This window comes from Patella vulgata, chromosome 7, assembly GCF_932274485.2.
Source record: "Patella vulgata chromosome 7, xgPatVulg1.2, whole genome shotgun sequence".
Lineage (NCBI taxonomy): Eukaryota > Metazoa > Mollusca > Gastropoda > Patellidae > Patella > Patella vulgata.
In genome coordinates this window covers 38,854,634-39,142,991 of record NC_065885.2, presented here as the reverse complement: position 1 = coordinate 39,142,991, position 288,358 = coordinate 38,854,634, and the positions used below count along the sequence as shown (strand labels likewise).

Sequence of the window (288,358 nt, the reverse complement as noted above, 5' to 3'; positions counted from 1 at the left end):
GTGGAAATAATATTATTATGCAAATATATATAACATATCTTTTAGTTCAGTACACAACAGCTTTAAAATATAAACTTTAAAATCAAAAATGTACAAACCATCATCAACAGAAATAAATAGTTTGGTCTTTTCTTTCTGCATAGCAAATTATTAAACCACCACCTAAATACAGATATATAACTAACGTGTTTGACAGTTTGTTCCCGTATAACCATTTCTACATTGACATCTACATTCTGTACCACTTGATATTAAATCACCATTTACATCACATGTTAGAGTACATGGAGGGGCTATTAGGTCAAAATTGTTATAAAAAGTATATATAATATATATCTTTGAGTTAAGTACAGCTCCCAGCTTTAAAATATATAATATATCATGGAGTTAAGTACACGCCTACTTTACAACATATAAAATATATTATCTTTGTGTTAAGTACACACCAGTTTTAATATAATATAATAAATGGAAAAAAAATGTCATCCTCGTCAAGTTAAAACTAATATACCATTTTTCTTGCCAGAAGACTATATATATGCACTATAGTTATAGACGAAGATCTCAGAATTCGGCGACTTGATGAATTGAGATGCGACTTATTGAAAAAAAATTGTCCAGTTGGGGTTATTAACATAGGTATTGAAAAAGCTAGGGGTCTAACTACTGAAGCATTAAGAACGCCAAGAGAAAGGTATACCTCTTCTTGTATTGACTTTATTTCGACACACAGTCCTCAAAATAATACGTTTTCATCATATTTATGATACGCAGAATGGTGTACTTTCTAATGGTAATCTTAATAATCAATTCCATAGCATAGATTTAATTAATAGTAAACGTCAACATCCTAGCCTTAAAAAATTAGTTACTAGAGCTAAATTTCAACTTCTAAGTGTCAAAGCCCTCTTTGTAAATGTTGCCAATGATTATTAATATTAAATTCACATTTTCTAATACTAATTATACGTTTAAAATCAGTGATAATATGAATTGTGGTACTAAAAGTTAAATTTGTGTTCTTGTGCGTAACCAATGCAATACATTTTATATAGGTGACTGCGGTATATACTAAACTACGCGCAAGCACCCGAGTACACAGGCAACAGAGTATACAAACTAATCCTATGAAAGTTTCTAAACATTTTAAAAATTTAAATATTAAATTCAGTATTTTCCCTTTTTATAAAGTCAAAATTGACAATATGATCAAAAGACGTAATATGGAATCACATTTTATTGACCAATTCTTACTCGATTTAAATGTTTTATTTGCCCCACCCCACCCTGTTAATATTCTAATAATAATATCTAGACAATTTTTAATATATGTTTTTACACTTTTTACTTCGACACTATATAAAGGAATTTTTAAACCCTGTAATTCATCATTATTATTACCGGTTTATTAGGGTATAAGTTTGATATAAACCCTAATGAAAGGTTAAATTTATAGCCAGATTACATAATTGATCTATGCACATTGTTTTCATCTCATTACTCCTTCATTGTACTATTGTCAGATTATACCAGGAAGACTATGTAAATCAATGTCATATTATGTATTATATACTTCATAACCTTTTGTTGTACGTTACCTGATATTATTTATAATCCATTGCCATGGTTAAATTTTAACTATTTGTATACATTATTAATATCTGAAGATGCCTATATAGACAGTTAGCTCATATGATTTAATATATGTCAGAATGAAGTAAAGTGGTGAATATTTTACCTGGACGTATTTTTGTTTTATTCTTTTATGAATATTTATGTTAAGTACACGCCGGCTTTACAATAAACTTTAAAATCAAAATGTATAAACCATCATCAACAGAAATAAACAGTTTGGTCTTTTCTCTCTGCATAGCAAATTATTAAACCATCACCGAGATACAGATATATAACTAACGTGTTTGACAGTTTGTTCCTGTATAACCATTTCTACATTGACATCTACATTCTGTACCACTTGATATTAAATCACCATTTACATCACATGTTAGAGTACACAGAGGGGCTATTAGGTTACACGTTAAGAAAAAATATTAAACACATTATTTATCAGTATCTTTTATATTTTAATCATACCTGGTTATGCTTCTGTCATATCTGCTTCATGACTTCTTTCCAATGCTGTGACTTTTCTGTCCGACAAACTTTTCGCGGTTAAAGTTTTGAGCTGGATAGATTTTTATATATTATTGTGCCTACTTTTTATAAAACGTAATTATGTTATTGTGACGGTAAATGCGTATTTCATTCATCCCATGTACATAAAAACATTTTTTATGAAGACAAGCCTGGAAATTTAGCTTTTTAATGTGACAGGTCACTTTCTTTTTTTTTTTCAAAAAAAAGAGACACTTATTTAAATGTAAAAAGAAGTGGTTGTTATTTATTTTTATTAGATTATCTTTATGGGAACGTAGAATACAGAATCGGCCATAACTTTTACGTCAAGGATTAGGGATGTGTATAATATAGTGTACATACCAGTTTCACACTGATCACCAGAATAGTCTCCAACACAAGTACATCGACAGTTAACAGAGTCCAAAATACCGCCATTTTGACAATTCAAATTACAGCTACTTCCTATAATTTTGTATTCATTCATTTATTTATTCATTCATTCATTTATACCGCCAGTCGGTGAAAACGTAGGACCTTAAAAACTATTCCATTTATTCATTCATTCATTTATTTGAATGTATTTTTATGTAATCTAAAACAGTTGAGCACGTCAAGATTAAAAATTAGATCTTTTTTGGATCCGACGTTGGAGCATTTTTGGTCTGCTCTGCTGCTTTAGCAGCATCGGTTCTATTTGATGTCTGATCTGAGGCAGTGAAAATATCTAAACGATTATCATTAAAGTTTATATCAGGTCAGTTGAACAGGCAGTGTGGTCTAATTTAAAGTAGACTGTGGATCCATAAAGTCGAAATATCCAATAAGTAATTGATAATATAAAACTTATCTTACCAGCCTGGCATATGTCACACATGTAGGGACACTCAGTGGGGACATTGCTGTATATACCACAATGTGCCTTTTCATAGCCATTGTTACAAAATTGACCATCATTAGCGGGACAATTCACTGTATAAATGAAAATAATTATTATTATTTTTTTTTCCTGTAGAGGTGGGTAGATCTTGAGTTATTTGAAAAGATTGTCAAAAACATATGCAAATTATTAGCTACTGTTAATTTATGATTTTGATAAAACAAAATACTCACGTTCAGAACAGTCACTGCCCTTATAAAGAGTTAAACATGCACATGTACAGGTAGCCAGGTCTATAGTTCCACCATTTAAACAAATTTTTCCACCACAATCTGTTAAATATGTCAACATACATTAGAATCAATATGAATGTATCTCTAATTAGTAGATCTATATATTTTATGATGTTTGTGTTTGTTTATGTTTATCGTTAAAGAGAAGGAACAAGAAGATGATTTAATTAAAACTATATATTCATTTCGTATGTTCGATTGATTAGCCACTCCATGCCCCTTAATCTTGCTCGAAATTGTCACAGAGCAAATGATTTATTAAAAGACCTAAGATTACATCACTATCAGATTACTGACAGTGTGTTTTCGTATCAAGCCCCATGGGCTTTATTAAATCCAAACATTGATATAAGCCCAAGGAATGATGTTAAAAAGAAAGAAAATCCACAACATGAACGAAAAATGGTCAGCTCATGTGAAAATAAAAAAAGGCTACCAGATGGATGTTCCATCTATACAGCAGAAAATATTAAATGCAGTATCTTGAGTGGCTTGTGTCATCCACCTTTCAAAGAGCAGTCATTGTGTGTCAGATTCCCTTAGCAGAATTAAGTTGGCCAGAGCAAATACTTTTAGATCCAAATTAAATAATGATCTGATTGTAAATACTGAGGTCAATCAACCATCGCGCAAATTTTGTGGGCTAATCACAAGACTGAGAAGTGAAGATTTAATAAGCAATCAAAACCATAAACTAGTGAAGTGTGAATTGGGCAACATTTTAACCGTTAATCATGTCGTCACTGCTAGCAATAAATTGGAAGAGAAAAGATCCTGTAAGAAGTTTAATGGAAGGTGCCAAACTTCATTATTCCCCCCAAAATGTAAATACTGACGTCAATCAGCCATCGCGCAAATTTTGTGGGCTAATCACAAGACTGGGAAGTGAAGATTTAATAACCGATCATAACTATAAACTAGTGAAGTGTGAATGAGGCGACATTATGTCGTCACTGCCAGCAATAAATTGGAAGAGAAAAGACTATGTAAGAAGTTTAATGGAAGGTGCCAAACTTCATTATTCCCTCGAAATTGTCAATCTTTTCCCCTTGGAATATGCCATATAAGATTTATGAAGCGATCTCAAAATTCATAGCAGAATAGGGAATTAACTGTTAAATTAAGTCGAAAAAAAGAGCATTGGTCATGGAAAGATAACTGCTTCTGTAGACCAGGTTGGCGGCTAAGCCACCTGGATGCTTTAACAATATCATAATAAATAAACTGACATTAAGGTAGGGAACAACATATCTAGTTACAACGGAAGGAACTAATGTTGTAGGAGAGTATGGCGGTTCAGTCTACTGTATGTTTTAATAATTAATATATTAGGGAATGAATGACAAGGGGAATAGGGACCTGTTAAATTGTTCTGTTCTGTGTTGCTGTTGGCCCTTCTTCTTCTTTTCGGGTAACTTTTATCTGGGAAGGGTCACACACAAGAAAATCTTTAATGGAATGTAAACTATATATGATTTTAAACGCTGCAGTTTTGAACCGTTCTAAAGGACTTTTAGCTATACATGTATGGTATTACTTGGACAAACAGTTTTTAATATGTAAATAATCCACGGGTTCGGCTATGTGGTTTTTATTGCGAAAACTTCGCTTTTCCACATAAAGCAAGCGGGTTGGCTTCCCACGGCTTTTTTTTCATTCCGCAAAAACGACCCCAACCTTTTTATTTTGTGTTTCTATGGAAGACCAAACAGCTCTTTATTCAATGTTCTTAGTCCTTATTTCTTAATTCATAGTCCTTAATTCTTATTTCTTCATTTGTTGTCGTATTTCGACATTCGTACACTAAAATTAACATTTGTATCTTAAAATCAATATTTGTTTTACAAATCAGACATTTGTCATATCAGATTTGTAAAGTGTATTTTTGTTTAATTTAATTTTGTTTTAATATATAGATAAAATTAAATAATCTACATTTAAATTTCATGATAGACACACAACGAAAAACAAATTTCGAACAACAAATTTCCAAATACAAAACTTACAAAACATTTCTCCAAAAACATTCCTTCAATAACATTTCTCCAAAAACATTTGTCGAAATCCATCGAACCGGAATATAATGACGAAATGAACGGAAATCAACCTGGCATACAATAAGTCACCATACAATAATCGGGAATCGAGCAAGCATATACACAACAAGAAAAATCGCTCGATGACCGCGACTCTAGTGAAACCACGTGCGTAGTATGGCTAATCGGGTAGGGGCTTCCAGAAAGAAAATAAATGGAAAGTAGTCTATTTTCACGAATAAGTTTTTGTCTGATAATGACATATTTCTTTTTTCAAACGGAAGCGTGTTTAATCTCTTCTAAATCATGTAATCATGAATTTACCAAGGAATAAGCAATATATTGAAAGAGGGATAAATAAATCAATAAATACTTTCCGCTCATGCATTACACGATAACCCGTATTTTAACTTTTAAATACCCCTCCAAACCCGACCCAACCCGACCATCCACCCCCCCCCCCCTCCATTCAGTTAGTGAAGGGTAAGTATTCTTAGTGAAGGATGAGATAGTGAGGGCTGACTTGATCTAGGCAAGGGATAACACTCTATTATTCACCACGACAACCCAACAACCCGACATCACGACATCACGACACTTTTAACTCGACACTGCGACATTTTCACCCGACACCACGACATTAAGAATGTCGTAATGTCGCGTAAAAATGTCGTATTGTCGCGAAAAATGTCGTGATGTCGGGTTGTCGTGGTGTCGGCCATGAATAGAGTTTAACGTCCACTCGACAAAAACTAGATCATTTCGGGACTAACGTATGGTTTAATTTTATTTCAACAATTCGCTTGCGCGTAGGGTTCTTTAGGAGTGGGAGGAAACCGGAGGACCCGGAGAAAACCCCCTTTTCACTTTTCAAGGCAAGTAAATATAAATGTGCCAGAAAATTATTTATATAATTGAAAAGAACAGTAAACGTGCTTTCTACTGATATGTAGCATGATATCTGGAATTTCGTATTAAGACCCGTAATTTGGTAGTGAGGGCCAGCTTGATTCGCAGTTAGTGAAGGGTAAGTATTCTTAGTGAAGGATGAGATAGTGAGGGCTGACATGATCTCGGCAAGGGACAGCACTCTATTATTCATGGTCGCTTCAACATTAATAAATAAAGTCGACAACCCGACAACACGACAACCCGACATCACGACATCACGACATCACGACATTTTTACGCGACAATACGACATTTTTACGCGACATTACGACATTCTTAATGTCGTGGTGTCGGGTGAAAATGTCGTAGTGTCGGGTTAAAAATGTCGTGATGTCGGGTTGTCGTGGTGTCGGGTTATAATATCGTGATGTCGTGATGCCTGGTTATCGGGTTGTCGCCTTATGAAGGGCGACACCACGACAGCACGACATGATACCAATCAGCCACCATAGTTTTTCGTTGTATGTCTATGATGAAATGTAAATGTAGATTTTTTTGATTTACTAAAATAAATTTTGTCTTTATATTAAAATACCAGCGGCTGCCAGGCAGGATACGCCCACATTTTGCAAGAGATGGATAGAGAACAAGCTAAAAACAAACGGGATTTTTTGTACAATCAGGGACAATAATCCAGAAAGTTATTGGACAGAACTGTGCAAATATCAAAAGGGGCCAAGATCTTTGGGATATAAAGAAATATTTTAACTTTCATCAGAATCGGATAAAAATTGTGACCTCTAGAGGGTCCACAACCTTTGTATTGCATACTTTTACACAATTTGCGTACAAAGAGCGGCCATTTTGTCGGGCAGTTTCATTTCGATTTTTTTTACCGAAATTAGAATTCAACCTTCATTATGGTGGAATGGTGAAATATTTAAACGGTTTTTAAAATCGGAAAAAAAATCGTGACCTCTAGAGAATCTACAGCTAAAAATGCGATTTTTCGAACAATCAGGGGCCATAATGCAGGAAGTTACGTTCGGATATGCGCGATTATCAAAAGGAGCCAAGATCTTAGTGTGTAACGGTGATAATTGACAAGTTTGTTTTAAATCGTATAAAATTTGTGACCTCTAAATTTTGTACAATCAAGGGCCATAATTCAGGAAGTTACGATCTTGGTTCCTGTCGATATTCGTGCATATGCGAGGGGCGGCTACTTTGTCCGTCAGTTTTGGTCCGATATTTACGAAATTCGAACTCAACCAACCTTAGGGTGCAACGGTGATATATTCAAATGGTTTTTGAAATTGGATAAAAATTATGAGCGCTATAGGTCCACAAGCTAAAAACGCGATTTGTCGTACAGTCAAGGGCCATAATTCAGGAAGTTATTGGCGAATATCGAAAGGAACCGAGATCTGTGGGTCATAAACTTACATTTCAAGTTTCATCAAAATCAGAAGAAAATTGTGACCTCTAGAGGGTTCACAACCTTGATATACCATATTTTTACGCTATTTGAGAACGAGGGGTAGCCATTTTGTCTGTCAGTTTTGGTCTGATTTTTACGAAATTCGAACTCTACCAATCTTAGGGTGTAACGGTGATATATTAAAACGGTTTTTTAAATCGGATAAAAATTATGACCGCTATAGGGTCCACAAGCTCAAAACGCGACTTCTCGTACAATCAGGGGCCATAATTCAGGAAGTTACGATCCGATATGCGCGAATATCGAAAGGAACCGAGATGTTTGAGTTATAAACTTACATTTCAAGTTTCATCAAAATCAGAAGAAAATTCTGACCTCTAAAGGGTCCACAACCTTGATATACCATATTTTTACGCCATTTGAGAACGAGAGGCGGCCATTTTGTCTTTCAGTTTTGGTCCGATTTTCATAAAATTTGAACTCAATCATCCTTAGGGTGTAACCGAGATCTTTGGGTTATAAACTTACATTTCAAGTTTCAACAAAATCGGATAAAAACTGTGACCTCTATAGGGTCCACAAGGTAAAAAAGAGATTTTTCATACAATCAGGGGCCATAATCCATAATACATGCCAATATCGAAAAGAACCGAGATCTGAGGGAGATAAACCTATATTTCAAGTATTGTTGTGACCTGTAGAGTGTCCTGTAGAGTGTGGACGGACGGACAACAATATACGTCCACATGAAAATGTGGGCGTATAAAAATCAAATTAAACAAAAATACATTTTACAAATCTGATATAACAAATATCTAATTTGAAAAACAAATAATGATTTTAAGATACAAATGTTAATTTTAGTGTACAAATGTCGAAATACGACAATAAATGAAGAAATAAGAATTAAGGACTATGAACTAAGAACACTGAATAAAGAGCTGGTTGGTCTTCCATATGTTTTTACCCATTTTCTTTTTTTATATATACTCTTCAAAAAAAATAGGGGATATTGAAATGCAAATACCTATGCAGGTTGTGATATGACAAATAGTCATGGACACTTGACATGCTTTAAGAGTAAATTCACAGATGAAGAAGAACTTATCGCCCCAACAGAACCACTGAACTGCGTGTGCGACACGCAATAGCGCCATACACGTAGGAGGGGTTCATTGTCAAATTTGACACTTCAAGAAAGAGTTGATGAAAACTGCCGGTTGCTGGTTTATCCTATCCATGTTTTCTTTCCTATCGGTTCTTGCATAAGATTTACTGTTTGGCGTATCTGTGCTTTAGTGTGTTACGTTTAATTTGATCGGAGACGTCAACGTCAACCGATAACACTGCAAGAATTGGCCGTGGCACTGCAAGAGGAGTGGGTCAGATTGTCCCAAATCGTGATTGGACGGTTGGTTAGGAGAATGCCACGACGAATTGCTGAATGTCTGAGGATTGGTGGAGCAATTACTCATTATTAAGACAAAAATCAAAAACGTCCATTTTCACTTTTGACAGTGTATCTCTTTGCGAGTGAAATGGGGCCGTCAGATAAGCCGCCCATATAAACTGTTTATGTTCATGTGTAGGCAATTGGCCTGTTTTAACATACACTGGTTACCTTTAATAAAACAGCAGTGCATTTCCGCAGTTTTGTATTTTTCTGAATATCCTCTACTTTTTTTAAGAGTATATATTACGCCTTTAAATGTAAATAACTTAATTAAATCAACCTGTCCATAATATCGTATTGCTTGTCTGCGATAACAGCCTGGTTGGAAGCGGACGAAAAATCGCACGAACGAATGAACTTAATCTTGCGATATCACTTCGGTGGAAGCGGACGTTAAATAAAGATATTTAACACACTTAATTTGTTTGCCATTTCAAAATCCAACACTCCTAAGCTTTTGATTGTAAAATTTATCTCAAGGATCATATGTATGGTTTGTATCAATCCTAATTCGTCTTCACGATCCATGTTTGTTTATAATTGTGCATATCGTGCATGAATTATGGGATCTTTTTCGGGAAGGGTCGCAATTCTTTCTTGAATTTAGCTAATTTATGTCCCATTGGCAATGTATAGCAGGAAGTTTGTTTTTATGTGGTTGATTATCCAGAAAAATACCGTCAAATGTGTATAACTGGCCAGACCTTTCGTACGATGAAGATCATAAATTTGGGTGCGTAGCTTGGCACCAAATCATGCCGATTTCCATAGTCCACGGGAATTCGCCGATAAACGATAACGTGGATTAGTAGACATAACGGTGAACTAAGAAGCATAATTTAACAGTTATGTCCTTGAAAGTGCCATTTTACTTGAGTTGTGGGCCAAGTCGCGGCTTAACATCACCCCCCCCCCCCTCCTCCACCACCCCCACCGCCACGCGATCCCTACGTGGAAACAAATCTTAAGACATGTTAGTGATAGTAATATGCATGGCCGAAATATACTCACCACACAGTTTACCACTACTGTCGACGTTATTCGGGCACTGAGCAGCTATACTTCCCGTTTCGTAGGGTTTTGACAATTCATCGAACATTTGTCTGAAAATAATTAAACAGATAATCCTTTTTCTGAATGAATTTAATATCTTCGATTTAACACAATAAATTATCATTTATCTTAATATTTGAACATTTGTCCGAAAATATTGGTAGCCTTTTTAAAAATTAATATCTTTGTTTGACTGCGATTATTCCATGTTGTTTGAATTTATACTAGAGGACCATGTCAAGTGGGTCAATTTTCAGAAATTTTGGAAATCAACCCCCTCGAAAAAATTAGGAAAAATTATGTGTTATTGTACATGTAAAAACTAGAAACTGTGTCAAATTTGTGGTCTGTAGCTTGAAAATTGACTGAAATGCGGGCATTTGAGTTTCATCAGTTACAGAAAAGTTTTCGAAACAAAATATGTATCAATAATTTACTCAAGTTTCTTATTTTGAACTCTTTCTAGTGAAAAGACCCAGATTATAATCCTGATCATTCCAGCCCATAACAATTGTCTCTCACTTCCACTACAATGAATATAAATATCGCAAAATTTATATAAAATGTCAAAGGTCAACGATTGGTTGACAGGACAAATGACCATCATAATGCATTGATGGGGAGAACATGACCTGTAATGTCATTGCTTGAACAGCCAATAGCCATTTAGAAAAATGGCTGATATTTTGTCCAGACTGTTATTCTTTGTAGTGGTATGTTAGTCAATATAGGTTGGGTTAATTCGACTACCTTTATATCAATGACCAGATGTTCACAGACAAGGAGAGTATGGTAGTGATTTCTACTTACGCTTTTGCATAGTCACATACGTAATGGGGTGTACCATTACACATAGCTTTACCACAGCCTATTCTTGCTACATTAGCATTGACAATCTAATAAATAAATAGCAATAAGTAGAAACAATAAAGGTTAAATATCCCATAAATCAAAGATTTACAATAATTATATACATAACTTAGTATACAATTTATTTTATTTATAAATATATTTCTTCTGATTAGAAAAAGACAAAAACGACGTATTGTGCTTTTCAATATTTGGGAATTTCTCGAAATATTAGCTATTTCTTAAAGTCGGTTCGTTTTTATTTCAATTGTCTTAAAAAATATATTTTTCCATGATTGTCAATACCCAAAAGCATGAAAAAATCTATATATAGTTTTCGCCTTCTTTTCTAAAACTAACGTTGCCCTCACATAATGTGATCAACAGTAGAATAACTGAGATACTGAAAGATAAATCACGTGTTCTGCTTCACCTGCGTAAAATGTCCAATTAGACCAATTTCCATAGTTTGCCCATACGAGAAATCTTTTACTTCATCATACCAGCCTTGTACAGCATCTTCAAATGTGGCATAACCGTTGGCAGCGTTCTGTCCTATATGCACACCTGGTAGAGCTGGGGAAATACATAAATGTTTTTGGTAATATTGTTAGGGATAAGAATGAACGGTCGCGAATCTTAACCTTACCTCAACCACACTGTCGACGATTTTGATAATAAATTGTTTGTTGATCATTAAGGGGTGGGGGGTGATATACTTCAATTTTGAAATGCTTAGATTAGGTAAAATATCCGTCGTTAGTAATTACCAAGGCCAGGAAATTCGAATTGTTATCACCAAGCACGATACAAGAATTGTGCCAACAACCTGAACACACGGTGACAAATTAGCTCTAGACTTCAACAGATCATTCTTCCTGTAGACATCTTCAGAATATTAATACTTTAACCTACATGGCACTTCTCTTTTATCCGAGCTGTCTTCGTGAGCTGTGGCACCACTGCCACATTGATTAACCCATTTGGATGCAACCTTGGCTATGTCTTCATCCCAAACCTAAATAGAACATCAAATTAAAATTATATTTAAAATACCGTCATCTGTTAACGTTTCCACCCACATGGTCTTCTAGTATAAATTCAAACAACATGAAATAATCGGAATGGAGTACCTCATTTCCATACACTTTCGAAATTGGAATAAAATTCCGAAATAGCAATGTCGACAACACCCAAATAACAATAATGGGTACAGGGAGAATGAAAAGAAGACTTGTCACTTACGAATTCCTTTCGACAGATTTTATTGCCTATTTTGAATTTTAAGTGGAGTTTATTGAAGTGAACTTGGTGATATTAATCAATATCACATAGGCATTATGTACAAGAGAATTACTATCTTCTGCGTTTGACGATTCACAACAATATCATGCGTCATTATCGACTTGGCGGGTTAGGTGGCCGTATGGTTAACGCATGCGCGTTGCATCATAACGTCTGTCATTGAGTGAAGAGGCGTGGTTTCGATTCCCCCTTTGTACGTGACAAGGAGTAAGGTCGCCTGTCCAGCCTCTCTGGTTTTCCGGTTTCTTCCCACTGCTAAAGATCCCTACGCGCAAGCGAAGTAATGAAATAAAATTGAAACATATGTTAGTCCCGGAATGACCGAGTTTGTGTCGAGTGGACGTTAACCCCCCCGTCTCTCTTTCTCTCTCTCTCTCTCTCTCTCTCTCGACTTACTATTTTCTGCATATTGGTAGCTTGAGGTAAATCTTGAAGTTCTCGAAGATTGTTGTGCATATCAACAATAGACTGTTTCTCAGCTTGGGTTAATGTTACCGGCGTACCAACGTCATCAAGACACATAGAATGTTGGGGGTTGATTTCCGAATATTTAGGATCACATGCCTTTAAAATAAAACGTTAAATACCTTAAATATTATATAATAATTCGGTGTAATCCGAAAATCAAAAATGACGATATTTTGTGGTCTTCAAATGAAAATTCATGACCTGTTACGTAACTTGTAGGGAAAGATACCTTAAATATTATATAATAATTCGGTGTATTCCGAAAATCAAAAATGACGATATTTTGTGGTCTTCAAAAGAAAATACATTACCTGTTACGTAACTTGTAGGGAAAGATAAGTAAAGCTATGTGGTGTAAATACTTACTGCTCGACGATAACGATGCAAGGAAACCCTTCCTAGAACACAATGAGATAATATTTTTAATATATTCAAAATTTTGAGAAAATAATTACAACTGAAATTCGAATATAAATTTCGATTAATTTGCTATTTGGACGGTGTTGTGCAAATGTGTTCTAACCCTCAAATTTCCAAAAATCGTTTTAGTACATGTTTCGATTTAAGAATTCGTGACGATTGATATGCAATATTGTTCTAACTGATATCTATTAATAGAGCAAAGTTATTTATAGATTGTTTAGTAGAACATCATTACAAAATACTCTGGCTCCTTTTGCTTATTAAACAAGTCTGATATAAGTGGGTTAGATCACTGTTATTTCTGAAAATGTATTTTGCATAACAAAGCTATGTGTGGGTTAGATCAGTCTTCTGGTAATTATGTTGATGGTTAGATCTTTCTCTTCACACTGTCCATTTTCGGTTTAGGGTATTGAAACACAATTTTCTTCCCAATGATTCCGATTTTGGTGTTTTAAAATGCGCATTGAAGCGCCAGCAGTGCCTTTTTACTTCTGGTGACTACATGCTGGTAATAGAGAGGTGTACCCCCTTCACACATACACCACAACCTTGCTTTGACTTCAAAAATCAGGCAGATCCCCGATGGAAAAGAATGCGTGTTAACAGCGTACAGAGAGCGGGATAGAACGCCCATGGTGGCACTCTTAGTACGTTGACAAAAATCTCATCAAGCTCCCTTTAGACCAGTCAGATCGTGCTACGCTCTCACGCCTCTATTACGGGCTTCGTATAGTCCCCTTCAGACAAAACAAAGTCCTCGCTATGCCCCCGCCCCAACCCATCCCCTCTCTCCACATCCCGCTCTTCTCTCAGTATATGCTTCGCTTCCACTACATTGTCCCCGCTTTCACTGCCTCTCGATACAATGCTCACAAAGATCTCGCCACGTCCATGCCGCTTTCATACACGATCTGGCAGATTATTTTTTAGGTCGTAGCGAAGTCGTGATTTATGTGTGAAGTTAGGTTATTTTTTAGATCTCCTAATATAAGGCTCAGTATCTGTCCTACAGACCAATGATCCACTAATCACTGTGAAAGCATTGTAACAGCGTATCAATGATGGGGCTGGAGCGTCGTGTTGAGAGCGGTGGAGACGTTGCTGTGCGGCGCAAATTGTGTGTGCCAAGAGAGTAGCGGGGGCATTGTGTACGCATAGTGAGAACATGAAAATGCCTTCTCACTTAAAAGAGTTTTCCCGCATTTCACCACAACCTCACCACACTCTATTTAATTTTTGTGCGAAGGATATCCAAAATTTGAAGCACACTATTCCTGGTGATAGCACACAGTTTTATACTGGCTTTGATTGTGACATAAATTTAAGAAAAGACATTGATAGCTTTAATGGAATCATAGACTTTGAATTGGAGTTTAGTGATGAATAATTAGTTTAATCAATTGTATCATTTTGGGGCAAAATTACGCAAATTAAGATTATTTTGGTTGGAAGTTACGCAAAAATGACCTAATCACATTTCATGCGTTACCATGGTTACTATTCCATATTTCAACTATTATTTTAGTACATTTTAGTCCTATATTGTATTTCATGATGTTAAAGTGACAAAAGTTTTCTGGGACTTTGAATTTTTTTCTTTATTGGAATGGGTTCTATTTTCTATTTTCGGTGTTTTCTCAAAATTTCAAATTTGGGGTTAAATCACATTTGCATAACACCGTCCATTTGTAGGTTCTAAATCTTTATGTTTTTCTATGTTTAAGTACCGTTATATTAATGCATGTATTATTTACAGCATATCATCAATATTCATAAACATACGTGACTTTTATTACATTCCTTGCAATGTAACGCACACCGGTACTCCAGCTATTTAAATAAACCCACCTTGTTTTTCATTCATTATTTAAATATTCTAGAATCAATACCATGCAAGTATATTACATGTATGTAGCATTATGAAAGCGCCTATTAAAAACGCAAATTATGTACTTTATACTGTACTTCGCTGAAAATAATTAATAGGTAGTCTGCTAAGCTCCAAAATGCCATCTTTATTTCTGATAATGCCATATAAAAGAAATTATGTCTCTTTCTTTTTTGGTGTGACCGCTTTCATCTTTTACATTCAGATTTGTGTTATATGTTGCTTTTAAAAACAAGCAATATATTAGGGGTAATAAAGCTGATATTATAAATTGCGAGGATACTAGCATGGTATACAGCAAAATATAAATATAACAATGCAAAACAAACTAAATATAAAATCAAACAAGCATCTAGCAGTTCATAATATAAATCACATACCCTTATCCTCTAACCGGATGCCACAGCCAGTTTTTTCTCGGGCTTCTTAATTTTGTTTTACCATGATAGCAAGGCTCAATGTACTTATCAAAAAAAAGATGGAACCAAGTGACAATTTGGATTCGGCATCCATTTTTAGTAGGAATAAAGGTGTGTGGCTGGGAATTATGCGATTAACTATATTAAATTATATTGTATATATTTCTAAATATAGGTCTTTTTTAATTACCAGGTTGATCAACTGCTTTATTACTTTCTACAGCGTTTCTTCACAAATAACATGTATTGGAAAACGGAATACACGAGTTTCTGGAAAGAGTCGCGACGCGGTATAAAATTATACATATGTATAAATTATTGTGACTCATATGAATATAACAATCTTGATACATAAGGCACACAATCAGTACCCATAGCGAAACCTTCGGGTTGTAGAATTTCTTGAGATTATCTGTGATTACACCACTTCCACAGTTCTGGCGTTCAATAGGACCCTTTTTACACACAAATGGACTGTATGGGTAATTTTGACTTTTGCTTGATCTCCAGATATCTATATTATTACAATGCCCCCAGTTCGTCAGAAAATGTAAGAGAGCCGTCATACGTTATTGAAAGTTTGTCTTTTAAAAAAGGACTGGTTGGGATTCGTACCTTCAATGAAGTTTGAAATTTATGTTCAGATACAAGCCCCCCCCCCCTATTAACTTCTCCCGGGCCCCCCATAAGGTTTATCCGACCCAGCATATATGTATACCGAAAGTTTCCTTGTTTGTATATATAAATAAGCACTTACGATATCTTTGCAGGAAAAAGAGTTCATTTATGTTTGTAAATCGAAAGCATTCAGCTCTGTCCAAAGTAAATGAAAAGAACAGGAGGTGTATAAGCAGCCATAAAGACTTACAACTGGGAGTAAATTTATAATGTTGGATTGACATCGGTAAATATTTTCCTGGCATTTCAACAATTGATTCTTTTCCGGATTTTATTTATGTTTTAATTTTTTTTTTTATATTATAGTTTTTTTTGTAATTTTCGAAGAAAAAGAAGTTGTCGCCACATAATAACACTGGCGAACATACTACGGTACGAGGCGTATGCTTCCGTATTTAATTAAACTAAGGACGTTTTTAGAAACCTGGCCATAATATTATTAAAACCATGAACAAATATTTTTTTTTATTGATAAGTGTTACTTAAAACATTCTTGATATACCATTAAGGGTATATATTTAGTGTCATTTAACTTAATGCCCATCTCATCATATTGGAAAAGATAAGCCGCATTGAGATAATATTGTTCATTAAAATTCTATTCTGTCAATTTTGAATAGCACGTGTGTACATTCACGGCTTCTATATATATAAATAAGATACATGTATATAAATTTTGACCACATATTTGATCGTTTTGAATCTTGACTGCTTTAAGCATCCTGTTTTTATCGTCAGTAGAGGATGCCGAATGTTACGAAATTTTCAATATTCCTCATTATGTATTGTTTAATGGTCGAGAGCGAGACATTAAGTAATATATTGTAACAACATGAGGGCCGTAGGCCCGAATGTTTTTACAATATATTACGCAATGTCGTAAGCTCGAGACCATTAAACATCTTAAAATACTGACACTCCGCACGAGCTTTTACGTCACACTAGTCCAATATCTCACTGGTATGAATAAAGTACTATTGGCAAGTTGCCCGTGCGATTATTTGAAATAATGGTACGCCAACATCAAAGGGTGACGTCACATCTGTATTTTAAATCTGTTTAACTACTGAACGGAATTTATTCATTTTGGGACTGATATTCCCTTTAGAGTTTGCAAGGAATACGCAATCACGCAATGACGTTTAGAGACTTTAAGTGTCAATATATTTATTTATTGTATTCTCTATATATCAACTACGTGTTGGGGCGGGGCGGGGGGGGGGGGCGGAGTGGGGGTCAGATATTATCAGACATTTTTCTGTTACAATAATCCCGCAGGAAGATTCCGTAACGATTGCCACGATTTTGTAAACTTGAAACAGACAAAAATGGTACTAAAGCACACATTAAAGTAATATGAATGTGTGTATATTTATATTCAATTTTTGAAAAAAATGTTGAAATTTCTAATCGATTCTGTTCGGTGAAATACGCAAACAGTTCAAATTGGTCGACACGTTTTTTAAATTATTATTTTGTCGTGAATCAGCCTTTACTAATTAGTCCCACATTGTGTTGTAAGATATGTTTTTATTTGTTCGTTACAAAATGGCACCCGAAGACATAGGGTACAGGACTCGTGTACTAATTATAAAATGTTAATTACGTCTTAAATATTGGATATTAGGATCCTATAGTTTCACGGCAAGATAACAACACCAATATTGATTGAAATTGATCAAAATTGAATTCTAAATCGTGTTTTTAGTTTCGAATATTATGGAAAATATTGAGTTAGAGACTTAGCTCCTTTAAAACTAAGATTTTGAGAAAAGTACTCTTGTGAATTTAACTTTGGACTGGAAATTTTAAACTTAAGTTGTCGGTTTTGACTAGAGTTGATATATTAAAATCAAAATTATATAATTTAAAATAATTCATCAAATAAACTTAAAAAACAACAAAGTTTTAAATCAATTTAGGTCGTTTATTTTTACTGCTTAGCATTCCTTATTTGTTTAACCGTGTTAAATAACAAATACATAAATCAAACATACCTGTTTCAGCAACCGAAAGATTATTGTCTAAGATCACCGACGCAACGAATAATAGACTCAAAGACATGAAGAAAGTCATGTTGATGCTGATGATGGCCAATCTCTCACCACCCGAACTGTAATATACTATAAATTCGGCAGAGATGTATTTATATATTATGTGGGATGCTTCGACCACTTGGCGTCACGTATTTGTGTTTACACAATATCGTCTTCATATATTCCAATAACAATAGGTTAAATGGTTGTTTATCCCTTTACTTAAAGACACGTTCCCAGAAAAAGTATTTACCGGGTGCTTATTTCCAATAAAAGTATGGCAATTTTGGTATATATGGAAAATAGAGACATCCAATCTTACTAGAAAAATACTGGATTCCCTGAAAAACACTCATGGGGCGTATACAGAACAAAAATGTAAGGGTTCCCCTAATTGACAGCCCGACGATTAGGAATATCTGCACGCGTGACGTCAAAGGATGCACGCGGAGATTGACCGCTTGATGTACATGTTGATAAACTTTATGAAGAGTTAGACGTACAACACTTTATGAGATAAAAGAATCAGGGGAAAAGACGCTGGCGGTGTACAATCCGAGAATTTAATTAGGATTCAATATTTGTACTAAATAGTCAGCGATTAAAGACAACATCGTCTTGTGTATGCAATGAATTCTCCTCCGACTTCGCACCCGTTGCTAGGTACCGAGAGAGGTAAAGTCACGTGACACAAACATGACCTCTTTTGATCGATTTTATATAGCAGGGATATTCCTTGGCAATTACAATGTTTTGAGAAGGATTTGAAGTAAAATTATGATAAATTAATCAGTTTGAATATGTTTTTAGTCCAAATATATCATCAAATCACCCAGATTGTACGCGGGAATGTATCTTTAAAAAGGAAGACTCCATGTTTAAGTGGGGGTACAATCTGTAACCCATTCATAGAAAATTTAACATAACAAAGGGCCCATTTCTCAAAAAATCCTAATGAGGCAACCCACCTATTAAGTCAACATATACTTTATTACATCATATATCCTAAATTCATAATCTGCAAGAAAACAAGGTAAACATGATCTTAGAAGAATCCAAATAGTTTTTGATACACTTTAACATACAATACAATCAGTGTTCTTCTAAGGTTATTTCTCCACAACAGTTATCAATGCAAGCGTATAACAGACAGGTTTGATTAAACTTGAGGTAATATTTGATTACGTACGGAATTTTTGTCCATTTGAATGATATCTTTAACAAAATATAAAGACCGAGGTATGTTTGGAAACTTATTAACAGCAGGACTAAAGATACAACGTGAAAGACACTTTGAAGACGTTAAGCTCACATTTTATTTTATCAAATTCACATGAATGGAAGCAACATGAACATCAAGTTTGTACCGAAATGTTTATAGGCTTTGAAGTATGAGATTTGGTCCAACCATGAAACTATTCAAGTGTTTTTCGCACAACTAGTTTCATCATGTATAACAATCGTTGTTAAACTAAATCGGGGAGATTTCGATTTGACAGTTTTTACATATTTTTGAAACAGGTTTCGAAGTCCGTTGGTTCTGTTATGCAAGATCTTTTTCGACGTTCCAAAGTAAAAGTTCGGTGCTAAGACCACCTAAAGATAAGTTCTAAATGTTCCTACTATCAATTAGAACGGGTTTCGCTTTAGTTTTTATATTTTACCTGGCATTTTATTGCTTTTAATCTTCCTAGTGCAAAAATGGAAAATTTTACATTTTGACCTCCGGGGTCACTAAGAACAAAGGTGAATTTGGCAAGTTTACATTTTTATTAAAAGAGTGATTACTTTCGATCATTTTCAGCATATTTTCATGACACGAGAATGGCTGCGCATTCACTTTCAGTACAAGTGACCCCATTTGACCTTTGACCCCGAATATCTCTAAAACACCTCAACGGCGGACTGATTACAACTCAGCACCGTAATCTACGCAAAATTTTACTCTATGAAAGTTGGGTCTGGATTTCTGCCCATTTGATGGACACCCCCGCACTGAGCCTCCGGTCTAATAGTAAGTTTAGGCTAACTGCACCATTTTTTAGTTTAAAAAAACGTGCAACGTTTTTTTTTTTACATGTTCTACGGGTTGAAAATTTTTTTTAGTTAGCGTTATACTGGGTTTGAGAAGTAAGAGATCGCGATGCCTGTTGAATCATTTTTACCAGACATAGCAAGGAATGGACTGAAATCCAAAGAATATATTTGACAATGACTATTCAAAAAATGGTGCGCAAATCTAAACGCTAATTTAGATTATGTTACCCTTTTTAAAATCGGACATCCTTGAATAGCACCCCTTTCTTCAATGGCACAAATCATACGGACAACCACAAACTATAATATCTTGAAAACAACGTGGAGTTTAGACAAATAATGTCGCTGAGTTTATATAGAATTAGTATTTATAAATCCTGAGTTCAGTTGATCCAATTATTCCACTGATAGATAAATTAGAAGAGGAAATTGTTTTAAATTAAAGGAATGTTATGAATAAAGGTCAAGGGGTTGAAGTGGTATTTACATGAATATCTATGATATGATATATACTTTTATAAACAGGATTTTTCTAGCCTTATTTTCTTCTAGCACAGATTATTAAAGCTGATAAAATGGCGCCATTTTCTATAATTTTATCTGGGGATAGATTTTGTAAATTGATTACAAGCGTGGATGATGGGAATGTAACCCCCACCCCTCCACTCCATTCTGTAATATCAGGCATTAGTGATGTTTACAAAAGAGCAGGTGGAATTGACTGGAGAAATACATCCACATCCGGGGACAACCACACGTCCTCGACTTAACACCGTATTTTTTTTTTTTTTTTTTTTCGACACAATGTGACGACCTCGGCGAGGATGGATCATTTCAATGAAGAAAAATGTTGCCATAATGTTTTTAAAACAATATTGAAGGACGAAGTGATAGACATTTATTATTACCTTATGAAAGCTGTATTTATAAAAATCTTAATGGGCCTGACATCAAAAGATATATAATAGACGAGTCATCTTAGATCTAGATCACTGTCAGCAGTAAAAGTCCTCGTAAACAATATCAAGATATATGGCGTAATCTTGGAGGTTTTCAGAATAAAATAGTAACTAAATTAGACCAAAGATGGACCGAAACATTATACAATCTACAAAGAAAATAATCTAAACTCGATCGTTTATTTATCACAATTCTATTTTTCTATTTTCCGAATTTTTCCATTTGTTGACTTTTTGGTCAAGAATCAAAGTAGAAGTGTTTCAATTTACATTTTGTGCGCTACTTATCTCGTTCTTGTTGTTCTTCTCCGGCCCAATTAACCAATTTAAGTAGGTCTACATGAAACTTGAAATACTTGGTCATTTGGCGTCACAATTCCAAGATGGCTCAGATGAAATCAGACTCGGTTTAAAGGAAACTTAATTGATCGAGAAAAGTTTTGTGCTTGAACTTTATGCATGCTTTTAAGCAATAAATTACAAAATGTTTCTCCAGCTTAGGCAGAAAGCGTTTAACCCAACAAAACGTTTGGGAAAAGTTAGAGCAGAACCGTTATTTTTCCGTTGTTCTTCGGAACCTTAAAATAGACAAAAGGGGGTCTAAAAGCACATTAATGTAATATGAATGTGTATAAAGTGATTTTATATTCCAATTTTAAATTTTTTATTGTAATTTCTAATCATGTATGTTCGGTGAAACACGGGAGCAGTCCAAATTTAGCGGCAGTCGATTACGCCTGCTTAGTCCGATCTAAACGTTGGTTTTGTTTGGGTTTTTTTTATTATTATTATTATCTAGTTGTTTGTGAATCAGCCAGTACTAATTACTTCTTAATTGTCTTGCATAATCTGTTTTTCTTTGTTCATTACAAATGGCATTCGAAACCATAGAATACACGACTCGTATGCTGATTTTAAAATGTTCATTTTGTCTTAAATATTAGATACTAGCAGGATACCCGACTTCGCTCGAGGGTCATAACTTCGAAATCGGAAGTGGTAGACTAACGCCACCTGGTCTATGTTACTCCCCGGTCCGAGCTACCCCTATACCCCAAATTTCAGACTCGGGGCAGATCTAGTGTAGCCGCCAACCCCGAACAAACCGGCTTCGCTCGGGGGTCATGACTCCGAAACCGGAAGTGGTAGACTAACGCCACCTGGCCTATGTTACTCCCCGGTCCGAGCTACCCCTATACCCCAAATTTCAGACTCGGGGCAGACCTAGTGTAGCCGCTAACCCCGAACAGACAGACTTCGCTCGGGGGTCATAACTCCGGAAGTGGTAGACTAACGCCACCTGGCCTATGTTACTCCCCGGTCCGAGCTACCCCTATACCCCAAATTTCAGACTCGGGCCAGACCTAGTGTAGCCGCCAACCCCAAACAGACCGGCTTCGCTCGGGGGTCATAACTCCGAAACCGGAAGTGGTAGACTAACGCCACCTGGCCTATGTTACTCCCCGGTCCGAGCTACCCCTGTACCTAGTGTAGCCGCCAACCCCGAACAGACAGACAGACAGACAGACAAACGACAGTCACAAATATATATATAGATCAGAATCCCATTTTTTCACAACAAGATAACAACATCAATATTGATTGAATGGGGCCAATTTTAATTCGTGTTTTTAATTTTCATTTTTATGGAAAATATTAAGTTAGACGTTTAGCTCCTTTAAGGGTGATTCCACCACAGACCGTTGGCAGCAAATAATGAGATGCACAGAATCCTAAAGATATGAATTCATTTGAGGGTCATGACCTAATTATAACAAACAAAAGTTAAATCACAATTGGTTCTGCATTAGCACAGTGACATAACTTAAGCTTTGACAACACTGGTGATACGTGTATATTGTTAGCCAATTATGTTATTCAGCATATTACGATAATAATGACCATCTCATTTTCTTGCCATAAAATTTATTTCCAGACTATTTTCTGGTTTAAACAAATGAGATAACGTACCGAGTATGCACATTACTGCTATTAAAACTTTCATGAATAATAAAACCATGGATAATGGCTAATCTGATCATAAATAACGACGAGGTGATGGAGTACAGACAAAGATCCCTGGGTTTACTTGAGTTTTGGCGGGTTTTTTTTATATCTGTCCGGGAGGGGGGGGGATACTATTAGAACTGCTGTTTTAGCCCATTATCATACACCGATGAATAAATTATACCAGTCCTATATTGGGCATTTTATTTCCTAATAAACATTATTATGCCCAGATCCTTTCCATGTCATGAAATACTTTAACTTTTAAAATTTAACTGATACAATTTTTCTGGTAATTTTTGTTTCCAGCTTACATCAGAAAGCTTGGAGCCGGTCCAATCACTGGCGAGTAACGGTTTCATCCTGTGATAACTTTGACTGATATCGGCATCGTCTACCAAACAGGATTAGGATATCCCGTTTTCTTATGCTGCTCCCCGTGGGCGATTTTATGCAATAAACTTACTTACTTAAACATGCATTATGCAAGAGCAAAATCTGCTTATTACAAGTCTTTCTTTAGGCCTGAAATGTTATCTAAATTATCAATTAGACATTAATTAACTTATTCAGACCATAATAAACTCTCGATGTCAAGGCTAGCCTTCGATGTTGGCTGGATTAGACTCCTATATGCCGCTAACGGCCGTTGATAATTAAATCAGAAAAAGTGGATGATCGAGACTATGCTGTTTATATTAATGATTTTAGTAATGATGACCGAGACTATGCAAAATTTTCACCCGCTTCTTTCTCGGCTCATAGTGGATCAATTTGATTGAAATTTTCAGCAAATTACCTTTACACTATGTAGTTTTTAACTATTATAGCGAGAACTGCCATTTCTTTATCTTATCTCCCATGTTGTATCTTTAAGTATGTTAGCGGTAAAGGGTTGCGCATTAAATTAATGATAATCTCTTGGGTACGCAACATAGGCTATTTCTTTTACTTTGAGATATATTCACTTCTCAACTGAATATATCTCAAAGTAAAAGAAATATGTTGCTTACCCAAGAGATTATCATTAATTTGATGCACACCCCCTAAGAATCGTGTAACATTTGGGAAATGTGAAAATGAAATATAATAAGTAATAATGAAAATAGAACAAAATACGCATTCTAACTGCAATATTAAAGAAAAAAGTCATATAAATTAGCATTTTTACATGTGTAAATAGCCAATTTAACATGTGTTAATAAGAAGTTACATGCATAGAAGTAAGCATGTTAGCATACGCATTACTAGGGAAATTTGCGGCACCCCATTACTACTCTTGTTTTGTCTTGCATTCAGCCACTGCACTCCACGTTTTTCGTGTCATCCGAGTTAAGACTGTCTTACAAGACCCGCGCCATTAAGACAGAGTGCGCAAATTAGTTTTTTCTTTACCCCCCCCCCATCTAAGAATTCGCCCAATTCTCTTCTCTCCTTTGATTGCAATTAAATCTACTCTAGGATAATCTTTTATTATAAGTTGATCTGACAACAGTTATATTAATCCTTAATATGTAAACCCACTGACATGCAATCGTATACATTGGGCTTTTAAAACATGGATAGTATAGAACTTCGGTATTAAATCACAATATCTTTACTTGAAACGCCTGTTAGGATCACAATTTTCCCATGTCCCTTCCACGCTTCTGTACAATCGATATACTAATTTGTTCAAACGGGATAATTAATTCGTTCAAGCGCGATAATTAATTCGTTCAAACGAGATAATTCACTCATTCAAACTATATAATTAATGCGTTCAGGCGTGATAATTAATGCGTTCAAGCGAGATAGTAATTCGTTCCAACGGATTAATATTATTTATTTGTTTGGCACTAATGGGCCTTCGTAGGTTTCAGATGTAACAGAACCTGTTATTTACTGAAATATCTGCTTAAAGGGAACTTTTCATATTTATCGTTAACAGAAAGTAAAGTTATCACAAACATATCAACGCCAAATAACCTGAAATTCGTGTTTGATTGCTGTAAACACTTGTCCCAAACTTTAAGAAATACAAAATACATTACATCTTTTAAAAAAAAGAACCAGTGTGTATCGTGCGTGTGTGTGTGTAGGGGGGGGGGGGTATTCTTTCTGAGTATAACATAGTCTGTATTTCATTGCCATATGTGTACTTAAATAACCCAAAGGAACCCCATAAGGTTATAGGACACCATTTCATTGATATCAGTATCATTATTATAAAGATACAAAATACTCTGTCTTGCTATACATTATTGACGTATCGTGTCGAGATAAGTACATGTACTAGCTTTAAAAAAAACCCTATTTACTTATATAAAGTATTGAATAGCTTCAAATTAGTCGAAGAAAAAATCCATGTTACTCTAATTACACAGTACTGAAAACTGAAATTGAATATATTTACAATGTCTTTTTTATACGTGATGAAGCTGTACTTTTTGTTAGCAAAGTTTAAACACGTTTGAAGTGTCTATATAGTCATCTTGTCTTTCACACCATCAACACCTGTATCTCATTTCCAGCCAGTTATTTCCATTTTTTCACACGATTTGTTATAAAAGTGAAATATTATATCGTGTGGTATATTCAAAAAGGTATGTTGATTAAATAAAAATACAGATCGAAACCGTGTTCATTTGACTACGAACACCTTGGCAGTTGGAATTCGATATAAGAGTAGGCCGTAGTGCCGCTGTCCGGGCAAAATTTCCCTCATAGCACACTGTATGGCGTATGCCCGTCTTCAATAGCCCAGGTTAGGAGCAGAACAGTAGGACGTTAAACCCCATTTCATTTCATTTCATTTTTGACTACGAACAGTTTTCGACGGGGACGTTTAAAAATTGGATTCTTTGTCTGCTGTAAGTTATCATAAATTAATTGTAGTTTAAGTTTCTTGATCTTAAACCACGGGGTCGCGAAAATGGGTCTTTAAATGAGTATCGACAAAAATACAATCAACAGTAAATACATAAAACTGGTGATAAAGACATATAAACTGCGCGTGTGTGTGTGTGACGTGTGGGTGAAGTGGGTGTGGGGTAGGATTGTTGTACAATTATATAATGGCTTTTTATTACCATATTACTCCCCTCTCTCTCTCTCTCTCTGTCTCTCGCTCTCTCTCTCTCTCTCTCTGTTAACCGATTTCGTCCCCTCATGTCAGTGCTACATGACGGAGGGCCTGACATGGAACTACGTCTATTCATTCCTGAGAGACGAAACTTTGAGGTTTCGATGAAACTCGATGAACGCTGCCGACCGAGTAAATTACCCCCCATTGAACATTGCATGGCATATTCCTGTCTTCATTAGCCCGATTGATTCAGAAACATAGAACATTATACCCAATTTTACTCCTCTCGCTCTCTTGCTTGCTTTCGGGACCTATTATAAGAGGGTACCCCTAGGCTATTCATAGGGGGTTAATGCAAACACTTACATCTGTAGTAGTACAAGGATAGTATCTTAAAGCAGCATTTCGTTTTAAGTAGGCTTAGCAGATCAACAATGGGTTTTACCTAAATGCACTGATTATCAAAAGTAAAAAAAAAAGACTGTGGAAGAAATTTAACAAAAAAACAATCTCATACATTTCGACATCCAAATCAAATGTCATTACCTTAAATTTAGATATTAGTAACTGCTGTCTTTCCCGAAGCGCGCGCTGTATCATAAAGTCTGTCATTGAGTCGACTGGCGTGGTTTCGAATCCCTGGTTGTACGTGGCAAGGAGTAGGGTCGCCTGTCCAACCTCGTGGGTTTTCTCCGGGGCCTCCGGTTTCCTCCCACTGCTAAAGACCCCTACGCGCAAGCGAATTATGTAAATAAAAATTAAGCCATATGTTAGTCCCGAAATGACCTAGTTTGTGTCGAGTGGACGTTAAACCCCATTTCTCTCTCTCTCTCTTTCCCGAAGAGAGAGAGAGAGTTAACGTCCAATCGACACAAACTAGGTGATTATGGGACTAAAATGTGGTTTATTCGTTTGCTACTCGGGTTTTAGAGGTGGGAGGAAACCGGGGCACTGGAGAAAACCCACATGGGTTGGACAGGCGACCCTACACCTTGTCACATATAAGCGGTGAATTGAAACCACGCCACTTGACTCAATGACAAACCTAACGATCTAACGTACATGCGTTCAACCATTAGTCCCCCCACACACACATCCCTTATCTTGAAAGGATGTTATGCAGCTGAGTAAGTCGATGTGGACGTTCCGGACAAATGCTACCTATTGCCATGGGGGAGGGGGGATGGCCGAATGGTTAACAAGTGCGTGCTGTATCATAAGGCCTGTCATTGTGTAAACTGGCGTGATTTCGAATCCCCAGTTGTACGTGACAAGGAGAAGGGTCGCCAGTCCAACCTCGTGGGTTTTCTCCGGGTCCTCTGGTTTCCTCCCACTGCTAAAGACCCCTACGCGCAAGCGAATTATTGAGATAAAATTAAACCATATGTTAGTCCCGAAATGACCTAGTTTGTGTCGAGTGGACGTTAAACCCCATCGCGCCTGATCGCGCAGATTAAAATTCGCTAGCGATTTTTACAGTTGATCACGAACGGGCACAGTGCGAGTAAATTGCGTCGATCGTGTGACTCATGTGTAAGTCATTTTGACATCAGTTGATATCAATGATGTCTCCGATTGGCTTATGAAAATGGTTAGCGCGACAATATACGCGGGGGGGGGGGGTCACCTCTTGTTTGCGGTTGTGGTTTCGATCCCCGGTTTGAGCGTATGTGACATGGATATAGGAGCGCCTTCTCAACCTCGTGGGTTTACTCCGGGAACTCCAGTTTCCTACCACAGGAAAGACCCCTGCACGTGCGCTAAGGTAATAAAAATGACAATATAACTTGTCCGCGATATCAACAATATCCGCTGGATGGGCACACAGACGATTTTTCCTAGTTAAAACCTATATCTACCAATATTTCAATTACTAACCCACACTGATCAGCAGTGATATTTCGCTAGGCCTCTACAATCACTGATAAGGATGATCTCGATGCGACTTAATGAGTCCCAAATATTAACTTTTTTCTTCCGTCAAATTAAATTCTAAAACATTTTTTTCATTTATTAGAAAAATAAATAAAGACGTTTGAATTATTTGTAGGTAAAATTAATTTCTTATTTAGTGTAAATGGGTATTAAAATAAGTAAATTCACCATTTAGCCCGAATCAGTAACGTCTTATGTAAACAATGCACGCGCTATTGAGCCAATGATTGACGCCGCATGATGTGACGTCACGTGTCGAAACAGTCATCTGTAACAGAGATATTAGAAGATCTCTGTGAAACAGATTGTTACTAACCCACTTAGGATTGCAATGTTGGTGTTTAAACCTACATTTTCAGGGAATACAATTTGGAGCTGTCGATATAGATCTTTGCATAGCGGAACCTTCAAGATCCAAGATGGCCCCCATACCCTATTTGGAGGAAGTAGTTTCTGTCATAAATGAAAACTAAGGTAGTAGGTTGAATTTGTGGAAAATTTGGCGCATTTGTAAAACATTTGCTCCGTGACGCTATTATTTATTTTAACGTCCACTTAACACTAACCATTTCGGGACTAATTAACCTTTTGCTCCAGGTTCTAAATATCCGTATTTATAAACTCTTTCCTATCGTCTTCAATATAAATAAATTTGACTGTTGATGAATTTAATCCCCACTCTAAACAAACTAGATATTTTGGGGACTAACATGGTACTTATCTATTATAATGATTCACTTGCTTGCAAGGGTCTTTAGCATAGGCATCTGTAAACTTTATATAACATTAAACTGGGGCTAAGTATCATGTCAAAAAGTTAGCGGCATATAACTCGCATGAAACCAATAATTTATCAGCAAATGTCGTATTGGAAAGTGAGAAACAGACAGACATACTAAGGTGGGATTAACCTCCGCGGCCCCAGTATTTCGTCAACTAGTCTATGGTGGCCCATGGTCGCAATAGCGTTTTTGGGGTTATTTTTTGTATTTCATTTAAAATCATAAAAAATAAAAGTAAAAAAAAAGAAACATTTTTTTTTATTTTGTAAAACAAAAGAAAAAAAAAATCTTTTTAAAATTTAAGAAAAAAAAAACTTTTTAAATTAAAAAGAAAAAAAAATCTTTTTAAATTAAAAAGAAAAAAAAAATCTTTTTAAAATTTAAGAAAAAAAAAAATCTTTTTAAAATAAAAAATCTATATAAAAAAAATTAATAAAATATTTAAGCTTAAAAAAAATCTATAAAAAAAATAACATTTTAATTAAAAAAAAAAAAATAAGTGAAATAGAAAAAATCAAAAAAAGAATTCTGCACGTGGCCCATCGTCGTAATAGTGTCTTGATTATCCAGACTCAGTATAAAATCAGCCTACGACAGCTATCATTCGACTCGAGTGACCAGAAATACCTCGTGGCCCATTGTTGCTATAGTGTCTCGATTATCCTATGTGGCATAACTCGAGCGACAAGAAACGAGTTTGTAGTTATCTCCCCTTCCGAAAGGAAAAAGGTAAACAGACATCAACACGTGAAACACAATTTTTCCACCCATGACGTCTATGGACTTGGATATATATGTATTTATACATATGCAAGTCAATAGAAATGTATAATTAATAGACTATAGAAGCCTAGCGTCATTTAGACTAGTTTATCCAGTCTAACTAGAACTAGGCCTACATACATAATGACGTTTGAAGTCATTGACTTTAATGACACCATTCAGCCTACTAGTGCGCAAGGCTTATGTAATGTTTTTAAAACACTTGGTCTCCCTGGGGTCGAATTTCAAAAGTAGTTAACAACTTTGAAACTAATCCTCGAAGTATAGGCCTACTACTACTAAGTAGCCGGGGGGGGGGCGAATGGTTAGCACGTGCGCGCTGTATCATAAAGCCTGTCATATCATAAAGCCCGTCATTGAGTCAACTGGCGTGATTTCGAATCCCCGGTTGTACGTGACAAGGAGTAGGGTGACCTGTCAAACATCGTGGGTCTGTCGTTCAGATTATCCTGTACGTGGGATCTATGAAGAACGTATGGTATAGACTCGAGCGACAAGAAACCAGTCTATAGTTACCTCACATCAAGCCACAAGTAATTTTAACTAAAATCTATTAAAATTAAATTTTAAGTTACAATCGATCTTCGTGAAACGCATAAATTTAAAATTTCACTTTGATTTTAAAATCTATGTTAGTGATTTTAGCTTCAGTTTTTGTGAAACCCCTGCTCTCCCTGAGGTCATCGCTAGTCCCCCGCTGCGACCACAGGAACGGGTAAGAGGTGCGAAAGTGCGATGGCGGACAACATCAATTTCAAAGACAAAATTTAAATAGAGCATGATAGCCTACGTGGACTTCGTCTGGGGCCTGTTTTACTAAGATAAAATTCAAATTTTAGTATTTGATTGGATAATAGATAATATTAGATTTATTTTAGAGCTTAGCTAATCAAAATTGAAGTATCTACAATTATGTTGACGTGAGATAACTACAGACTCGTTTCTTGTCGTTCGAGTTTATACGTTCTTCATAGATCCCACACATAATAATCGAGATACTACTGCAACAATGGGCCACAAAATGTTTCTGGTCGCTCTAGTCTAATGATAGCTGTATACTGGGTCTGGATACACAAGACACTATTGCGACGATGGGCCACGTCGGGAATTATTTTTTATCTTTTCTTTTTCAATTTTTTTTTTTTTCATTTAATTTTTTTTTTAATATTATTTCTTTTTTATTTTTTAAAATATATTTTATTATTTTTTTATATATATATAGAGATTTTTTTTTTCATTTTAAAAAGATTTTTTTTTTTTTTAATTTTTTAAAAAGATTTTTTTTTTAAATTTTAAAAGATTATTTTTTTTTTATTTTGTAAAACAAAACAAAAAAAATGTTTCTTTTTTTTTTACTAATATTTTTATTATTTTAAATGAAATACAAAAAAATAACCAAAAAAACGCTATTGCGACCATGGGCCACCATACTAGTCGCAGTACTCACCAATTCTGATCACTCGTTACATAATCGAATCTATGACGATTATTTGATAATTGGTAGACTCGATTGTCTAACTAATGAGGACTACTACTACTTGTTAGTTGTGTTTTACGTCCGCTTCCACCGAGGTGATATCGCAGACAAACTAATGAGGATTATTGAATTGACCTTTGACTATTACGTCCATTTTCGTAAGCGGGATTATCAAATTCCGGGGCATATAACTAATCTGATACCTCTATTAGTATGTGGACACAACTCACCATTAATTCCAACACTGCTGTAAAATTGAAGAAAGGGGTTTAAATATACATTATATCCCAGGTTTTGATGAATACTCATGATTTTTAGACGGGAGACAATAATATTATAGGCCTGCAGTCAAATTTTCAAGTTTGCCTAGAAACACAATTCCGCTACAAGGTCCTTCCAGCTATACAAACTATACATTTTTGGATAGCTCATAACACCAGGAACACAAATGTTTTCACAAACTGACACAAAATAAGGTATTGGTTAAATTTTGATTTTAACCAAAATGCAGAAAACAAGTGAACATACGCAATATTGGAAATCCAATAACGGTAAGAAAGGGAGTTATCTCCCTTGCTATCTAACGTCTACTAATGTAATAATATTGCTAGAATTTTTGCTCTTGAAATAAGATGCCTTTATATTTCATTAATTAATATCTTTTGGCAAGTTAGTAATTTCAAACATATTCACATATATAGTGTGCACTAAATCAACTTAGTCTGTAATTGACAGTTGACACATAAAAAAGAGTTATTTATCGAAAACATATGTCACTCATTTACCACCAGAATTACACGTGAGTTGAATTATTCTAATTGCATCATTTGATTTAAAGTAACCAATCATTTTGTTAATTACACAAGTTCAGGGCCATGATCACGTGTTATTGTGCATGATATTCATTTACCTTTAAAAGAAACCGAGGAACCCTTAAGTCAGACTTGCATTAGATTCCAGAGATCGAAGGTACATCTGAGTTCCTAGACAGCCGAGAGGCTGGATAGGGTGGAGAAGTGGTTTTAGCTATATAGTATTGTAATTTGTGCTATGCTTGTATACCTGTATTCAGTTATATGCTATATAAAATGTAGAAGCGAACTATGCATTATTATTCCTGGTAAGACAAACGTCTTAAGAATCTGGAAGAAGTAAATACACAACGTGAAGCAGAAGTAAAGACAGCTAGAGACAAATTCTAGACGATCACAAGGCTACAGAAATATGTAGTAAGAAAAGATGCATGGGTCGTATGTAGGATGTGGCGACGGGTTTCCCATAGACGCTCTCCACGACAGACAGAAGGCTCATGGTGCTACATATTTTATTTGGTTGCCGTGACAGTTTCGACCTTTAGGGTAAGCAGAAAATTTGGAAGAAGATTAGAAGAAAAGAGAGTATGCATCACATGTTGGATGTGGGGAGTTCTCCCGTAATATTTCCCACATCTAACCAGTGACTGCATAGCACTGCATAGTCTTACATATTCGATTTGATGCCGTAACGCAGTTTCGACCTTTGGGGTAAGAAGTCACTTTAGAAGAAGAATACATATTTGAAGACGTTAAGAAGAAAACCTGTACAATCCAGCAACAGAAAAATTCTGGTGGAAAAAAAAAATCTGGTGGAGATATTCGAAAAATTGGGTAAATACATTTTGTTTGGAAAATTAAATGTGTTAAATTTGTTTAAAGACCAAATAATATTAATTTTAAGTTAAAATCTGATAAGAAACTAAATATTTAAAATTTAACTGTATAGAGAATAAATTAGAGTCATTCAAAAGTTTAGATTGATAGGTTTATTAAACAAAATAATGTCACTGGCTATAGGTATCTATATTGCCAGGTTAACATGACCTGTAGTAAATTTGAGTAAAATTAAAAGTTAAAGAGAAAGTTTAGGGAGTAGGTTTTTAAAAAAAATGTTTTGATATAACTAAGGAATAATAAGGAAACGGAATAAGGAATAAAGTAAGGAACTAATGTTGTCTCCGGATCGGAGTGAGAACGACGGCAGAGCTAAGGATGAAGTTGTGAGTGATTAACTCTACTTTCCTAGTTGGTCGTGGTTTCTACTGTGATTCGTTAATTTGTGTTTTTTTGTTGTTTCTTATACTATATAATTTTATTGACCTTGATGCCACTAAAATGTTAATAAACGCTTTTGTTATGTCATCTTTAGATTATTGTAATTCATTATTGTATTCTCTTCCTAATTATCTTGTAAGTCAGTTACATTGGCTACCGGTTAATCAACGCATCATTTTCAAAATTAACACAATCACTTTCAACTGTTTAAACGATCCTTTGGCACCATCCTATTTATCCGATTTGATTAAACAATATGTACCTTCTCGTTCCTTACGTTCATCTCATAAAAACCAACTTGTATGCCCAGTACAGAAATCAAAATTTGGTGAGAGAGCTTTTGCGTACGCAGCACCAAAAGAGTGGAACAAATTGCCTCTGGAAGTCCAAAATAGTCCAAACTTAGCTATATTTAAACGACGTTTAAAAACCCTGTTTTTTACCCAAACTTTTAAACAATAATTTAAATGCTTCACTTTCCATTTGTATATTGTAACTATTCCTTTGTATTCTTTTGTTTATTTGTATATACATGTATGCTTGTTTTTGTTTTTTATAATCATATCTACATTGTAAAGCGCCACAGAGCAGTCAGACTGACTGAATGTTCAGCGCTATAGAAAACGATTATTATTATTATTATTATTATTAAGGCCCTTAGTCCAGGCCTTAGAGTTGTTGTAATTTAACTTTTGATTAAAAAGTTAGGTTATGTTAAAAATCCCATATGGTTAATCTAGGGATGTTGGTTATAGTTTTCCTGGGAAAAAACTAAAATTAAAGGCTCGTTAAATTGTGAGATTATCACAAAGTCATCAATACGAGTTTAATAGGAGGTTAAGTTAAGAATATGACACTTTTTAGAAAAGTGGAGGTATACGGTGAATTTTGTCCGTATATAATTTTATGTAATTAAATTTTTGCTTTAGAAACGTAGTATTAACGTTTAATATATATTTTTGCTGCTTTAAGCTGTCGACATGAGATGATTAGAATGTGTAATTTGACATTAGGTCAGATTATTATAAACAATAGGTTCTAACACTGTGTTAAATTTGATGTGTGTAAAAGTCGCGTGACTTCAGTGGTTAGTGAATGAAATTATATGTGTGATTAAAAGCTAGGTGTATATTCTGATTGTCATGATTATATAAATATGGACTGTGTTCTGATTGAATGGAGCGTACGGCCATTTTCTCTCAACATAGTTGTAGATAAATTAAATAAACTGGGCTTTAACGTCCTACTGTAGGATAAAATGGGATGTCATTCAGATAGTGGCCATATCTGTGTGTCATCCTGGCTAATGTAATAATAGAGGGAATGTTTATGTAATAGTGGATAGTGTTTATAAAAAAACGAAATACAAAATTGTAAATGATTAGGTCAAAAAGGTCGCATTACTGACGGTGAAATATAAAATAACAGTGTAGGAATTCTAAAACAGAAATGGAAATTATAAAACATAAACGTAATTCTAAAATTGTCCATTACTCAGTTCAGGTCAAGAGGTCAAACTTAGTTTGAAAATTTCTAATTAAAGGGACACCTCAAAGTTTATTAATACTTAAATAAAGTTTAATTTTAATTACAGTAAGATTTGCTAATACGTTTTCGAAATAATATATTAATATTAATGTTAGACTAATAGCAACATAAAGTTTTAATCATTTAGGAATAGTTAGTTCTTGGTCTGATGGCAATGACATGTTTGATTTACGGATAAAATTGTACAAACCAATCATACTTAGAAGAAAAAAAGAAAGTTTCAACTTGATACTATGGTAGCTGAAACAGACCAATACAAATCCAAGAAGAAGAAATGGTTTATCAGTTTACCAAATTGACATTTCCTGAGACAGAATTTAATGTGAAACCTGAACTTTATAAATATTACGTGATGTGTTATAGTGTTTTGAAATTAGGACACTTGAAGATTTAAAAAAGACAATTTGTGTTTTCTGTGTTTAGGCTTAGTGGATTTTCATAGGATTTTACAGTGATGAACTTTTTGGAGAACTTTTGCATGCAACTTTTGATTTTTGATTATTTGTGTTTTTATTTCATAGTTTTGTTATATAGTATAGTATCATTGATATTTGCCTGTTGTATGAATAATTATAGGGTTTAGCACATAGAAGTTTAAGAGTCTCCTACCTGTTCATTTAGCATAAATCTTGCAAGTGGGGGAGGTGATATATGTTGATTTTCTAGATTTCTGCTACATTTATGAATAGTTATATAATTCTACAGATGTTGGTATGGTTATTGTAAAGGATTCAAGGGATCTTTTACCCAATACCGAGCAAAAAGTCTTAAAGGAAGGGACGAATGTAATAATATTGCTAGAATTTTTGCTCTTGAAATAAGATGCCTTTATATTTCATTAATTAATATCTTTGGCAAGTTAGTAATTTCAAACATATTCACATATATAGTGTGCACTAAATCAACTTAGTCTGTAATTGACAGTTGACACATAAAAAAGAGTTATTTATCGAAAACATATGTCACTCATTTACCACCAGAATTACACGTGAGTGGAATTATTCTAATTGCATCATTTGATTTAAAGTTTCCAATCATTTTGTTAATTACACAAGTTCAGGGCCATGATCACGCGTTATTGTGCATGATATTCATTTACTTTAAAAGAAACCGGGGAACCCTGTAAGTCAGACTTGCATTAGATTCCAGAGATCGAGGGTACATCTGAGTTCCTAGACAGCCGAGAGGCTGGATAGGGTGGAGAAGTGGTTTTAGCTATATAGTAATTTGTGCTATGCTTGTATACCTGTATTCAGTTATATGCTATATAAAATGTAGAAGCGAACTATGCATTATTATTCCTGGTAAGACAAACGTCTTAAGAATCTGGAAGAAGTAAATACACAACGTGAAGCAGAAGTAAAGACAGCTAGAGACAAATTCTAGACGATCACAAGGCTGCAGAAATATGTAGTAAGAAAAGATGCATGGGTCGTATGTAGGATGTGGCGACCGGTTTCCCATAGACGCTCTCCACGACAGACAGAAGGCTCATGGTGCTACACTAATGATAACAGTATTTCAGGTGCGTGGTGACTGCTGATGTTGTATGACGTGCAAGGTCATGTGTGAGCACATAAGCCCAATATTTATATCGTAAATGGGGTCACGAGTGGTGGACGAGTGTTTATCCAGTTCGATGGATTTCGAGAAATGTTTTTGGAGAAATGTTATTGAAAAAATGTTTTTGGAGAAATGTTTTCCAAGATTTGTATTTGGAGATTTGTATTTAGAAATTTGTTGTTCCAGATTTGTTTTTCGTTGTATTTCTTTGATGAAATGTAAATGTAGGCTAATTTTTGATTTTCTAAAATATATTTTATCTTTATATTGAAATACAATTAAAATACATTTTACAAAAATCTGGTATGACAAATGTACGGAAGCTCAAATACGACCTACTTTTTGTTTTTCGATTTCCTATTTCTATTTTTAATTTTTTGTTTTGAAAAATAATTTCTAATTTCTATTTTTAATTTTGTAGAATAATTTTTAATTTTGTAAATTAATTTTTAATTTTGTAAATTAATTTTTAATTTTGTAAATTAATTTTTAATTTTGTAAATTAATTTTTAATTTTGTAAATTAATTTTTAATTTTGTAAATTAATTTTTAATTTTGTAAATTAATTTTTAATTTTGTAAATTAATTTTTAATTTTGAACTTATAATTTTTAATTTTGAACTTATAATTTTTAATTTTGAACTTATAATTTATAATTTTGTATTTTAATTTTCTTTTTGTAAAATAATTTATAATTTTGTTTTTCTCGAGGACCATTCGGCAAACCTCGGCTGATTCCTTGATCATCATCGTGTCATGTTGCTCGCCTGTACGGCGTAGCTTGATATGCCTCTCCACTATACGCCTGAGATTGCGGTACGGTCGTAGGTTTACTGATTATAAACACGTGTCGCTTAACAAAAACAGTTCTTAAAAAGGCGTGTTTAGGAGAAATTACCTTGCATAGTCGCAATGTGTAGCCGAGGTCAAATAAAAGTATAAAATTAGACGAGGTAGGCCGAATACATGTATATAAACGCGTCTGTTATCAACGAAATGGAACACTGAATAAAATAAAATGAAATGAAATGGGGTTTGACGTCCTATTGTTCTGCTGCGATTGAGCTAATGAAGACGGGCATACGCCATAGTGTGCTATGAGGGGAAATTTTGCTTTGGCAGCGGCTCTACGGCCTACTCTTGTATCGAATTTCAACTGCTAAGGGGTCTTTTACCTGCACGCCAATGTGTGGGCTTTGGAGTTTTCGTCGCATCCGAACGGCCCAACAGCTGTCTTTGTTAGGTCCTCCGTTCTGCACCATTTACAAGGGTGGGAGGGGGGCACGCCTGAAAATATCTGCACGCCAATGTGTGGGCCTTCGAGTTTTCGTCGCATCCGATGAACATTCTCGGCCGAAAGTGTCTTACTCGCATAGTCACCGTGGGTACCATGGCGACAGGGAAATGAAGTGTGGTTTAAGTTTAACGTCCTACTGTTCTGCTTCGACTGGACTAATGAAGACGGACATACGCCGTACAGTGTACTGTGAAGGAAATTTTTATCCCGACAGCGACGCTACGGCCTAAACCTATATCGAATTCCAACTGCGAAGAGATCTTTGACGTGCACTCCAATGTGTACACGAGACCTCAACTTTTTGTTCCATCGCAACTACTACCAGTAAGTGAGAGAGAGAGAGAGAGAGAGAGAGAGAGAGATGGGGTTTAACGTCCACTCGACACAAACTAGGTCATTTCGGGACTAACTTACGGTTTAATTTTATTTCAGTAATTCGCTTGCGCGTAGGGGTGTTTTGCAGTGGGAAGAAACCGGAGGACCTGGAGAAAACCCACGAGGCTGGACAAGTTTTAAGTGAACCGGGGCGGTCTGATGGTTCTGAAAACAAATTTACAAAATTAGAAATTATTTTCCAAAATTAGAAATTATTTTCCAAAATTAGAAATTATTTTCCAAAATTAGAAATTATTTTCCAAAATTAGAAATTATTTTACAAAATTAGAAATTATTTTACAAAATTAGAAATTATTTTACAAAATTAAAAATTATTTTACAAAATTAAAAATTATTTTAAAATTATTTTACAAAATTAAAAATTATTTTACAAAATTAAAAATTATTTTACAAAATTAAAAATTAAAAATAAAAAATTGAAAATTTTTGTACAAAATTGAAAATTATTGTACAAAATTGAAAATTATTGTACAAAATTGAAAATTATTGTACAAAATTGAAAATTATTGTACAAAATTGAAAATTATTGTACAAAATAGAAAATTAAAAATAGAAATAGGAACAGAAATAAACAAATGTCTGATTTGTAAAACAAATTGATTTTAAGACACAAATATTGATTTTAAGACACAAATATTGATTTAAGACACAAATGTTAATTGTAAGACACAAATGTTAATTGTAAGACACAAATGTTAATTTTAAGACACAAATGTTAATTTTAGGATAAACATGTGGAAATACGACAACAAATGAAGAAATAAAAATTAAGGACTATGAATTAAGAAATAAGGACTGAGAACACTGAATACAGAGCTGTTTGATCTTCCATACGAAACCACGTACCTGATCCCTTCCACTAAACTATAAACCCACACCCCACATACTAGTCAGGTCAAAATACAGTTTAACCCACAAAAAATTGCAACAAAAGTTTTCTCAACTGATTCTGGCAGGGTTTAGTGTACTTTATAACATACTAAAAGTTTACCAAAGTAGGACCCCCGGAAACGTGGGGGGGGGGGTCAAGATGGCGTCAAAGATGGCCACCGAAACGTCTTAATGATCATAATTATATATCTATCAACTCAAATTTGATGATCTTGGGGTCTATTCCTACGTTTTGGGGAGCAAAGAACTCATTAAGATCATTAAAAATGATGTTGGCCTTCTATGTCAAAAATGGCCGCAAGTCCATTACTATTGACCCAGTTTTGATCATCTTGATGCCTATCGCCAGGTTTTTGGGGGCAAGGAACCATATTAAGACAACTTTGGATGTCACTGAGCTGTTCAATCATTACGAAATTGAATTCATGACCTTCAGCTGTCCACTATCACCTAATGCACAAACACCCCTGTCCATAGAATAAGTTTCCGAGCGTTCAGTTTTGAGTGTCATCTTCCACCTCAGTATCGATCTATTGAGTGTTGTTTGAATTGTCACAATTTTCAGTTTGACAGGGGCCACATACAGCAGTGTAGGGGAATCCATAGCGTCTGCAGCTGCATCGAGAGAACTTGCTCCCCCCCCCCCGAACAGTTGCAATGGATAATTTTCAAGAGTTCGCCAGGCACAGCATTGTTTTGGGTCATAATTGAAATTAACTGATCATTTCCCTGTTTCCATCCCTATTCAGTTAGGTCACTTTCGTTTGCCATTCCCGTCTATGCCATAATTTGAAAGTACACACGTTGGCTATGAAATCTTGTTGCAGGTGATGTTGGGGGAAGCCGCTTAGGAATGACAGATGCTTCAGCAGTTGCCACTTTCTTGGTGAAAGTGATATGGCACAGTGATGATAGCGTATCATTCGATTTGCCACCAAATAGATCAACCATCAGGTCTTTGCCAAGATCTGATCTGTCCTCTTGAGATTTGTTTTGAAGGGTGAATGCACTAGCACTGGACTTCATGACAGGATCAGATTTCACTAATTTCAGGTAGGCGGACTTTTTTCCCCGATGCCTAAAATCCTTGAAGTTGAATCACAGCCTGAGTAGACATGTATAAAGAGCAACTTTCTTTCAACAGATTAATGTTATACACTTTATGTTCTTTTGACTGCTTGTTTGAACGAAAGTAGATGATCTCATTGTCTGTTCTGGAGTAATGAAGAAGCAAGATCAGCAAATCTGTGACAATTCAAACATCACTCAAGAGGTCGATACTGAGGAGGGGGATGACACTCAAAACTGAACGCTCTGAAACTTATTCTTTGATATTGGACAGCTGAAGGTCATGAATTCAATTTCATAATGATTTAACAGCTCAGTGATATCCAAAGTTCTCTTAATGATGTGGTCCTTGTCCCCGAAAACCTGGGGATAGACATCAAGATCATCAAATTTGAGTCAATAATTAAGGAGTTGCGGTCATTTGGAGGTGTTAGCGGCCATTTTTGACAAAATAGGACAACATTATGATCTGAATGTGTTCTTTATCCCCAAAAACCTAAGGAAAGACACCAAGATCATCAAATTTGAGTGTATAGTTCCATAGTTATGATCGTTTTAAGACGTTTCGGTGGCCATTTTTGACGCCACCTTGAAAAAACACTTTACCGATGGCCCTACTTTGGTAAACTTTTAGTATGTTATAAAGTACACTAAACCCTACCAGAATCAGTTGAGAAACCTTTTGTTGCAATTTTTAGGGGGTTGAGGTTGCATTTTCCATATATTGACCTGACTATACCATTTCAATTAGACCCTACAGTATTTTTACTACAGGTAGCTGTAAACGTCCTGTTCAGATATTTCAAGTGTATAATTATGTAATTATATAGATATAAGGCAAAAACTAATTATTTATTGAAGTAAAACAATCATTGAAAATCACAATTACGCACTTTAAATGTCATCAAGGTTAGTCATCATCATCATCGCTGTCACTACATGTATAAAACATCAAATTCGGTCTCTTTAACAGATTTTTTTGTTTCATTTTCACATTGACTACACTTACACAGGTATGTACAAGACAACTTCGGTGCAGTTTCCCCTTGTCAGTGGTACAGGATGGGATGGACTGGAAAGGATAGTGCCCAGTCGTTCAGAAGGGAGGGAAAACAATAGTTTAAACAATCCCATTCGTTTATGAATAAAATCAAACAATACTTGATTCAACAAACTGACTCGGATTGAATAGCAGGTAATGTAGCACCATGGGTCTACTGTCAGACGTGGAGATCGGGTGATCCTAAACTGGTCGCCACATCCTACGTACGACCCATGCATCTTTTCTTACTACATATCTTAGTAGCCCCGTGATCGTCTAGAATTAGTCTCTAGCTGTCTTTGCTTCTGCTTCACGTTGTGTATGTACTTCTCACTGTTTTCTTAAGACGTTTGTCTTACCAGGAATAACAATGCAACAGTTCGTTTTTACATTTTATATATCATTATATATCATTACATATGGTACAATGCATAATAGAATAAAGTCATTCTCTCAAAACTCATTCAGCCTGACTCGTTGGGTGAGTCTGCTGATAGAACCTGCTACATCTTTTCCCTTCTGGAATTAAGTTGCTATCTAGAAACTCAGATGGTAAACTCTCCGGAATCTAATGAAAGTCTGTCTTAAAAGTTTATCATGATTTTTTTTAAAGGACACATGGATATCACGCACAGAAAAGCCTGTTCATGGCTTTGTACCTGTGCAATTTTTGATATGATTAGTTAAATTAAGTCAAATGATGAAATTAGTATATTTCCACTCACGTGTAATCTCGTGGTATTTTATTGACACATGTTTTGGCTCTATAACTCTTTTTATGTGTCAACCTGTCACTTTTTCACTAAGTTGATTTAAGTACAATTCTACATATATGTGAATTTAATAACTTGCCAAAGATATTAATTAATGAAATATCCTGCCATGATTAATTTCAAGAGCAAAAATTATAGCAATATTATTACAGTAAGGGGATATATCAATTCTCTCAAAACAGTATGGCTACTATTATATCAGTAAACCTTTAAAGCTCAGATAAGATTTGAGGCTAAATTTCTAACAAATATTTGAATTGAAACAAAGCATCTATAAATATGTAATTTTCTCACTAAAATAGATATATGACAAAAACTGTAAGGGAGCGGCAATTGCAATGAAGAGAAAAGATGTCAAATGGAGTTTAATGCCTAACTGTTTAGTATCAACCGGGATAATGAAGATGTACATGCGCCATCCGTTATGCTATAGGGGTTATTAATTGGCCCAAACGGCGACGTTACTTTCTACTCTTTATTTCGAATCCGAGCTGTCAAGAGCCCCCTTACGCGAACGTCGACGTTAACGTGGGACCTCCGATTTATAACCCATCCGAATAACTAGACGCTGCCCATGACAGATCCCACCCAACCCCGTCCTCGACCACTGACAAGTGGAAACGACGCTAGAAAATTAGGGGGAACTTTCTAAGCCAGCATGGGGATCAAACTACGGATCACCTGATTAGTGAGCCAGCGCCTTACTCACTGAGCCCTGTCCTGTACCACTGACAAGGGGGAACCACACCGGACCAGGATCAAACCCTGGACCTCCAGGTAAGTGAGCCAATCCCTTACTGAGTCACAGCCTTGCACTGATGACTCTTGCATGGAAAGCAAGAATACTAGTTGCACATATACAATGCACCCCTCCCCCGTACATATACAATGCACCCCCACCCAGAACTATAATGCATAGCGTATGCTTATCTTCATTGTGTGGGTTGATACAGAACAGTATAACATTAAACTCCATTTAATTTCAGTTCACTATTATAATATTGTCACTCCCATTTCAGTATTACTTAGTTTAGGCCATATCTATAGATGCTTTGTTTCAGTTTAAATATTAATTTGTTAGAACTTTAGCCTCAAATCCTATCTGAAAAAGGGTTACAGATATTATAGTAGATATCATTTTTGGGGAGAACTTATATAGACCCTTGTTAAAACTAATTACTGTTGAATTCGCATAAAGGGAGATAACTCCTTATTCCTTGGATCGTAAATCGTATTCCAAAATTCTGTATGTATCCTTGTTCGTAATGTTTCTACAGTTTGGTTTAAATCAAAATTTAACCAATACCATATTCTTTGTCGAGGATGAAGGCATCGAGTGATTTCGCCAATATTTAATTTTATGTCAACTTCACAATTTGTATTATAAATATAGCATTTACTTGACGCCCTGAATCGAGTTTGTGAAAACATTTTGCTTGGAACTCTCGGGATGTGTGTTCCTGGTGTTATAAGCTTTCCCAAAAATGTATAGTTTGATTTGCATGGGGGAAACTGTAGTGTAAAAATTTGGCTTCAGGCCTAATAGAGTTAAGAGGTTGGTTACGTTGAAATATAATGCGGACTGTTGCATGTTTACTTGTATGGTACTCCCAGTCTGTGTATCTCAAGATTTTCGTGGTGAACCTTATACCTGCTTTTGAGCAAGAGGTTGCCATTTGTTGCCCCATCTATGGTAGAAAATGAAAATTTTAGAAAAAAGTAGGGGCAGTCAAAGAGATGAGAATTGGGAAAATAATGGTGGTCTATATCATGTCTGGTGAGACCGGGCTATGACTGATATGCCTTAGTTTTGAAAATATGAAGACTAAATTCTCAGAAAATATGTATAAGATATTTTGACTACAGAAAAACTAAAAAAGCTAAATTTGAAAAAGAAAATATCAAAGTTTGGAGGAAAAGGGTGATTTTACCCCAAATTTCTAAATTTCAGTTTTTATTTCATTTGTAACAGTAATAAAAAAAAATTATTGACAGCAGAGCTATGTTCAAAACAGACTTTTCTTAATTTTGCCATTGTTTTACTCACAACATTATTTATACACAGGAATTTATGACGGTATAAAACAATGATAGACTCATTAAAGGTCACAATGTTCGCCCTGTAGCCATCACATTTTTTTCCATCTATGAAACATTAAATTTTTGCATTTCTTTCGTGTATAGCGAAATTCCAGTCTTTCTAATAATTTTCCCTCCACCATTGTATTAAGAGATGGTATAAACACCTAGCCCCACCCTTTTTTAAATGTGTTGTAATTCTACAGACGAAGATAATTACCATTATTTTTTCATATGTCCAGCCTACTCTGCCCAAAGAACAATTCTCCAAAATAATTTACACCACCTCAAACAGAATGTTACAATTAACCTAATCTTATATGGCAACCCCGAACTTTCAGATGATACCAATTTTAACATACATTAAAGATAGCAAGAGATTTTTACACTTTAACATTTAATATTTTATTTACAATATGCAATACTTTTTATAAATTTCATAATCTAAAATGAAAATGTAATACCCTACGATTAGACTCCAAGAAATGTATATATTTTTGTAACTCACTGTCTATACATGTGTCCACCATTGTCTATTGTAAACATAAGATATAACTGTTTTTATATGTTTGGAGGGAACTTATATAGGCATTTGCCTGTTGTTCAATCCAGTTCAGTTTATTGAATAAATGAAATGAAATGAAATGGGGTTTAACGTCCTACTGTTCTGCTCCTAACCTGGGCTAATGGAGACGGGCATACGCCATACAGTGTGCTATGAGGGAAATTTTGCCCGGGCAGCGGCGCTACGGCCTACTCTTATATCGAATTCCAACAGCCAAGGGATCTTTTACGTGCACGCCAATTTCTACACGGGACCTCGGTTTTTCGTCTCATCCGAATGACTAGACAGCTGTCCTTGTCAGGCCCTCCATCCTGCATCACTGACAAGGGGAAACCACACCGGAAAATCTGAATGAACTTTTTCGGCCAATGCAGGGATCGAACACCCGACCTCCAGGCCAACGAGCCAGCGTCTTACCCACTTAGCCACATGATCCCCCATTATTGAATAAAATATTGTTTAATCTAAAACTATCGTAACGGCATTGATATTTGGACATGGATTCAAATATACGGAAACGTTTGGGTTCTAGAAAATTTAATAGTCCTAACCAATCTTCAGTCGAATCCTTATTCATCAACGTTCATCGGGACAACGGACAAGGTATAGTCGTTCGGATGGGATAAAAAATAAACGAGGTTTCATGTCCGGAACTTTTTTATGTATGGCTCCCCCTTGTCAGTGGTGAAGGACTGGGGGGATAACAAAAACAAGGCCCCGTGTCCGGAATCGAATTGAAGTGGGAGCAACGGTGGCTCAGTGAGTATGACGTTTGCTTTCCAACTTCATCAAAGTTCATCTGGATTTTTCGTGGTGGTTCCCCCTTATCAGTGGTGTAGGACGGAGGAACTGACAAGGCACAACGTATAGTCGTTTGGATGGGATAGAAAAAGAGGTCTCGTGTCCTTAATCGAAATGAAGTGGGGGCTACGGTTTGCTCTCACCAAAGTTTATCGGGGTTTTTCATGCGTGATTCCTCTTGTCAGTGGTGTAGGACGGATGGCCTGGCAAGGGACAACGTATAGTCGTTCGGATGGAATAAAGAAAAAACGAGCTTCCTGGTCCGGAATCGAATAAAGTGGGGGCTACGGTGGCTTATTAAGTAGGACGTTTGCTCTCGAACTTCATCACAGTTCATCGGGTACACATTGGAGTGGGGGGAGGGGGTGTGATCTGTCATTGATTCAGATGGCTCGGTTACGATTCGCCGCTTGAACGTGACAAGGCTTAGGGTCGTCTGTCCAACCGTGTGGGGTTTCTCCGGGTTTCCCCCACTTCTAAAGACCCCTACACACAAGCGAATTATTGAAATAAAATTGTTAATCCCGAAATGACCTGTTTTGTGTCGAGTGTTAAACGATGTGTTCCCACTTAGCCGGCAGACTGTTAATCCTTTGATTGATCTTAAAACTATAGTCTGTTTAAAAGTAGTCACTCAAGAACTGTTCACTAGTGTTCAGCGTTAATGAGCTCTTAATCCCTCTTAATAAAATTTATTAACCAACTAATTAATGACATTTTGAACACAGTTCATGCCGGCGTTATGATTTCAAACATGAATTCAATTCACCATATTAATATAAATAGATGGTCGATCTGTGTAAAAATTATATTTGTTTAAAATGGCAAACGTTCAGGTTAATATTCGCTTTATCTCCAATAATCGAGGTGGCCGATATTTAATACACAATGGTTACAAGTTCAGTATAAAGTCAAGCAGACCAAATGCCGTCCATTGGAAATGTTCTACAAAAACTTGTCCAGCTACTGTAAACACCAAAAATGATGTTAAATGTGTAAATTGTAATGCATTTTTATATGTGTAAATCATTTAATGTTATTTAATAAATATTAAATTTGTTAAAATCAATATATTTTTATATGTGTAATTAAGCTATTTAATGTTATTTAATAAAAGTTAAATTTGTTAAAATCAATACAGTTTTAGTCTTAAAAAAGATATGGACTATAGTTTATAACACCATTGTTCTAGGATTAACTCTGGATTAGCGGCAAAATTTGACATCAAAGCCTGCCGGCTAAGTGGGAACACCCCTGTTAAACCCCATTTATATCTTCCCCGCTCTCTCTCTCACACACACACACTCTCTCTCTCTCTCTCTCTCTCCCTCTCTCATAAGGTCTTTCATTGAGTCAACTGGCGCGGTATCGATTCCTTCTTGTGCGTGACAAGGGTAGGTCGCCTGTCCAACCTCGTGGGTTTTCTTCGAGTCCCCCGCTTTCCTCCTACTGTTAAATACCCTTTAGGTACTTTTTGATTTAGCGTGGCCGTACCTTTGAAACCACGAACTTCGCCTCGAATCCGGATGCTGTAAACTTTGAGGTGCGATAACTCGATAATGCAACATAGAAAGTTCATGAACTTTGGCATGTTAATACTTAGTCCTCTGTCAATGTGGAGATATAAACATCGTCGAGCCACCAAAGCTAGTTTAGAAGAATATGCATGTACGGTGAGCCTGCCCTAATCCCATTTTCTGATATTAATGCGCGTGTGATTATTTACATTTAAATTTCTTTCAGTTAACGTCTTCCAGGGGTCTCAATCATTTTTATGAAATGTGTATGTTGACGTCATTTAACGTCAAAATAAGACGTGATGACGTCATGAGGTTCATTTATAGTAAATTCTGACTTGATATTCTGACTCGCAAGGGTCATGTGTCTATCTGTAATAAATTTATTAGGTGAAGACTCCATATTAAAGGAGTTATGAGACTCGAAAGGTACATTTGGTAGCCATTTTGAATTTATGTAAATTAGGCCCTTTCCAAAGGGAACTTTGGATATGCTGTAGAGGATGATCTAAGGAACACCACAGGGTACCAAGAAACCTTCTGTTACAATATTTCAGGTCAGCTCTTATTTTGATAAGACTATTATATAAATACATTTGTATCTAGTGTGGTCACTTTGGTTTTTTTTTTATTAGTTCAATGGTTTGATTAATCTCTACAGTCACCCTGGTGACGTTTCTTCGACTTAATTCGGCGGTTAACATGTTTGTTTTTCGTACAGAACTATCACTAATGATTCAAACTAAATAATATGTTAAATCCGTTTTGGATTTTTCAAGCATTACACGGACCAAAATTAATATACTGTAAGTTTCGTGTTTTATGTCCATTAGCACAATATCAAAACTTGTCAAATCCCCTCCCATATTTTTCTTGATTAAGACTTACAATTCATCAAGGTGAAAAAACTAAACTGGATGTAGGTAACATATAGGGGAAAGTTTTACATAAAAATGTAGACTGTCGTCTTCGAACTTCAGGGTTATGTTTAGTATATTTCAACTTTAGAATAATCACTTCTGTTTCATACATTTTATTTTATTTAAAAATATATATTACAATATCAAATAAACACGTATCCACATGATTTGTACTTATAAGCATATAAGCGCCACAATTCGACCTTTGCAAAAAAAAAAATCAAACGTACAATCCCAATTTTCGTCTTCGGCCTGCTCATATGCGAAAACTTAGTAAGCAGAAAACTCGACCAAATAGGTCCGACAAGTCCGTAAAATTAGAGAGTTTTAAACCTTACCCTCAAAGATAGAAACTTTCTTGAATTATTGGTCTATCTTTACAACTCCATTAGACAATCGTTATGTTTATTAAAGATGCATTATGTAAGAGCTAAATCTGCTGAAGGTCTTTATTTTGGCTTCAAAGGTTATATAAACTATCATTTAGGCATTTATTCATTCACTCTCTAAAGCATCGGGTGGTGGAGATTTAAACGGATTAAAACACGGTCGCCATTTAATGATTTAATTTAACAAGTACACTTGTTGCGATAAAAAACGGTCCATGCCATATCTTGTCAAAACTTCGAACGGTGATAAGTTCGCTCAGAATAAAGTAACTTAAAAGAAACTTTCAATATATTCATTTAGCATTGTCTATTTTTAAACTATGATAGCAATAACGGCCAGCTCTTTATCTAAAACTTACATAATGCATTTTTAATAATAATCAATTGATTTTGAGTGACAAAACACGTCTAAGTAAAGTATCACCTGATTTAGAAAACTTACTTTTGGGGTTATTTTTATTATAAATACCATATGATCATGTAGAAATTGTACAATGTGTATTTAAAGGAATGTAACATTTATCATCAAATGGCAAGAACACTCCCCATTGAGGGTACTAAAAACTTTAACAAGATAAATATATATATTTACATTAAAACATATAATTAGTGTAGTCTATTAAATGAGAAAACAAATTAAAAGTTTCACACAGCTGAAACCTAAAGTAGCACATTTCCAAGGTGCCAAAAGGGGGGCAACTCTAATCACACTCTTAAAAACTCAAAACGCTGATAATGAAAAGGTTTTTTTTTTAAAAAATATAACTGTTTTGCAATGAACTTTGGGCATTATTCAGTCGTGGGAAATTATATTATATAGATTTGTGTAGCTTTTGTAAGTTGACACTGATTTATAAATCTTGCTGTCTGATTCAGTCAATACGTTGAAGAAAGAAATAAAAACAACCTAAATCTAATACACTTTCAATTATATCACTATGAGAAAAGTAGGCCTACATTAACCTTTAAGATCCTGCTTCTGTTGGTTACCCAATAATACGACTTCTGAAAACTTGAGCACTGACCACCTACAATAAGTACGTAAAGGTACATAATACTATCTTAAAAGATAAAATGAAGAAACACCATTGTTAAAGAAACAAGTTACCAAATAACAGAGATTGGTTTTTGAATCGTTGGTACGTTGATTCGGGTCACCTCGATTATGTCCATGGAAGAAAAGTTTCCGATGATAATTTATTCAAAATGCCAGCACCTTATACCATTGATGTTAACCCATCCAATTTTCTACTTTTTGATTGTATACGAGCCAATTCCAGTTTTATGACAATAAAACATTTTATTTACTACCTTATGTACATATATTACTTTACTGTAAATATTCGAAATGAACCACGTAAGCTCTCGATTCGTCAGTTAGTCTCAAAAGCACCTCACCCACTGATAATCACGTCGGAGTTTGTTAGAAAACCCACTTCATATTTTAAGATCAGTCTTAAAGGTATTGCATAGATTTTTAGGAAGTCTATTTAAAGAAATGATAAACCACACTTCAAACATCAACTGATTCTTCTATAGAATTTAATTTTTGATGTTCTTCTATATCTTTCCATCTAACAGACGAACCATCTTCAATGTCTTCCTCTTCTAAGCGGTTTCGGTTATTATTATAAATCCTGTGTTTCCAAACAGCACACCCCACGATACCCATGAAACCCAGATAACCAAAAGCTATAAAAATGGCCACGATACTGTCAGTTCGTATGGTGGGAATAGTCTTCATATTTACACATTTAAAATGAGAAACAGTTTCATCTATATTAACCGTTATCACTTCAATACAAATACTATAAACTGTATCCGGTTGCAGATGTTTAAACTCAAATTCGTTTACTACATCTCCTAAATTATCAGAGATAAACCGACCGTTCGTGTTCATAGCAATATAACCAACCACTGTTTCTTGGTGAGTACCATTAAAATCATTTTTTAAAAAATTCCACTGAATAGCGATTGATGATGGGGTTGTTTCTAACTGTGATATTGTCATTCTTTCCGTAGCATCAATCACCATTGAAACGGCATTGTTAGGCAACAGCGGGCGTTTGGAGGATGTTTTGATATTGTAGTTTATTTCATCATCTGCCAGACACCCAAGCAGAAACAAAACCATCAGCAAGTTAACATATCCTAATTCAATATCCATTTTATCTGAAATATATAATGAAAACGTAATAGGATCATTAGAAAAGCCAATTTCAACGGCAAACGCCAAACCGTTTTTCCCAATTTTGTTAAAGATACTATATTTTATTATAACTTATACCATTACACCATTCATAATTCATGGTTAGGTCTTAAATTCAGATGCACGATCTGCGACAATATCAAAACCCTCACGACTTTATCAAAATTCTCAAAATTTATTATTCAGAACTGAAGACAGAAACAATTCTGAAGAAATTTTGTCTGTAGTACATAACTTCCCAAAGATTTTGAAAATTCCGTATGAAAACGTGTGAAATATAAATCTTCTGATTGTGGTTTGTACATATGTATAATGGTAGCCAAGGTTTGTTCCATTGCCTAGAAAACGATTGTTTAATGATTCGTCCAAATGGCTTTTCTAGTCTCCTAATTACAATCCGTTCGTTATAAGGAGTACTCTGGCAGTAAAATTGTTGAGTTTTTCTAAACATACAATATCAGAACTGTTGTATTGGATCAAAAAGTGTGCAGTAACTGTTTTTATACGCCCACATTTTTTTGTGGACACTCTACGGGTCACAATTTTTATTCCATTTTGACGAAACTTAAAATATAGGTCAATCCCCCAAAGATCTCGGTTCCTTTCGATGTTGGCATAAATCGGACCATTACTTCATGGATTATGGCCCCATGGTTGTACGAAAAATCACGTTTCTAACTTGTGGACACTCTACAGGTCACAATTTTCATCTGATTTTGATGAAACTTAAAATGCATGTTTATAACCAAAACATCTTGGTTCCTTTCGATATTTGCGCATATCGGATCGTAACTAGAGGTTACAATTATTATCCGACTTAAAATCGGAAAAAAAATTGTTTCCTCTAGAGAATCTGCTAGCTAAAAATGCGATTTTTGAACAATCAGGGGCCATAATCCAGGAAGTTACGTTCGGATATGCGCGATTATCAAAAGGAGCCAAGATCTTAGTGTGTAACGGTGATATATTGACACGATTTTTTAAATAGGTTAAAATTTGTGACCTCTAAATTTTGTACAATCAAGGGCCATAATTCAGGAAGTTACGATCTTGGTTGCTGTCGATATTCGCGCATATCGGATCGTAACTTCCCGAATTGTGGCCCTTGATTGTACGAAAAATCGCTTTTTGTTTAGCTTGTTCTTTATCCACCTCTTGCAAAATATGGGCGTATCTGCCTGGCAGCCGCCGGTAATACTAAAATGTAACACATGTTCTGTAGTTTGCAAACTAAACAAGCCAACAGCGAGGCTGATGTCCCCCGCCACAATCCCAAAATAAATAGATGACACATATTAATTAATAGCACATGTATTTTTGTCAAAAGTATCAAGCAATCAAACTGATTATCAGCTATACACTAAGTTTCATCACTCTCTATCAGATAGAATCAAAGTTATCTTGTCCCAAAGCATCGACCAATGAAATTTCTTAGCTCTGCTTAGTTTTAGCTCGAAATGTTTATCATTGACCTCAGTCAAGACATTCACCTACTTAAAAGCAGAGTTGTTATGTTCCAAAGTCTTGACCAATTAAATTCCTTATCTCTCCTTAGCCTAAGCAGAAAATTCTCATCATCGAACTTAGTCAAGGTAATGATATAATGAATCTATACTCGGAATTTCATCACTCACACTTAATTAAAACCAAAGTTATCGTGCCCCAAAGCATCAACCAATCTGATTTCTTATCTCTGCTTACCGTAAGCAGGCAATGTTTATCATCGAACTACATCAATATGGAGCCCAATCGTTGCCATATTAAGAGAAAATATAATAGGTTAAAATTTACAAATTATCATAGTCAGAATGGTAAAAATGGTCATTTTCGAGATTTTTCACTTGTAAATATCACATAACACAAAATCACTATATTAGTATCAAAACAAACCAAAAAAATCTAGTTATGTTTTTTCACTTTCTACTTTTTCGCCTTTGCAAATTCACTCAAACTTTTTCATCTTTGCATTTTCAACTATCAGAATTTCTCCATTGTAATTTCCACCTGAAAAATTTCTCCAATCGAACGGACAGAAGGCGTGGTTCCGGGTTCAGCCGAAGTTGACGTCATAAGACGTCAGCATTTATCGTCTCGGCTAAAATTACTGCTAAATTGGGTTATTCATAACTCTTAAATTGAGCGATTTGATGATATATTTGGCCTAAAAACATATTCAAACTAATTAATTGATCATAAATTTGCTTCAAATCCTTCTCAAAACATTGTAATTGTCAAGAAATACCCTTGCTATAAAAAAAATCGATTAAAAAAGGTCATGTTTGTGTCACATGACTTACGGGTGCGAAGTCGGTGGAGAAATCGCTGACTATTAGTACAAATATCGAATCCTAATTAAATTCTCAGATTATCCACTGCCCGCGTCTTTTTCCGTGATTTTTATCTCAGCTGGTGTTGTACATCTAACTCTTTATAAAGTTTATCAACATGTACATCAAGCGCTCAATCTCCGTCTTTTTCCGTGATTTTGATCTCGGCTGGCGTTGTACATCTAACTCTTTATAAAGTTTATCAACATGTACATCAAGCGCTCAATCGCCGCGTGCAACCTTTGACGTCACGCGTGCAGATATTCCTAATCGTCGGACTGTCGATTAGGGGAACCCTTACATTTTTGTCCTGTAATACGCTCCATGAGTGTTTTTCGGGGAATCCAGTATTTTTCTAGTAAGATTGAATATCTCTACTTCCCATATAACCACCCAATAAATACTTTTCTGGGAACAAATCTTTAAGAATTGTCCAATTTTATTTATTATTTTTTGGAGAAAAAAAAAACGAAATAAATTCGTTGTCATGTCAAACAACTTTTTGTTTAATGAGTTATATCATCGAATCTTGAGGTTTGCTCATTGTCTTAATAATAGAACGGATGAATCTTTGACAGAACATCGGCATGGATGTGAGCGAATTTCTGTCGTTATATCTGAAATAAGTGAAACTACAAAAGAGGTGCCTGGCTGCCTTAATCAATTAAGAAAAGCTTTACAGTTATTAGACGATGTAATAAATTGCCAACAAGATAATTAGGACATGGTAGAGAGTATCATTTTTCGTCAGGAAGAGTTGATCCACCAAAGTTTTTTATTCTACAAGAACAGTTACAATATTTAGTAGATAAACATCTGTTATTTGTAGAAAATATAAAAAAAAAATAAAATATACCCGATAAGAGGTATGAATTATTGTTTCACAGGGTCGGTGTCCCAGAATATGTCAATTTACCTTTTCAATTGATCATTATAAGGTACGATAGTTGTGATCGCAACACATGCAGCAAGAGTCTACCTGTGCACTGTCAATATTAAAATCTAATGGATTATGTAGTTGTCATTAAAACATGACAGTAAAGACATAAATTATGTGTTCTTTTCACATTAACTGGGAGTTAAATAGTGCGAAACTAGAAACAAAAGTTATATTAATTAAAATACAACTAGAAACAAAAGTTGTATTAAGTAAAATACAAGGTGGGCCTAATTAGGCCTATATATATATACCCCTCCGACAATACTCAAGAGTTAAAAAAAACAAAAACCTATATTATTTACGGTTGGATGGTATCATGTTAGTAATAGTTATTGAATTTTAACCATTAGTATTTTATACTTTTGCAAAGCAGAATTTTTTAAAACAAGTAACCGGTAGCCAGTATATAGGCCTAATAAGTTTTATGTGGTCTTCAAAAAAAATACAGATGTGACATCATCTTTTGACGTTGGCGTACTAGTACTTCAAATAAAGTACACGTCTATGGTACCTAAAATTAAAGATACATTATGGGAGATTCGGTAACGAGTTGGCAGTTCTCGCTATAATAGTTAAAAACTAGATAATGTAAAGGCAATTTGGTGAAAATTTCATTCAAATTGATCCACTATGAACCGAGAACTAAGCGACTGAAATTCCCATAAGCCTCGGTCATCATTACTAAAGTCAGTACGATAAACAGCATAGTCTCGATTATCCAATTAATCGTTTAATAGAGAAGGAAAGTTATGCAGTAAATCGGCTTACAATCCACTAAAGATCGCAGGCTAGCGCTGCCATCTAGAGTTGATTATGGCCTGGATAGGTTAATTAATGTCTAATTAATAGTTTAGATAACATTTCAGGCCTAAAGAAAGACCTGAAATAGGCAGATTTAGCTCTTGTATAATGCATGTTTAATCAATTACCTAAAAATAAGTTATTACGTTAAATATTGTTTTATATAATTAATTAATCACCAGGTGTTTTTATAAGTCAAAATCCGGTAGGCCTACAGCGCAGTAGACGCTTACGGCTGACCGCCGGGTCCATTCACTTGATTTGAGATGCTTATTGTTTGAAATATATGTGTAACCTATATTGTGTATCGTGTCCACGGGTTTGTATTGTGTAGTATTTTATGTGTGATGTGGTCCTCCCGCTCTTACTATTCTCTTAGATAACCGAAGAACTCCAAATGCATCAGTCGCTTATACCAACGTAGATTTATGACGTCGTGTGCCCATAGTCCCTATCAGGGAGCATTAATTTGAGTCCAGACGATAAAAACAGATGAGTTATGACGTCATCTTTGGTCGAACTCGGAAACACGCAACTTTCCTTATATGGTCAGTTAGATTGGAGAAATTGTGATAGTCGAAAATGCAATGGAGAAAATCTGATAGTATAAAATGCAAAGATGAAAAATTTACAGTGAATTTTCAAAGGCGAAAAGTAGAGAGGGAAAAAACATAACTAGATTTTTACATTGTTAATTTTTGTCGAGCAATTTTTGTTTTGATACTAATAGTGGTTTTCATGGTGGTAAATATCCATTAAAATGTTTTAACTGTTATGTAATATTTACGAGTGAAAAATCTCGAAAATGGCCATTTTTATCATTTTGACTATGATAATTTTGCAATTTTAATCATGATATTTTCTCTTAATATGGCAACGATTCGGCTCCATACATCAAGACATTCGCCTAATAAACACCTAATAAACATTCTAGCTCAATTAGAATGAGAGTTCTTGTGTTCCAATAAAATCAAATTGCTTATCGCTCAGCTCGTAAATTGACTGGTAAAACTTTACGTACCAGCTATGTATCAGCAGATTTGTCTAGAGTTAATAGTGTTGCAAAAAGTGACCGACAAGGAAATTATATATTATACACAATTCTACACATCATGTCTAAAATGTAAATGATTTCATAAATAATGACAAATTTTGACAAAAACGGTCTTATAATCACCGACAAGAACTAACAAGATGTTGTTTTGTTTTGTTTTTTTGTCAATTTCAGTTTCTCACATCCTTAATAAATCATTAAATTTTGGATATGATGTGTAGAAAATGCAAATGCATATCTTTCTTCGTCGGTCATTTTTTTCCAATACTTTGGGCGATCTTGGCAAAAGGAACCAAATGACGTATTTCCTTATCGGTGATTAGTCATTATTCGCATATAATCTAACTTTAACATGTACAATGTGTCTGTCTAGTCAACTCACGTCAATTACAGCATTATTTTTTTTACCAGGTGCTAACGACTTTTTAATGTTGATATTATTATGACCAGTTATGTTGTTAAATTTCATTGATTGATTCCACGGCATTTAACGAGTTGTTTGTGGCGCTATTTCAACGTAAAGCATAAATAATACGACACCTCAAAGATATTTGTTAGAATTAACACGTGGTTCTCAACCTTTTTTGCCAGCGGCACACTTTGGAACACACGAATAAATAGCGGCACACCTGGCTAAAAATATATGAAAAATATTCGAATTTTGCACCAAAAAAAACATGGCAAGTCTGACGGCATACAACTGTAGACAGAGACTAGTCATAGACACATAGAATGACTAAAACTAAATAAAGAAAAACACAGCTATGAACTCGGCAGTAAACACCAGTGAACACTCTCGGCCGCGGCACACTGGTTGAAAATCACTGAATTAACAGAATGGGTGTTGGAAACAGAATATTTTGAAATTTTACCAGTCGTGAGTTATACTGATCGATTCAGCACAGACACACATAAAATGGACCGTTATAAAACAACTTGAGCTAAATCTCTATGGTGTAGATTAACATTTGTTGTATGATGTAGATCAACATTTGTTGATTTGATCAGTGATTGGGATGGTTTATGATCTTTACCATAAAAGTTTTAAGATTAAGAGGAAGTCGGCTTGTTTACTAATTTTAGTTTCAGTGTTGACTTAATGTGTCGACAGTGGAACACAAAATCGGTTATATCTCAACACTGTTTTCCAACAAGGACACCACCCAGCACAAAGCACATGAACACATACAATCCAATGAATTTGTTAATTTTATTTTCGTAAATGATATAGGTTTAGCCATTTTATATATGGATTACAATGTACTTAAATCTGGAAGTTAAACATTATTAAAGTAGCTAAGTTTCTAACTCAATATCATCCAAAGTCTTAAACGTTGAAAATACGAATCATTTGTCAATTCAAATCAACATTAATGTTGTGATCTTACCGGGAAAGGGTATACGCTTCTGATATCCAATATTTAAGACAAACTAAACATTTTACCATTGGTACATGAATCGTGTACCACAGTGCGTTTCCGCGTCATTTGTAACAAGTCACCAGAAAGAACGAGGATAGACATATTCCACAACTCATGTCAAACGATGACGCCATATCTTATCTAGAGAGCATGCGCAACAGACTGGAATAACCAGACGCTAGAAATTTCCATTCGGTTGAGACTCGTGCCGTATTTCGCTGGACGTAACTGATTTGAAATTAGAGTCAAAACGGAAACAATTGAATGTAAATCAGTTCATATACAATCAGAATAAATTATTTATGCGTTGCGACCCTTTTGGGACAATTTCTAGGCCCCAAATATTAGCGATTTAGCTCCTTTAAACTTCCCTGACATAAGTGAAAATGTCGATTCCCCGGTTGTACGTGACAAGGAGTATGGTCGCCTGTCCAGCCTCGTGGGTTTTCTCCGAGTCCTCTGGTTTCCTCCCACTGCTAAAGACCCCTACGCGCAATCGAATTATTGAAATAAAATTGAACTATATGTAAGTCCCGAAATGACAGTTTGTGTCGAGTGGACGTTAAACCCCATTTCTCTCTCTATCTCTCTTACCTACATCGATTCGGGTCCTGCCAGTGTTCGCGAATATGCGAATATGTTTGTCGCCTATTTGAAATGTGTTCACTCAATTACCAATACATCATAATGAAAAATTTAAAAGCAGCAATTTAATCATCTATTAAACCAGTCCTATCTCTATATAATGAATAGATATCAAGGTTACGAGAAGGTGAATGGTCTGATGAGAAAAAGACCACAATTTCATTCGTTCAAGCACCCAGAAAACGCCTTAAGTTATAAGTACAATGTAATCGAAGCCCGATTGTTGGGTCCGAAAAGACAACTAACACAAGAAGTTGTGTTGATGGAATATGCGGGTGCCACTTTTTAGCTTTAACACATGAACTAATTTGCATATAATACAGTCATGTGTAATATGTATTGTAAATATTTATTATAATATAATGTAAAACAAATAAATATATATATATTCCTTTAAACTGGAGGCAAGAGATAATTGGGTACAATCGGATTAAACTAACTGTAAGCACACATCTAATCCTACTGTTAGTTTTAATCCCTTAACCCTTGTCCTGCCGTACCCGGATTATTCCGGGATCGGCACGAGCCCTCCATATGCGGCAGCCGCAATATTCCGGGATTACCGGTTGTATTTATTTCCGGGCGTTTTAATAGAGTTAACTCCCATGTTCGATAGGTGGCGTTTCACTAAACGACAGAAGCGCAGTCTGCTCTCATTCTTGTTGCTTTATTTACAACTGTTTCGCTAATTTTCCGAAGATTTGGGGGACGTATGTAATGATACATGTCCAAAAAAAACGTGAAGTTATGTCACGGCTAACTGTCGAGGAATTAGTGTTAAACGTATTATTTAAGGATGAAGGTAGTGAATTCTGTCAGAATTCGATCAAAGTTGTTGACTCAGATTTTTACAGTGTCAGTGCTAAAAATCTGATTTGCAGATTCTGGCAGCTATATCAGTTTTAATAGAGGCACCCAACGTCATGCATGTATTCCCAAAACAATTCAGTTGACGACGTCATATATGACGTCAACAATTCAGCAGCTTAAAGGTTAACACTCAATTTCGCAAGAAGACGTAAGGCGGCTTTACATTTTAGACTTTTGCGGACATTAAAAACTATGGTGGCTAATTGGTATCATAAGGCGACAACCCGACATCAAGATATTTTTGCAGAGTTAATTTTACCAACGCGCAATGTTGCATGTTGCCATTTCATTTTAAATGCGCACGTTTACGTTAAGATATTGTTACTCTGAAGTTTTGTCAACATATTCCATTTATGACCATGCGCTATGTCGATATAAACTACGGCGAAATGGAATATGTTGACAATGCTTCAGAACAGCAATATATTAACGCAAACCTGCGCTTTTAAACCGAAAAGTCAACACACAATATAGTGCGTTGATTCAATTAACTCAGCAAAACTTGTCTTTTTAGGGTCAAAATCGTCTCAACGATCACAATATGTTGACATATTACCTTATTGATATCGCGATATCTTTCGCGTTATTAGCCCCTATACGCTTCCATAACTACACGCTTCCATACTATACGCTTCCATACTTTTTAAGTAAACATATCTGCACACCTGGGCCCTGTTTCTCGAAATCTTAACTAAAGATAAAATCCAAATTTTAGTAGATACTTCAACTTTGATTGGCTAAGCACTAAAATCAATCTAATATTATCTAATCAAATTACTAAAATTTGGATTTTATCTTAGTTAAAATTTCGTGAAACAGGGCCCAGGTGTGCAGATATGTTTAATATATTCTACTTTTTATTCTGGGTACTTACTGCACGTCGTTTTATGTATCTGTACGATGATGTCTGTTAGCGATCGATATGTTTGATAAAAGTGGTAATATTTTGTTAATTGACCATGAATAGCAGAGAATATTTATGACCAATTTACAAGTCAATTTACTGACCTAACTGTGGCGTCTAGGATATTACGAAATCTCCGTATCAAAATGACTACAATGGTGTCTACTTCCGTCTTTAAAAATGAGATACAATTAAACGAAGTCCACAAAAACATGATTTTTAATTTAAAAGAAGGACGGGGCAACTCTTTTCTGCAAATACGCCTTTCTCCCCAAGTCAAGGAATAAATTATTTAACACCACATTGTATTAATAAAGTAGAATGATCCTAACTGAAAAAACAAGTAAATATATGTTGATGGAATGGGTTTGATAATAGAGAAAATTAAAGAGAAAGGGGTAAGGGAGTATGATGTTGTGTCTTACCCTTTGGTAGTTACACTGATTGCGAAACGGTTTAATTATCTCGCTTGCATGTAATAGACTTTAGGTATAAAGAGAATTTCCGTTGTTCAACGCAGCCCCGCAAATAATTTAACAAGCGGTTGCCATGCACGATACGCCCACATTTTGCAAGATATGGACAGATAACAGCCTAAAAAAGGCGATTTGTGTACTATCAGGGGTCATAATCCCGGGAGTTATGCTCTGATTCTAGTATTGACAGGAACCCAGATCTTTCATACAAAAATTGTGATCTCTAGAGGGACCACAAAAAATGCGATTGTTCGTACAATCAGGGGCAATAATCCAGGAAGTTACGGTAGGGTATGCGTGAATATCGAAAGGAAACGAGATCTTCGGATATAAACATTTATTTTAAGTTGCATCAAAATCGGATAAAAATTGTGACATCGGGAGGGTCCACAACCTTGGTATTACATACTTTAACACTATATCCGGAACAGTTTTTTTCATTTTTCACGAAATTTGAACTCAACCATTATGGTGTAACGGTGATATATTTGAAGAGTTTTTAAAATTGAGACCTAAAGAGGGTCCAAAAGCAAAAAAACCTGATTTTGCGTCGTACAATCGGGGGCCATAATTAAGGGAAATTTAGGTCTGATATGCACGAATATCGACAGGAACCGAGATCTTTGGAATATAAACATGTATTTCAAGTTTTATCAAAATCGGATAACAATTGTGACATCTAAAGGGTCCACAACCTTGGTATTACATACTTTTATACTATTGCGTTCGTGGAGTGGCCATTTTGTCCGGCAGTTTCGGGCCGATTTCACAAAATTCAGCCGTCTTCATGGTGTAACGGTGATATGTAAACATTTTTTCAAATCGGATGAAATTGTGACCTCGAGAGGGTCCACCAGCTAAAACGACAATTCTTCGTACAATCAGGGCCAATAATCCAGGAAGTTACGGTCCGCTATGCGCCAATATCGACAGGAACAGAAATCATTGGGTTATAAACATACATTTTAAGTTTCATTAAAATTGGATAAAAAATGTGACCTCTAGACAAGCTAAAAACATGATTTTTCGTACAATCAGGGACCATAATCCATGACGTTACGGTCCGATACATGGCAATATCGAAAGGAACTGAGATCTTTGGGATACAGACCTATATTTCAAGTTTCGTCAAAATCGGATCAAAATTGTGACCTGTAGGGGTGACCAGAAACAATTAATGTGAACGGACGTCCGGACGTTCGGGCGGACAGCGGCGACGACAATATACGTCCACATTAAATGTGGGCTTATAGAAAGAAACTTTTTTCCTTTCTACCTTTTACTACGATACTCTTTCTTGTAATTGATAATCTATAAATGACCGTGAACAACTGACACGATGTTTTAACTACCAAGAATTCTTATGTTTTCAAGGGGGGGGGGGGGGATTTTAGTGGTTAGCACGTACGCGCTGTATCATTAAGTCTGTCATTGAGTCAACTGGCGTGGTTTCGAATCCCTGGTTGTACGTGACAAAGAGTAGGGTCGCCTGTCCAACCTCATGGGTTTTCTCCGGGTCCTCCGGTTCCTCCCACTGCTAAAAACCACTACGCGCAAGCGAATTATGGAAGTAAAATTGAACCATATGTTAGTCCCGAAATGACCTAGTTTGTGTCGAATGGACGTTAAACCCCATTCCCCCCTCTCTCTCTCTCTCTCTCTCTCTCTCTCTTATGTTTTCAATAAGTGATTATAGCCTACTGACCAATCCCATAATTATTATCTTCTGCAGACGTCAATAAAACGACATAATTATAAGCTGGTGTTCAGATTTCAACTTAACCTCAGTACAAAATAATTTATATTATTGCTTTGAAGCGTTCTGTTTGGAATTAAAGCAGCTAGATGTCGGGGGTTCTCCTGAAAGAAATGAATGCCAAAACCGCGTCATCTTCGACACAGGCTCTCGGTTAGCTAAAGGTCGGTGGTAGTTTTATAAGTTCAAATTTATCAACGATGACTTGAATATGTTTGCGTTTTCCTTCGTGGACTTTTATTGTGGGCTTAAGGAACCAAAATTAGAAACACAACTAGAAATTGATCGCTTAATTGCGCTGCAGTATATTTTGATAAAATGTTATACAGCAGACTAACGTAACGAATTCAACTTCTCGGAACATTCTTAAAGGAATTTTCCATAAAAATCGAAATTAAAAACACGATTTAGAACTCAATATTGGTCCAATTCAATCAATAATGATGTTGTTATCTTGCAGGGGGTCACGGTGGCTAAGTGGGTAGGACGCTTGCTCGCTAGCCTGGAGGTCGGGTGTTCGATCCCGGCATTGGCCGAGAAAGTTCATCCAGATTATCCGGCGTGGTTCCCCTTACCAGTGATGCAGGATGGAGGGCCTGACAAGGACAGCTGTCTAGTCTTTCGGATGGGACGAAAACCGAGGTCCCGTGTACACACTGGCGTTGGAGTTCGATATAAGAGTAGGCCATAGTCCACACTGTATGGAGTTTGCCCGTCTTCATTAGCCCAGTTCCGAACAGAACAGTGGGACGTTAAACCCCATTTCATTTCATGTTATCTTGCCCTGAAAATATGGGATCATAATATCTTCCAGTCTGCATACCGAGTAGCACACAGTACAGAAACTGCTCTCAACTGTGTCTTGGAAGCAGCTAAGCTATCTGTTGAATCCAATATTTAAGAACTAACGAACATTTGAAAATCAGTACACGAGTCGACTATATCTATGCTTTCGGGTGCCATTTGTAATGAAAAAAAATCCTACTAGACATTTAGTAATGGCAAATTCGCAAACAACAAAACAATAATCTAGAAAACCTGTAAACGACTGTCGTGCATTTGGTACACCCCACTTACATGTATTTCAATAAACATAACTAATTAGAAATTACAAGAAAAAAAATCAAAATTGAATATAATTCACTTTATGTACATTCATATTACATTAATATGTGCTTTTACGACCTATTTTCATCTATTTTAAGGTTTCAAAGAATACAGCCAAACGCCTATTAAATTAAGAAACACAAGCAATCCTAACATAATATTATTTACCTCATGTTCTCTGATTTCACTCCACAACTAGTAATACTAACCTTCCAAATGACTATTAACAAATGCGATATAATAATCTACGCTAGATTAATTATATAATTATATTATAAACCTAGGGAAATCCTAATATTTTATAATACGATTATTGTTGCTAAATGCCATGGTTCATTTATGATGAATAATAAGATAATATACTGTGATATAGATTAACATATGTGACGACCTGTATACATTAATTAACATGTTACTATTAACTAGGTTACATTAATTAACAAACAATGAAACACTGACCTTACTTTAGATTTATTTCATTAAAATGTAAACTATTGTCATTCACAACACGTTTCCTACTTCAACCATATGCAAGACCAAACAGCTCTTTATTCAATGTTCTTAATTCTTAGTTCTCAATTCATAGTCCTTAATTCTTATTTCTTAATTTGTTGTCGTATTCCGACATTTGTACACTAAAATTCAGATTTGTATCTTAAAATCAATATTTGTTTTACAAATCAGACATTTGTTTTACAAATCAGACATTTGTCATATCAGATTTGTAAAATGTATGTTTGTTTAATTTAATTCTATTTTAATACAAAGATAACATTTATTTTATTAAATCAAAAAAAGAATCTACACTTACATTTTATCACAGAAATACAACGAAAAACAAATCTCGAACAACAAATTTCTAAATACAAATCTCCAAATACAAGTCTTGCAAAACATTTCTCCAAAAACATTTCTTCAATAACATTTCTCCAAAAACATTTCTCGAAATTCATCGAACCGGAACATTATGATGACATGAGCGGAAATCAACCTAGCATACAATAAGTCACCATACAGCAAAGGATAATCGAGCAAAATGAAATGAAAATGAAATGGGGTTTAACGTCCTACTGTTCTGCCCCTAAACTGGGCTAATGAAGACGGGCATACGCCATACAGTGTGCTATGAGAGAAATTTTGCCCTGGCAGCGGCGCTACGGGCTACTCTTATATCGAATTCCATCTGCCAAGGGATCTTTGACGTGCACTCCAATGTGTACACGGGACCTCGGTTTTTCGTCCCATCCGAACGACTAGACAGCTGTCCTTGTCAAGCCCTCCGTCCTGCATCACTGACAAGGGGGAACCACGCCGAAAATCTGGATGAACTTTCTCGGCCAATGCAGGGATCGAACACACGACCTCCAGGCTAGCGAGCCAGCGTCTTACCCACTTAGCCACGTGATCCCCGATAATCGAGCAAACAAGAACTAAGGACTAAGAACACTGAATAAAGAGCTGTTTGGTCTTCCATACAACCATGTGTTATCAAGTTCAAATAAGGCTAGCTTATCCTTAGAGTCGTGGTGTCCATTAGGACACGCTTCAGACTTTACTGCTTTAGATCACGCACAGAAATTGCGATGATAGAATCATGTCAATAGACGAAGGAAATATTCTATTTTTCGTTATCAAAAGAATTCGTCGTTAACTAGATAATATTTAGTCTGTAAATGGCAAAGACCATTAAGTGTCTATAAATTTCTTATGATTCGCTTGAGTTTGATTCAAGGAATACATGCTCAAATCCTGGTAAAGACTAACACAGATATAAATAACACCATTGAGTATTTACCATATTATACCATACAACAGTGGCGGGATAATATTAATACTTCACTACGTATACTAGGATGTATAATATTACCATGCTAAATTGCCATTATCAAATTGCTGAGTCATCTGATTGAAGATGTGCGCGACAAATCACAACCCGGCTCTCACAGATGGTCTAAAATTTGAAAGCACGACATTTTTGTTCTATCATTTAACAAAACAAGAGCACACAAAGTTAAACTGGTGACATGATGTTGGAGCGGGGATCAAGGGAAGGGGGTATTAAAGGAGCTAAGTCTCTAACTCAATATTTCGAATTAGAATTCAATATTGATCAATTTCAATCAATATTAATGTGGTTATCTTGTCGTGAAACTACAGTATCCTAATATCCAATATTTAAGACACAATTAGCATTTTATAACCAGTACACGAGTCGTGTACCCTATGGTTTCGGGTGCCATTTTGTAATAAACAAATAAAAACATATCATACAACACATGTGGAAGTAATTAGTAAAAGTTGATTGAAAAAACGACAAAATAATAATTTAAAAAACGTGTAGAATCGAATCTGAACTGTTCACGTATTTCACCGCAACATAATTGATAAGAAATTACATTAAAAATCACTTTACATACATTCATATTACACTGATACGTGCCTTTAGAACCATTTTTGTCTATTTCAAGGTTAAAATAAACTTTAAGTTATAGTTGTTCGCGATAGACACGGACTCTTCTTTCGTCAATGTAATAAAGTGTTGGTAACGTATACTCACTAATCCGATTACCTAAGAATTTACTAAAATTGAAATGTTTAAAGGTTTTCAGATAAGAGTGATATTTAGAACATACAGTGAACAGTGTGTATTTTTATTTATGTTACCCTGGTTGACTTTAAATTGATATTCATTAAAATCAAATTATTTTTAGATCTTGCTTTGTACAATAGAATGGGCTAAGTACAAAACAAAATGAACTCCTGACAAATACAGAAATTAAATGAATATTTCCTCCTAAATTTTAATATCTTTATAACGGTACACGTATAATGATGTAGGGTTTAACAATTATCATAATCCATGACGTGTGTAAAATAGTATCTGTTATAAAAACGTTTCAAAATAGTCAAAAGAAGTCAAAACATATTTTCTAAACAGTGGTTATTATCTGCGCTGTCCAGAATATAAATGTAAGACATCCTTTTGAAAACATACAGCAAAAAACTTTTAACATTGTACGACCAGGCCAACAAAACCAAAAAAAAATGACTCTAAATTCTTCGAATACAAGTACTAAACAGAGATAATTGTTTATTAATTTGAGAAAATCGTTGCATCCAATTTCTATAGAATATGGAGTCAGGTTTGTTTGGTAAGTGGACGTTTCATGGCTTCACAGAAATATATAGGACTATTGGGAAAGCTATAATATCACACAAAGCGTTTCATGGAGAAGCTATCTTTTTTGTGCCAGAATCAACAAACCATTCCATTAAATAAATCGAATTTATGACTTGTTTCAAGACAGCCCCGATAAAGCTATTGCCTCGCATTGGCTTTGTTGATATAACGCTCTATCTAATTATCAGAAAAGTCCTTGGACTAAACAAAATAATACGCTTAATAAATACATGTACATCTCAATATTATACTGAATTCACTAATGGGTTTATGTGTTGAAAATATTCAAATTGACATTATTCTTTCTGAATTTAGACAAATTCAAATAAATTGTTCAGTGTTTCGTACATTCGTTGTACAACAAAGTACAGTTTGCCCGTCAAGTAGCATTTCCACTTTTGCCAACAAATTTCACCCCTTTCGAAAACACGACCCCAGTCAAATAATGATATAGTAAAAATTTCACAAGAAGCATTTACATGTAATTTGCGATAGTGCGCCCTGGTGCTACATTGCCAGCCAATTAATTCGCATTTCGGCATGTTCCCCTGTTCACGCACTATTTTGTCTTTTTCTGCATTTATAGACTTTAAACTTTTACTGATTTTTCGGATAAGCTTATGTAATATATTTTATTTCATTCTAAAATCAGATCGAACTTTCCGTGTTGTTTTTAAGTTTGGCGAGTTTTGATTTAAAAATGTTAAAACAAAATTGATTTTTCAGTCATGAATGACCGAAATGTCCAAACGTCTTCTCAAAAACTGGATGTATGCCCACTATAAAATCTACTAGTGTAAATGATTGTCACATTGACACTTTCTAGAGATCCATATAAATTATCACCCCCTCCTCCACCTATCCATAGCAACATGCAACTATACCAGGGTCAGATTAATGTTTCATGGGGCCCCTGGTAGAATATATCACTGGGGGAACTTACATGAACAGTGATATGGAGCATATTCCGGCGCATCATCTCTGGTTGCCTAAAGGTAGCTGCAAAAATTGCATACCCTTTTCGTCAAACTCTCTGGTATTTTTGTTTAGATCTGATTTAGTTCCCCTTTAATAATTATATCAGTATCTAAAATGTCACGCATACAAATTAACAGAGTAACATTCGCACATACCACAAGCAATTTCTCCACTCGATAAGATCTTTTCGATCGTTAGTATAATCATGTCTTGAAACGAAATAAATCATTTGATTGTACGAATAAAATGTTAATATGTTTCGGTTAAAGGTTCATTATATCACGGCTTGACGTCTGCTACAACTTTTATTATTATATAAATTACTTAGACAGAACATAAAATATACGTTAAGCTAATCAATAAATAGTTTTAATTATAGTCCTATAGAACTTCATATCACACATACACTATAATTAAAGGTCAATCTTCATTGTAAACCAATATTGCTTGAATCCAAGCCCAGCCCACTTCACCACCAATCTCTAGTAAAGCACTCTTCGCTGTAAATACTATCACTTAATATCTTACTTTCATACTTCCCAGAATCAACCATACCGACAGGTTCTTACTTTGTGCTTGTGATTTAAAGATGCATTATGTAAGTGCTAAATATGTCTATTGCGGGTCTTTTTTCTGTCAAATAAATTATCATTTAGACACTTTCTAACATGACACGCCCATAATTAACTCTCTAGATAATCGAATGGCTAAGATAGTGATTGGCTTAGACAAGGGTTGTCATATCAAGACTGAAAATCGAGACTTCGCCTATTATCGTGGCAATAGCACTTGGTAATTGCGTATTTTTTTAATACTATTTCTTGTCAAAACTTCAAACATTCATATCTTCGCCCAGAATAAAGTAATTTGATCGAGCACCAAATTTAATTATTACCGAGTCAGACTCAGAACAATAACCATTCGGGATTATTTCAGTCACTTTTCTGATTGCGTTTTTGCAAAGGGCAATAAAAATCATATAAAAGTTTATCTGAAAGGTGTATAATGGACATAATCGAAATGCAAATTTCCAAGTCTGACAAAATATATAGGACCCAATAGTTATGTCTTATTTCAGACTGTCAACATATATCAAAATATAAATATCAGGGAAAGATTCTAGCATCTTGGATTAATAAATAACAGACTATCGATATTCCTATTTCATATTTTCTTATCGTTATCAAGTACAGTACTTGATAACGATAAGAGAATACTTGTCGAAACGTCGTGCTATATGTGTATAAACAAGTGATTGTATTCCATATAAATTATCTTGTGTTTTTTAACTTTAAAGAAGATGGGACGTTGTTCCCTAGAATCACGTTCTATTAATTAATCAAAATGTATGGCTTGTTCTATAACCTCGAGAGTTCAGCTTCGCAACTTTCATGGCTAAGGTCATAGTCCCCTCAGTGTTTCGTTTGATTTAGAGCTAATCCCACGAAATACTGCTTTAATGGAAGCAATTAAATTTCTGTTCCAAATTATGACTGGTCAATAGTCTGATTAACAACCAATAGCTAACTGCGTTACAATGTCATTACGCTTTAAACAAAGCTCCAAGTTGGGCCAAATATGTTTACATAACGTTACGTCATGACTCACGATTTTTATTATGTCCAATTAACCAGTGCATAGCAGAATATTGCAGAAAAACTAATTGCGTGCAAACGAGGCTATCAACACGTAAACAATGTAAACAATACTGTATGGAGATGAACAAGACTTTCGCCGTTTTAATACCTTAAATCACTGTAGAAAGTTTTAGGGAAGACCTCAATGGAAGGGTATCGCTGCCAATATTAAATGCTCTGCGACAATGTCGTTTCCATTGATTATATGTAAAAAGGGCAATGTACAAAGTCCTAATACCGATAATGATCAAGTCAAAATACCTCTAAGACATGAGTTAAATGTAAAACGTCAAATGTTAAGTGTTAAATGACAAATGTTTTGTGGGAAAATTCTTTTTTTGACGTGTCTACAATTTACATTTCTTTCATTGCATTTTACGTTTGCACTCTACCACATCCCATTTGTCCTTCACGCTTTCTACATAGCAACTTTCACGCAGCATCAACTTCCATATGCAAATGTAGGATATCACGTGACTCATTAACATATACGGAAACCCGGCACACTATAAACCAGCACACTATAAGGATATTCACCGCACGATTAACAGTAAATCAAGCTGACACACCATAAGAAACTATCTAGACGACCGTGCGTAATCATGAATGTGCCAGGAAATAATTCATAGATTCAAACAGCCAAAGAAACATACCTTCCAGTAATTTATAACACAATAACTGGAATTTCGTATTAATACCCGTATTTTGATATTTTAAACACCCCCACTCTTTCCGGTCTCTCTATAAACATAGTTAAGTACAGCCTAATTAACTTTGATCCATTAAAAAAACAAACAATATACATCTATAAGCATTGTGCCCAACAAATAAATAATATATTTAAAGAGAGGAATGACATTTTTTAGTATGGACATAAGAGAATTTTTGATTAAGCCCCGTATCTTTATTTTAGTTTAGTCTTTAGTCCCCCCCCCCCTCCTTCACTTCAACTTATTTTGTAAAGTTAAGCAAATATGAATGTGCCAGAAAATTATTTGCATATTTGGAAAGAGCAATCAGTGATACGTAACATGGTATCTGGAATTTCGTATTTAGACCAGTATTTTTTACTTGAATACCCCTTTAATAGTGTGATATTTGTTGGATTTTAATTATGAAAATACGATTGTACCCGAAAACTATTTACATATTTACAAACAGAAATGAACGTGCTTTTCACTAATATGTTATATGATACCTGGAATTTCGTATTTGGACATTGCACAGGGATAGATTTGATTGAACGGGAAGAATAGACACACTCCCTCAAAAGCTCAGGTATCAGAAGCCAATCCAGCAATGGCCAGAGAGGGATTTCTCGAGCCATTGCTTCATTAATATGGTTTAAGGTGCGTGTAAGACAACTTGAGGTCATTGTGTGGAAGCTGACAAATGAAAGGGGTATAACACCTAGATTAATATTCTATTTCAAAACTATTCTCTAGGCTCAAATGTTTCATATAGCTTTATTAGCCACGCGTTGTCAGTACATTCAAAGATAAACGTACATCTCATCGAAGTAATATACGATCTCTTCAGTCCCCATCAAATGTTAGTATTACAGATTCTAAAGATAAAGCAGATATACTTAATACTTATTTTAGTTCGATTTCTACTATAAATGATATGGTACAACTTCCAGAATTTCCGCCTCGATGTAATAATACATGTCCGCCAATCAACGTAACCACTAACATAATAAAATCACTTATTAAAAAAATTGAACACTTCGAAAGCAAACGGACCTGGTAATATTAATAATTTATTTTTAAAATCAACTGACCAAAGTATATGTCTCCCACTTAGTACGATATTTAATTTGATTGTAAGTAAGCGTAAGCTCAAGGAATTCCTCTGCACAAAAAAGGTAACCGAACAAACTTAAATAATTATAGGCCAATTTCTCTTTTTAGCAGTGGTCCAAATTTATTTGAAAGTGTTATCTAAAACATATTTTAGACTCTTTGTTAAATAATAATTTAATATATAAATTTAAACCAGAAAGACTTTCGAAATATCACAAAATATTATTGCTGTAATTTGTTTATTATCTAACGCGGTACATATATGATTATACATCTCAATAAGTTTTACTCTTTTATATATCAAAACAATAAATAGATGATAGATAATTATAAATACGTGTACATATTGTATATAGCTGTCTCTACTGTATGTTAAATGTTTGTTTTGCCATCACATATTATATAATATTATATTATTCTATTCCCTGGGAGAATTTTTATAAATTGTCCTAATCCCTTTGTAAATTATTTGCAATAAAATATGTTTAAACCACCGTTATATAATAGGTTATAAATAGGTAAAGAAAAACAGAGAGTATACATGTATAGCAAGTTTTAGCCAAATTACTTCATTCTGAGGTGAAGTTTTGCGTGTTTGAAGTTTTGACAAGATAGTCTCGATTGCCAAGTACTATTATTATGACAATAAACAAAGTCCAGATTATCCATTTTACGATAAATTATTAAATGGCACATGTTTTCTAATCAATTCAATATCTAAGCCATCCGATGGTTGATTAAAGGCTTGTTGTGTAAATAAATGATAATTTATATAACTTATATGGATCCATAAAAAAAAACATTTATAAGCCTATTTCGCTCTTACTTAATGCATCTTTAAGGTAATAGAAAAATATTAGATAATTTAGACTCTGTTACCAAGGGCTAGATCATGGTAACAAATTGAGATTTTGCGGGTTGTTTTAACATTCATTGTACACCGAACCTTATACTAATAACCGACAAATCAAAATGTGATGTGGTTCAATGCCATGCTTTACTATTGGCAAAAAAAACTGGATTTACAATACCACTGATTATATTAACATATAAAAAAATGTAATTATTGTAACACATTCAATTAGATTTGCAATTAATTTTATGGAATGCCTCGGCCATCATAAATAAAGAATTCCCAACGCACTATAGTTATGTTGCTGAATAAATAAATAAGTAAAATTCCTTGCTCTCACTGTTATACGAAATCTTTTGTATCAGAACATATTTAAATATTGCTAATATTATAACAGGTAATAATTACGAATTCTAACTTGCATGTTGTGTCTCGTACAATTTTATTATTTGTATCTGCATTTTTTAGTATGATCTATAATGTGTGAAGTATATAAAACAATTGTCATCGCTTTTCTTTCTACGTAATTGGACCTGATATAAAATAGCAGCAAACAAACACTTCTTTATACATAAGATGATGACAAACGGCCAGCGTACATTTAGGTCAGATTGCATTTAATGATAGATAGTCTACTGCCAATAAGTAGAGGATATAATTGGTTTCTCCAACCAAAGTAAAAAGATAGAATCGATTAAATGGGAGTATAATTCAATATGGGCATCTGTCATGTTCAGATCTGCACTAGAGGTAATTGAAGACATTAAATTGTTTGAGGTTGAAGAATGTTGTGTTGAAATATAGATGTATGAGGCATTGGTTGATTTAGAAAGTTTTCAAATAGCAACGATCTTCGCCAAACCAATGGTTACAGGTTGCTGACGTGCAATCTATCTAAATAAAGTTCAAAATTTCTCTAGATGATAACTATGTGTACCTCTACTCGTCAATTTATTGAAACAAATTTATTTTTCGCAGTCGGGATGGACGCAAATCTAAGATAACAGTGACCTTAACTTAATTATAATCTCTTTGTCCAGCTCCAACTCTTCCCAATATTTGTCTTAGGTTGAACGCTTTCTACGGCATATGTTTTGGCCCAAAGCTTGAGCATGGAAATTTTGGAATAAACAAATTGAAGGTAGCATACTTCGGTATCAAAATCAAAGGAAATGTTTAAGGAGGTAGGGGCTTATAACTAACAGGAATCATCCACCTTAAAAGTCTCTTAAAGATCATAAAGATCCCAAAATCTGTTTTTCAGTTCTGTGGCATCGAAACTGTTTAATGAAATTATTGCGCCTTTGACTAGGTCCACGTTATCTCCTCCTAGAAACCTGTAGGTATTAGTTGATTCAACGTTAATACTGATATTAATATATTATTCTTCATTCTAATAAGCTTCATTATAAAAAGTAAAATCATAATGTTTGGTTAATATTGCTGTAAGACATTAACTTACACAGCTCATTAGCTAATATGTATTGTTGACAGGAAAGGGTGATATATAGCCGTAGAGGATGGTCAGCAAGAAAAACTTACCTGAAGAAAAATCAATCTTTTATTAATTCATACTTTTAACTGAAGCGCAAGGAACTAAGGCATACTCTTAGGACAAGGACGGTGGCTTTGTATCGTATTGTATTATTAAATAAGCCACGTTTAACCATTTCTAAGACAGGCGCTTTCACAGGCTTGGTCATCGGGATGTATAGGTTTTAAACGCGGACTATCCTCTATGGGATTCGTCTGTGAATTTCAGGTACCCAACTGTCTTACGTACAAGATAAATACGCTGGGTTTTGTAGATTCGAATAACAAGATAATCTTTTTTATTAGCTTACCCCTGGGATAATAATGTTGGGGAAAATGGAACACTTCCTCCGGGATTTGTACCGAGGTAAAATGCGTTAAGGGTCATTATAACTATGCCAAAAGAAACATTAAAATTACAGGCTCCATTGATAGTGTATACGAATTGGGAATAGAAAGCAGATAGCTCGACTACAATTACTCATCATGATATGAAAGTGAAGCAACGTCGCTTTAAATGAGACGTCCTAGATTTCAAAGAGGCTTTAAATATCTAAATCGATTCCAAAAGCTAACGACACATTGAGCCATTTGGAAATATAACCAATTTAGGGAACTTCATTCTTAAATTGTATGGAGTAATTGGATAAATGCGACGACTTTTTTTTAGAAATGTTTCCTCGGCAAGTATCTAGGTATTTACACATCGTGGGAACTTATGGTCAACCTCGGGTGGAGACTGAAAGTCTGTGTTTCTTTGAAAAAGCATCGTTAGCTTCACATAGTTGCAAATAGGTATATCGATTTTCATTAGTCCTTCACCCCAAATTAACTAGTTTTATTCACTAACATATCTGGGACGCCTCTTTTAAGGTGTTAAACCTCTAACTCAATATTTTCCATAATATTTCAAATTAAAAACACGATTTATAAAATTCAATACCCATGTTCGTCTATTTTAAGGTTGCAAAGAATAGTCGTACGCCTTTAAAGAATTTAACATGAAAAGTAGTTAGTTGATTAGTTAAAGTAAACAGTCAGCAATATTTCATAATGACTATAAAAACAACAATGGTATGTTATAATCAATAATAAAACCTTTCACTATAACTACTCATACATTTCAATTATATTTTAACAGCAGATGTTTACTACAACCAATGTCTCACATAATCCATATCACAGCTGGTTATCGAGAAAGGGGTCAGCAAAGGAGAAAGGTGGTGAGATAGAAATATGGTCCCATGATGAATATTATGTGATAGTTATACCGATCATTGTGTCCGCCATGGAGATTAGGGACTGACCATATGACTCACAGTATTTCGTTTGATTTATCACAATCTGCCCTGTTGAACTAAGCCATCTTGCTATAGTTGAACTTCTCGCTGCAGTCTACCGAACAATGAAGCAGCTCTTTTCACATTTTGACACAATGAACATTGTTCAATCCAGGACTGCGTTCGTAAAATGTGAATCTAAGAATTGTGGAAGATGACGAGAAATGATATGTAATGTTTAGGATTGCATCAACCACTAGTCTAGATTATCAATTGCAAACACTTTAATCTAAATAAGTGATGGGGTCAACGAGATTTTGCAATCTAATTTAAACATGTCTGGTGTGATAGAAAGTGGCGTCAAATCACGTTCTTTTAATAATGTACAGACCGCAGAAGATCCCGATTTAGTCAAAGTGTTCTTAATTAAAAGAAAAAATTTCTTAGAACAGATATCAGCCCAAATCTACGGCACATTTATAAGAGTTAAAAAAGCCATGTAAAATACAGCGCCAGAGTAATTTAGTGGCACCTGTAATAAGTTCGGTTCTCGACACTATGGAAAATCATCAATTAATTGCAGACACCCATCACTGCGTATATATCTGCATGTTCTACTACACGGGTTCTATCTCTCGCAAAGAGTCATTTTAGAATGTTTCGTGAAAATATCTGTCCTAAAATATGTTCAAATATCTCCTTGATAGAACCTTTAATATTACTTGAGTAAACATGAAAGATTGAGTCATAATATTACTAAGCTACCTTTATTTACATCAATACAATAATTGCCTAACGGTTAAAGCTACTTGGTGGACTTTAATACAGGAAAAGAACACATGACAAATAATCGCGCAAACATTCAATACTGAACAGATAAAGAAAACAAATGGATATGTAAGACTCACAGTTTCTAAAACATGCATCAAAAATGAAATGAAATGAAATGGGGTTTAACGTCCTACTATTCTGCTCCTAAACTGGGCTAATGAAGGCGGGCATACGCCATACAGTGTGCTATAAGGGAAATTTTGCCCGGGCAGCGGCGCTACGGCCTACTCTTATATCAAATTCCAACTGCCAAGGGATCTTTTACGTGCACGTCAATATGTACACGGGACCTCGGTTTTTCGTCCCATCCGATCGACTAGACAGAAAATGCATCAAAGCAATACAACAGGTGAATATTTCGATTAGTGATCGAATATTTAAATATCATTTACCAACAATGCACACACGTACAATAATAAATGTCAGAGTCATTATAACTGATTGGTGTTTTTATTCATAAAAGTACATCAATATTACTGACGGTATATTACTTATTCATTTATCCAATGTAATATTTTTAATTGCCTGATTCTCATTCATATATTGTCAAAAGCAATATGTCTAATTAATAACGCATTCGTTCGGGATTACATTTCAAATTTCACGACACCTTATTCGACCAAGCAGATCTTACATTCAAAAGTTTATGAAGTGCGAGTTGGGTTCGTAAAACCGCTCTTTTAACATTAAATGCCACCATTGCACTAAAAGATACCACACGTTATATATTTTTTTTAAATTAGATTTTAGAAAAGATTAGTTATGTTATATTTATAATAATTACCACGTTACTATGGTATACACGTATACTTTCTTAATATACACAGCTTATATATCATCCATTCTTAACTGAACATGAAATCATGAATTAATGTTTTCTTTTTTCAATATGTTAACATCGCAAACGAATTTTGCCAGGGCGGTAGACTAATCCAATGTAGAATAAAAAAGGCCCACACTCTTTGTATAACACCTAATATAACTTACCAAATTTTTGAAACATAGACTTAAAAGCACAAAATGTACAAAGTACATTCTAAGCTGTTAAATCTACATCAGATGAGATTAGCATACCCTGTCTTTTGCACAACACCTGATATCATACAAAAACTGGCCACAGTGTATGGAGGGATACAACAATTTGTTTTTATCCATCCTCTATTATTCCACATGAAACACCTATTCCATACACAAAACACAAAAATATGGCACAGTTTTGTCAATGTCTAATTCACACTCCACTATATCTAGATATTCATATTTAAAAATTGAATAGAAGTTAATGATAAATTCTACCATTCCTCTTCGCTTATAAACATCAACGTTGACAGATATTATATTTTAATTAAAATACTTACCAAACAGACCGTATTCCAAACACATAAATCATGTTATTCCCAGCGGCAACACATCCTTCAGATATTGAAAGTCTAACACTGAAAACGCTAATGATGCTGAAGCCCAAGCATGGTAGTGTAGCTGTAAGGAAATAGTGAATAACTAAAACTGTTGTGAATTTGGTTGACTGATTGAAGAAAAAAGTGTACGTCCAGAAACGCCAAAAACTTAAGTTTGTTCTAAAATAATGCCATTGAAAGTGAATATGGGCGTATTTGTCATAATATTTATAACCAAGACCTTAATAATTACAATGAATATAGCCATCATATAAAAGTTATCCTTAATTAAGGGAGAGAATCTTGCATATTACCTACGTTCAATCTAAATACAAACTGTCATCTACGGTCCATCTTTACAGATAACATTTAGAACCGATAAATCCAAGCGAAACACTAATTGCCTCGGGCTAATTCTCTAGCAATACTAAATACATGATTATATTGAAAAGAAACGATTTTACTACACACGTATACGGTGACAGGCCACAATTAATGTTCCCTAACAAATGTTAATGTATAAACTTTAGCATCTTACCTCATACAGCCGTCTTGTTAGCAGTCCAATCTCTGACAGTGCAACGTATTCTCATCCTATTCTTCACTAAATTATACTCTATATATGTAAATAGATGGTAATACATATATATGGCACATATCTGTGAATGGTGTCAATTCTCTCAGGTATGCTGTTATCACAACTGTAGATTTTTGACGGCTGTGTGTTTACATATTGTACAGCGAGACATAATATGGATTTTCCTCGCTCTACCAATAGCTCTATTCTGATATGTCGAGTGGACTACTGGTTTTTATCCAACTCTGAATAAAAAGGGTGTTTGAATTTGTTTTCATCAAGAGAATGTATATCATCGTGGACGATTATTTGAACACATGGGAATTGACTGGGACCCAGAGTGGCTCAGCTAGTGGGTGAGACGTGTGTGTGAGGGAGAGAGAGAGAGAGAGAGGGGGGGAGGGGGTTAACGCCTAACCCCGTCCTAGAAAATCGTAAAACTGGTTATGGTCTATGAAATGAAAAGAAATGAAATGGGGTTTAACGTCCTACTGTTCTGCTCCTAAACTGGGCTAATGAAGAGAGACCATCCTAGTTCGTGTATAAAAGTCCTCAATACACCGTCTGTACCAAGCTCGCCCGTATAGTCAGTTCAAACCCGTTTGTAACTAGTTCTACCTCGTTTCCAATACGTCTAACTAGTTGGTAACCCGACCACCCCGTTCAGAGACAGTTCAACATGTCTTCCTCTCGTTCTTAGTGTGTTTGAACGTGCACTTATTGCGTGTGCAATCCCGTCAGCTCTCTAGGGCTATAAAAAAACCAGCGCGTTCTTGCCATTCCCTTGACTGCGACATCACCCTAGGTGGAAGCGGACGTTAAACCCTTAGTAAGAAGAAGTTGCCATTCCCCATCCCCGTTCAACGCCTCAAGAAATTCAAATATAGTACTACAGCTGCTTCCTGTGTTTCATCAGAGAAATGCTAGGACTTCCCGTGGGAAAGCAGCAAGTAATACGGCCCTCAAATGAACAACTCCAGATCAGGCCATAGTTGCTGAGCCTCCTGAGTCTGTCCCAGGACCCGTAGATCTCCACTCTGTCTCAGTAGATGATATGGAGAGCATCAGAAGTCCCTGAATAAAACCAAGACTTACACACATCTCATTCCGGCCGTACTGCTAATTGATGCTTGACCACGTCACGTTGTAACATGTCCCTAGTATCATTTATTTTTTTGTTCCTGATATATCTGAATCAAATCACACTTATTGTTATACGTGCAAAGAAGGGAGAAGGGGGATAAATAAACACACAGTATTGGGCTATTCTTATTTTAAGGGTTTGTCAATAAGAGAGAGAGAGAGAGAGAGAGAGAGAGAGAGAGAGAGAGAGATGAATTTAACGTCCTCTTGACACAAACTATAGCTCATTTCGAGACTAACACATGGTTCAATTATATTTCATTAATTCGCTTGCGCGTAGGGGGTTTAGTAGGGGGTGAAACCGGATAACCCGGGGAAAACCCTCGAGTACGGACAGGCAACCCTACTACTCCTTGTCACGTACGAGCGAGGAATCGAAACCACGCCACATGACTCAATGACAGACCTTATGATGCAATGCGCACGCGTTAATCGTTCAAGCCCCCTCCCCCCAGTTGGAATTCGAAATAAGAGTAGACCATAGCGCCGCTGTCCGAGTAAAATTTCCCCCATAGTACACTGTATGGCACATGCCCGGTTTCATTAGCCCAGTCGGTTCAGAAAAGTAGGACGTTAAACCCCATTTCATTTCATTTCCTTGGATACAGAATTGTACATTTCAGGTTTCTAAGACCGGAAAACATGAATATAAATCATTTTAATAGTAAGTCCAGTTTGCATTTATTACTGAATATAGATAATATCGTAACGAACTGCAATAAATACGTTTCAAGTGATCTGATTGGTTAATAATAAAGGAAAGTCCTTGGATGGGAATGACAAACTTTCGCAGCCGTGGCGTTTACAAAATCCAGAACGTGATCTATGTCAATAACTTTAGAAGTCGATAGACCTCTTCGTCTGCTTCATGTAAAGTTTATAATAACTCTTATCCCCGTTATCTAATCCTATAACTTCCAAGAATTCCCTACGTACAGCCTATAGGGCAGAGGGGGCAAAACGACGTACATTATTACAACAAATGACTTTGAACGTGACAGAAATATTGAAGGGGTAATCCCGATATTGTGTAATATACGTGAGTTTAAACATAACATACGTTTGAATAAACATGAAAATGTAAAAAAAAACGAAAAAAAAAAAAACGTGCATTTACCGTATCTGAAAGTTTCAGCTCTTCAGCTCAAAATATTATGTCTTGGAAATGTTGGTCTAAATTACTTATCTGCCTAACAAGTGTCCTCATAAATAGAACGAAACTATGGTAAGTTAAAGGACGAGGTTATTCAGACACTGATTCAGTCAGCAGATCGAAATTTGTCGCCAATCAAAACAAAACTGAGAATAAACGTTTCTAAGGGTCTTTCAAACATAAATAATCAAATGTTTTTCATTAAAATGTGTTGGCTTATTTCATCTATCAAAGCCGGTAAGAATACTTCATCAAGTGCTGATTAACTTCCTCTTTGCGGGAAGAGAAAACACACACTTGTTTTCCTCAATCTGATCGAAAGGTTGTTATTTTCTGTCTTAAACCAGCTAGGTGTACAATCCCTTATAGGCCGTTGGCAGTGTTCTCTTTATATCTAAATTGCCCGCGAGCTCGACACTGATTATCCGAGAAATAGCTTCCTTATAGCGATACATCCAGGATCATTAAAGTTGTCATCGGGTATATTATATGGTTTCGTTATATAGACTTACGGCTATTATACCACACAACTTGCCAATACATGCAATACCATTATTCATTATTCAGAAGCTATGAACAATTCCTATTATATGAGCCTTTTGATTTTTTAGGTAACTGCAATGACGCCCCATGCCATGCTTCTGTGATTAATTTCTTTATAACCATATTATATAGAGACCGTATGTGCTATTTAACAACCGACTCGTTATTCCTCGGCAACTGTAGGCCTAATTAATTGTTTTACAACCAGTTGGTTTGGTTATAATCAAATCCTGCTTTCCGCAGAGCGCTTCTTGATCTATTTCTGTATCAGCCAACAATCACAATATCATGAAATAAAAGTAATGAAATTAAGCAAAAACCGAAACCTAAATTCATTGGATAGGTTACAATTTTATAGTGAATAAAATGTCTGATCTGATCCCAGAATGTGGTGCTCTGGTGTGATTATCTTAAATTATTTATTTATTTCAATCAATCTATTACAAACGTTCAACGCTTTGTGTATTCTACACGTCGAAATATCAGAGAGAAACAAATCGATAAAGAAACAAAGACGAGCCGTAGCACTGAATTATTGAAATAAACTACTTTAGAGTAAGGAGCATAAAAACCATTTAACGATATATTGACAATTTAACATAAACATGTAGAAGAGATTTTATTTTTAGTCAATTGAGAAGAATTTTCCGTTTCGGTCTTTTTAATTAAAAGTTATGAATGGCTGGAGTGGAAATCGATACTAAATCAATCGACAGGTACAACTTTGTTCATATTCCACACTTGTTTGGCCGAAGCCATTTGCGTGTAAATATCTCAGTTTCTCGAAGCCTTCCTAAATATCAATTATATATTTTAATGCATATAAAACCATTAGGTTCAAAGTAATTTAATTGATTTAAATATGGATGGTCGATACTTTCATTTGACAGCCAGAACAACAAATTACATGTTTTTTATTACAAATTTAAATTGATTTGAATGAGTAATGTGATAATGGAGAGAGATATTGTTGCTGCAAATTGTCATAAAATGGAAGATAAAACAATAGTGTTGGCATTATGTTAATTGAATATAAAAGTTGTGCACTAAATCTAAATTTACTTATGGCAGTCCTTTAATGCGTCTTGAGGATACATGTTTGCTATATTGTACGAATGATAATCAAGATATGCATGCAAAGCGTGGAAATACGCTCACACAGCCGGTGTGCCTTAAAAAGCCATACCGATACACAGAAACCTATTAAAAAATAAATTTGGGCTGTTCACAAAAATTAATAAAAATCTTTGCCTGAACGGTTACGGAGAGCTGAAAATCGATGGGGTCGGTCCTCTCATGATACAATGCTTCACACCAAATTAAAGAAGTTTTCTGAAAGGGGTGTAACCCCGGAACGGAAGGTCGCAGAGCGCTGAATATAGGGTTCGTCATCCCATGAACCCCAATGATTGTCTTCAAACCAAATTTAAGGATTATCCGTTAAAACCTGTTGTCTCGGTCGCGTTAGCAAGGTTTTCTTAAAGGGGGAATAGCTCTAGATCGAAAGGTCGCGGAGTGCTGAAAATCGACAGGGTTTGTCCTTTGTTAATCCCAATGCTTTACACCAAATTTGAATAAAAAAATTGTAGCCCCTATCGCGTTAAAAAGCTAATTATTAGTTTTTATGTCTTTAACATATAATAACAATGACAGTAATGGATTGTTGTAATACTATAGGGTCTATATTATACTGCAGAGGTTACCTAAGTTCTGTAAAAGATGCTCTGGTTAATGTATTGAAGTCGTTAGCTAGTACCAGTGACAACGAGAACCAGGTTAACAAACATGTATCTGGTAGATTAAAATCGCGCTTCGACCTCTAGCTGGCCGGTCACCTCTGGCTTGTGTTTGTTGTTTCGATCCCTGGTGTGAGCGTATGTGGCTTGGAGATAGGGGCGTTTACTCCGGGTACTCCGGTTTCCTCCCGCAGGAAAGATCCCTGCGCGTGCGCTAAGATAATAAAAATGAAAAATAAGACTTGTCTGCGATATCACCTTCGGTGGAAGCAGACGTTAAACACCAAGAACAACAACATACGATTTGGTGTTCGTGACCCAGGATCGACGCTTTGGAAGAAAACAGCAATCAAAAGAAATCTATCTGGTGGACAGATTTAGTGGAAATCTTCAGCAAATGGGTAAACGCATTTTTTTAAAAAATTCAACATGTTTAACCAGACCAATTAATATAAGATAAAAATGAAGTAAGATAGGTGTTTGAAGTTCAACTGTATAGGGAATAAAATACATTAATTATTAAGTTTTGATGGACAGGTTTATAAACAGTGTAAGGATAGAATAAGGAAACTGAATAGGGAATAAAATAAAGAATTAATGATGTCTACGTTCTAAGTAGGAAGAAAGTTCGGAAATGGAAACTTTGCGCAGTTGAAACAAAACTCCATAAGAATTGTTCTTCTTCAGGCATAGATCGTAACTACATATTTCGAAAAGTCTATAGGGAGGTTGAAGACTTGATGTTTGTTTGTACATGAATGTAATGTACCTGTATATGTATTTGTGTTTAGTAGAATTATGTTAAAGTATAAACCTGTGTAAATCGCTAGCAAGCGTGTAGGTTTAGGGTAATGGAAAATGCCCAAGGAAAATTTAGACCCTTTTAAATTCGCGAGATAGCGTGTTGGTCGGTATTAGGTTCAAAATGAAGGTTCAAAGTGAAACAGTTTGTCTTGCAATATATAGCGAGTAGAATTGCAATGGTACCGGTATCCGTTTCCAGATTTTCATTTTGTTTTGTAAAAACAAAATTTATAAAGAAGAATAAGTTCAAAGTATGAGTTAAAAGCGGGAAATCATACCATGGAAAAAAGGAAACTTAAATTTGGATTCGAATGTGCGGTTATATAAGCAGTCGAATAAATTTTGAATTCTCGGACATGCCATGCGTAGTGTATACGTAAAACCATACTTAATGTCAAGGAAAATGTCAAGAACTTATTTGTAAATTGTTCCATGTTATATGTGTTGAAAGTAAGAAATAATAATAGCTCACGGATATGTTGGATTGGTTATTAGAACCATGAATATAATAAAATTTCGTCTTGAAATAAATATTGATCACATTTATTTCAAGACGCAGTTTGATAATTAATTGAAATGCGGTTTTGTTTGAATTCAGAACAGAAATTAATTCACGGAAAACAGTGAAAATGTTAAGATGAGATATCTATATTATTTAGAAACATACGGTACCGCCAATGTCAAATAGGCGGCAAATTGATTAATGAAGTCGGACAGATACACAGAATACGTGTTTCTATATAAGCTTGGAGGGTATACAAAAAGCTGTGTATAGGTTCAATGTTAAAACGGGTATAGTCTTAACGAGAGGAAATAAATGGAATGAGAGTACAGAGTCTGTTTTTGGTAGACGATTTTCTAATGAGTACTAATGAGGTAGAAAACTGTTCACTGTTAACAGGTAATACTAATAGGTAAAATATTAGTAATGCAATGAGTGCTTAGGTTATTAATGACTAAAGCTGTATGTGGGTTGAATGAGGTGCGCGTAAAATAGGATGTCATCAAATAGTGGCCATGTTTGTGTGGCATCCTTGCTAATGTAACACTAAGAAAAAAAAATAGGTAGATTAATGAGACTAGGTCAAAACGTTAAATTACTGATGGTGGGTTGTTAAGGTCACCATGTAATTGTTTTGGCGGAATTATAAAAATAAAGGAAATTATAAAATGGTAAATTAATGAGTTAAGGTCAAAAGGTCAAATGTGATTAACCACTGTTTAGAATTCTGATGATTAAAGAGACACATCAACGTTTATTAATAATTAAATGAAGTTTTAATTGTAATTAAGAGTAAGGGTTAATAATAAGATTCAGAAATAATGTTAGATTAATATTGAAATAAAGTTTTAAAAGAGGAATATATTGATTTTGGTCTGATGACAATGACATGTTTGATTTGAGGATGAATGAATTTGTCCGAACACAAGTCGCCAAAAGAAGTGCTGATTGGAAATTCTTAAAGTCGGGACTTCTAAAGAAACGTTAAAAGTTAAAAGTTAAAAATGAAACTGAACTTTAACAATATTAAGTGTGGTGTAATAATATTTTGAAATTAGGACACATGAGGAATTTAGGAACATTTTAGTTATATTTTTCCGTGTTTAGGTTAAAGTGAAGAAAACGAACAATAGGACATGGCATTTATTTAGAGTTAAGCAACAGTGAAATTACATTGACTTTAAAACAATGTTATTTATTGTGTTATAATGTGAATCAGTGCAATGACATTATTGTAGGACTTGAAATATTTCACGGACAAGTAAAAGTTTATAGTACCTATTATTAGTGATTATTTAAAGATTGTTTGCGACATAGAAGGACAATTTTGAAAGTATTTGTATTGTATTGTGATTTTGTTGTCATTTCGATTATTTAAAGATTGTTCGCGACATGGAATGACAATTCTGAAAGTATTTGTATTGTATTGTGATTTTGTTGTCATTTCGATTTTTTTTATTTACTCATTATTAACATTATTGGTGTTAATGCCTGACATACTTACATCTATAATATAAATCTTATTTACAACAGCGGTAATCAATATTTCAGTATATGAAGAATTTTAATGACCTGTAAATATTTGAGAACTGAATAAGCTCATATCTAATCAAATAATATCGAGGATCATACAAAAAGAACATAGTGTGTCTTGATCTGTTGAGTGTTCGGACATTGACCCACAATCAATAATAACCCCAGCATGTGCCGTTAACAACCCTTATTTACACATTTTTCTATTTTGCTTATTATTATTAAGTCTATTGAAAAACTGTTCTGTTATATAACTTTACTTGCAAAAATGTCAAGATTAAAGACACATTTTGTAACTGAAAAAGCCACCAGGCCACCGAGTCAAACGGCAACACCTATGAATTCGATATTTCATTTATATTTTGTATTCATTTTACCGGGCTAAATTTTATTGCAGATATTTCTTTTGGCCTCAATATGAATTATTAATTAGACATTAATTCACATGATAAGCCCATAATAAACTCTCTAGATTAACGGATGGTTGTGATTTTAAACCGACTGAAACATGGCAGTCATTTAATAATTCAATTGGGCCTTTGTTTGTCATCGTCATGAAAACAGAGACTGCGCTATTCTTCAACTTCCCTCAGAATGAAGTATTTTGACATAAACTTTCATTATTCCTTTTTCATTATCTGTTTTTTTTATCTATTTTAGCGATAACTGTCAGGTCTTTATCTAAATCTTACATAATGGATCTTTAAGGGTAATGTCGTAAATACCGCTAAATAAATTTATTTCATACCGATTATTTAACGCACAATCCACCACAATTAAACCGGGATGGCTGTGAAAAGCGATATAATCGGAAACGGTGTGGAAATTTCCAATTTGTGAAGTGACCAGGAACACACACGCCTCTATCATAATTGTAATGACAAGAAGCGCATAGCGGCATACTGAAGATAGGAAATAATGGACTCCTTTCATTTTCATACAATAAATGACGTTTACAATTAAACTAAATACAAATAATGAGTAGCCTTTAGGGTGCCCACAGGGTTTTAAAACTTAATCAATAATTATCAAAGTTTGAAGTTAGATGGGTTAATGCGTCTCAATTTGACGTCAATGTGTATAACTGTCGCTGTTATAGTATTCTTACGTTTCTAAAATTATGTAAGATACATTATGTAAGATCTAAATCTGCCTACTGCGTGTTTTTTTTCTGGCTTCAAATGTTATATAAATTATTATTTAGACATGTATTAACATAACAAACCTATATTCAACTTTCTTGACTATCGGATGGCTGAAATATTTAGTGCCATTATCTTCGTTAAACATAGCCGCGGTAGCTCAATGGGTAAGACGCTGGCTCATGTCTGGAAAGGACAGCGTCTAGTTGTTCCGATGGAACAAAAAACGGAGGTCCTGTGTACACAGTGGTATGCTGTCCGGGCAAATGTATGTCCCCGAACAATCCGCTTTTGCTTTTGGCGAAACACTGTGGCGCGGTGGGTATGGCACTGGTTCGCTTACCTAGAGGTCGAAAAAATTCTTCTGAATTTTCAAGCGTGGTTTTCCTCGTCTGTGATGTAGGTTGAAGGGACTGATCACGGACGACGTCTCGTCCTCCGGGTGACCCGCAAAAACTAGGTCCCGTGCACGTAAAATTAGCTTTCACAGCAGGCCGGAGCATCGCTGTCTGGACAAAATTTCGCTCATAGCATATGGCATGACGCATGCCCGTTCTTATTAGTTCAGATGGAGCAGAATTAGTGGGACGTTATATACCGTTTAATTTCTAAATCCTTCGCGTGTCAGTAAGTCGCTGGCTCGCTAACCGAGAGGTCGCAGGTTCCACCACGATGTTCCTCGTGATTTCCCCTTCCTGTTGTGCGGGACGGACGGTGGACCTGGCAATACCGAAGGAATCTAGAAGGGGGGGGGGGGGTCTCCCTAATTCATGCCTATTTATAAACATTTAAACGTGCGTGACCTTTGACCTTGCACGTGCGTGACCTTGCACAGGATGATCTGACCTTGAACGTGGGTGACATTGCACTGGATGACCCCTTGCTCATGCGTGACCTAGTTCGAGAGAGGTGCGCGCGCACACGGGAAAGAAAAAGGGGAAGAAGAAGGAAAGAGAGAGAGAGAGAGAGAGAGCATAGGCGTACGAGCCAGGGGGGCAGGGGGGCAGCTGCCCCCCTAACTTTCGGGCAAGCTGCCTTTTCGGGCAGACGGGTAAAGTGACAAAAAAATTTATTTCATCTACTTGGCAAAATAAGGTGACCGAAATCTAATAAAACACTAATTTTAGGGGCTGGAATAGCAGTAAAACGCGTTTGCGGCCGTCAAATATTCCAAAATTTTCTTGGGGGGTCCATACATTGTCAAGGTCAGCTCGGCTTCTTCGCCTCTCGAAGAAAACCGTCTGTAAACCTGAAATTTTTTCGGGCATTTCTAGTTTTGCTTCCCTAACTGTCATCGAGCCCTAATAAAGCACAAATTTTACTTTTATTTTAATTGAATACCACGAATTTGTACTGAGTTGACTATGGATTAAAACATTTTGTCTGAAGCCACTCTACTTTGTGCGACATTTTTCGGGCATCGATTATTATTTGTGAATGCAGCTGCAACAGTCTGATTGGATGGTTGGAATTCAGAATGGGATTTCGGTTACAAAACCATTGGATACTTTTGGAGTTGCTTACACGGGTAAGAATAGCAGAAAACGCATTTGCGGTGGTTAAATTTTCAAAAATTTCTCCGGGAGGGTGAGGCCCCCATACCCCGCGACGATTGATTGGTTGTTTGGAAATCGGGTCAGCCAGGCAGGCTAAATTGGACCAAATTGAAGTTGCTGTATTCACAGGCTGGAATAGCCGGAAAACGTGTTTGCGGCAGTTAAATTTTAAAAATTTTCTCCCAACGGTAAACGATTGATCTTTTGATTGGAATTTGAGCCAGCCATATTAATTAGCCTATATTAGACCGCTTTGAAGTTGCTTTGTCACGGGCTGAAATAGCAGAAAAACATGTTTGCAGCCGTCAAATATTCCAAAATTTTCTTGGGGGGGGGGGGGCGGGGTCCACACAAGGTAAGCTCCGATCCTGCGCCTCTCGAGGAAGACCGCGCCGCTTTCTGTAAACCCGAAATTTTTTCGGGCATTTCGGGTTCCTGCCCCCCTAACTGTCATCGAGCCCGTACGCCTATGAGAGAGAGAGAGAGAGAGAGGGGGAAAGGGGGGGGGCGTGTCCTGAACGACTTTCTTCCATTTTTCTTGACCACTGACGGCGTCGATCGTTGGTGTTGTCTTTCTTGAAAGCAACGAAGGAATTTCTTTGTACGGCCCCTTGGCGCATTATCTCTCGACCTTCGTAATCGCTTTGCTGTTTCTTCTCGTAGTCGGTCATTTCCTTGTTGTTGGGATCCAAGCGGACGGGTTGATTGGCCAAATGATTGTAGATGGGAACCAGATTCCACAAATCATCCAGTTTAGTGCTCAGGACATCCAGGATATGTCTGAGCGATTCGTAGTCGTCACTCTTGATGTGTGTTTCCATTTCGATCGATCCCTTGGCCTCTTCGCCCCTTACACCATTGAAACAATACGAGAGATCGATGCTGTGGTGTTCCCGGCATAGCTTTACTTATTTTATTTCGGTCGAGGGCGACGAAGAATGAATGCGTAAGCCGATCGTATTGTTGTTTCAGTGGTCAGGTAATGTGACCATAGACAGACCCACTTCCTATTCCCGATGATCGACGAGAAGTGGCGGATCCAGGTGTGTGTGATACGTGGAGACTTTGTTGTCGGGATACCACGGCATGGAACTGTCACTAGGGAGCGTGAGGTAAAAGGGTCGGTCGTTGTTCATTATGTTTGGTTTTCAAGGTCGGAAAAGGTCGGAAAGGAAAAGGTAACAGGTAACAGGTAACCCAGGGTACTGGAGAGCAAGGCCGTCCACAACGTGGTCTGCGATTCTTCGGGTTTGAAAGCCAATTGGGACAAGGGAACACCCGCCACGACGTACATTAAAATCACTTGACAGAAAAAGACGATTTCCGCGTGTGGCACACGTTTTCCCAAGAGTGACCAAAATTGTGGGATGTCGCGGATGTGGACGTGGTTTCGTCTTGCAGTAAAGCCAACCGTACGGCCGTACCGATGTCCATTGTTCTCTTTTTCTTTGTGAGGGGGCGTGGGGGTGTTGTCAACACCCATTTGGGTTCCGGACGAACGTCTTTGGGCGCCATGCCGATGGTCCGATGTCGTCTGGCGTTGTAAGCCCGAACCAATTCGTCTAGCACGTCGATGTACCGTTGGGTTTGTCGATGAGTGAAGTATCGCCACATGCGCTCTTTCAATGTCCGTTGAAATCGTTCCACTACACTGGCACTGGTTTCTTTTTTAGGTAAGCTTGCAATTTTCGATTGAGGAATTCGGTGCCTTTGCCCGTTTGAAGCCACTGGGGTTGTCGACTTTGAAAGATTCGACGAAAGGCGTCCACCCCAAACTATCTCCCGTCTTGTTTTTGAGGGGCAACACCCAAGCGTACTTGGAAAACACGTCGATGACGCACAGCAAATACCGGTATCCCTCATTTTATTGGGCCAAGGCGACACATCGCTCACGTTGGCTTGCCACTGATGGCTGATGCCGGCCACCACCGTTGAGGACCGAGAGAATTTCTTTTTCAGTGGTTTGTGCAAGGTGTACGGTCTTTGTTGTTTCAGCTTTGCCTTGACTTTGACCAAGGGCACACTGGTAGCTTTGTGGAGACCAAGGGCTCCACCGAAAGCGGCCGGGTAGGTGTACTCGTAGTAGGGGTATCCGTACTTGAGATTTTTTTCTTTCTCGGGCGTCGCGGTGGAACGGGAATCCGTGCGGGTGGCGTGGACAACACGTTCCATCGTTCTTGATTGCCGATGGCTTCGCGCGGTACGTTCGTGACTTTCAAACTTTGCATCACGCCAAACCATCCCAGTGGAGCCTGAGTATTCTTTCGCCGACGAACCAAATCGTTCACGATGTCGATGGCATTGGTGCCGGGTACGCCATTTCGAACCAATTCCAAATTCTCGTTCCACGACCAAGGTGTTTTTTCCTTTAGGTGTTTCAACAAAAGGCGAGCTCGATGTTGAAAGACTCGGGGGACCGACTCCAGGATGGGTGCCTGCGAGACCACGCCAGCTGTCCCTTCTTCTTCTTTTTGTTCGGGTATTTTCTCGTCCGGCAAGGGAATTAAGAAAGCGTCGCGGGGCATTAGCGGTTCGGGGTCGGGCCATTGCTGATCTTCCAATCCTCTCAGAAATTCGTCCATCTCGGGATCATTTCGTCGTTCTTCTTCCATCTGACACTTCCACATGACGCGGATGGTCTGCATACCGTACTGCTCCTGGAGTCGACGGTGACGTTCCTGGGTCTTCTGGTACAAGTCTCTCATACTGCAAGATGGATCGTAGGGATGTTTATGTTGGACGTCTTGGACGGGTCCCGGAAAACATTTGGGACAATCGTGAAAGGCACACCCGTGAAATTCGTACACTGTGCCCGTGGTCGTGTCTATACCATCCAAACTGTAAGGTCCGACTCTGCATTCACTGCCGTTACGGACGTGTCGAATGTTTGGTAGAGGGGTCTGGTTTCCAAAAGCTGTCATGGTCTGTCGGTGTTGTTCCCATTCCAACCATCGAAGTGCTTTGTTGGGCTGTTGTCGAGGCTGGAAGCGATGCCAGTCTTTATCCGGTTTCGGTTCTTGCATCAGGGCTCGAGGAATGACGACGAGGGCGTCTTTCTTCGGGTAGTGCGTGCGTAGCACCCGACTGCAGACGGAAGACAAGGTCAGGCTTTTCTCAAAGGGATCGATTCCCGTGTCCATGAGGAATATCTCGCGAAACACACCGGCGTAAGACATTTACATCGCTTCGACAGTAGGCGAGAATCTCTTGGCGAAAATCAAAGATGTCGTGACTGTGCTGCTCGTACCACTTGTGAAATTTCTCTCGTTCCGATACACTCATGCCATCTGGATCGTAATCGGTGTCTGGAGGATAGGCGCCCACGTAATCTTCATTCTCCGGTCTGTTGAAGTGGTGAGGGAAATAACCTTTCTTGATTTCTTGCAGGCCGAAGGTCTTGGGCATGTCCCGTAAAAGCATAGGTAAAAAGTTGAGGGAATCGTTAGGGCGCAGGGGTCACTCAGTGCAAGGTCACGGGGTCACGATCACGGGCGAGCTTGGTACATACGTATTGAGGACTATTTATGCACGAACTATGATCGTATTATAGACCATAACCAGTTTTACGATTTTCTAGGACGGAGTAGGTCGTTTTTGAGAACTAGTTTAAACTTGTTTGGTATTTCAGCGCACGTTTTCTTCGGCGATAATATGTAGGTCTAATGCAAGTGTAATGTGGCCGTTTCCATGTAACCGGTTTCTGTCCAAGCGAACATTTGTTACAAATTAAGGTCTAGATAATTTTATTTAGTTGCCTATAGATTTTTTTCAGAAATCTGTATTTTTACAAGGTCTAGGGAATATGGATGAGAGGGATACCACGCTGAAGAAAAAAAACGAATAACTTTCTCGGCAACATGTGATCGAACCTCATTCCCGGGAATTAATGGTGATTTTAGATCCATTTATCTATAACTCGTTCTCCTTGCTGTTTCTCTCTTTTACTGGCTGAGGGAGCTCGAGGTTAGAGGCTAGCCTTCCTAGGTTTTGGTTCATAATCATGATGTAGCCACGATGGCTCGGGGAGTGAGACGCTGGTTCACTAACCAGGGGCTAGCTTCCAGAGAGAAGGCCTACGATCTGGGTGCTTGCAAAGAAAATTCACCTGAATTTTTCAGCGTGGTTTCGCCTTGTCAATGGTGAAGGGCGGGACAGTGTCAAGTCGTTCGGACGGGGCGAAAAATGGAGTTTACACGTAAAAGAACCCATGACAGTTGTAATTCATTGCACACTGTATGGCGTAGTCTAGGCCTATCGTATGTCTGTCTTATCCCAGTTGGAGAAGAAAAGTAGGAGGTTAAACCCCATTTAATTTCATTTATTCATAATCGTGACATTAATGCGAGAGGGGGGTAATCATGTATAAAGACATGTTTATTAAAAACTCCAGGTAGTCAACCACCATCTACTGGCATGAACCTTGCATTGCATTATAACTTATAACTAATATAAGAAGGTCCATGATATAGATAAGACATGTTGGGCTCTTTCTGAGAAAAGGAATAGAATCTAAGGAATGCTTTTTTGTTTTAAAAACTGTTTTATATAGCCCAAGACAAGGTCTGGGTGCAATATTGAAGTCATTGAGAATAGAAGAATAGTGGTCCATTTTGGATTTCCCTTTTATAGATAATAAACTTCGATCGTGGTGGGCCGTTTGACAACCGAGAGCAAAGGGGGCGTAACTCGTACTTTATTGATTAGAGTTATTCCCCTTGGCTGATATTAAGTGGTGTGCGTGCGTGTAGGGGTATATTTTGAATTTTACGGTCTTGAATTCGTGAATTTTGCTTGACATAGACTATGATGACTAATATATTTTCTGTTTGTCGTACTTCTATTATCACAGCATGGAATATTTAAATCATGTTTTCATTGGATTGATACTAAAAAAAAATAATCTGAAAGTAAAAGTAGGCCTCAAGTGAAAGAAAGACTAAAACGTGGGCCCACAAAATTACAAATAAGAAAGATGCATGTATGTATGCATACTTTGCAGTTCTTACCAGACTTTAACGTTACACATTATTTCTTTTAAATAAAGTAATTATGCCGTCGATCTAGCATTATTATTAAATTATACACAGACCTGGTGTAATGTTGATTAGTGAATGAACATTTTCCACTTAAAGTAGCTAAGTCTCTAACAATATTATCCAAATTCTTCAACATTGAAAACACGAATTAATTGTCAATTTAAATCAACATTGATGTTGTGATCTTACTGGGAAAATATGGGTTTCTGATATCCAGTATTCAAGACAAAATAAACATTTTACCATTGGTACACTAATCGTGTACCATAATGTTTTTCAGCGTCATTTGTAACAAGGGACTCGAAAAACAAGGCTAGGCATATTCCACAAGTGATGTCAAATGGTGACGTCATATTCTTATCTGGAGAGCATGCGCAATAAATACTATCAGTGTAGAATGGAATAACAAGATGCTAGAGATTGCCATTCGCTCAAGACTTCTGGCGTATTTCGCTGAATACAACTGATTAATGTAGATCAGTTTATATACATTCATATTACATTATTATATGTGTTGCAACTTGCAACCCATTTGTGTCAATTTCTAGATCTCAAATATTAGCGACTTAGCTCCTTTAAGACTAAGTAGAGATTAACAATTTGATTGGTTGAGATTTTGGGGCACTATTGACTATATAGTTATTAGTACCGGCATTAGTATTCTTTTGATATCCATCACGGTCTTTGGCCAATCCTTATACAGTACTTGACATTTATTCACAGTCAGTTCATGAGACAAAGGTAAGCATTTTTTCCCATCCACTGGAGCCAGGTGTTATGCGCATGCGCTATACTGTTGTCAGAAATTGATGACATCACCCACTATTTGACGTCAGAACCCCTCATACGTCACTCTTTTTCTGACTTACTTGCTATTAATTATTTTTTTTGTGGGTAAATTCATAGTTTTAGATTTTTAAATATTTGCTGTCAAGTATTTTTGTGGGTAAATTCATAGTTTTAGATTTTTAAATGATTGAATTTGAAATAATTATCAAAACCCATTAAGTACGAACTGTTTCTTGTTGTTTTTCTTCTTTTTTTTCTTTTTTTTTGGGGGGGGGGGGCCATTTGTAATTTGAATTTTAAACTTGATTTTCTAATTTTAAAAATTAATTTTCAAAACTATTTCACAATTTTAAAAATTAATTTTCAGAACTATTTCATAATTTTAATATTTAACTTATAATTTCAAACATTCAAGCAGATGTACTCTATAGAATTAATTAATTACAGAATAAAATATTTTTTAAGCTTCTGAGAAAATAAAATTTTGCGTCAATATGAGAAAGAAAGCTAGGGAAGGTACGGAAGGCGTTCTGTTCATTTTCTGAAATGAGTGGGAGACGGAAAAAGGTGTGATTAAATTCATATCACACCGCACCAAAGAAGGAATAGTTTTCCCTTAGTAGCCAGGTCAATATATGGAAAATACCCCCTCAACCCCCCAAAAATTGCAACAAAGGTTTCTTAACTGATTCTGGTAGGATTTAGTGTACTTTATAACATACTAAAAGTTTACCAAAGTTGGACCTCCTGATAAGTGTTTTTTTTTTTTCAAGATGGCGTCAAAGATGGCCACCGAAACGTCTTAATGATCATTGAGTACAACTCAGGTGAACGGTGTTTTACTACCTGTCCCTTGTTATTTAAATAATGATTGAAATAGCATATACTTTAATGATTTGAGATTATTAACTTATATAATTGAATTCAATATATGCATACCAAATGTCTTGCAAGAGTTTGTCACAATCAGTACATTAGTTCACTAGTAAATAATAAAATTAATCTCTGCCATTGTGCATGTCGACTTCACTTCACCATGTCAGAATCAGATGTTGCAATTTTTGGGGGGTTAAACTGTATTTTTACCTGACTATAGGTTATGGAATGGAAAATGTGATTCAATAGCACTTGTGGTAATTATATAATCAAGCTGATCCATATTAATTATTGTGGAGAATCTACACAAAAAAAAAATCATATCCAATTTCTAATTCCTCATGAAAAACCAGTGTAAGTATTAGTAAGCCAGAGGCCTATAATAAAACAGGGAACGGTATGTTATTCTAAATCATAGACCTATTTATATTTTACAAGTGCAATAAGACAGACATTTCTTATTCAAGAAATTCAAAGATTCATTTTATTTAGCTGGTGCATTAAATATATCTATTGCAAATATAATGCTTGTGTAATCTCAATGATAAAATCATGCCTTTCTAGTATTAGGAAAGGTGTAAAAATACATTCAGATCCTGGAGAAAACCCGACAAAATAATAAATTAGATGACCCCTTCCCCCCAAACAGACCGACCTACACCCAAAACACCTCTATTACATATCTTGATCCCTGCATTGGCCGATAAAGTGCGTCGGGATATTCCGAACCCTTGTAATTGGTGCAGTGGGGGGGGGGGGCTTACAAAATACCGAGGTCCCGGATGCGTGCATGTGAAAGAACATGCCGCAATTGGAATTCGATACGAGAGTAGGTCATAGTGCCGCTGCCCGGGCAAAATTTCCCTCATTGCACACTATATGGCATATACCCATCTTTATTAGCTCAGTCGGAGCAGAACAGTAGGACGTTAAACCCCATTTCATTTGTATTACATTTCTAAATGTTATGACAATTTATCTCCATAGTTCATATGTTAAAAAAGACCCCGAAACCCAAGCCCTCATCCCACCCCTACAGTAACTTTGTTTTGCCTTTACTGGCCTAAAGTATCAGACTTTAAAGATACATTATGTAGTTCAAAAATAGATAATGCAAAATGAAGATATTGAAAATTTTATTCGAATTACTTTATTTTAAGTTATCAGTGTTTGTAGTTTTGACAAGATATGTGCATTGCTGGTATAATCGAGCTTTGGCCTCGCTTTCCCATTTTTATACGCCCACATTTTCATGTGGAAGTATATTGTCGTCGCCCCCGTCCGTCCGTCCACAAATGTTTGTGAACACTCTACAGGTCACAATTTTTATCTGATTTCAATGAAACTTGTAAAATATAGGTTTATTACTCTAAGATCTCGGTTCCTTTCAATATTGGCATGTATTTTGGCCGCTGATTGTACTAAAAATCACATTTTTAGCTTGTGAACACTGTATAGGTCACAATTTTTATCTGATTTTGATAAAACTTAAAATGCATGTTTATAACCCACAGATCTCGGTTCCTGTCGATATTCGCGCGTATCGGACCATAACTTCCTGAAATATGGCCCATGATTGTACGAAAAATCGCGTTTTTAATTTGTGAACCCCATAGAGGTCACAATTTTTATCCAATTTACACCCTAAGGATGGTTGAACTCGAATTTCGTAAAAATCGGACCGAAACTGACGGACTAAATGGCCGCCCCTTGTTCGCATATAGCGTCAAAATATTGTGTATCAGGGTTGTGGAGCCTCTGGAGGTGACAATGTTCATCTGATTTTGATGAAACTTGAAATGCATGTTTATAACCCAAATATCTTGGTTACTTTCTATTTTCGTACATATCGAATCGTAACTTCTTGAATTATGGTTCCTGATTGTACGAAAAATCACGTTTTTAGCTTGTGGTCTCTCTAGAGGTCACAATTATTATCCGATTTAAAAAAAAACGTTCGAATATATCACCGTTACACTGTAATTTTGTCTGAGATTGAATTTCATGAAAATTGGACCAAAACTGTCGGACAAAATGGCTGCCCCTCGTAATCAAATAGTGTAAACATCTGGTAAATCAAAGGTGTGGACCCTCTAGAGGCCACAGTTTTGATCCAATTTTGATGAAACTTGAAATGCAAGTTTATAAGCCAAAGATCTCGGTTCCTTTCAATATCCTGAATTATGGCCTCTGATTGTACGAAAAATCACGTTTTTAGCTTGTGGTCCTGAGAAGTCACATTTATTATTCGATTTAAAAAAACGTTCGTATATATCGCTGCTACACCGTAATGATGGATGAGTTCGAATTTCGTGAAAATCGGGCCAAAACTGCCGGACAAAATGGGTGCCCCTCGTACGCAAATAGTGTAAACATTTGGTAAATCAAGGTTGTGGACCCTCTAGAGGTCACAATTTTATCCGATTTCGATGAAACTTGAAATACATGTTTATAACCCAAAGATATTGGTTCCTTTCGATATTCGCGCATATCGGATCGTAACTTCCTGAATTATGGTCCTTGATTGAACAAAAAATCACGTTTTTAGTTTGTGGTCCCTGTAGAGGACATAATTTTTATCCGATTTAAAAAAAAGACGTGTGAATATATCCCCATTACACACTAAGATCTTGATTCTTTTTGATAATCGCGGATACCTGAACTTAACTTCCTGGATTATGGCCCCTGATTGTTCGAAATGAAATGAAATGGGGTTTAACGTCCTACTGTTCTGCTCCTATACTGTGCTAATGAAGACGGGCATATGCCATACAGTGTGCTATGAGGGAAATTTTGCCCGGGCAGCGGCAGTATCGCCTACTCTTATATCTAATTCCAACTGCCAGGGGATCTTTTACGTGCATTCCCATATATACACGGGACCTTGGTTTTTCGTCTCATCCGAAGGACTAGACAGCTGTCCTTGTCAGGCCCTCCATCCTGCATCACTGACAAGGGGGAACCACGCCGGAAAATCTGGATGAACTTTCTCGGCCAATGCAGGGATCGAACACCCGACCTCCAGGCTAGCTAGCCAGCGTCTTACCCACTTAGCCAAGTAATCCCCCTGATTGTTCGAAAAATCGCAATAGGCAGGTTTAGCCCTTGAATAATGCCTGTTTAATTAACAGGTTCTTTGCATTAGTAGGCCTTTAAAAGTCTACTGGAAAATACATATTTATGTCGACATTCAATTTAAAGATACATTCCCGCGTACAAACTGGGTGATTTGATGATATACATGTATTTGGACTAAAAACATATTCAAACTAATTAATTTATTATAATTTTGCTTCAAATCCTTCTCAAAACATTGTAATTGCCAAGGAATACCCTGCTATAAAAATCGATCAAAAGAGGTCCTGTTTTTTATCACGTGACTCACCTCTCTCAGTACCTATAGCAACGGGGGGGCTAGAGATTCATTGTATACACAAGACGATGTTGTCTTTAATCGCTGACTATTATTACAAATATCGAATCCTAATTAAATTCTCGAATTATCCACTGCCCGCGTCTTTTTCCGTGATTTTTAAATCAGAAAGTTTTGTACATGTATGTCTCTAACTCTTCATAAAGTTTATCAACATGTACACCAAGCACTCAATCTTCGCGTGCATCCTTCGACGTCACGCATGCTGGTATTCCTAATCGTTGGGCTGTCGATTAGGGGAACCCTTACACTTTTGTCCTGTATACGCTCCATGAGTGTTTTTCAGGGGATCCAGTATTTTTCTAGTAAGATTGGATATCCTACTTTCCATATATACCAAAATTGCAAAACTTTTATTGGAAATAACCACCCGATAAATACTTTTCTGGGATCCTATCTTTAAATATATTCTGGAAACCCTCAGTTCTGATATGTGCAAAAAGTTCATTCGTATACATTCACTGAAAAATTTTATTATAAAACTCATTTTAAAATTCAAATTTAATTTCGTGGATTATTTATTTATTAAAAAAACTAAAAGTCATACAATAGATAGATCTTTGAAATGAAATAGGAGTTACAAAACACTATGAAAAACTTGGTGTTAGAAGTCCTAAAGCCTTAAGGCAGTAAAGGCCTACAATACAATACATGTCACACAGAACCATTATGTTACATATAATGTATGCAAAGTATTCACTCTTATATAGGTTTAGGGTTAAGATTATTTTTAAAAAGATAAACCAATATTCCCAAATCTGTTTATTGATAGGCCCATTTGTTTGAAATTCAATTTTCATATCTTTAATTATTTCTTTTTCCAAATATACAGCCTACTTTAAATAACAGAACATAAATCATGATGAAAACACATCGAGACAAAAAAAAAATTAAAGGCTCACGTATATGAGATAAGCACACTGTGAGAAGATTTAGGAGCCAATTGTATTTCCCTTGGGGGGGGGAAACATAAATCATTGTGATAACTTTGAATTAGGCGTAAGAAAGGCCTTATCCAAACTAGAGCGTGGCACTGGTATTTTCAAAGTGCCCTTGAAAAAGTTTATGGGTATTAAATTTCAAAACAAGGCATCGCAACAAGGATTCGACAATAATTAACAGTCTATAGTCTATATATGCTAGTTCCAAAAACATCGAAATTAACATCGTTTGATTCTGACCATACGACACCACCCTCCATTGTTATTATTCCTCCGTTAAAAATAACAATTGCGTTCTATACAATCCCAAATACACACTAATAATATATCAGTGATAATTCTCGATATTTTCTTTTACCAAAATATAATAAAAACGACTACTTTCGAGCGAATTAGTTCATCAATGAGCTTTACTCACAACGTAATCCCGCTTTGGCACATGGTATGTGACGTAATACACAATATTTTGAACACGTGATCCAGTAAAACACATAAATTTGAATCATGCGCACACCACCTGGTTGCGGTGGATGGAAAAAAATGCTTTCCTTAGACAAAGAAGGCTATTAAATTTCAAAGGTTTCTAATTATAACTGTCAGATTTATGGCCCTTGATCAATTTGAAAACACTTGCGGTCGCTCTAGAGGCTATATTATTATTATCCGATTGACTCAAAATTTATAATTTTAATTATTTCTGGGATTGTTAGTTTTTATACGCCCACATTGAAATGTGGTCGTATATTGTTGTCGTCTCCGTCCGTCCGTCTAAAGACCAAAGTTAATATCCGATTGATTGACTTTAAATTTATACAAAGTGTTTAAGGTCATGAGACGAAGAATCCTATTGATTTTCAGCGATTTCGGATAATTACTGCCAGAGTTATGGCCCTTGATCACTTTGAAAAATCTTGTGGACGCTCTCTAGAGGCCAAAGTTAATATCTGATTGACTTTAGATTTATACACAGTTTTTAAAGTCATGAGACGAAGAAACCTATTGATTTTCAACGATTTCCGATAATTACTGCCAGAGTTATGGCCCTTGATCACTTCAAAAAATCTCGTGGATGCCCCAGAGGCTAAGGTCATGAGACGAAGAATCTATTTTCAATGATTTCTGATAATGCTGCCAAAGTTATGGCCCTTGACTTCAGATTGATAGACAGAGTTTAAGATCTTGAGACGAACAAGTATATTGATTTTCAATGAATTTTTATGACTTGAGCAGCTAAATCCATGATATTAAAAGTTTTGTATACAAAACGTTAGCATTGGGCAGAACTTTATAAAAACCAAACAAATTCTAATGGTTTTCTGATAATTACTTTATGAGTTGTTGCTCTTAATCAGATTTTAGTATATTATAAATGTTTCATTACCGAAAAAAGTAAAAATATGCGACAACTCTTGTTGACTGCCCGGACGATTTAGCTGCTGTGGGCGTATGTTTCGTTGCCTGGCAACCTACCTTAATGTCTTGTAAATAAATATGTGACTAACCTTGATAGTCCACTTGGATGACATAGCAGTTGTGGGTGGGTTGTTTCGTTGCCTAGCAACCTGCCTTTCCAAAAATCTCTTTTTTCCAGTGAGAAAAGCTGGATGATATACATAGGAAGGGGCTTCAAAAAGAGACAGCAGAATTGAGAAAAGTTATATATTCTTGAGAACTGTGACACAATGTGGGAATTTTTGATACGATTTTTATTTTGTAATGACGTTATTTTGGATAGGATTCGGATGATTACAATTGATTGTAGCTTCTTTTTCTCCTGCAGGAAATGGCTCGGGGACGTGAAAATAGAAGAAATAATGATAAAAATAAAGGAGATGGTTGGGACGGATGGGTAAGAGAAGTGTATTTATATAGCTATAATCTGCCCAATATGAAAATAGTAATTTAGTTACAACCTTGGGAACATGATCTAATGTCACAGTTTTTTCTTTGTGTCATAAATCATTTGAAGAAAACAATACCATCAATTTTCTTTTTTGTTGCATTTTAATCTGATGTTAAATTTCTGATGAATTTATTTGAATGCTGATTTTTTGAAACCATGATGAGTTTGACCTGTTAATATGTTAATCATACAAATTTTAAATAATACTATTATTAATAGCCTTTTTAGGTATATATAAATGATCATATACACACAGACGGCAAGTTTACAAAAGTGCAATGCTTTTTATGTTTCCTGTCTTCTTTATTTCTTTGTTGATATTTATTTGTCAGACACACAACTGTTTCTGCTGATGAGCTTTGACATTGTGTTATTAATTAAATTAAAAGTGGGTGTATACTTTTTCCAACCACTTTTAATTTGAGTTGATGTTAACACAAAAACACAATGAAGACAAAATAAACACATTGTTCTGTTTCAAAAATAGATAGTGTACGTATGGATTTTATGGATAAAATGTTCACTTATAAAACAGTTTTTGTGATTATTCAGGTACTGTTAGTTTTTATTGATTGTTTTGTAGGGTGGTTACATGAAAGCCAAACAACAAAAGTTACAAGAGCAGTATGTTAAAGATGGTATTTCATCTAATATATTTAAAGGTGTATCCATTTATGTCAATGGATATACAAGTAAGATTTTAAAATTTCATTTCTTTATATAGGTTGTACAGGTCACCTATCTCTTTCACCACGTATATTCACCATCATACTCTCAAATTTATAACAGACTTTAGACTCACCTAATTAGCATAAATACTACCATTGACCTGCATTTAGAGAAATGTACTTTTCATTTTACTTCTTGTAGATCACTAAAATTCTTTGTGAGTGGCGATTGACCAGAGAGTTGCAGAAAAACTAATTGTATGAAAAATGAGGCTATCCGAATGACTGCAAACGTACAATCTTTTATATTATCTGTTAGATCATCCAGCAGACAAACAATATTTTCTCCATCTTTTAATACATTTAATCAACTGTCCGAAGTTGTAGGGAAGACCCCAGATCAAAGAGACGAACTGTCATGCTATGTATGTATCGGTTGTCTCAATACAATGAATAGACTCCAACTACTACTTCCAACAATGGAAAAGGGAAGAGATTTGATTGGAGGATGAAAATAGACACACTCTGTCAAAAACCCAACTTTTTGCTCCAAGTGCAGCAATGGCTAGAGAGGGATTTCTCTTCAGGAAAAGTCAAAAAGAAATTATGTCTGGAACATTTTGTCTTTAATTAACAAATATATATTTCTTATTTATTACAAGAAAGCAAATGAGTTCTACAAAGTTTTTCTCAAGCTTATATATTTTGTATTTCAGAGCCATCATCTGATGAATTAAGAAGACTTATAATACAACATGGAGGAGTTTATCAACATTATTTATACAAAACACAAGTTACACATATAATAGCTACCAGCATAGCTAGCAGTAAAACCAAGGAACTTAAACACATGAAAATAATTAAACCAGAATGGATTACGGATAGGTAGGAATTACTTTACTCTCCTCCATTGAATTGAAGAGGTTTTTTTTAACAGAAATTTAAGGTGGTAATAGCATACATGGTAATACAAATTTCAGTTTGGTTGTAGTTGACACATAAAATCTGATCCTGTAATACAATAATAGGACCTTATAATTACAATATGGTAGGGTGCCACATAATAAAAAAAATATATTGACAATTATACCACCATATTAATTTGCGTGACAGCCTTATCTCAATTTCTCCATTTACCATCACTTAATAAACAATCATGCAGTATTAACTAAGTTATATCCATTTAGTATTGGAATTCAAATAAACTGAAATTGCGTTAACCCTTTAACCGTCAGATTGTTTTGGGGTTTTGACTAGGAAAAGCATATAGTTACGAATATATCCGGTTACTCTTTAAATTTAAGAATACATGATAAAAATGTATATATTTTGGGAAAGATCTTGAATTCCTCTATTATTCAGCTGTGGTATAAAATATTTAACATTTTTTGTCATTCTTACTTTTAGGTCATGACCTGCAAAATGGCCTGATTAATGTTTCATATGAAATGTCTGACGCTTAAAGGGTTAAGCCTGCTAGCTTCCCACCTGACTATTTTGGACTGGTTACCTTTACTAGATCTAAGTTTGAAATGAATCTGTTCTATAATTGTATTATAGTGTGTGATAGTCCCAATCATTCCAGCCAAAGAGTCTCCTCCAACAAATCTGGAAAAAATAGCAGCCATTGTATATATTTTAACTGACTATTTGTATATGAAGTTTGTTTAGTTCACAAACTGAAATGGGTTAACATCCGAATTTTCTGCACCATGAAGTATGGGGAACTCTGCCTACACTTGTCTGAATTCCTACTGCCAAGGCTTCTTTTATTGTACACAAGACCTCAGTTTTCTGTACCATCCATATAACGACACACTGTTCCTTGCCAGGCCCTCCGACCTACATGACTGGCAAGGGGGAAACCAGACTGGAAAATCCATGTTTTTTCTGTATACAGTTCTTGCAGTGTCTTCTGAGAAACCTTGTCACAATCCATCAATTAATGCATTCTAATTTTTTCCTTTCAACCAATGTAATACACATGATAATTTCACTGTAGGCATTTAACCCTATTATGTCCAGGCTATGATCGTTTTAGTTGACGTGGAGACAATATGGGATGGAATGAATTTGGGAAGTTTCAGATTGAATGTTTTAATTGATTCCAATTTACAACAATTTTCAGTGTTGCTGAAGGTAAAATATTATCCTACATACCATATCAACTATATACTTCCCAGACACGAATACAAACTGGTATGGGAGGATTCGCTGCAGACACGAAAACAATATCAACCACACTTCTCAAATCACCAAATCAACGTGAATATCAACCACAAGATACAAACATTAACATAGATAAATCACCAAAGACTACAGTCAATCAGTATCGCAATTTTGAAGATGGCACTGATAATAAAGAGGAAATTGATTCTGAACATACGGATGATGATTCTATTTTAGGACAATATTTTGATGATGATGACGATGAATCTTTGGTTCCTGTAGCCATTCAAAAAAATTCGGAACAATGTCTTGCTATAGAAACAGAAGAAACACTTATCTGTACTATTGAGCAAGATGGCAGCACAAACCATAAAAAGTTATCTAACAGACTTGGTTCTTTAAATAAAAATAAATCTGTTAGTTTCAGTGCTGATTTAACAGACAATTCTTTTAACTCTAGTGGACACAAGGGTGAAGCAGATAATATAAAACCAAATGTCAGTTCATCGTTAAAGCCCAGTGTTTCTCCAAATAAAATGGCTAAAGCAGGTGATGCTAATTTCTTGTCAGAATTCTATGGTAATTCACGTCTACATCATCTGTCAACATGGGGAGCAGAATATAAAGCTTATGTGAATAAATTACAAACAGAAAACACAGATCATTTTCCAGGTCGTGAGAAATTAAGACAGTTTCATGTAGAATGTGTTGAGAGAACAGAAGAACTAGATAATTTACAGTCTGTAAAGGGTAAACCTGAAAGAATTATCATGCATGTAGATATGGATTGTTACTTTGTGTCTGTTGGTCTTTTAGAAAGACCTGATTTAAGAGGTAAAATTTACAACATTTTTTTGCATCAAGGGGAGAGACAGATAAATGGGGTTTAATTTTCAATAAACACAAACTAGGTCATTTTGGTTCTAACATGGTAAGCTTATCTTGATTTTAAAAACTGGGAAGAAACAGGATTACTCAGAAAAAGACCACTAGGCCACACAACCCACCTTGAATCAATGATGTGTAACATGAATTATTATATATGTATGTACATGTAGGTGTTACTGGAAATTGTGTAAATGTTCAGGTTTTTATAGGAGCTAGGTATTTTCTGGAGATTTATTTGCCTTATTTAAAACACTGTCACATTTTGGAAAGGGATGCACTTTTAAGCTATTGGGCTATTGACAAGTATTGTTATTAAACGCTGCATATGTTCAGTTCCTAATTTCTTGCTTTTTGTTGTTTAACTTTGATATTTATGATTTTATGGCTGTAATCATGTCCAGTGTATTGTATGTTTTGTTGGGTAGGATGTTTGTTTTATTTTATTACCTCTGTAACAGGTAAACCAGTAGCTGTAACCCATTCAAGGAATAAAGGTCGAACAGCACCAACCCAAGGATCTGATCCAGATTATGAAATGAAATACTATCGTTCAAAACGAGCAGATCTTGGAGGAACAAATACTACATCAGACACAGTTAAAGATGAGGATAATGATGTTCCACCAGATTTAAGGAAATTTGACAAATTTCAATCATTTGCTGAAATAGCATCGTGTAGCTATGAAGCTAGAAAGGTATATTGGGCTTCAGTTTAATTTTTATTCGTGAAAATCAACCTAAAACTGACATACAAAATGGCTGCCCTTCCTTCTCGAATAGCGTAAAAATATGGTATATCAAGGTTGTGGACCCTATAAAGGTCACAATTTTAATCCGATTTTGTTGAATCTTGAAATATAAGTTTATAACCCAAAGATATCAGACCGTAACTTCCTGAATTATGGCCCCTGATCGTACGAAAAATTGCGTTTTTAGCTTGTGGACCCTATAGAGGTCATAATTTTTATCCGATTTAAAAAAACGTATTAGTATATCACCGTTACACCCTAAGGATGGCTGAGTTCGAATTTTGTGTAAATCGGACCAAAATTGACAGACAAAATGGCTGCCGTTCGTTCTCAAATAGCGTAAAAATATGGTATATCTAAGTTGTGGACCCTATAGAGGTCACAATTTTTATGCGATTTTGTTGAAACTTGAAATATTAGTTTATAACCCAAAGATCTCGGTTCCTTTCGATATTTGCGCATATCGAATTGTAATTTTTTGAATTATGGCCCTTGATTGTAGGAAAAATCACTTTCTTTTTAGCTTGTTCTCTATCTCTCGAAAATGTGGGCGTATCCTGCCTGGCAGCCACTGGTTTTTGTAACAATTAGATACAATTTTCTTCAGCTTTGCTTTAATTCACCAGTTATATATACTTTTAAGATATTTTTGGAGTTATTTTAAGGTCAAAGATTTTTTTTTAATAAAAGGAACTCTTGCAGTTTGGGACTTAATGGGTTTTTTTTGTTGATTTAGTTGAGCTTGCTAATGGTCATCAAATTTTTGTCCTTATTAGTCACTTAATCTTCTATTCACTGAGAATTTGATAGATAATTTTAATGTGTCTTATTTTTCAGGCTGGTGTGAAAAATGGGATGTTTATGGGTCCAGCTAAGCAATTGTGTCCTGAACTAAACACCATTCCCTATAACTTTCAGAAATATCAACAAATTTCTAAACAATTATATGACACAGTAGCCAGGTATACAATAATATTTCTCTTATAGACTATGAATAATACAGATGAATCCTGTTATCTCCAACCTGAAGCAGCTCACAAAAATATTATAGAGATAAAAGAGGCTTAAGTCATTTATATTAGCCATAATGGGAGTCTATCTGCATATTAAATTTAACCATGTCAATATGTAAAACTCTTTGTTATCTTGTACCATTGAATTTAATAAAGAATATATGGAATTCAATGAGACTCATATGTCCTTTATATATACTAGTTCCTTAAGGTGACTGAAGTTGAGCTAAAGATTTTGCTGTATATAATAGTCCGTGGTTGAAGGCTGGAATGAAGATTTACAATTTGAATGGGTATCTGAAGCATATCCAATGGATATATGTGAGCTGTTGATTAGCCATCCAGAAGATATCTATCCCGCTCATATTATGAATGACCCCTGATTTTCAATCTTTTGATGAAGACTAGGAATAAACTAATATCTAAACATGTCTCTAATTTACTGTATTTTTTTATGTACATTTCCAGATCTCTTGAAAAGTACCATTATGATTTAATATATTGAATGATGAAATAGGTACTGAACGAAAAGGCTAACGAGAAACCACTTTTAAACTTAATAGGTCAATTTTGAACCAAATGATTTCTGTGCAGAAAAACACATGTTGCCCCGCCCCCTTCGGGCACCCACCCCGGCGCCCAACCCCACACAATGGGAATCTTATAAACATATTTAGAGATGTTTCATCAAGCTCTAAGAAAATCATTATTTAAATCAATGTGAGCACATTTCCCGCCAATTTTACCGCCCCCCCACACACACGCAAACCTGCAACCACCCACCCCACCTCGCCACAAATCAAAACAGTTGTCCAGGGGCATCATAAACACTAATTTAGAGATGGGCAGTCCTAGAAATTTATGTTTTATTAATACATAACATGGTCATCATTTATGTCAACATAATCACATGTTCCCTCAATTGTAGACATTGGACGCCCCATAACTCGAAAACGCCCCCTCATCGGAATCTACACAAAAAAATGGTCTAGAAAAATTTGGTCTCATAAATTCACAGCTCGGGTGGCGATTCCCCCCTTCAGCCACCGGACTATAACAATCACCTACATATTTTCACATCTGTAATAAATGTCTGAATGACAAATTTTCAATGTGCATGATATATAAGCCGTAATTTGTGATGAAATGTTTTTATATTTCAAGCTACACACATGATATAGAAGCTGTAAGTTGTGATGAAATGTTAGTTGATTGTACAGATTTGTTAGCAGATACTGGAGCCACACCATTAGAGTTTGCCACTGTCTTAAGACAAGAAATTTATAACAAAACTGGATGCTGTGCTTCAGCAGGACTAGGTAAGATATTTTGATGTAGATAATATACTTTTAGACAGAGCTTGAAGTAACTGACACCAAAAATGGGTGAAACTATGGAACCTTGAGGATGACTGAATGAAATAGGGTTTAATATCCAACTGGGAAATTTTGCCCAAACAACAATTGAATTCCAACTATTAGTGATGGTCCGATATGGCACCAATATCAGATATTGACAGCAAAATATATCGTCCAATACAGACACAATTACCGATAGTGGTGGATATAAAACTACTACACATTAAAATTTCTCGAATGGCATCATAATCTATGTCGATATTTGTCATTATTAGTCGGGAAACACATGGTACTATTTTAACACCAGTTTGATTGTGTGCAGATAACCAGCAGTGAACTAGATAAAATGAATAGTAAGATTTGGAACTATTTCACGATAAGCGACAGTGATCAAAGTAAGGCCAAACGTTAAACTTGCGACGCTTCATACCAGCACAGTATGCAATGATGAACCATTGTTGACATCTTCTTTAGTTTTATTATCATGAATCGTGATAGACATATAGCTATTGTGAGGACCATTGTTTATTTCATAGTTACTAAATTTGTTATTACTTATTAGAAACAATTTAAATAAATAATTCAATAGCCTAATTAGGTATTGATCTAGTTTGTGATCAGCACGCATTACCGGTACGTCTAAATAGCAATGCGAACCGCAAACGAAATAAGACTTTTATTTAGGTTGCCATATGCATGGCAAATTAGATAACGGGAACCAGCAGAGATTTTGTACTGTTTATTCTTTCGTTTTTACAGCCCCTATGAGAGTCTTGTATTACCAGAACGTCTAAATAGCAACAAGCACGGCAACCGCCATGGGCGTGGCTATTTAGATTTACCGTGTGTCAAGCAAAAAAATTATTTTTTCACAGCTCGGGTAATATTTTAAAGGTATTTACTGAGTCGTTTTCAACAAATATCGGCAACTTCAGTATCGGCAAAATGGCCGTGTATCGGGCGATACTGATGTTTCCTGATAGGCCACTTATCGGCCAATTACCCATGTTGAAACCGATTATCGCACCATCACAACCAACTATCAAGGTTCTTTTACGTGACTTTTCGTCTCATCTGAAAGACTACTCTAGATCCTGCACCACTGACAAGGGGAAACCACTCTGGAAAATCTTGATGAACTTTCTTGACCAACACTGAGATCGACCTCCTGGTTAGTGAGCCAGCGCCTTTTCACTGAGCCATGGTGGCTCCCCCTTGAGTATACAGCATTCAATTTTCTCTTTACATAAAGTACATAAAATCTGTTCATCTTTCTTATAGCCTCTAACATACTATTAGCTAAGTTTGCTACACGTAAAGCTAAACCGAATGGACAGTTTTATCTACAAAATTATGATGTTATAGAGTTTATTAAGTCACAGGCTGCTAGAGATATACCTGGTAAGTATCTAATATCAGTTAATATCTCTTGCAGTAAGAAAATTGATTATATGATCACAGTGTGTGTATTGTTGGCAGACATGTCATTTTTTACAAGATAACTCATAATAACTCAACCCAGTTTGTTAGGTTTGTCAACTACTCAAGTTTACTATCAATAGTCAAAGACTCAATTGTAAATCTATTTTTATGAACAAAAGCAAAATTGACTGTATATGTATTGATAAGAATGAATAATTTGAATGTCATAGTGTAATGTTACAAAAAATAAGTCCAACACAATCTGATTAAAACACAGATCCAATTTCATTTCGTTTTTATAGTTCAAAATTTTGCTTTGCTTGTCTTCAAAACACTAGGATCTGGAAGAGTTGTTATATAACAGGCGTGCTGTGCACTGAACTGTGGGTAAACCACTAGAAATGTCAACACCGACTGATCAATCAATGTCTGATATCATTGGTTACAAAGCCGCTCATATGATGCCTGACATGACCTCCCAGTACAACTGGTCAGATCTTCATAATTTTTATTTTTTAATTTTTTTTAACATTAAAAATACTGCATTAATCCAATAATTATATCGTTTGACTATAGGTTAAATCGAAAGTAGGCCTATCGAATAATGACTACCTCTGAAATGAGAAAGTTATTTTTTATTTAATTTTTATTGTATGTTATTATCCCGCGCCAAAGGAAGTAAGGGAGAGATATTAAAACAGGCTTTGTCCATCCCAATTTCGTTTCCGGAGCATATCACAAGATATCGTAATGATGAAACTTTGTTATTTTTAAACACATCAACCTATTTTATAGTAGTTGTGGCTTTTGCTAATTAGAAATATTTCGGATTTAATCATTTGTGTGTTTCCGTGGAGACAGGAAGTTGGGTGGTCGAGTGATCTAACACATGCGCTTTAGATCATAAGGTCTGTTATTGAATCAAGTGACGATGTTTTGATCTAAAGATTCTACGTGACAATTTTCGAAAATAAACATACCTATACAAATTAACCAAAACCGCAACACTTTATGCCATACAGACGAAATTCAAATAGAAAAAAACATCTACTACTTAGACTAGGCCTATATTTGGGCCTAAAATGTCAAGTAAATAACAAATCTCGAAAATTCATTCATCAAAAAATAATAACCAATAACGTGAATATGTCATTAGGTTCGGAATTTCTTCCAACTACAATAACAATCTACGGTCACTTGCAATCGTTAAAAAAAAACATGAATGACAGGCTACCAACATCACACAAGAAGGAATTTTTACCAGGCTTCCATCCACTAGCCTACTTTTTACTTTCACTTCCCACAATCGACGCCTTTCTGCATTTTTGGGAACCTGTGCATATGAATCCCATGCCCTCTTCTTGCGTGGCATTTTATGGCCACATAACATACCATTTATGTCATTTAAAAACACACCAAATTATAGGCTACTATACAGAAGATTCTTTTTAGGTGGGTAACATAATGGCGTCCACATGTCACGTGACTATCATTAGCCAATCATTATCAGGACCCGGGTTGGCCAGACTCTCTATATATAAGGCTGTAGTGTAGGCCATCGAAAGTATAAGAAAAAAGAAATGAAATATAGATCTGTATTTTAATCAGATTGAATCCAACAAATTGTGTTACCAATTTCAGTTTAGGAACTTTGTATCAATTTCTTTTAGGATATTAGGATTTAACAGTGATTATCAATAGAAATATCCACAATATTTTAAAGATACATTAGTTAGAGTTTTATAAAGAGTTGTCCATTTTTGCTATAATAATTCAAAAATAGATAATAAAAAAAGAAAATGTTGAAAATTTCAGTCAAATTACTTTGTTCTGAATGGAATTGTCACTGTTGGAAGTTTGGACTAAAAATAAGCTTCAATTGTGTCTGCACCGTCTAAAAAATTGGTCATCGTTTCTTTGACAGACGATAACTCCACCCACATATTCTCGATTATCAAGTAACATGCTCAATGACTATGGTAGCCTTGCTTGGCAGGCCTTTCGTCACCAGTTTCCTGTAGTGACATCAGCAATTAACGGTAAACGTTAGCTTGGTCCGCCATTTATTGATTTAATTTTAAATGGACGACTGTTTAAATCCAAACTGTATCCAAGCCATCCGTAGGTCTACAGAGTTGATTTTGAGTTTGTTGTGTAAATAAAGGTCTAATTAATAATTTCTATAACATCTGAAGCCGAAATAAAGACTTGTAATAGGCAGATTTAGCTTTTGCATAATGTATGTTTAGGGATGCAGTTTTTTCAGTGGTCGATAGTTAAAATTCCAGCTCAGATTTTAGTCCTTGTTAATTAGTGATTCACACATGATCTAGGGGCCTTGTACGAAAGAATCTAATGCAGTTTATGTTTGTTTGAAGGTGTTGGTTGGTCAATCAACAGAAAGTTATCGAACTTGAACGTAACAACCTGTGGTGATCTACAGAATATATCATTAGCCACTTTACAGAAAGAATTTGGCCCTAAAACAGGTCAATCATTATACAAATCATGCAGAGGTCAAGATGAACGACCAATCAAAATGGAAAAAGAGAGAAAATCAGTTTCTGCTGAAATAAATTATGGTATACGTTTTCAAAAGGTATAAACTGTTTCTTTAGAAAATCTGTTTTTGAACAATTCAACATGATATACCTGTTGCTTGTTTGTATTCGTTATAGATTAACTATGACTGGTGTGGGGATACACTGGATAAGGATGGATAAAAAAAACCCTGAAGTGTAGTTTTAAATTTGGAATTAGAGTCAGAGTTTGAAGTTACTTTCATCCAAATCATGTGTCATAAATCAATAATATCTTGCCCTAGCTCTTTCACACATCTTCGAAGGCCCATTAGTGCCAAACAAAAAAAAAAATATGGTATCTCGTTTGAACGAATTAATTATCTCGTTTGAAAGAATTAATTATCTTGTTTGAACGAAGTAATTATCTTGTTTGAACGAATTAATTATCTTGTTTGAACGAGTTGTATCTGTTTTGAACGAATTAATTATCTCGTTTGAACTAATTATCTCATTTGAACGAATTAATTATCTCATTTAAACAAATTAATTATCTCGTTGGAACGAATTACTATCTCGTTTGAGCGAGTTGGTATCTTGTTTGAACGAATTAATTATCTTGTTTGAACAAATTAGTATCCAGTTTGAACAAATTAATTATCTTGTTTAAACGAGTTAGTTTCTCGTTTGAACGAGTTAGTTTCTCGTTTGAACGAATTAATTATCTCGTTTGAACAAATTAAGATTTCGATTGTACAGAAGCGTGGAAGGGACATGCAGAAATTGTGATCTTAACAGGTGTTTTAAGTAAAGATAATGTCATTTAATACATAAGTTCTTTACTATTTCTAGCGTTACCATCAGTAGAAGGAACAACATTTATGAGAAGGAGAATTAGTATAGAATATGTTGGAAGTTATCCACGTTTTAAAGGCCGAATATGTTTAATGTTAGACTGAATAAGCCACAACATCGTAGTGAAGTCATTGTTTTATGACATGTATATGCTTAAACAGGCATTATGAAAGAGCTAAATCTGGCTATTGCTGGTCTTTCTTTAGGCCTTAAATGTTATCCAAATGCGATAATTAATTCGTTCAAACAAGATACTAACTCATTCAAACAAGATACTAACTTGTTTAAACGAGATACTAACTCATTTAAATGAGGTAATTAATTCGTGCAAATGAGATGATTAATTCGTTCAAACGAGATAATTAATTCGTTCAAACGAGATACCAATTCGTTCCAACGAAATACCGCTTCGTTCAAACAAGATACTAATTCGTTCAAATGAGAAACAAATTCGTTCAAACGAGATACTAACTCTTCAAACAGATTAATATTTTTTGGGGTTTGACACTAATGGGCCTTCGTACACATCAACCCTGAAGTTCTGTACACAATTTAAAAAATGGTTTAATATGGCTTCTGTTACAAATAAAACAGAAAAAATACATGTCCAAAAAAGTGTAAAACATTTTATGGAATGGCTTTTGTTTATTTATTCTCTTTTAACTACATATTTTAAGCTATTCTAATTAGATTTGAATTTGAAAATAAATAATTAAATTTGGATTTTATCCTGAATTTTCTTTTTTCTTGAATATAAATTAAACTGGACTATAAGTTGGATATTTAAAGGTAACTAAGAAATAAGCTATTCAAGCTATATACCATGATTGAATCATTTTACACATCATATCAATTGATAGATTTTTCTTTTATTTTAGGAACATGAATGTGTTAAATTCATATGTGATTTATCTGAAGAAGTTCATAATCGACTGGTGAAAGTAAAATTAAAAGGAAAAGTTATAACATTGAAAGTTAAAGTGAGAAAAGGTGATGCTCCTAAAGAAGCAGCTAAATTTATGGGTAAGTAGATTTCTAATTAAGCTACATTGTAACTCAATAGCATAAATAGGAAAAGAACAAGTTAGGAAATATGTGATGTCAAATACCCTGTGACATTAATTTCTACAAAAATCGTACAGATTTGATAAAATAGTATACAAAATTTCATATGTTGATATGTAAAATCAAAGCTTTAAATTATAACTGTTTATTGTCTTTGATTATTATACCAGCCATGGTATAATGTAATAAAATATCTAAATCTGTAACTGTACCATTATCTTTAGTATAATTATTTATTACAGGACATGGTATATGTAATAATGTATCTAAATCTATAACTGTACCATTAGCAACAGATGATGCCACATGTATAAGTAAGGAATGTATTAGTATGCTTCATGCTATGAAAATCAATATACAAGATCTTAGAGGGGTAAGTTATCAATAGTAAAAAATATTTGTCCCTGGGTTCGTCAATCCATCCGTCTGTCCGTCACACTTTTTGGGACACAATAACTCTCCTTCTAATTGAGCTAAAATGTTCAAACTTGGTGTAGGTGTTTATTAGGTCAATGCCCTGATGGAGTTCGTAGATGATCATTTTCTGCTTAGGGTAAGCAGAGATAAGCAATTTTATTGGTTGATGCTTTGGGGCACGATAACTTGAGTTAATGAGAGTGATGAAATTTGGTGTATAGTTTTATTACATCAATACCTTGACTAAGTTCGATAATGAGCATTTTCTGCTCAGGGTAAGCAGAGCGATAAGCAATTTGATTGGTCGAGACTTAGGAAAACAATAACTCCATTCTAGTTGAGCTAGAATGTTCACACTTGGTATAGGTGTTTACACTGTAACCCAGGTATCGTTTAATCTTGTGTATCTAGCACTAATTTCTTTCACAGTCGTTTAATATCCAATCTTTGTTTAAAAATTCATAAAAACTTTTTAAAATTACCATAAATCTTTTAATTTGTACATGTGTCCAGTTTAAAGCTGACTGATTAATTTTGATAATGAGTGTCCAATTTACAAGTATTTAATTTCCTGATCACTGTTCAAAAATTCATAAAAACTGTTTAAAATTACCATAAATCTTTTAATTTGTACATGTGTCCAGTTTAAAGCTGACTGATTAATTTTGATAATGAGTGTCCAATTTACAAGTATTTAATTTCCTGATCACTGTTCAAAAATTAATCATTATACATCATTAATCAATTGGGTTGTTTATTTTTTAACAATGATTGTGAAATTAAACACTTGTAAATTGGACACTCATTATCAAAATTGAATGGTCAGCTTTAAACTGGACACAAGTACAAATTGAACGATTTATGGTGATTTTAAAAAGTTTTTACAAATTTTTAAACAAAGATTCGATATTAAACGAATGTGAAAGAAATTAGTGCTAGATACACAAGATTAAATGATACCTGGGTTACAGTGTTATTAGGTGAATGCCATGATGGAGTTTGAAGATGAGAATTTTCTGCTTAGGGTAAGCAGAGATAAGCAATTTGATTGGTCGAGACTTTGGAACACAATAACTCTCCTTCTAATTGAGGTAGAATGTTCAAACTTGGTGTAGGCGTTCATTGGGTGAATGCCTTGATGGAGTTCGATGATAAACATTGTCTGCATACGGTAAGCAGATATAGCTTTGGTTTTAATTAAGTGAGAGGGATGAAACTCCGAGTATAGATTCATTATATCATTACCGTGATTAAGTTCGATGATGAGAATTTTCTGCTTACTGTCTGAACCGTCGTAAATGTTAAACGGATTTCTTCGATTATGAACAAACTACTTAACTTATTGTGTGTTTGAAATTACCTCCGGTTAAATAAAATCCATTGTACAACTAAATATCCCAGCGAATAAAAAAGCTCTCTCCTGTAAAATTGAACTCATCACAAACTTGACATCGATAAATACAAAAATGGAAGCTAATTACATCACTTATAGGGATAGATCATTTCATATAAGGGGGTCGATGCTAGGCTTGTATCGTAACAGTGTTTTGCTTCTTTTACGACAATTCAAATTTTATGTATGAATAAACTATTTCTCTCGGACCCAGTAATGAGTTTGGGCGATTACAAACATAAATACGCCCGTAGTCCATTATTTTGTTTCCATCTTGTATTAGTTATTTGGTTAGAGAGTTGGGTGGGATTATTTCTTTTGAACACGGTCCTGAACAAAAAGAACGACATTTGTTTTACGGGCCTTGAATCTCACCCTTGAATATCTTTAATATTTCCTGATGAACTAAAGCAGTCCTGTCAATTAACCTTGGCAATCTGCTGTAGCCGAGGTAAATCCGTAAATGCTGATGTATTTTACATTTGCCTCGGCAAAATTAATAGCCAAGGCCATTGAATAGGTATATAACTACAAAAAATTATTATCAACAAATCATACCGCACATCGGTTTAATTATTGGCAGATAGTTCCATGTCTTTCTATTTCTCTTCGGATATTATTTCCGTTGTGCAAAAACTGTTCGGAATTTTATAATCGTGCGTCTCGGTAACGATTAATTTCCGAAAATCCCGGCTTTGTTTTAAAATTTACAGGACAATGAATCCATTTGATTGTACACTCAGTTATTAACTATATAATAATCACAAGTACAACTCCATTTTGAAATCCATGGAGAATGGAATTTTCTGATGGCATTACGTAGGTCGCGATCATGCCTCAGCCAATCAACGCTTTGAATTCTAGTACCGTAAAAGGTACCATGACATGTGAGTTATTGTATGCTACACATATGTAGTGAAAATGGTTAAATTTAGCGCGAAACTGCATAATTAACACAAGACCCAATAATAACGCAATCTGCGATGCCTCTTTTTTGGTTTTAAATACATTTTTATAAAGACGATAAACAATGTTTAGACATTCCGAACTGTTCTTATCAAGACTGTTTCAATTTCAGTATCTGTTGAATAAACAAAAAAAAGTAATTTAATCAAGAATATTACTGAACGTCGGAAAATGAATTAAATATGGAAATTATTGAAAAGCGGTGGCCCTTTTCTCATATTTTTTGTGGTAATCATAAAACGTTGAAAAACGGACTAATAACCACAGAGCATTGGAATTAGACACCGTTATCAATTAAAATTATGAAATAAAGTGTGTTTATTTATAAATGTTAGCGACAAAGTTGCCTATAATTGACAGGGATGTAATATAATTTATAAAAATATAATATACAGGATATTTACAATTATGGGGTGATGATGATGTGAAAAGCAACATTATATTTACTAGTATTTGTATAATCGGTGATATATTATTATTATTATTATTATTATATTTATAGTGCGTCCTTTCATATAACATGTTCAGAGGCACTTTACAAAGTGACAATGTAATCATAAATAAACAACAAGATTATGGACATGTTTTTAACGATTGTATACAGAGTCAGTTAAAAGCCTGATTAAATAAATGTGTTTTAAGTTGTTTTTTAAAAGAATATAGAGATGTGCAACATCTTAAACTAAATGGTAGATTATTCCATAAAACAGGTGCTTGATAACTAAAAGAGCGCCGACCATAAGAGACTAATTGAACAGTTTTGGGCTTTAAAAGTAGTTTATCCGATGTACGTAATGTTCGGCCAGGTGAATAAAGTTCTAAAAGATCTGAAAGGTAAACAGGAGCTAAATTATTTTAACATTTAAAAGTAGGTAATAAAATCTTAAAATCGATATTTAACAGGTAACCAGTGTAAATTATATAAAACAGGAGTTATGTGGTCACATTTCTTAGTAAAAGTAATAAGTCTAGTAGCTGCAGTATTCTGTACTTTTTGTAATTTATCTATAAGCTTTAAAGGTAAACCAACTAAAAGTGAATTAAAGTTATCTTATCGAGAAGTGACCAGAGAATTAACAAGTGACTTAATGGCCTCTACAGTTACACATTTACGTATTTTACCTGTATTTCTGATATTAAAATAGCACAATTTACAAATATTATTTACTTGAGCTCCCATAAGTATAAAACTATTAAAGATTGCGCCAATATTACGAGCAGAATAAGATGAAAATATATCACAATTACCAATTACGATAGGGGGGTTATCATGTGCAAATTTACTTACTTGATGCCTTGAGCCTAATAACAAATATTCGGTTTTGTCATCATTCAATTTTTGAAAGTTCTTTGACATCCATTTTCTAATTTCACTAATACAGTTCTTAAGTTGCAATTTTGATAAATTGAAAGAAGATAGACAATTAGGTCTAAATGAAATATATAATTGAGTATCATCGGCATACAAATGAAAGCTGAGACCATATTTTCTGACAATATCACCTAATGGTGACGTATAGAGGGTAAATAAAATCGGACCAAGAACAGAACCTTGGGGAACCCCAGATGATAAAACAGATTCAGACGACGTGTAACACTTTGGTCCTTGAGATAATTTTGGTTCATTGCAAAATTGTTACTTTACTCTGTCTATAGAGTTAAATCACACGTACTTAATGAACGTGAATATATAGTTTTCATAAAAAACAGTGATATTTTGGTTAAATCATAATCATTGTCAAAATATCTATCAAATTCTGGCTGTTTATTGACCCCATGATTGGTAGACCAAAATAGGTAATGTCTCCTATCTCTATGGTGGGAAATAAAGAGTTTTATTCCTTATATGGGATGGAAATTAACATCATGGTTATCTTAGACCTGCAGAAATTAAGGGGTATAAATTAGGGTGAACAAGCGAGTTTAATCAGAGCTCACCCAGAAATTCCTAGCAGCCATTATCATTGAGAACGAGGAACCTGCAAAGCTATTACAACTTAGAAATAAAGTTGTGAAACTATTTTATGCTGTAGTCTTGTTAAAGATCACCAGAAAGTAAACACAACAAAAAGAAGTCCTATAGTACTACAGACGATTTACAATTAACTAAAATACACTGTTTTTTACCCACAAGATAGCTTTCTAAAAGATTTTATGCAGAGCCACAAATACCAAATTTAAATTGAAGTCTACGTAGAAGAATGGATGGGTCCACCGTGTCGAAAGCAGCAGATAAATCTAATAAAAAATTAAAAATGTACATTTTCTATTATCAATTTCCATTAAAATATCATTTGAAACCCGGGTTAAAGCTGTTCCAGTACTGTGAAATTGATTATAAGCACTTTGAAATGGTTCATACAAACAGTTATCATCTAGATGGGCCTTTATCTGAGTATAAAATTTAGTAGACTGACAATCAAATTAATGCTATTGTCTTCAGTTGCTATTTTTGTTGCCAACAATCGAAAAGGTCATGCGCTGTTTTCATTACAACACACATGATTGTTAAAATTTGTCAACCTTTACCCCCTTCAACATATTATGATGGTTTAGCTCATCACGTGACATGTGTAATGTTGTGATGGACACAGTTGAAAATACAAGCAAAAACATTGACTTTTCAAGAGAGAACTTTTTTTTTATTGGGATATTTAATTGTGCAATTCAACCAGAGGTGATTTCAAACACATAGGCAAGTTTTTAATAACAATTATTCAGTAATTTGTTCCCAACGGAAGAAATCTGTTTAAAATTTACCATGGTTCAGACAGTAGGCTAAGTAGCGATAAGCAATTTGATTGGTCAAGACTTTGGAACATAATAACTCTGCTTTTAATAATTGAAGTATATAGAATGTTTAAACTTGATGTAGATGTTCATTAGGTGAATGTCTTGACTGAGTTCAATGATTAACATTTCGAGCTAAAGTTATGCAGAGCTAAGTAATTTGATTGGGACACAATTACTTTGATTCTATCTGATAGAGAGTGATGAAACTTAGTGTATAGTTGATAATCTGTTTGATTGCTTGATATTTTTGAAAAAATAAATCTTCGATTAATTAATATGTGTCATCTATTTATTTTGGGATTTCGGCGGGGGACATCAGCCTCACTGGCTTGTTCAAATTGCTGGGTATGTAATATCTTTAAAAAACACATTGACTTAACCAGTTGTTTATTTTCTCAGTTAATATGTTGTATATTTTAGAGGTGAAGAAAAGAAAACCATGAAATGTATCTTGATCTTTTTCATGTGATATTTAGCACTTTATTCGCTTGTTTTTATGGAGAGTATTTGCACTAAACATTTTATAACTCTATTTTGTACCCATTGCTCTTTTTAAAAATGCATGGAAGTAATGTGAAAATTACAAACTGCTTTAATTGGCAGACTAATCCCATTAAAAATATCATGATAAACTTTGGACTCACATGTTCAGCATATGCAGTTTTCAATGATTTCATATTGTGTGTATTTATTTGTGTATTGATATAGATGGGAATACAGATGCAGAGGCTTGAGATGGAAGCTGGAACCACACATAATAAAAACACAAAAGGCAATCAAAGTATTCTGAACTTTACTGTTGCTAAGACAAACACTGAAACAATAAAGCAACACTCAGTTGAATCAACTGTTATAGATAAACCACAATCTGGTTCAAACCAGCTTAAAAATAATATAAATGCAAGGAAGGATACAAAAGTTACTAAAGTGAAGAGTCCATCTTCAATAGATATTAACACTTATAAAGATTTTCATGTTGATGATGAAGAACGAAATGAGAGAAATATATCTTCACAGCCCATAGTTAGTAAACATAGAGTAACATTAATGAGTGGTTATACATTGGTTGATGAATTAGCTAGGTAATTTAATAATGGTACCTATTATTCATTGTGTCCGACTAAAAATTTATAGAGACTGTATTTAACTGACTATTAATATTGCTAGAAGACTAATTTTACTTCTTTCAGTATAACAAAAGTAAAGGTTGAAATGTGATCTTTATTTCTGTTTAAAGCCTGAGTGAACTTGATCTCGATTACAAGATTACATGATCATTTAATGGGGATAATTAATTTAATCAGTCAGATCAAATTCAGTTAGGTAAGTTATTCCTGATTTGATAACTTTGAAACTATATTTTTTTCCTATGTCATTTGTCCTATGTTTTGTTGTGCAGTTGTTCTATTTTGTCTATTACAGACGTAAAACAGCAAAGGGTTTTTTACCACCTTTACCTACATTACCTAGTTTTAATACACCAGACGACAAGTCACCTGTATCTACAACTACCAGTATTAAACATGATTCACCAATGGATTATTTCCTTTCACCATCACAGGTTATATATATTATTATTAATTTAGTATTGAATTGTTATCAAACTGACTCACAGTAAAAGAATAATACCCTTTTTATACGCCTACATTTTCATGTGGACGTATATTGTCGACACCCCTGGTATATTGTCGTCACCCCTGTTTGTCCATCCGTCCGTCCCCAATTTTTTTGTGGACACTCTCAAGTCACAATTTTGATCCGATTTCAATGAAACTTGAAATATAGCTTTATCTCCCTAAGATCTCGGTACCTTTCGATATTGGCATGTATCGGACCGTAACTTCATGGATTATGGCCCCTGATTCTACGAAAAATTGCATTTTTAGCTTGTGGTCACTCTAGAGATGACAGTTTTGATCTGATTTTGATGAAACGTGAAATGCATGTTTATAACCCAAAGATCTTGGTTCCTTTCAATATTCGCGCATATCGAATCGTAACTTCCTGAATTATGGCCCCTGATTGTACGAAAAATCACGTTGTTGGCTTGTGGTCTCTCCAGAGGTCACAATTTTTATTCGATTTAAAAAACGTTTATTTATCGGACCAAAATTGCCAGACAAAATGGCCGCCGCTTGTACACGAATAGTGTAGAATATGGTATATCAAGGTTGTGGACCCTGTAGAGGTCACAATTTTAATTCGATTTTGATGAACCTTGAAATGCATGGTTATAACCTAAAGATCTTGGTTCCTTTCGATATTTACGCATATCAGATTGTAACTTCCTGAATTATGGCCCCTGACTGTACGAAAAATCGCTTTTATTAGCTTGTGGTCCCTCTAGAGGTCACAATTATTACCCGATTTAAAAAAACGTTTGATTATATCACCGTTACAATGTAATGAAGGTTGAGTTCGAATTTCGTGAACATCAGACCAAAATTGCTGAACAAAACGGCCGCCGCTTGTACGCGAAGAGTGTAAAACTATGGTATATCAAGGTTGTGGACCCTTTAGAGGTCACAATTTTAATCCGATTTTGATGAAACTTGAAATGCATGTTTATAACTCAAATATCTTGGTTCCTTTCGATATTTGCACATATCGGATCACAACTTCCTGAATTATGGCCCCTCGAAAATGTGGGCGTATCCTGCCTGGCAGCCGCTGGTTTATTATCTAACATATAAGACGATATAGAATGAATCTTAAAGGGACATCAAACTGTTGATTGAGTTCAATCATTTGATATAGTTCTAATAAATTATAAAATGTATTTGAACAGTATCAGTTGAGAATTAGTGGAGACGAATGCATTTTTGAAACGGAACTCTTTCTAGCTGTACTCTTCCATGACGAAACTACATTGTGTGCTTGCAGTTGACATGTCTGATAGCAGTACAAGTTCTGTGAGCAAAAGCCATTTGAACTTTTGTCAGTTTGAGATGTACATGCATGGGTAGTTTACTCAACCATCTTAAATTGATTACAATTCCCTTCTGCAAAGTTCAATGGCTTTTTTCACAGTTGTTATTTATTTGTCAGATAAATGACCTTTTCTCAAACATAAGCAAGTCTGGATTTTGCATTAGTACCAATATAATTATAATAGAGAAAAATACCAAATAATTTAGTTTAGGTTAGTCACATTGTTTTTTATATTAGGTTGATCCTGATGTTTTAAGTGAATTACCATCAGATATTCGAGAACAGATAGAAAAAGAGATGAACTCTCGTAAGACTAAATGTGACACCGACATCATAATACACAACAGTCAGGAAGCTGGTTGTTCTCATTGGCCAGGCAGTATGACCTCTGACCTGTCTATAATAACAAGTAGATCACCTGAAGATGATAGTCCTATAGTTGCGTTACCATCACCTTCACAAGTAAACATTAACTTTCTTCATTTATATTACTAAATAATTATAGTTAGATGACACTTTTTGTGTCATAAATTGTGTTAGCTAATAGCAAGTAGAGCAGAATAACAAGATATTTTGTAGCTGTGCCAACAAGAAGAACAATAGGCCAGCCCCCATTGTTAATTGCAAGTGGTTGCTAAAGAAATTGTCTCTTTCCACAATATTATGTGACATGATTAAGCTTCACATAATTGACAAGCTGTTCATGCATGGGATGTCAATCAGCTGTCTAAAACTCTGACCAGGATTTGTTTTCTATTACTCCAATCTAGTCTATGAATAAAAGACAAAAAACTGATTGAAAAAGATAAAACACAATCAGTTAATATTATTAATGGACTGGAGACCAGTCTACATTGACTCTAGTATTACTCAAATTACCAGGAAATTAAAGTTAATTTTAATCAAATTTTCTAATTATTAAATACAATGGTAAACCAAGATAAGAACAATGTGCCTTTGATTATGCTACTATTAATGCAGGCCTTTCAGAGGAAATAAGCATTTGAGTTAACTGCACAAGTACCTAAAATATAAATGGTTGTTGATTTCAGATTGATTTAGATTGTCTGAATGCTTTACCTAGAGAATTACAAGAAGAACTTCAATTTGCTTACAAACAACAACCTAACCATCAGACAGTCGTCACTCATCTACAGTCTCCTACTAAACATTGTTCACCAGGAAAAACTAGAAAAACTAGTCCATTATTTAAAGTTCCTAAAGGTCGACCTGGCAAGAAAAGAAAACTTAGCCCCAAGAAGTTGTTGTTTTCTTATGAAAAATCTAAATCCCTCAATAAACCTGAAATAGTAAGTATCAATGCTTAGAAACATCTTGAATCTAAATGTTTTTTGAGATCAGTCATTGGTGTAACTATAGAAACTGTTTGTAGTTAAAAAGAGTGGTAAACTTGACAAAATATATTTGAACAGATGTACCTATACACCAGACGGGATAACACACAATGGCAGACTTGTTTCTGCTTCAGTAAAAACAAGCTTGATAATTAAGATATAGTACATATTTGATAGACTAATTTTACCATATTTATAATCCCACATTTCTCTGATTTACTGTGCCTGTGCCTGTCACTAGACAATGCTGGCATTGTGCGGCTAGTCCCATGGAGGAATCTTGCTGCAAGTCTAAGTCACTCATCAATTTTATGTGTAGTTGTTGCCCCATAACTGATATGAGTATTTCTGCAACACTGTTTAGTGAAATTTGGAATCTGAAAGTAAACTCTGTGTATGGCTACTGCTTTCATCCATATGATTATGAAGTGTAGATAAGCTGGTCCAAGTACTTCACTGGGCTATTTCAAACTACATAGTGGTAGTCTTTGGCTCAGTACAAATATTTTTGTGGAATTATTTCTGTCATTACAAATGAAAATGCTATTTATTTATATTTTCAGAATAAAATAAGAGAGTATGATGATGATGTTATAAGTATAGAAGATGATATTATACCTACACTGGAACCAGATAAACATAATGATATAGATACTGTTGATGATAGTGTTAGTTTGTGTGGTGCTGTAACAATATCACAAGTCAGATCTTTACTTAAAGAATGGTTATATACATGTCAAGGTATGTATAACAAGGGATATATTCCATTCAAATATCTGGGAGGAGAGGATGACATGCCACTCTATATAGATATCCCTACCAATAAAATAGGGGGACCACGGTGGCTAAGGGGTAAGACGCTGGCTCACTAGCCAGGAGGTCGGGTGTTCGTTACCTGTATTGGCCAAGAAAGTTCATCCAGATTTTCCGGCGTGGTTTCCCCCTTGTCAGTAATGCAGGAGGGAGGGCCTGATAAGGACAGCTGTCTAGTCGTTTGGATGGGACGAAAAAACAAGGTCCCGTGTACACATTGGCGTGCATGTAAAAGATCCCTTGACAGTTGGAATTCGATATAAGAGTAGGCCTAGTGCCGCTGTCTAGGCAAAATTTCCCCCATAGCACACTGTATGGCGTATGCCTGTCTTCATTAGCCCAGTTCGGAGCAGAACAGTAGGACGTTAAACCCCATTTCATTTCACCAATAAAATATGTATATTTGTTAACTCCTGTACTAGTAGATTCTGTTTTCTTACCATGCAGTTTTCAAGACCATGGCTATCTTCTTTTTGTTTAGAGAATTGACCAGTGGTTTGTTTTTGCGATTCTCATGTTCAATTCAGAATTGCAAGATTAAATTGTAATTCTCAAAAAAGATTTACAATCTTTCATTTATAAAAGTGCTACGTTTTCATTGCGTCCCAGTATGTTTCATTTTATGATGATAAAAATTTTCTTGAAGTCATTAAAAGAATATACCATTTAGAGACTTAAAATTTGAGGTTTTCATTTTGTCCAGGCAAAATTTCACTGTAATATCACACTGTGACTGTATGGCTTAAGCTGGTCTTCATTAGCCCAGTTGGTGCAGAAAAGTAGGACGTTAAATCCCATTTCATTTTATTTATATTTAAACAGAACCACAAGAAGAAGATGTAGATGTTATAACTGCCTATATAAGTCAACTCATATTAGATCAAAATTTAGAACAAGTTGATTTAGTACTCAAATTTATGTACAGGTAGGTTCAAAGCCAGGACCTAAATAATTTTTACCCTTATTCTAACATACAGCTTATATTCCACTAATTTTCCTATTGCTACAAAATCATGTCCCCAATGTTTATTGTTTGAAGTGTAATGAGCTGATAGCAGTTCGATTCTATTTGACTACACTATGCTATTCAGTTAAACAGACCGTGAAAATCTGAACTGTTCAAAGTAATTAGTTAATTCCTCACTAATTTACTTCAAAAAGTTGTCTTCTTCATTATCTCCAAGATGCAAAGTTAATAAAAATCGATCACTGTTATGTTATTTGTGATAAATTATAAATTATTTGCTGCATCTTTAAATAAATTTTTCTGTTTTTTTTTTGTTTTCAGGAATATCCTTAAACTGGACAATAATTTATGGAAGCGTTCATTGTATAATATAGTTAATAATACACAGAGTTTAATACAATCTGTTCATGGTAGTCGTCTAAATGTAGACTATATGAACACTTGTAAAATAAATATAAAAAATCAGGACTACCAGACAATAGTTCATATGACATGAAATAAATACCAAATAATCCAGAAGATCACACAATTTACAATTGTTGTGTTAGATCGACAAAATAAAAGAATGTTTCATAAAGGAATTAATTATCTAACAGAGAAATTGCACAGCTTACACTTGGACAATACTTCATCACAAGTCAGCGAATGATGGATACACATTAATTGCTTGTATACTATTTATTCAGATTGTCAAAGACAAGTTACTCCATCAGACAGTAAAAAGGCACACTTAGGGGGGCTGTGAATTTCTGTTTTCATCTTACCATTTCTGTCCTACATCGGATTTGCCTGTCAAGCTTGACTGACCAGTTAGAAAAAACATTTGTCTTCCTTGGTGGAAGCGGATGTTAAGCCTGATTAACTAACTTAAAGACAATTTACATTTAATTAAAGAGTTGTGTATACTTGTATGTAATTTTAGTTTCAACTAATAGTGTACATTATTGGTGCATTGTAAATATGAAAATATTAAAACCTGTGCCACAGTTTGACTCAGTACCTGGTTCGGCTAGGTTCCTTGTGCATGGGACTCCACTGAAACTGCATGAGTTTGTATTCTGTTGATGTTGCTTCACTTTTTCACTGTCTGTTTGTAACACTGCTAGAGAACTTATTCAACAATCCATCTGTTTATTAATGCCAGTGTTATCTTTTTCTTATTTATTTAGCTTACTTCCGTATTGAGTTCTGTAATGTGTATGTCTACGGTCTGTAATGGGTACCAAGCCTAATACCTTGCTATCAAATCATTTGTTTTGTACTTTATACAATTGTTATATAAATTGATATTTCTTCAAAATAAATTGTTTTTGTTTTCTGTTTAATTTCCATTAAAGATTCTTTCCAACTTAAATATACATCATGCAAGAGCTAAATCTTCCTATTGCAGGTCTTTCTTAAGGCCTGAAATTTTATAAAAACTATTAATTAGACATTTATTAACATGACAAGACTATAATCAACTCTCGATGCCATCAATATCTCCGATATTAAGTAGATTAGAACGGTTCGGTCATATTTTGATTTAATTTAAAAATGGAGAAGCGAGTCTTAGCTTCGAACAACCAGTACAGTGGTTACAATTAATGCCCACATCTTGTCAAACCTTCTAAGGCTAATATCTTCGCTTGCAATAGAGTAATTTGAATGAAATTTTTAATATATTCATTTTGCATTATCTATTTTTGAACTATTATAGCAAGAATGGTTAGCTCTTTATATAAATCTTACATAACCTAATTAGGGTAATTATTTCAAACAGGACGATTTACCCAATACTAATTAAATACTACCACACACACTACAACTTTGGTATCATTTAGTTGTGTTGTTTTAGCAAAAGTTTCTGTATTTAATGTTTAGTTACAAACCATTGTTGGAAAACTGTCCAATCCGTTGAGAATCATAAAAAAACATTGGGTTTCTACTGTTGTGTAGTTAAGTATCTGTCCAGATTAGATAATGAGTATTAGGTTGACTTGGGAGATATTTGGTTAGACACTTGAACTACGGGTTCTGATACTATGAATAGACTTTTCCAGTTCATCGTAAAAAAAATTGTGCAAATTCCATAAATTAACTCAATACTTTTTGTATAATTCAACAGCTGTGATAGTTTCTCACAATAATGACGGGATCCTGTAGGAAATAACGGCACCAAATGATCTGTCAGTCGAAGTATACCCTTAGCAAAAGTTCCTTTACATTACCAGTGTAGTTTCTATAGTACATTCTAGTAGGATGGGGGCCATCACATTTTCTGTAAGTGTAGTTTTCTTACGATTAAAGTGTTTTGAGGGGGATTTGAAACAAACTTTTGATAGCTTAAATAGTTTGAATATGTTTTAGTCCATCAAATCACAAGGTATTTTTAAAATGATACAAAATGTATAAAACATAAAGGAAAGAAAATGTTCAACTACCAAGGAAATTTCAAATTTATTGTCATCATTGACCTGCAATACGGTATCAGTTGGTATGTTATGTTCATTAAGGTATTCTATATGCCGGTGGCGTTAAATCAGGCACTGAAACAAAAATAAATAATGTGAATGTACCGTACTGCACACTTTATTTAATTCGTTTTATGATTCGAGCCAGTCTATGCATGCGAATCCTCGGTAGGTCTACGATAGCCAGTTAACTGTATCCAAAGGTGATACAATCTGATTAAAACACAGATCCTATTTCGTTTCGTTTTTTATAGTTCAAAATTTCGTTTTACTTGTCTTTACTACACTAGGATCTGGAAGAGTTGTTATCATTGACGTGTTCTGGATGGGGTGTCAGGGAAGGGTAGTACCTCTGACGGGGGAACATGTCGCACCCTCGGATGGCTCGTCCGCTTTGGTCCCCACCTGGCGCCCAGCTCTCACCTGTGGCTCCAAGCAGCGGCCACACCCCGGAATATCGCTTCGACAGGCGGGCTAAACCAGGTGAGGGTAGCCATCGGGTCTCAAACCCTCGGCGAGTTCGGGAATGCCTACCCAAGCATGTGAAGACTGTAGCCGGCGGAGTGAGCGGATGAGATCATTTTCAATCCCAACGGTCATGAAGGCGGTGACAGCAAGCGTCGTGGAGCGCTAAAGCATGGCACTACAGACGCCGTGGTCATCCACTGCAGCCGAGGAAGTCCCTGGCCGTGACGGTTCCTCCGTACCACCAGATCCTGGCTTCTGAGGTCGAGAGAGTGGGATTGCCCCTGTGCATTGACTTTCCCACTTTAAACACTCTCCCGCACAGGTTTTCTTCGTGTGTGTTAGTCCCCATACCCTTACACAAAGTCCGGCGGCGGCGGCGAGCGAAGCAACAGGTGGAGGTTCCCATTGAAGTTGTAGTTTGAACCCTGCACGTTGGCGGCCTGGTGGCAATAGTCGTTCTCCTCCTGACCCAGGGACAACAGTGGAGCTCGGCGTTCCCTCAGGTGATCGAGCAGCCTCTTTAGGACAGCACTGCTCACCCTCATATGAGGGAGGGGACTGGAAAAGGTGTCCCAAAGAATTACTTGTCCCTTGCAACTGGCCAGCATACCGCGGCTGGCAGTTCTACCCTTCAAGCGGTCGAAACCCAAAAAAGGAAATTGATAGTTGGTGCGTGGAATGTGCGCGCACTGATGGACAGAGAGGTCTCTTCAAGGCAGTGGCGGCGCCCCCCCCCCCCCAAATCTGGTCTGCCCACTGTTTGCCCCCCCCCCCCCCCCAATAATTTTAGAAAATAAAAAAAAAAGTATTTGTAATACGTTTCGGTAATCAATACCATCTACAGTGATTAAATCCCACATACCCACTCAGTCATAGACTTACATGTTGTAGAGCCCGCTGAGTGATTTCTTACCAAGCCCATCCTGCTGTAAACATACTATAAACAATAACACGTGAATCACTTGAGAAATGTTTTTTACGAGAATATGCATTCACTTGATACACTCACTCCGTTCGTTTGACACCTCCCTCTCTGTTCGGATAAGCTGGTGATTTGGCGACGAACAGTATCTGGTCAACTCTATTTATCTCGACTATCAGTATCTGATATACTGCCAGGCTGCATTTCCGGTAGTCTATTACACAAAATATTGTGGCGAAAATATTCATTCACCTTGATTCACTCACTCCGCCCGTTTGACATTTTCCTCTCTGGTCGGATAAACTAGTGATTTGGCGGCAGGCAGTATCTGGTAATCTCTATTTATTTCGACGACCAGTGCCTGAAATACTGACATATTGCATTTCGGGCAGTCTACTTTCGAAATTTTCGGGAGCTTCTTTGAGGTCCGCAAGTCCGTTCATTTGACACTTTCCTCTCTGGGGTCGGATAGACTAGTGATCGGACAACAGGCGGTATCAGATCGGCTCTATTTCTCTCGATAATCGGTGCCAGAATACTGTCAGACAGCATTTCCGACAGTAACTTTTTCAAAATTTTCTTGGGGAGGTCCCCGGACTCGCTACTTTGACGCTCACAAGGGGACTTCGTTGAGGCTCAAGGCCTGAGAGGAGAACAGCTCTCATCGCAAGGGACCTGGCACGTTACTGCATTGTCATAGCTGCCCTCAGCGAGACGAGACTAGCCGAGGAAGGATCTGTGGATGAACTGAAAAGTGGCTACACTTTCTTTTTGAAAGGCAAGGCCAAAAATGAAGAGAGAATCCATGGAGTAGGATTGGCCATCAAGAAATCGCTCCTCAAACAACTTCCTGATCTACCAACTTCAGTGAACGAACGGCTGATGAAACTCCGCTTCCCCTTGAACCGTACCAGGCATATCACCCTCATCAGTGCGTACGCTCCAACCCTCAACAGCAGCGATGAAGTGAAGGAAGCTTTTTACGAGGAGCTTAGTGCACTCGTAAAGGACACCCCCTCTAATGACAATCTCATCTTGCTGTGCAATTTCAACGCCAGAGTTGGAGCAGACTGCAGAAATTGGAATGGCGTGCTGGGACCCCACGGAATTGGAAAGCTGAATTCCAATGGCTTGATGCTTTTAAGCTTTTGTGCTGAACAACGCCTCACTATTACAAACACCCTGTTCCGGAAGGCCGACAAATACAAGACAGTGTGGATACACCAAAGGTCCAAGCAGTGGCACCTGTTCGACTTCGCCATCTGCCGACAAAAAGACATCCGCGACATCAGGATCACCAGGGCCATGCGAGGAGCGGAGTGTTGGACGGAGCATCGCCTAGTCAGGGCCATCCTATGTCTGCATATCGCCCCAACTCTCCGCAAGACGCCGAAAGTGCCCAGACCAGCGTTCAACGTCGCCAAACTTGAACAACATCAGCAACGCAGTGAATTTGCAGAAGACCTGGACGGCCGAATGACTGCCCATGGACCCCTGACTGGCGGCCCGACTCAAAGATGGGAGCAGTTCAGAACACTGGTGACGGAGTCAGCAATAGCCACCATCGGCCCCAGGAAACGAAGTCATCAGGACTGGTTCGACGAGAAACTCTTGGAAGACAAGCAGAAAGTATTTGTTGAGTGGCAAAACGACCCCTCCTCCACCTCTAGGCATGATCGCTTCAAGCATCTACAGGCCCATTTTGCGCTGCGCAAGATGCGGGGCAAATGGTGGGAGAGGAAAGCAGACGAGGTCCAGAAATACGCCGACACGCAGAATTCCAAGATGCTTTTCAGTGCCATCAAAGAAGTCTATGGACCTTCCAAGCCGTGTACTACCCCACTCCTGTCAGCAGACAGCTCATCTCTACTGAAGGAGAAGAGTAGCATCAATGAACGGTGGAGAGAGCACTTCAGCAACCTGCTCAACAGGCCCTCCAGTGTAGACCCCCTCGCTCTTGACCTAATCCCACAAAAGGCCATCGTCCACAATGGATGAAGTCTTCAAGGCGATAAGGCAGACCAGCCCAGGCAAAGCATCCGGAATGGACGGAATCCCAGCGGAGTTGTTCAAATCTGCCGGCCCTGTGGCCCTTGCGACTTTCCATACTCTCCTCACCAGCATATGGGAAGAAGAAGAACTGTCCAAAGATTTTAGGGATGCTACTGTCGTCTCCCTATTTAAGAACAAGGATAGCAAGACTGACTGCGGCAATTATCGGGGGATCTCCCTCCTTTGTATTGCTGGGAAAATATTTGCTCGGATACTCCTCAAACGACTAGTCGAAAACATATCCGAAGGAAACCTGCCAGAAACACAATGTGAATTTCGCCCAAACCGCAGCACTGTGGACATGATCTTCACCGTCCGGCAAGTGCAGGAGAAATGCCTAGAGCAAAACATGGACTTGTATGCTGTCTTTGTTGACCTCACCAAGGCTTTTGACACAGTGAACAAAGAGGCCCTTTGGATCATCCTATCCAAATTGGGATGCCCACACAAGTTCGTCAACCTTCTACGCCAGTTCCATGACAACATGACTGGACAGGTTTTCTCGGGTTGAGAAGTATCCCAGCCTTTCAATATCAGCCACGGCGTCAAACAGGATTGCGTTCTGGCCCCGGTCCTTTTCAACCTCTTTTTCACCTGCGTCCTGAACCACGCTATCAGGGACTTGGACCTTGGGGTATACCTACGTTACAGACTTGATGGTTCACTGTTCGACCTCCGCCGACTGAATTCCAGAACCAAGGTTGTGGAGAAGATCAACCTAGAAGTACTTTTTGCTGATGACTGTGCTCTCATGGCACACAAAGAGTCTGACCCACAGCTTATCGCAGATAAGTTTGCAGAAGCCTCCCGCCTTTTCGGACTCACCATCAGCCTCGGCAAGACAGAGGTACTATTTCTGCCCGCCCCTGCTTCAACCGCCCCTCCCCCTTCTATCTCCATTGAGGGCACCCAGCTAAAGACAGTGGATGACTTCAGATACCTCGGCAGTACCATCAGCAACGACGGCAGCCTGGATAAAGAGATCAACGTTAAGATCTGCAAGGCCAGTCAAGCTCTTAATCGTCTCCGAACCCGTGTCCTGAATCAGCACAACATCTAGCTCTCCACAAAGCTCAAGGTGTACAGAGCCGTCGTCCTCACCGGCCTCCTATATGAATGCGAGACATGGGCTGTGTACAAAATGCATTTGAAGCAGTTGAAGAAGTTCCATATGAGAAGCCTGCGGTCAATTATGAATATCCACTGACAAGATCGGATCACAAACCCCGAGGTCCTGGACAGAGCTAAGATGACCAGCATTGAGGCCATGATACTGAAAGCCCAGCTTCGATGGGTTGGTCACGTGATCCGGATGGCTGGCCACAGGCTGCCAAAGCAGTTTATGAATGGCGAACTGACTTCGGGAAAGCGGGACCAAGGAAGACCACGCAAAAGATTCAAGGACTGCGACAGAGCTAAGATGACCAGCATTGAGGCCATGATACTGAAAGCCCAGCTTCGATGGATTGGTCACGTGATGACCTCTGACGCGACCTACCGCTACAACTTGTCAGAACTTTATGTAGTGTAGGTCATCAAAAGTATAAAAAAAAACCGAAACGAAATATAGATCTGTATTTTAATCAGATTGAGGGTGATATGTATTGAATGGAAATAGAAAATGGCCCATGTGGATGCTGCTGCAGAACAAAAACGAAGTTCTTGGGATCATGTCGGCAAATATTAATAAAATCTATTATATCAATAATCTATCTTTTGAGGTACATAATAACAAAAATGAGTACCTACCTATTCCTTTAGCAATGACTTGTGTAGGTGTATAACCATATCTTGTAGTATTCAGTTTAAAGTTTAACCCCTTGAATCTTGCTGGATCACGAAAACTAACTCTAGATATTGTATTTTCTGTATATTGAATGTCTGGCGGCTTCCCTTGAAAACATACACACACAACGTCACGACGAGATAAAATACACAACCTCGTGATAAGATAAAAAAAATATATAAGCTTACACAGCGTCATGACAAAACAAAACATACACATCGCCACGACAAGATGAAATATATAATAATATACGCTACAGCGTCATTACAAGATATAACAAATATATGGAAGACCAAACAGCTCTTTATTCGGTGTTCTTCGACCTTATTTCTTAATTCATAGTCCTTAATTCTTATTTTTTCATTTGTACACTAAAATTAACATTTGTATCTTAAAAGCAATATTTGTTTTACAAAACATTTTTCATATCAGATTTGTAAAATGTATTTTAATTGTATTTCAATATAAAGATAAAATTTATTTTCACCAGAGAAATACATCGAAAAACAAATCTGGAACAACAAGTTTCTAAATACAAATCCCCAAATACAAATCTTGCAAAACGTTTCTCCAAAAAACATTTCTTCAATAACATTTCTCCCAAAACATTTCTCGAAATCCATCGAACCGAAATACTATGACGACATGAGCGGAAATCAACCTTGCATATAATAAGTCACCATACAATAAAGGAGAATCGAGCAATAAGAAAAATCGCTCGATGACCGCAACTCTAGTGAAACCACGTGCGTAGTATGGCTAATCGGGCCGGGCCGTCGAGAAAAAAAATAAATTACATGTAGTCTATTTTCAGAAATTGGACTACTTCTAAATCACGTAATCATGAATGTGCCAGGGAATACGTAATATATTGAAAGAGGGATAAAGAAATAAATACTTTCTCATGCAATACACGATAACCCGTATTTTAACTTTTAAATACCCCCACCCCCCACACACACACACTAACTTAATAGTATTTAACATGACCCAACTGCCCCCCAACCCCCAATAACTTAATAGTAATTAGCGTCACCCAACTGTAATACCTTTTTCAAGCTATGAAAATTTAAATGTGCCAGAATATAATTTACACTTCTGAAAGGGTAAATGAAACTTCTTTACAGTGGTATTCTGTGTGATATCTGGAATGTCGTAGTATGACATGTATTTTGACATTTAAGACCCCACTCACCCCCTCCCAATCAATTAATAGAGTTTAATAGCGTACAATTTTTCAAGTTATTTTCTGGCACATTTATATTACATACCTTGAAAATAGATCAAAGTTCCACGGTAATAAACTTTATTAAGTGAGGGGAGGGGAGGGATATTTAAAGTCTTGATAAGAAATTCTCGATATCTATTCATATACAGCTGGAAAGTTTATTTATTGTTTGCTACAAAATGTCAATTATTTTCTTGGACATTTGTGTTACATACCTTGAAAAAAAGAAGAAATTTGAAATGGCACTAACATGTATTAAATGAGGAGGGGAGGAGGGAGATTTAACGTCAAAATATCGGCCATAACACAAACTACAAGATATCGGGATGCATACCATTAAAAAAGTTCGAATACATTTTCAAAATTGTAAAATATTCTCTGACATATTCATATTTACGTACCTTGTTAATGCAGGTATAATTTGGATCGTCTGAACTCTATTCAGTAAGGGGAGGGGGTATGTAATAGTCAAAATACGCGTCTTACTACGCAATTCCACTTATCGTATAATGCTACACCGGAAAAAATTTGTCTATCGCTCTTTGAATATACAAGCATTAGCTATTTTACTGACACATGCATGATTACATGATTTAGAAGAGATAAAGCCCTCTTTCGTTTATCCAAAGAAATATATCGCTATCAGATAAAACTAATTTCGGAAAATAGACTACTTTCAATTTATTTATTTAATGCTAGATCAGATTAACCAATATATATATATATAGAGAGAGAGACATAACACGCACATGATTTCATTTAATTCGGGGTCATCGAGCGATTTTTCTTATTGTATATATGTTTGCTCGATTCTCCTGTGTTGCATGGTGACTTATTGTATGCCGGGTTGATTTCCGCTCATGTCGTCATAATGTTCCGGTCCGATGAATTTCGAGAAATGTTTTGGGAGAAATGTTATTGAAGAAATGTTTTTTGGACAAATGTTATAGAAGAAATGTTTTTGGAGAAATGTTTTGCAAGATTTGTATTTAGAAATTTGTTGTTCGAGATTTGTTTTTCGTTGTATGTCTATGATGAAATTTAAAGGCAGATTATTTTTTTGGTTTACTAAAATAAATTTTATCTTTATATTAAAATAAAATTAAATTAAACAAAAATACATTTTGTGTACAAATTTGATTTGACAAATGCCTGATTTGTAAAACAAATGTTGATTTTAAGATACAAATGTTAATTTTAGTGTACAAATGTCGAAATACGACAAAAAATGAAGAAATAAGAATTAATGACTATGAATTAAGAACTAAGAATTAAGAACACTGAATTTAGAGCTGTTTGGTCTTCCATACTAAAATTCCCAGCATCATGATAAAACTAACATATATATATAATACACAAAAACACATACTTACGGGAAAAAAGCTACTTATTTATTTGGGCGACGTTTCGAAGAGTATTCATTCAACGTTATCAAGTATGACAGTTATGCAATCTATAAATTAAAACTAATAAATCGCTCTGAATGTAGGGTTTACAACAGCGAGCGTCATCAAGTTGTGGTCTTACACAAATTGTCCACAAGAAGAAAAGAAAACAAAATGCGAGCAGCTATTAGACACTGTATGGTTACCTAGGGTTAACAGTGTATAGTATACCCTTTCATTAATAGATAACAATAAATTCGACTTTCAATTAGAAAATACACTAGCCCTCAAATTAAAATACAAACCTAATATTTTTGGCGCTAGTTTAAATTTTCCACAAGTAAAATTCACCTTTCCTGCGAATTGAAAATATAAAGCATTAACAAAGATAATTTAAATTACATATCATTTACTAGATCTACATAATAAAAGAGAGATGAATTGTTATGAATTATTTAAGAATAAAAATATACTTTGTTTAAAAAAACTAATAGAAATTGAAAGCTGCATCTAAAAAAAAAAAAATCGTTGTCGTAAACAGAAAAAAATATTGCTTAAAACCTGTATGTTCCAGCATGGCGGTTAATCTCTGTGCATATTTGTAGAAGTTCGGATTCCATATGCTAACTTTCTGGAGACATGAAAAGAATATATAACAACATAAAGTTTATGGTGATCTTTTGCATATTTTGATCAAAGCATAATAACAATACTGGATCAAAATATCCAAATCTTTAACTTGTTGGTAGATTAAACGTTTTATCACTGGATTCAGTAAAACAAACACTTCGCCCATATTTTTTTTTGTTGTTTTTTTTTTGTTACCGATAAAGTTTCCTGTCGGCACCGGAAGTGACGTAAATTCAGCAAAAGCTACAATTTTGACAGATTTTGACAGTCCAGTACCACTTTTTGAAAGCAAATATCATTTTTTTCAAATCTGATATATAACTGAAAGGGTGTGCCCTGTAAAGGCGCAGAAAAAATCGGGCTCAGTTTTTTTAATTTCGTTTTCGGGCCATTTCGATTAAAAGGCGAAAAAAGGTGTAAAAATGAACTATTTACAACCCATCCACCGTCTTCATATTTCAAAATATTTCTTAGTAACTTTCATAACCTCGTTGCAATAACCCATACAAAGAGAATGTATGTAAAAAAATAGTTTGTAATATCAGCAGTTGCCGAGAAATAGGCAGTTTTGCATGAGTCACATTTCACGTTATTTTGCCTGTAAAAGTTAAAAGAATCAATTATTATTCAATTTTCAATTTTCTTTCACTATTTGATGTTTAATGCCACGTTTGACTAAGTCAAACCATTTTAACACTTTCACTGTCACCGGAAGTGACGTCATTTGGGCAAAAACTGAATTTTTAGCCTTCAAAACAGATATTTTATTCAAATGAGTTGTAGTCGTATATGTTGTTTGTTTAAAAGTATGATATTTAATTCCAATCAACAAATCGAATGAACCCATACGACCATACAGATACCACAAAATGGGTTTTTGGTCCATAATAGTGTCAATTATTATTCGATTTTCATAAAATTTTCACCATGTGATGCATTATGCCATTTTTGATTTCATAATACTAATTTAACATTTTCATTCTCACCGGAAGTAATGTCATTTTGGTAAAAACTGTATTTTTAGCCTTCAAAACAAATATTTTTTTGAAGTGAGTGGTATTCATTATTCGTATCAAATTATGATATTTGGACATATAGGTAGAATCAATACGATCATAAAGATGTCAACAAATGGCTCGTAGCATCTTCCCTTGTCGAGAAATAACCAATTTTGTCAGGATCATTTTTTAAAAAATTTTTGCCTTTTTAATTTCAGTTTATGGGTTCTAGGTTAATTTTTTATTGCCCGATATGTATAAAACAAAGTTCAAATTTTTCAAGGTGCAAATTCTTAACTTCTTTGTTATCGATAAAGTTTCCCGACGGAAGCAGATATTAATTTTACAAATCTGATAGATCAAAAAGAATGCCCCTATGACAGGCGCAAAAAATGTAGAACTCAATTTTTTTAAATTTTGGTTTTGTGTTTGCGCCATTTCGATTTAAAGGTGAAAAATGGTGTAAAATTAACCAATTTACAACCATTTCAGGCTTTTCATATTTTAGAATATTTATGAAGACAATCTATGCCGAGATTAGTTTGTAATATGAGCAGTTGCCAAGAAATGGGCAATTTTGCATGAGTCACTTTTCACGTTATTTTGTCTGTAAAAGAATCGCGTTATTTTGTCTGTAAAAGAGTCACGTTATTTTGTCTGTAAAAGAGTCACGTTATTTTGTCTGTAAAAGAGTCAATTATTATAGGATTTTCATTAAAATAATACCATTTGATGCATAAAGCAAATGTGCAACATATCAATTTGAGCAGAATTTAAAATTGACACTGGAAGTGACGCCATTTTGTCCAAAACTGTATTGGTAACCTTCAAAACAGATATTTTTTTCAAATGAGCCCATTTTGTTATGTGTTTAAAAGTATCATATTTAATTCCATTCAACAAATAGAATGAACCCATACGATCATATAGATATCACAAAATGGTTTCTAACTTGTTCAGTTGCGGACAATAGACGATTTTGTGCAAGTCACTTTTAATGGTTTTTGGTCCATGAAATTGTTCATTAATCTTTGATTTTTTATAAAAGTTTCACCATTTGATGCCTAATGCCATTTGTGATTTCATAGAAACAATTTCAAAAATTTATTTTTACTGGAAATGACAACATTTTGACAAAAACTGTATTTTTAGCCTTCAAATAAATATATTCTTCAAATGAATGTTATTCAATATTCATTTACAATTTTGATATTTAATTGCATCCAACATAAAGAATGATTTAATACGATGCTATAGATAACACAAAATTGCTTCTAACTTCTTCCGTTACTGTGAAATAACTAATTTTGTCAGGGTCACTTTTTAAGATTTTTTTCGCATTTTAATTTCCCATTAGAAAGTTAGCGGTAAATTAGTAACAATTTTTGTCATGGTAACAAATGTATAAATGGAATTGATATTGCTGGATTTGGTTGATTCTGCGTCCATTTTATAACACGCGTGCAATGCTAATGTGGAAATCTGTTTGAACATAAGTTCAAGGGTAACGTGGCACCGGTGAAACCCGTCATTACTGCGTCGCAGTTCTAGGTTAAATATAATATTATTATAATACTATTATAATGTATTTATACTGTAAAGGTTATAAAGATATATAAACATAGTTATAAAAACAAAGTGTTCCAGAGTTACTCGATCGCCGAAGGATAGTGTTACGGGTCGTTTTCTGGAGGTTCGTGACTAGGATAGTGTCACAGTCCGTTTTCTGGAGATCCTTTTTTGGATAGTTCACGTCTAATTTCTTTTTGGTACCGAGAGACAGGATAGTGTGGGGTTTAACGGCCACTCGACTCATTTCGGGACTAACGGTTTAATTTTATTTCCATAATCCGTTTGCGCGTAGGTTTTTTTTCACCAGTGGGATACGGAAGGGCATCGCTGCCAATATTAAATGCTCTGCGACAATGTCGACTGTCGTTTCCATCAGCGACTAACAGTAAACGTTAGCATGGTCCGCCATTTATTTTTTAAATTTTAAATCAATGGACGACTGTTTAAATACAATCTGTATCCAAACCATCCGTGGGTCTACAGAGTTGATTTTGAGCTTGTGTAAATAAAGGTCTAATTTATAATTTCTATAACATCTGAAGCCTAAAAAAAGACTTGCAATAGGCAGATTTAGCTCTTGCATAATGTATGTTTAAGTTATTTATCAGTTCGATAATTACATAATACAAACATGGATTGCTATCTTATAAAGTGTATATTATAACTACAGATCTTACCTCGTCACTGTTCAAAGCCTGATATCTTAATCCCTCTGGATGAGGATTACCCACACGTGTAGCTGATTGTATACGTGGTAAATTACCTCGTTTTTTAGTTTCATAGCCACTAAAATCGGTTAAATATACAGATTTTGGACATTTATTCCTCCTGGTAAAGACATTGGCCATTTTCGGGAACAAATTATCTGGACTGCCTTCAAAGACGTGAGCCGACGGGTCCTTTACCAACAATAAGTTCGCGTCACAATACCCAAACGTCATCTTATTTCATGTCACCATGTCCGTCCGTAACGTCGAATTACCCAATAACACCCAGGGTGAGATTATAATTTCTAGGAGCTGCTTTGATACGATTGTCGGTCGATAATCTGCTCCAAAATAGAATGAAAGCATACATGTTCTTATCAACACAAATCGTATACTACAAGTTTTGTCCCTTTTCGCGAGTGAGCAAGAAACTCCGATTTTCGCACAAAACAAACGCTTTTTTTTTTTTTTTTTTAAAAAAAACCCAAAACTAGATTGTTACTTTATGGTTCCAAAGTCTTATTGGGTAGTTATTAGGTAATTCGACGCGCCCCTGTTCGTCGGTCTATCGGTCCGACTGCAAATAATTGGCCTGTGAACGCGATAGAGGACAGAGTCTACAATTTTTAACGGATCTGTTTGGCGTGGAACAATCTATTTTCTGAAAAACTTGTGAACCCGATAGGGTCTACAGTTTTACATGGATTTTTTTGTGCAAATTTCGTCACGGGACTACATGAACACTCGATTTTCAGCTTTTCGGAGTTATGTTCCCTTTTCCAAAACCATTTCTAATGCACTTATTATTCATACTGCTCACATATTCATTATTTCGTCTCACCTGTCCGTCCAGATGTCCGATCACATTTTTTTTTTTTTTTTTTTTTTTTTGAGAGAACCTCTGATGAAACTTAAATGTTTATATCCCAAAGATCTAGTTCAATTTTGGCATAAAAAATCGCGTCTTTAGCTTGTAAGGTCCTCTAGAGGTCATAATTTGTATCCGATTTTGGTGAAACTTAAAATGTATGTTTATGTCCCAAAGATCTTGGGTGAGTTCGATTTTGGCACGTATCGGACCTAAACTTATTTTCAAAATAGCCCCTGGCGCAAACAGTGACAATTAAGCATGTAATAAATACCAATGTTGTGGACCCTATAGCGGCCACAATTTTTGTCAGATTCAGATACTTAATATATTCTGATTTTGGTGTGCATCGGACCTTCCATTCAGGAGTTATGCCCGATTTTCCGAAAACCGTGCGTGTAGCACTGGGGGTCATGAGAGGACAAACAATACCGATATTGAGCATTCCGTGACTGACATTCCGGAGTTACCGCCTTTTCCAAGGCTACACTTTTTAAAAGATTTGTTTCTAATTCGATGTTACACATAGTGACAATAAGAGGATGAGCTCTATCTATTGCAAAATGTAAGCGTATTATGCATGGCAATAACTTTATATATGCCAACAACTTGTGGTCACAATTTTTTATGCGATTTTAAAAACGGTTCAAATATATAACAGTTCCGGTTGAATTTCGTGCAATTACATCCCTACGCAAATAGTATAAGAGTATGTAACACCAAGGTTGTGGACCCTCTAGAGGTCATATTTTTTATCTGATTTTGATGAAATATGTATATGTTTATATCCCAAAGATCTGGATTTCTTTAGATATCGGAAGCGAAAATCGCTTTTTTTTTTTTTTAGCTTGTTCTCTATCCATCTCTTTCAAAATGTGGACGATTCTTGCTTAGCAATGGCTTGTTTAAATTTGGTGTGAGAGAATGAACAGTATTCAACAAACTTCAACAAATTCTACGTTATATATATAGATATCTTCATATCTACTTACATAATACACCATTTTAAATTATAGGTAAGAAATATCACTCCCAACTATTTTCATTCATCAACAATACCTTTCAATCACATCATTCATATCAAGTGATCATGGCACAATTACTTGGTTTATAAAACAATACCTTGATATTTTCTCCATCCAACTCAACATACATGTATTACAAAACATAATCTTAATGTATTAAAATTATTTACAAACAAATATTTACAGTAATATAAGAAATTATTAAACAGGCATTATATAGGAGCTAAATCTGTCTACTGCAGGTCTTTCTTTGGGCCTTAAATGTTTTATAAATTATTAATTAGATATTTATAAACATGACAAGACCATAATCAATTCTACATTTAGATGCCATCAAATGGCTCCGATTTTAACAGTTTGTCCATTTAATGATTTAATTTAAAAATGGAGAAGCAAGGCTATGACTCCTACGAGCAGTATGGTGGTTACGATCAATACACACATCTTGTCAAAACTACAACCATTGATAACTTCGCTCAAAATAAAGTAATTTGAATGACATTTTCAATATATTATTTTTGGATTATATATTTTTGAAATCTTACATAATGACCCTTTAATAATTGCATTAAAAATAGAATCATAACAAACAAAACCATTAATCATAAATCACAATGTTGCATAGAAAATTATTCAATATTCGACAGTTTTAGGGATTGTGTTCTTATAGTTTTGCTGCTTTTAAACTATGGAATAAGTTACCTTCTGAAATTAAAGATTCCCCTTCCCTGCCTGTTTTTAAGAAAAAGTTAAAGACCCACCTTTTTAAAAGCCATTTTAATTGCTAAATGCTTAAGCTTTTTCAGAGTTTACTTTTTTATTATTGTATACCATATTTTATTCTAATTGTGCAATGTTCTTATTATTGAGATGTTTTATATTTTATACCTTTACAATAATGTAATAGCGCCATAGAGCAATCTAAGTATTGGATTATAGGCGCTCTATAAATAAATTATTATTATTATTATCATGTACATTACATACAACCCTAAGCATCAACTGAATGTCTGTTCTGTGTAAAAATTTTCATTTTACAACAACCAGCGGCTGCCAGGCAGGATACGTCTACATTTTGCAAGAGATGGATAGAGACCAAGCTAAAAACAAAAACGATTTTTTGTACAATCAGGGGTCATAATCCAGAAAGTTATGGTCTGATATGCGCAAATATCAAAAGGGACTGAGATTTTTGGAATATAAAGATATGCTTTAAGTTTCATCAAAATTGAATAAAAATTAGGACCTCGACCTTCATTTTTTTAAATTGGAATAGAATTGTGACCTCTATGGGGTCCACAAGCTAAAAAACGTGATTTTTCGTATAATCAGGGGCCATAATTCAGGAAGTTACGGTCAGATATGTGCAAATATCGAAAGGAACCAAGATCTTTGGGTTATAAACTTACATTTCAAATTTCAACAAATCAGGGGCCATAATCCATGAAGTTACGGTCCGATACATGCCAATATCAAAAGGAACCGAGATCTTAGGGAGATAAACCTATATTTCAAGTTTCGTTGAAATCGGATAAAAATTGTGACCTGTAGAATGTCTACAAACAATTGTGGACGGACGTCCAGACGTCCAAACGGAAAGGGGCGACGACAATATACGTTCACATGAAAATGTGGGCATATAAAAACCAAAAATACTTGATTGTGCTGTTCACACAAATTCTTTACGATGCATTTAACCTCACATGTAGTCTCAAGTGAGCTAAGAACATAACTGTATGTTCTGTGTTCAGACACCAAGTAATGATATGTAATCATGCTGCTCTACAGGCAGACGAAATACATTAAAATTACATCATTTAATTTACACATTACATATTGTACAAATAATTTTATCTCAATCTAGTTTGACTGAAAAACATTTTGTCATACACTGAAAGCTAATAAAACAGAATTAACCAGTATATATTCAGTACAATTTATCTATGTCTATAACAATAATCAAATCCTGATGTAGCTGGCATTCTACAGGCAGAACCAGCTCTTGTTACACCTTTACATTTTATACCTAACAATGGTGTTGTTGATCTGTAATATATAAAATATATAATTAATGGATAATCCTTCAAAACTTCTATCTAACATTCCATCAACACAAATCTCCCCCCTACATATCGTTTTAAAACTGCCTAGGAATCTGTAAGTATATTCTGTCATTTCTGACAATTTTATAGATTCGGCAGATAAACATTAGCAGAGTACCTCAAAACAAGCTCATTTTATAAAAGACAAATTTTGATGAAAGAGTTATTATGAATGACAAGAAGTTGATGATCAAGAGTGCAAATAGCTAGGCATAACAAAACACACAGATTGTCAAATCCCAAATCAGTGGCTGACTATAATAAATAACTTATTAAATTTATTGTGATTGGAAAACATAATTTTATTTTCCCTGGTCACTAGATATATCATGCCTTAAGATAATAAAAACCTCAGTTTTATAGGCCAAACAGATGACCCAATTATGGTTAAGGGAAGATATCTTTCAATATAAGATTTACCTTGAACTGTTACGTGATGATAATGGTGTAGAAGAACGAGATGTTGTTCTTCCAGGTCCATCACCCATCTGATTTATTAATAATCTTCTAACCTGGGATAAATTCTATAAAATAAAATACATATGAATAAATTATAGATCAGGCAAACTTAGATAGAAATCTACATGTGAATAAATTATATTAAATCAGTAAACAATAAAGTGGGGGACCCCTCAGGACTACATCTAATCGTTAATGCCATCGAAAATGAAGCACATCTGTGGAATTTGCAGGGAGATATTCACACGCTCATACAACTTGAAGCGGCACTACCGTAGCTTTCATACCCAACCGAAATTACAAATGGTTGGACGATCTTACCCGTCACCAGAAAACTAAACACCAAGTCGATATCTTGGACAACGCTGTCCTCAATGTGAGGAAAGTTGTTCAAATAATAGCATCAAAAACAAGGATGCTACTATTACGGACAATGTAAAATATGACAGATCGCCTTGTCCTATACCATTCCCAACCATGAGTAACTGGGAGGCCTTTTGTGAACGAGTTGATCCTTGTCTCGAACTAGAGGCCTGGCCAGTTTTTTGCACATTGAATCGCGATGATTTGGCAGAATCAAACATCAGTAAAGAAGACTGGGTATAACCTCGTGAGCTCCTTGTTGAATTCAAGAAAGACTTTCCTAGAGCCACTTTTCAAAATATGCGAAACAGTAGCATAATTCTCAGCCTAACTCAAGACGAGTTCCCAATTAATTTAGCCGTGGTACCCCAACGGCGATAACTAATAAAAAGATAGGTTGCCTGGCAACGAAACATACGCCCACAGCAGCTATATCGTCCGGGCAGTCAACAAGAGTTTTCCATATTTTTACTTTTTTCGGTAATGAAACATTTATAAAACATTAAAATCTGATTAAGAGTAACAACTCATTAAGTAATTATCAGAAAATCATTAGAATTCGTTTGGTTTTTATAAAGTTCTGCCCCATGCTAACGTTTAGTATACGAAACTTTTAACATCAAGGATTTAGCTGTTCAAGTCATAAAGATTCATTGAAAATCAATATACTTGTTCGTCTCAAGACCTTAAACTCTGTGTATCAATCTGAAGTCAATCGGATGATAACTTTAGCCGCTAGAGCGTCACAAGATTTTTCAAAGTGATCAAGGGCCATAACTCTGGCAGTAATTATCCAAAAGCGTTGAAAATCAATATGATTCTTCACCTCGTGGCCTCAAACACTGTGTATAAATTTAAACTCAATCGGATATTAACTTTAGCCTCTAGAATGTCCACAAGATTTTTCAAAGTGATCAAGGACCATAACTCTGGCAGTAATTATTGGAAATCGCTGAAAATCAATAGGCTTCTTTGTCTCATGACCTTAAACACTGTGTATAAATCTAAAGTCAATCAGATATTAACTTTGACCTCTAGAGCGTCCACAAGACTTTTTGAAGTGATCAAGGGCCATAACTCTGTTAGTAATTATCGGAAATCGCTGAAAATCAATAGGCTTCTTCGTCTCATGATCTTAAACACTGTGTATAAATTTAAAGTCAATCGGATATTAACTTTAGCCTTTAGAGCGTCCACAAGATTTTTTGAAGTGATCAAGGGCCATAACTCTGGCAGTAATTATCGGAAATTGCTGAAAATCAATACGCTTCTTCGTCTCATGACCTTAAACACTGTGTATAAATTTAAAGTCAATCGGATATTAACTTTAGCCTTTAGAGCGTACACAAGCAATTGTAGACGCCGGACCGAAGGACGGGGGTGACAACAATCTACGACCACATTTCAATGTGGGCGTATAAAAATTAGTGCATACACGCCCATAACCTAATAGAGTTATTTTTAAGCCCTCGTTAGTTTAGAAAACTTTAAACTTAAAGTTCAAAAGGGTTAGGAGCCTTGAGTCTTAGCGGAATATCTTTGCACACTTTTCGGAATAATCGACTCCGGCGCCAAAGATCGACTCCGGTCCATCTGTGACGTCACATGTGCTCTGGTTCCCACCGACACTATATATAGAGGGCCACCGCACATCCTTATTTAAGCCTGAAGAGTTCGAATAAGCACGAAACTAGTAGCTGAGAGAAATCTGGAAGGGCTGTTCGCCTACTCACAGATTTTTTACTAATTAAATCAGATAAAACTACATAGAAATCTATGTGTGAATAAATTGGAACTCGGATAAACTTACATAGAAATCTACAATGATTATATTTATCATACAATAAAACATGAATTATTATGTGTATTATTATACATGAACATCAATGGCAAAATTACTAAAGACTGTCGGAAACTATTTATAGTTGACCCTATATAATTGAACCACCAGTGCCGAAATGGCAGGCTGAACTAGTGAAGCCTAGGTCCTCAAGATCTAGGGAGCAACCTGTCAAGGTGTATAATATTTTTAACCCTGTTTTTCTTCCAATCACTGTATGTAGTCTTAAACATTCATCATCATCCTCAAATTTTCTCAAAATTTGTTTTAAACCACACTTTTTCATCTTCCTCTAGTTGTGAGGGTAAAGGATTGAGAGAGGCCTCATAATTGGAATAATTATAACCAAGGGCCTCTCTTCATCTAAATCTGGCACTGGATGGGACTGACCTACACCAGAAACATAATTTCAAAAGAAAATCAGAGTAAAGAGAAAGGTAGTTACATGACTTTGGTTTTCATCAGCTTCTGGTATTGGATCAACTGATGTATGATGAAATCTGTTGACAGGTGATGGTGATGGTGTAATAGATGTATGACGAACTGGTGATGGTGTTATATTAGAAAGATGATTTCTATCATCAAACGGTATAGATGTTGAATTACCATTACAGTGTCGATTACTAGTATCGATATCTAAACTATCATTTACTGAAATATTCAAGAAATAGTAAATTTTAATACATTTAAGTAGCTAAGTCTCAAACTCACTATTATATATACTATTATTGAAAACGTGAATTATTTGTCAATTATAAATCAACATTGATATTGTGATCCTACCGGGAAAAGATGGGCTTCTGATATCCAATATTTAAGACAAAATGAACATTTTACCACCGGTACAATAATCGTGTACCATAATGCATTTCAGCCCATTTGTAACAAGGGGCTCGAAGAATGAGGCTAGACATATTCCACAAGTTATGTCAAATGGTGACGTCATATTCTTATCTGGAGAGCATGTGCAATAAATACTATCAGTTTATACTGGAATAGCCAGACGCTACAGATTGCCATTTGATTGAGACTTCTGGCGTATTTCGCTGAACATAACTGATTTGAAATTAGAGTAAAAACGGAAACGATTGAATGTAAATTAGTTTATATACATTCACATTATATTATTATATGCGTTGCGAGCCATTTGTGTCAATTTCTAGGTCCCAAATGTTATATTGTTTTAGGGCTGTTGGGGTTCATATTATTCTTGTATAACAAACAGATCTTCTCAGTCAAGACATTTTATTCAAACCTCGTGCAACTACCATCAACAGGTTGTGATACCATCAAGAGCTTCAGTTATCACACATACATTACTAACACTACATTTACGTCATACCCTGACACCAAATATTAGCAATTTAGCTCCTTTAACTACAAGACTTGTATTTTCTGGCACTTAAATAAGATCATAAATATCAAAGGCCATCAATGCCTTTTTTGTAGTAACCATTGTAAAGTTAGGGGCATAAACATAGAGATGACTAGCAGTTGCCAGGCAGGATACGCCCACATTTTGCAAGAGATGGATAGAGAACAAGCTAAAAACAAAAGTGTTTTTTTTTACAATCAGGGTAATAATCCAGAAAGTTATGGTCTGAAATGCTCAAATATCAAAAGGGATGAGATCTTAGAGATATAAAGATGTATTTCAAGTGTCATCAAAATTGGATAAAAATTGTAACCTTCGTATTACATACTTTAACACAATTTGCGTACAAAGAGCGACCATTTTGTCAGGCAGTTTCGTTTCGATTTTCCCAAAATTCGAATTCAACCTCCATTTTGGTGGAATGGTGATATATTTAAACGTTTTTTAAAATTGGATAAAAATTGTGACCTCTAGAGAATCCACAAGCTAAACAAGCCAACAGTGAGGCTGATGTCCTCCGCCGAAATCCCAAAATAAATAGAATAGCACATTTATTTTTTTCAAAAGTATCAAACAATCAAACTAATTATCAACTATACACTAAGTTTTATCATTCTCAACCAGATAGAATCAAAGTTATCTTGTCCCAAAGCATCAACGAATCAGATTGCTTATCTCTGCTTAGCTTTAGCTCGAAATGTTAATCATTGAACTCAGTCATGACATTCACCTAATGAACATCTACATCAAGTTTAAACATTCTTCCACAGTTAAAATTGAGTTCCAAAGACTTGACCAATCAAATTGCTTATCGCTCCTTAGCCTAAGCAGAAAATTCTCATCATCGAACTTTGTCAAGGTAAGGATATAATGATTCTATACTAAAATTATCGTGCCCCAAAGAATCAACAAATCAGATTGCTTATCTCTGCTTTCTGTAAGCAGACAATGTTTATCATTGAACTCCATCAAGGCATTCACCTAATGAACGCCTACACCAAGTTTGAACATTCTACCTCAATTAGAAGTAGAGTTATTGTGTTTCAAAGTCTCGACCAATCAAATTGCTTATCGCTCTGCTTACTCTGAGCAGAAGATGCTCATTATCGAACTTAGTCAAGTTATTGATGTGATAAAACTATATACCAAGTTACCTCACTCTCACTTAATAATTAATTAATTAGAACTAAAGTTATCGTGTCCCAAAGGATCAACCAATCAAATTGCTTATCTCTGCTTACCCTAAGCAGAAAATCCTCATCTTCGAACTCCATCAAGACATTCACCTAATAAACACCTATGCCAAGTGTGAACATTCTGGCTCAATTAGAATGGAGTTATTGTGTTCCTAAGTCTCGACCAATGGAATTGCTTATCACTCTGCTTACCCTGAGCAGAAAATGCTCATTATCAAACTTAGTCAAGGTACTGATGCAATAAAACAATACACCAAATTTCATCACTCTCACTTAATCAGAACTAAAGTTATCGTGCCCCAAAGCATCAACCAATAAAATTGCTTATCTCTGCTTACCCTAAGCAGAAAATGATCATCTTCGAACGCCATCAAGGCATTGACCTAATAAACACCTACACCAAGTTTGAACGGTCTAGCTCAATTAGAAGTTGAGTTATTGTCAGGCAGTTTTGGTCCGATTTTGATGAAATTCGATCTCAACCAAGGTGTAACGGTGATATGTGATATATATTCTTCTAACAGTTTTTTAAATCAGATAATAATTGTGACCTCTAGAGGGACGACAAGCTTAAAACACGATTTTTCATACAATCAAAGGTCATAATTCAGGAAGTTACGATCTGATATGCGCGAATATCAAAATGAACCAAGATCTTTGGGTTATAAACATGTATTTCAAGTTTCATCAAAATCGGATTAAAATTGTGAGAGAGAGAGAGAAATGAGGTTTAACGTCCACTCAACACAAACTAGGTTATTTCGGGACTAACACATGGTTTAATTTTATTTCAATAATTCGCTTGCACGTAGGGGTCTTTAGCAGTGGGAGGAAACTGGAGGACCCAGAGAAAACCCACAAGGTTGGACAGGCGACCCTACTCCTTGTCACGTACAACCAGGATTCGAAACCACGCCAATTGACTCAATGACAGGCCTTATGATACAGCGCGCACGTACTAACCATTCGGCCATCCAACCGCCCCTCAGATTAAAATTGACCTCTAGAGAGTTCACAACCTTGATATACCATATTTTTACACTATTAGCGTACCAGGGATGGTGATTTAGTCCAGCAGTTTTGATCTGATTTTCACGAAATTTCAAACTCACCATCATTATGGTGTAACAGTGATATATTCAAACGTTTTTTTAAATCGGATAATAATTGTGACCTCTAGAGGGACCACAAGCTAAAAATGCGATTTTTCGTACAAAACAATCAGGGGCCATAATTCAGGAAGTTATGATCCGATATGCGCAAATATCGAAACAAACCAAGATCTTTGGGTTATAAACATGCATTTCAAGTTTCATCAAAATCAGATGAAAATTGTGACCTCTAGAGTGTCCACAAGCTAAAAACGTGATTTTGCATACAACCAGGGGCCATAATTCATGAAGTTTCGAACCGATACATATGCCAATATGAAAGGCAACCAAGATCTTTTGGAGATAAACCTATGTTTCGAGTTTCGTCAAAATCGGATAAGAATTGTGACCTGCAGAGTGTCCACAAACAAGGTATCATATCAGGATATTGTGATGTATGTCAAAGGAGCGATAATGATACAGAGTTTAAAAATAATCGATAGTCGATACACTTTATCCTTTCACCAACTGAACACAAGTTTTTAAAATCATCGATATTTAAAAATATGACCAATAGAGAGGATTTAAAACGTTGCATTGATATGGGCAATGCCAATAACTCTAAGATTATGTGCCAACTTACATACTGTAGGTTTCAATATAGGGGTAATGACAATAAGTTCGACATAAAATGTGGGTGTATGAAATTCACATCCCTCAATGTTTGACTTGAGAACCACTGATACTATATTATATCTGAAAATATATTTTATAAAATAATGAATGATACATACAAGATTGCTGTAATCTTCCTAAGACACTTGTTAATTCTCTTATTTCTCTTGAGTTAAATGATTGGCCTGATGTATAGGTCAACTTGTTAGTTCCATAGACTTTACTAGCCCGCCATCTTATCCAAACTATAGTCCAGTGAGCTGAAAATAAATTAAAATGTAAAAGCAGCAATCTAATAATGTCTATAGTTTATCTATCGATAATGTCGCTTATCAAACATACATTATGCAAGAGCTAAATCTGCCTTTTGTAGGTCTTTCTTCAGGTCTGAAATGTTATCTAAATTATTCATTAGACATTAATTAACTTATTTAGACCATAATCAACTCTTGATGCGATTGTTAGCCTGTGATATTTAGTGGATATAGTAGAGTCAAATTGCAGAATAACCCTTATAGTATTTGGTCCAGAGAACAACATATCAAAAGTTGTCTGAAATTGGGCTACCGCAAAGGGTCTAAATACATGTATGACGTCAAACAAAATGGCCACCATTGGACAAAAATCTTTTTTTTTCTACTCATATTCTATCAAAGCTGTTGTTTGAGAAGACTTAGGTGTAAGTGGCGTTATAAGGGGTCGTTATGACGTCACGACGAAAAATTTTCCTTTCTGATAGTTTGTTAGCCATTTCATTTAAAGTTGTAGATGGATGGATAGCAAAAGTGCAGACAATTGCTGCAATAGAAATGCCGACCATGATTTATGGTCGGTCTAGAGTATATTATCACCCAAAAAAGTCCCAGTTCGAAATCTGTGCCAAAATGGGTCAAATCTGACAAAATTCAAAATGGTCGCTGGTTTTGACTGGAAAATGTATATTTGTATCCAGTTATCATATGATCAAGCTTGGTATCAAAATGTACCCTTTCGGGGTAGCTGAATCCATTTCCATACAAATTTTGGTGAATAATTATACCGCAGAGTCAATACTGGGAAATTCAAATTTTACAAAATGACCACATTTGGTGTCAAAATATACATTTTGGAGGCAGCTGATTCCATTTTCGACTCATTTTCTCATTTTGGTAATTAACTGGTTCCCCTGGGTCAAAATATGTGGAAATCCCATTGGAGATTTGGGGATTAAGAAAGGTCGAGTCTGCCTCAGATCTAATACTATTGCATTCATCAAGTATCAACTAAATTTCATTTAGCCTCTCTGGCCGACCATTGTTCATTGATGAAAGGGGTCTCTCTCAGCTAACTATGTCCGATTTCGATCACCAACATTGACAGATGACCAAACATGTTGAAGCACACAGTGAATTTATTTCACAAAATGATTCAAATAATGTGGCACAGATGGATCCCGATACGCAGTGAACTACTTGATAATGAACTGCCTATCGCCATTCCGAAAATGGCGGAAAGATAATGAGTATTGGAGGCCGACAATAATGAGCCGAGTAAGATCTCTGACCTAAGCTCAATAATGAGCGGAGATAACAATTTCAATTGCAGAAAATTTAGGACGTATAATAAAACTTGGTGTAAAGTCATGACTAAGTTCAACAATGAGCCAAGGACGTGCTAGGGGCCTCCAAATGGGAGTAGGCAGACCAAAGTTAGGGCACTTTAGGAGAGGGGGCAGGATCGGGAAAATTTGAGTTCTGTGGCATATGGTAGAATCGATTTTGTGTCTATGTGAGCCATGACATGCCATACACTGACACTTGTTTAAGGGATTATGATTAAGTCCTAAAGATATGAACGTGAACATAGTTAGCTGCAATCAAGAACTAAACGACCTGTGAGTAAAGAAAAACAAGTATCAACAGAGACTGGCATTCCTTACAAAGGGTACCTACCAAGTTTCATTCGATTCTGTTCCTAATGAGTGGAGGGGTAGGGGAGAGAGAGAAATGGGGTTTAATGCCCACTTCATACAAACTAGGTCATTTCGGGACTAACATATGGTTTAATTTTATTTCAATAATTCGCTTGCACGTAGGGGTCTTAAGCAGTGGGAGGAAACTGGAGGACCCAGAGAAAACCCACGAGGTTGGACAGGTGACCCTACTCCTTGTCACGTACAACCGGGGATTCGAAACTACGCCAGTTGACTCAATGACAGATATTTTGATACAGCGCGCACGTGCTGATCATTCGGCCATCCAACCCCCCTGGAGGGGTAGGGGGTAGAATTGAAAGTAGACTGACAACCCCAAGAACGAGAAGATGATCAAGTTACTGGTTACTAGAGTTCATGGGTGCGGTTAGCGTATTGGCCTTGAGCGTGCTAACCGGAAAACATGTTCCCGTCGCCCATGTTGCAATTTTCCTGTATTCATTTAGATAAATAAATAAAACTAAGATAAATTAATTGATTCTGAATATTATGGAAATATTATTCCGGCTGTGAAATCTATTCTGGAAGTCATCCATGGAAATCATAAAAAAAGGACAATTTCTGTACGTACATTGAGTGTGATTGGTTTTTAGTATCTCTGGATGTGGTTGGAACAAGGAAAGGGCAGCAGCAAAAGGGGTCACAATGTTTTCTTTAGAGTGGGCATTTCCTTGAGTATTTAAGGTAACTTTGTCGAAATTCGACAGCACATTTTCGAAGGGGGGGGGGGGCATATAGCCACACCCGCTCACTCAACTATACCCTGGTAGGAAATCTCATCGGATTCGAGCGTTATCAACCATTTCCAGTTTCTTTAGTTTATGCATTTATGAGAGCACGCCTCTACAATGAGATTTTTTGCTTAGGTTACACAGAGTGAAGAACAATTTCAATGCTAGATGCTTTATAAATATGTTAGATGTGCAAGAAATTAATGAGTGTCATCTATTTAGGGACACCAGATGTCACTAGATTAATGTCCATGTGTCAAATGTCCGATCTTGGCATGTCCAAAAAGTAGGCGTTGTAGCAGTGGTCACCGGTTATATCTGTTGCAATGGACCATCTGCTAGTCTTTCTTACAGACCATGTAAAAGACAACAGTGCGCAAAAATTAATTTTGGCACCTCGGACCGTCTAGACCTTGACACAGGATCCTCCACTTCAACAGCGTTACAACATTGTGCAATAGTAAAAGTTGCGACATTCCACATAGTATTTTCACCGAGCTTGAAATCACGACCATAATTTCTCTGCTTAGCCGCCTTATTGATGCTCCCAATAACCATTATTTCCGAAATAATGTTGGGCAGAGCATTATCAAATGGTTCACAGCATATGTGACAAACAGGCGATACTGTTCCATCGTGTCTCAACATTTGAATCAGTTTGTGAATTAAATTAGCAACGTGCTTCAATAGGCATGATCAGCTTCCGCAGTGACCTGGGAGTGTCCCCAAATGACATACCCATACACCGCTACCACAGTGAGCCGGGTGACAAAATAAAATTTAGTTGAAACTCAATGAATGTCATTGTATTAGCTTTAGAGTTTAAGGTAGGAGTATCATTAACCTCCATTCCCTAATCTGTAATCCAAATCCCTAATTGGAATTTCTCCTATACTGACACAGGGAATCACTTAATCACTAAAATATGTACAAAAATGGATTCAACTATTTTGACACCAAACCTGATCCTTAAACATGCATTATGCAAGAGCAAAATCTGCTTATTACAAGTGTTTCTTTAGGCCTGAAATGTTATCTAAATAATCAATTAGACATTAATTAACTTATCCAGACCATAATAAATTCTCGATGTCAAGGCTAGCCTTCAATGTTGGCTGGATTAGATTCCTATATGCCGCTAACGGCCAGTGATAATTAAATCCAAAAAAGTGGATAATCGAGACTATGCTGTTTATATTAATGATTTTAGTAATGATGACCAAGACTATGCAAAAATTTCACCCGCTTCTTTCTCGGCTCATAGTGGATCAATTTGACTGAAATTTTCAGCAAATTACCTTTACACTATCTAGTTTTAAACTATTATAGCGAGAACTGCCATCTCTTTATCTTATCTTTAAGTAAATTTCGAACTTTCCTGCCAAAACTGTCGGCCATCTTGAAAAACTCCCAATATTGACTCGGCGGTAACACATATGTATGTATGGAAATGGATTCAGTTACCCCAAAAACATATATTTTGATACCAAACTCGATCATATAAATGATAATTGGGTGGGAATTGGAATTTACCAGCCAAAACAGGCGGCCATTTTGAATTTTGGCCAATTTGACCCATTGTGGCACATATTTCGGACTGGGACTTTTTTTTGGCGATAATATAGGTCTAGAACGACCATAAATCGTCGTCGGCATTTCTATTGCAGCAATTGCCGGAATTTATGCTATCCATCCATCTACAACCTCAAATGAAATGGCTAACAAACCATCAAAAAGGGACAATTTTCGTCATGACATCATAACGACCCCTTATGGCATGTTTTAACTACATGTAAAGACTGGATGTGGTTGGGTTTTTTTTTATAGATTAATGACAATATTGCTACTGTTTTGAAATTAAGCCACAGTTGGTTTAGGTCCTGCTGGATACACTGGACACTAAGTGGAATAATGGGGGTTGTGGTAGTTAAAACTAGTCGAACACAGAAATTCCTTTACATTTATTCCTGTTCTAATGTCTTTTAACTTTAGTCATTAAATGTAGCTATATCATCTGCCTGAACATATCCCTGGTACTTACCTACAACATTTAAACAGAAAAGTTTAAAAGCTACAATTAAATAGAACAAGGCCTACCTATAATTGTTGATGATGTAATAACAAACAATACAGTAAAACTCAGACTTTTATTATAGTTGATTTCACATCCAGCATTAACAGCTATCAGTATCATCAATATAGTACGCAATAATACTGGTAGTTGTAGGAATGAAGCTAATATAACCATCAGTAAGAAAAATACAATGTAATGGATACAACACATAATAACATGTAGTTTATCATCTGTAAATAAAATTACAAAATACATTAGGAGAGTGCAATAATAATGGTCGACATGGTTATGGGACAACACAGGGGTTTTGCTGGGTTCTCCTCGTTTTTTTTCCACAGAAGCAAGAAAGGAAATAGTGTCCATATAGCATGTAATTTATCAATACATTGAGTCAAAATAATGACATTTTTTGCATAGACTGAAATTTTTTTGTTCCAAGACAATAGATAAACCTTTATGTTTATAGACCATAGTTTGCATTAATAATATACTCTTCAAAAAAAGTAGCGCCATACACGTAGGAGGGGTTCATTGTCAAATTTGACACTTCAAAGAAGGGTTGATAGACCAGGAGCCCAGTGGGTCAACCTAGCTGAAAAGTGTACCAATTTTCTCCTATATGCAGGGCTGCCGACAACCAGTTTCGCAGCACAATTTGCGATACATATTTTGTCCGTTGTTAAGCAAAAATTATAATTAACATGCCTGTCATTTTGGATATTGACACAAAGATTTGTATACGACTGTAGGTGAAATTTTAGGAATAGTATCTGGTATAGATTTAATTACTGATCGATCTCTAAAGATTCTATTCAATCCAATGTCTTGTATATGTTTATCTGTAAAAAGGATTTTACATAACACGTCAGGTTTTTTCTTTTGCACTTTATGAGGCTGTATTGAATGCTTAGGTGAAAATTTACTATTTATTAAATCGGTTATAACATCGTAATATTGAGGAAGAAAGCATTCATTAAGTTGATTAGAATAGATGATATCCTGTATGAGGACACCAAGTTTCTTAGCTGTAGATTTTTTCAAAGTGTGTATAATTTGTCGGGCCAGATTGAGTACACAAGTTGCACAGGACAATTTATCGGAAGTATGGCATTGACATACAGAATACAATTCATTCAAAATACTTTCTGGGTCTTTTTGAAATTTCGATTTTTTTATAGAACGTTTTTTATTTTGAAATTTATGATCAAGTTTTTTGTAACAATTTCTTGTAATCAAAGTGTTTTCATCACGGTTACTATAATCGATGTTTTTAAATCTATCATTGAGACCATAAGGGAAAATGGTTTGTAATTTTATTATCCAAGTTTCTTCTGCGTGAGTTCTTTTTTGTGTAACAGCAGGATCAATTTTGCCATTACTAAGGTGTCCTGAACCAGGAAGTTTTTGAATTATGTGAACTCTGTATCCAAAATCCTTACATGAATTTTGTTTGAAATGTTGATATAGTAGTTTGTGTGCATTTTCAGAATTTCCTACTGATCTGTGATTATTAAACCTTGTTTTACAAGATTTACTAGTTTCCCCAACATACTGTAATCTGCAGTAATTGCAGGTTAATAAATATACTATATTTTGCGTATTACAATTAAGATTTTGATCTGTAGAAATATGGTAGCATCTACCAGTAACCGAGCTACCAAATGTGTGGGCTTCATTGTAATCAGTACATAATTTACACTGTCTATAGTTACAAGCACCAATAGACAGACTACAAAATTCACAATTAATATTTGAATCAATTAAATTATTAGGTAGGTTACCTGTATGGGTAAAATTTGATGTCACATTAGTCGAAATTCCTCCCCCCGCAGCCAATTCATCAGAACTACCTGCTAGATTCTTATTGGTGAGATTAACATGCGGAGTCACGTAAGGTGTTCCGTGTAGAGGGACAAAATTTCTCATAGGGTTGCTAGCCCTAGGCAGGCTACACCAGGTGGGGGCTGCCCACTAACCGAAATTTTAAGAAATACTGCAACTTCATTGGATATATGCAAACTGATTTTACTGGTCAGCCAATCGAATTGCAGTATTTTTTAAAATTTCGATTGTATCTTAGTTTAAGTTTTCGTGAATAAGGGCCCTGTAGAAGTGCTAAAATTCTAAAACCAGCGGCTGCCAGGCAGGATACGCCCACATTTTCGAGAGATGGATAGAGAACAAGCTAACAAGAAAGTGATTTTTCCTACTATCAAGGGCCATAATTCAGGAAATTACAATTCAATATGTGCGAATATCGAAAGGAACTGAGATCTTTGTGTTATAAACTTACATTTCAAGTTTCAACATAATCTGATAAAAATTGTGACGTCTATAGGGTCCACAACCGTATTTTTACGCTATTTGAGAACGAACGGCGGCCATTTTGTCTGTCAATTTTGGGTTGATTTTCACGAAATTCGAATTCAATCATCCTTAGGGTGTAACAGTGATATAATAATACGGTTTTTCAAATCGGATAAAAATTATGACCTCTATAGGGTCCACAAGCTAAAAACGCGATTTTTCGTACAATCAGGGGCATAATTCAGGAAGTTACGGTCTGATATGCGCGAATATCGAAAGGAACTGAGATTTTTGGGTAATAAACTTAAATTTCAAGTTTCAACAAAATCGGATAAAAAATTGTGACCTTTATATACCATATTTTTATGCTATTTGAAAATGAACGGCGGCCATTTTGTCTTTCAATTTTGAGCCAATTATCTAGAAATTCGACCTCAGCTGTCCTTAGGGTGTAACGGTGATATAATAAAACATTTTTTTAAATCAGATAAAAATTATGACCTCTATAGGGTCCACAAGCTAAAAACGCGATTTTTCGTACAATCAGGGGCCATAATTCAGGAAGTTACGGTACAATATGCGCGAATATCGAAAGGAACCGAGATTTTTGGGTTATATCTGTAGATGTACGGTACACTGCTGTATGATTTTCATGTGGTACACTTTTGAGCTAATCTACCCTAGTTGGGGGGGCATTGCATTTTGGGCGTGGAATACCACACCCACCACCAGAAACCCGGCAGACTTACATTCTGATAATACCAGATATACATGCATTGATATCATATAGGAGAAAATTGGTACACTTTTCAGCTAGGTTAACCCACTGGGCTCCTGGTCTATCAACACTTGACAATGAACCCCTCCCACGTGTATGGTGCTATTTATCCTATCCATGTTTGCTTTCCTATCGGTTCTTGCATAAGATTTACTGTTTAGCATATCTTTGCTTTAGTGTGTTATGTTTAATTCGCAACGAGACGTCTTCAACATGATGAACGTCTACATGCTATTGGCATGCTTCAAATGGGTTCTACACTGCAAGCAGTAGCCAATATACTTAATGTGTCACAGTCTGTGATCCCGGTACCAACAAACACACAATGTTGATGATAGACCTCGTTCAGGGCGTCCTAGAGTCACTACACAAGCCCAGGATCAATACATTCGTACACAGGTCCTGTGAAATCGAGGACAAACGGTCAATCTGCTTTCTGTAAACTTGTACCAAGTTACAGGATTTCGAGTTCTACCCCAAACGATTAGAAATCGGCTACATGCAACCCATTTGCATGTGCGACGACCGCGTGTTGTGTCTCCATTAACTCACCAGCACATGAGGCATCAATGGTGTAAGCAGCGTAGAAATTGGGGTAATCGCCGATGGGCGGGTGTAATGTTCTCAGATGAGTCCAGATTTACTCTGGATTTCACCAATGGGCGGGCTCGCGTTTGGAGGCGTGTAAATGAGCGTCATGCTAACGTTAACGTCAGACAGTATGACAGATTCGGGTTTGGGCCTGTTATGGTGTGGGGAGGAATCACTATGACTGGCAGAACAGACTTGCATATTGTTCAAGGAAGGGTCACTGGTGTGTACTACCGTGACATCCTGGCACCGATAGTTCTGCCCTTTGCTCAACGTGCAGGTCGGCGTTTCATTTTTCAAGATAATAATGCCCGTGCCCACCGCGCTCTGTCGTGAATGACTACCTCCAGCATCACCATATTGTCCATAAGCCATGGCCAGCCATGACTCCTGACCTTTCCCCTATAGAGCATGTCTGGGACATGACTGGGAGACGTGTTCGTCGACGTCAACCGACAACACTGCAAGTAATGGCCGTGGCACTGCAAGAGGGGTGGGTCAGATTGCCCCAAATCGTGATTGGACGGTTGATTAGAAGCATGCCACGACGAATTGCTGAATGTCTGAGGATTGGTGGAGCAATTACTCATTATTAAGACAAAAATCAAAAACGTCTATTTTCACTTTTGACAGTGTATCACTTTGCGAGTGAAATGGGGCCGTCAGATAAGCCGCCCATATGAACTGTTTATGTTCATGTGTAGGCAATTGGCCTGTTATTAACACACACTAGTTACCTCTAATAAAAACAGCAGTGCATTTCCGCAGTTTTGTATTGTTTCTGAATATCCCTACTTTTTTTGAAGAGTATAAATGATATAAATATGACCACTTAATGGCCCATGGTCATTGGTCAACTTTTCTGATATTAGCAATGTCAAAAATATTGGTGTAAAATGTTAGTTTAACATCTAATCCGAAGAAAGAAAAACAATCAATCGGCTGGTGATTATTTTGAATGCATTATAGGGGTTGATGGAACTGAATATAATTTTTTACTCCCTTATAATTCAATCACTGACTGCTATGACTAGCCGGATATTGTGCACTGTTGAATCCAATAGAATGGAACCATAAGAAAATTTTAACGCATGTTAAAATTATACTGAATCAAGCAACTGCTATAACTAAAAGAAAATTATGTGCTGTCGAATCCAATAAAATGGGCCTCATGACGTTACAACATTTCTTATATTTATACAGGATACAACATTTTTCTGCAAGTTGAAAGTTAATTCATACCTGCTCCTCCTAATAATTTAGAGACCCAACCAAGTTTTTTCTCTAATGTGTCCTGCATATCGGATACTGTCTTCAACAAACCATTTATAGAGTTATTCATCTTCTGTAAATTTTTAAACATAACTTGATACTGTGTCATCATTTCTTCATGATTTGATATCAGTTGTTTTGTACTTCCACCTGAAATTAAACATGTAGTTTTTAGGGTTTCACATTATGATATTTTACTCCAATGGACATATAGATTGAATCAATGCGTTCATATAGATGTCCAAAAATTGCTTTTAGCATCTTCCCTTTTCGAGAAATAACCAATTTTGTCAGGATCACTTTTTAAGATTTTTTTTCGCTTTTTTACTACACATTAGAAAGTCAGCTAAATTAGCGGTAACAAATTTTGTCAGGATCACTTTTTTAACATATGTAACACATGGTAACAAATGTATAAATGGAACTGATATTGCTGGATTTGATTGATTTTGCATACATTTTATAACACGTCTGCAATGTTTATGTGGAAATCTGTTTATCGGATCCATTGGTACCGTAAGTGATATAAGTTCAAGGGTAACATATCACCGGAAGTGACATAAGTCAAGGGTAACATGGCACAGGAAGTGAGTAGTGACATAAGTTCAAGGGTAACGTGGCACCAGTGAAACCTGCCATTACTGCCTCGCAGTTCTAGTTTCTTTTAATGTTTATTCTGCTGCAGATATTAGCCATTTAGTGATATAAACTTACATATTTAAGGTCTTATGTTTATACAAAATTGAGTTATGGCTCCTAGTATATCAGAAAACCCCCAAATAATTAAGTTTGTCAATATCTTACTTAAATCTTTCAATGCATCTTGTGATTTTTTCTGTATTTGTCTTAAATCTTGAAGAATCTTTTCATGATTTTCTCTTTGTTGTTTTTCTTGATTCTTTAGATGCTCACTTGTCGTATCTGGAAAAAACAATTTTTTTTTTATATTTTAATAAGCTTATTTCAATTACCGGTAGTTAAAACCTGATCTACTCATGCAAGTGATGTTAAAACTTTACCTTGAAATTTACATTTTTTAGCCAGGTTCTGGTTTTTACCGTGTGGTTCCACTGAATTATTTTGCATGTATCAATTTCAATATTCTTACCTAGCTTTTCTCTGATATTTTCAGTCATTTCTGCTAGTTCTTTATTTCCTGTGGCAATGAGAGATTTTTCATGGACAAGTTGTTTTACATTATCAGCTACATGTGTAAATACCGTCTGATGTGCAGACTTCAAAGATTCATGTGTTGTTAACAAATCTTGTTGACTTTCAAACAATTTTCGAACAGTATCTGTAGCTAAACTATGAATTTGTTCTTGCCCATCCTAGAAAGAGTAAGAAAGTCAATTTCTTGAAAATATATATTAGTAACTAAGTAAATAAGGTTATATTCGGGCATGAAAAATGTTTATCTACATTAATATCAAGATCGTAGACAACTTTTAAAAAGAAATATACATGTACCTTTATTTCCTTCATGGATTCCAAATGATTGTAAGCAGTTATTGCTAAATTGTTCACTGCTCTTTCTGTTAGTTTCCGAAACTGTAGTTGTTGAGTTGCGTAACACATAGCTCTAGCCCGGTTTCCTACAATCTGATAACCATTCCATGTTGTAGCATCCATATCTTTTGTACATGCTGCCAATGTCTGTAAGATAACAATAATAACACATATTCATATCACTACATTTGCAAATAAATACCAGCGGCTGCCAGGCAGAAGCTCCCATTTTGCAAGAGATGGATAGAGAACAAGCTGAAAACAAACATGATTTTTTGTACAATCAGGGGCAATAATCCAGAAAGTTATGGTCTGAAATGTGCAAATATCAAAAGGGACTGAGATCGTTGGTATATAAAGATATGTTTTAAGTTTCATCAAAAAAGGATAAAAATTGTGACCTCTAGAGGGTCAACAACCTTCTGATTACATACTTTTACAAAATTTGCGTACATAGAGCGGCCATTTTGTTGGGCAGTTACAATTCAATTTTCCCAAAATTCGAATTCAACCTTCATTTTGGTGGAATGGTGATATATTTAAACAGTTTTTAAAATCGGAAAAAAAAAATTATGACCTCTAGAGAATATGCAAGCTAAAAATGTGATTTTTCGAACAATCAGGGGTCATAATCCAGGAAGTTACGTTCGGATATGCGCGATTTTCAAAAGGAACCACGATCTTAGTGTGTAACGGTGATATATCCACATGTTTTTTTTTTTAAATCAGATAAAAATTATGACCTCTAAAGGAACAAGCTAAAAACGTGATTTTCTGTACAATGAAGGGCCATAATTCAGGAAGTTACGATCCGATATCAAAAGAATCCAAGATCTTTGGGTTATAAACATGTATTTCAAATTTCACCAAAATCGGATCAAAATTATGACCTCTAGAGGGTCCACAACCTTGATATACCAGATGTTTACACTATTTGCGTACGAGGGGCAGCCATTTTGTTCGGCAGTTTTGGCCCGATTTTCACGAAATTCGAACTCAACCAACATTACGGTGTAACAGTGATATATTCAAACTTTCTTTTTAAGTCAGATAATAATTGTGACCTCTAGAGGGACCACAAGCTAAAACCATTATTTTTCGTACAATCAGGGGGCATAATTCAGGAAGTTACGATCCGATATGCTCAAATATCGAAAGTAACCAAGATCTTTGGTTATAAACATGTATTTCAGATTTCTTCAAAATTGGATCAAAACTGTGACCTCTAGAGGGTCCACAACCTTGATATACCAGATGTTTACACTATTTGCGTACGAGGGGCAGCCATTTTGTCCAGCAGTTTTCGTCCGATTTTCACGAAATTCGAACTCAACCAAAATTACAGTGTAAAGGTGATATATTCAAATGGTTTTTAAATCTGATAATAATTTTGACCTCTAGAGGGACCACAAGCTAAAAACATGATTTTTCGTACAATCAGGGGCCATAATTCAGGAAGTTACAAACTGATATGCGTGAATATCGAAAAGAACCAAGATCTTTGGGTTATAAATATGCATTTTAAGTTTCATCAAAATCGGGTGAAAATTGTGACCACTAGCGTGTCAACAAGCTAAAAACGTGATTTTTCATATAATCAGGGGCCATTATCTATGAAGTTATGGTCTGATACATGCCAATATTGAAAGGAACAGAGATCTTTGTAAGATAGACCTATATTCGTCAAAATCGGATAAAAATTGTGACCTGTAGAGTGTCCACATCCAAATTGTGGACGGACGGACGGACAGACAGGGATGACGGCATAATACGTCCACATGAAAATGTGGGCGTATAAAAACACAGAGGATTAAATATTTTTCTATTGTTCATGGGGCTTAAACCCTTCAGCACTTAACCCATCCATAACTGCCCTATCATGTGCACAGCTATGGCTATCGCACATGCACAAACTTGTAAATGGTCTGAAAGCTATTCACATATCTCTGGCAGTTGAGTTGATCTAAGGAACAGCAGTCTCTGGAATGTTTTGATGTGTACCATTAATTAATGTCACTTTTCTTTAATTTTTCTCAAGAAATCAGGGTAGTCAATATTTATATGTTCAAAGTGCAACACACAATATTGAGGTTAATTTAACATCCTTATATTCGACCTACAATGCTTACCATATCAGATGTACAGAGAAATGTTGGTCGATTCTCTGCTTCTGCTTGACAATTAAACAGTTGAACAGCCAATTTCCCTAATTCTTCCTCTGATAATTCTCCACATTTCTTCTTTAAATTATATACCACCTATAACATTAATAAAATAAACATCTATCTTAAAGAGTAGAAAAAAACATAAAAACATCTTCATTAGAATTATCTCATCCATGATAAATGCATTCCATGAAATGTCAATAAAACAAAAAAACCTTGCATGCACAATATGCATCTATGAAATATAATCATTTAATCAACAAGCCAACAGTGAGGCTGATGTTCCCTGCCAAAATCCCAAAATAAATAGATGACACATATTAATTAATAGCACATTTATTTTTTCAAAAGTATCAAGCAATCAAACTGATTATCAACTATACACGAAGTTTCATCACTCTCTATCAGATAGAATCAAAGTTATCTTGTCCCAAAGCATTGACCAATGAAATTTCTTAGCTCTGCTTAACTTTAGCTCGAAATGTTAATCATTGAACTCAGTCAAGACATTCATCTAATGAACATCTACATCAAGTTTAAACATTCTACCTTAAAGATACATTATGGGAGATTCGGTAACGAGTTGGCAGTTCTCACTATAATAGTTAAAAACTAGATAATGTAAAGGCAATTTGGTGAAAATTTCATTCAAACTGATCCACTATGAACCGAGAACTAAGCGACTGAAATTCCCATAAGCCTCAGTCATCATTACTAAAGTCAGTACGATAAACAGCATAGTCTCGATTATCCATTTAATCGTTTTATAGAGAAGGAAAGTTATGCAGTAAATCGGCTTACAATCCACTAAAGATCGCAGGCTAGCGCTGCCATCTAGAGTTGATTATGGCCTGGATAGGTTAATTAATGTCTAATTAATAATTTAGATAACATTTCAGGCCTAAAGAAAGACCTGAAATAGGCAGATTTAGCTCTTGCATAATGCATGTTTAATTAAAAACAGAGTTGTTATGTTCCAAAGTCTTGACCAATCAAATTGCTTATCGCTCTTTAGCCTAAGCAGAAAATTCTCATCATCGAACTTAGTCACTTAGTTTCATCACTCTCACTTAATTAAAACCAAAGTTATCGTGCCCAAAAGCATCAACCAATCAGATTGCTTATCTCTGCTTACCGTAAGCAGACAATTTTTATCATCAAACTCCATCAAGGTATTCACCTTAAGAATGCCTACACCAAGTTTAAACATTCTACCGCTATTAGAAGGAGAGTTATTGTGTTCCAAAGTATCAACCAATCAAATTGCTTATCGCTGTGCTTACCCTGAGCAGAAAATGCTCACTATTGAACTTAGTCAAGGTAATGATGTGATAAAACTATACACCAAAAGTGTCCTCACTCTCACTTAAAGATGAGATTCAATAACGAGTTGGCAGTTCTCACTATAATAGTTAAAAACTAGATAATGTAAAGGCAATTTGCTCAAAATTTCATTCAAATTGATCCATTATGAACCGAGAACTGAGCGATTGAAATTTACCCCTAGCCTCGATCATCATTACTAAAGTCAGTACGATAAACAGCATAGTCTCGATTATCCATTTAATCGTTAAATCGAGAAGGAAAGTTATGCAGTAAATCGGCTCATAATCCACTAAAGATCGCAGGCTAGCGATGCCATCTAGAGTTGATTATGGTCTGGATAGGTTAATTAATGTCTAATTAATAATTTAGATAACATTTCAGGCCTAAAGAAAGACCTGCAATAGACAGATTTAGCTCTTGCATAATGTATGTTTAAATAAATTCCATTGTACAGCTAAATATCCCAGCGAATAAAAAAGTTCTCTCTTGTAAAATAGAACTCCTCACGAACTTCGACATTGAGAAATACAAAGATGGAAGCTAATTACGTCACTTACCGGGATAGACCATTTCGTATTAGGGGGTCAAAACAAGGCTTGTCTATCATAACGGTGTTTGGCTCTTTTACGACAATTCAAATTTTGTGTATGAATAAGCTATTGCTCTCGGACACATTAATGGGTTTGAGCGATTAAAAAACATAAATATGTCCGTAGTCCGTTATTTTGTTTCCGTTTTGTATTAATTATTTGGTTAGAGAGTTGGGTGGTATTATTTCTTTTAAACACAGATGCAGAACAAAAAGAACGACATTGTTTTACGGGTCTTGAATCTCACCCTTGAATATTTTTAATATTTCCTGATGAACTTAAGCATTAATTGAATCATTGAATAGGTATATAACTTTATTTTTTTTTATATAAATACCAAAAGTTATTATCAACAAATCATACCACACATCAGTTTAATTATTGGCACATAGTTCCATGTCTTTCTATTACTCATCAAATATTATTTTAAATCATAGTAAAAAAATCCCTGGTAACAAACTTGACAAGACTGTGGGAATATAAAAAGGATTTATCCAGGACGCCTTTCGGGCGTTAGTCCTTTATCAACTGGTTACAAAAATAAGCCCGTTACCGGGTATATATAGTCGGCGTTTAAATATATTTTTTGTTTTGCTTTTTAAAATAATTAAAAAATTTTTGTACATCCATTTTATTTATTTTTTAAACAAGTTTTTATGTACATTAATAATCTTAAATTTGTCTATTTTAATCATTATTTTTATAATCCCAGTATAGAGATTATTATTTTTTTATATTCCCAGTATAGGGATTAAATAATCCTCAACGTTATGTGCATGCGCAAAAATTCTATTGTCTATATATACCCGGTTGATAAAGGGCTAAGTCAAGTTTGTTACCGGGGATTTTTTACTATGATTTATTTACAAGAATTGGTTCCTGTTTTTCCTCGGATGCATCACTGAGATCCAAACTTGCCTGCACTGTTATGGGGACTCTTCCGCCCCTCTTTTCCTATCGTGTGTGAGGTTTTATCGTCTTCTTCTTTGGATTAAATATTATTTTACGTGTGCAAAACTGTTCAGAATTTTATAATCGTGCGTCTCGGTAACACAATTAATTTCCAAAATTCCCGGCTTCGTTTTGAAATTCACAGGGCAATGTATCCATATGATTGTACTCTCAGTTATTACCTGATACCTATATATTTTGAAATCCACAGAGAATAGAATTTTTTGATGGCATTTCGTAGATCGCGATTATGCCTCAGCCAATCAATGCTTTGAATTCTATTACCGTAAAAGGTACCATGCTATATGAGTTACTGTATGCTACACAGATGCAGTGAAAATGGTTTTTCCCACGGTCTGCATAATTAACACACAAGACCTAATAATACACGCAATCTGCGATGCCTCTTTTGACGAGTGATTTTTTGTTTTAAAAATACATTTTTATAATGACGATAAACGATGTTTAGACACCCCAAACTGTTCTTATCAAGAATATTTCGATTTCAGCATCTGTCGAATAAGCAAAAAAAAGTAATTTAATCAGGAATATAATTGACATTTGACATGAACAGTCTGAATGTGAATTAAAAATTAAATATGGAAATTATTAAGAAGCGGTGTCATTTTTTCATTGTTTTTGTGGTAATCATAAAACTTTGAAAATGGACTAATAACCACAGAGCATTGGGATTAGACCCCGCGTTATGAAATATTATGATCAGTTAAAATTATGAAATAAAGTGTGTTTATTTATAAATGTTAGCCACAAAGTTGCCTATAATTGACAGGGATGTTTATAAAAATATATATAATATCATGATTTTTAAAATTGTGGTGTTATGATGATGTGAAAAGCAATATTAATATTATTATTATATTTATGAGTATTCGTACAATCGGTGATATATTCATTGTGAATAAAATTTAGCAGACTGACAATCAATTGTTTCCAAATTAATGTTATTGTCTTCAGTTGCTATTTTTGTTGCCCAAACTCAAACAATCAAAACGGTCGTGTGCTGTTTTGATTACAACACACGTGATTGTCAACATTTGTCAACCTTTACCCCCTTCAACATATTACGATGGTTTATCTCATCACGTGACATGTGTAATGTTGTGATGGACATAGTCGAAAATGCAAGCAAAGACATTGACTTTTCAAGAGAGAACTGGGATATTTAATTGTGCAGTGGATTTTATTCAACCAGGGGTGATTTCAAACACATAGATCATAGGCAAGTTTTTAATAATATCAATTGTAACATGGATAGGAAATCTTCCATTGTTCTTTTCGTTGAATAAGCAGATTGTTTTCCCTCTAGTAGATTGGGTGGAGCTTAGCCGTGCAATAACTAGACATGTTCAGTGTTATTGCACACTTTTGTTGGTTGGCAATAGAGAAGTGGGGTGGGTTTTCTGTGCAATGACTATATGCATGATGAGCAGTTGTCAATGTTACAAGTCATTTATAGCACGCTTCATTCATTAACAGGTTTGACCCCTTGGCAATCGGCCTCTGTTTAAACCTGTTAACTCATGAAAGCCATGCATGCTATTTTGTTCATAATCAAAGAAATAAATCTGTTTAAAATTGACCACGGTTCAGACAGTAAGTACTAGCTAGCCACGTAAATCTCTGATGACTAAAAGCAGGCAAAAATTAATTAAGTTTAAGGATTTCTTGTACGATGGATTTTAAGTTTAAGGAAACACGTACAATATTATGACAGGCATCAAGTGGTTTTAATTCGGTCAGAGTTTTGGCAAATTCCAGGAATTTGTCGTCAGTTATGACCACTTCATATTTCATGTCAGCCTGCCCAGGTGTGGATTTTAACTCATTTTCACTGTCTTCACCGTATAACCATTCAAACAAGCCATGACAGGGCTGTGTTACCAAAATTAACATTAAAATGTGCGTAACTTTCAATATTATGAATAAATTCATTTTTGTTTCGAATGCAGCAGGAAGTTCTATTTAAAAGGCCCTCCCTAAATTTACTCCTACCTTTTCATTGGATAAAATATAAATATAATGGAGTATTCATTGCTGAAATCAAATCAACAACTTTACAAATAATGTTTACACTGAAATATACAAACATATACCTTCTATTAGTTGTTTACCATTTACGTATGTAAAGCAGTATTCCAACAGAAATATTTACAAACAATACTATTGTCCAAACACAAGTTCTTAAATATAATTAAAATTACCCCTTAGCTCCGGAAGCAAACAGGATTTGACGTAAGAGCACTTGTCACTTCCATACATGGAGGGATGTAGGCCAAATTTATTGTGATAAGTATTTCGAGTCTTAACAAAATTGGGTCGTCTGCTACACCATTCAAGCGTACAGGTGTGGTAAGTATCAGAGACGATACGCGTATCTTTACAATATTTGGACTGATGTGTCTGAAACATTGCGTTTGATTGTCTGACTAAGATAGCTGGGATGGACTCTATGAGTATGAATCGTATGATTGATACTTTAGAGACACTAACTTGTGATTAACTAGCCTAGACTAGATGAGTTTGGGTTTGTTATTTCGTCTTCATTTATTTAATTAATAATTATGATTTTGAACAATGCTTTCGGATAGCTAAAAGTGTTATTTATTTTTTTAACTTTCTTATTGTAATATGTATAACTTTTGGAATTCCTATCTGGCTTACACAAAAAAAAAAAAAAAATTAATCGACAACACTGTGGTAGATAAATAAGGTATGCTAAATGTACCTCATTTCTGGACCCCTCCCCTCTGACTTGAGATTAGGATTAGTTATAGTTCTATCTGGCAATTTTTCAGGGGGGCATTGACCCCCGCTGACTACGGGCCTGGTTCAAATGACTTTATATTTAATTGATAAACAAAAGCAGTTGGAAAGGTGAAATTTAAAGATCTTCCTTTCATAGGTAAAAAAACCCAAAACATATCAGATTTATCGCAAGACAGGAGCTGCATAAGCGATTTAATATAGGCATGGCCTACTAGTTCACTATAATTTTTGGGGTTGTTGAAGAAAAAGACTACAATAAATTACTACCTTCAATACTATGTTTAAATAACCATAAAGGTTATATCTCTACATGTATCTCCATTCATAAATTGACATGCTCACTGGACTATGAAATGCTTTACAAACTATAGTCACATTATTGGTCTTTAGTTTATATCCACAAATGTTGATTTTCAGTTCAGATTTAACAGAAACTGACTTAAATGTACCGGTAGATATACATGTATTTTGAACCAGATGATATACATGTACATGTAGCATGGTTTGGTTGTATGTCTTGATTTTGGTACTGTTCATTATACTGAGTATTAATTATTATACATTACATGTACTCCTGAAAGAGACCAAGTCAAGTACATTGCACACTGTAAATTTCTAGATTGAAAGTAATAATTTCAAAATTCCTAATCTGTTAAAAGTTAAATTTTCATACATCAGAAGGTCCACAGAACTCTTCATTATACATGACGATGACCCACGTCCTGGAAGGCCATCAACAACAAACATTCAAGAAAACATTACCCAGGTGCATTGTAGCAACATTGCTAGAATTTTTGCTCTTGAAATTAATGATGGCATTGTATTGTATTAATTAATATCTTTGGCAAGTTATTAGATTCACATATATGTACTTACATCAAAATGAATGACAGATGGGTATATAAAAAAGAGTTATAGAACCAAGACATAGCTGGTTCTATGTGTCTACAACACATCACCAGATTACACGAGATTGGAAATTTACTAATTGCATCATTTGGCTTGAGTAACCAATCATATCAGTAATTGCACAGGTTCAGGGTCATGAATAGCCTAGTCTGTGCATGATGTCCATGGGTCCTATAAAAGAAATCATGGCAAGCTTTTAAGACAGATTTTCATTAGATTCCGGAGAGATTACCATCTGAGTTCCTAGACCATATGATGCAGCAGTTTCTATCAGCAGACTCGCCCAGCAAGTCTGGCTGGATGAGGTTTGAGAGAATGACTTTATTTTAATATGCATGTATGTAAGCAGCTATATGATATATAAAATGTAAAAACGAACTGTTGCATTGTTATTCATGGTAAGACAAACATCTTAACTAACTGAGAAAAAAACATATTACGATGGTTTATCTCATCATGTGACATGTGTAATGTTGTGATGGACATAGTCGAAAATGCAAGCAAAGACATTGACTTTTCAAGAGAGAACCCTTTTTTTGTTGGGATATTTAATTGTGCAGTGGATTTTATTCAACCAGGGGTGATTTCAAACACATAGAGAGAATGACTTTATTTTATTATGCATTGTACCATATGTAAGCAGCTATATATAACATGTAAAAACAAACTGTTGCATTGTTATTCCTGGTAAGACAAACGTCTTAACTAACTGAGAAAAAAAACAGTAAGAAATAAATACACAACGTGAAGGGGAAGCCAAGACAACAAGTGAAAATACTAGATGATTACAAGGCTACTAAGATATGTAGTAAGAAAAGATGCATGGGTCATACGTAGGATGTGATGGCCCGCTCTCCACATCTAAGACCCATGATGCCATGGCATGGTGATGTATGATCTATCATTGACCACTCGACATATTGCCAGTGTTGTGGGCATCTCTCATGAGATGGTTGAGCACATTATTGCCAACGAGTTACATGTAGGAATGACAAAAGTTTTTGCAAGATGGGTGCCAAAGCTCTTGACTATGGATTAGAAACGTGTCAGATTCCTGACATCCTGTGACAATCTGCAGTCTGCACCGTTTATTGGCCAGATTTGTAAAATGAAAAAGGAACAAGCCGGTCGCCATTTTCCTAGTAATGATGACGTCATGTCTACTGTAAACAACTTTTGTAGGGTGACTGAAGAAAATTTCTTCCTGACTGGGATCATTGGCAAAAGTTTATGCACCTCGAAGGGAACTACGTAGAAAAATAAATGGAAACCATCGACTTTGTACAAATCTTTCACATGCAAGAGTGATATACATACACTGAATACATGTATACTGTACACTGTTCTATTTTAAAACCTTGCCTTTGTTGATTCAATACTCGAGAAGCCATCACTGGGAAAAATAATGGTTGTGGTTATCATGATATATGAACAGTAATGAAGTAATAGCTAAAAACGCAATTTTTTCATAAAATCAGGTGCCATAATTGAGGAAGTTACGATCCGTAATTCATGTAATTTTCACAATTACCAACTTTATTACCTTAGAAAATATACTGTACAAATTTTATGCTGATGAAAAGTTTTACATGTAGGTTCCGGTATCAACCTTCTTTAAAATAGTTCTGCCGTCACTGCACCATCTGTAGTATCTTGATTTACTTTCTGTACCGATCTTTAAATCATGTGGGCTCTTAGTCTTTCTTGAACACCTAATACCACTTCCCTTTTGAGAAGTTTAAAAGGCTATTAATTATTTGTATTTATATTTGTAAATAATATTAAAGATACATTATGGGAGGTTAGACAAAGAGCTGGCAGTTCTCACTATAATAGTTAAAAACTAGATAATGTAAAGGGAATTTGCTGAAAATTTCAGTCAAATTGATGCACTCTGCTGAACCGAGAATTTGGCGATTGAATTTTCAGTCTAGCCTCGATCATCATTACTAAAGTCGGTACAATAAAAAACATAAGTCTCGAAAATCCATTTCATGATTTAATCATGATTGAAAGTTGAGCAGCAAATCGGATCCTAATCCAGTAAATATTGAAGGCTATCGATGACATCGAGAGTTGATTATGGTCTGGATAAGTTAATTAATGTCTAATTAAAATAACATTTCACGCCTAAAGGAAGACCTGCAATTGTCAGATTTAGCTCTTGCATACTGTATGTTTAATGATTTAATGACTTGTTTTTCAGAATATTCCAACCTGTAATTACTCCACATCAGAATAGGCCATGTCATATCGTGGAATAGAAAGGGATTTTTCCCAGATGCATGTGTCTGAACACCATGGACAGAAATTTCCGCCAACAGTAGCTCCAAAACCTAAAGTGTTTAATGCAGCACCAGCTCCATACAGACCAGGTATGTATAGTTAATTTTTATATCACACAGACAATAATTTATAGGTGTTCCCAACTACAATCATAATTACACAGCATTCTACATGTTTACATTCCTCAATGATTTAAAATGAACTGCAAAAACGTGTGAAACTGTTGAACTTTTATGGAAAGGTTTTTGTAAACCTAATTAGATTATCTGCATCTTCACTGTGCTGTATATAAAGAGGTATTATGTCATTCATTTAGGCAGTTTATAAAATCTACAATCTGATTAAAATACAGATCTACATTTCATTTCTTTTTTTTATACTTTCGATGACCTACACTACATGAAGATCTGACCGGTCGTTGCAGTAGGTCACGTCAGGGGTCATACAAGCGGCTTTTGACCCATGACATCAGACATTTCATTAACGAATCAGCATTGATGTTACTAGTGGATTACCCACAGTTCTGTGCAAAACACGCCTAAAGCTCATCGTAACAGACCGTTTCATTGGCTAATACCTCACACTATTCAGAACACGTTAAATGATAAGAACTCTTCCAAATCCTAGTGTAGTAAAGACAAGTAAAACGAAATTTTGAACTTTAAAAACGAAACGAAATAGGATCTGTGTTTTAATCAGATTGTAAAATCTATAAATTGATCAAAGTATTTAAAATCAAAACACATTTTTATTTTCTCAAGCTATGTTGAACACTTGGAAAACTACATGTACTAATAGAGTCTGAGAGAATCATTCGTAAATGTGACATTAAAGATACTTTATGGAAGATCAGATTAAGAGCTGTCAGTTCTCACTATTATAGTTAAAATCTGGATAATGTAAAGTCAAATTGCTCCAATCTGAACCGAGATACATGTATTAGCGATTGATTTATCAAATTAGCCTCGGTCATCATTGCTTAATTCGATACAATAAAAAACATAGTCTCTATTGTCCATTTTTATACACCCACATGGAAATGTGGACGTATATTGCCGTCGCCCCCATCCGTCTGTCGGTCCGTCGTAAGGTCTTTTCGTGGTAATAAATGTCTAATTAATAGTTTCTGAAAAATTTCAGGCCTAAAGTGGCGTTTACACGATACAAACAATCCATACAACCATCGGATGCAACATATTGGACGACTGTTTATATGATACAATAGTCTGAGGCGTTGTAAGCAACATTTGTTCCCGCTTAGTAACTGAATAAAATGGCAGTAAGGCGACACTTCTCACCACTGTCTTCGTGTAGTTTTAATGCATCATGCAGCGGGTTCCAAAAAGTCCATGTTTCGTATAGAGAGTTATTAGATATTCCAATTCGGTCGCGGATATGTTTATAATCCATTTTAAAAGACATCAAAGTACTCGAAGCGACGAAGAAGACATCTTTAATCAGAAATTCAGGTTGCCAAGTCAGATATGATGTCATACATCAAATGACGTTGTCTAATAGAATGCTAATTGATTGGCTATTGCATCAGTTGGTTGGATGAGAATAGAACTGATCCTATCCATACAACAGTTGGTCGGATGCGACCATTGCATCTGATGGTTGTATGGATTGGTTATATCGTGTAGACGCCGCTTGAAAAAAGACCTGCAATAGGCAGATTTTGCTCTTGCGTAATGTTAATGTATCTTTAATAAAACATCACTTATATCCCAGCTATTTTGACTGATTTATAAAATTCTAATTTGAATAATTGATTGAAAGATCTTTTTACCAAGTTATAGTGGCACTTTAGAGCTACATGTATGTCGAATAGTACATGTGTGATGAACTGAAGAGTTTTTTACAATTATTTTTAAAAAGTACATTTGCTGTGTGTAATTTGCATATGTACATTTATACATTGAGGATTCAACCAGGCTTATGAAGATTATCTGTTGTTGTTGTTGTTAGTTAGTTGTATTTTACGTCCGCTGTAGTTTTGATTGCTCTTATAGCATTGTACACATGTCAACATTAGAATTTATTGTTATAAAAGATAAGTACATGTGATGCCACCTGATTGGTATATATTGTAAATAGGTGTTCAAATAGGTAACATGATGCCATTGATAAAGTTACTGTAAACAACAGTAGTGAAAGGTAGAGCAAGACAAGTGTATATTATTATAGTTGATAAAATAGAGATGGCATAGAGCCAGCTATCACCTGATGACCTTATGTTAATGTAAATGTTAAAAGTTAGAGTACAAATTACTTCATTATTTCACTAAGGTTCCCACCCAAACACAGTTTCAGTTATCATCATTTCTTCTGTCTCTACTGTCTGGTATTGAGTACTTTTATTTGAAATATCACTTGATTATAATGTGTACCGGGTACATGTATAAATTGTTTCAACTGGCAGTCAGTGATAATGTACATTGTATTTACTATTAATTGAACTGGAACAACACAGGACAGGTTTTAACTAGGATTCTGTAATTTGTTATCAAGCAGGAAAGACAATTGAATAGGATGTAGGAGAATCCATAGAATTGTGTCCTGTATGATGTATGTCAGATACATGTATCTTTCCTTAGAAATTGTTTATTGACCATTTTGGTTAGAGATATTCAGTGTTTAAAATAAAGTCATTATGCTCCAAAAGTACAATAAAACTTGTCATTATTGAAACATTGTGTGTGAAGTAATAAGAGTTAATGTCATAAATATAAGTAATGTAACACCATATCAAAGATTTATTTAATAATGATAAACAGTTGGTTTGTTGATTGAAACAGATGTTACAAAGTAGCTTCAATACGAAAACAGAGAATCAAATAGATATGTATAATTGGTCCCTTTTCACTTAACCATGTGCATAAAGAACCAAGCCAAACTTGGTACCCAGTAAAACCAGGATGTAACAGATTAATATTTCCCTTATGTACATGTACCGGTTACATTTACATGAACAGGTACACCATGTAATTAATTTAGCGTACAAACTTATTCTTAGATATAATGTACAATGTTTCGTATCTCTGTTGTATAAGCCTACTGAGTATGTATGTCAAGTTTAGCTACAAGCTAAATTATAATTATATGGGTGCAGTAAGAAAACTTCCTTAGTCTTTGCTTCTTATGATTTCTCAGATCCAGGATAACATTCCAAAGGATTGAAGTGTGTAATTTATTTGATACAGTCATGTAATTTTACACTCCTAATTACATGTATAATGTGTCAGTTGAAGTGGTTAGGAAGGACTCCATCATTAATTAACTGGAGAGTTGAGAAAGCTATTTAAACAAGATGGAAAACATAACACACATTCCTTTAACAAAAAATACATATTTATGTATAGTACTGTATACAGTGTATAATTTAAAATGAGTCATCGGGTTGAATTCTTGTTGTGTCTATTGTTTTGTCAAGGATATATATATATACAGTGTGTATATATATATATATATATATATAATAATGACAGCATTGTTAATATTATAGACTGTATTCACTGTTAAATAAAATACTATATGAAAATGTAACGGTAAATGGTAAGACAGGTCGCTAACAACTGAAAAAATATCAACACGTATGAAATTTGTGAAAATATTGCCACCATCTTGGATTTACGCTAATTTTGATTTTTAAATCTTCAATTTAACATCACCAATGAAATCAGTGACCACGAAAACCCTTATACATGTATAGAGTCAAGATGAGGTTTATACAGGGAAAAATAATGAAGATTTTTAATGAAATCTAAATTATCACCCTCAGTTTAACCCACATTATCTTCTGGGCGTGTGTACAGGGGGTTAGGGCGGTCAGAAAAAAGAAAAAAAATATGTTCATACATGGGTAGGGTAACTACAACTTTTGAAGGGGGGCCCCGAATTTTAACATCAGCATATGTAAAATAACACCACCCCCTACTTAAATTTGTGAGATAGTGCCAGGTTTGAGCTGAGGTGCCATATGACTCAATTTCATTCAGTCATTCATTCCATCTTTGGAGAATCCCAGTTTTAGATCTTTAAACAACATTTATTAAGCCCACTAGAAGTAGAACTAGAAGCTAATCGTATTTAGATAAATCTGATAATTACTTTGTGGGTTGTTCCTCTTGATGCACAAGAATAGATATAGATATGCGACAACCTTTGCCCACGACTTGGCTGCTGTGGATGTACATGTACAGTATGTTTCATTGCCAATTGATTTTAAACAATTTGTGATAACTTGAACATGATCAGGTCCTATGTACAATGTACATGTATCCAATCTGTTAGGTAATCTCTGTAGAGTTTTAATATGCACTAGATTGCTTAATGATAGGTTCCCAGAAAAGTATTTATCGGGTGGTTATTTCCAATAAAAGTATGTCAATTTTGGTATATATGGAAGGTAGAAATATCCAATTTTCCTAGAAAAATACTGGATGCCCTGAAAAACACTCATGGAGCGCATGCAGGACAAAACTGTAAGGGTTTCCCTAATCGACAACCCGACGATTAGGAGTGTCTGCACGCGGTGACGTCAAAGGTCGCACGAGGAGATTGAGCGCTTGATGTACATGTTGATAAACTTTATGAAGAGTTAGACGTACAACAGTTTCTGAGTTAAAAACCACGGACAAAAACTTGGGCAGTGGGTAATCCGAGAATTTAATTAGGCTTCGATATTTGTAATAAATAGTCAGCGATTAAAGACAACATTGTCTTGTGTATGCAATGAATTCTCCTCCGACTATGCCTCCGTTGCCATGTACCGAGAGAGGTAAGTCACGACGTGACACAAACATGACCTCTTTTGATCGATTTTTTTATAGTATGGGTATTCCTTGGCAATTGTAATATTTTGAGAAGGATTTGAAGCAAAATTATGATAAATTAATTAGTTTGAGTATGTTTTTAGTCCAAATATATCATCAAATCACCAAGTTTGTACATACATCTTACATACATGTATATGTAACTAAAATTACCAATATGTTCTGTAAATGTATTTTCCAGGTGATGGTTATAAGAAAGTCAAGTTTGGTGCCACTGAAGATTATCCGCTTCCTCCTCCTCCTGAACAATTTCATGGTTACTCTTACCAAGACCATCAGGATTTCCCTCCCCCACCCCCTCCTCCCCCACCGGCAACATCCCATGGTTATGAGCAGGTGCGTGCAAAGACAGCTTACATCGTCAATTCAGATTATGACCGATCTAACTATAGTCCCAGTCAACCTTCCTTCAGTAGAGATGGTAGAAATTCACCTTACACACCCAATCAATCCAGTAATTATATGAACATTAACATGGCTTCCAATCGGGCTGGACGACCACGATCTGGGGAATTTAGACAAGAACGTCCACTGCCCGGTCCTCCCATACCTATCATCACAACAACTGCTCCAGAATCGCCCAAAGAAGAAAAAGAAGCTGAAGTGGATGCTTTGACCAATCTTTTAATGCAGAGTATTGAGTCATCAGCCGAGCCCGATTTTTATGGTAAGTAAAACATAAGCTGAAACAGATTCCATTCCAGTTTAGTAAGTTAAATGGTAATATAAAGGAAATCCAACCACAAATTGTTGTTTTAGAAATATATATTATCTCAAGTCAAGGTTTAAATTAATTTCAATGAGATCAAATAGACAAATAACTGTTCAATGACATACATATTCTAAGAGAAGATGTACAATCTTAAAAGAAGGTCAATAATTTTAACCAGGGATTCCACTTCAAAATTTTCACTGCCGGTCATTTTTGATAACCCGAGAAAACTTTTCAAAGTAAATTCATATTTCATGGTTTTTATTCATGGATTTTATTGTGAATTCACGTGCCTATACCACTTTGTCAGCATGGGGTACACAAAAAAACATATATTGGACTTAAAAATGAAATATTAGTAAGGCTTATAATAATTATTTATTAATTTAATATTCCGTTTTGGCTACTTAAATAACGAAATAGCTGAATTGGCTGTAGAAAAAAACATTTCAGTAGCTCACATGTAATTACCACGTGCTCTATAGAAAACACACTGACCTGGATAATTTTGAGTTGTAATACAATAACTTTGAAATGAAGATACATATATAATTATCCACGGCATGTATCTCACATTTATTGGTTTTAGACCATGTCTTACGGGATTACGGGCCGCAGAATTGTGACGTAAATCCTAATAATGTATAACTATGACCAACCGATAACTAACTTCACAGTTAGCGACACGTCATGTATAAGAGTAACCGTATATACACGACATTTTTGCTACACGTGGAATTAACAATATTGCTGCACAATAGAACTGGAATACGCAATTTTCTTAATTTTTCGATAAGCAAGTTAACTAATCTCTAGATTTTATTTCTACAATTCCCACAAGGCCGTAATTTTCTCCCAACACGTTCGTTTTTGAGGATTTGCGTAATTTCTATGCTGTTTTTATTTGATATGACAGTTGGTTGGATTCGATGAGAAGTACTTCATATCAATTGTCTTTTTTCAAAGATCATAATAACTTTGTTTACATCGTGCGTGACTGTAATAGCGGTAAACGCCTACAGCTTTGTTGTAGAAAATTCTTATGACACGTGATTAACAATGGACCGCTGCACGCCATTGATTAGATTCCCACATATCATTTAATTTTAATTGTTCTACTACCAGACACTCATCATTAATTATCAACACAACACTCATTATAATCTGTTGACGACTGTATACAACTCTATAACACCAATCACGAGATTATATGGCCTCTATATACGGGTGCATTATTCTTCTGTACTGGCCGTACAGTTGTATAGTTACATAGTGAAGGTCGATCGTAGCCTTGTTTGAAAATTGGGTTTGAAAAAAAAGGCTCTCTTTCCGGCATGCAAAATGACCGTTGAGTCAGCTCTAGTTACGGTCATTTTCTATAGCCCAAGGTTCTGACCGGCATATACAGCCGACGTGGAACCCATGATTTTAACTATTAATGAACTGTTTATAAACAAGATACCACCACTGCTACATGTATGCATTAGAGTGGACATATTTTGATACTAATAGAAAAGAATATATAGTTAATAGTATATATGGTTATATATTATATGTGTATGTGGTAAATGTAATATGTTTAGTGATTATATATTATAGGTGTATGTGGTAAATGTAATATGAATGTATTAGGTGAATCTAATGGATGTACAGCTATGGATCAGATTTATCATATTGGATGTTTTGTATGTGTTAGTTGTGGTAAGTAAATAGTCTCTCATTAGTTATTTTACTGTGGAAGATAATTAAATGGGTGTCGACTTGCCTCAATCGAGTCTATGGGTAATACTAGGCATCTGATATTAATGATAAAATTTGAGAATAGTTCTTCATTATGATTGACATTTGTGAGCTTTGCTGGTACTTGATTACATGCAAACGTACAATAGTTTCATTGTCTTGAAATGTTGGTTTGACTGATAACAGTATGTCCGATTTATCTACTCGTTGCACCAATTCATCTGGGATCCATAAAGTTAATCTTAACTTCCCTGGTTTCTTGATGCAATTCCGTAATATAACCCAGCCACTAATGTCTGTCATATTTAGCAGTGACGTAGCCAGTTGAAATTCGATGAATAATGGGGCTGAAGCCACAGCCTCAACCCGTCCATCCTTAGCATTGCTGTACTCGCGTACAGAAACTATTGACTCAGATACTGGTACTATGGCATGTAATTTCTGCATTCTGGCGACGGTCTTTGCCAGTTGTAACCCTGGTTTAATTGCCAGGCGTTTCGTTATCGTAATCCTCCTAGGTTGTTTTTCAAATCCCCCGTCACGAATTCATACAGAAGTTTTAGGCTAGTGATCTGATTTTCATATGGACGCCTCAAACTTTCCTTAGCAGCCTCGTGTTTGATTGTCCCTCCCACGCCATCAGATGGGCCTTTCCCATGGCTGGTGGCGAAGAAATGCCAATCGGCCTGACAATTGAATATATGTTCGTGATAGCACAAATTCAAAAATGATTTGCAGATCTTGTACTGGGCCGCGCATCCATCAGAGAAATAGTAAATTTTTCTCACCACGGGAAATAATGATTTCAAGTGCGAAATTAGTTTTCGCTGGAAAAGTTGGACCGATATAACATTATGATTGTTGAAATCGGAAATGATTGTTAATGAATCGTGCAGAAGGTCTTGTCCATTCTTGTAGTAACATACCCACGGGTGGATTGTAGCCTGCGCATTATTCCAGTGGTAGACTTGGGCCATTTCCTGCACTACAAAAGAAAAGTTTTCCGAAAAGTCTCCGATAACCACAAATTCCCCGTCGACTAAGACTTCCTTTTTCTGCTTCAAGAAAGCTGCCTGAGATTTTGCAATGAAATCATGTTTAATTAGTGACTTTTCAGAAACGTTTTCGACAAATTCCTCCAAATGCATATCCGTCGTTGTCCACTGCTGGAATTGTACTTGATCAACAGCGTGGTCATCGTAGGCCTCCATTAGTTGTGTTTGCAGGCTAGACACATCCAATCATCATCAGCTTCACGTTTTGGTGAATGGTGCAAATGCGAACGAAAAACACCCGATAAACACAGGGTTGAATTGAGCACAACACTTAATGAAGTGAACACTTCGTGGAAGCCTAATTTGCATATTTGGCATGGCTTCTTCCTCACTTCAATATCATTTCTGCCTTCTTTATTTCATTAAAATTTGAAGTGTTGTTACGGAAGTATGATAGAAATGAATACTTCAGATATCAAATTTTTCACATCGAGCACGTCTCGGTTTAGGATTAGTGTCATCCGCACTTCATATGGGTGGCGTCATCGCTTCATTTGCGTGAGGGGATCAGCTGTCGAAAGCTGTGATGGTGTGGATAATGCCAATAGTCCTGCCTGCCTACCGTAAGCGCAATGAGAACTTCTGTAGCCTGGAATTGTATATTTTGTAGCACTTGGTAGTACGAGACTGGGAGTTCACGGGACTTGTATGATGCGAACTCAGAGTGGGATCGATGAGCCCAGAAAGTTATCGTAGCTGGGACGTTACAGTGGGCCTATTGTCGAATGCATTAGTATATGACGAGTTGGCACCTATGTGACAGCTGAACTGGATAGCATGTAAGGGTACCCATCTTTAGTGGTCAATTTGACCGTGTTCCCATGGAGATCCCACTCTGATTTTGGGTGTGTATGACGATTATAGGATATGTCATTTTGGGGAAAAAAAATGACCTGATCGATTTGTGATCCTGGTAGAGAGGTTCAAGGTCAAAAGTCACACAAAAAGATGTTTTTCGAAAAAAATCATCGCAGAACATCATGCCTTAAGTCGAATGAAAGGGCTCAGTCTGCTGAGTATTTTGATACCAATATCATCGAGATCGGACAACTGTGTGTTGAGTTATCGCTGATAGAAGCTGCAAAGTCAGTCGAATGGCCTAAATCTTTGGTGACCCATACAAGGGGTCCCATTAGGCCAAATGACCCAAAACATGGGATAGTGTTTTCTTTCAGGGTGGACACCAATCCCTGCAAGTTTGGTCAAAATCGTAGAGACACACCGTCATAAAAGTGTGTACACTTGACGTGGAATGCCCCAGTACTGTAAATCTATATTTTTGTAATATTTTATCTTCAGGCTGTGGTTTACAGGGAAAATCATTCTTCCAAATGGAAAATAAACCATATTGTGAATCATGCTATATGGTAAGTATTCAGAACAGTGTCATTGTTATACCACCTATAATATACCTCTAGAGATTATAGTATAGCATGTGCAGACTTTTGAAGAGATTGTATTGCATATTCAATTCCTAATCAATCCCTCCAATTGTCTTAACAGATAAAATAGAATAAGTTCAACAATAAATGGCACCAACAAATATACATTTAAAATAATATTTTTACTGTATTTTCTTCTTTTTTTTTTCAGAATACTCTTGAGAAATGTTCTGTTTGTTCTAAAGCTATTACAGATAGGGTTTGTATTAAATTTGAATTATTTATAAGATTTCTCAACAGTTACTGTGTTGACTTGTCCCGCTTTTCGGTTGTAAATATTGCATTATGACTGAACATTGAATTGATATTTAGAAAGAATAACTATGGATTTTGTACAGAACCCTCAAGTGATTAAAGATACATTATGGCAGATTAGATAAAGAGCTGGCAGTTCTCACTATATAATAGTTTAAAACTAGATAATGCAAAGGGAATTTGCTGAAAATTTCTGTCAAATTGATCCGCTCTGAACCCAGATTTTAGCGATTGAATTTTCGGCCTAGCCTCGATCATCATTACTAAAGTCGGTACAATAAAAAACATTGTCTCGATTATCCATTTCACGAGTAAATCAAGAATGAAAGTCTAATTAATAATTTAGATAACATTTGAGGCCTATAAAGAAAGACCTGCAATAGGCAGATTTAGCTCTTGCATAATGTATGTTCAATAGCATATGTGACGACCTTTGGTTAAATTATGTGATGTACACATTTGTTGTTAGACTCTTATCAAACGGACACTTACATATAGAACATACATGAAAACATATAATTTAAATATATATTTAATACATGAGTTTTAATATGATACAATATATACAACGAACGGGAATAACACTTTATTCATTATTGCTTGAGATATGTAGCTGACATTAAACATGCATTATGCAAGAGCTAAATATGCCTCTTGCAGGTCTTTCTTTAGGCCTGAAATGTTTTCTAACGTATTAATTAGACATTAATTAACTGATCCAGGCCTTAATCAACCCTCGATGGGATCAGATTTCTCCGATATTAAATAGATTAGAATGGTTCAGCGATACTTTGATTTAATCAAATATGGAGGACCGAGACTTAGCTTTTATCAACCAGTACGGTGGTTGAAATTATTGCACACGTCTTTCAAACCTTCAAAGGCTAATATCTTCGCTTGCAATAGAGTAATTTGTATGAAATTTTCAAATTATTCATTTTACATCATCTACTTTCGAACTATTATAGCAAGAATGGCTAGTTCTTTATCTAAATCTTACATATTTGTATCTTTAACATTTTGAAATGTTTTTTCTTCCAGTTGTTACGAGCTACTGGTAGACCTTATCACCCAGCTTGTTTTACTTGTGTGGTGTGTGGTATAAGTTTAGATGGTATACCATTTACAGTTGATGCTACCAATCAAATACACTGTATTAAAGATTTTCATAAGTAAGTAAATATGCATGTATTAATTTGTACTTGTGATCTCTGTCCAGAAAATCATCCAGAATTTATATAATCAAATTTAGAAATTATATTTATTGGTTATATTCACTCAGAATAATATCACATTCTGGCCTTTAGACATGTTTCTTCTCAATTTCATATATAAAAGTTAATATTAGTCATCTGTTGTTTTCAGTAAATTTGCACCACGATGTTGTTCATGTAATGAACCTATTATGCCCGAGGCTGGTCAAGATGAAACTGTTAGAATTGTAGCCATGGATAAAAGTTTTCACGTTTCATGTTATAGATGTGAAGTAAGTTTGATAAGTTATATAAATAGCCAGTCTTTAGATTGTTATGTTTCATGGTTCCAAGCTCAGATTACAGCAAACTAAGGTCAAGATTATCAAAAAAGCCAATTATACAGATTTGCTTGAAAATTAACCCCAGCCTTCTGCCCTAAAATGCTGACGCACTGACCCAAAGCATCAATGACTTGATTATAACCTTATAAGACACAGTTCTATTATATTATCATTTGTTATCTCTGCGTGTTCGTCTTCAAAAGGAGATTTTACGTCGGCTTCCACCTAGGTGATGTCGCAGACAATGTCTACCCAAACTGGGATGTTTTTTTTATAGTCTAATATCTGATTGTTGATCAAATGTTAAACACAGATATATTTATATTTGTTTTTATCATCCTATGAGTCTGTAACTATTTTATATAATACATGCATTATAGTGTGTGAAATAAGAATTAGGTTTTCCTGGTATTTAGGGTCATATAACTCATACACAAAACAGAATAATAGTTAAGAAAAAAATACTTTATAGTACTCAGTGCAGTGGAGATGAACAGAAAATTCCTCTAAATGACAAGGCTGATAAACAAATCTCATTGAATTTCTAAAATTGAAATCAAATGTAGGTGTTGGGGGGGGGGGGCGTGTGTTGGTTATTTCCTACTTTTCTGCGCCAAAGAATGAAAACTGGCATGTTCCATGCAGTGTGCTATTAGGAAATTCGACTTGGACACCTGACGAGGCTTCTTTTATTTGCACACCAACATTTATGCGGGGCCTTGATTGTTTGTCCCATACGAACAACTAGACATTGTGCCTTACCATGACCCCAGTCCTGCATCACTGACATGAGGAGATTATATTCTGAAATATGTCTTAAAATTCCAAACAATTTTCTTTTTAACAGGATTGTGGAATGCAATTATCATCAGAGGCAGAAGGTAGAGGGTGTTATCCGTTAGATGATCATATTTTATGTAAAAACTGTAATGCCAAAAGAATACAAGCCATGAGTAGCAAGATGGCTACAGAACTGTAAAGTGAGATACAACATTACACAAATACCTGTAGAATGAGAAAACAAAGCATTTGATTAATCAAAAATTGATAAATATATATGTGCTTAGATTTGTACTTTTGGATCTGAGTAACTGTAGAATTGTACTATTTACAAAGTATGTTCATGGTTGTAGCAGTAATATATATGGCTATAATGTATTGCTTATGCTAATGTAAGTTTTTAATATTTGTATCAAAATATTCTTTATACACCCTACTCAGAAGTTTTAAATTCTCACTAGAAATTTATTTTAGCAGTGTTTTGTTAACAATCTAGGTATAACATTTAATTCATTTTTGTATCAAAATTTATATTTTGTATATTGTATTCATTGACTTGTAGATTTATTTTTATATTTTATGTAGTTTTTTGACAATTTCCTCCAAAATATCACAATTTTATTTTACCCAATAGTATTTTATTTGCAGCACAATAAAATAAATTCACTGACTGCAATGTCAAAGCACTATTTGTTTTATTAGATAACTTGTGGACAAGAAAGAATGTGAAATTATATATATTGTGTAAAAGACATAGCATAAGTTAAACCTATTATACCATAATACATGGTTTACAAGGTTGTTAAATATTTTATGCATATTCATTAATAAAGATAGATTTATTGTTTAAGGCTGTGTTGAATTGATTCCTTGTTTCTCCTACCACTATTGCAATCATGTGTGGTAGTGCTTTAAACACAACACAAAATGGGTTTCAAAACACAAAATGGTCTAGCAAAATATCTATAGTCTGAGGGTTGTGTACCTTTTTTTAATATTATAAATAATCTACTTATATTATTGGTTAGAAGAATAAAAACACAGATAATATTTAAATGAATAAATTTAATAACAAACTAAAATTTTGTAACAAGTGGCTTCTTGTTTAACTTTTTAAAATATGAAATAACCATATTTTGATAGAAATTTTTTGTATTCTTGTGTTACAATACAATGAAAACATTTCAGTTAGACGAAATTTGATTCGCTTGCTGAGTTATACATAGTTTCGACAATATCATCGAACGTGAAAGTGCTGGGAATACCCACAGAGTGCAGTCGAGATAGGTAAATTCGCTTACTGGTAATTTATTGATCTTCAAGGAAATAATAGTGGTCCCGTTCGTTCGTTTATGGAGTTTAACGAACAAACGAATGAATGGGAGCACTATTATTTACTTGAAGATTAATAAATTACTGGTACACAAATTTAATAAATTACTGGTACACGAATTTACCTATGTCCCTGCATTGCCAGCCATTTTGTAAGGCGTGTGTAATTTAGTACACAAGATATGAGTGGACAATACATGAATAATAATGTGTTATAATTTTAGCCAATGAACATATTGATTATTCAGGTTCACGGTTGAATATTAGCGACTGTCTTACAGTTTATAATATGCTTTCCCATTAGCCGAAATGACCGCTACACGCGTCATTTTGCAGAATTCATCGAATCAAATAACAGTGTAACTTTTTCCAGGGTATGCGGGCCCCTACATGTGTATTATCAACATCTTTAGTTCGTAACGAGGGATAAACAACGAGAATTGACTTCTCATGTTTGGTAGAATTTTATTTAGATGTTATTAATGTAATTTTTTGAATATTTTTTTTGTGTTAAAATGGTAAGTGCACGGGCGAGGAGAAACAAGGAATCAATTCAACACGGCCTAATATAGGAAAGTTATACATTAAATTAAGTCCCACACACAGATATATATATATATATATATATATATATATATATATATATATATTAAACCTGTAGATGTTGATCTATTAAACTATACACTCTCATATTTGTTGATAATAAAACTATATAATAGACAGGTGGTTAATAAAACTTACTTAGAACAGTAGATACAATAACCTTGGAATTGAATTTTTATAATTTAAGTAAATTTTCTTAACCTCCATAAATCATATTTATAAAAGTGCAATTACCAGTAAAAATGTATATTTTGAAAAACCTATTTAATATATGTATTTAATTTACTAACCAAGAATGTTAAATCCATATGTATTATGTAGTATTTTAATTTTGGAGAAATAGAGATTCTCCTACCAGTCTTTTTTGATATCAGAAAAGACGAGTAGGAGATTTTATTTTTATCTGTAGTGCTCAGTGAAATATATAGTTGTTTCTATATTTGTAATATTTAATATCCAACAATCATGAAACATAGCTCATGAAAAAGATAACTATTTGTTACATTATTAACCCAATGAAGGCAATTCTGACCAATGTGAGATTGAAGATTAGATCGGAATCTAAGAGTTCCATCACTTTTGAAATAAGTTGGAACATACTTCTAAGAATGTTTGCTGAATTGTGATACAAATAATTTGATTAATCGGTGCTGACATCGAAACAAGAGTTACGATAGTGTGTTGTATTGTTACTTATTAACTTTCACTGACAAACTATATTTTAATTATTATCTGGTAGAATGCTCTACACAGTGTGCTGTAATTATTGTATTCTTGTATTACATCAATACTTTTTTTTTCTATTGTCAGTTTTAAAGAATTATTACACAACAGAGTACATGGTTTTTCTGCTTTTAGTTTCTTTTCACTTTTAGACAAATTCTTTTATTTATTGATTTTTAATCAAATTATTTCCAAATAAAATGTTTTGTTACTTTTTTTTATTACTTGACCTGGGGGTTAATGTAAATTATTGATTAATCACTTTTTTTTATTTTTGTGGAGCAATGATGTTAAGTAGTTTCCAGACCACTTACTTTATTATGATTGAATATTATATTCAGTTTTAATGATTCCACCCAATTTTGAGCAATTTATTTAAAATTGTATGGGTTTTTTTTTTTCATTTTGTCTTTATTCTGATTTTCTACACTGAATCGGGTCGAACATGTAATCTAAGTTGGGAATGTTCAGATGGCAGACATCGACTGCATTATTGCATGAGACTTCAGTGAGTTTATCAGTACATCATTGCAAAATGTCATGGGAGTTTGAAAAAACCTGAATAGAAAAAAAATTTTTTTGTTAGGTTTAGAGTCTAGAATATACAGAAGTAATATGTAATTAAATAAGCATTACGTAAGATTTAGATAAAAAGCTAGCCATTATTGTTTTAGTGAGTGCCTAACCCCCAGGGGCAGAGCCACATCCATTTTTCCTTTGTGTGTCTGTGTGTTGCCTACAAACCACAATTCTTAATGGGTCGTCTTTGAACTTTGCATGTGTATTCCTTATAGCCTAAAGACGGCAACTACCCCATTTTTGTGTTTATTGTATACAGGCTGCAATTCTGAATGGACCATCTTGGAACTTGGCATATGTATTCCTTATAGCCTAAGGGCGCCAACTGTTGAGTTTGGTACATGTCCTGACTATTGGGGGCAGAAACACACCCATTTTTGTGTTTTTATACGTCCACATTGAAATGTGGACGTATATTGCCGTCGCCCCCGTCCGCCCATCTGTCGGTCGGTCCGTCCATCTGTTGGTCCATCTGTCTGTCAGTCCGTCCATCGTCCACAATTTCTTGTGAATGCTCTAATGCCAAAAATTATCATCCAATTGTTTTAAAATTGATATATGTTGTTTACATTAGTGAGATGAAGAAGCCTATATAATTTCAATAATTTTCGTTAATTATGTCTAGAGTTATGACCCTTGTTTCACTTTGTTGAACCTTGTGAACGCTCTAATGCCAAAAGTTAACATAGATCTTTGTGAAATTTATATGCAATATTTAAGTTAGTGAAACGAAGAAGCCTATTGAATTTCAACAATTTCTGTTTATTATGTCTAGAGTTATAGCCCTTGTTTCACTTTATTGAACCTTGTGAAAGCTGCTGTTAACGCCAAAAGTTATCACCCAATCTTTGTGAAATTTATATGCATGATTTAAATTAGTGAAACGAAGAAGCCTATTGAATTTCAGCAATTTCCTTCAATTACTTCTAGAGTTATGGCCCTTGTTTCACTTTGTTAAACCGTGTTAATGCTCGATTGATGAAAGTTATCATCGGATATATATGAAATTTATATTTGCATGATTTAAATTTGTGAAACAGGTCTATTGAAATTCAGCAATTTCCGTCAATAATTTCTAGAGTTATGGCGATTGTGAACTTTGAATGACGAAAGTGATGGCCCTTTGTTGCACCATGGGAAGGCTCTAACGCTCTGTCGATCTGTATGAAATTTACATGTGTCATTTAAATTAGTCAAGAGAAGAATCCTATTGAATTTCAGCAATTTCCGTTTATTACTTCTAGAGTTATGGCCCTTGTTTCACTTTGTGAACGCTCCAACCTCTAAAGTTAACTGCCGATCTGGATGAAATTTATATGTGCCATTTAAGTTAGTAAAAAGAATAATACTATTGAATTTCAGCAATTTCTGTTTATTATGTCTAGAGTTATGGCCCTTGTTTCACTTTATTGAACCTTGTGAACGCTCAAACGCCTAAAGTTATCATCAGATCTTTGTGAAATTTATATGCATTATTTAAATTAGTGAAACCACGAAGCCTATTGAATTTCAGTAATTTACAGTAATTACTTCTAGAGTTATGGCCCTTGATTCACTTTGTTAAACCGTGTAAATGCTCGATGGATAAATTTGTGAAAAAGAGAGAGGTCTATGAAATTTCAGCAATTTCTGTCAATAATTTCTAGAGTTAAGACGATTGTGAACCTTGTGAATGACAAAAGTGATCATGTAATCTGTATGAAATTTATATGTATTATTTAAATTAGTAAAACGAAAAAGCCTGTCAAATTTCAACAATTTCTGTAGATTACTTCCAGAGTTGAGACCCTTGTTTCAGTTTGTAGAACCTTGTAAACCCTCAAACGACAAAATTTATAATCTGATCTGTATGGAACTGTCTTGTAAAGGCCCCCAAATTACCTACAAAGGAATAAATTTTAATATGCAACAAACCTTGTCGACTGCTTGGACGATTTAGCTGCTGTGGGCGTATGTTTCGTTGCATGGCAACCTATCTTTGTTGATATTTATTCTGTAAATTTGGAAAAACAAACCCAACGACTTGCCTTTTTTGCCTCATGGGGGGTTGGATGACTGAATGGTTAGCACGTACGTGCTGTATCACAAGGTCTGTCATTGAGTCGACTAGTGTGGTTTCGATTCCCAGGTTGTACGTGACAAGGAGTATGGGCGCCTGTCCAACCTCGTGGGTTTTCTCTGGGTCCTCCTGTTTCCTCCCAGTGCTAAAGACCCCTACGTTCAATCGAATTATTGAAATAAAATTGAACCATATGTTAGTCCCAAAATGACCTAGTTTGTGTGTGGATGTTAAACCCCATTTCTCTCTCTCTCTCTTTGCCTCATCACATTACAGTCGTTACAGCCATTTAATATTTCATTCTCATCATTTTGAAAAGTACCATATCAATCAAAGCAGGAATATGGACGGTAGGGGTAGCGTTGGTCCCCTTTTCTTAGTATGGCTCAGTGAAATTGGCACTGGCTAACTAAGCAGGAGTTCCTTTACGATCCTGGTGTTGGTGCATGAGAGAAGGGAATAGCAAGGATGAAGCAAAAAAGGTCCACCTGTGTACATGTTGGCATGCACGTTAAAGAACCTTTGAAATATGCCCATAAAGAATTTGTCTTCATTAGTCCAGTTGGTGAATGAAAGCAGAACATTAAACCCCAACAACAGTTCAGTCCTCCGAGCAGTCCATAGAGGTTGTCCTTCTTAAAGAGGCATTATGGGAGACTAGATAAAGAGTTGACAGACCTCGCTATAATAGTTAAACCGGCGGCTGCCAGGCAGGATACACGTACATTTTGCAAGAGATAGAGAACAAGATAAAAACAAATGCGATTTTTTGTACAATCAGGGGCAATAATCCAGAAAGTTATGGTCTGAAGGCACAAATATCAAAAGGGACCAAGATCTTTGGGATATAAAGATATGTTTTAAGTTTCATCAAAATCGGATAAAAATTGTGCCCTCTAGAGGGTCCACAACCTTTGTATTACATACTTTTACACAAGTTGCGTACAAAGAGTGGCCATTTTGTTGGGTAGTTTCATTTCAATTTTCCTGAAATTCGAATTCAACCTTCATCATGGTGGAATGGTGATATATTTAAACGTTTTTTAAAATCAGAAAAAAAATTGTGACCTCTACAGAATCCGCAAGCTAAAAATGTGATTTTTCGAATAATTGTGAACTCGAGAGGAGACCACAAGCTAAAAACGTACTATCAGGGGCCATAATTCAGGAAGTTACGGTCCAATATGCGCAAATATCAAAAGGGAACAAGATATTTGGGTTATAAACATGCATTTCAAGTTTCATCAAAATCGGATCAAAATTGTGACCTCTAAAAACGTGATTTTTCCTACTATCAGGTGCCATAATCCATGAAGTTATGGTCCGATACATGCCAATATCGAAAAGATCCGAGATCTTTGGGAGATAGACCTATATTTTAAGTTTCATCAAAATCAGATAAAAATGGTGACCTGTAGAGTGTCCATAAACAAATTGTAGACGGACAGATGTCCAGACGGACGGACAGGGGCGATGGCATAATTCGTCCACATGACAATGTGTGCGTATAAAAAAAAGGTAAACAGAATATCCAATTGCTCCACTCTGAACCAAGATATTGGCTTTTGAATTTTCAGTTTGCCTCAATCATCATTACTAAAGTCGATGCAATAAAAAGCAGTCTCGATTATCCATTTTTATATGCCCACATTGAAATGTGGTCGTATATTGTCAGCGGTCCGTCCGTCCGTCCGGCGGTCCGGCATCCACAATTGCTTGTGGACACTCTAAAGGCTAAAGACAAAGAAGCCTATTGATTTTCAGCGATTTCCGATAATTACCGCCAGAGTTATGGCCCTTGATCACTTTGAAAAATCTTGTGGATGCTCTAGAGGCCAAAGTTAATATCCGATTGACTTTCAATTTATACAGTGTTTAAGGTCATGAGACGAAGAAGCCTATTGATTTTCAGCGATTTCCGATAATTACTGCCAGAGTTATGGCCCTTGATCACTTAAAAAAATCTTGTGGATGCTCTTGAGGCTCAAGTTAATATCCGATTGAGTTTAAATTTATACACAGTGTTTGAGGTCATGAGACGAAGATTCCTATTGATAATTACTGCCAAAGTTATGGCCCTTAATTTATCATCCGATTGACTTCAGATTGATACACAGAGTTTAAGATCTTGAGACGAACAAGTATATTGATTTTCAATGAATTTGTATGACTTGAACAGTTAAATCTATGATATTAAAAGCTTTGCATACAAAAGGTTAGCATGGGGCAGAACTTTATAAAAACCAAACAAATTTTAATAGTTTTCTGATAATTACTTTGTGAGTTGTTGCTCTTAATCAGATTTTAGTGTATTATAAATGTTTCATTACCGAAAAAAGTAAAAATATGCGACAACCCTTGTTGACTTCCCGGACGATTTAGTTGCTGTGGGCGTATGTTTCGTTGCCTGGCAACCTATCTTTGTTTAATTATTTTTCAAAAAATGTATTCCAATCTGCTAAATGTCGCAAGCTATCGAGCGTTGATTATGGTCTGGATAAGTTAATTAATGTCTAATTAATAATTTTGATAACATTTCAGGTCTAAAGAAAGACCTGCAATAGGCTCTCGCATAATGTATGTTTAAGTTTAACTCTAGAAAAACAAACTTCAGAAAAAAGTTAATGAAAATTCAAATGCCAATATGAATAATGAATATAATAAAGAGGATAACTGTTGTTGAAGCACTGACTAGATTCTACAAGTTAAAACAAAGACTATAACTGTAGAAGTAATTAACAGAAATAGTTGAAATTCATTATGCTTCTTCATCTCATCAATGTGGGCACATAAAAAAAAAATCAACACTTATATTTCAGAGTAAACGTATATAAATTTAATAGAAACATTAGAATTCTAAAGTTAAACAATTATTACATGTACAATCAAATTCATATATTACAATGTAGATTATCATTTTGTGGTTTTGATGTACAAACATTGTCCAGAAACGAAGGATTCTATTGTCTATAACTGATCTTTATTCTATAAGCAACAGATCATACAACTGGTTACTACATTCTAAAAGACTGGCTTTATTTTCCCTGCACAGTGACCAGTGGCTGCCAGGCAGTATACGCCCAAATTTTGCAAGAGATGGATAGAGAACAAACTAAAAACAAAAACGATTTTTTGTACTATCAGGGGCCATAATCCAGAAAGTCATGGTCTGAAATGCGCAAATATTCCAATTCAACCTTCATTATGGTGGAATTGTGATATATCTAAATGTTTTTTTAAATCAGATAAAAATTGTGACCTCTAGAGGGACCACAAACTAAAAGCGTGATTTTTCGTTCAATCAGGGGCCATAATTCAGGAAGTTATGATCCGATATGTGCAAATATCGAAATGAACCAAGATTTTTGGGATATTAACATGCATTCCAAGTTTCATCAAAATCAGATCAATATTGTGACCTCTTGAGGGTCCACAACCTTGATATACCATATTTTACACTATCTGCGTACAACGGGCGGCCATATTGTCTGGCAGTTTTGGTCCAGTTTTCACAAAATTCAGACTCAACCATCATTAGGGTGTAACGATGATAATTATTATACTAAAACGATTTTTTAAATCGGGTAAAAATTGTGACCTCTAGAAAATGAGATTTTTCATACAATCAGGGTCCATAATTCAGGAAGTTACGATCTGATAAGTGTAAATATCGAAAGGAAACAAGATCTTTGGGATATAAACATGCATTCCAAGGTTCATCAAAATCGGATCAAAATTGTTACCTCTAGAGGGTGCACAACCTTAATATACCATATTTTACACTATTTAAGGACAAGGGGCGGCCCATATTGTTCGGCAGTTTTGGTCCGATTTTCGAACTCAACCATCATTAGGGTGTAACGATGATATACTAAAACGTTTTTTTAAATTGGGTAAAAATAGTGACCTCTAGAGGGATCACAAGCTAAAAATGTGATTTTTCGTACAATCAGGGGCCATAATTCAGAAAGTTACGATCCAATATGCGCAAATATCGAAAGGGAACAAGATATTTGGGTTATAAACATGCATTTCAAGTTTCATCAAAATCGGATCAAAATTGTGACCTCTAGGGTGTCCACAAGCTAAAAACGTGATTTTTCCTACTATCAGGTGCCATAATCCATGAAGTTATGGTCCGATATATGCCAATATCGAAAGGATCTGAGATCTTTGGGAGATAGACCTATATTTTAATTGGATAAAAATTGTGACCTGTAGAGTGTCCACAAACAAATTGTGGACGGACGGACGGACAGGGGCCGACAATATACGTCCACTTTCATGTGGACGTATAAAAATTGTAAATATTAATGATTAAAAAAACAAGTTAGTTGAAGGATAAATGATTTTGAGGTTCACATTCTATAAGGCCCGAAGTGAGACTCCTGTGTACATTGTTAGCTTGTAGGTTTCTAAATATAAAACCACATTAAAATAAAAATCATTAATTCCACTTTTTCTATTATATCACAAAAACATATGAAGGCTAAATAAAAATCAAGTATTGAAATTAATTCTAAAATATATTAACAAATCAAAAAAAAAAAAACCACAGAAATTATAGCATTTAATTAAAAATTATCATAAATACTATCCATTAAATAATTAACAAACCTGTTCATTATATTTACATTACACAAAGTTTTAGTTTAAAAATAAGATAAAATCTCCGAACATCAAACACACATCCTAAATACTTGTGTCAAATCTGCGCCACAGCAATTTTAAAATAATTATGCATGGTCTTTAGTAAGTTTTTTTTTAAAAAAATATATTTTAAGAAAGAGCCTTAATTTTTGTTCTTGTAAGGTGGCTTAACATACTTTGGATCCAGGTTCCAGAAGAATAATTTGCTTTCAAATTATTTTTTAATTCACAATAAAAGTATTCTCAACACTTTTTGATATTAATAACATCAAATTTTTAATGAGAGGAAAAATGTTAATTGTAAACTGATATTTTGAATCAAATACAACTTTATGGATATTTATTTTTAAATTGGTTGAAAAAGTAGGATTGATCCTTTAAGGGGACAATGCAATAAGTAACAATTTTACTAACTGTAATAAGTAACAATTTTACTAACTATAATAAAAAGGTTTTCAAATAAATGTACTTATTTATATATAAAAGATAAAATACCTTTTAATTTACAACAGTACAACAAAATGTGTGTTAGATATGTGAACTTTTCAAATGATTTCGGGACTAACCAATGGTTTAATTTTATCATAATAATTTGCTTTCATGTAGGAGTCATTAGCTGTGGGAGGACACCGCAGGACCCTATGTTTTATGTAGATCTTCTGTCTAGAATCATTATTACGTAGGTAAAATTGGTGTAAATAACAACAGAAAGGCTGCTATATATTAAACCTATTTCAATGATAAGTCTATGATTCGACAATAATATGATCTTTCAAGTAAACTGTTCTTCAGATTAAATGTTAGTTATGAATGATGTACAATGCTATATTGTTTTAAGCTTAAATATTACAAGTTCTGAAACCAGCGGCTGCCAGGCAGAATACGCCCACATTTTACAAGAGATGGATAGAGAACAAGCTAAAAACAAACGCAATTTTTTGTACAATCAGGGGAAAGTTATGGCCTGAAATGTGCAAATATCAAAAGGGACTGAGATCTTTGGGATATAAAGATATGTTTTAAGTTTCATCAAAATCGGATAAAAATTGTGACCTGTAGAGGGTACACAACCTTCGTATTAGACACTTCTACACAATTTGCGAATAAATAGTGGCCATTTTGTCGGGCAGTTTCATTTCGACATTCCCGAAATTCGAATTCAACCTTCATTATGGTGGAATGGTGATGTATTTAAACAGTTTTTAAAATCAGAAAACAATTGTGACCTCTAGAGAATCCGCAAGCTAACAATGCGATTTTTCGAACAATCAGGGGCTATAATCCAGGAAGTTAAGTTTGGGTATCTGCGATTATCAAAAGGAACCAAGATCTTGAGGAAGTTACGATCTGATATGCGCGAATATCGAAAGGCCCCGAGATCTTAGGCTGATAAACCTATATTTCAAGTTTCATTGAAATCGGATAAAAATTGTGACCTGTAGAGTGTTCACAAACAACTGTGGACGGACGGACGTCCAGAGGCGATGACAATATACGTCCACATGAAAATGTGGGCGTATAAAAAATCTCAATGCTGATAATTCAATCAACTCTTTGTCCAATACACATCAAATACGAAACTTTTGTCTTTTGTCTCATCATAATAATTCACTCCAAACATAGAGCTAAGCTGCCCATTAAGAATTGTTTTTATCAATAGGATTTATGGAAGACAATCAGCATCAAAGAGTTCAAAATAAAATGTATAGCTATTATATAATAATCTCTTTAAAAGATGAAGCTTCAAAACTGTGGCATTTTCAAATTATACAACCGTGTGAAAAGATTACATATACAAATCAACATCAATTATTACCGTAGCAACACAAATTTTGATGTAAGGTTTTTACTATATACAGAAAAAGGCACTCAATATTTAATTAAAAAGCATTTCAAACTGTGGAATTCAGGAATATTTCATGCCAATCATTCTCTGAAATTTATTTAGGTGAACGATCAATTTAATGTAACAGTTTTAGTTATTTTAATAAGGTTGTCATCTTTATTTTATAATTTTGCACTATGTAAAATACTCTACTGTTTATTTCTAATGTACGTGCTTCGAAAAATATACATAATGTTTATTTGTTAATGTATGTACTCCATAAAATATGCATGATGTTTATATTCTTATGTATGTACTCCACAATATATACCTGATGTTTATATTCTTATGTATTTACTCCATAAACTATATATGATGTTTATATTCTAATATATGTACTTCATAAACTATATATGATGTTTATATTCTAATATATGTACTTCATAAACTATATATGATGTTTATATTCTTATGTATGTAAAATATACATGATGTTTATATCTTATGTATGTACTCCATAAACTATATATGATGTTTATGTTGTATTGTATGAAATCCATAAACTATAGATGATGTTTATATTATGTATGAAATCCATAAAATATACAAAATGTTTATATTCTTATCTTATGTATATACTCAATAAAATATATATTTGGTTTAGCATACATATGAATTTAAAGAAATCTGTACATAAATTGCAGATTGGTACATATGTAATAATAAACATTATGTATACTGTATACATGGTGGATTTATTGGATGTAAATATTAAAGTATCTTTTACAATTGATAGCTGCTATAGAAACACAGTACAAGGATGTGATTAATTTATTAACAGAATGAATATCAAAAGTGAGAAAAGAGCTGTAAAGCTATTCATGTAACAGTCACAAGAACTTTTCACTATGAGAATTATGTATTACACAAGGACTTTCCACAGTAATAGTAATATAAACAGACTTTTCACAGTAATAGTAGTATAAACAAACTTTACTACAAAATAGAGGCCTTATTCATGAAATCACATAAAATCAAGTGTAATATAATATACTAAAAATATTGTATTGTAAAGTATACATATATAATAATATTATTATACTTCCACATATAAACAGAAAATTAAATCTATAATAAATGAGTTACATATAACATATCTACATGGTTCTATGATTTATGCATTGATTTCCATTAGGAACAATTACGTGTCATTCTATTTGCCTTCTTGCAATGAGATCAATAAAATATTAATAATAACATCATATATATTAATCTCTTTTATTAAATTAAGTATGGTTCACATGCTTAACACTTACTTACGTCTTGGTTAATGGTTTTCAATTTCATAAATTTTAAAGATTTGATTACAGATTTGATTACAGATTTGATTACAATATATAATCCCAAACTTTAAAGTGATGTTCCTTAAAGATTTGGAATTCTAACTATATAACCATTGATTCGAGATTATAACCGAATTACCTGGAAAAATATATCTACTACTTAAAACAATAAACTCTACAAGTATCCCATCTATTGCTAATCTAAAAGTACAACCATTATGGCTAACTTCATTTATATATATACAAATCTGAATGAGGGAATTGACACTTGACCTACTGTTATAACACCATGGCATATTGTTACATGTAAATCTAGTGGTTGACAGCATAGGATTTCCCTTTTCAAACTTTATTTTTATATATTTAATATAATAAGCCCACAACTCTAGTGTTTGGTAGTTTAGTATTTTGCTTTGAAATCTACTCCAATAAAATCAGACAAGATATATACTGAGAATCATGTTATGTGTTGAACATCTAATGGAAAATATATACAGATTAAAGACCCTGTTTAACAGATAGGAGTGTTATGTATGAAAGCAAGACTCTAAGTCAAGCATGGACATGATATATTTGAATGACAATAGAACTAAATCATGATTCACAAACATTAAACAGGGGGTCAGATCTACTAGAAGTACATAATTTGGTTTATTGTTTATATTGCGTAAACCTTTAGGTATATATATATATCTTGGCTATATATTGCGAGTAAACATTTACATAAACTCTACACTCATCACGTAATACTTTCTTTTCAGTGCTTATACGACAATGATGTAGTGCATATTAAGTATGAAGTAATTCTCATAAAATGATAATGCAGTCCTCAAGAAGTGTGCTGTCATTCTCATAAAGAGGTTATGAAATTATCATTGTTTCCTACTGCCACATTGGAGTCTTCTTTGTTTTGTACTCTTTGGTTTATTTGATTTGTTCCATCATCAGTTGATTCTAATAATTCTTCTAGTGTAGCCGATGATGGCTTGCCGTTCCCATCTTTTGGAGGCATCTAAAAAATAAAATTGCATCTTCAGCACCTTTCTTTCCATTATTACTTATATTAACATTAACAAGTGTTGCAAACTCAATGAATGAAATAGGGTTTAACTTAACATCTTATTTGTCTACAATCACCATGAATTGTGCTATATAATAAATTTGATTTAAAAAATACAAAGGGAACTTAAATGAGCTGGTAAATGTGCTAAACAAAACCTTGGTTTTGATGCCATTGAACAACTAGACCCTTTCCATGCCAAGTCTGCCATCTGGAACCACTGATAAGAGAAATCGGTCTAGAAAATCCTGAGAAACTTCCACAGTCAAGAACTGGTTTTTGAGCCAGCATCACTCACTTTGAGCCAGAGTGTCTCCCCAATATAATACACGTCTGGACTGCAGTATATATTTCTGAAGGAATGGCTCAACAAAATGACTCTCTAGCAATCGCACCTCTACCAGTTCCTGTGGTTGTAGAGACTTGAATTTTCAGGGGATATTAAGGGGGACTAGCCATGATCTCACACCGAATCGATCAATAACTTTTACCGACCTTTTAGCTTCTAACGAGATATGAGTTTATCCATTCGACGCCATTTTCTTTGTTGACTATTTAGACCCGAATAACAAGACACTAAGATGGATTCCGACACACTGCGCTTCCTGCCTAACGTTGCAGTTCGTAATACATGTAATAATAATAATAATTTTCGTATATTTTAATTTTTGAGCTAAGCCACCATTTTTTATAAACAACTATTTGGCGTTGACTAGTTGGGTCGGCCTTTGCGTGTGAATATCGCTGTGACCTTGATGCTGATCCTGACTTCAAAATTCCCATCGAGCTCTGAACCTTTGTGCTTATATGTGCTATGCCCAGGCATCGATATTTCCGCGCATATCCGCACGGTGTGCGCGGGCACATTTGCTTTAAAAAAACTTTTTTGCAGGCACATTTTTAAAGATGTAGCCACACCGGGCGGCGTCTGTGCCCGCCACTATTTTTTGCCGCCCAGCACAAAGAAAAAATCGAAGAAAGCCGCCCAGTTGTATTTAAACCCCTTCGTCCTTCTCTGTACACAAACTCGGCGCTCGAAATTTACCACGGCAATTAAACGGCAAAGCCATGGTAAAAGCCTACGTACGCAAACCATGTCTGTCACGGCATAATTTATTTTTGTGTGCCGTAGTAGACCCTATCATCCCAAATTAGTTTAAAGAAAGATGTATTGGTATTTTGTTTATACATACTTAGAAGATGTGTAGGCCTAGGTATTCATTTTACAATTATTCTACGGGCTCTATATATGTTTATTTGCCGTAAATAGGTCACCCAGACCAATTTACAGCACTCCAATGTTAAAGGCACAGAGTTTACTCTGTGGTTAAAGGTTTGATTGTCCAACACGTGCCTACAAATTTTCACGATGTTTCTTATTTTATTTCTTACCTGTGTTGACCGTGGATTTGCTACGGCCCGAGAGTAGGACTAGGAGGACGATGAGAGCTTTCTCAGTTTCTGCCTGACCTGATTCTCACTCCACCGTAATAATAATAATATTTGTGAGACACGTACTACAACTTTACAAACAAGTCAAATCATACAACGTGTTTTAATTATCAATATCTACCTGTTGTCATAAATTGTTGTACTCAAATAAAACACAAACACCGTTTTAAGAATCGTTTTAATTTTTAATCTCAAAGTAATAAAGTAATATTTGAAAAAAACCCAACAAAACAACAAATACCGAAAGGTCCTCAACTTATCTATCCAGAGAAACAGAGCGCGGCGGGACAATTTTATGCTCGGTTGGGTGGTGTCAAAAAGTTTTTAGATCCCTGTATCATTGATGAAAATTAAGTGAATTTGGTAAAATTTGAATATATAAATGGAAATTTGATTTGCATTGAACCAAATACAAAAGGCAGCAGATGCTCTGAAAATACACCAAGAAGGGTTTAATTTTCATAAAAGACCACGCCCCCCTCCCAAAATTTTTTGGGACTCGTTCCGCTCGCCATATATTTATACAACACTCACCAAATCCTGGCTACATAGAGCCCTGGCTTCTTGCTGTATATTCGAGGTTAATGTCTGGAGTGAAAGCAGAGAAGATGCCCTTGATAAAAGATGATTGGGTCGAAGTAGTGGGTCAAGGTCATGTTACAGAAAAGTGAACTCAAACTTTTCAAAGGCAGTTTTGGGACATTTGACCTTGACTTACGACCTTCACTCCGTAACCATTTTAAAAGGCCATCATCTTGGCTTGGACCATCAACGTTTGCCTTGGTCCTGACACACACTGCTTGGTAAAAAAACGGTCAAACGCCAAGGGCCCGTGTTCGAAAAGGAAGGCTATAGGCGTGGGTAATATGAAAGGTCATGGTTACCTCCAGTTATCAACGCTAACCAACCGTGACCTCTACTTTGACCGTGACTTCAAACTTCTCACCGATCTCGGGGGCTTTGAACTGGCCCTATATCTTGCTGTATTATCAAAATCAATGTTCGCGGTAAAAGCAGAGACGACGCCCTTCAGAAAAGATAACTGGGTCAAAGTGGTGGGTCAGGGTCATGTTACGGAAAACTAAACTCGAACTATTCAAAGGCAGTTTTTGGACATTTGACCTTGACTTACGACCTTCACTCTGTAACTGTTTTAAAAGGCCATAATCTTGGCTTGGACTGTGATAGGTTTTCCCCGAAGATTTTCTTATGGTCAAATTGGTTTCTACACTATTATCTACAGTATTACTATCAGGAGAGAATGCATCTTCAATAGAAGGCTTGATCTCGCCTTAACTACGTACATCTTATCAAGCCCTTCACGTAATACCCCGCATATTTTAGCACTAATTTTGATTGGGTACAAGTCCAGCTTGTGATCCTATCAGATTCCTTCATTAAAAATATGGTTACGATTATCAAGTCTCACGCTTCTAGCTAAAATGTCTACATGTGACAATCGAGTTGCAAAGTTCAAGGTTCATTCAATGTCAAGGTTGCTGGAAATCATGGTTATCAACAAAGGCTGTAAACTTGTCTATTTCTTTTTCTATGGAGGCCGCCATATTTGTTTAAAGTGTGTCCTGTGCCACGACCTCTGATTGGACAATGCTAATTAGTCACATGTTAACACAACGAGCGCAAAAATTAGGGAATTGTTGAGTATTGAAGCAACGACTAGATGTTGTAAAACTAGCGGTCGTTGCTTCAGGAACATGGAGAGAATGTCGAGTTTCTATTGTTTTGTTTTTTTTTTTCGATAAAAAGTAGAAATACAAATAGACAATCTTTATTATTATTCAGTATATTCCCGTCCACAATGCGAAAATTTTATACAAAATAATTGTCCCTTGTGCAATTTGCATGCATGTTTGAACCCAAATTTAGAAGGAGTTTTTTCTTTGTATGGAATGGGGTGATAAATATATATTCATGTTCAAAAAATGAGTGTTTTCAGATTTAGTTTCAGATCCCAAACTGTTGTTTATAAAAAATGGTGGCTTAGCTCAAAAATTAAAATTATTATTATTATTACGAACTGTAGCGTTAGGCAGGAAGCACACTGTGTCGGAATCCATCTTAGTATCTTGTTATTGGAGTCTAAATAGTCAAAAAAGAAAATGGCACTGAACAGATAAACTCATATCTCGTTAGAAGCTAAAAGGTCGGTAAAATAAACAGATATTGATTGATTCGGCTGAAATTTGGTGTGAGATCATGACTAGCCCCACTTAACATCCCCTGAAAATTTCAAAGTCTCTACGACTGTTAGATGTGCCCAACTTTGGACAGTTAATTAAATGTATTAAAAGATGGTGAAATTATTGTTCGTCTGCTGTAAGGTTCAACACATGAAAAACAAGCCAACAGTGAGGCTGATATCCCCTGCCGAAATTCCAAAATAAACAGATGACACATATTAATTAATTGCACATTTAAAAGTATTGAGTTATCGAGTAATCAAACTGATTATCTATGCTTAGTCTAAGCATAAAATGTTCACTATCAAACTCAAGTTTTGAAGTAACTGGTAGCATCAAAGTTATCTTGTCCCAAAGCACCGACCAAAGAAATTGCTAAACTCTGCTTAGCTTTAATGGGAAATAGTAATCATTGAACTCAGTCAAGACATTGGTGTAATTAACATCTATACCTCAATTAAAAGCAGAGTTGTTATGTTCCAAAGTCTTGTCTAATCAAATTGCTTATCGCTACTTAGCCTAAGCAGAAAATTCTCTTCATCGAATTTAGTCAGTGTATTGATATAATAATGAAACTATACTCAAACTTTTCATTGCTCTCACCCAATTAGAACCAAAATTATCATATTCCAAAGTCACAACCAATCGAATTGCTCATCTCTGCTTAGCCTTAGTGGAAAATGTGCATGAACAAACTATGTCAAGGCATTCACACCTACACCAATTCTGAACATTCTACCTAAATAGTCTCTACCAATCAGATTGAAGTCTCTATTTTGCCTAAGCATAAAATGCTCAACATCAAACTTAAGGTATTGATGTAATGAAACTATACACAAAGTTTCACCACTATCACACAATTGGAATAAATGTTGTCGAGCTCCAAAGTCTCAACCAAACAAATTGCTTATCACTTTGCTTAGACTGAGCCGAAAATGGTCTCATAATCACACAATCAAGGTATTGATGCCATGGAACTATACACCAAGTTTCATCACTCTCACTTAATTCGAACTAAGCTTATTGTGTCCCAAAGCATCAACTAATCAAATAGTTTATCTCTGCTTACCCTAAGCAGGAAATACTCATCTTCAAACTCCATAAAGGAATGCACCTTATCAACACCGACACCAAGTTTGAACATTCTACCGCAATTTGAAGGAGAGTTATTGTCAGGGCTCATACCGTCACTGGCCAAAGTCGCAATTTGCAATAAAAATATGAAAGTGGCGATTAAAATTTGATTTTGGCGATAAATTTGGGTGGTACTGGCTATTCTTTTTGAGATCTATCAGAAAAAATTCTTAAAATGCTCATCGTATTTATCCTGAATTAACAATTATTGAGTGTCAATAATGGCGGGATACTATAAATTAATTAACTGGCTGATAATCCGGATCGTGTCAATGAGTAATACTAATCAGTCTTGGGTTAATGATTAGTTAATTGATATATTTGCCAATGATATATATAAAGCCTATGAAAAGTTGTTATATGAGACGATGAGAGGATATCTGACAATTGAAAAAAAGAATTGACTGTCAGTAGATAAAAGATAATGAACAAATTAGAAAAAGTCTGCGCATTACCATGTTTTTATTAAGTACAGAATGAATAAAAACAGGGGAATGCACAGGATTTTTCTATTTTTCTCGTGTCCCTTATCTAGTGACAGCCAATTCTATTTTTGAATTGTGAGATACCCTCTAACCGTCCCATATAATAACATTTCAACTTCAATGGAATTATCAGTGAATTGAAATTCGATCGTTTGTCTGTTACCGCTCGTTACTTCAGTCTGTTATATAGAAGGACAACTTGTGTTTGTCATGTTTGGCGTCACTTCCTGTTTCTTCACATGCTTGTTACACATCTCCCGTAGCAATGATCTCTGTGTTAAAATTATATTTGGAATGTATTTAACTAGTTCTATCACATATGTAATAATGACTGACACCCATATTGTCCTTTAACACTAACTTTATTTTTTGTCCCCTAGATAAATAAATATATTGTGCCGTATGATGTTTGTAATGAAACAAGAACACATTGCTGAATAAAGTTTGAGGAAAGAATTCTACAAAATAATTAAATAAGATACTCTAAAAATAGTTCTGCGTATTTAGAGCTAGCAAATATTTGTTTCCTAAACTCACGAGAGCGGCACGTGTTGTAATGAGTTTATCTTGCCACGCTCATGAGTTAGAAAAGAAACGAAGCCATTACAGCTAGCTCTGTACCCAAATTGCCTAAATCGCCCAAATCAAAAATTAAATCAACAAGTGCAATCGAAATTTTTGTTCACGTTCGCTATAAAATAACCACGAAAGTCGAAGCGCGTAATGGGTGTATTTTTACTAGGCTTTATATACCAATACTTGTTTGTTTAAAAGCTATTTGTGACATATATTTGCTGCGATCTCCGACTCCACGTGCGCGGGATTAACCTTTGCTCACTCAAGAAAATTTCCTTGATGATGTAGACAGGCAGAATAGTGGTTCAGTTTTTATAAGGACAAATTATTGAGCTGTGAACTACTCTACCATGTGGTTTCAGATTGTAGTGTGGTATAATAAAATTATGAATTACAATGATATAACATGGTAGCAGAGCGTGGTTGATGGACATATTGAAAATATAGTGACAATTAAAAAAAAAAGAAATGACTTCTAGTTCTACTGCTAGTAATGGAAATACCAAAAACTTGAAACCTCCACCTTTCTCAGAGAAAATTCCTTATGGAAGTTGGCTAGATGAAATTAAAGTTTGGCAGTCAGTGACAACCTTGAGCAAAAGGAAGCAAGGCTCTGTGGTGGCACTGTCTCTTCCAGAAAGTGAAGGAACTATTCTAAACAAAGTTTTCTGTGAATTAGGAGTTGAAAAATTAAACATACATTATGCAAGAGCTAAATCTGTCTATTGTAGGTCTTTCTTTAGGCCTGAAATGTTATCTAAATTATTAATTAGACACTAATTAACCTATCCAGACCATAATCAACTCTAGATGGCATTGCTAGCCTGCGATCTTTAGTGGATTGTAAGCCGATTTACTGCATAACTTTCCTTCGCGATTTAACGATGAAATGGATAATCGAGACTATCCTGTTAATCTTACTGACTTTAGTAATGATGATCAAGACTGGGTGGAAATTCAATCGCTTTGTTCTCGGTTCATAGTGGATCAATTTGAATGAAATTTTGAGCAAATTGCCTTTACATTATCTAGTTTTTAACTATTATAGTGAGAACTGCCAACTCGTTATCGAATCTCCCATAATGTATCTTTAAATAGTGATGATGGACTAGAAACTTTAATAACATTTATGGACACAATATACAAGAAAGATAAATTGACGGAAACCTGACAAGTTTGTGAATTTTAACAAATATAGACGAAGCAGCGAAACTATGGAAAATTATATAATTTGACAAAGAAATATGGTATGGAGTTACCAAATTCTGTGTTGGCCTTTAAATTATTAGATAGTGCCTGTTTATCCCATAAAGATTGACAGTTAGTTTTAACTGGGGTTAATTTAGAACAGAAAGACAAATTATTCAGACAGACTGCAGTGGCATTAAGGAAATTTTGGGGACAACAATCAATTCCACAATATCCCATTTCTAGCACTTGAAACATCAAGTTTGAACCAACATCAAATTTTTGGGTGGAAGAGCAACAAGAAAAAAATATGTTACGCGCTGGAATAATCAAGGAAGATTTCAACTTGAAAATAGATTGAGATCCAATAGTCGTGGACAAAGTTATTCAAGAACCCTAAATGCTGTTAAAGGGACAATAACACTCTTGCTGGCTTGAAAGCCCCAGAAAATAAATAATATCTCTGTCTAAGTACTAGATGTTTAAGTGTCCTACCTGTTGTTTAAATTATCCATTACAAACCTATTTTACTTGTCCAGAGGGTTCGAAATTATTTTTAAATCGAAGTTTCAATTGAAAAGGTTTACGTTAGACGTTTCAAACCATTATGTTGAAGTTTTCAAAATTTTTAAATAAGGTGTGTTAAGATAAAATTTGTATCATCAATTAATTGGAATATTGTATAATAGTACAATTTGTTGACCAGAATAAAGATTGGGACATATTATTCAGTTATAACAAGAGTGGTATTGAGCCTTTAATACGAGAAGTTTTGGCATGAACAGACCCAACTATCAAACTTATTCAAGAAGAGGCTATGATTCAAATACATGAAATTTTAATGTGTTGCCGCCCCCCCCCCCCCCCCCCAAACAGACAGATAAATCTAGTAGATGAAAATAGTTTACCTATGAAATGTGTCATATATGTGAATCAATTTTGCACTTTGCCAAAAATTGCCCCCATTCTTATGAAAACATTGAAAAAGAGAAAGGGGTACATGTATATGCGATAAGAGGCAGAAATTTCAGGTCATACAGGAAGTCATAATGAGGAAATGCCGGTTTTATTGAATGAGACATTTAATTCAGCCATATTAGATAGCGCTTGTAACTCAACAGTTGCAGGAGAAACATGTATGAACTACTATCTAGAAACTTTGGGTCTTGAACTATTAAAAACTGTTGAGAGAACCGACAGTAATACTGCCTTTAAATTTGGTAGTGGTCGGTGTTTCAAGTCCAAAGGAAAAGTGACATTTCCCTGTGAATCGCCGTTATGTTATGTCCTATATCTGCAGATGTGGTTGATTACGATATACCATTATTGCTTGGAAAACCAACAATTAAGAAAGCTGATGTTGTCTTAGATGTAGGGAGAGATCAGGCAACTATATTTGGACAAAATGTAGATTTACAGTGCATGTCAGGTGGCCACTACAGTATCCCGATTTGTAATACAAATATGCCGACAGAAACAACTAAAGTTTTGTTTAATATAAATAATCTGATTGAGGGGGATAAAGAAAAGGCATTAGTAAAATTACATAAACAATTTGCCCACCTATCAAGCAAGACACTTAAAGCTTTGTTAAATGAAGCTGGTGATAAAAGTTCTGAAACTGCCAAAATTATCGAAAATTTTACAAATAGTTGTGATATTTGTAAACGTTTTAAAAAGACTCCACCCAGACCTGTTGTCTCCTTGCCATTAACAACAGAATTCAATGATATAGTGACAATGGACTTGAAAGAATGGCGCTCAGGTGTGGATTTCCTTCATCTGATAGATATAGTGACAAGATTTAGTTTAGCTGCGATTATAAAGAATAAACTCCCATCAACAATTATTGATAAAGTAATGAGATTGTGGATTGGAAGTGAAATGGGTCCACCAAATAAATTTGTTACTGACAATGGCAGTGAATTTTCAAATGAATTATACAGGGATATGGCAGAGAATCTCAATGTAGCAGTCTGGAATTCTGCGGGAATGAGTCCGTGGCAAAATGGGATATATGAGAGGAATCATTCTATTATTGATGATAATGTAACTAAAGTTTTGTCAGAAACATTGGTTTGGGCGATAAAATCTAAAAATTCTTTGCAGATGGTACATGGTTATAGCCCGTGGCGTACCAATTAGTCTTTGGTAGAAACCCCAATTTACCATCCGTTTGTGTAAACAAGCCTCCAGCACAGTATTTTATAAGCATCTGAATGCCTTACATTCAACACGAAAACCATTCATTGAATCAGAGTCATCAGAACGTATTCGTCGTGCACCTCGTCATCAAATAAGACCATGTGGAATCTAACAATGAATGGAAAGGACCTGGTCGTGTTTTAGGTCAAGATCATAAAATTGTATTTATCAGACATGGCAGTGTTTATGTCCGCATACCACCATATCAAGTAATTAGAGTCGACGAGGAATTTCAAAACAGAGACACTGACATAGAACAACCCTCTACAAACACCCTCATCCCCACGTCAAATCAAACATCTCTAACAAACAATAGAAAACCAGAAATTGGTGCAGGAATAAATGGAAGTAAACATAATATAGATTTTCAGAGACAAAACATATAAATCTTCCAGAATCACTTAAAATGGAGGATACAATTAAACATCAAAAGATGGAAAACGGATAGAAGCCAGAATAGTAAGTAGAGCTGGTAAAAGCACTGCAAAATATAAACATTGGTTTAATGTTGCACATTTAAGTGACAGTTCCATTGAAGCAGTAAATTTTGATGATGGTGTTACTCAGTGGACAAAACTTGACACTATCAATAGTACCAATGATCCTACTGTCACTGATGCTGATCATAACCAAGCAGACAGTAATGTTGTGTTTGTACCCCCTTCATGGCATGATGAATATGATGTGAAGTTAGCAAAAGATTTTGACGTGTTTGATGAAATTGAATATTGTGGACAACCTTATTTGACTACTAGATGGGTGATAACAGAAAAAGAAATTGAGGGGAAAAAGAGGTGTAAAGGCAAGACTGGTAGCCAGAGGCTTTGAATAACAAGAATTTATTCAGTCAGATTCACCCATAGCTAGTAAAGAAACTTAACATATATTTCTGTCTCTAGATTCATCGTTTTCTTGGAAATGTAATACAATAGATATTAAAGCTGCCTTTCTTCAAGGCCAAGATATGGAGATCTTAGTGTGTAACGGTGATATATTCACACTTTCTTTTTTATATCGGATAAAAATTGTGATCTCTAAAGGGACCACAAGCCAAAAACGTGATTTTTTGTTCAATCAAGGGTGCATAACCTGGATATACCAGATGTTTACACTATTTGCATACATGGGGCGGGACCTTTGTCCATCAGTTTTGGTCAGATTTTCACAAAATTCGAAATTAACCATCATTAGGGTGTAACAGTGATATATTTAAACGTTTTTTTAAAAAAATCGGAATAAAATTGTGACCTCTATATATTTCAAGTTTCGTTGAAATCGGATAAACATTGTGACCTACAGAGTGTCCACAAACAATTGTGGGCAGACGGACAGTGGTGACAACAATAAAAAGTGTCTATATGGACTCAATGATGTGTCTCGAAAGTGGCATCTTAAGAGTTTGCAATGAACTGATCAATTTAAAATGTAAACAAAGTGAGATAGACTTTGGGCTGTCATGGATAAATTACAGAACAGTTTTAAAATAGGTAAAAGGGCAGATGAGGAATTTAGTTACATAGGTTTACAAGTTAATCACAGATTGGACTCAAATGTCGTTAGTCAGTCGTCTTATGTAGAAGAACTCATACCTATTGTTGTTTCGCCAAATCATACTTCTCAGAAATCTGAATCGCTTAATCAAAATGAACTGACACAGTTGCGTAGTGCTGTTGGACAGATACTGTGGGTTACCAACCAAATGCGCCCTGATGCAAGTTTCGATGCACTTGAATTAAGCATAACCGTTAAAGATCCAAAAGTTCAAGATCTTCTTCGCACCAATAACTCATGAAGAAAATTTGATATGATGATGTATCAATCAAGTTTCCACAAATTGACTTAACTAATGCTTAACTTGGTGTGTATTGAGATGCATCATACGCGAATTTATGTGACAGAGTATCAAGTGCTGCTGGATACATCATATTCCTTATTGACTCTTTTGGTAAATGTTGCCCCCTTAGATGGAAATCACACAAAATACACAATGTACTTATTGTGATAAGTACATTGGCTGCAAAAACTCTATCCATGGTAGAAGTCATAGACTCTGCTTATTTCTTAGAATGTCTGTACAGTGAAATTTTGTATGGTGTGAAACAGAATAGACTTCGAATCGAAATATTTATGGACAATAAATCCTTGTTCGAGAATATACATTCAACCAAACTTGTCAATGAAAAAATGTTAAGTAATGGAGACATTTCTAAATAATTTGGGTTGAAGCTTGCCATCAATTATCGGACTGTCTTACAAAACATGGCGCATCCAATAAATCCCTTATAAACATTCTTCAACGTGGCAGTTTTGAATAGATTCTATGACCAGCGGCTGCCAGGCAGTATACGCCCACATTTTCGAGAGATGGATAGAAAACAAGCTAAACGAAAGTGATTTTTCCTACAATCAAGGGCCATAATTCAGGAAATTACAATTCGATATGCGCAAATATCAAAAGGAACCAAGATCTTTGAGTTATAAACTTACATTTCGAGTTTCAACAAAATCGGATAAAAATTGTGTCCTCTATAGGGTCCACAACCTTGATATACCATATTTTTACGCTATTTGAGAACAAGGGACGGCCATTTTGTCTGTCAGTTTTGGGCCAATTTTCACGAAATTCGAACTCAGTCGTCCTTAGGGTGTAACGGTGATATAATAATACGTTTTTTTAAATCGGATAAAAATTATGACCTCTATAGGGTCCACAAGCTAAAAACGTGATTTTTCGTACAATCAGGGGCTATAATTCAGGAAGTTACGGTCCGATATGTGCGAATATCCAAAGGAACCGAGATCTTTGGGTTATAAACTTACATTTCAAGTTTCAACAAAATCGGATAAAAATTGTGACCTCTATAGGGTCCACAACCTTGATATACCATATTTTTACGCTATTTGAGAACGAACGGCGTCCATTTTGTCTGTCAGTTTTGGGCCGATTTTCACGAAATTCGATCTCAACCGTCCTTAGGGTTTAATACTGATATAATAAAACGTTTTTTTAAATTGGATAAAAATTATGACCTCTATATGGTCCACAAGCTAAAAACGCGATTTGTCATACAATAAGGGGCCATAATTCATGAAGTTACGGTCCGATGTGCGCAAATATTGAAAAGAACCGAGATCTTTGTGTTATAAACTAACATTTCAAGTTTCAACAAAATCGGATAAAAATTGTGACCTCTACAGTGTTCACAAGACAAAAACGTGATTTTTCGTACAATCAGGGGCCATAATCCATGAAGTTACGGTCCGATAGATGCCAATATCGAAAGGAACCGAGATCTTAGGGTGATAAACCTATATTTGACCTGTAGACTGTTCACAAACGGACGGACTGACAGGGGCGACGACAATATACGGCCACATGAAAATGTGGGCGTATAAAAATGACTAGTGTTTTGAGATAAACTGAATTAGTGTTAATGTGTTTTTGTTTTTCTAAGTTTACTTTTAATTTTGACTATCCACTGGGTGAACAGATGTTTCGCTTCCATTTATTTGTATTACTTTCTGTAATGACATTCTTTAATTTTTTTCTTTAAAGAAAAAAGGGGAGTGTGTACCTGTGAAGTAATTCATGGGACATCTTTCTGTTTGGCTTATTGCTCCAGAATGGTCTGTAACAGGAAATGACTGTGGGGTTTGTTGGGAAGGATATAAGTTTTAATGATGGACCATGCGGTTTCAGATTGTAGTGTGGTATAATAAAATTATGAATTACAGAGTGTTCAGTGATTTAACACAGTCGACAGTTTCTTTCGAAGAGAAATAAATATTTTGATAGTTGAATTCCGTTTATATAGTGGCTTCATATACGGCATTTAAAATATACAAGCATGCCTATCGTATATCATTATTTCATAATTATATTATCACCACCGGTCGAAAACATAAGAACAAGTTGAATAGTGACGATTCTTGAGTGAGAAAACAGTTCGCCATTTGTATCATATTACTATCGCCAAAATGATCTAAAAGTGAACGACGGGTTGTAGGCATCTCTTACAAAATTAAGTGAAATTTATATCATTCTATCAGGGATTTAGAATCTGATACCTTTACAGTACCTCAAAATAACAATAGGCCTATTGTACACGTAACACATAAATTTATAGAAAATTGACAATCCTTGGATGAGATTTGATGTGTGAATACTGAAAATATACTGTTCAGTACGTTGTTCAAATAGGGCCAAAATAAAAATGTTATGTTTCCGGTAACCCGACCGACCCATTACAAAACCTGCAGACTCAATTTTTTTTTTAGTGTCAAGGGAAATAAAAAACTTTTTTGTTCAACGAGTGACCGTTCAAAATACTCTAAGCCTACCGGATTCATGAAAATGGCTTTATTATTTGTTGTTATAAATGAATATAAATGTCATCGTTCTTTGAATCTGCATTTAACGATCGGAATAAGCCAGTACTGTACAGCGAAGGATTATTAAGAACTGTCATACTGTTGACGCGAGATTGCTAACTGAGGTGAAAATCGAGACTACGGGTTTCATATAGATTTAACACTGCACATCCCGAAAAGCCATAATCCTCACAACCTTCGTTCTAATAAGTAACGGCACGCAATTTGACAAAAACAAGCTAACGTATATTTCAAACAGGTGGATAAGATCTGATCGATTAGTATTTAAAACAAGACGAATAAATTTTTTACGGACCTATATCGTGCGATGGCACAATATGATTTTTTAAGTTTTCATCGCAAGTTCTTTCCCTTGAACAAAATGGCCTCCCTGCGCTATTTTTTTTTTTTTAGCAAGTTCTTTCCCTTGAACAAAATGGCCTCCCTGCGCTATTTTTTTTTTTTTAGCAAAGAACGATTAAAAAGTCCATTTGCCCCCTAAGAGAATATTTAAATCATAATCTAGCCACTGATACATTTTAAACAATTATCCAAGAATTCCATCCACCAATCTATTCATGCTTCATGTTCCTCGGCGCCGACTCAACCTAACATAAAATTGAAGATTTTCGCACAGAATATACGGTACATCTACTAGATCTAACAATGTAACATTAAAAAAAAAACACTCCAAAAAAAACCTACATACCAGCACCAACCTTACCCTATTTTCCATCTGTTACAGGAAACAGAACCCTTTTTTTTTTGGCCTAGACTAAATTCACCCAAAATAAAATCTGATCTTATTAAATCCAAACTTTGCTAATCTATTATGTAAAGACATATTTTTAAAGTTGTTGTATATTGTATTGTATATATCAGTAATTGTCTTATAATTAGCCTAGCTGAGACATAAAAGTGTTAGATGTCTTTTTTATCACACATTTTTGGAAGATAAAATATTCCAGTTGGCAGAAAAAATATGAACATTTTTTTATATATAAATATTATCATCCATTTTGGCGGAAAAAAACTGAAAGCCAGTGTGAGCCCTGGTTTTTGTGTTCCAGTCTTGACCAAACAAATTGCTTATTGCTCTGCTTACCTTGAGCAGAAAATGCTCATTATCGAACTTAGTCAAGGTATTGGTGTAATGAAACTATACACCAAATTTCATCACTCTCACCTAATTAGAACTAAAGTTATTGTGTCCAAAAGCATCAACCAATCAAATTGAATATCTAGGCTTACATTAAGAAAAAAATTCTCATCTTCGAACTGCATCAAGACATTCACCTAATAAACACCTAGACCAAGTTTTGAACATTCTAGCTCAATTAGAAGGAAAGTTATTGTGTCCCAAAAGTGTGACGGACAGACAGACGAACCCATTTTAATGGTACCCTTCTTTCTTCAAAAGGCAGGGGACAAAAAGATTCTACATGTGCCGATTGTCTGACACACAATTAGTTCTCCTGCAATATTCTGCAGGAGTGTTTAGTGGGATTAGGTCTAATCAATGAATCAATGCGAGTATGACTGCAGTACTGCATAAACTATAAACAATTGGTGTTGTATCTCCAATTCTGAATTTAAATATAACAGATTCTAGTTACCTGGTTCATGCTTTCTAATCTCTGTAAATACTGCGCCAATCCCTGTCCTGATGGATCTAGAGGTGGCCATGTTGGATCGTCCTCTATTTCTTTCTCAATAACGGTATAGTCATAATCTGATGCTTTACAACAAGTACAGCTTCCTTTACACTTTCTCACAATTAATACATTATCAATAAGGAACATCTGACAAAATAAAAACAAATAGACTAAAAAAAAATCATGATTACAAAGAGAAGAAGGTAATTTAGAATGTCATCTTATTGTGCGGTGGTATTTCAAAGAAGAGGGATCTCCATCAATTTCAATAGCCATAAAGACCTGAGCAATCTTTTCTTGAAAATACACTGACCATTGGGCATCCAGAACAAAATATCAAATATAATCTATGTACTAATTGTAGCACAAATTAGAAATTTCCTCAATTCTGATTGGTGAATGGACAATAAACCCCCTCTAAATTATCAACGCAAATTACAGCGTATAATTACTACAGTGCCATTTTTTCTATTTTTGTGCTCAATGATCTTCCTCAACTCAAATCTTTATTGGCAAAAATCTTCTAGAAATTCTGCACACATGACTATCACACCAATTTCAAACATCATCTTTTATGAAAGCACATTTCTGAAAAACATAAAACAGTAGAAAATCAGTCATAAATGAATAATAACCGTTTTCAGGTATCCAATTATATTCGTAACTTGGCAGTGACAGTATGGACAGATTTGTTTTCTTTTTTTTTGGTAGGCTAGCTTCACTCACCAATTTTTACTTAATCAGGTGGATATTTTTTTAAATCACGCTTTGATCAAAGTCTGACTAGCATGATCTACCTAATAATAAGTCATTAGTCACAAGAAATCGCTTGAAAATACAATGAGGGAGTCAAAAATAGCAGCTGAAAGACAGGTTGACAACACATAAGAACAGTATACATAGCAACCACTACAATCTTAGGCTCGACATCACTGTCATAGTTTTATAGGGTATTTTTAGGATGTAACTGCAATTGTGTGAACAAGAACTAGCTACAACATTGTGATAACAGTCTGCAAATAAAAAATTAAAGGCTGAAAACTTACATGAAACTCCCGAAGCAAAGTCATCTTTGTTGCCAAGAGTTACTCCTCTTTTAGTCTCGGATAGCAGGCCGGAATTATTTCAATTACCGATGACACTCATCTCTTAATACCGCAATAAGACTAATTTTCCGTTCTTTTAAAAATCTTCAAACTTTAAAAAAAAAATTTTTTGGGCAATATCCGACAATTTTTTTCATAATTCATTTACCAGCAACTCGAGACTCCAGCATTTTAAATTTGCAGGAAAGCAAGGACGGTCAAATCTATTCAGAATATTTTGAAAAATGAACGCCAGCACATGGTCAAATAACGACTTTTTAAAATGGGTGTAAAAATGTTTACTAAATAGTTCTGAAGGAAATCCCTAAATATTTGAGCTACAATATCGATAAACACGTTCCTGTTTCGTATTTATCAGGGGTTTATTGTCCATTTAAAAATGCTTGAATTATCCCAAAGCATCAACCAATCAAATTGCTTATCTCTGCTTACCTTAAGCAGAAAATGCTCATCTTCGAACTCCATCAAGGCATTGACCTAATAAATACCTACACCTAGTTTGAACATTCTAGCTCAATTAGAAAGAGAGTTATTGTGTCCCATAAAGTGTGACGGACGGACAGACAGACAGACGGACGGAAGAACCCATTTTAATAGTCTCCTGCTTTCTTCAAAAGGCGGGGGACAAATATGATGGCAATAAAAAGTAGGAGATGAAATAAGTGGACCCTATATCAAAGTGTCAAGTAGGGGTTGATTTTCCTTGAAACATGGCAAAAGTATGTTTTTCAGATGATCACTCATAATACTTAGTTTACCTAGTATATGTATGGAACTCACTGTTAAAGCTATAATGACAGTACTATAACTCAGTTCATAGAGTAATGAGACAAAATTAGAACATTTGGGTGGACCGCATGCAGAAACTTCCTAGGAAAAAGGACATTTTTAACACAAAATAGGAATGGGAAGGGGATGCTTGCCTTAACATGGAAAAGTTGGACATTTGACAAAGAGCTATATGGGTCATTACGTCAAGTGGGCCAGGGGTGGGAAATTGACCAACTCAAAAAAAATCTGCAAAACAATATATGGTATTGTACATGTAAAACTAGAACCTGTGCAAAAATTGACTGAGATACGGCATTTGAGTTTCATGTGTTACCCATAAGTTTTCGAAACAAAATATGTATCAATAATTTATTCAAGTTTCAGTTATCTTATTTTTTACCTTTCTATTGAAGATATACAGCTCAAATTTGGTTTTAAAGACCTTTTTGTGTAGATTACGAATCTGCAATCAGATTATAGGTGAGTGGTAAGGTTTGCATGCTACTTGGCCATAAAAGCCATATTCTCTGGATTTTGTAGATTAAAGACCCAAATTTTGGTTTATCCAGAGATGGCCGATAGTATTACATAACAAACATGTGAAAACGCATTAGTCTTCACTAGATTCCCAGAAAATTGGCCTCGAATATGGTTTTAGACACAAATTTTCGAAAATTGCCTTGTATTTACGAGCCGATAGAACCCGGTAGATGAGCACCTAAAAACCTGAAACTTGGTGTAATTATAGTTTCTATTAATGTCTCCAACATATGTTAAAGCCATTCTTGTCCCATGCCATCTTGATATTTTTTCGATTTTTTAAAGATCTGTGTTTTGGGTCAATCTATATCAATTATCTTATTTACGAGACAATTGAACCCAGTAGATGAGCACCTAAAAATCTGAAACTTGGTGGGATTATAGTTTGTACTAATGTCTCTAACATAATGTTAAAACCATTCTTGTCCTATGCCATCTCAGAATATGATGAAATACCCGTATATTGTTGGGCTCTAGGTGATAATGGAAATGAAAAGAATGCCGACTTCAGAACAAGCAACTTATAACATTAGGTTTAGCATGACCAATCCTCTTTAAAGTGTCAGATAATAGGGGAATGGATGGTTAAGACGTTTGATTTTGGAATTAATATACCTGAAATCAACAACAACATGTTTTTCATTAGTACCTTTCTTAGGTATATATATAAAATTGGTTGAGTAGGTCTGATATGCAAAGTTTTAGCACTTGTGTTATCAATTGGTATAATGGCTTTATTTCTTTCCAGCTTAAAGGACAATATTGGTGCCAGTCATTATCACACTACAACTTTGGTCTTGGAAGGAATTATTAGTGAGCAGAAATTCGGCCATGTATCTGTTATCACTCGTCACATCAGTCAGTTATATAGAGGTATGACTCGTGTTTTCCTTTGGCGTTCGTCACTTCTGATTCAGGAAACCTGTATTACTCAGCTATCGTAGCAATGATCTCTGTGTTAAAATTATATTTGGAACGTGTTTAATTAGTTCTATCACATATGTGATAATGACTGACATCAATATTGTCCATAAACAAAATTGTTGAAGGACACATATCAGACATATGACTGCCACAATACATGACAACTTCACGATTCCTAAATAAAGGAGGAACTTTACAATGCGCAGTGATGTATCGACAATGTTTAGGTCTCACATATACACTATGAGCGGTTAAAAATGGAATGGTTGTAGCCTTACAATGAAATACATTATAACGAAAACTAAGACTTCCATTCAAATCAGCTAAAGTTTCTTGACCAATGATTATATCAATTTCGATTAAATCAGCAGGAATAAAAGCTTGAAGGGTAAACCTAACATTTTGAATATGCACATCAAACTTAATAGAATATTTACATAAAAAGTAGATTGCCATTACCAAGTCTAAAGCTAAGCGGATTTGACAACAAATGAACAGGCAAACCTCTTAAATTAGTTGAAGATTGAATAAGTAAAGACGAAATGATCGACTCTGATGAACCACTATCAATATTGACTAGGTGAATGAGAATAATCATGTCTTGATCTATCTCCAGGGTAGTTGCTATGAGACCCGGGACTAGGTGAATAAGGGCGTCGTGTGGGTGGAAGTGATTGATCATGAGCATAAGAAGAATGATTAGAATTTGGATGTTTGGATTGGTGTCTGACATGATCATCTGATGCTACATGCAACGTAAGTTCATCTAATTCTCTGCGTAATGAGGAAAGATCATCTGTATCAGATGTATAGAAGAATACCTCCTTAATAGGATTTATGGTTGCAGGGTTATTTATATCAAAGAAACACTGAACTTTTGTTGTGATGTCATTCAAAGTAGTTGTGTCATTCGTTGACAGTGGACAGTTTTTGTTATTACAACAGCTTGAGAAATTACTTTCGGTTTATTTTTTAAATTGCTTAATCGTTTGGTTTAGTACAAAGAATATCTCTGAAACGCTTTCGTTAGGCAAGAACATGATACTAGCAGTAGTTTCATTTTATTTTTACAAGGTTCTTAAAACAATTGTTGAGTTGCCTAACGTGCGCATTTCTAAATTCAATTTCTTGTTCCAGCTTTCTTTTATGTTTCGTAAAAAAGTAGCCTTGATTATCCCGGCCTGTCCATCAGATGTAGAATGACCGCTAGACTAATTTCAAAACCATCTTTCAGTGTATGATTTATAGATGGTTAAATGGTCATAGCTTATTAAGTACAACATGACCGTTTATTTAGTGACTATAAATGTGCGAAACTGATTTAAGGCTTGGTATATATATAAATATTGTGGTGTAATTGTCGAGATATTTGGAGATATTTATTTATGGTGGGTCACCACCCTACCACCATGTGGTATTGGGGTGTATAGGCCACGATGGCCTGAATTGTTTATGACAATCAGACGGGCTAATTAAAAACAGCCATCTTACATTTCACTCCATCCCAGAATTCCATCTAGGATCAAAGCCTTTTATTAATCAAGGGAAGTAACTCAATTAACACAAAGAACTCAAGAAGGCTTCAGACACTATTCCTTAAATTATTTTGAATAAGTTCGTTTAGTAAAGGAGTATATGACAATTAGTACAAATTATAATTAAACCAAGTTTCAGATTTTTAGGTGCTCATCTACTAGGGAATCTAGTAAAGACTGATGCGTTTTCATATGTTTCTTATGTGGTACTATATCTATTACTTTGTAGCACTACAAAATCCATAAAATATACAATTACACCATTTTTTTTTTCCCGTTTTCATGGCCAAGTAGCATGCGAACCCTACCACTCACCTATAATCTGATTCCAGATTCGTAACCTACACAAAAAGTTCTTTAAGACTACCAAATTTGAGCTGTATATCTTCAATAGAAAGGTAAAACAAAATATCTGAAACTTGAGTAAATTATTGCTACATATTTTGTTTCAAAAACTGATCGGTAACTCATGAAACTCAAATGCCCGTATCTCAGTCAATTTTTAAGCTACAGACAAATTTTGCACAATTTCTAGTTTTTACATGTACAATAACATATATTTTTTCCAGATTTTTTCGAGGGGGTAAATTTCCCAAATTTCTGAAAATTGACCCACTTGACATGGAATGACCCATATACATACATACCTCTAATAATAATGAAACAGCAAAATTAGCAACGCCTATTCCCACAAATATCAGACGAAACGTAATTTCTGGAAATGGACTTAACTATAAAAAAAAAATATAATCACAACAAATAACAAATAGATTATATACTTTTGTTTTAAATTATATAAGCCATGTTACATTCAGATTAACAGCAAGATTAAAGTGCATCTTATTTACAAGATTTACAATCATCCATTATAAAAATATTGTGCTTCATTGTCTCAGTAAATTAATATGTTTCAATCATTAATTTTCATTATGAATTATTAACTTTGACTCTCAATAATTTATTAGAAAATATTTTGAAAATGATACAAACTAAGCCTACCTCCATTACTCCAGCAAAGTAGTCTGTAGGATAAATAGTAAGCCATAGCGACACGGCAAAACATATCAACAAATTCATCAAAAAAAGATCTGATAAAAAAATACAGTGAAAATTAGCCAAGTTCGGTATAATTGTAAGATAACAAGTCGATGATCGAGCTCATGTACACAGATTACATATTTCCAGATAAGTAGGCAATTTGTATGTCTATAATTAAATTTTTCCTGATTATTAGAAATATCACTTTAAAAGACAGGCATTAGTATGAAATATTCATGTTATTTAAATGATACACTTACAATTTGAGAAGATAGTTTTTCTAAATGGTGCTCCTTTAGCGAAAGCTACAGCTAAAGCTACATATTGATAAGATGATACAAGAAATACGGCCGTATTCTCATGACTTGCATAATCATAATCATCATTCTCTTCAAACTCTTTAAACCTAAACAATAATATACATATCATCTTTATCCAGTTTGTTGTGCAGAATGAAACCTCATAGTTAAAAAACGCACTTTAGTCAACTGTCCAATAATTGAAGTATAGATGCCATGGATGTAGGAAATATGGAAAGATTCGTTTATTTATGCCCGCAAAATTTAATAAAGGGACAAACATAATCAAATAGGGTAATATACAAACTCAAATTCTTAGAAATGTACTTACATTTGGATTCACCTTTGTTTTATGGAAATATTATGTTCATGTTTTTAAATTTGTGTAACTATTGAATAACCATTGCAAGCCATGTTGTGCCCAGATAAATGATGAACAAAACATGCTCCATCAACAGTGATTTCAAAAGTCAACAGATTAAAAAGATCTTGTATGTCTCTAAACAGTTTCCCATATATATCTGACCCTGTAAAACTATATAAATAACTCACCAGGGTTGTGTTGCTACATACAAATAACTAAACAATTGGAAGATTATCTGTATAGCTGCTTGTGATATCAATGATAATATTGGTCCTGGACTTACTAAACTAGAAGGTGGTAAATCTTTAACTAGTTGTCCATATGGTGCAGTATAACCGACTAAAATTTAACAAAATACTCTATAAATACATAAAAAACCATGTCATACTGAAATGAGGGCTCTGTAGAATGAGCTTATGAATAAGGTCATCACAGTTTTACTCATTTATTTGTGCTTTCAACAGATAATACAGTATAACAACTTTCTACATGCTCAGTCGTCTTGACACATTTAGCTAATTCTTCAGCATGTGAAGTTAGATAACATGATGTAACCATTACCGTATTCCTCTGTGTATTAGGCGCATGAGTAGATAAGGCACAGGGTGAGTTACGGGAAAAAAAAATAAAAGTGCATGGTTTAGGCTTACCCTTCTACAACGCATTGTGAAACACATGCCATGCCATACATGTCCCAATTACACCTGCGAGCTCCAGTAACTAGGTGAAACTCTAAAACGTTGAACGTAGTGATGGGATTTCAAAATTTTTGTCGGACATTTTTACCGAAAATAAAGGGGCATAACTCTTATTATCTAAGCAGGCGGTTTCAGACCACAATTAAAAATCATGTGTCAACAAAATTATTCAAATTCGTACGTAATAAAAAAAAATAGGTGCGCCTCGTTATTTTTCATATTTAATTCCCGTACGGTATTTAAATTTATGTCAGTAATATTCCTACAAAATTATGTGTTGTTGTAATACGATTGAATAAAAGCGGGCTGACTACTGTCGATCGGTACTTTTGTTGATATTCACCTCCAAAATTACCGTATTTTTCGGGGTTCAAGTCGATACTTTTTCAGCAGAAGTCCGACATTCGTCTTATACTCCGTTTTGACTTCTATACGGATGGAGGTTAAAAAAAAAAGACATCCCGAAAATATTTTGCCAGTGACCGTCACTCAACGATACCGAGCCAGTGACATCATCTGCTAAATAATAGCACTCGCACACGCTATCGTGTAAAACAATTAACTACTTACATGTACACTATTCCAATCGAAATATTTGTTGACATTTCTCAGCTTGTTTATTTCTTTTTAAACATAAACCCCATTCAAAATATTATCATAAACCCGAGAATATTCCATCAAAATAGAATCTTTCCTCGGACGTAATAATTGTTACGTTTACATCTCTTGTAATTTCACGCGTTTCGCAAGATTTCTACTTTAGTTTTCGATTATTGTATTATAACCACGTGTGTGTGTGTGTAAAATAGCTTTATTTAACGTCCGCTTCCACCGAAGTGATATCGCAGACAAATTAACGGATATATTGATTAATAAGGTAACGTGATAATTGTCATGTTTACATCTCTTGTAATTTCACGAGTATACGGTACACGGAATAGCAGAAAATGTTGACATCTTTTTTATGCACGAAATAACAGAAATATGGGCGATAATTATTGATATATTTTAACTGTATCTAAAACTTTATTGACAAATATGGACGTATTTTAACCATATATAAAACATTATTGGCAAATTTAAATGAACACAAAACGGAACAGTATTGTAGCGTCACTGGGTCGACATGTGTTGATTCTCGGGCAGTTATTTCTTGAAATTACGACTTCAGTGTCCACACGGGAAAAGCCTGGATTTGCTTAACATTATGCAGGCCTTCACGTAAAAGGAGCGCTCTCGCTCTCCTGGACGCGCCTGGATGTCGCTTTTTAAAGCTCTCCTCAATGTCTAAATTGACTCCCCTCAAAGTAAATAATCAGGAAAAATATACCGGTAACGAAAAATACTGTCAATATCAACAATCAATTTGCTTGTCGGCTACAATAAGTTATAACAGTCACACCTTAGTGAGAATCGGCCATCCGGTTCATAATCCGAGTAATTAGCACATTTAACGGTAATTTTGATAATTCAGCAAAAAAAACAATTCAAGCTTGCTGGTTATTTATAACAGGTCCAGTAAGTTTCCTTTGTAATAATACACCACGTGGCGAAAGAAGTCATCTCTTGGGATTCGTGCCCCGTCTTCGACGCTCGCTCGATCCGTAAAAATTCTAGGTAGATATTAAAATAATAATTGAATAATACATTTTATGGTTTCACTGACCCGTTGTTAGTTAAATTTAAATAGTCATTGAATAATCCCTGATAGAACACCGGATATCCCGAGAAACAGATATTAACAATATATTTTTCCGTCAGCATGTCCTATGCTTTCAGATTCCCGATAACAGGTGACATGCATCGATTGGAATTAGGTCAATAAACCAGCATTGCTAGATTTAGTTTTAAATAGCGCTTTAGTTGTATTCTTTTTTATTTTATACACATGCTGACAGGGAGTTATTCTTAAAAATATTGTTCTTATTAATTAAGGCTATAGCATAGTCGTACGGAATTTTATTTTATATAAAGCAATTTCAATTATGGTTGTCACGTGATCATTGTGCTGCTTGTCTTTCATCCAACGAATGAATAAAAACTTTGCAAGTTATGTGATAGACATAAAAAAATAATTTGTGTTTTAAATATCAAGAAATTCCATGGTGTCGTATCAGCTTATTTTGGCTATTGCATTTTCTGATACTGGCTGTAGTAGAAAAATCCTATCCATTTATCCATCAAATAAACGAAGACAGTAATCTTTTCAGGAATATTACTTGATTGACTTGAACTTCTTGAAGTCTGGTTATATTAAAGTTAACGGGAGCTTCGAATTATCCTATTTCTTACCGGGACCGCATTTGACCCAATTCTGGCCAGTTGGTTTCAAAATAGATTAAAATTTCTGGTCTTTATCGCAAATGCTAATAAAGCTCTCCTCAAGAGATTCAGGTGAGTTTTCTCAGGAGAGCGATTTACCCTTTTTCCAATTTCAGGATTCTCCAGGAATTTATTCACGTAAAGGCCTGATTATGTATTAGATGCACCCATTCTAGAAACTAAAATATTTGGTAAAAAAAGTGCACCTAATACACTTAAGAATACAGTAAGCCTTTCTGTCCCAAATATGTGTAGTAAACTTTATTCAGATTTAATACTATGTTGTAAATTGGTCAAATTTCATATAAATGGTGGAACTATGATCTACCAAATGTGCACTGAACAGGCGGCAGTTAGAGGCAGTTCCAATAATGAGACAAGTGACTTTATTCAATATCTTAAAACAAAAAATGTTTTAGCAGTACATTTAAGTTTTACATTATCTAAACAATTACTGCCGCTTATAAAATTTTAATAAAAGTAAACAAAAAACTTACAGGTAACAGATAAGGTTGTGATTAAGAAGAGGTCAATATATAAAAACTCTGCATCAGTGAGGTTAGCACCATTCCAATATAATATTAATACTGATACAAACTGGGTTAAACTGTATAGCGCCATATATTTAAATATTCCAAATGATGTTACCAACGCACATCTACCTTCACTGAAATACATACCAATAGTAATCAAATATTAGAACATATCGTTGCCAGACAATAAATCAACAAACAACAGAGGATTGTTGAGAATCAGAATATGGATGAAACCAGCGGCTGCCAGGCAGGAACGCCCACATTTTGCAACAGATGGATAGAGAACAAGCTAAAAACAAAAAAAAATTTTGTACAATCAGGGGCCATAATCCAGAAAGTTATGGTCTGAAATACGCAAATATCAAAAGGGACTCAGATTTTTGGAATATAAAGATATGTTTTTTATTTTATACACATGCTGACAGGGAGTTATTCTTAAAAATATTGTTCTTATTAATTAAGGCTATAGCATAGTCGTACGGAATTTTATTTTATATAAAGCAATTTCAATTATGGTTGTCACGTGATCATTGTGCTGCTTGTCTTTCATCCAACGAATGAATAAAAACTTTCCAAGTTATGTGATAGACATAAAAAATAATTTGTGTTTTAAATATCAAGAAATTCCATGGTGTCGTATCAGCTTATTTTGGCTATTGCATTTTCTGATACTGGCTATAGTAGAAAAATCCTATCCATTTATCCATCATGAAAACCGGATAAAAATAACCTTTGTATTACACACTTATACAGAATTTGCGTAGAAAGAGCGGCCATTTTGTCAGGCACTTTTATTTCGATTTTCCCGAAACAGTTTTTAAAATTGGAAAAAAAATTGTGACCTCTAGAGAATCCACAAGCTAAAAATGCAATTTTTCGACCAATCAGGGGCCATAATCCAGGAAGTTATGTTCGGATACGTGTGATTATCAAAAGGAACCAAGATCTTTATGTTAAAAACATATATTTAAAGTTTCATCCAAATCGGATAAAAACTGTGGTCTCTAGAGGGTCCACAACCTTGATATACCATATTTTTACACTATTTGTGTACAAGGGGCGGCCATTATGTTTGTCAGCTTTTGTCCGATTTTCACGAAATTCGAACTCAACCATCATTAGTGTATAACTGTGATATATTTACACGTTTTTTTTTTTTAAATCAGATAAAAATTGTGACATCTATAGGGACCACAAGCTCAAAACACAATTTTTCTGACAATCAAGGGCCATAATTCAGGAAGTTACGATCTGATATGCACGAATATCGAAAGGAACCAAGATCTTTGGGTTATAAACAGGAATTTCAAGGTTCATCAAAATCGGATAAAAATTGTGACCTTTAGGAGGTCCACAACCTTGATATACCAGATGTTTACACTATTTGCACACAAGGGGCGGCCATTTTGTCCTAAGTTTTGGTCCGATTTTCACGAAATTCGAACTCAACCATCATTAGGGTAAAACGGTGATATACCAAAACATTTTTTTAAATTGGATAAAAATTGTGACCTCTAGAGGGATCACAAGCTAAAAACTTGATTTTTCGTACAATCACAGGCCTTAATTCAGGTAGTTATGATCCGAGACGTGCGAATATCGAAAGAAACCAATATCTTTGGGTTATAAACATGTATTTCAAGTTTCATTAAAATCGGATCAAAATTGTGACCTCTAGAGGGTCCACAACTTTGATATACCAGATGCTATACACTTATCACGTACGAGGGGCGGCCATTTTGTCCGGCAGTTTTAGTCCGATTTTCATGCAATTCGAACTCAACCATCATTAGTGTGTAACAGTGATATACTAAAACGTTTTTTTAAATTGGATAAAAATTGTGACCTCTAGAGGGACCACAAGCTAAAAATGCGATTTTTCGTACAATCAGGGGTCATAATTCAGGAAGTTACAATCTAATCTGCGCATATATCGATATTTGGGTTATAAACACGCATTTCAAGTTTCATCAAAATTGGATCAAAATTGTGACCTCTAAAGTATCCACAAGCTAAAAACGTGATTTTTCGTACAATCAGGGGCCATAATTCATGAAGTTATGGTCCGATACATGCCAATATCAGAACGAAACGAGATCTATGGGAGATAGACCCATATTTCAAGTTTCGTCAAAATCGGATAAAAATTGTGACCTGTAGAGTGTCCACAAACAAATTGTGGATGGACGCCCGGACGGACGGAGCGACAACAATGTACATATATAAAATCCTGCTAAATAGACTCCACTGAGACCTACCTGTTCATTCAGTAAATGTGATCACATCAAGAGCTATTTTCTTTGCAATGAACTTCACAAGCAGTACGAAGTAGTTTGCATGTTCAAATAACAAAATATCTCTCAACTTGAAATCTTACCTGATAACTTTAGGTACACATTCTATTGTTGGTTTTTTCGATGTAAAAGGGGAAGCAACAGAAGCCTCTGCCTCTGATAAAGATATACCCGTATGAGCTGTCTTTAATGCACCACAATCATTAGCACCATCGCCACACATAGCTACATAATACCTGGCAATATAATATATAATAATATCATTATTACACATAGCTACATAATACCTGGTAATATAATATAATCACCAAGCACAGCTACATAATACTTGCTAATATAATAATATCATTACCACACAGTTACATAATACCTGATATATCATTATTTAGATAGTTACATATATAATACATGGTAATTTATTAACTACCATGAATAGCTACATAGTACTTGGTAGCATAGTGTTATCACATATAGCTACATAATACTGGGTAATATATCATTACCACACATAGCTACATAATTCCTGCTAATATATTATTACCGAGCAGAGCAACATAACACCTGGTAATGTAATATCATTACCACATACAGCTACATAATACCTGGTAATAATATGAGCATGTTTAAAGGATTTGGCGCAACAGTATATATATATGGACATATTATTATCATAATATCATTATCACGCATAATACCATTATCATCGTCACCATAAATTACAACCATATTCCTGAAGCAATGGCAAGGAGAAATACCAGCTCATTAACCACTACCTCACTATCACAATTATTTTTTCATTGGCTGAAAAGTTTGCTTATGGCATACCAAACATATTTACACAATCCAGCAGCAGCTTTTTTGAACTGTGGCATGAAAGTCTTTCAGATCATTCTGCAAAAAAATCAATATCTTAATCTGAATTTTGATAAGATCCTTCTTTGAGCTAGTAAAACAATAAGACAGACTTACAGACCATCAAACACCCCCGGCCATGGGTGGCAACAATGTACTCCCACATGAGATGTGGATATATAAAAACTAAACTTACCCTAGATTCTGGAGACCTTCAACTAGTTGAGCTTTTTGTTCTGGTGCCATTCTAGCAAAAACTGCTCCTCTCACTAGTATCTGAAATACATAATAGTTTTTAATCTGATGTGCACAATTCCACCTACTCTTCTTTGAATTTCACCTGCCAAAAGCACCTGTTACGTGTACTACCTGTTTATACACATCTAGAGATTCAAACCAGGTACTTTCAGGTTGCGGGAATAGTTTACTAACTGTATAACTACCATGACTTTTCTTTCCTTGTTTTGTGTTACAATGAAATACATGTTTTATATTTACCTTTTGAATAATATCTGGAAAATATTGTCTCAAAGCTGACCATGATTTACCCGTCAATGCAAAATGGAAGCGCTGGTTTTCTTCATCAATCTCGATCATTGTTCCTTTCTACAAAAACAAAATGATTAAAAGGTGTAACGGTTACTATCTGACAACACTCACTTTAAGGAAAGATTTATCATCATTTGTCTTTACCTACTGGTTGTACAAAGGATAAAGAATCAAATGTTAAATATTGTTGAAGATTGAATGAACTCCAAGACTGGAGAAATGTGAAAGATTGAAGCAAGTGGAGAAAGCTGTACAGAAATGGGCTGCTTTGAGAAACTACCCAATAGCTAGTAACTATATGATGACCTGAACAATATATATTGATATAAGTGTCTATATTTACTTGGGATTTGACCTCTACAACTTTCTTGGTACTGTCTCCAGCATAAACAAAGTCTATTTCTGGTGCTTTAAGATCTACTGGAGGATATGCTTGAACCAGTATAATACGATCACCTTGATCAACCATACCACATTCTTGTGCTACACTGAGAGCAGTTAACATATTGTCTCCTATAATATATATGATTGTCTTATTATTAATAAATATTACTTATAAAAACAAGAAATAAAAGAGCCACAAGAACATTACTTATTAACGTGTGTGCGTTAGAACATAAGAACTGTCATTGTGTCAAGAAGCATGGTTTCAATCACACAACTGCATGTGACAACTGCTAAGGGCCTTACCCGTAAGCGAATAATTGGAACATATGTTAGTCCGAAATCATCTAGTTTGCGGTGAATGAACTCTCACTCTCTGAAACTTGCTTTATACTAAAGTGTAAGCCCAGTCTAATGTGTTGGTTTTGTTATCTTTTCAGACTAGAAGTGGTATCAGGTGTTCTAGAAGTATAAGCATACCTTGCCCTATGCATGACACCAACCAATAGATATAGCTACCTGGAGTTATGATTTGGATCTGGATTTCAGAAGCAGAAGACTACTGAGTCATATGATCACCAGCCCAGTGGTTTAATTAAATGAAAAAGTACAAACAAATTTTGTTAGCAATAATTAACTAAGGCAATGTCTGGAACAAAGACATCCAAAAATGTTTGATTGATGGCAGTGGCTTAAATATGTATCCTATGTTTACACATTTGATCAAATTGATACAAACTATTTCCAGGATTTTTTAAAATAAAAGTATTAACCTGTAACCATGATGGTCCTAATCAGGGCATTTCTTAAATTTGCTATAACAGGTGCTGTCTCTGGTTTGATCTTATTCTCCATTATCAGCAGACCAAGGAAAGTTAACTCTGTTTCTACTAGATCTCTGTATGTAAACAACACAAATATAGAATCTCATGTTCTAACATAACTGATGATTGCACCAAAACAGACAAGTAGTTTAATGTAATTATAGGGAATATCATAGGTATTAATGATGAATATAACAAAGGGAAAGTCATAGATATTAATATTGACAAACCTGCCTATCCTCTGTACTTTAACATAGTTTAATTTAGAAGGAAGTTGTTTACATGCTACAGCTATTACTCTGTAACCATGCTGTGTATATTCTGTCAAAATCTCATGGAAATTTTCTGGTACTGATAAAAAGAGACAAGACATAAAAGTATAACTTGATAGCACGTACAAAATAACCATGTCATGTATATATCATATCTTAAAAATACAAATCTTTTACAATCAAATATTTAATTTTATTTCATTTTCAATAAAACAATTTAAGTCTTTAAGTTTACATATTAACATTTCACTATCTGAGATCATTAAAAACAACATTGACAAGAAGTTAAGGAACTACTACAATAACAGACAATGACAAAAAGAAATATTTTTTGAATAATTAGAAATATATGAGGAAAATGGATGATTGTTAGTCTGGAACTTCTCAAATTGACAGAATCGAGTGACTCAATAACTAAGATAGTGTGAGTAGTATAGAGTGGTACTTAAGCATAGTGTATATGTTTCAGCTATTTTGGTTGGTTGACATATTTTCTTACTCCTTTGATGCATGCGATGAAGACTTTCCACTAGATTGTAAATGCTTGTGGTATTGAGAGAATTCCGGAACATTTGCTCAAGTATCACTGAAGTGCTATTCCAATATCTTTACTCGGCTTGTAATTTTGTTTATAATGAGTACTCTCCCTTGAACTGACCTGTTTCTGGTAAAGATAAACTAGCAATCATCTCAGGAGAACCTTTGGCATACAACTCAAAATTACTACCACTTAAACTTCTCACAATAACCGACATTCTCTGTAAACTAGATGAAAATGGAAACTGTCTAACAACTCCAATATCTTCCCCCTGAAGCTATAAACAGATATACCATTTTACACAGGTTTCATAAATATATAGGCAAAGGCAATAAAAAGTATGCTTTTTTGGTCATGATTTGGAAAAATTCCCAACATCTTATTTTACAGGTCTCAAAGCCCAACCTCCCAGGATCAAAAATACATTTTGTTTAATTTTTGTTTATATGACAGTTTTGATAGAAGTCATTCAATATCGTTTTCTATTCTAAATTATTTTTGTCACTGTTAATTTATGATATAAATGTTATTTTACCTGTTCTGTTGAGCCAACAAGAAATGGAGATGTTCGAGGTTTAACAATTGTTGGTACCATCATGTCAAATCTTGATTCTTCTTGACCAGGTTCTTCTAATTTCTAACCAAAAACAACAATAATAACAATTACAATAAACAATAACAATGAAATAACTGATTTTATTTTGGGACTCACATGGCAATTTTTTCATGAGACACTTGACTAGAGCATAATCCATCCTGGGAGTGATAATTTGTCCTCTTAACTGTTTGATTTGGTGTTTAGATACAGTCAACAATGTAAATAATAATAAATAAGAAATAATACAGGTTTGATATTTAACAATATATACATTCACCTCAATTAATAACTTTCACTAATCAAATTTCAAAAAATTAATGGCCAGAAAAAAACTCACCCAGTCGATGGAATGAAACATTATTAAATCAAGTGGATCACCCATAATGGTTCCATCAATAATAGTCAGAGAATGACAGGTTGCCATGGCATTTAATAATCCTCCTCTTTCTAATTCTTTCATATTTTGTATTTCCGGTTCAAACCTGGAAAAACATCAACAACAATTTCTTAAATATTCTCATCATTTTCAAAAATTTGAGAATGAAAATACCTTCTGTCTGAAATATGGTCATCTCCACGAATAAAATACATTAAAGATGCATTATGTAACACTGAGTAACAGCTAAATCTTCCTATTGCAGGGTTTTTTTTTCTAGCTTCAATTGTTATATAATTCTTTTTTAGACAGTCAATCAATCCCATAATCAATCCCTAGACCTGGGATCAACAAACATGGCACATCGGATGATTAGAAGTGGCGCATTTCATCCCTGTGATTATAATGAAGTAAGTCCACTGAATATTTGTAGCGATTTTATTTTTTTTGCATGGCGTTTTTAGTAAATGTCATCTTCTTTCACATTAATCGATAATGAAATCATTCTGCAATCATCCCGCAAATGTTAACTACTTACAACGAGAGCATCGCTATTGCTGCAATATACGTCCACATTCCTGCTTTGATTGATATGGTTTTTTTTTTAATTGAAGAGAATGGAATATGAAATGGCTGTAATATGACAAGAGGCAAAGAAGGCTAGGCCAAAATTACAGACACAATATTAACAAAAGATAGGTTGCCAGGCAACAAAACATACGCCCACAGCAGCTAAATCGTCCGAGCAGTCGACAAGGGTTGTCGCATATTTATTCTCTTGTAGGTAATTAGAGGAATTTAATAGACAATTTCATACAGATGACATTATAATTTTCGTCGTTTGAGGGTTCACAAGGTTCTAAAAACTAAAACAAGGGCCGTAACAGGCTTTTTCGTTTTACTAATTCAAATAATGCATATAAATTTCATACAGATTGGATGATAACTTTTGTCGTTTGAACATTCACAAGGAACAACAAAGTGAAACAAGGGCCATAACTCACGGCGTAAATAAAAGGAAATTGCTGAAATTCAATAGGCTTCTTTGTTTCACTAATTTAAATGATGCATATCAATTTCAAACAGATCGGATGACAACTGTTGTCATTAGAGCGTTCACAAGATTCAACAAAGTGAAACAAGGGCCATAACTCTACATATAATTCAATAGGCGTCTTTGTTTTACTAATTTAAATGATGCATATAAGTTTCATACAGATCATTACTTTTGTTGTTAGAGCGTTCACAAGGTGCAACAAAGTGAAACAAGGGCCATAACTCCAGAAGAAATTAACGGAAGTTATTAAAATTAAATAGGCTTCTTCATCTCACTAATGCAAACAACATATATCAATTTCAAAACAATCAGATGATAAATATAGTCTGTAGAGTGTTCACAAGAAATTGTGGACTACGGACAAACCGACAGACGGACGGACGGGGGCGACGGCAATATACGACCACATTTCCATGTGGGCGTATAAAAAGTGGGTCGAGATATTTACTTATCCAGTCGACGCATGCGTTTTAGTCCGAAATACCCCTTTTCACTCGATTGTCACTATTTTTGAGATTGAGAGAATTCAATTCCGGAACGTTAAATCAAGTACCCCCAATATCTCAACCAACCATGCAGCCGAAACATATTCGTTGTGTTTAATTACGTCATGATTCTACTCACATCAGTCCGGACTGACAGAACTGCAACAGGACTGAATTCAGTGTCTCTCGACTGCAATTCTGTCAATTAGGGACATCTGGACTATGAATCGAGCTCCCCCGAGATGATCATTTAAGATTTGTGGCCTGTAGACACACACACACACACACACACACACACACACGGTGGCGACGGTAATTAATATACATCCACATTATGAATGTGGACGTATAAAAAGAAAACAGTGGGGGGGCGTATGTTGCATCTGGATTCGTGTGCGAACAAATTGACGCATAGAATGTGAAATGTTGGCCACCCCTGCTCTTGACCATTGGATAGCTGTGATTTTGAATGGATTAAAGGCTCAATACCACTCTTGTTGTAACTGAATAATATGTTCCAATCTTTATTCTGGTCAACAAATTGTACTATTTTAGAATATTTCAATTAATTGATGATAGAAAATTTCATCTTAACACACCTTATTTAAAATTTTTGAAAAATTCAACATAATGGTTTGAAACGTCTAACGTAAACCTTTCAAAATGAAATTTCGATTTAAAAATATTTTCGAACCATCTGGACAAGTAAAATAGGATGAAATGGATAATTTACACAACAGGTAGGACACTTAACCATCTAGTACTTAGATAGAGATATTATTTATTTTCTGGAGCTTTCAAGCCAGCAAGAGTGTTATTGTCTCTTTAAAACACATTCGTCATTTAATAATTTAATGTAAAAACTGATAATCAAGATTTTGTTTAATGTCTTGACAATCAAGACCGTATTGTTAAAACTTTAAACACTCATAACTTTGCTCAGATTAAAGTAATATGACTGAAAATTTCAATATATTCATTTTTCATTATCTATTTTTGAACTATTATAGCAAGTAAGGTCTCCTGGACAGTCTTCCCTGAACTAGGGGTGTGTGATATTTAGGGGAATAGTTTGACACAAGTATAGCTCATACAATGACCTAAGCTACAAAAAAATTCTGCTAAATATAGTTGCCATAATTTATAAAAATATTACTTATGCATAAATCGAAATTCGAAGATCCGCGGGGATTAATATCCACTTTGAACATATATAAGAAAGTTTTATTGACATTGATAACAGGGGCTACTGATTGCAAATGTGCACTGTTTTCAAACGTTTAACTGTTTAACATATGTTTGAAGACAACTGTTTATTGAGATATATTAATTACCGTCGTAATAGAACAATTAATATTGCAACAGATTTAACAATAAACCAGCAGCTGCCTTGCAGGATAGGCCCACATTTTGCAAGAGATGGATAGAGAACAAACTAAAAACAAACGTAACTTTTTGTACAATCAGGGGCAATAATCCAGAAAGTTATGGTCTGAAATGCGCAAATATCGGAACGAAATGAGATCTATGGGAGATAGACCCATATTTCAATTTTCATCAAAATCGGATAAAAATTGTGACCTTTAAAGGGTCAACAACCTTCGTATTGCATACTTTTACACAATTTGCGTACAAAGAGCTGACATTTTGTCGAGCAATTTCATTTCGATTTTCCCGAAATTTGAATTCAACATTCATTATGGTGGAATGGTGATATATTTAAACGGTTTTTAAAATCTGAACTCAATCAAAATTACGGTGTAACGGTGATATATTCAAACATTTTTTTAAATCAGATAATAATTGTGACCTCTAGAGGGATCACAAGCTAAAAATGTGATTTTTCGTACAATCAGGGGCCATAATTCAGGAAGTTATGATCCGATACGCGCGAATATCAAAAGAAACCAATATCTTTGGGTTATAAACATGCATTTCAAGTTTCATCAAAATTGAATCAAAATTGTGACCTCTAGAGGGTGCACAACTTTGATATACCATATGTTATACACTATCTGCGTACGAGGGGCGGCCATTTTGTCCGGCAGTTTTAGTCCGATTTTCATGCAATTCAAACTCAGCCAAAATTACTGTGTAACGGTGATATATTTGAACGTTTTTATAAATCGGATAATAATTGTGACGTCTAGAGGGACCTGAAGCTAAAAATGCGACTTTTCGTACAATCAGCGGCCATAATTCAGGAAGTTAGGATCCGATATACACAAATATCGAAAGGAAACAAGATCTTTGGGTTATAAACTTATATTTTAAGTTTCATCAAAATCAGAAGAAAATTGTCACCTCTAGCGGGTCCACAACCTTGATATACCATATTTTTACGATATTTGAGTACGAGGGGTGGCCATTTTGTCTGTCAGTTTTGGTTAGATTTTTACAAAATTCGAATTAAACCATCCTTAGGGTGTAACGGTAATATTTTCAAACAGTTTATGAAATTGGATAAAAATCATAACCTCTATAGTGTCCACAAGCTAAAAACGCGATGGGTTATAAACTTACATTTCAAGTTTCAACAAAATCGGATAAAAATTGTGACCTCTATAGGGTCCACAAGCTAAAAACGCGATTTTTCGAATAATCAGGGGCCATAATCCATGAAGTTACAGTTCAATACATGCCAATATCGAAAGGAACTGAGATCTTAGGGAGATAAACCTATATTTTAAGTTTCGTTGAAATGGGATAAGAATTGTGACCTGTAGAGTGTTCACAAACAATTGTTGACGGACGGACAGGGGCGACAACAATATACGTCTACCAATAAAATGTGGGCGTATAAAAATTAACAAGAGACAATGGTTTAACAGATTCATGATGTAATCAACACGCCGATGATTGACAACTTACGTTTGTCTAAAACATCAAAAAAAACCCATGAGATTAATAATTGTGTAGCTTATGCCCTTTTATGTCGTTTACAGGAAACGATACAGATAATATTCAGTTGTTTGGTAGAGCCTTTTAATAACCACGTTAATATTTTCTTCAGTATTATGAGTTGACCTACTTCAAATAATTATAAAATCATTGGCCAATATATCAAATATGCAAAAAATATTACAGATGGAAAACACATGTAAAAACATTTTTTTTGTAAACAATCAACATTGCACGGGATAATTGCATTGGAAATATTGCTGTTTGTGATGAGGTCATTATAATTCATCGAAATCTATCGTTTGTTACCATTTTAGACAATCAAAATTCAAGAAACGATGGAAACTTCTGGAAACAGTGTATAAAAATAACTGGATGGTTCTGGGGGGTTCTAGAAAAAGTTGGAAAGTTCCAAAGTTTCCTAAAACTATATAACCAGACTAGTCCGAGGGCAAAACCCTTCTCAGCAGAACTTTCTCAGCACTTCATGCAGAACTTTCCAGCACTTCATGCAGAAGTAAACGTTTGTCTATTTCACCCACAGGGTCTGTGCTCTCGATTTACTGACACTTCGTGCTGTTGCAAAGACTTGATCTCTCTGTTGTTATCCAAGTTTAGGATTACTGTTGTGGATTATGTCTGATTATACCGATTCAAGGAATATTTATCCTGTCAGACTGGGATCATCAAGATTCTGTGTAATTCTGTAGTCGTTCACGTCAAAACCTTGATTTATACAATATTTATTCAAATCGTCACACATTTCCATAGTTAAAGTACCCTCAAAAAATCATCTTGAGTCACACAGTGAGCTATCTATATTAAATACACTTGTCTGACTGGTTGTCCAACAGGTCGAAGGGAGATAACTTGTCTATTAACCATGGTATTATTTTATCTTTATCTTTATCTTTTACCTTTATTTGGGCATTATAATTTTAATTCATGCAATGGTTAACTGACCTTTGTTTTCGAACAGGTATTACTCCTCGCATTTCTAAACCATCTTCAGTTAAGGTTCCTGTCTGGAAATATAATTCATGTTTATTTTTTTAATAACTATGATTGACCTGAATTATTATATACCCATACTTTTATAAACAGGTCCAGTCACAGTCACATCTTCAACGTACCAAGGTTTTGGGTCAGTTGTCAACATTAGCTAACATGTTCCATCGCCCGTGCATAAGCGAGAGTTTTTATTTTTTTATGTGGTTGATTATCCAGAAAATTTCAACAAGTTAAGAAAGAGTTGCATCCTTCTCGAAATAAAGCCCATAATTCATACATTATTAAAAACAAACATGAATTGTGACGAAGAATTAGGATTAATAAAAAAAAAAATAGATATGGTCAATGAAGAGAGAAATTATACAATAACCAGCGGCTGCCAGGCAGGATACGTCCACATTTTTCAAGAGATGGATAGAGAACAAGCTAAACAAAAAGCAATTTTTCGTAACATCAAGAGCCATAATTCAGGAAGGCACGATCAGATATGTGCGAATATCGACAGGAACTAAGATCTTTGGGTTATAAACATGCATTTCAAGTTTCATTAAAATCGGATCAAAATTGTAACCTCTAGAGGGTCCACAACCTTGATATACCAGATGTTTACACTATTTGCATAGAGGGGCGGCCATTTTGTCTGGCAGTTTTACGTCTGATTTTTATGAAATTCGAACTCAACCATTCTTAGGGTGCAACAGTGATATATTCACGTTATTTTTCAATCGGATAAAAATTGTGACCTCTAGAGGGACCACACGCTAAAAATAGAAAGGAACCAAGATATTTGGGTTATAAACATGCATTCCAAATTTCATCAAAATCAGATGATAATTGTGACCTCCAGAGGATCCACAACCCTGATACACAATATTTTCACACTATTTGCGAACGATGGGTAGCCTTTTTGTCTGTCAGTTTCGGTCCGATTTTTATGAAATTCGAACTCAACCATTCTTAGGGTGCAACGGTGATATATTCACACGTTTTTTTCAATCGGATAAAAATTGTAACCTCTATGGGGTCCACAAGCTAAAAACGTACAATCAGGGGCCATAATTCAGGAATATGCGCGAATATCGAAAGGAACCGAGATTTGTGGGTTATAAACATACACTTCAAGTTTACACCAAATCTGATAAAAACTGTGACCTCTACAGTGTTCACAAGCTAAAAACGTGATTTTTCGTACAATCAGGGGCCATAATCCATGAAGTTACAGTCCGATACATGCCAATATTGAAAGGAACTGAGATCTTAGGGTGATAAACCTATATTTCAAGTTTCATTGAAATCGGATAAAAATTGTGACCTGTAGGGTGTTCACAAACAATTGTGGACGGACAGACAGGAGCGACTACAATATACGTCCACATGAAAATGTGTGCATATAAAAACGCGATTTTTCATACAATCAGGGGCCATAATCCATGAAGTTAGGTCCGATACATGCCAATATCGAAAGGAACCAAGATCTTAAGGAGATAAACCTATATTTCAAGTTTGTTGAAATCGGGCGATGACAATATACATCCACATGAAAATGTGGGTGTAGAAAAAATTAAGAATGTTGGATAATCAACTGGCAATGAAAATGGATTTTCAGAAATGGCAATTCTTAAATTAATTTCATTTCCGTCGACATCTAGTTTTAGGGCTAGTTACCTCCCTTAGATTTTGTTCCCGATAATGTAAAAGACTGGATAATCTAGCCAATGACCTTGTTATTCTCAAATGTTGACAACCCCCATCCAGATTAATATTTGTAGAATATTTGTCTGAATGATAGAGACTAGATATTTTAAGTCTTAATTCAAATTATGAATTTCTTTTTTAACTTTCTGACACATGGCTTTTTCAACTAAACATAATCTCAATAAATTTGTACAAATATCTTATGTAACTAACCTTGTCAAAGCAGACAGCATTTACAGCACCACTGATATTAATACAATTAGGACTAATACAGAAAATGGAAGACTTTTTAAGACGCATTTGAGCAAAGACAACTCCAACAGCAAGAGCAGCTGGTAAAGCAGGAGGTACAGTAATTGTTACTAAATCTAGACATCTTAAAATGATTTCCCCAACTTCATCTCCATCAATAATCTAAACAAAATGTAAAATATTTATAAGGCCATTTGAAAAATAAAATTCTGGTTCTTAGATACCACTGTCGCTTAATAAGAAAAGAAATGAAATGGGGTTTAACATCCTACCGTTCTACATCAACCGGACAAATTAAGACAGGCATACGCAATTCTATGAGGCAATTCTACTCAGAGGCGGTACAGTCTGCTCTTATTTCGAATTCCAAATGTCAGGGGTCCTTTTGATAGCACGCCAACATGTACACAAAACCTCAGGTTTTTACCCCTGCAGCTTGTTAAACTACCATATCTATTAATCATTTTCCACAGAAAGATAACCAGCGGCTGCCAGGCAGGATACACCCACATTTTCGAGAGATGGATAGAGAACAAGCTAACAAGAAAAAGATTTTTCCTACAATCAGGGGCCATACTTCAGGAAGTTACGGTCCGATATGCGCGAATATCGAAAGGAACCAAGATCTTTGGGTTATAAACTTACATTGCAAGTTTCAACAAAATCGGAAAAAAATTGTGACCTCTATAGTGTCCACAACCTTGATATACCATACTTTTACGTTATTTGAGAACGAACGGCGGCCATTTTGTCTGTCAATTTTGGGCCGATTTTCACGAAATTCGAACTCAGCCATCCTTAGGGTGTAACGGTGATATAATAATACGTTTTTTTAAATCGGATAAAAATTATGACCTCTATAGGGTCAACAAGCTAAAAACGCGATTTTTGGTACAATCAGGGGCCATAATTCAGGAAGTTACGGTCCGATATGCGTAAATATCGAAAGGAACCAAGATCTTTAGGTTATAACCATGCATTTCAAGTTTCATCAAAATCAAATTAAAATTGTGACCTCTATAGTGTCCACAACATTGATATACCATATTTTTACGCTATTTGAGAACGAACGGCGGCCATTTTGTCTGTCAATTTCGGGCCGATTTTCACGAAATTCAAACTCAGCTATCCTTAGGGTGTAACGGTGATATAATTGAATGTTTTTTTAAATCGGATAAAAATTATGACCTCTATAGGGTCCACAAGCTAAAAACACGATTTTTGGTACAATGAGGGGCCATAATTCAAGAAGTTACGGTCCGATGTGCACGAATATCGAAAGGAACCGAGATCTTTGGATTATCAACTTAGATTTCAAGTTTCAACAAAATTGGATAAAAATTGCGACCTCTATAGTGTCCACAACATTGATATACCATATTTTTACGCTATTTGAGAACGAACGGTGGCCATTTTGTCTGTCAATTTCGTGCCAATTTTCATGAAATTCGAACTCAGCCATCCTTAGGGTGTAACGGTGATATACTTGAACGGTTTTTTAAATCGGATAAAAATTATGACCTCTATAGGGTCCACAAGCTAAAAACACGATTTTTGGTACAATCAGGGGCCATAATTCAGGAAGTTACAGTCCGATATGCGCGAATATCGAAAGGAACCGAGATCTTTGGATTATCAACTTAGATTTCAAATTTCAACTAAATTGGATAAAAATTGTGACCTCTATAGTGTCCACAAGCTAAAAACGTGATTTTTCGTACAAACAGGGGCCATAATCCATGAAGTTTCGATCCGATACATGCCAATATCGAAAGGAACCGAGATCTTTTGGAGATAAACCTATATTTCAAGTTTCGTCAAAATCGGATAAGAATTGTGACCTGTAGAGTGTCCACAAACAAATTGTGGACGTCCAGACGGACAGGGGCGACGGCATAATACGTCCACATGAAAATGTGGGCGTATAAAAACACTAGAAACTATAAAATTAGGTTGTTTTATAAGGGAGGTAAACTCTTCCATTTACCGAGATTGTCTCCCCTTAAACAAAAAGATCCTACCATGTCAGGTTACTATTTCAATAGTTGCGACACTACCCTGCTAAATTACGGTTATCAACATGAAGAGATGTCAGATTGGTTGATTGTATATTTTTTATCTATTATTACATGTTAGTTATCCTCCAGTTGTTTCTATCAATGTTTTTAGATCAAAGCAGGTGAGATTTTCTTTATCAAATATGAATAAGATATGTTTTTGAGGGCAAACAGATAGACATCCCAATTATTCAAAGTTTCAGAAAGATATCCTGAATGGATACAGTCCAGAAACAAAATCGTTATCAACAGAGCCCATTGCAATATCCCTTACACATCAATTAAGGACAATGTAACAATGTAAATAAACTTACCATTAGTGTAAGTGTGTAGACAAATCCCATGAGCGCAATAAAAGCTAATATTCCGATAAATTTGTAGGTATCGCGATTAAACTTGAAGTCAACAGGTTTGGGATATAAAATAGCACGGACCAACTCGCCTTTTGCTGTAATAAAACCTGCAAGAACAAAGCATAAAAACATTCAATAATTCATCAATAAATAAATCAATGTGCATGATTTTCACTTTTTGACATTACAGTATTAGTCACTCCAAAAACACATTTGTGGACAAAAATGTATTTATTGTGTATGGTAAATGGCTATATGAGTGTCTGTGTATAAAGTTACCAATAGATTTCTGCATATTTTAAGTACACGGGGAAGGTCACTTTTCCTGTTAACCAATTTTAAGACAAATTAACATAATTTAATGATGGAAATAGCTTGTATTTTGTCAAAATGCAAGTTTGGTTTTTTTGTCAAAAACAACTTATTGCTGTCTTAAATGCCATATTTTTCCTTATGATAGGTTGCCTGGCAACGAAACATACGCCCACAGCAGCTAAATCATCCGAGCAGTCGACAAGGGTTGTTGCATATTTATTCTTTTGTAGGTAATTGGGGGCATTTACAATACAATTTCACACAGATCAGAAGTAATTTACAGAAAATTTTAGAATTTGATATATATTTCATACAGAACGGATGATAACTTTTGTCATTCGAACATTCACAAGGTTCACAAAGTAAAACAATGGCCATAACTCTAGAAATAATTGAAGGGAATTGCTGAAATTTAATAGACCTCTATTTCACAAATTTAAATGATGCATATAAATTTCATACATATCTGATGATAGCTTTCATCGATCGAGCATTAACACGGTTGAACAAAGTGAAACAAGGGCTGTAACTCAAGAAGTAATTATTGTAAATTTCTGAAATTCAATAGGCTTCGTAGTTTCACTAATCTAAATGATGCATATAAATTTCATACAGATCGGCTGATAACTTTTGGCGTTAGAAAATGAAATGGGGTTTAACATCCTACTGTTTTGCTCCGAACTGGGCTAATGAAGACGGGAATATGCCATACAGTGTGCTATGAGGGAAATTTTGCCCGGACAGCGGCACTACAGCCTATTCTTATATCGAATTGCAACTGTCAAGGGATCTTTTATGTACACGCCAATATGTACACGGGACCTCGGTTTTTGATCTCATCCGAATGACTAGACAAACTGTCCTTGTCAGGTTCAACAAAGTGAAACAAGGGCCATAACTCTAGACGTAATACACAGAAATTGCTCAAATTCAATAGGCTTCTTCGTTTCACTAATTTAAATAATGCATATACATTTCACAAAGATCGGATGATAATTTTTGGTGTTAGAGCGTTCACAAGGTTCAACAAGTGAAACAAGAGTCATAACTCTAGACGTAATATTCAATAGGATTCTTCTTTTTACTAATTTAAATGATGCATATAAATTTCATACAGATCGGCAGATAACTTTAGATGTTAGAACGTTCACAAGGAACAACAAGGTCCATAACTCTAGAAGTAATAAACGGAAATTGCTGAAATTCAATAGGATTCTTCTTTTTACTAATTTAAATGACGCATATTAATTTCATACAGATCGGCAGATAACTTTTGATGTTAAAGCGTTCACAAGGTGCAACAAAGTGAAACAAGGGCCATAACTCTAGATGTAATTAACAGGAATTGCTGAAATTCAATATGCTTTTTCCTTTCACTAATTCAAATATTGCATATAAATTTCATAAAGATCGGATATTAACTTTTGGCATTTGAGCATTCACAAGGTTCAACAAAGTGAAACAAGGGTCATAACTCTAGACATAATAAACGGAAATTATTGAAATTAAATAGGCTTCTTCATCTCACTAATATAAACAACATATATCAATTTTAAAACAATTGGATGATAACTTTTGGCATTAGAGTGTTCACAAGAAATTGTGGACGACAGACGGACGGACCGACCAACGGACGGACAGGGGAGACGGCAATATACGTTCATATTTCCATGTGGGTGTATAAAAATGACATATTTTGCCTTTGACATACTAATCCCATGACAAATAATAGCTTACCAGTTCTTAAAACAATAGCTCGTACTTTCTTGCAACCATAATAGCGAGTCTGTATGATTTGTGTACCACAGAATAAAACATGACGTGAGTGGGTTTTCATATCAAATAGAAGTTCTGGTTGACCAGGTAACTGAAGTGGATTAGGAAGTGGTGTTTTAGTTACTGGTACACTCTCACCTAGAATAATAAACAGCTACAAATAAACAACACTTTCACCTAGAATAATAAGCAGTTATAAGTAAACAACACTTACACCTAGAATAATAAACAATTGTAAACAAGCAACATTAAAATATAACAGAAATTACTTGCTATGTGGATCTCCCATATAGTTCAGAAATGGTATCAAAATGTAAGTTATTGAGTGCAAAATATATAAATCCGATGCGTATCTGATTTAAAATAATAGTTTCTATTATTTCAAGAATGTTTTAAATTGCTGCAAAACCATTCTAAAGTTAACACTATTAAGAGAAAACAACAAACTTTAACAATATATACCTGTTAACATGCTTTCATTTACTATACAATTTCCACTTAGTAAAACTGTATCACACTGCATCATACATCCATGTCTTGGTATTTCTATTATATCACCTGGTACAAGATCTTCTGATGGTACATCAACATACACTGTAATAATAACATATCATATAAAACATATTGATGGTAAAAACATATAATTAATAATCTTTCACAAAAATTAACAAAAACTAAAAAAAAACAAAAAAAAACCCATTATTTTTAAGCTGAAAGGATGGACAAAAATAATTGGTGGGACAGTTAGTTTGAGTGTGAATAGAAAAAGGTTTCCAAACTGGCAGATCCAGTAGTATCTGGATAATGATGTCTACCAGCTTGCTATAATGTAACATCTATCAGGTCACTCTTATTATCTCATGTATGTAACCTAGTAAACAAATATTGGTGTTCATTACTGAATGGTTCAATATTTTGAGATGGAAGTAAATAGACCATTGATTCGCATACTTAAAACCCATTAAATCTGGGACTTCTCATAAGCAGCACATCCAGTTGAATGTATTATTGATACATACCATCATTTCCTCTACATACTGTTACAATAGTTGAAGATGATATTGTGTTTCTTAGGGCCCTTTGCATCTACAAGAAATAAATATTGAAATTAAAATAAACATTGACTTTGAACTTTGACTATTTAGGAAAACATACATACCTACTACAATTTAGTATGCAGCAGTTTAAAGAACATTTGTGGTTTCGAGGTATTCACAGCTTGGCAATACACTATTTGAGGTGATTAGACATGATTTGACTATACAGTCACATTGGGGATGTTTAAATTTGATTGTAGGAAAATTATTAGACAAATCTGAGCACACATTTCAATGGTTTTCAACAAAAACTTGTTTAAAATGCTTTAAGGTTAGTGCTTGAATTTTGATGACAAGTCTTAGGTTATTATGGAAATGATATTATATGAAAGTAATTAGATTTATTTTGTTTTTTGTTTGTGAGAATGATAAGAAATATCGCTTCAATGGGTTATTCACATTTGATCAGATTTCATGTGTTATTTACTCTATGAAAATGTCTGTTTCAAGATGTGTGCAAACGATTATAAAGGTATTTGAATATATAAACATGTGAATGTCAAGTTTATAACAGCGTGATGTCATTTTGGGAATAATATATGTAAACAATATAAATGTAATACTAACTTTTCTGATTTGATAAATGGTGACAACGATTGAGAAGACTGATATAACTATGATACAAGTGGCATAAATATAATACTCATCAGCATACCATACACACATACTAAACGCTTGAAAGATATAAAACGGAGACAATACCTGAAAAATAAACATATTAATATCATACTTGAGATGGGAAATTTTTGATTTCCAACACTAATGAGGGCATTATTTATGTTATTACTGTCTTGGATATTGTTTTGCCAGACATGGTCAATAATGAGATTAAAGCTGCATAGGTAAGATTAGATAAAGAACTAACTGTTTTTGCTATAATAGTTTAAAAATAGATAATGAAAAGAGAATATAAAGAAAATTTCAAATGACTTCAGTCTAAGCCTAGATATCGGCAATACATTTATAGTCTAGCCTTGAGTGTCCTTACTACTGTTGTTACGAAAATAAACAAAGTCTCAATGATCCATTTTTACAGTAACCGCATCGATCACAAAACGCATATAAATCTACTTATATCACAGCCATCCAATGGCATCGAGAGTTGATTATTGTCTTGTTAAGTTAATTAAACATACATTATGCAAGAGCTAAATCTGTCTATTGCAGGTCTTTCTTTAGGCCTAAAATGTTATCTAAATTATCAATTAGACACTAATTAACCTATCCAGACCATAATCAACTCTAGATGGCATCGCTAGCCTGCGATCTTTGGTGGATTATGAGCCGATTTACTGCATAACTTTCCTTCATGATTTAACGATTAAATGGATAATCGAGACTATGCTGTTTACCGTACTGACTTTAGTAATGATGATCAAGGCTAGGTGGAAATTTCAATCGCTTAGTTCTCGGTTCATAGTGGATCAATTTGAATGAAATTTTCAGCAAATTGCCTTTACATTATCTAGTTTTTAACTTATATAGTGAGAACTGCCAACTCGTTATCGAATCTCCCATAATGTATCTTTAATGTCTAATTAATAATTTATGTAACATTTCAGGACTAATAAACGACCAGTCAATCAATGTCAATCAATTTCTAGTTTGTTTACTAACTTTACTCCATTTTTGACCTGTACAATCGACTATTGAATATGGTCTTAATATGTAAGTGTAAACAAATACCCACTTTGCAAAGCAATCAAAGCATCAAAGTTAACCAACATGACAATATTATTTATATCCTAATCAAAGAGATAATGTTGGTTTAACTATGATGGTGTTTGGTCTACATAACAATAAAAATTATTTGATTATTTATAAAATGCTGGGTAAATTTTATTAACATACAAATCACCACAAAATTAATATCTCCATATTTCAATAAATCTGTTTTCCAGTTCTTGAAATTTCTGTCCAAAACTACTGTGTGTATTTTTCATATTCCTAATCATAACAATTTAAAACAATACTATCAAAATATTGCCTATATCTATATTATACTAATTAAACATATACAATAATAAATGATCGTTTATAGCATTTATTGTGTCACAGTAGATTTACCACAACTTTACACATTTACATTAACCAGCGGCTGCCAGGCAGATACGCCCACATTTTGCAAGAGATGGATAGAGAACAAGCTAAACAAAAAGAGATTTTTCGTACAATCAAGGACCATAATTCAGGAACTTACGATCCGATATGTGCGAATATCAACAGGAAGCAAGATCTTTGGGTTATAAAGATATATTTCATCGGATTAAAATTGTGACTTCTTGAGGGTCCACAACCTTGATATACCATATATTTACACTATTTGCGTACAAGGGGCTGCCATTTGTCCGGCAGTTTTGGTCCCATTTTCACAAAATTCGAACTCAGCCGTTGTTACTAATGTTAGGGTTTAACGGTGATATATTCAAAAGTTTTTTGGGGTTTTTTTCAATCGGTTAAAAATTGTAATCTCTAGAGGAAGCACAAGCTAAAAACATGATTTTTCAAACACTCAAGGGACATAATCCAGGAAGTTACGATCCGATATGCACGAATATCAAAAAGGAGAGAGAGAGAGAAATGGGGTTTAACGTCCAACCGAAACAAACTAGGTCATTTTGGGACTAACACATGTGCGTACGGGTCTTTAGCAGCGGGATGAAACCGGAGGGCCCAGAGAAAACCCACTAGGTTGGACAGGCGACCCTATTCCCTGTCACGTACAACCGGGGAATCGAAACCCCGCCAGTTGAGTCAATAACAGACCTTATGATACAGCACGCACGTGCTAACCATTCGGCCATCGAGGAGCTGCCATTTTGTACGACAGTTTTGGTCCGATTTTCACGAAATTCGAACTCGACCATCATTAGGGTGTAACGGTGATATATTCAAGCGTTTTTTTTAAATCGGATAAAAATTGTTACTCTAGATGGACCACAAGCTAAAAACGTGATTTTTCCTACAATCAAGGGCCATAATTTAGGAAATTACGATCCGATATGCATGAATATCGAAAGGAACCAAGATCTTTTGGTTATAAACATTGATTTCAAGTTTTATCAAAATTAGATGAACATTGTGACCTGTATAGTGTCCACAAGCTAAAAATGTGATTATTCGTACAATCAGGGGCCATAATCCATGAAGTTATGGTCTGATTTATGCCAATATCGAAAGGAACCGAGATCTTTGGGAGATAGACCTATATTTTAAGTTTTGTCAAAATGGAATAAAAATTGTGACCTTTACAGTATCCACAAACAAATTCTGGACGGACGGGGCGACGACAATATACATCCACATGAAAATGTGGGCGTATAAAAAAATCTTTTGAAAATTAGGAAGCAGATTACAGTTTTTTTAGTGTCTAATTCTGAAATCCCCATATTTGCATGATAGTTTTGTCAGACTGTAAATAGCCAACAGTGAAGCTGATGTCCCCCGCCGAAATCCCAAAATAAATAGATGACACATATTAATAAATCGCACATTTAGTTTTTTCAAAAGTATTGAGCAATCAAACTACAAACTAAGTTTCATCACTCTCTATCAGATAGAATCAAGATTATCTTGTCCCAAAGCATCGACCAATGAAATTGATTAGCTCTGCTTAGCTTTAGCTTGAAATGTTAATCATTGAAATCAGTCAAGACATTCACCTAATGAACATATACATCAGGTTTAAAGATTCTACCTCAATTAAAAGCAGAGTTTTTATGTTCCAAAGTCTTGACCAATCAAATTGCTTATCGCTCCTTAGCCCAGGCAGAAAATTTGCACAATCGAACTTTGTCAAGGTAATGATATAATGAATCTATATTCAGAGTTTCATCACTCTCACTTAATCAAAACTAAAGTTATCATGCCCCTAAAGCATCAACCAATCAGATTGCTTATCTCTGCTTACCGTAAGCAGACAATGTTCATCATCAAACTCCATCACGGGATTCACCTAATGAATGCCTACACCAAGTTTGAACATTCTACCTCAATTAGAAGGAGAGTTATTGTGTTCCAAAGTCTTGACCAATCAAATTGCTTATCGCTCTGCGTACCCTCAGCAGAAATAGTTCATTATCGAACTTAGTCAAGGTATTGATCTAATAAAGCTATACACCAAGTGTCCTCACTCTCACTTAATTAGAACTAAAGTTATCGTGTCCCAAAGCATCAACCAATCAAATCGCTTATCTCTGCTTACCCTAAGCAGAAAATGCTCATCTTCGAACTCCATCAAGGCATTGACCCAATAAACACCTACACCAAGTATAAACATTTTAGCTCAATTAGAAGGCGAGTTATTGTGTTCCAAAATCTTGGCCAATCAAATTGCTTATCGCTCTGCTTACCCTGAGCAGAAAATGCTCACTATCGAACATAGTCAAGGTATTGATGTAATGAAACTATACACCAAGTTTCATCACTCTCACCTAATTAGAACTAAAGTTATCGTGTCCCAAAGCATCAACCAATCAAATTGCTTATCTCCACTTACCCTAAGCGGAAAATGCTCATCTTCGAACCCCTTCAAGGTATGACCTAATAAACAACTACACCAAGTTTGAACATTCTAGCTCAATTAGAAAGAGAGTTATTGTGTCCCAAAACGTGTGACGGACAGACAGACAGACGGACAAACCAATTTTAATAGTCCCCTGCTTTCTTCGAAAGGCGGGGGATAAAAAACAAACAATCAAGATATAAATGAGAAAACTTCCTTTTACAATCCAAGATTTATTCATACAGGTGTATATGTATGTTACAACTAAGCAAACTACCCTAACTTGATCATTTATAAATCACTAAAGATAAAAAGGTAAAAAAAAAGTATTTAGGAAATATAAACAAAGAATTTATTAAAACCAAACAATGTACCTTGAAATATGTGACATTATAAAAGTCTTGAGGAACAAGACTTAAGACATGTACTAGTCAGTGACATTTAAACACAAACATTGTTTCAACTAGTTGTCAAGTTTAATCCTAAGAAGTTTTATCTACCAAGCTCAACAAAAATATTTATCTGTCGTTCCACACGATCAACAAGCCAACAGTGAGGCTGATGTCCCCTGCCGAAATCCCAAAATAAATAGATGACACATATTAATTAATCGCACATTTATTTTTTTCAAAAGTATCAAGCAATCAAACTGATTATCAACTATACACTAAGTTTCATCACTCTCTATCAGATAGAATCAAAGTTATCTTGTACAATGCATCGACCAATGAAATTTCTTAGCTCTACTTATTAATATTAGCTTTAGCTCGAAATGTTAATCATTGAACTTAGTCAAGACATTCATCTAATGAACATATACATCAAGTTTAAACATTCTACCTTAATTAAAAGCAGAGTTATTATGTTCCAAAGTCTTGACCAATCAAATTGCTTATTGCTCCTTAGCCTAAGAAGAAAATTCTCATCATCGAACTTAGTCAAGGGTCAAGCTAATGATATAATGAATCTATACTCCGAGTTTCATCACTCTCACTTAATCAAAACCAAAGTTATCGTGCCCCAAAGCATCAACCAATCAGATTGCTTATCTCTGCTTACCGAAAGCAGACAATTTTTATCATCGAACTCCAACAAGGCATTCACCTAATGAATGCCTACACCAAGTTTGAACATTCTACCTCAATTAGAATGAGAGTTATTGCGTTCCAAAGTATCGACCAGTCAAATTGCTTAATGCTCAGCTTACCCTGAGCAGAAAAGGCTCACAATCGAACTTAGTCAAGGTATTGATGTGATGAAACTATAGCCTTCACCAAGTGTCCTCACTCTCACTTAATTAGAACTAATGTTATCGTGTCCCAAAGCATCAACCAATCTCTGCTTACCCTAAGCAGAAAATCCTCATCTTCGAACTCCATCAAAGCATTGACCTAATAAACACCCACACCAAATTTGAGCGTTATTGTGCCCCAAAAAGTGTGACGGACAGACAGACAGATGGACGGACGGAAGGACGGACGGACGAACCTATTTTAATACTCCCCTGCTTTCTTCGAAAGGCGGGGGACAATAATGATAAATAATATATAATAAGTATATAACTTTGCTTTATTTTTGAGAAAATGTCATGGTATTATAAAATATGTAATATCTTACTTGTTTAAATAATAGGACACAGATTGGTGTCACATGAACAGCTATAGAGTTCAGTCCATATAATACACGCCTGAAATTAATGCAAATATGTCCTGATAATATGAAAGACGTATAAAGCCTTATTATATTATACACAAAATATAAAATTTAGAAACAAATATATAAGGTAGTACATGCTTATCTCATTAATTCACCTCTGTGCAGGGCTCATATAGCAGAAAGTGAAAACCTACATGTCTAGATCTAGATAGGCCTTGAATTATAAGACTAATAATATAAAAAATTTCCAATGCATATATATCTACAGAGATCCCAGACGTTTCATCCCATCCTAATTCCAAACTGGCCCAACATGGATATATGGTATACATATAGCCACAGACTTCAAAAATTAAATAAATGTTCAATCAATTCAATGTTACCTGACTGAAATTCAAAACTTAACAAAACAATGTTAACAGGAAAGTACAGCAACTATATGTAATCAAATGATATTCTAATACATCCACCATTTTGAGACTGGTGTGGTCATTTCTATGGTTACATGAGGAATGTAAGGAGATTATTGCCACCGATCTGTACATGGGATATCAGTTTCTCATATAATCTGAACAAATACGACATACTACTTGTTTGCACTACCTCTGACAAATGGAAACGGGGCATAAAAATTCTAAAACATTTTTGTTGGGAGTCCTGTTCCTTAACCACACAATCACTGCAGCATTCCACTATTACAATAACTGTTTGATAATACCTTTTTATTTGATCATTAAGAGAGAGACCATTACATCGATGTAGATATGCACATGTACTTCCACTTTCAAGTCCGCTACAAAAGATAATATTATAAAGCAATTAAAGATACAAGCTGGGGAGCCTGAGGACATTTATTAGTATTATGGAAATCTTTTAATGAAGTAGTCTTGGTCTTAAGTTTATCAATTCTATATAACGATTCAGTTATCAAAATAATCAATTAATAGTTATAGATTTCAATAAAACCATTGATCGTCATCGTCATTTAAAGGATTTTGAATTCCTTTCAAACTAAAATATTACCCTCAGATGGCTTGAATACAGCTTGGATATAAACAGTCATCCATTTAATAATTAAATCAATACATGGCTGACCAAGCTAACATTTACTGTTCTTACTGTCGTCACTATCTAAGACTGCCAATGACAGGCCAGCTAAACGAGAATACTGTAGCCAATGAGAATGTTACTTGATAATCAAGAATATGTGGGTGGAGTTATCGTCTGTCAATCAAACGATCAGCAATTCTCGGAGACCCTGCGGAGACAGTTGATGCCTATTTCTAGTCCAAACTTCCAACAGTGACAACTTTGTACAGAATAAAGTAATTTGATTGAAATTTTCAATATTTTCTTTTTTTATCATCTATTTTTGAATTATTATAGAAAGAATGGCCAACTCTTTATTAAACTCTTAACTAATGTATCTTTAAAAGGAATATCATTCTAAAAATGGTTAGATTTCATTTAGTATTTACAAATAGTTGGGCATTCTCTGGAAAAGGATACAATCAACCCAGCTCCCTCAATAACTGTTGGACAGAATCTTTTGATGGGTTTCTTTTTAATCAGATTGAATCTAAAGCACCTAGTTCTGTTAATATATTATCTGTTAAACATGTTAAACAAGCCAACAGTGAGGCTAATGTCCCCCGCCGAAATCCCAAAATAAATAGATGACACATATTAAGTAATCGCACATTTATTTTTTTTCAAAGTATCAAGCAATCAAAATGATTATCAACTATACACTAAGTGTCATCACTCTCTATCAGAATCAAAGTTATCTTGTCCCAATGAAATTGCTTAGCTCTGCTTAGCTTTAGCTTGAAATGTTAATTATTGAAATCAGTCAAGACATTCATCTAATGAACATCTACATCAAGTTTAAACATTCTACCTCAATTAAAAGCAGAGTTGTACGTTCCAAAGTCTTGACCAATCAAATTGTTTATCACTCCTTAGCCTAAGCAGAAAATTCTCATTATCAAACTTAGTCATGGTAATGATTCACTCTAACTTATTTATAACCAAAGTTATCGTGCCCCAAAGCATCAAAAAATCAGATTGCTTATCTCTGCTTACAGTAAGCAGGCAATGTTTATCACCAAACTCCATCAAGGCATTCAACCAATGAACGTTTACACCAAGTTTGAACATTCTACCTCAATTAGAAGGAGAGTTATTGTGTTCCAAAGTCTCAACATAATAAATTGCTTAATGCTCTGTTTACCCTGAGCAGAAAATGCTCATTATCGAACTTAGTCAAGGTATTGATGTGATAAAACTATACACCAAGTTTCCTCCCTCTCACTTAATTTGAACTAAAGTTATTGCATCCCAAAGCATCAACCAATCAAATTGCTTATTTCTGCTTACCCTAAGCAGAAAAATTCTCATCTTTGAACTCCATCATGGTATTTACCTAATAAACATCTATGCCAAGTGTGAACATTCTAGCTAAATTAGAATGAGAATTATTGTGTTCCAAAGTCTCAACCAATCAAATTGCTTATCGCTCTGCTTAACCTGAGCAGAAATGCTCATTATCGAATGTAATCAAGGTATTGATGCAATAAAACTATACACCAAATTTCATCACTCTCACTTAATTAGAACTAAAGTTATCGTGTGCCAAAGCATCAACCAATCAAATTGCTTATCTCTGCTTACCCTAAGCAGAAAGTGCTCATCTTCGAACTCAATCAAAGCATTGACCTAATAAACACCTACACCAAGTTTGAACATTCTAGCACAATTAGAAGGAGAGTTATTGTGTCCCAAAAGGTGTGACGGATGGACGGTCAGGCAGACAGACTGATGGACGAACCCATTTTAATAGTGCCATGCTTTGACCAAATCAAATATTGTTGTCCAGAAAAAAATAAATAGCGATCAGTGGCTTTAATTGCAATCCAGTGTATAAGAGTATTTAATAATAGCTTATATTTACCGTAATTTAATAAATTCATTTCTTTCTCCATCCCAGATGTACTTAACTTTCATACTTATAAAGTAATGCATAAGATTTTCATCTTTCTAAAAACAATCAAAATTAATTACATTAAATTAAAAGAAAGGAATATCAGCCAAAAATGGTTCAATTCGGTTCAATATTTACAAAGATATGTCGAATTGAAATTTTGTCCCCATTTGGCATCTGCAGCAGATGATATATAGGATACTGTCAAAACAAGCCAGCATCACAGATGTGATTCTTGCTAAAATCATTTGATGGGCATCTTTTTAACCCGATCGAATCCATACCTGGGGATTATCTACCATTTATATTTTAATTTCTTAATTAAAAGTTAAATAATCAATTTGAGTACATTTTAAAGCGAAATAAGGTGTGAAAAGCATAGTATTTGGTATTTTAGATTTATAGTACAAGTAGAATAACCGATAAAAAACCTGATTAAAATAAACCTATAAAAATATTCTAACATTATTTCCTTTCAGTGGGTGAGATCAGCAACTTCCATTACAGTCAGATTTGTGTTATCTTACTGTTCTTAAGTAAATATAATATCTATACTTACACATCTATAGGCAGGGAAGGGATAGTTAGATGTATATACACTCTTCAAAAAAAGTAGGGGATATTGAAATGCAAATACCTATGCAGGTTGTGATATGATAAATAGTCATGGACACTTGACATGCTTTGAGAGTATGTTCACAGATGAAGAACTTATCGCCCCAACAGAACCACTGAGCTGCACGTGCGACATGCAATAGCGCCATACACGTGGGAGGGGTTCATTGTCAAATTTGACACTTCAAGGAAGGGTTGATGAAAACTGCCGCATGCTGGTTTATCCTATCCATATTTGCTTTCCTGTTGGTTTTTGCGTAAGATTTACTGTTTAGCGTATCTTTGCTTTAGTGTGTTACGTTTAATTTGATCAGGAGACGTGTTCGTCGACGTCAACGGACAACACTGCAAGAATTGGCCTTGGCTTGGCTCTGCTAGAGGAGTGGGTCAGATTGCCCCAAATCGTGATTGGACGGTTGATTAGGAGCATGACCCGATGAATTGCTGAATATCTGAGGATTGGTAGAGCAATTACTCATTATTAAGAAAAAAATCAAAAACGTCCATTTTCACTTCTGACAGTGTATCTCTTTGCGAGTGAAATGGGGCCGTCAGATAAGCCGCCTATATGAATTGTTTATGTTTATGTGTAGGCAATTGGCCTGTTATTAACATACACTGGTTACCTCTAATAAAAACAACAGTGCATTTCTGCAGTTTCGTATTGTTTCTGAATATCCCCTACTTTTTTTGAAGAGTATACATGTATATGTGTACCTACCAATGATTCTTGGTAAGTAATAACAGGCTGTGACTGACCTTTCTTATATAAATATTTAGTTTTGGTTGGTAGTAGACGAACCCTGAAATCATATTCAATTTAATTATAAATGTACATTACAACCATGCTACACTCAACTCAACACAATTGTATAACCACAAATCTAATACACATCAGATCAATTTTAAATATTACAAAGTGAATCAGAACATTTCCATATTTTTAACCTATTTAACAAGTTTTATGAAAATAATTGCTTGCAATTTAAAATCTAAGGGGGGTTTACATATTGTCAAATAACATATCTCAGACATTTAATAATCACCAAAGGATTACAGCGATTTTTTAAGTGATGCAGCCAAGTTTAAGCTCTAGTATGCTTCACTATATTTTTCACTTCATCCTCAAACTAGAATGGACTCCTTCCAAAGTAAAAGCATAAAATAAATGCAATATGGAATGAGTAAGTCAGTCTGATTATAAATTATATCCTTGTCCTGTTGAACATATGTGTTTGTGTTAATCACCATCTAATATAAAAAAAGGTGCATTTTTTACATTCCTTAACTCGGTTTCATATTACCGGTACATGATTTTATCAAATCAAAAATATCAAATTGTGCAAGAATGTCTTGCAATATATGTGCAAAATTTTATTTTGAAAGAGATTGGTATTTATTTTACCTTGTTCCATCTCTGGTAGCAGTTTCAACAGTTGACACAAAATACTGAGCATAATAATTCTGAAATGAGAAACAAATATTGAATATAATGTAACATACATTATATTTATCATGTGAAAAAAAACCAGCGGCTGCCAGGCAGGATACGCCCACATTTTCGCGAGATGGATAGAGAACAAGCTAAAAAGAAAGCGATTTTTCGTACAATCAGGGACCATAATTCAGGAAGTTACAGTCCGATATGCACAAATTTCAAGTTTCAACAAAATCGGATAAAAATTGTGACCTCTATAGGGTCCACAACCTTGATATACCATATTTTTACGCTAATTTTTACTTACATTTCAAGTTTCAACAAAATTGGATAAAAATTGTGACCTCTATAGTGTCCACAACCTTGATATACCATATTTTTACGCTATTTGAGAACGAACGGCGGCCATTTTGACTGTCAATTTTGGGGCGATTTTCACAAAATTCAAACTCAACTGTCCTTAGGGTGGAACGGTAATATAATAATAGGTTTTTTTAAATCGGATAAAAATTATGACCTCTAATGAGTCCTAAAACATGATTTTTCATACAATCAGGGGCCATAATTCAGGAAGTTACGGTCCGATATGGGCGAATATCGAAAGGATACCAAGATCTTTGGGTTATAAACTTACATTTCAAGTTTCAACAAAATCGGATAAAAATTGTGACCTCTATAATGTCCACAAGCTAAAAACGTGATTTTTCGTACAAACAGGGGCCATAATCCATGAAGTTTCGATCCGATACATGCCAATATCGAAAGCAGCCGAGATATTTTGGAGATAAACCTATATTTCAAGTTTCGTCAAAATCGGATAATAATTGTGACCTGTAGAGTGTCCACAAACAATTGTGGAGGGACGGACGGACAGGGGCGACGGCATAATACGTCCACATGAAAATGTGGGCGTATAAAAAAGACAAATGAGATAATTCTTTGACTAATTCACTTGTTTGTGTTTATTATGGCATACATACAACATCAAACGCAGAATGGAAAAAGAATTTGTTCATAAAAATTTGTCATGATATAATATTAATAATTTATTATGCTCAGCAGGCATACTATGTCATTCCGTTTTTATTTAAAATGACATTTATCAAACATTACAATATCAAGTATATCAGTCTTTATATTAGCTTTGCTTATAATTCTATAATCTAACCATTTAATTTATAAGCTTATAGAATATTAAAGTAATTAAAGGAACAGACACAGTGTAAAATTAATTGTATGTACAATTGTGGAAAGAGCTGTAAATCTCCGTCTTCAATCCCATATCTCGAAATATGAGTTGTTGGATAAGTTTCAGTCTGCTTACAGACCCCAACATGGCACTGAGACCATTGTGTTGAGGGTCCTCAACGACCTACAGTGTGCAGTGGATACAGGGAACGTAGCATCTTTGACTCTTTTGGATTTATCTGCAGCGTTCGACACTGTGGACCATCAGATTCTATACAATAGACTTAAAAATCAGTTTTGGATTTCCGGTACACCGCTTTTATGGATCACATGATATCTTAGTAATAGACATCAAACAGTTCTACTTGGTGAGGCTAAATCTCTACCGTTTAAACTTGACTGTGGCGTACCGCAAGGCAGTGTTTTAGGACCTATTTTCTTTGTTCTTTATACAACCGCTCTAGGGTCTGTGATCGATGGCTATGATCAGAGGCACTACTCTTACGCCGATGATACTCAACTCATTGGTGTGTCTAGTCCTATGCTAATCAGAAATGCCTTACAAAAAACTACTGACTGTTCGCTGGCAGTTAAACAGTGGATGAAAGCGAACAAACTAAAATTGAACGACGATAAAACAGAGGCTCTTTTAGTAGGTTCATCACAACAACTCAAGTTACTACCTGATCTTAAAATCACCATTGGTAATTCAGAAATAAATTTCTCCAAAAATGTTCGAAACCTTGGAGTGATATTTGATCCTTCTCTGACAATGGACGCTCAGGTTGATATGGTATGCCGTACATGCTACTATCATCTACGCTGTATATGCAACATCAGAAACTATCTCACTGCTGACGCTTGTAAACTACTTGTGAGATCACTTATTTTATCAAGGATTGATTATTGTAATAGTTTACTCTATGGAATCCCACAAGCATTTCTAGCCAAGATCCAAAAGGTTCTTAATACTGCAGCCCGAATAGTAACAAGGACACATAAGTTTGATCACATCCAGAATGTGCTGGCTTCTTTACATTGGTTACCTGCTGAGGCGCGAGTCAAATACAAAATACTAACATTAGTGTATAAATGTCGCAATAATGCAGCTCCTCAATACTTATCTGAACTCTTATATGACTACAACCCTATTAGATCACTTCGCTCTCAAAATAAACAGTCACTAGTTGTTCCAAGATATAATTTGAAGTCATATGGGTATAGGTCTTTCAGTTCAGCTGGTCCTAGATTATGGAACGCACTTCCACAACAGATCAAGAATCAACAAACTTTTAATCAATTTAAATCCGCACTAAAGACTTTCCTGTTTCAACAGTTTTACCAGTAGAGCCATTACAAAAAGCGTTTTGAGCATGTGTCAACATGGAGAAGACGCTATATAAAACTTCATTATTATTATTATTATTATTATTATTAATTGTCTGAAGAGTTTAGCCATTAAAGTCACTTAAGATCCATAGCCCACAATTTCTTTTGAACACTCTACAGAATACATTCATCATCTTAATTTTTTGTCATCACTTTCGTCCGTCATTTGATGATTGTTCAATGGTTTCCTGTATGTGTTTTTTATCAATCTCACAACTGAACTCACAAGAAATGTTCATTGGGTTAAGGGTAGAACTCTATTGAAACAAGCCAACAGTGAGGCTGATGTCCCCCACCGAAATTGCAAAATAAATAGATGACACATATTAATCAATCGCACATTTATTTTTTTCACTAAGTTTCATCACTTTCTATCAGATAGACTCAAGATTATCTTGTCCCAAAACATCGACAAATGAAATCGATTAGCTTGGCTTAGCTTCAGCTCGAAATGTTAATCATTGAACTCCGTCAAGACATTCACCTAATGAACATCTAAATCAAGTTTAAACATTCACCTAATAGACATTTGTTAATAAATACTGATCTTATAAACTATTTGAAGTACACAAGAAATTAAATAGATATATTGTAAAATATCTTTATAAAACTGTTCTGAATGTACTGACATCTGCTAAGCATTTAAGCAACACTCAAAATAGAAACAAACCTGGTATCTAACCAAAAAAATTATCAATAGCTCTTTTATTATATAGTTTATGATGATCTGGTGTCCAAACAAATCCAGATGTGTTCCCCCTTCCCTCTCACCTCCACTTTATACAAACATGATCAGTGCTTAAATGATAAAGCAAAATCTCTTTCTTTCCTTTATCTTAACAGCAAACTGAATGTTTCTAAATTTACATGAATTCAACCTATATTTACAAATTTCCAGCTGTTTTGAATTATTATGGAAGGCGATGCACATTTTATTTTTAGCCAACTTGAAGTTTAATCATGATCAATATCAGACAATGTTCTAATTAAATTTGATAAGAGATATTTGGGATTACATTTACTGAATAAAAAATAATTGATCCTTAACAGTACAATGTAATAGATTTTGACATTTTTTACTTTTATCAGTATCTCTGATTAACACTGTCAGTAAGTTCTGGGTGTCATCTTAAACATTGCACTATAGATCTTTCATCTGATTTCAAGTGGGTTCAATCCAATCATAAAACTGTCTGCTTAGCCTCATGTTTGAAAACTGACCTATGATCTGTGTTGAGTAATTATTAATCAATGTACAAGGTACATCGTAGTTTATTGATGAAAGCTACAAGAAACAGATTTTTAAAGCATGTGCGTAAATTCAAGGGACATTTGCATATTTGTTTATTTTTGATAGTCCCAGCGGTTGCCAGGCAAGATACTCCCACATTGTGCAAGAGATGGATAGAGAACAAGCTAAAAAATAAAGAAGATATATTTTGTACAATCAGGGGCTATATTCCAGGAAGTTATGGTCTGAGATGCGCGAATATCGAAATGGACTGAGGTATTTGGGATATAAAGATATATTCTAAGTTTCATTAAAATCAAATAAAAATTGTAACTTCTAGTGAGTCCACAACCTTGGTATTACATACTTTTATACTATTTGCGTACGAGGGCTTGCTTACGAGGGGTGGCCATTTTTTCTGGCAGTTTTTGAACGATTTTCACGAAATTCGAACTCAACTGTCATTAGGGTGTAACGGTGATATATTCGAACATTTTTTTAAATCAGATAATAATTGTGACCTCTAGAGGAACCACAAGCTAAAAAAAATTTTTTCGTACAATCAGGGGCCATAATTCAGGAAATTACGATCTGATATGTGCAAATATCAAAAGGATCCAAGATCTTTGGGTTATAAACAAGCATTTCAAGTTTCATCAAAATTAGATGAAAATTGTGACCTCTATAGAGTGTCCACAAGCTAAAAACTTGATTTTTCATACAATCAGGGGCCATAATCCATGAAGTTTTGATACGATACATGCTGATATCGAAAGGAACCGAGATCTTTTAGAGATAAACCTATATTTCAAGTTTCATCAAAATCGGATAAGAATTGTGACCTGTAGAGCGTCCACAAACAAATTGTCGACGTACGGACAGGGCCAACGACAATATGAAAATGTGGGCGTATTGAAAATTACAATCTTTGTCCATTTTTTTAAAAATCAAGTCCTACATAATGAAGACTAGCTTATGAGGGAAATATTGCCCAGGCAGCAGTGTTAGCACATACTTGAATTGAATTAAAGTTAATGACAGCAAATTAGTTTATTGCCTCTTCAAGTTATTATTGCTGCATTGTTAACATGAATGCTTTTATCATACTTCCTTTATCAATTACCAAATAATTTACTACAGCTAATTACAAAATAATTGACTTTATTAATTATAGCTAATGACAAAATAATTTACTTATAATAAAATTAAGACTTACCGTTAATAGTACTGCTTGAGCTTCAGACAAGGTGCATTTGTCATGTGTACATTGTAAAAAGATGTGAGGTAACCAGTAGAAGAATAATTTCAGCAGACCTAATGTCAGGATGATGAAGAACCATGTAATGATTTGCTTTAGTCTATTTAATTTGTAACCAGTTATTTCCTGTAAAAAAATATAAACTATCTTAATGAGAAATCAGAGACAAGTTTAAAAAACAAAACACTTGACATTTACAAATTAAAGAATTATTTTCTAATAAAGAACCACATCCAGTTCCACTTGGTAAAAAAACGTGCCAAATCCTTTCTAATTACCTCAATGAAATAAGCACAATGCATCAAATAAATAGTAAACATTCCAAAGTCACAAAAATCAAAGAATTCTACTTTTAAAATTATATTTTGAATCTGTTTAAACAAAACTATTCTATGTGTAAAATACACATTTCATCAAAATTGGATGAGGGTCCACAACCTTCGTATAACATACTTTTACACAATTTTGTCGGGAAGTTTCATTTTTGATTTTCCTGAAATTCAAATTTAACCTTCATCATGGTGGAATGGTGATATATTTAAACAATATGCGTGATTATCCAGAGGAACCAAGATCTTTCTGATATAATCATACATTTCAAGTTTTATCAAAATTGAATAAAAATTGTGACTTCTGGTATTACATAATTTTAGACTATTTGCGTACAAGGAGCGGCCATTTTGTCCAGCAGTTTCGGTTGGATTTTTACGAAATTTGAACTCAACCTTCACTCAGATGTAACGATGATATATTTAAACGGTGTATAAAATTAAATACAAATTGTGATTTCTAGAGGGTCCAAAAGTTTAAAAACTTTATTTTTTCGAACAATCAGGGGCCATCATCCAGGCAGTTACGTTCCGATATACATGATTATCGAGTGTTCGGACAGACAGGGGCATACAAAAATGTATAAATAAATGAATTGGGGTTTACCCTCCTACTTTTATGCACCAATTGGACTAATAAAAACAGTGATATGCCATTGCAGTGAGCTATATGAGAAAAAATTTGTGCAGACAGCGATACTACGGCCTACTCTTATTTTAAATTCGAAATGTCAAGGATACTTTTATGTACATTCCAATGTGTACATGGGACCTTGTTTTTCTTTACCATCTGAGTGATTAAGACTCTATACTTAGCAAGACCCTTCATCTTGACAAGGGGAAACCACGCTGGAATATCCCAGGAAACATAGATATGAGTCGATCATCGCTCACAACATATGTATCAGCAGTAAATTGAGTTATCGGCACATATCAGTATTTGCTGAACCCTGGATCTTCTGGTTAGTGCACCAGTGTCTTACTCACTGAGCCATCATGGCTCCATTAAATTAACACTACTCAGTGAGTACATGAAATGAAATGGGGTGTCCTAATTTTCTGTACCAACAAACTTAAAGATACATTATGGGAGATAAGATAAAGAGATGGCAGTTCTCGCTATAATAGTTAAAAACTAGATAGTGTAAAGGTAATTTGCTGAAAATTTCAGTGAAATTGATCCACTATAAGCCGAGAAAGAAACGGGTGAAATTTTTGCATAGTCTCGGTCATCATTACTAAAATCGTTAATATAAACAGCATAGTCTCGATTATCCACTTTTTCTGATTTAATTATCAATAGCCGTTAGCGGCATATAGGAATCTAATCCAGCCAACATCGAAGGCTAGCCTTGACATCGAGAGTTTATTATAAGTTAATCAATGTCTAATTGATAATTTAGATAACATTTCAGGCCTAAAGAAAGACTTGTAATAAGCATAATGCATGTTTAAGACTGTTATATGATTTTTTAAAATAGGATCTACATATTGACATTACATGTAGTTTGCACTTCGCACAAGTCTAAAATTATTTTTAACTAGCCTCTGCGCATTCGTAATGTGACCCCTAATATTTGAACAATATAAATTATATGCTGAATAAATAATTGTATAGCCAAATCTTATCGACCTTGTCAAATACACTGTGTCAATTATTTTTAGAATACATTAATAATAAAAGAGAATCATAATAGATAGTGAAAGCACTAGTGCATGTTCAAAAGAAACTAGACCAAGATACTAACAATAGAGAGAGAGAGAGAAATGGGGTTTAACGTCCACTCGACACAAACTAGGTCATTTCGGGACTAACGTATGGTTTAATTTTATTTACATAATTCGCTTGCGCGTAGGGGTCTTTAGCAGTGGGAGGAAACCGGAGGACCCGGAGAAAACCCACGAGGTTGGACAGGCGACCCTACTCCTTGCCACGTACAACCGGGGATTCGAAACCACGCCAGTCGACTCAATGACAGACTTTATGATACAGCGCGCGCACACTAACCATTCAGCCATCCAACCCCCCTACTAACAATAGCTCATCAGGCTTAATTAACTGTGACTGCCCATCAAAATGGGACTCAGTGTTTATGTACATATTATTAATTTAACAATATTCATTCTTTTAAAGATACATTATGTAAGATTTAGATAAACAGCTGACTGTTCTTGCTATAATAGATCAAAAATAGATAATGTAAAATGAAAATATTGAAAATTTCATTCAAATTACTTCATTCTGAGACAAGTTATCACTGTTCGTAGTTTTGACAAGATGTGTGTATTGTGATAACCAGAGCACTGGTAATTTCAAAACTTAGCCTCGCTTTCCAATGTTTAAATTAAATTTTTAAATGGAGAACCGTTCTAATCTAGTTAAAATCTTAAGTATCCAATGCCATCTAGAGTTAATTATGGTTTTGTTTTGTTAATAAATGTCTAATTAATATTTCATATAACATTTCGGGCCTCAAGAAAGACTTGCAAAGTTCAAGTTAATGCCCAGCATATTCCTGACTTTTAGTGCAGACATACATTGTTCAGAATGAAGTCTAGGAATCCTAATAGTACCGGTAATCAACATAGTGGTTATTTCAAGCACTTCAAGAAACAATATCACCAAAAGCAGGGGGAAATCTACCATGTGAAAATAAAATAATCCCCCACTATACCACTAAATATACACACCTCAAAACAATAGAAGTCAGTCCAGTGAGGTGTCAAAATACAGATAAAACTAAGATGATAACATTAAATTTATTCTTTTGAATGAATATATCTTGATTAAGAATGTGTTTGCGAGAGAACCATGCAGGGACCAGCACATGGTGGGTGACTGATTTTCACCATTTTTTTTATGTATGATAGGTAACCCCTCTGCAACAATTTTAGATCAATCGAACCATTTTTAGAGTGTAGAAAAAAATTTGAAATTTTAAAAAAAATCATCATTTTCAGGCCATTTGTAGTACTATCAGACTTCTTTCCTTGTTGTGTTTGTTTATTCATGATCGTAATATATAACACTACAGGTTAAATGATCCCTACAACTAAATGGAATGACTTTGAAGGTTCCTCGTTCTCAATAAATAATAGCTGTTTGGAATACCTGGGTGAGCTCTGACCAGTCTCGCTCAACACCCTCTTTTATAACCCCCTAAATTCTGCACGTCTTAGATTAGCCTTGACGTTAACTTCCATCCCAAATATGGAATAAACCTCTCCATTTCTCAAGAGCAGGGGGGGAGAACATTACCTTATTTGGTCTACCAACCGTAGGTCAATAAACATACAGAATTTGATGGCTATTTTGTCAATGGTTAGGATTTTACCAAAATATCACTGTTTTTTTATATATAAATTATATCATTCACATTCATTAAGTACGTGTGATTTGACTCTATAGAAAGAGTGAAGCAACAATTTTTCAAAGACCCAATATTGTCTTAAGGACCACTGTGCTACACATTTTTCAATTATGGAGTACAACTAAACTACAGCGAGTAGATTAATGAAACTTTATAGGGTAGCAGATATGGTTAGTGGGTATACATCTTATAGGGTAGCAGATATGGTTAGTGGGTATACATTTTAAAGGTTTGATGGACATTCATCGAGAGGTTTTTGGTATAGGGACTTAGTGCTGCAAGGTATCAAAATAGCTCAGTTTAGGTATGTCATTTTATTCTATCTATATCTCACCCCCTGTGGATATAAGAATTTTTTTGGAATGCTGACTGAAAAGGCAATGATCTATAGTGTTAAGATCAAGAAAAAAAATTGGGTGACACTCGACTGTATAGTAGCAAATAATCTCCATTTTTTGTCCAAAAATAACGATTTTCAACAAAAATGACGAAAAAAAAAAACCCGCTTTATTTACAAACTGAAAAGTGTAACAGGGCACTGGAAACCAAATTAACGTGGGTTCCAGTTCCATTAAGAACAAGCCATAATAGAAATAGAAGTAAACAAATAAATATAAACGCATTATATACTTTCATCAAAAAATTCACGTTTAAATAATGTTCCATTATCAAAATTACAAACACTTATTACCAATAAGTATTTCAAATTAAAAAATATCGCTATACTTTACTATCTACTATCTTAGTATCTATCTAATCATCTATCTATCTATCTATCTGTCTATCTACCGGTATCTATATGTCTAATAAGTATCTAATCATGAAAACTGAGCTCACAATTACACTGTTACGGTTTTGAAACAATGAAGTTTGAAAGGCAATATAATCTCATGATCTAGTAGAAGGACGATGAATTTTTGAACAGCAAATCGGAAAAACTAAATCATGTATTTTATACTAATATAGTAGTCATATACATCTGTCTATACTTGACAAACGAATCAAGTGATATTTTCCAAAAAGACAAAAACATGTGTTTCATTTTATTAGACCTAATCCCATTCAACATTGCCGTAATGAAAGCAATTTTCTGTTCCAAATTATGACTGGTCAATAGTCCAATTAACAATCAATACCGAACTGCGTAACAATATCATTCAGGTTTAAACAGACCTCCAAATATGTTTACATAAAGTTACATCATCATCATGATTCACGAAATTTATTACGCTCAATTAACCAGTGCATATAACATCGTTCGACTTTCAGGGAATGTAGCTCGTCGACACGTGTTCTCCCAATATCAGAAATGAATACAGATTCTTGGAATGGATCTTCAACACTTTATTTCAGGAGCAAATAATTAACAGCAACAATTTAACAACTTATAATTTCCTATGTATCGGACCTCCAACTAGTATATAGGTTCCCTAAGCTGGTCTCTCCAACTAATAATCATCTAACATACATTTGTTTATTTATACAAATCAGTTACTTAGAAAGTGTTGACATAAACATATAATTATTGAAGAATTAAGACTTAAGGCATTTAAAACAATAGTTAGATGAGACTTAACAGATCAACCACTTTAGTTGCCAGCCTGTCATAATTTGACTGACAGGTTAATTGCTGCCTGCCTCTAATGACTAACTAAGCATTAATGAAAATTAAAATATAGATTTGAAATTTAAAACAGAATTGAAAAATAATAAAATAACATATGACCTAGACATCGGTCATATATAGCAGAATATTACAGAAAAACTAATTGTGTGGCAAACGAGGCTATCAAAACCGCTACATGTAAACAATACTGTTTGCAGGCAAACAATACTTTCACCGTTTTTAATACCTTAAATCACTGTCCAAAGTTTTAGGGAAGGCCCCAGATTAAACAAAGGGCTGTTAAGTAGCTATTCCTAAAGTCTCTAACTCAATATCACCCAAAGTCTTACATATTGAAAACACAAATTGTTTTTCAATTCAAATCAACATTGATGTTGCTTCTGATATCCAATATTTAAGACAAAATAAACATTTTATACCATAGTGCGTTTCAGCATCGTTTGTAACAAGTGACCAGAAAGAACGAGGCTAGACATATTCCACAACTCATGTCAAACGGCGATGCCATAATGTATCTGGAGAGCCTACGCAATAGACTGGAATAACCAGACGCTAGAAATTTCTATTCGGTTGAGACTCGTGCCGTATTTCGCTGGACATAACTGATTTGAAATTAGAGTCAAAACGGAAATAACTGAATGTAAATCAGTGTATATACAATCAGATTACATTATCATATGCGTTGCAGTCCATTTGGCTCAATTTCTAGGTCCCAAATGTTAGCGATTTAGCTCTTTTAAGTTGAGATTTGATTGAACAGGAAGAATATAGACACACTCCCTCAAAAACTTAAGTATTAGAAGTGAATTCAGCAATGGCCAGAGAGGTATTTCTCGGGCCATTGCTTCAGGAATATGCTATTGTAGTTTCTTTTGGATAACAGGCTACTAAACCACATTTTATTTGTGGAAAAGCCGGGAAAATGAACAGCTGGAGTACAAATCTAACTTCAGCCAGATGAATAAGAATAATAATATATACATTTGTATAGCACACATACTCCATGTACAGAGGCATGTTCACTGCGCATATAATTAAATTAATTTAATTAATTCTGATAACAAGATGAGTTTTAAGTCTTGCTTTAAAACAAGAAAGAGTTTGAGATGATTTAATGATCTCTGGTAGATTGTTCCACAGTTCAGATGCATTTTAATTTCCACCTTGAGCAACACAATTGATGAAGGTATATTCGGCTATTCACACAATGATACGTCAAAGACAGACTTTTGGCAGCCAATGAAGTGATTTCAGAACAAGAGTAATAAGAGAGTATTTTGATGATCTGGTAACAATTCGAGCTGTGGTATTTTGTACAAGTTAATTTTTTTTTAATATTGGCACTAGATGTTTCTACTAACAAGCTGTTAATGTGACTGTCCATGCTTAAATTGGACCCTAATAGTAAGTGCAGGGGGACTGCACCACACATAATTTACACAAAAACAATTATATGGACAAGACACAATACGCAGAAAATCACAAACAAACGAACAATTCAAATAAAGTGAATGGATCCAGGGGCTAGCCGTTAACGTCCACTGCGCTGTATAGTCCTAGGCCAGTAGTGACACAGACTTCACTTATATTTGAAAACAATCAGGAATATAACCCAGAGAAATCATTGTGTAATGCCAGCATGAGTCATGATCTGCTATATGTTACAAGAAATATGAATGTAAGCATATTGAAGTAAAATTTAACTATACAAGTAACCACATCGGTGAAATGTATAAAAGTTAGGCTGCCAGGCAACGAAACATACGCCCACAGCAGCTAAATTGTTCGGGGCGGTCAACATGAGTTACCGCATATGGGTAAAACAACTTATCAGGAACGAAAACAGACTATCAAAATATCGACTGTCTGGCCATGCCATATTATGTTGCTGGATTCATTATTCAGTGCAAGATGCTAGTTTGCAACCCCATTAGACAACTGGATGCTGGTATTTCTTTGGAAATGTATCATAAATATTAATGATTCAGGTAGTTGGTTGGGAATAGAATTAAGGGTTGTAAAGGGGGACTTTTGTTGATCTTACAACTGAGAACAACTGACATTTTGACAACTTGGAACAACTGGCTTCAACTGAAAAATGTTGACCTGAGCGCCTCTTACAACTCAAAGCAACTACTGTAGTTCCAATCAGTTAAAGCCATTTGCCAATGTTAAACTTTCTGCAAATCACTTCAACTACCTGCAACTAGTCGCTGTCGACATGAGCACTCTTTTAACTGGTGTCTACTTATTTCCATGGAAATAACATCAAGTGATAAGAGACATGTGTCATGTGACTTTATAAACAAGCAAAATTGAAGCAAACAAAGGAATCCACTTTTCTAATGTTTATGATGTCAACAATAATGTATGATTAGAATTGTGACGAGACCAACCATGCCTTTGGGGCGCTTCTTCGAAGATATTCACCATTTTGTTGATCAGTCAAAAAAACACAAAAAAGAATCGTGATATATCGATTCTGTCTCTCGCAATTCAATACACGAATCATGAGAAAGTGAATCACGATACATTGATTCAACGATATATTGTGCCAGCACTGATTTTGATGTATTAAAACTACCATAACCATTGAACAGATGTATTATAATAATATCAATTACTACAAAATACAAATATTGGTTTTGTCGTGATATTTTACCATGGGAAATTTTAACAAAATATAACCCACCACCTGCTAAATCCCTTATCAAAATGCAATGATAATGAAAGCTCAAGGTCTCGCTTGACCTACTGGCTGAAGCAATAAATGACATGGCCTTGTTGATTTGCAAATATAAGCTGTCATCATCTTATCAGTCTCCACTATTTTAACTGACACATAAAATATATGTTAAATATAATTTATCTTATAATGAGCATTCTTTTGTTGGAGAAAGTATGCATATAAAACCCTGCATGAAAAACCTGCTAGAAATATCATCCAGTGAACAATAATGATGAGATTTATCCTTGTTTTATTTATGATAAAATAGGGTAAAATACTATAGGCCAACATGTACATGTACTTACCATTTGGTCCTCTTCTCCAGCATTCACATAATATTTATCTGGATCCATGGGAGGGGGGCCCGAAGTCCCAATTTTTAGCTCCGCATCTGTCAAGGTTAAAAAATATATTAAATTAATAGATCCACAAAACCAATTCATCAATTAAAAGCCCACGAACCCACAAGCAAATAATGAATTTTAATTCTGAATAATAATTACTCCCACTAGAAAATATATTTAATTAATAAATCCACTAAACCAAATCAACAATTAAAAGCCCATGTCCCACATGTAAACAATTATTAAACAAAAATTACTCCCACATTTCCAGCTCTGCTTCACTTTCATAACTATTCAGTGTTAATGACCTAGAGCGGATCAACTCATTTTCACAAATCATACTGATATTCAAATAAAACTAATTATATACACACAAACAAATCAAAAAATTAAACTTTCCTGTACAAGCATCAATTGTGTTTTTAAAAAAAAACCATTAAATACATGTCAAAAACTGACAAGACTGATTGTATTATGGTTTATTTGTCAATCTTACCTGCACGTCTTACTTTACTTGTTTTACAACCCATTACAATTATATACTTAGATATGATTCTGTTAACAATATGTCGAAAGAATAAACGTGTAGAACAAAAGATTATGTAAATTGGATATCAAAAACATCTATCACAACTTGAACGATTTTTTACTCCATGTGTATTATTTTCCTTTTTGTTCCACAAGGCTTAGTGTCGTTTAAATGAATTTTATGTACTACTCTACCTGTACACAACCACATTGTACAATGAAGGTATCAACCCTACAGTACAAATTCACTCAGGCTTGCAGTTGTTTAATGGACTGGTTCAAGGACACATTATACACTTTTCCCCAGGTAGGCTACATAATTTGAATGACCAACTTTGACAATCTTCCAAATATTTGATCAAATTTCTCTAAAATATTTCTTATCCTTTCTTTTTTACAGCATGTAGCCTACTTAAAGAGGTTTTAACCTCTAATTCGATGTTATAGTTTAAGTTTATAAAATTTGGGTTTGATCTGGGTTCTAAGGGGAACCAAGATCGGACTTTGGTATAGTGCTCGTTACTGCTGCACATCAGCATTCAAAGTCGCTTTACAATACATGTACACACAAATATTAAAGAACATAAAACATATACATCTAGTACACAATATAGGACAATGGCAGTTAAATCACGTTTAGCAGAGATTAATTTATTCCAGAAATGTATGCTTATAAAGATGGGGCCAGCTTGAATTCAGCTCATACTTTTACTGGTAGGATGTTGAGTTCTTTAAAGTGCAGCAGTTCAGCTGGAGTATTTAGATACACCAAGTATCATTTTGGCAGCCGTGTTTTGGACTCTTTGAAGAGGAAGTATATAAGGTAGAGGCTGTGAGATTGACATAGAGACAGTTACAATAGTCAATATGCGAAAACACTAGAGCATTTACTAGTTTGAGGCAGGCTAGCTTGTTTAGAAACGGTCTCAATTTTCTGAGATTAAATAATGCTAGGGCTGCATGTCGAGATTTGAGGGAGATATGAGATTTAAGGGTTACATTCTGATCAAAAGTAACCCCTAGCACTTTGAGACTATTCAAACGGGTCACCATGTTATCACTGACTTTCACTTTGGTTGTGAGGCAAATCGGCAGAAGGCAAGTGCTTCCACACATGATAAATTCCGATTTGTCATTCATCTTCAAGCGATTTTCTTGCATCCAACTTTTGACATTGTCCATAGCGGATGTAAGACAGGATAGAGTTGCTAGTTCAGCAGATGAGTCAGAAGCTTTCCAACTGGCATACACGTTATGGTCATCAGCATATCCTATTAGGTACAATATTGCAGTGTACTTGCATATAGCATGTAAACAGAACGGGACCATTTATGCTACACTGCGGCACAGAGAAATTGATGTTAATTACATCGGAGCAGGAGTCATGAAATATTGACTTCAAAGTTCCCGTCATTGAGATATGAAGCTATCCATTCTTTGGCCTTACTGCCAACACCAAAGGATGTTTCAAGAATGTCCAGGAGAAGCTGATGATGAACTGTGTCGAATGCGGTGCTTACATCAACAGCGATAACCGAAATTGTGGACAACGGACGGACGGGGTCGAGGGCTATAATATATGTCCAAATTCCATGTGAATCCAAATAAATATAAGAGAGAGGAATCCAAAACCATTTGAATAACATAAACTTAGATCGAGAGAGAGAAATGGGGTTTAACGTCCACTCGACACAAACTAGGTCATTTCGGGACTAACATATGGTTTAATTTTATTTACATAATTCGCTTGCGCGTAGGGGTCTTTAGCAGTGGGAGGAAACCGGAGGACCCAGAGAAAACCCACTAGGTTGGACAGGCGACCCTACTCCTTGCCACGTACAACCGGGGATTCGAAACCACGCCAGTCGACTCAATGACAGACTTTATGATACAGCGCGCGCACGCTAACCATTCAGCCATCCAACCCCCCTAAACTTAGATGGGATCCAAGTCATAATAAACTTGATACGGTGACACCAGTAGTAGGAGTGGTTAAAAACAAAGTCTTGGGTATCACAAAACCATCTTTATAGAATCTAACGTTTCGTAAGTGTAAAAACTTTAAATCTGTACTCTCTGAAGAAGTAAGTTTTTACACTTACAAAACGTAAGATTCTGTAAAGATGGCTTTGTGATACCACATTTCCATGAGGGCGTATAAAAATTAATCAGTCAGCTTTAAAATGTACACAAGTATAAGTAAGATGATTTGGGGTGAATTTAAATGATTTTTACAAATTTTTAAACAAAGATTTGATATTAAACGAATGTGAAAGAAATTAGTGCTAGACACACAAGATTAAATGATACCTGGGTTTTTTGTTTGATGAAAATACTTTTGTTATCTTTGGTTGGATTACATGTACAAGTTATGTTATACATTGGAGTGTACACATATTCCTTACAATTTCATTAAAAAGCTAATGGCTAATAAAACACAACGATGAACACCCAAAACTGTCCTCAATACTACTAAATACTAGAGCTGGGTGATATTCCTGGAAAATTTCCCGATATAATCACTATATTGCAATATTTTATGAAATGTCAACCATACATCATTGCCTTTTCAATCAGCAGTGGGTGAGATATAGATTTAAAATAAAATGATATACCTAAATTGAGCTATTTTGGTACCTTTCAGCACTAAGTCCCTATACCAAACTTTCAAAATATATGTTCACTAGTCACTACCCATATCTGCTACACTATAAAGTTTCATTAATCTACTCTCCGTAGTTTAGTTGTGCCCCTTAATTGAAAAATGGCGTGAAATTGACGATTTTGGGGCTTTTTTCAGTCTTAAAATTTCAAAGTGTTTTCTATACTCTAAAAATGCTTTGATTGATCTAATATTGTGCCAGTGGGTTTGCCAGGCAACGAAACATACGCCCACAGCAGCTAAGTCGTCCGAGCAGTCAAGAAGAGTTTCGCATATTTTTTCTAGTGTCGGTAATGAAACATTTATAAAACACTAAAATTTGATTAAGGTTAACAACTCATTAAGTAATTATCCGTAATCATAAGAAATTGTTTGGCTTTTAGTTCTGCCCCATGCTGACATTTAGTATACAAAACATTTAATATCATGGATTTAGCTGTTCAATATACTTGTTCGTCTCAAGACTTTTAACTCTGTTTATCAATCGGATGATAACTTTGGTCTCTAGAGCCATCCACAAGATTTTTCAAAGTGATCAAGGGTCATAACTCTGGTAGTAATCATCGGAAATCATTGAAAATCACTGGGCTTCTTTAATTCACGACCTTAAGATATTTAAAAGTGATCAAGGGCCATAACTCTGGCATTAATTATCGGATATCGTTGAAAATCAATAGGATTCTTGAGATTCTTCGTCTCATGACCTTAAACACTGTGTATAAATTTAACGTCAATCGGATATTAACTTTAGCCTTTAGAGCGTCCACAAAGATATTTCAAAGTGTTCAAGGGCCATAACTCTGGCAGTAATTATCGGATATCGTTGAAAATCAAAAGGATTCTTCGTCTCATGACCTTAAACACTGTGTATAAATTTAAAGTAAATCGGATGCCGAACGGACAGACGGACGGACCGATGTGGGCAACGACAATATACGACCACATTTCAATGTGGGCATATAAAAATGGTGAAAATCAGTCACCCACCATCCGGTCCCTGCTTGGTTCACTCGCAAATGCATTCTTAAGGCTTGAAATGTTATGTATACTATCAATTTATAGACTTTTATTAACATGACAAAACCAGAATCAACTCTCAATGTCATCGGATATCTCCGATATTAAGTAGATTAAAACAGTTCAGCTATATTTTGATTTAATCTAAAAATGGTGAAGCAAGGCTAAGCTTTAAATAACCAGTGCGGTGGATGCAATTAGTGCACACATATCTTAATATCTTAATTCGCTCGCAATGGAGCAATTTGAATGAAATTTTCAATAAATTCATTTTGCATTATCTATTTTCGAACTATTATAGTAAGAATGGCCAGCTCTTAATCTAAATCTTACATAATGTATCTTTGAGTTAAGCCTGTATTATCACAGGCCCATGACTGTAAAGCAGTGGACGGTATAGCACCTCGGGTCCACTGACTTGATTTGATATTTTTTGTTTATTTCTTGCAATAACTGTGCAGTTTGTCTTGTCGGTTTTGTTTCGCATAGAGCCATGCTCTAGCACTTACTAATATATTTAAAATATATGGTTTATATTCAAAATTATCCTAGACTCACCCTATATGACATATCAACAAAGGATAGTAAAAGCTATCCTAACATACAGGGCTGCCGACAACCAGTATCGCAGTGCAATTTGCGATACATATTTTGTCCGTTGCTAATCAAAAATTAAAATCTAAAGTTTTTGATTCGCAGTAACTGCGAATCATTAATATGCCTGTCATTTTGGATATTGACACAAGGATAATCCACATTTGAAGACTAGAAAGCTTTCTCAACAATTTCAACGAGTATAAAATGTTGAATAAAATTTTATAAACAAAACTGAATTCTCCGTGTGACATTTTCTTCTCGAACTACCCAGACACAATTCATTATACGGTACTATATAATACAGGGACATAACTCTATGAATAGGGACTATTAAACCGGAAACAGGGAATCAAGTAGTACCACTCACGTTGCGAGACATCAAGTAATTATATGATATTTTGAAAGAAATAAATCCAGTGTATCCTCTACGTATTGTAAATAAAATATAAAAAAATAAATGTTAACGTATTGTAAAATGATAAATCAAAGTAAAAATTCCCGTAAAATATCACGTGTGTCTAGTCAATCGAGGTGCGCCCGATTGAACAAGAAAGGCAATACACGATAAAAAGCAGACGAAATTGTTTTCTAACGAAGATTTCTAACGTACAAAAAATAACAATTAAAATGATTGGGGCTTCGGAAGTCACTGTTTAGAATTGGCTTCAGACATAAGACCTAACTAAATGTCTACATCACATTCACAAACTGTCACAAGTACTTGTGGCAGTCCTAAAAAAATCTAAGATTAGTAAGAATGGAATCTAATCATATTTATTATGAACTAAAGTAATATCTTGTTATTTAGGTGTTTTATGTTGAAACTGAAAAACTGCTAATCAATTTTTAAATTTGCTAATCAAATTTGGCAAAATTGGACTTTTTGATTAGCAGTGCTGCTAATCAACCGTGAAAAATTACCGACAGCCCTGCTAACATAGGCCCCTATATAAGGTCATGTTTATTATAATACAATCTAAGAAAACAAGACATAAAGAAAGATTCTGTGAATTACAAAAGACTGGTTTCAACAGAGGGCATGAGTAGATAAAAGAAACCTTATCTCTCAACCCTATATAAATACTAATAAATCCACCTGGCAAATTCTGATGCAGATCAGACTGGGCTTTCAATAAGCAAACCCACCAATTTTTTCTTCAAAACAACGACTGATTATTGTTATTCATAACATTTCTGACACATATTAACTACTAACCATATATAATCCTACCCGACACGGGTACAAACCAACTCTTTTAAATCAAAGCAATAATCGCTAGCTTTACCCGGCAGTTAACATTTGACATTTTTGTGTCATGAAGATGGGGCTAATTTTTATGTCGTGTACAATAGACAATCATAGTACTAACGTGATATGAGTTGTGCAAGATTAATCATGTAATTCACCGTAATTATGTATGTATGTCTGTATCAATTTTAATAAAAACAAAACTTAATTCACTTTATTGACAATATTTGCAGATGAACGAAATTTGTTTCACTAGATTGGGCTGCATTTGTTTAATAAGTCCTATTATAATAGTATGAACTTAACTTATGTAAGATGTTACATCACATGCAGTGGAATAAAGTTTGCCAGGTGAAACTAAAGGCACCCAATCGTAGCTAAAAACAAACACATCAGTACATCTCAACATTTTTAGCTAGGTTCTCGTAGCTTATAAGTCTATGATGTGGTCACTGGCTTGTTTACATTATTATAACTACGGTATAGTAGTAGTCTATAAATAGCCTACTATAGGCCTATTAATTATGAAGAAAACTATGAATGACAAGAGAAAACTGATTTATTATATAGCCTAGAATTTATGATGAGAATATTCGATTCTGAAATAGATTTTAATCAACCAGTTTAGTCGTAAGAAATGAGTAAATTGAAATCTCCCATTGAAAAAGTAGATTGCTCTCTGGATCATGATGAATGATTCCACTATTATTATTAATATTATTATAGGCCCTATAGATAATACTATGGTCAAATGTCGCTAGTTTGATCTCGTTTAATCTGTGTTTAAAACAAAGTGTGAACCAAACAACACATTAAACCCAACAGAGTATATACCTACCCATCTCGTCGGGGTTATCCAAGGAATGCATCTTTCCTCTCTCAGTAACCTATGTCAGCTAATACAATCCGCCATGCTTGTTCTTTGGATTGAGAAGTTATTTATAGTAACGGCACACGTGACTATTGACTGACTTCATTCCCAAAAACATTAGAGAGAGAGAAAGAGAGAGAGATGGGGTTTAACGTCCAATCGGCACAACTAGGTCATTTCGGGACTTACATATGGTTCAATTTTATTTCAATAATTCGCTTGCGCGTAGGGGTTTTAGCAGTGGGAGGACCGGGAGAAACCCCACGAAGTTGGACAGGCGACCCTTGCCCCTTATGAAAAAGTCCTATAGAAAAAGTACAGGTTTCTATAGAAGTTTGTGGGATTCTATAGAATGCTATAGAATACTGCAGGAAAACGAATTCATTCTGTATTTTTGATTACATGACTATAGATTCAAAAACATGTACTATAGTTTTGTGTAGGATTGGTAGATGAATATTTTCCAAGTGTAATTTCCTATAGAATTCTATAAAATACTGTAAGAAACTATTGGAAAAAAAAATAAACCTACAGATTCATTGGTGCTGCTATAGTTTTCTATAGAACTAAATTGTATCCTCGAGTCAGTTGAGTAATCCTTCAGTTTTCTATAGCCTTTGTGCTAAAAACTACCGAATACTACAGTATTCATTCCTATACATAACTATAGAATTTCCTACAGAAAATGCAATAAATTTTGCCATAAATCTGTAGGAAAAACTATAGGATGTGCGCTACAGAAACTGTAGAATATTTGGGGCCGTTATTTCCTACAGGCCCCCAAAATTCTGTAGAATATTATAAAATTTTATCCTATAGAAAATGGGACACGCCCACCCCCCCACCCCCAAAAAAGCTCTATAGATTTTCTATAGAATTCTACACTGGTATCAGGCGCGGATCCAGGATTTTTCGCAGAGGGGGGGGGGGGCTAGGTTGGATAATTGCTTAACTAATTGCGAAGGCGCTAAACGTTGTAACGGGGGGTCTGGGGTTCTCCCCTAGAAAAATTTGGTAAATTAGATTCAATTTGGTGCATTCTGACGTATTTCCGGAAGGTAAATTCCAAAATTACAGGTCTAAAAATCGCCAATAAAATCGCATAAAATATGTCTTTAAAATGTTGATGGGGAATGCTCCCTTCACAGGTGAGGATTGATGATGAATTTAATTTAGTTTATTGTTAATCTCTAATTACCCGATTTTAAACACAAGTGGTGTTACGTCTCACGCAGCAATTGTTTTAAATGCGCGTATAAAAAAGTCTTACGAATGACGACCTGTCGGAAGTATTTTACCTGCACTCTCGATCGCTGTAGTAGGCCTACCTTCCAGTGTTTCGCGGTAAGGGCATGTTCCAAGTTCACCTAATAAGACATTCTCTTCAGGTATAATAATACATGTAATGATAATAATAATAATAATTGAATAATAATAATAATAATAAAACATAAGCGGTGAATATGTTATGTATCAAATTTTTAAAAAAATCTTCTAAATTCCGCGAGCATATTTTTTTAATTTTTTTTTAATAAAATAAATGATCAGGGGTTTTTTCTTATCAACGCTGCCGATAAAATTAAAAAGCAAACACAACAACTCAATGTATACAAACTCGCAATTTTTGGGTCAGATTCAGGCTTTTAGATTTAAGTTTCTCGGACCCTTCAAATTTTCAAGTCTGAGCAGGGGGGGGCGGACCCCCTGGACCCCCCCCCCCTGGATCCGCGCCTGGGTATTCTGTAGGACTTTTTGCTAAGCTTGTCACTATATATGACTAACACCGGGGAATCGCAACCAGTTTAAATGACAGACCTTATGACACAGCGCGCACGCGCTAACCACTCGAAAATCCCCGATTCCTCCCAACAAAACTTTAAATTTATTTTAAATGTATAACACTAGCGACCGGCGCCACAGAGGTCTCAGACGTACGCACAGCTATATGGACGATTTTCAACCCCACTCTATCTGTTTTTGGGTCATATTTTCGCCGAGCTAGTACAGACCTTTCTGGCGGAATTTGGGTCGGAAACCGAGTGATTCTCTTACAGAGCATCAAGGGTGTCTGAAAAAAATGGTTAACGGCGGTTGACATGCGGTAAGTAGTCTAATTGGCTTTTACTTTTCATAAATTGTTGAAGTTTTCTTTTTTATTGAAATTGTCTGATACGCGCTGATACGCTCAAAGTTTTACTTACAATTATGAAAATAAACACTAAATCAATGATCTAAAATATTGCTGAGGATGGAAACCCCCGTGGAAAGTGGCAATTCCTGAAAATCGGCACCGTGTCGGATTCCAAAGGGACGCAACTCCATCACAATACGGGTACAGACCACAGTTAATACCTCAGCTGACTATGACAAAAGAAAATGTTGTATGTCGTTCAGTGTGTATTATAAGTGTAATTTAAAATGCAGATGCAGTTTTTGAAAATTGAATTAATACAATCCATTATAGTTGACAGTATTTAGTTTTCCATTATGTTTGGGAAGAAAATATAAGTACCGGCTGCATAAAGGTTTTAATTTAATTTTACAGGATTGTGTATGTATGTACGGTGGCTGATAAGGGACATGAAAAATAATATAATTTGTTTTTTATAATTTTCACCCAAGTCAATTTTAATATAATTTGGGTTTTTTTTTTATAATTTTCACCCAAGTCAATTTTAATATAATTTGTGTTTTTATAATTTTCACCCAAGTCAATTTTAATTTCCACCCAAGACAATTTTAATTTCCACCCAAGTCAATTTTAATATAATTTGTTTTTTATAATTTCACTAAAGTCAATTTTAATATAATTTGTTTTTTATAATTTTCACCCAAGTCAATTTTAATATAATTTGATTTTTATAATTTTCACCCAAGAATTTCCACCCAGCGCGTGACGTCATCTCAATTAGTCTCGTTTCCATTGTAATGTATTATGTTTTATCTTATATGGTTCTCATACTGTAATTAGCAGATTGCAATGTATTATGTTTTACCTTATATCAAATAGATATTTTTATACGCCCACATTTTCATATGGACGTATATTGTCGTCACCCCTGTCCGTCCGGACGTCCATCCATAATTTGTTTGTGGACACTATACAGGTCACAATTCTTATCCGATTTTGACGAGACTTGAAATATAGGTTTATCCCCAAAAGATCTAGGTTCCTTTCGATATTGGCATGTATCGGATTGAAACTTCATGAATTATGGCCCCTGGTTGTACGAAAAGTCACTTTTTATTAGCGTGTGGACACTCTAGAGGTCACAATTATCATCTGGTTTCTTTCGATATTCGCGCTTATCGGATCTTAACTTTCTGAATTACGACCCTTGATTGTACGAAAAATCTCGTTTTTAGCTTGTGGTCCCTCTAGAGGTCACAATCTGTATCCGATTTAAAAAAAAAAAACGTTTGAATATATCACCGTTACGCCCTAATGATGATTGAGTTCGAATTTTCTGATCGAAACTGCCGGACAAAATGGTCGCCCCTCGTACGCAAACTTTGAGAGAGAGAGAGAGAGAGAGAGAGAGAGAGAGAGAGAGAGTTTAACGTCAACTCGACACAAACTAGGTCATTAGTGTTTTGGAAACGAGGCTAATTGAGATGACGTCACGCGCTGGGTGGAAATTCTTGGGTGAAAATTATAAAAATCAAATGATATTACAATTGACTTGGGTGAAAATTATAAAAAAAACAAATTATATTAAAATTGACTTGGGTGAAAATTATAAAAAACAAATTATATTAAAATTGACTTGGGTGAAAATTACAAAAAACTAATTATATTAAAATTGACTTGGGTGAAAATTAAAATTGACTTGGGTGAAAATTAAAAATAAAACAAATTATATTATTTTTCATGTCCCTTATCAGCCACCGTATGCAATGTAGATGATTAATACCTACATTCAAGTTAAGAAATTTCATATGACGTCATGAACATATGACGTCAAGTGTACAAAGACGCCATCTTGGGTCCCAAGTATTTGTAGTACCTACTCACTTTCTATTTTATGTCCTATCATACTGTTGTGTCGAAGTTGGCTGCCAATGACAGGGATGTAGATGGATATCTCATAGAATTCCGCGAAAAAGAGATAAAATATACATTTTTTAAACGAAAAGTATAGCTGAACAAACTATTATTATTATTATTATACAACAAAAAGGGCACATTATTGTTATAATAATATAGTCCAATTCATAAGAAAATGAAATGAAAGATACACCAGATAAAAGCGCTATTAAATATATTTAACTTGCATACGCTTTTAAAAATCAGATTTTTTGTGCAGACGGGTAAGGTGAAAAATTATTAAAATTTAAATTATATAGTAATTTGGAAGATAAAACCTTTTTGCCTTCTAGCCGGCAAAATAAATGCCTGAAATTCCATTATTTTTTGGTGTGGAGCCATTCCGGATTGGGTCATCAATCATTAATTGTATCATCAATTTTTCGAAAATAGAAATTTCTTTAAATTGACTAGATAAAACATTTAAAATCAGTGTAACTTAAAATCAGTGTAATTTAAAGGAGCTAAATCGCTTATATTTGGGACCTAAAAATTGACACAAATGGGTCGCAACGCATATAATAATGTAATATGAATGTATATAAATTGATTTACGTTCAATCGTTTCCGTTTTTACTCTTAATTTCAAGTCAGTTATGTTCGGCGAAATAATCCAGAGGTCTCAATCGAATTGCAGTCACTAGCATCTGGTTATTCCAGTCTACACCGATAGTATTTATTGCGCATGCTCTTCAGATAAGAATATGGCGTCACCGTTTGACATGACTCGTGGAATATGTCTAGCTTCGTTTTTTGAGTCCCTTGTTACAAATGGCACCGAAACGCATTATGGTACACGATTCGTGTACCAAAGGTAAAATGTTAACTTTGTCTTAAATATTGGATATCAGAAGCCCATCTTTTCCCGGTAAGATCACAACATCATTGTTGATTAAAATTGACAAATAATTCGTGTTTTCATTAACTGATCATATGCACAACGTGAAGTCAAAGGAAGTCCTCACTAGATAAGTGTCGCCCTAGTGTCACGGACCGTATACACAACGTGGAAGTAATTCATAATTCATCTATTTAAGTTTTAACGACACTGTAGTGTCACAGCTGGTCTTTTTGATACCGCGACACAGGATAGTATCACAGTCTTCTCTTTTTGATACCGCGACACAGGATAGTGTCACAGTCTTCTCCTTTTGATACCGCGACACATACTGCGCTGTACAGTCTAGGGCAAGTAATGGTACAGACTTCACTCAAAATGAAAAATGTGATATTTTACTAGAAAGATGCAATAGAGATAATGCTACCGTGTCTACAGTGACTGTCTCCTGAATTGCGTTACTTGATGGTAATAGTATACCAGTGGGTGTCATGAGTTAGAACATCAAAACATTAACAATAATAAGGGTGATAATCCGAATAGAATTTCAGAAAACATTAAAAATTAATAAAGTGTAATGAGAAAACAGGAGCAAAGCCCACCAAAGAGAACATTCTTCAGTAGCATGTCTAAATTAGTTGATGCCCATTGCAACTTTTTACATGGTAAACAATGGTCAAATATTGGAAATTTGTCAATAAAAAATAAAATATTATGATCATTGTAGAATTTAAATATTATAATCAGGTGGAATTCAGATGTGTTATTATTTACTCAGGCCTTCAATAAAAAAAAAAGGGGTATGCGTTCAATTTTTATTTTTAAATTTGATGAAAATTATATTTTTTAAAAAATGTTGCCATGGTAACCAGCCAAAATCATTAATTTGTATAGTAGTTAGATATCAAACAAAAACCTAAGCTAATGTGAGTTTATATGTAATACTAATAAAAACAAAACACAACAAATGATACGTGCAAAATGATCTTTTGCGGCAAAAATCACATTTAAAAGGTGGAACTAGGCCTAAAACAGCCAATGCAAAAAATATGGATTTCAGGTAATTTTTAGACCCCCCCCCCCCCAAAAAAAAAGGTTACCAAAGGTATATGTTGTTGAAATTTTGTACAAATGTTGGTACCCCACACATTATTATATGCACAAAGTTTCATTTATATGTAAGCAATAGTAATATGGGTTACTATGGGATTTATTTTGGCTGTTTTAAAAGGCAAATTTCTCATTATTTTCAATTTGGCAGCATCGCAGCTACGGACACTTCAGATGGCCATAACTCAGCCAATTGTTTTGTGATTTGCATATTTTATATATCAACAGAAAGCGCTTTCTGTCCCCTTTAAGATAAGCATTAAATCACTTAAGACTGGTTTTGTGGTGGATGGTCACATATGGCCAAAAACTAAATAATACGGTACTGGGAGTGACTGTTTAATAGGAGGCTAGAATCCGAAATGCCCGAAAGAATTTCGGGTTACAGACGGCGGCGCCGTTCTTCTACGAGAGCGGAGGAGCAGAGCTCACCGTGTATGGTCCCCCCAAAAAATTTTGGAAAATTTGTCGGCCGCAAACGCATTTTCCTGCTATTCCAGCCTCTGAATACAGCAACTTCAAAGTGGTCTAATGTAGCCTTTTAAGATGGCCCACTCAAATTCCAATCAACCAATTTAATTCATCGGGAGAAAATTTTGAAAATTTAACTGCTGAAAATGCGTTTTCCTGGTATTCCAGTATGCTGTGAATACAGCAACTTCAATGTGGTCCAGTATATCCTACCTTTGGTGGCTGACCTGAATCCCCCAACAACAAATCAATCGTCTCGGGGTATGGGGGCCTCGCCCTTCCGGAGAAAATTTTGAAAATTTCACTACCGCAAATGCGTTTTCTGCTTCTCTAGTTCGTGAGTCAAGCAACTCTAAAGTTCTCTAATGGTTTTATAACCGTTGTAACCCAAATCTCACTCTATGCCGACCTGAATTCCAACCATATAATCACACAGTTGCGGCTGCATTCACAAATAATAATCGATGCCCGAAAAATGTCACATCAAGTAGAGCGGCTCCAGACAAAATGTTTTAACCCACACTCAATTCAGTACAAATTCTTGGTATTCAATTAAAAAAAATGTAAAATTAGTGTTTTATTAGATTTCGGGCACTTTATTTTGCCAACTTTACCTGTGTGCCCGAAAAGTCGGATTGCCCGAAAGTTAGGAGGCAGCTGACCCCCCACCCCACGACCCCTGGCTCGTGTACGCCTATGTAAATATGAACCCACGGGGCTTGAAAAAAGGTTATATCCCTACATTCGAGGTACCACAGAGTTCGAAATTGCCCATAACTGATGATTAGTTCCCTTGGATGGCACAGACTGACACACAAATGCCGAAGGTGCCCAAAAATGGGTTATACTTATACATGCGAGGTACCGGTCGAAACCAATTTTAAATGAAGAGTACATCTCACTTAGTACAAAATTGCTCATAACAGACGATTTTGACCCTGGAACGGCCCAAACTGACACCCTAAATATGAACCCCGGGGCTTAAAAAAAAGGTTATATTGATATATTTGAGGTAGCAGTTTAAAGTAATTTTAAAGATACATTATTGGAGATTAGAAAAGAGCTGACAGTTCTCACTATAATAGTTAAAAACTAGATAATGTAACGGGAATTTGCTGAACATTTCAGTCAAATTGATCCACTCTGAATCGAGAATTTAGGCATTGGATTTTGGGCCTAGCCTCGATCGTCGGCACGATAAAAAACATAGTCTCGATTATCCATTTTTTTGATTTAATCATCAATGAGCGTTGAGCAGCAGATCGAATTCTAATCTAGTAAATATCGTAGGCTAGCGATGGCATCGAGAGTTGATTATGGTCTGGATAAGGTAATTAATGTCTAATTATTAATTAAGATAACATTTCAAGCCTAAAGAAAGACCTGTAATTGACAGATTTAGATCTTGCATAATGTATGTTTAAATGAAAGAGTATATCCCGCTAATTACGAAATTGCCCAGGCTCATGAGATGGCCCAAACTGACACCCTAAATATAAACCCCCGGAGCTTAAATAAAGGGTATATTCATACATTCGAGGTACCAGTTTAAACTAATTTTAAATGAAAGTGTATATCCCGCCGAGTACGAAATTGTCCAAACTGACGATTTTGGCCCTGGGACGGCCCAAAACTGACACTCTAAATATGGACCCCCTGGACTTGAAAAAAGGTTATATTCATACATTCGAGGTACCAGTTGAAACTAATTTCAAATGAAATTGTACACCCATCGAGTACGAAATGGCCCATAACAGATGGTTGTGTCCCTGGGATGGTCCAAACTGACACCCTAAATATTGCCCCCTTAGGTTTGAAAAAAGTTGTACTGAAACATTTTTTCCCCTTGATTCGCCTTGAATGTGAATGTAAGGGCAATGTACGAGGTCTGACTGAAAAGTTCTAAGCCTTCTTTGAAAGACCTTCACAAAGTCGATAGTTTCCATTTATTTTTCTACATAGTCCCCTTCGAGTTGTACACACTTTTGCCAACGATGTTGCAAGGCCTGGATTCCGGCCAGGAAGAAATTTTCTTAAGCAACTCTAATGAGCAAATTAAGCTCATCATATCGGAAAGCTCTTCTAAAACACGTGATCTAGACCCGATACCTACACATCTATTGAAGAAACACATCGACCTATTTGTACCCATCAGATCTGAAATTGTTAACCGATTTCTTTCATCTGGTCACTTTCCCACGGAACTAGCAAAAGTCATTGTTAAACCATTACTGAAGAAATCAAACACGGATCCAGATATTCTGTCGAACTACCGTCCAGTCAGTAACCTATTTTATATTTCAAAACTACTAGAAAAGTGTGTTCTACATCAATTAAATGATCATATTTATTCCAGTAACCTTGAAAATCCATTACAATCTGCCTACAAACAATACCACAGCACAGAAACTGTTTTACTCAAAATCGCCAACGATATCTATCGAGCTATAAATCAAATCAATAGAAATGTGTTATCTTGGTACTCTTAGATCTCTCAGCCGCATTTGATACGCTCGATACCGAGGATATCCTTGATGCATTATGGTGTGAAACTGGCTTACGTGGTTCTGCCTTTTTCTCATAAAACTGTGTTCTGTTAATGTGTTTACCGATCGATAAAGGCCACTTAAAGATTAAGACATATATAACCAATCGCACAAAGCTGTCAGAATTAGAGATTCAACATCCGACGATAATACAATGCTTTGTGGGGTACCACAAGGTTCTGTACTCGGACCTGTACTTTTTATTATCTCCACAAAGCCTATCACTAAGATTGCTGAAGGCTATGGGCTAAATATTCATTTGTTTGCAGACGACACCCAACTTTATATTGAATTTGACACATACTCTCAACATTTTACGATACAAAATATATAAATCTGTCTCACAGAAATTATTGCGTGGATGACAGAACATTTCTTGAAATTAAACCCAAATAAAACAACTGCTAATTATTGGAACCAAGCAAAAACTCAAAAAAATTGATAACACGCTAGTTAATTTTGATAAAAAAAATAATTTCAGGAACCCATAAAGCTCGAAATATCGGTGCTATATTAGACTCGAACCTATCGTTGAAAGATTACATACAAAGTATTTGTTTCACTGCCTTCCTATCATATATAGATCGAATTGGAAAGATCCAACGCTATCTCAATTATGAAAATAAAGAAAAACTCATTCACGCATTCATCTCAACTAAACTAGATTACCATAATGGTTTACTATACGGCTTACCAGACTATCAGATTAACAAATTACAACATGTTCAAAATTCAGTAGCTCGACTCTCACTAAAACTAGAAAACACCAACACATCTCCCCTGTATTGCTATCTTACATTGGCCCCAATTCAGTAAAGAATTAAGTTAAAGTTACTCCTCTTCGTCTTCAAGGTGTTAAACGGCCAAGCTCCATATTATATACCCTTCAAAAAAAGTAGGGGATATTCAGAAACAATATAAAACTGCGGAAATGCACTGCTGTTTTTATTAAAGGTAACCAGTGTATGTTAATAACAGGCCAATTGCCTACACATGAACATAAACAGTTCATATGGGGAACTTATCTGACGGTCCCATTTCACTCGCAAAGAGATACACCGTCAAGAGTGAAAATGGACGTTTTTTATTTTTGTCTTAATAATAAGTAATTGCTCAACCAATTCCAGGACATTCAGCAATTCGTCGTGGCATGCTCCTAATCATGCCATTTGGGGCAATCTGACCCACTCCTCTTGCAGTGCCACGGCGAATTCTTGCAGTGTTGTCGGTTGACGTTGACGTCGACGAACACGTCTCCCGATCAAATTAAACGTAACACACTAAAGCAAAGATACGCAAAACAGTAAATCTTATGCAAGAACCGATAAGAAAGCAAACATGGATAGATAAACCAGCACGCGGCAGATTTCATCAACCCTTCCTTGAAGTGTCAAATTTGACAATGAACCCCTCCCACGTGTATGGCGCTATTGCGTGTCGCATGTGCAGCTCAGTGGTTCTGTTGGGGCGATAAGTTCTTCATCTGTGAACATACTCTCAAAGCATGTCAAGTGTCCATGACTATTTATCATATCACAACCTGCATAGGTATTTGCATTTCAATATCCCCTACTGTTTTGAAGAGTAAATAAAAAGTCTTGTAGAACTCTATACTACCAGCAGATATCTCCGTTCTCAGACAAAACATCTAAAATCTCCAGCCATTAACTTACATGTAAAACTTGAAAAACGAACATTTTCTTATGCTGATTGTTTCTATGGAATAGACTACCACAATCAATGAAACAATTACCGTTTGTGGGCCATTTTAAATCTCAACTCAAAACATTCTTATTTCAAAAGCCTGATATGTAAATAATCAGTGAATATAAAAACCAACAGCGCCTTAGAAACTACTTTCTTCAGTAGTAACGCGCATTATAAATGACGATATTATTATTATTATTATTAAAAAAAAAAACATCCACAGCTGACATGGCGTCATCATAACTAGGAAAATGACGACCGGCTAGTTCCTTTTTCATTTTTGGAAACGGGTCTCATCCATGGTTACAAATCTGGCCAAACAATTATCAGGATCTGCTTCAAAAACGTTAGGAATCTGATACGTTTCTGATCGACAGGCAAGAGCTTTGGCACCCATAATGCAGACACTTTTGTCATTCCTAACTCGTTGGCGATAATGTGCTCAACCCTCTCATGAGAGATGCCCACAACACTGGCAATATGTCGAGTCTCAATCGTCGATCAGCCATCACTATGTCATGCACCCGGGTAATGTTTTCTTGAATGGTTGCTGTTGATGGCCTTCCAGGACGCGGGGCATATCGTCAAGGCTCACTGTGGAAAAATCAGATTGCCCCCCCCCCCCCCCCCGGCTCGTAAATATGGACCCCTGGGCTTGAAAAAGGTTATATTCATACATTCGAGGTACCAGTTGAAACTAATTTTAAATGAAAGAGTATATCCCAGTGAGTTCGAAATTGCCCATAACAGACGATTAGACCCTGAGATACATGCGAGGTACCGGTCAAAACCAATTTTAAATGAAAGAGTACATCTCACTGGGTACAAAATTGCCCATAAAAGACGATTTTGGCCCTGGGACGGCCCAAACTGACACCCTAAATATGAACCCATAAAAGACGATTTTGGCCCTGGGACGGCCCAAACTGACACCCTAAATATGAACCCCCGGCCCTTAAAATAATAATAATATAATAATAATAATCGTTTTCTATAGCGCTGAACATTCAGTCAGTTTAAACTAATTTTAAAGATACATCATGGGAGATTAGATAAAGAGCTGGCAGTTCTCACTATAATAGTTAAAAACTAGATAATGCAACGGGAATTTCCTAAAAATTTCAGTCAAATTGTTCCATTCTGAACCGAGAATTTAGCGATTGAATTTTGGGCATAGCCTCGATCGTCGGTACGATAAAAACATAACATTTAAGACCTGCAATTGACAGATTTAGATCTTGCATAATGTATGTTTAAATGAAAGAGTATATTATCCCGCTGATTACGAAATTGCCCAAACTGACACCCTAAATGTTAACCCCCGGGGCTTAAATAAAGGTTAGGGTTGGTATTAGCGCAAGCCCTGTTTACATCTCGTGATCTTTGACCAAACTTAAAGTTGGCCTTATCAAATAGACCTAAATCTATAGGCCTAATAGTGAAAATCGAGTGAAAAGGGATATTTCGCACTACAACGCATGCGTCGACTGCATAAGCGACTCTCTCAAACAACCATGACATCAGAAACATATTGCTTGTGTTTAATTACGTCACGATTCCACTCACACCACCTCTTGTTGGCGACCGGGGTATAATATATGAAAGCTGATAATCCGTTTGACTGATTCAAAGAGTTCAAGTTTCCCTAATTCAGTAAATGAATAATCTCGCCTTAAGCTTTGACGGCATTATTATATTAATTACTTATACCGTATTTGCAATGTAATGACCCCAGTCATGAACTGTAAATAAATCAGAGTATTAAAAAAAAAACTTTATGAAGAATAGGCTAGCTTGTGCGAAAATAATTACAAATCTATCATTACTAGCCTATCACGAAATCAAAAGAAACCAATGTAAATTTTAAATGACCCAAACTTGAGTTAAATAGAAATGATCGATTTGAATAATATGGGGACCAAGATATTTTTTAAAACCAGCATCTGACCAGCGACATGTTGCATGGACTTGGTAATATACTTGTTCTTTAGGTTCCGTCAATTCAATAGAAGGCTTGATCTTACTTGAACTCCGTACATAATCGACTTGCAAAGTTCAAGGTTCGTTCAATGTCAAGATTTCCGTGAAGGTCGCTATATTTGATTTGAGCGTGTGTTACAACCTCTGATTGGACGCTACGGTTCACGTGTGTGCAGTAAATGGAGATAAAGCAATCTAGAAATAGTTCTACTACTGATGTCTTCCAATCCAGCCACAGTAGTGGATCGTTCAAAGCAGTTCCCTTTAGCAAGTGTTTTAGCCAAATGACTACAAAATTGTTACTGGCCTATAGCTCCCTTAAAGATACATTATGCAAGAGCTAAATCTGCCTATTGCAGGTCTTCCTTTAGGACCGAAATGTTATATAAACTATTAGTTAGACATTAATTAACTTATCCAAACAATAATCAACTCTCGATGTCATCTTAAGTGTCGGATTTTCACTGGATTTGAATCCGATCTGCTGGTCAACGCTCATTGATGATTAAATCCAAACATAGATAATCAAGACTATATGTTATTTTATTGTACCGACTTTAGTAATGATGATCGAGGCTAGGCTTAAAATTCAAAAGCTAATATCTCGGTTCAAGATGAATCAATTTGACTGAAATTTTCAAAATATTCTATTTACGTTGTCTATTTTTTTTTTAACTATTATAACGAGGACAGTCAATCCTTTATCTAATCTCTCATAATGCCTC

General features: G+C 35.0%; 6 protein-coding genes and 1 long non-coding RNA gene across 18 annotated transcripts in view; 2 read left to right on the top strand and 5 right to left on the bottom strand.

Moving 5' to 3' along the window:
• LOC126828353 (cysteine-rich venom protein Mr30) overlaps nucleotides 1-18,410 on the bottom strand; it is a 36,525-nt gene extending 18,115 nt beyond the window's left edge. For 3 of the 7 annotated variants that reach the window (XR_008788879.1, XM_050558078.1, XM_050558085.1), the window contains exons 1-12: nucleotides 18,214-18,410; nucleotides 13,172-13,203; nucleotides 12,734-12,901; nucleotides 11,948-12,050; nucleotides 11,466-11,608; nucleotides 10,994-11,079; nucleotides 10,142-10,233; nucleotides 3,250-3,348; nucleotides 2,992-3,108; nucleotides 2,500-2,601; nucleotides 1,916-2,023; nucleotides 186-293 (exon numbers count right to left, since the gene is read on the bottom strand). Coding sequence is in view for 6 of the 7 variants with exons in the window: in XM_050558078.1 (XP_050414035.1) it covers nucleotides 186-293; nucleotides 1,916-2,023; nucleotides 2,500-2,601; nucleotides 2,992-3,108; nucleotides 3,250-3,348; nucleotides 10,142-10,233; nucleotides 10,994-11,079; nucleotides 11,466-11,608; nucleotides 11,948-12,050; nucleotides 12,734-12,901; nucleotides 13,172-13,203; nucleotides 18,214-18,292 (1,237 nt within the window). In the remaining variant the exon portion in view is untranslated. The remainder of the gene's footprint in view (nucleotides 1-185; nucleotides 294-1,915; nucleotides 2,024-2,499; nucleotides 2,602-2,991; nucleotides 3,109-3,249; nucleotides 3,349-10,141; nucleotides 10,234-10,993; nucleotides 11,080-11,465; nucleotides 11,609-11,947; nucleotides 12,051-12,733; nucleotides 12,902-13,171; nucleotides 13,204-18,213) is intronic. The other 4 variants (XM_050558086.1, XM_050558088.2, XM_050558087.1 and 1 more) reach the window with 4 other exon arrangements.
• Nucleotides 18,411-49,844: 31,434 nt separating this feature from the next.
• Nucleotides 49,845-77,018, bottom strand: LOC126828420 (uncharacterized). Its single transcript, XR_007683041.2, has 3 exons — nucleotides 76,782-77,018; nucleotides 76,205-76,325; nucleotides 49,845-50,410 (listed from the first exon to the last, which is right to left on the bottom strand). It is a non-coding gene; the product is annotated as an uncharacterized LOC126828420 (long non-coding RNA).
• Nucleotides 77,019-91,659: 14,641 nt separating this feature from the next.
• On the top strand, nucleotides 91,660-125,548 carry LOC126828351 (DNA repair protein REV1). Of its 3 annotated transcripts, none has more exons than XM_050558070.2 (19): nucleotides 91,660-91,682; nucleotides 99,788-99,856; nucleotides 100,494-100,602; nucleotides 101,295-101,463; nucleotides 102,707-103,581; nucleotides 104,094-104,329; nucleotides 105,221-105,345; nucleotides 106,561-106,715; nucleotides 108,036-108,155; nucleotides 110,555-110,775; nucleotides 112,429-112,573; nucleotides 112,858-112,988; nucleotides 118,893-119,266; nucleotides 119,607-119,745; nucleotides 121,353-121,577; nucleotides 122,168-122,425; nucleotides 123,034-123,211; nucleotides 124,106-124,208; nucleotides 124,572-125,548. In XM_050558070.2, exons 2-19 carry the CDS (start codon nucleotides 99,791-99,793, stop codon nucleotides 124,744-124,746), a joined length of 3,804 nt encoding a protein of 1,267 aa, XP_050414027.1. In that variant the 5' UTR covers nucleotides 91,660-91,682; nucleotides 99,788-99,790; the 3' UTR covers nucleotides 124,747-125,548. The 3 variants fall into 3 exon arrangements, with proteins under 3 accessions (XP_050414027.1, XP_055958334.1, XP_050414026.1); XM_050558069.2 differs by lacking the exon at nucleotides 91,660-91,682 and adding an exon at nucleotides 91,690-92,709; XM_056102359.1 differs by lacking the exons at nucleotides 91,660-91,682; nucleotides 110,555-110,775; nucleotides 112,429-112,573; ... (6 more) ...; nucleotides 124,106-124,208; nucleotides 124,572-125,548 and adding exons at nucleotides 91,689-92,709; nucleotides 110,101-110,175.
• A 1,115-nt stretch (nucleotides 125,549-126,663) lies between these two features.
• Nucleotides 126,664-140,051, bottom strand: LOC126827973 (uncharacterized). The gene is made up of 5 exons (XM_056102290.1): nucleotides 138,398-140,051; nucleotides 135,106-135,190; nucleotides 134,850-134,900; nucleotides 131,895-132,038; nucleotides 126,664-126,778 (listed from the first exon to the last, which is right to left on the bottom strand). The coding sequence occupies exons 1-5, from the start codon at nucleotides 138,683-138,685 to the stop codon at nucleotides 126,741-126,743; spliced, it is 606 nt and encodes a 201-aa protein (XP_055958265.1). The 5' UTR covers nucleotides 138,686-140,051; the 3' UTR covers nucleotides 126,664-126,740.
• A 221-nt stretch (nucleotides 140,052-140,272) lies between these two features.
• Nucleotides 140,273-167,874, bottom strand: LOC126828471 (protein brambleberry). 2 transcript variants are annotated; one of them, XM_050558210.2, is made up of 11 exons: nucleotides 167,826-167,874; nucleotides 162,809-162,937; nucleotides 160,641-160,826; nucleotides 160,279-160,501; nucleotides 159,975-160,091; nucleotides 159,141-159,320; nucleotides 154,246-154,452; nucleotides 149,565-149,705; nucleotides 145,554-145,759; nucleotides 142,867-142,970; nucleotides 140,273-142,390 (listed from the first exon to the last, which is right to left on the bottom strand). In XM_050558210.2, the coding sequence occupies exons 2-11, from the start codon at nucleotides 162,809-162,811 to the stop codon at nucleotides 142,282-142,284; spliced, it is 1,476 nt and encodes a 491-aa protein (XP_050414167.1). In that variant the 5' UTR covers nucleotides 162,812-162,937; nucleotides 167,826-167,874; the 3' UTR covers nucleotides 140,273-142,281. The 2 variants fall into 2 exon arrangements, with proteins under 2 accessions (XP_050414167.1, XP_050414165.1); XM_050558208.2 differs by lacking the exon at nucleotides 167,826-167,874 and adding an exon at nucleotides 167,434-167,694.
• Nucleotides 167,875-167,948: 74 nt separating this feature from the next.
• On the top strand, nucleotides 167,949-187,374 carry LOC126828472 (lipoma-preferred partner homolog). Its single transcript, XM_050558211.1, has 9 exons — nucleotides 167,949-168,081; nucleotides 171,614-171,782; nucleotides 176,710-177,195; nucleotides 178,840-178,941; nucleotides 181,335-181,402; nucleotides 181,629-181,676; nucleotides 182,774-182,904; nucleotides 183,098-183,218; nucleotides 184,117-187,374. Exons 2-9 carry the CDS (start codon nucleotides 171,653-171,655, stop codon nucleotides 184,246-184,248), a joined length of 1,218 nt encoding a protein of 405 aa, XP_050414168.1. The 5' UTR covers nucleotides 167,949-168,081; nucleotides 171,614-171,652; the 3' UTR covers nucleotides 184,249-187,374.
• A 4,779-nt stretch (nucleotides 187,375-192,153) lies between these two features.
• LOC126828470 (polyamine-transporting ATPase 13A3) lies at nucleotides 192,154-274,943 on the bottom strand. Of its 3 annotated transcripts, none has more exons than XM_050558206.2 (31): nucleotides 274,862-274,943; nucleotides 267,932-268,017; nucleotides 259,530-259,697; nucleotides 254,473-254,531; nucleotides 253,789-253,870; nucleotides 252,423-252,508; nucleotides 250,188-250,262; nucleotides 249,431-249,500; nucleotides 243,877-244,011; nucleotides 243,232-243,298; nucleotides 242,675-242,806; nucleotides 242,174-242,350; nucleotides 240,083-240,228; nucleotides 237,673-237,873; nucleotides 235,717-235,778; nucleotides 230,272-230,416; nucleotides 229,872-229,973; nucleotides 229,457-229,613; nucleotides 228,757-228,877; nucleotides 228,476-228,600; nucleotides 227,662-227,831; nucleotides 227,268-227,375; nucleotides 226,966-227,045; nucleotides 226,001-226,153; nucleotides 223,585-223,754; nucleotides 220,256-220,406; nucleotides 219,665-219,810; nucleotides 219,366-219,454; nucleotides 219,014-219,097; nucleotides 213,452-213,637; nucleotides 192,154-198,175 (listed from the first exon to the last, which is right to left on the bottom strand). In XM_050558206.2, the coding sequence occupies exons 1-31, from the start codon at nucleotides 274,890-274,892 to the stop codon at nucleotides 198,014-198,016; spliced, it is 3,726 nt and encodes a 1,241-aa protein (XP_050414163.1). In that variant the 5' UTR covers nucleotides 274,893-274,943; the 3' UTR covers nucleotides 192,154-198,013. The 3 variants fall into 3 exon arrangements, with proteins under 3 accessions (XP_050414163.1, XP_050414161.1, XP_050414164.1); XM_050558204.2 differs by lacking the exon at nucleotides 274,862-274,943 and adding an exon at nucleotides 268,467-268,516; XM_050558207.1 differs by lacking the exon at nucleotides 274,862-274,943 and adding an exon at nucleotides 268,234-268,299.
• Nucleotides 274,944-288,358: the final 13,415 nt, after the last annotated feature.

Excerpts from the sequence above, each read along its gene's own strand:
- LOC126828470 (XM_050558204.2), bottom strand. The coding sequence starts at position 268,500 with ATGGGTTGTAAAACAAGTAAAGTAAGACGTGCAG. Across the intron at positions 227,832-228,475 it reads TAGGACCATCATGGTTACAG|GAGACAATATGTTAACTGCT; the intron begins GTTAATACTTTT and ends TATATATTATAG. Across the intron at positions 220,407-223,584 it reads CACAACCTTATCTGTTACCT|TCGGTTATACTGCACCATAT; the intron begins GTAAGTTTTTTG and ends GTTAAATTTTAG.
- LOC126828472 (XM_050558211.1), top strand. The coding sequence starts at position 171,653 with ATGTCATATCGTGGAATAGAAAGGGATTTTTCCCAGATGCATGTGTCT. Across the intron at positions 178,942-181,334 it reads TTTTGTATGTGTTAGTTGTG|GCTGTGGTTTACAGGGAAAA; the intron begins GTAAGTAAATAG and ends TTTTATCTTCAG. Across the intron at positions 183,219-184,116 it reads TTTCATGTTATAGATGTGAA|GATTGTGGAATGCAATTATC; the intron begins GTAAGTTTGATA and ends TCTTTTTAACAG.
- LOC126827973 (XM_056102290.1), bottom strand. The coding sequence starts at position 138,685 with ATGACGTTTGGGTATTGTGACGCGAACTTATTGTTGGTAAAGGACCCG. Across the intron at positions 135,191-138,397 it reads GATCTGTAGTTATAATATAC|TTTTCATGTCTCCAGAAAGT; the intron begins ACTTTATAAGAT and ends TGTTATATATTC. Across the intron at positions 126,779-131,894 it reads AGTCATTGCTAAAGGAATAG|TGCCTGATTTAACGCCACCG; the intron begins GTAGGTACTCAT and ends TTTTTGTTTCAG.
- LOC126828351 (XM_050558070.2), top strand. The coding sequence starts at position 99,791 with ATGGCTCGGGGACGTGAAAATAGAAGAAATAATGATAAAAATAAAGGA. Across the intron at positions 108,156-110,554 it reads GGCTGCTAGAGATATACCTG|GTGTTGGTTGGTCAATCAAC; the intron begins GTAAGTATCTAA and ends GTTTGTTTGAAG. Across the intron at positions 112,574-112,857 it reads AGAAGCAGCTAAATTTATGG|GACATGGTATATGTAATAAT; the intron begins GTAAGTAGATTT and ends TATTTATTACAG.
- LOC126828471 (XM_050558208.2), bottom strand. The coding sequence starts at position 167,664 with ATGAATTTATTCATAATATTGAAAGTTACGCACATTTTAATGTTAATT. Across the intron at positions 159,321-159,974 it reads AGATGCATTGAAAGATTTAA|GTGGAAGTACAAAACAACTG; the intron begins GTAAGATATTGA and ends GTTTAATTTCAG. Across the intron at positions 145,760-149,564 it reads AGGAAGATTACAGCAATCTT|TAAATGATAGTTTAGATATC; the intron begins GTATGTATCATT and ends TGAATATTTCAG.